Here is a 237,980-nt window from a genome sequence, read left to right on the forward strand (position 1 = left end):
GAGAAAATACAGCTTATATATTGAAATAGTATGTGTACTGTGGGCCAGTAAGGACTGTTGTCAAGTAATTTGTATGCTAGGTTACATGAGGATGATGTGCACTGGGGTTGGACAAGCCATCATGCTTACTCTGACAGATAATAACATATTCAAAAGAGGTTATGGACAAGATGTGACAGGAAATGCACTTACACCACTTCCTGAGTTTATGAAACATTTTAGTTCAGGAATCACCTTTCATAGAAAAACAGCCCACTCTGGAAATTGGGGTAGAAGTCTGTTTTAGGGGTGCTTTCAATATATTTCTTATTTCTTAATACATTTTCTTTTATAGATAGGCAAGTGTATGACATTCACCTTTATCATCTAAGAGACAGCAACATTTAAACAGAAAACAAGCATCAGATTTCTTCAATGGCATGGTTACTCACAAGACAGAACCAAAGATATGTGGGCTATTACTCATCAGTCTTTGTGAAAGCATACACGTTAACAAAACCTTCTAGAAACATCTTAATTCAATTGTACCAGGGATGGTCTATAGTCCTAGAGACCTTAATTATGTAACCTATTGACAAGTACCCATCAGATGTATGAAATGCCGCATTTCTGGAGAAGTGTGATTATGGTTACAATTAAAAAAATATGCAAAGATTGTTCTTTTTAATTTCTCAGTACCTCATATCATGTGAAAATAACTCACACCTTAAAAAATTCATTTGAAATATAACTATCAGAGACTTATAACAGAGGAATTTCATGCTATCATTTTAGATTCTTTTCAGCAAAACCTTGGTTGCCAATATATCTTGCAGTAATGAGCCAGAGGGAATTAAATGTGGTTTTTATCATTGAATTTGCAGACAGAAGAAAGCTTTCTACCAAGCTTCATGTGATTCTGTGTATTTGTTCTTCAACTTGGCATGAGGTTCTGATTTTGTGGAAATCTACAAAAAAGGCTATTTATTGCTTATCACTTTTGATCTGTTGCATAGTAAGCTTTCCATAACTGCATATTCATTAAAAAACGTTAAGGTCTACTACTAATTAAACAGAGTTTGATTGGTATTTTATTAAATACTAAAAACACTAATTGTGGAAGTTCTGTACAAGCTACAGTCTCCATAAATATTGTCTTAGATGATACACCGGCTTAATTTGATAAAAAGCTGAATGACAGGAAGATTCCAGAAATCCAAGACAAAAACCCACTGATCATATCCAGAGCGGATGTGTGTAAAGTTTTTAAAAAGACCAATCCACGCAAGGCTCCTGGCCCTGATGCTATCCCTGGCCGTGTTCTGAAGGCATGTGCAGACCAGCTGGCAGATGTCTTCTCGGACATATTCAATATCTCTCTAGTTCAATCTACATATATTTCCTTCCTGCTTTATGAAAACCACTATTGTCCCTGTTCCTAAGAAACCCAGAGTCAGCTGCCTAAATGACTACCACCCTGTTGAACTCACATCAGTTATCATGAAGTGCTTCGAGCGGTTGGTCAAAGCATACATCACCTCCTTACTGCCTGACACCCTAGACCAACTGCAATTTGTGTATCACCAGAACAGGTCAACAGAAGATCCTATTGCCACTGCCCTCCATACTGCCCTCTCACACCTGGATAAGAAAGGAACATATGTGAGAATGCTGTTTGTTGATTACAGCTCAGCATTCAATACCATAGTGCCCTCAAAGCTTGTCATCAAGCTCCAGGACCTGGGACTGAACACATTCCCTCTGTAATTGGATCCTGGACTTCTTGACGGAACATCCACAGGTGGTGAGTGTGGGCACCAATATATCCTCTACCCTGACTCTAAACACTGGAGCCCCCCAAGGCTGTGTGCTTAGTCCTGTCCTCTACTCCTTATTTACCCATGATTGTGTTGCCAGGCATAACTCAAACTCCATCATTAAGTTTGCGGATGAAGATGGTGAAGAGTCTGTGTACAGGGAGGAGGTTGAAACCCTGGCAGCATGGTGCCAGGAGAACAACCTCTCTCTGAACATCAGTAAGACTAAGGAGATGATTGTGGACTATAGTAAACACCAGGGAGGAGATCACACATCTATCTACATCAATGGGACTGCAGGGGAGAAGGTCAGCAGTTTTAAGTTCCTGGGAGATAACATCTCAGAGGACTTAACCTGGACCCACCACACCAATACCGTGGTCCAAACAGCACCGCAGCGCCTATTCTTTCTCCGTAGGCTAAAGACGTTTGGCATGCCTTCACATATCCAGGCCAACTTCTACAGGTGCACTATTGAGAGCATCCTGACTGATTGCATCACTGCCTGGTATGGGAACTGCTCTGCCCGGGATCGCAGAGGGTGGTGAAGTCAGCGCAGCTCATTACTGGCTGTGAGCTACCAAACATCCAGGATATCTACTCAGCTACTGTAGATGTCCGAAGAAGGCCAGGTCCATTCTCAAAGACCCCAGTCATCCCAGTCACAAACTGTTTTCCCTCCTACCGTCCGGTAAACGGTACCAAAGCATTCAGTCCAAGTCCAACAGACTACGGAACAGCTTCTACCTCCAGGCAATAAGATTGCTAAATAGCCAACCTGCAGCTCCTTTAGCAAATCACCTGTAATGGCTACATGGACACACAGTTTTCACTGTATTCAGCATAACCGCACTACTTGTATATATTGCATACACCATGGACACATAGCAGCTCTACGCATATTGAGTTTTATTCAATTTCTATTACATCTATTATTATGTAACCTTATTTTCGTAACCTCAATTTTGTGATTTTTGTTTTTGTGATTTTTGTGAGCTCACAAAAAAGACAAATTCATTGCCAGCAATTACTGCTGCATGCTGTATTGTTGTGCATTTGATAAATAAACTTTGATTTGATTTGATTTGAAATCCTCAGGTCAATTTGTGACCCAATAAATTTCATGGTATCCTCTAATTTTTTGTTCTTAACAAAAAAGAAAAAAAAATGATGGTGTTCAGAATATATTTTTCAGGTTTCCCCAAATAGATCATGCCTTATGAATTATTGTGGATTTCTAAAACTAACATTTTTCTCCACCTTACACTACAAGTCTCACTTTGAGAGGTCTGTGTATCTTAAATCTATTTAGAAAGATAAAAGTGATGACCAAAGATGTCTAAGTACAGATCATATCTGGTAGCTAAAGCAAGCAAACTCAAGGCTGTCTTTTTTTGTGATTGGTTATGTTGGATCCTTCACAGTGAAAACAATTTAGAATCTATTAAGTCTTAATTTTAATGTGGAAGCAAGTAGCAAAACATGAAGGAGAGTTATTTTCCTGCTTTTAGACTCGTCACAAATTACTGTATTACACTGGGGCTGCAATTATATTGTATTCTGCTTCCTCATTATGGACATCAAGGACCGATCTTTGACTTTTCCTTTTACCCTTCTCTATACAGGCTCATAATCTCTCTCTCTCTCTGCTCTATACCCCTCTCACTGTACCTCATGAGCTGCAAATGGATGCTGTACTCTCTCTCTACCCCTCTCAGTGACAATCATGCACCTAGTCTATAAATTATTAAGGGCAATAAAGCCCTATGCAGTGAAGTTTGATAGTATTTGATAGTAAGGTTCTGTAAAACTTTGCGTGGATTTTCCAGAGGGCTGGCCACCCTGAAAGTGCATAAGAACATCCATATGGGTGAAATATTCATATAAGTTTTTCTCAGCAGGCGGCATACACAAGATTCCTAAAACTGAGCCATGGGCCTCAAAGATAATTAATTTTATTAATAAAAGTCAGTTCTGTATCAACAGCTGTGAATGGAATGGTTCATTTTTAGGCTTTTTTATTTATGAGGAATATTCATTTTAAAATACTATGAAATTATTTTGAAGTGTTTGAGTCTGAGTCAAATTTATACAACTTATATCCTAGGAACAAGTAATAGGTTTATTCCATGCTGAAAAGAGAAGAAAGGAAACACAATGTTTCGGCTGTGGGGCCTTCTTCGGGATCTTCATCGAGATACACCCGAAGTAGGCTCCACAGCCGAAACATTGTGTTTCCTTTCTTCTCTTTTCAGCATGGAATAAACCTATTACTTGTTCCTTTGCAGCCTACGCATGCTGACGCAGCTACCCACCTGAACAAGTTATACCCTACCTATATATGTCCAATCAACGCAGACTTTTACACAGGGTATTTATCTAAACATATTTCCAAATAATAACTACTAGAAAAACAGCCCATTGATAGCCTGAATGGCAGCCAGAAAGAGTATACTACAAAAAACAAAAACAATTACAGGCATCTTCAAGGAACTACATTTCAGTTTGTGTAATATTAATTTTAATGATTTTGCATATCTTTTGAAAAACAGATATTTTCCGAATAAAGTTGGAATGCAAAAATCTCAGCCCTACGCAAAACACAAAAGTCACTAAAATTATTCTAAACCAAAAATTAAAATTAAAAAATTACAATGTGGTATTTTTAAGGCCCTTCAGATATGGCTAGAATGTTTCATTAAGGAAATAAGAACTTAATACAAACATTCATGAGGTGTGATGCGAAATGTTAAAAGAGGAAAAGATGTCTTTCTCTGAGCATTTGTTCACTGCTGGTTCACCACTTTGGTTACATTATTTTTATCAAAGCAACCAAAGATCTTTTGTAACTTGTATTCTATTACCAATCTTTATTTTTTATTTGATTTAAATGATTTAATTCATATTCCTAAAATATCTTTTTAAAGAGTATTGCTTTCAAATTCTGAGTCATTCTTTGAAGAGTATCAGATTTTAGATTAAAATGATTAGAGATTAAAAGGCAAGTAGATGTATAATAAACTACGAAAACAAAACAAAAAACAAATATTTACACACCAGAATGTACATTTAACTACTGTATGTACAGTTGGAGTGAATTATAGTCCAGAACACCACACCTGGACTTTGCACACTGAATTACCAAAAGATCCTTCTCCACAGTTGAGATTTCTTTAAAAACTTATGTTAAAAGAAGACAACCATCAGCCCTAGCAAAAAATATTCAAATAACATTCACAAACACTGGCAGATTTAAAAATGAAACATTTCCACAGATATGAAAAATACAGCTCCTTTTACTAAAATCAAGCTGTTTTCCGTCAATATGAAGTAATTCATATGGGTTTAGGTTTGTCAGTGAAATGATACTCTTCCATTTTGGGGGTTTCCCCAAAACACCCTCGGGTGCAATCTACATGGAGTTTGTATGTTCTTCCTGTGTTCATGAGGGTTTCCTTCTACAGTCCAAAGAAAAACTGGTAGGTTAATTGGCTTTTGGGATAATTGGCCCTAAGTGTAAGTACACCTTTGGTTACATTAGATGGCTGCTCAGCTCTGCAAAATTTCATTTTCAAAAGGCATCTGGTCATCACTCATTTGAGGCTATTATCTGGTTAGATTACATTAGCAGTTGAAGCACATCCCAATAGATATTTTTCCTTCTAGCTAGTAATCCTGATTACAAAGTACCAGAAAGGTTCAGGCACTACAAAACAAAACAAAAAAATAGACACCCCAATACGAGTAATAAATGCCCTGCACATTCACAATATGCTCAACATATAGTATCTTTAAATGTTATTCTAAATATTTTATTCTATAAATATATTTTATGGATTAAGCACCAGATTCTGGACACTGCAATACTTTATATAACTCTTTTCTGACAAAAAATATGAAATCCTCCAGCACTTCATTCTTTGTTTTTAGTGCTTTTTGTCTCCCAATACCTTAGGTACTCTTACTACATACTGTGTACTTCTCTTGTTGTCTTTTGATCATTCCTAGAGAATCAGACTAGAAAACATATGTGCACATTGTCCTGTTCAGACATATCTCAACTAAGAAAAATAATTTGTTTCAGCAGTGTCCATTAAACATTGCACAATGTTGTTTTTTTCTTTTTCCCTTTGTACTCTGTATTGCGCTTTATGAGCATTGAATGCCAATGAATTGGGACAAAGTAATAAAAATTGAGGTTGTGGTATAGGATAATGATGTACAGTACATGTGGGATATAAAGTTTCATTAAAGAAGCCCAATCATAGTCAGAAGCAAATGAATTTAAGTAGAGTGGATTCAAGAACGCATGTGGTCATCTCTTAAATTAGTTTGTTTTACTTTAGCATCTAAATTAGCAGCGAACAGCAATTTGCAAATGGGAACAAACACATAAGCAACTATAAACAAGGTTTAGTAAAATATATTTGTGTTTAGCGAATATGATTTGATAGAGTGAAAGAGTGATCCAGCTATTTAGTAATATTTGTTTTATTAAAAAGGCTTAATAGATTAAATATTTAATCTATCAGAGATTAAATATTTTTCAACATTGAACTTCAGTAGAAAGAAGTGGAAACCTGTTAAGGAAATTTAAGGGAAAAAAAAACATTTGGAGACTTTTTTTTTAAAGAATGAATGTTGACATGCTCTTAAATAAATATGTGATACACATTGGAAGATGAAATTATTTAAAACCTCCTAAGAAGCTATGGCGTGGGGGACTGGCCTGCATCATTGCTGGAAGACATTTGTTTGTGGAATAAAACAGTCAGGATTCCAATATCCAATAATAATAATAAGAAATCAATGAGCCAGATTAATCAATGACTTTCTGCCAAAGTGTTATCTGCAAAAAATTTGCTGCAAAGGGAAAAATAAATCTATAGTATTATTAAACTCAAACACCCCTTTAAATGCTTATTTTAACTTTCCATTATATTTCAATTTTTTTTTAAATATTAAGTCAGGAATTTTAACTTTTAAGAATCCAACACATATTTGGCTTTGCTGTATAGTAAATGAGCTGTAAAAGTCAAATATAATGAGAAACAGAATGGAGAATCGGTCATTTATACAGAGCTTAAGTGTTATTAAGCTCTGTCTTAAGCCTATACTTATGCAACTACTGTACCTGAAAAACACTGTCATTTATCAAATAAAATCTAAATCTGGACAAATTATAATCAATGCTGTGTTAAATTGTGTTAAATACAGTATGACCAAGTTACTTAGTCTTTACATAGAAAAATACAATATATATTTTTATATTTATATATAAGTAATTGATTAATGGAGCTAAAAATTGGTACTGATGTAACAGAACTTACAGTACATTTCAGTTCACTGAATATTTTATGCATTATCATGTGGTATTATAATGCATAAAATAAAAAAAATCAATTTTCAAAGTATAACATAACAAATAAATGTGATATTTTTCATATTTTTCTTTGTATTTTCTTACTTTTACAAAACCAAGGTTTTCTTTGCTTTACATTTTCTTTGCTTTAATTTATAACCACCAGATTACTAGCAGATACACAGTAATTGAATAACTCACCCAGCCAGGTGAAAGCAATTCTTATTTCATGTTCTCCTTTTTCTCAAAACTCCCCATCGTTTAATAATGATATTAAAAGGATTCATGTCCTCCTAGGTCTCTGAAAACACTATCACATTTGGTTAACATATACAGTAGGAACAAATAATAGAATATGAAGAACATAATATTAAGCTCATTTAGCTCATTTGGTAGTTACTATTTAATTGATCACCCAATTATTTGTTGAAAGAAGCCACGTTTCAGCTTCAACAAGGATTGACAAAGTTGCCCCACATTACAGTATGTAACGGTCTCCTTTTAAAATTTTAAATACACGTCCCCACAGATTGCAATTGTGTGCGTGTTCTGTGTTTCACTGTTGATTCTGAAGTCAATTGTACTGACTTTGTCACATACCTTTGAGGTTTTAGATGATTACATTTAGTTCACCTAACTAGATCCTAAAAGTGAAGTAAAGGAAATTAAAAAAAAATGAATTCCATATGGGGGCTATGTATGTATAGTGCTTAGCACTGCTGTCTTGCTGCCTGCTGGATTTGTGCGATTTTATCTGTGTGTGCCCTGCTATTGACTGGTGTCCTATCCAGGGTGTATCCTGCCTTGCTCCCATTGCTTGCCAGGATAGGCTCCAGCTTCCCTGCAATTCTGTATTGGAAAAGGGATTAGAAAATGGATGGATAGATGAGTTCCTGACAGTGTAGAACATTCCTTTAAGCCTGGAATCTATCTGGTTGCTCTGATTCCAAAGCGGCAATATCTTTTTTGTAAATGTCAGCAACCTGGCAACTGATACTGTATTTAATTTAGACAAATGCAAAGTAATTCACGTACAGTATGTGTCAAGGTAAAAAGAAACTATTGATGTAAAAGAAAAAAAAACAAAGTTTGAAGCTTACACTTAAACTTGAAAACACTGAAGCTACTTAGTTTAATTGGCACTTTATTGTTTGTGTTCTAAACAATTAAAATAATAAAAGGATGAACTGAAAAAGAGTTTAGTTAAAAAAGCAGAATGTAAATGAAGGAATGTTATGTTAAAATTAAATATACTAGTAAGACCTCATTTAAAAATATACTGTACACTTTTGATGGCCATTTTACATAAAATACATTACTGCTCTGTAATCAGTACAGCGTACTGGAAAGTAGATACATAAAGGCAGTGAATAATGAAGTGTAGAGTAGGTATACAATTCAAAATGACAGCCCAGCATCTAATAAATTAACATTGAGTTGGGTACAAGAAACACCATACAATAATTTAACACTTAAAATTGAAACAATAATATATTTAGCAAAAGCAGAGCAGAACGCTTACAGTAGTCATATGATAAAACACAATGAGCATGCAAATTAGAAATGAAATACAAAACCACTGCTCTTTATGGTTGTGCAAAAAGTAAAAGACCCATAACTAGAAGACCTTTCCAGTGAGTTTATGGGTCTCGCAAAATGTATTTATAGCATAACACCACAGACCAACTATGAGCAGCTGCAAAATACATTGCAAGCAGACAACTGGAAACTGAAATATTTGAATGGATTGGAGCCCTGCCTTTCACCTAGAGTTCTTTTCCTGAGCAGAGAAACAGTTTGGCCAGGCATAAATGGAGATATAACAGAAATATTCCACACCCATGTCACATTCAGTAACAGAAATAGCTGAGCAAACTTTTACTGAGAGGGGAAATACCATAGCATCCCTGGGAAAAGGTTGATACTCATCTCCTAAGTCAGGAGAATCTGCTCATAGCTGACTACTATTTTCTGAAATTAAAGCTCTTGCCAATGCAACATCGAATGAAGTTATAAAGCACACAAAGCTTCTTTGCTAGATGTGATGTTCCAAAGGCTTGAGTGTCTCACAATGGGCCCTTTATAAATTCAAGCAGTTTGCCAGACATGATGAATGTGATCACTTTAAACTACGTCCCCACTATCTGCAAGCAAATAAGAAAGCAAAAAACTGCAAATTGTAGAAAATACATGATCAAAAATGCTACAGAGAAAAGGGAAGATCTATAAGTAGATGGCCTTACTAGCAAAAAAAGCAGCACCTTTGGAATGGTGAGCTATTATAAGATTTTATTAGCCATATACAATTTCTTGTATTAGAAATTTGTCTTTTTGTCATACCCCAACTTGTTCTCCATGAGAAACACAGACAGAGAGAGAAGCTTGGGGTCAGAGTGCAGGGTCAGTCATTTATACAGCACCCCTGGAGTAGTTGGGGTGAAGGACCTTGCTCAGGGGCCCAACGGAGTAGGACTCCTCCACCGGCCGCGGAATACGAACCAGCAACCTTCCAAATCCTTTTCAGGCCTTTAAATCTGGCGATCTGGATCTTTATAAGAAGGCAAGGTATGACCAGGTAGCAGGGATGCTAAAAGGCAATACAGAATCAAAATTGAAACACAAGCTGCCTCTGCCGATGTACGCCATACACATACAAACTATAAAGCCAGAATAAGCAGTGTTACATCACCCAGTAGTGATTTCTCTCTCCCAGATGAGCTGAACGCCTATTATGCTCGCTTTGAGAAGGAAATCATAGAACCAGCGTCGGTGCTCCCAGCCGCTGATTTTAGAAAGCAGGGTGGGGACCACACCCCTATTCACATCAGTGGGATTGCTGTTGAGATGGTTAGCAACTTCAAGTTCCTGGGTACCTTCATCGCTAATGACTTAACGTGGTCCCAGCATGTAACTGGAGCTACAAAGTATGCACAACAATGCCTTTACTTCCTCAGACAATTTAAAAAAATTGGACTGCCTTCAACTGTCCTTAACACATTTTACAGGTATTGAGAGTGTGCTCACATGTGGAATTACAGTGTGGTTTCGCAGCAGCTTATTGTCTGACCCAAAGGCGTTACAGGGAGTGGTCAGATCAGCCCATCCATCATAGGAGTACTGCTCCCCTCTATTTCAGACATTTTTACTACTCGCTGCCTCAGAAAGGCTGGAAGTACAGCATCACTAAGGACACCAGTCATCCTGGTTTCTCACTTTTCTCCCCCCTTCCCTCTGGTGAGCGTTATAGGAGCATAAAGGCACGAACATATAGACTCAGAGACAGCTTCTTCTCTAACCCTACCACTGGCTCACACCAATGCGTTTTTTTTTCTCTCTAAGATGTATGTTATTTAGCTTGCTGTTGTTGCCTTAATGTCTTTGTATAGGAGCATACATGCAAATAAGCATGTCATTGCACTTGTGCACATGACAATAAACTCTACTCTACTACACTTCAGTGGAGGATGAAGTTTGTCCTGTCTATATAAAGCACCTTGGGATCCTTCAGAATGAAAAGTACTAATGTTAAGAATTGTTTTTATTATTAAGATGTACTAGCTCCTGTTGCAATACACTGAAACTGCATATAGTAACGGCTCTAAAATACATGCATTGATCTTAGTTTTACTATTATTTTGATAAATTACTTGTTTTAATTGTCCCTGCCCCCATTCCTATGCTGAACATTGTTGACGAATGAATTAACGACTCAATTAAGAAAATTAAAAACTGCTGTAGGGCTCCTCTATGAACAGGTTAGCCATATACAGATCAGTGAAGGTTAGAGAAAAGTTTCTTTGGATGGAAAGAGAACTCTGGAATAACATGGAAAAAAATCTCTTTAGAGATTTGGAAAAAGGTTGAATTAACTGTGAAATTTAATTTCAGGACTTAGTGAAAGCAAATTTGGCATTACTGATGTCTGCAATTTAGGGTACAGTAGATCACTACATGTTTGTGCAGTAGGATGATGTGTTGTTTCCCATTCTTCCTGGCAAAAGAGGAACAGCTCTGATGAGTTCATTCAGTATAGTTGATAGACTGCTGTTGTCAAACCTTGCCATAATTTACTTCTGAATTAATTTATTGAAATCAGGACATTGTCTGGGTCACATAAGGACATATACTTTTTTTCATAGTAATCCAGTGTGGCTTTGAACTTGTGTTTCAGGCCTTACCTTGCTAAAATATGAATTTTTGATCCAGGTAGAAATTCTCTGGTAATAAACCCAGCTTTTCCTCTAGAATTCAACTGCCTTTGCCAAGAACAGAGGAAATGCATGGTACAATCCTCCTAGTCATTGTTGGTGAGAAGCATCCTCATAACATACAGCACTGGGGCCCTGGGTGAAATTCCTGAGGTGTTGTACTAATACAGGCACAGAGAGAACCTACAAATGTTTGCATGGGTTTCCTTCAGGTGAGCTGATTTCCTCCCATTACCCAAAGACATACTGGTAGGTTAACTGGCTTCTGGAAAAGTTACCCCTGTTGTGAGTGTGTGCATGTTTGTGTCTGTGTGTGTGCCCTGCAATGGACTGATGTCTTGTCCAGGATCTGTCCTGCTTTACACCTGTTGCCTGCCATGGTATACTCCGGCTCCCCCTGTGACCCTGTATTAGATAAAGAGGTTAGATATTAGATGGATGGCTTTGTTTGTTTGTCTACACACAGTCAGAGCTTTAAATCAGATACACTGAATATAACACCAGGCTAAAGGGGTAACAATTCTCAAGGAAGATGTAATAGAGAGATTTTTCATTGGCTCAAACTGTCATTCTAAAAAGGAAGAGGACCATGAAGTTTATGAGAATACAATAAAAATTACATTATTTGTTTATAAAAGCTGACTTTATTGACATGTCTGTCATTTCTTTTTAAATTCCCTGGCTCATTCTTGGACAGATTCTAAGGAAAATACAGATAAGAAAACAAAATTGACAAAAGCCAATCAATTCATACATTGTACATAAAAAGACTGATAGAAAAAAAAACAATGAAGCAAACAGAGAATATTTAATGTGTAAAAAGTAGAACCTTTTTTTATTAAAATAATAAATATGAATGTCTTAATTAAATACATTATTAAGAAAATTATTTTAATTTGCAAATAATAACCTTTATAGAGCTGGAATTGTTAGATTATCTAAGAGTATACTTAAAAGAGCACTTGTTTTTTTAAAACAAACTCCGCATGAAACATAAGCAGTCACAATCTTTTTTTAAATCTGGAATTTTATTTATTTATTTCAAGCCATGTGCTATATCCATTCAAATTAAAATAATATTTTTACAGAGGGTTCAGAGGAAACAATAGTTGTGCAGACTACTATGAAATAAATTGGTTTTATTTTATACTAGTTTACCCGTGGTTTCAGAGAAGAAGTAAAGATTAGTATAGAAGTATTTACAATCTCCCTCAGCTCCCTTTGCTGCTAAGGTGTCAGTGGCACGGACACAGGTAATAAAATATATTTTAAAAAATGACTAAAACTACCATTTGATCATTTTTATTATGCATTGCATACTGTATATGACTATATCGTCCTTAAAAAAAATTCCAGTTATTGCAGAAAAATTACAAAAATTATCCCAACATTTCTTTAAATACAAAAGTTTTGGTAAAAGTGCGGTTGTCTTGTAGAAGTTTTCTGTGATTGTCTGAGTTAGGTCTAAAGATTTTCAACTCGTTTTCATCTCTGGAGCTGGAAACGTAAGTTGTCCATCAGTAAAAACTGGTTCCAGTAGGAAAATGCCAACTTTGTTGAAAGTCTGACCCTGAGATTTGTTGATTGTGATGACAAAAAATAGGATTATAGGAAATTGTCTTATCTTCAAAGTAAATGGCAAGTTAGTTTCACTGGGAGCTAAATTAATTCTCAGGATGTAAACTCTTTCTCCCGTGTTGCTTCCAGTTAAAATCTCAGCATCAATGAATGTAGATGTAGTGTCTTCACAATCAATCTAGTTCCATTAAGCAGTCCTTTTTTGGATTTAGATTTCTGTTAAGCATCACGATAGGTCTGACTTTTAGGTTTAACTTATGAGGAGGCATACCTGAAGGTTTTTGCTCATTCTAAAACTCATTTGGGAAGTTTAATGGTGTTTCCTCATCATCTGTTACGGTGGTATCCACACTTCGATATTGCATAGATTCTCCAGGAATAAGCTGTAAGATGTTATGATTTAGCAATAAGGCATCTTTGTTCTTGGAAGTTAAAATGATTTTGCTGGAGAGCTCTGAAATTGATTCTAAGATGTTGACACTAACTTTGCTGCCATAGACTGCATCAATTATGTTGTTTTCCTCCAACAATTTCTCAGGGATTTCAATCAAAGTTTCATCAAGGTCAGCATTGTTGCTTATTTGACCATCTTCAATCGAAAGATCCAATCATTGAAAGCTTCTTGTCCTACAGATCGCATGTTTGATGTGAGGCGTATTAAAGCACTTTTACGTACAGTACCTCTGTAATGGTGAGCCCTTAATGCATGCTTCGATGACATCAGTATTCGATCCTCTTGGCACTACATTTTTTGTCTGTCAGAAGTCTCCTCCCAGCAGTAATACCTTACCACCAAATGGTTCTTGTAACAGGAGATCGATGCACCTCAGAGCATTTGATGATAACATGGATGCTTCATTAATGATAAGCAAGCAAGCATTCCTTAATTTTTGAGCTTCTAATGAGTTCATCTTCATGCTGGATACAGAAGTTTCGAGGATCAGAACTGGTCATTTGAATCCACTATGTGCTCTTCTTCCTCCTTTCAAAATGTCCACTGCAATTCCAGTGGTTGCAAATGGAAGGAAAATTCGACTGTTCCCTCTTAAGTAGCTTATGAATGTGCTGAACAAAAAGTTTTTCCAGATCCTCCTGGTCCATCCCAAAAAAAGAAAGGACTCTCTGCTGTTTCGTTTTCGATAGCAGCTCAATTGTTTTCTAAAGCAGGTCATTGCATTTCATTAAGACTTCTCATCCTTTCTACTGCCTCTTGAGCTTCTGTTGCTGCGTTGCAGTCATGCTGGGAATTCATAATTGGTCCTAAATCTGGTAAACCAAGAGATGCGCAACTGGAGGCATGAATTTTCAGAACTTCCTCGATGTCTTGCAATGCTCCGTTTCTGGATATTTGCTCGTTGAAATCTCGGCTTTAATCTTCCGTCATTACAGAAATTTTTCAAATCTGTCAGAAATCTTTTTGCAAAATTGTACTGCAAATCATTTTATTTCTCAATTTTACTGCTAAATAAAAACGTATTGCAAAAGGAATCAGGTCAAAAGCTTACTCAAGTTCAAAGAGCGTTCTGGATAGAGGGACATAAGCAAATTATTATATAGATTTAAAATAAATCTTTCACATCACTACCTTACATAAACTGCAGCATATGGTTAGGTACAAAGCCCTTTTTAAAAGCATGAATAAGCGCATTATTTTAAGTTTATTCCTTTGGGGCTATCAGATTAAAATATTTTTTTTTTACCTTGGGCAATGCTCATATCTGGTTTTGATTTCTAAACTTAAAATATAGCTAAACTCAGTTATTTTTATGCAAGGTCACATTTTCTCAGGACCCTATATCTCCCTGCTGCCTTATCTAGAGTTCATATAGAGTTTATCTTAAATATTGTGCAAGTAATGCTGGATGCTAGCTGGCCTAATTAAACTTTCAGATATGTTGAATCTCTCTTGGGCTTTATTAACAAGACAAGCTGAAGAATATTTATTTTTTATGAGCCGTGTATTTTTTAATTCCTCTGTGTTTTTTATTTTATGCTCAGACAATTTGGAATTGCCAGTTATATCTTTGTTTTTGCAGGTAATAGCAGTGAAATTTGTACTGAATGAGGAGATAAAGGAAGTTCAGACATTCCCATCAGACATACCAAAACATCTGACCCATTTATCTTTTGACACACTTCAAAGTCCACATTGCCTAACAGGAGGACAGGTGCATTTCTCAACAACATCACTGTAATCATGCAGATCCCAAAAAGGTCAGTGAAGTTACTGCTTCACCAAGGATGACTGATGCCAAAATGTGTGGTATCATTTAAATTTTTTTTGTCACAATCCGCTAGCAACCAAACCCATTGCATCTGCATCATACAGCTCAAAGTGTGCTCAGGGTGTAATTCTGCTGCACATACCTGCTTGTTTGCAGCAGTCTGAGGCTGTGGGCTGGAACCAAGAGCAGGTGAGGTAGCAGGTAGGCAGCAAGCTGATGTGACGAGCAAGAAGAAAAAACAAAGTCCAAAGACATAGTAAAAAAAAGAGGTCATAGTCTGGTGGACTAGAGAATAAGGTATGAGGAAATCTGTGAGCAAGATTGTAGAAAGCAAAGTCAAGTTTGAAGCCAGGAAAACATGAGAAAGCAGCACAGGGGAAAATCCACAAGCAGGGTCAAATAAAGCATGGTCACTATATGACGGTAAGCACAAAGGGAAAGCCAAGACAGGGAATGAATCACTAAGACTGAATATCACAATAGTATATTAATAATTAATAATCTGTGTCCAGGTGGCACCAGTCACTTGCTGGAGCATGTTATCACAGCAACTGGTTAATTGACAAGTCTTCTGGTTGCTATGGTCATTCCAGTGTGGTTTCTAGCACTCCGTAGGAAGCAGGTATGACACAAGGTGAGTGAATTTAATTTAATTTTCGAATGTTTAAATAATTCTGGGGTTGATTTAATTAGTGGAGTACCGCAGGGATCTTTACTAGGACTACTGCTCTTCCTAACTTATATTGCAATGCATTAGGTGTGTGGGGGGAGAGGTTAAAATTCTTTTTATTTATTGTTGTTGTTATTCTGTAAAGCGCTTTGAGAAGCCACCTTTAAAGGTGCTATATAAAATAAAGTTTGTTATTATTATTACAACAAAATCGGGATTCTTATTTTGGTTTGCTATGCAGGCAAATGATAAAGATTGTCAATTTAATGCCCTAAAGTCAGGGATTACCATGCCTTATGTAGCAAATGTGTTCCTTTATTCCCAGCTCTGATAACTGAGACTAACAATGCATCACTAAAATAGGAGAGAGATTGTTTTAGCCTGGGCATACCACAATATAGGAAATCAGAATTTCATATGATCTTTTTGCTCCTCCTCTTTTCCTTTCTACATTTGTCTTCTCTTCCTTTCTTCTCTCTTATTCCTGTATTAATGCTGTGGTTCTTTCCTATACACACTAGCTTAATGACCTTCCTAGGAATGCTCTGTTCACTGATGAGTGTATGTTCTATAATATGATAGCCCTTTTGATTTAGAGTTAAGTTAATTACCCTAAGAAATCTTTAGGAACATCGTTTGGTCAATGGAGTCTTCTTCCGTGTCTCTCTGCCCAAAGACAGATGTATAAATCCAGCAAAACTATATCTAAGGGAAAACTGGCTCTTGTGTCAATGTGTGCGTGTCTGTGTGCACCCTGTGATGGACTGTCACTGGCACCCCTTCAATGGTACATCCCACCTTGTATCTGATGCCTGTTGGGATAGGCCCCAGCTCCCCTGTGACCCTGTATTGGCTAAACTGACAGAATGTCAGTTAATCGCAGAGCACACACAGACATAGACATACATAAACTCCACACATTTACTGTGGCACCACAGAAATTGAATCCAGAGCCCCAGTGCTGTGAGGCAACAATGCTAACCACTGTAAACTGGTTAACACAGTGTGAACAATGTGTCACCCACTGTTGTAGCATGTAATGTATGAGTTAAATCTTTGCAATTTTTCCATCTCCACCCTCCAGTATCCATACAATATAAAAATGCTTTTATGTATTTATTTTTTATTTAATGTGACTAACACCCTTGTGTTCCTGTGGCACTCATCTGAGGCTAAAATAAAATGTTATATTATGTACGTTTTTATTTTTAATTGTATAGTATTTTTTTTACTATTCCAAACTCTTAGGTTGAATGTTCCATGAAGTGTTTGATATTTTTATTGTAAAAATGTATGTGTACATTAGCGTCCTTAACCAGGGGTATAGTTCAATAATTTATCTGCTCCATCAGTTTGCATGCAGAGCTTAATTCCATGTTGAGAAGGAGAAAGAAAAAAAAATTACAAAACACAGGATTTGGGCTGTGAAAAACTGAAACTGAAATGAAACGCATCTGAAACCTATTTTTTTCTTTCAACTTCTCAGAGTGGGATTAATCTTTAATTGATCCTTAGCCAATAATGGGCAATTCCAGTCCTCACAGTCTGCATGGATCTCTGGATTTTTTCTACTTTAGATACTAATGACCTTATTAAACTAATCTTTTGGATAAGTTGTTATATCATCTGATATTTTAGGTCTATATTTGCTTACTAATTGAATGGTAACTGCAGGACTTTAAACCTTAAGTATTCCCTGCTTAAAGGCCCGCAGTCTTGTACTGGGCATATTTCTTAACCCCTGTGATGAATTTATTTATATTTTTTGTCTGTATTGTTTGATTCATGTTACTTTGTGGAATATCTTTTTGTTTTAAGTAAATTTTTAAGAGACTCTATTAGATAATAGCAGTTGAAAAATGGATGGATGGAATTCATAAGTCTATCAGACTCTGCAGGATGTATTACTCAGTCTTCAACAAAGATTTTGATGGAACCTTGCTAGACCCACTGCAAACTTTTCTGTGGAGAGTTGACTTTCTTTTCTCATATTTCTCTATTCAGGTGCAGACAGAAGGGCTCTTAAATCCGTGTAAAGAGGACCCCCTTGGAATTCTTCACAGGACTCTACAATGACAACAACCATGTTTCTCTTATTCTTAGCTGGAACGTGAGCCTGTTTACAGATCCTTGATTCCTGGATTTTGTGTGAACCTCAATAGCCTCAATGCCAACATCTAGTCCCCGTGATGCCATCTGGGTCACGGGCAACAATGTGGATATCTACCTCTTGAGCTCTCACTTGAATCTACAACGTTTCAAACCTCAAGGCAGACATGTTGTCTTTAGGTTTGCCAAGATCTCAGTCCTCCCTCCCCTAGCTTTTGATACCAACTATACCCCTGGAGTCTTTAGGACATCATAAAGCTCCTGTACTTGTTATCTAGATGTCACCCTGCACCCTGAGATAGACTCCAAATTCAGGAATTCTTCTATATCTAGTTCTTTTATATCTTCTCCAAATTGGCAATGTCTTCTAGAACACTACAGATAGTCCAAGTCTCTGCTTCAATGGCCATTCACCACTGCACTGGCTCCTGCCTTTTGTACACTTATGACCTCTGTTTTTGCTGCCATGGACCAGATGAAGTTCACAGTGCACTGGTGGACCACTCAATTTGTCATGTATGTCCATTATGGACCACATACATAGGAAGAGAGTTGCAAAGATGAAGGCTGGTGGACAGGAGAAGTCACCCATCACATACTGGTTATCCACAGGAAAGGGGAGTTCTGAGGCTCTGTGTCCTTATGGCCCACTGCCTCTGTGCCAGTTCCTTCAATTTCAATAGTGTGTATAACTAGTTGAAGGCCCACAGAATCAGGTAGCAGGTTTTTGTCATGCAACGTTGTTTTTGTAAATTGCCCGTTTTTCAACCTTTTTATTACGTTAAAACATACATTATTTCTGAATAATTAAACATTATTTTCTTGTGAAACTAAGATATACAAAAAGCGTATGAATCTCATTTATACATAGTTATACTTTGGTTTATTGTTGATTTTGCATGAAATCATTTAAATATTCACAATGTAGTTATGTTTTTACTTTGTGGAAAAGTTTCCTTTATGGACAGAGTATTTTTTATCACAGGGAACTTTTATCTTCTATATAGTTTCTATGATGCACATCTGGTTCTGCTAGCAGGTACTGCATCTCTCCACTACCATAAGGTATGTGAAAGATATTTTATCTGAACTATAAATCCATCATTAATTTATCCAGATAATACTAAGATCTTGGACGTGTATGGCTTAGGCATTTATCAGCTATGTGTCATGACATTTACTGTTCCTTAATAAATTAACTTAATGACTAGGGCAGACTTGTCTGTCAGCACCTTCAAGTTCCTCGGCCTCCAGATCACTGAAAGGCTGAGCTGGTCAGCGAACACTGCTGCCATCCTCATTAAAGCCCACCAGCATCTTCACTTCCTGAGACAGTTAAGGAAGTGGGGGATGGGCAAGACAGTGCTTACCAATTATTGCCGTAATACAATTGAGAGTGTCCTGACCAATGGTATTACAGCGTGATATGGTGGAGCCACAGTACAGGACAGAAAAGCCATACAGAGGGTTGTGAGGTCTGCGCAGAAAATCATTGGGACCAAACTACCCTCCATCGACCGGATAGGTACGGGCTCGAGCTATACTTCTGGACCCAATTCACCCTGGCCACTATCTGTTTTCACCCCTGGGTTATGGTAGGAGAAAAACAGTTTCTTCCCCCAAGCAGTCCGTATCATAAACAGCTCAAATTAGCACCTGCACTTTAAGGTACTGCACTGTTTGCACTATGTCCTGTCTTATAATATTATAACATCTATTGTCTGAATGTATTGTCCATGTCTGTTTGTCATTTGTGCCTATTTTTTTTCTCTAATGCTACTCGGTATAGCTGAACTAGTAAGCATTCCAAAACACTTGCTGTATATGACAAATAAAGAAATCTTGAATCTTAAATATTTGCTTCCATTTGTAACAATGTTCAATAACATATTATATACATTTTTTAAACTCAACAGCTTGTTATTTAAAAACTTTCTTGCAACAAAAATAATAACATCATCTAATTATTTTCATGTTGGCGTGGGTAGATTAGCAACTATATTATTATGCAGTTTTATTATGAGAACTGTGTCAAAAGTAAATCTCTTTCATTGGTTACACCCCTACTCTTTTCAAGAAACGCCTTGGAAATTATATACTTTGTTTCCATTAAACTCTATTAATTACCATATTTGTAAATAATGTTTGATATCCTGAAATTATATAAGTCTTACCTAAAACCCAAGTCAGAAGAATCCTTGAATACATTTGTTTATTTATTGCAAAACATTAAATATGAAGTCCAACCTTAAATGTACATTGAAATTAGTTTAATACAGCTTATATACTTAAAATGTATGATGTTTTATTTGAATTATAATTTTTTATGATGAATCCTATTGTAAAAGGGGAACTGCAATTCTATTTTTATATTTATTTGTTAGAAAGAATTAGCATAGATGACTGCATTTCAAACCACAATAAAAGTGAAATGTACATGGTAACTTGTGTCACAAAACAGACTAAATTTCCAGGTATGCTCAGCGCCATATTCTGTGATTCAGAATGAGGCAACAAAACATATGGTGATGTGGAGTGGCCCTACTACATTGTAAATAAGCAGGCTTGTGAATACATCTTTTTTATTAATCCAACAGAAATACTGCTCTTGACTTCAAGACGGTTTTGCCGACAAATAGTACTTACTTGTTAACTCTGCATGCAGATTGTGTTGGAACATATTTATGCTGTGAAACAGCTGCTGCACAACCTGTACTTTGTACATCATGTTACATTACATTAGTCATTATCCCGCCTATTGTGAAGCAGGCCTCTTCACATCACAATCTGCGTGAGCTCTTGCTCTAGCCCGAGGCAAGACCAGTGGTGTGCAACAGCAATGGCGACCTTACAGTACTTTCACAATTCAAGATTTTGTGCTTAATTCGAAATTTGTCATTTTTTCTATATCATCAATTAATTTATTTTGATACAAAGTTTTAAAAACTGGTCTGAGAAATTGTGACTACAGTTCCCCTCTAAATTTCTGTCTCACATATAAAAGAAGTTTATACATGTTTAAAGTTTTACTTTAAGTTTAAGTTAGGCCCAAGCCGAAATGAGTAAAACTTTCATTTGATCACTAGGGAATTTCCACAAAAACCATGATCGATGCCCCATATACTGTAGTCTTATTTTCTGGTGTTAAATATTGAGGAAATATTTAAAAGACAAAAAACCTACCCACTAAACATAGGATACAATGAATCACATCCATGCTTAAGTCTACATTCTTTCACAAATGGCATCCCCCAATATGTTAAATACTATGCACAACATTTTCAGTTGAATGAATCTTTAGAAGCGATAACTATTAACTTGTTGTCTTTCAACGGGATGTATTAGTTTTAAGCTTTTATAGATCAATACTCTATAATTGTAAGTCCTGTGAGCTAACACGACTCATTGATTGCAGTCAGTAGTAGGAGAAACAATTTTCTCTAAGAAAATGGAAAATGCGAGAGCCTACGTGGACATTCAAAAAGAATTACAGAAAATCCATAAAACACATTCCCAGAGGAAAGAAGTGGGGGAAACCTCTTGTATCAAATAAACAAGGATTTCCACTTCTAATCAAGAGAGGATATCACTTATGAAAGAGACAAATAAGAAAGATCAGGGGGAGACAGCAGAAACACTCAGATAAGGCCTGTGGGAGATCCCTAATACAATTACTTGAAATTTATAGTCTTCTGTGTGCCTGAAATCTACTTTTGAAGTTATAATAAACATTGACGTTTTCATGTGCAATACAAAAATACTTTGTTTTTGTAAATTATCCATGGACTGTTTTTTCCCCCCAAATTGTAAATGATACCCGCTAATTTGTACTCCGATATTTAGATTTCCATCTTGTCTCCACACTCCCACACTGTCTACAGGTAATAGAGGGACAGGTGACACATATGGGTTCCTCAACTGAATGGTGATTAAAACACTCCAGCTAAAAGTGTCTTCCAATTAAAATGAATAATTCTTACATTCTTTGACCAAAACGTTTTTACAATAGCAAATGAATGAACATTTAAATGTATTTTGTACAAATTCAAGAAGAAATTATTATAAATGTTTATCCCAAGATTCAAAGGGATTGTTTGATTCGGCTGTTGACTGATTTAGTTGCATAGTTACCACAAAGTACTTTCAAAAGTTACGAGACTTGTTTGCACAACATTGCAAGTTTTTCACAGCAACAAGTGCCATCATGCAGAGGTTATGGATTTTGTGAAATTCATATTTCAGCATGAAAATGACCGGAAGTACAAGGCCACATCCACATAAAACAGTCTGACCAAAAGAGAGTGAATGTCCTTGTGTGGCCTGGTCTACAGTATATCCTGACTGGAATCCAACAGAAAATCTATAGTAAGGCTTAATGATTTTAGTCTATTATATATCCTGAACAGTCTTGTCTGTATTACATCAATTTTGCCAGGAAGAATAGGAAAATGTACCATCCTACTGTGCAAGCTGGTAGAGAATTTTCCAAACACAATGACAAAAGTAATTGCAGCCAAATTACTTCTACCAAGTTGTTTCACACAGGTGGCTGAATACTTCAGCAAAAGTTAAATTTAACTTTGAATGACACAATCTTCTTAATCATATTGATAAGTACAGTTTTGGAATAAAAAGTCAAATTAAAAGCCTTATTAATAATACATGTAATTAAACAAAATGTAATATTATCAAAATTATTTGTGGTCTGTGTTCCCTTAGACAACAAATGCCAGCAATAGGATCAAGTTTTTAATTATTCCACTACTGGGTGTTACAAATCTAAAAAAAGACAACTTATTGTCAAGTATATATTTCACATGTTTACAACCCAAGCCAAGTTTTATTCATGTGATATTTAACTATTTGGGATAGCACAAAAAGAAATTTGTATTTAAATATATGAAGGTGTAATATATGAACATTGATGAAAAAGGGGTACAGTATGTTCTCATCTCTCCATTATGTTAAATACTGACTTTCCTTTCTGTTTTCAACACATTATACTCCTGTCTGAGAAAGGTAATTATAGATACAGTACATATTTATCATTTTACATACCTTCTTGGCGCCATGGTAACTCACTTATCTTAGACTCCTGTGTAGTGCCTAGAGTTAAACATGGAGGTGGTGGTATGGAGATTCAGAGTTGTTTTGTTTCTGTATGAACAGAGGATATACTGTAGTAAAAATAGTAGGTGTATCTATAAATGCACAACACAAAATCAGTCTTTCAACATTACCACCAACAAGGTTATTTTTTATATCTAAGTTTTCAACTAGATAATTAGATAATTACACTAAAACATGATCAGATTAAATTATTTTAATCAGAATGGTACAAGGAATAATCATTTCTTAGCTCTATTTCATCATGATTTCCAGGTTGGCCGCTTTCATTGTAATTTTCTTTATGATTTATTCTTTATATGAAGACGTCATATCTTTTTCACTGCTTTTATAATTTAACAAATCAAATTTGGAAGTGGTTTAGCTAGAGTTATAATCATGCTTCTCTTTGGAAAAATTAAATCTCATGGGTGAATCTTGGAAATAATGAAAATACTAAAAATAATGTCTTTTATGTAATTTGTACATGCTTTAATCCCATGAATGACAAAATTTTGTGGATACTAAACCTATAGTAAAACTTGGGTCTTTCATTATTTTAGATGTAACCATTATTTATGTAAGCAGTGTTCATGTATTTGACTGATACAATATTTTATTATTTTGTGTTGAGGTCATAAAACTGTCTTATGTAATATATTTACTGCATTGACATCTTCCAGGCATCTGCCTACTTCAATGATTTGCTCAGTCAGTAAGAGGAGAAGAGCACAATTTCAACTAATTTTAGAACACATACAGTACTGAGGGACAATAAAATGCAGCTAATGCTACCAGTTTCAACCTTTATTTTTACATACTTTAGGGTGAACTTCAAAAACAGGAAGAAAGGTGAGATAATTTAAATCGAGAATGTCTTTAATAGCAAACATTTTCACTATCTCTATTGCCAACCTGTATGCAACATTTCTGCTATGCTTAATTCTTTGCACTAATTTTTAAAAAGGTGTTTGATTGAAGTGCTCAAGATTTTTAGCAGTTTCTTGGGTAATACATACAGTGCCTTGTGCAAGTATTTAGACCCAACCAATGGAGCTATTTTGTGAAACTGTAAAAAGATGCATACATATTTTTCTGTCTGTGCTGGAGAGAATCAGAACTTTAAAATAATGCTGTCACCCATTATGTTGGGTTTGTGGTAGATGTACTATACAGTAGGGCTTTATAAGTAGACCACAAAAGCTCAAGATCAGTCTTTTCTGACCACAAAACCTTTCATCACCCCCTGTGGGATTCAAGATGTTATTTTTCTTTTACATACCAGCCCCTTTTGTGGAATGACTGGGATATTGTTAACATTTTTTCCAAACACAACCATAGATTGTAGCTAAAGATTGTATGTCTTTCAAAGTCTCAGTGAGTACCAAGTCTCAAGCTGGTACCCAACCACCTTACCAGTTGCGCAGTTTGGTGCATGTACAGTATCAGTACCTTCCACCTCTTAATGACTGATTTCACCATGCTCAAATAGATATTGAAGGTTATTGAAATGTCCTTTATCTTCCTTATTTTTGAGACTCTTTTGCTAGCTAAAAAGAACTTTTCAATTTAATATTATCAAGAGTTGAAAAATGGTAGAATTCTTTTAATTAAAAAAGTGGATTAAATATGATTTATCATATTTTTTCTTCAAGAGGAGGTATATTACTGTGCATTATCCATTCCATCTGAGGTACAATTCTGATTTGAAAAACCCTCTAATGAGAAATAGAACTTATAAATATCAAATTAACTTTTAGCTTGTTAAGGTCTTAATTCTCCCAGACACATTAATATCTAAAATAATTTAGGACCCTTTTTTCTGTCAGTACTTTTCAGCTTTTTTTTTGTCTTGTTTAAATGTCAAGATTAGTCTATTATGGCAACACCCCTGAAATTCAAAGGACTTTTGGAATACTGCATTAGTCAAAGAAATTTGCTCATGGACCACATTTCAAAGCTAATTTTCCATTATTACAAACCATGTGCGTCACTGTTAAATGCTTTTCAGTGGTTTAGTCTAAGTACTTTAACTTGCAAATTCCAAGCCCAGAAGGGTACAGTTTAAGTGGGAGGATCGTTTAATGTGAGAATTGAAAATGAGTCTCTCTGCAGTTTTCCAGTTCATTGCTTCAGTAGATTATTATAAGTAAAAAAAATAATAGAAGGTATCTTACTATGTGTTTATTACACAGAGGATATACAGTATATCTTTGATCTTAAAAAAATCACTTTTCCAGTACAGAACCACATGTAAAAAAAAACAAGTAGTAAAATCAATTTGCCACCATGTCTTTCAGGATATTCTTACCCCAGAAGTTCTCCTCTATGTTGCTGTAGATAAGCTGCATTATATAATTTACCCTTGAGGAATGTAGAAGCAAAAGTCAGCACTTTAATCTTATTATGTTATCCCCAAGGCTTTGTACAAATAAATGTGTTTCATTTAAGGAGCGTATTATGTTAATTTATAGTTAACATCAGTATTCTTAAAAGGAAAAATCCCCCACACACGTAGTCCTAGTTTACAAAACACCTTAAGTATCATTAATATGTTTGGGAGTTATTTCTACACCATGAGAATACAAGAATAATAAAATGTCTACTGCTAACTATTATTCAGCCTGTTGAAGCAAGAAGACTATGTTGATATTTCCAATTTCTTTAACTAAATTTACCTAGGAGTAATATTAGCAGAGATGCTAATATTTTTATCCCATTCACAAGCAAGAGGTTTTTGTAAGGCTTTCTTTTTTAACTTCAGGCTTTGGTATTACCGTTTGTAATCTTGGCAGTATTGCTTGATCATTCCTTGTATCTTCTTATTGAGGAATCTTTTGTGAATTCTTCATTAATATCTTCACAAAGAATGTATTCTTTATTCATAAATTTGGATCACTTTTCTTGTTTTACTGTTTTCTGATCATTCTATGTAGTCTTAATGTTTGAATGTTTTAAAGTTCAAGAGTAGGACTAATCCTAATCTCATCCACGTCTGCCTACAAAAACATAAATATCACAGGTAATTCTATCTTGCCTGCTATCTTGCTTTGCATCCCTCTCTCCACCCTATCTTTGCCTTTGCAGTAACTCACCAGCTTGTCCCTCATAAAGCAGAGATACCAACAGTCTTGTTCTGATAGAAAGTTGTTATTCTCTCAACTAGGCAAGGTGATTTGCAAGATACTTCTGTTATGTTAATTACTGTTTAATCAAATGACTGAATATCGAATATTCTAAAGGTAAATTAATTAATCAATGGACGTACTCATTGCTAGTGAGATAACATTAAAGCAGCCATCATTTTATGTTGAATACACATATTTCAGATGATCTTCCTAACATAAAGGTAGTAATAAAAATGACAGAAGAAATGACAGATATAGCAGGGTAAGTAGAAATAATAAATGAAAAGTTAACCTCCTGTAAATTATTCATTTAATTATGCATTCTTAAACATTGAAGTTCTGAGGTAATGGGGTATTCCCTAAACTAAGAATGTTCTGAGCTACAGATGCAGCCACTTAAAATGTCAGGCAGTATACTACAACAGCTTGCATTGCTATAATACCAACATGTTATGGCATTTTTATATTTGCAGATAATCTAATGCAGGACTACACTACTCTGTAAAATTGTCAGGTGGTGCAGTGAATCCTTAATGTACCACAGCTGTGTGTGACTATCATACATATCTTATTTGGACTAAAAAAATAAATGTTAACCCATTAGTGCTTTCCTGTGCTAATCATACTGTACAGCGACACTAACAGAAATTTTCATTATTTAATTGTATACAGTACATAGAACTATTATTACATAATGGCTTTAAAACCATATTAAATTTAAAAACAAATAAGCACATTAAAAGAAAAGGGGTTAGTACTGACTTGAATGACTTTCCAAAGAATGACTTACAGTCATGTGCTGTAAATTGCAGTGCAGCTGATACATGTTATGTTGCTTTGACTGAGAATCAGGCCCATGGAGAACAGCAGGCTGAGCTCCAGCCAAGTGCAGGGTCTCAGAGTTGCCTCGGGGATCTTCAGTGAGGGGAATGAGACAAATGCGTTCAGGCTAATTGGTAGATAAGCTGTTAACAAGCAGTGAGCAGGGAGAGTTAGAAACTGCCTTGTAAACAGCAGTGGAGAAAAAAAAGTTAAACTGTCCCCTAATAAACTGAGCCTAATTCTCTCAGCAAAAATAACTGCTACCCTTTTTTTCCATATCCCAGGACCCTTTGCCCCTTTTCATCAAACCCAAAATGTAAAATATTGTTTTGTCTTTCTTTCTTCCCTTCCTCTGTGAAATTAACTTCTACATTTTTCTTTGCACCCAGAACACTGATGCAGTGCCCTAATCAAACAACTTTTATCACCACCTTTTTAGAATGTAATATTTATGATAATTCTTCTTTAAAAGGTTTATATTATCTATTGTATACATAATAATGGAGTTGAAACTGTCAGTGTCTGTTAGGTATCTTGGACATGAAACAGATAGTTTCAGGTGACAGGTGGTCAATATCAGGGCAATGGAGGCCCGCCATGTCACAGTGATGCTGCTGGCTCTTGTTGGACTAAACAGGCCAAAGGAGAGACAAGCAAAATATTGTTTAAACTTCTGTTGGATTTTTTCAGTGAGAGTTTCTGCTTTTTTATGACCACTGTTAAAATGCAATTCTAAGCATTCCTAAAAAATTGATTCCATATGTCTGTTGTAAAAAATCCAATCATCGAGTGTACTGCCAGCATATTTTGCTACTACAATGCAGCATCATAGGTTATGTTCAACACCTTTTAAAAAAATTAAACCATAGAATTATACCAACCCATATTGATGTGAACAATATCTTTCCTTCCTTTGGCTATTGATACAAATGAGGGTGTTTGTGGATACACTGCAAATACAACAATAAGAATCTACTACTTGTTAGTAAATTGCTATTGCCATTATAATATGTACTTGCTAGTACAGTCATTAGGTAGTGTTACCATCTTAAAAATGCATCTAGGGTCCCACCAAAAGTTGCAACACAAAAGAACGCCTGAGAGAAGAGCACTTTATAACCAAATGTCAGATCTCAAGAGCAAAATCATACTGTTTCTGTTAAGTATTATATAAGGCTACACTGTTCTATCCTGGATAAATTACATCTCCTTCTTTACGTGAAGTACATAACGATTCCTCTCGATGTAAATGCTACACTAATGACAGAAAATATTAAATTATATCCCTATTTAGAAATGTGAAGAAGGGCTTTGCTAGGCCTTGTCGCATTGCCTTTGGAGCCTGTCATAGATCTTTTGCATATACGGTAGTTTTTACAAATATTGCTTTGTTATTTCTGTATATACTGTACTGTATATGTATTTTATGTAGTCTGTGTAGTGTATGTAATGACCATCCAGGGAACACAATAGTATAATATAATAAATAATTCATTTATTTTAATACAAAAGACGTTCAGAAAACATGACACCTACAACAACTGTAAACATGAAAATAATACATTTACAAATAGACCTTAAATTAAAGCCCATATCCCTGGGGGAAATAACAGAAACAGACGCTCAGTTACAGAAAACAGCTGGGACTTTGAAATTTGTACTTAGTTGTATATTTTTTTCCAATCATTTTGTAAGAGAGAGATCAAAATAACATAAATATGTTTGTTTTGGCAAATCTATATACCAGTAGGTTCAAATGTTTGAAGTGAAAGGACAAAATGCAATGAAAAAGCATTTTCTGCTGATTTTAATGAAGAACAAATGGACTAAAAAAAAGTTTAAATAGTTAAGTGGATGGTCATTCTATGTGCGGCTAGACTATCCAGAACCATTAAAAAGAGGTCTAAAAAATCTTTTAAATGTTTCCTCTGTCATCTTTTCTGAAAAACAAAGATTCAGAGGTGGATCTAACTTGAATGACAATCATAAATTCAGTGAAAAAGTGAAGCTAAATGTAAGCCTTAGCTAGGGTGGGGTTCTGAGTGTTATTTTTGGAATCCTGAAAACAAAAAACATAAATAAAATATACTGTATAGTAAAAGTTCCAAATGAGATAAGACCGTGCTGAGCATCAAATGTGTTTGGTTGGTTGTAGTAAACAGATCAAATTTGAAAGAAACTAGTGTTCAGCTTCAGCAGCATTGAGTGGAGATACAGCACTTCATGACATGTGCACTGTAGAAGCTACTGTTATGTATTTATATATCCCTTTTATTTTAGAATAACTTTAACAGGGACAGGGAAATGCTGGATGAAGAAAGGCAATCCAGCAAAGAAGCTTAGATATACAAGACAGAAACTGTAACTTTCATACATTAAAAAGGCCTGTTTATACTGAAGCATCTTTATACTTAGTGCAGCTCAGTTCATTTGGAGAACGGTATAAACCTCAGCATTCACCTGCTAAATGGATAGGAGCAAACTGAACTGGGACTACTGGAAAAGGTGGTGCAAATGAAATGTGGACGATTCACTTTATAAACTTGAAAGTTAGCAAAGCAAGAGCTACACGACTCCTACATTGTCAAATCTCCTCCCAAAAGTGAAAGAGAAGCCCCTAAAGTCCTGGCCTTTGACTTAACGCAGAAGAACTACAGTATTTATTTAGTGTCTGTCTTAGCCTATTATTTAAAGGGGTTGCCAATGTTCAGAAGGTTATGTTATTTTATTTACTTTAATTAAACCATGGTCTTCCACCCAGTTACTTTACCACAATTTCCAGCATTGAGCATGACTATCAATGCTGAACCACAAACCAGAAACAGGAAAGCACTTTTTAATAAAAAGTTTGTGGGGGTCTGGAATCAGCTGTTCAGTCATGTGGCTGAAGCTGATACATTTGCTTCTTTCAAAAAGTGTCTGGATGACATCTTCATTAAAAAATAGCTCCTAGCTGCCAAACAGGATAGATCCCATTTTCTTATATGTATCCTTTCTTATTATATACAGTATGTATCTTATACAAGTGTAACCAATTAATTTTATTGTTATTATTATGTTCCAATTACCTGCCAGGGAATGCATATTAATATGAATTTTCAGGTAAACGTCAATTATTTTGGTAATGTTTTATTTGAATGTTACTGCATAATGGCTTCATTATCCCTTTATAGTGCACAAGAGGTCATGAGATTTGCTTTAGCATCATTTATAGAGCTTGGTACAATGCAAAGTTCAAACAAATGTGATGACCTCTTATGCAGACTTGCAGTATGCATGTCCCTATCCAACAACTAACAGTATGTGAGTGCAAAGAATGTAAAGTACCTTCATCTAACCAACCTGTTAAAATAGTTGTTTCATTAAAGAATTTATGTTGTTGTATGTCGATTCTGATAAATTTAAAAGATGACAATTTACCAGTGGTCTCCTAATACTGATTTTCGAAGATAATTCTTTTCTCTTATGATTTAATCTTGTCCATTCACTGAGATTTTTATGGAATCCATTCTGTTTAAAATAAAAAGCTATTTTGAGTATGTCTTTCTTTGTGAAAAAAACAATAATGGATTTTATTATTATTAATAATAATTGATTGAATTGAATGTACACAATCTGAATTATTTATCTATACATACCCCCACTTCCTTAAGCAATTTAACATATATATGAGAGACTATAGACAAAAAAGTTCCATAAGTGGAATTGTCTCTAAAGGGAATGTGAAAAAATCATAAAGGAAGAGAGAGAGGGATAATTAACGAGAAGATCATTAAACCTGATTGATATGACATCTAACAATATTTGACAGCTTCAAAAACTGTCACATGCAATGAAAATATTTAATTTGCCACACTGACTAGTGCTAAATCATTTCCAGCAACTGTAATAAGCATGAAATGCGATATAACAATTTACAAAAGCTGTAAAAGTGATTCATGATAGAATTTAAGTCTACAGCATTTCAGTTTTTGATATATTATTTACTGATACACCTTTCACCTTCTGACATTGTACATAACGAGAATTTATAGGTATTTTATTTTTTAAGTCAGAAACAAACCTTAGGTGGTTGGGCTTTTTGCTTGTATTACTTACAATTTCATTGTTTCCCAATTTTTAGAAACCTTAGCACAGCAAACCTTTGTGGTAAACAGAAAACAAGCTAATTTAAGCTAAAACTAAACGAAAAGCTAAAAAAAACAATGTACAGTTCCTACTGTAAATTACTGTACACTTCTTGAACATGTGCTTAAAAAAAATATTTCAGTCTGAAAAATGATGTTACAAAAGATGTTATGGAGGAAAGGTCTGAAGTTTGGTTTTCATCCCCTCACAGGTTTTAAACCATAACAAGTTCCAGATTAAGTAGGCTATCATTTAAAGAAAAAAATAATCTCACATCAAAATGGTACATGGTACCTGGTGAAAAGTGGTATCTTAACTGATACAGGATCGACAATGTGAAGCATGAATCGGGCCTGTATTGCTTATAATTACACTTTAGCAACGAGTATAGTTGCGACTTTTGTCAACAACAACAATAAAAAAAGAAACTAAGCAATTTGATGCTTTGCAGGTCTTAACAATTTTAAGAACATAACTCCTGTCATGTCAAAGTGTGTGTAGTGCACTCTGTGACTACTGCCAAGTGGAAAGTAAACTTGGCAGGACAAAACTAGATCAGCCAGAATGAACTGACCCACCACCTTCATTTTCCCCAAAGAGGCTGTAACACCTTTTCCCTTTTTCCTGCAAATACTTACTATTGTTTGTGAACTATTGTTTAAAATTTGTTTATTGTTTGATTTTAGGCTATTATTTAAAACAAGCAGCTATATACAGTCCTGCGCTTTGCAAAAGTGTTCAGATCCTTCTTATGGTGTCTACTTTTGTGTATTTACAAATTGATGCACACACATTTTTAAACTTTTTATTTAAAACTTGAATGGTCAAACTGAAGACATCTGAGGATAAGATAAAATAAATGTAAGAAAAAATAAAGACAAAAAACTAGAATGTTGAACGCTAGTATTCAGACCTGCGAACTCAACGTCTGATGGAATCACTTTTAGCAGTGATTACAGCCACAAGTCTTTTAAATAAGTTTCTACTGACTTTGCACCCATGCATGGTGCAATTTGTGCTCATTCCCCTTGGCAGGTGTGGTTAGGCTCTCTCAAGCTGTTATGTGATTGCTCATGGACAGCATTTTTCAAATCTTTTAATAGAATCTCAAAGGATTGTGTCACTCATGCATCCAGAATGTTAACCATCTGCAATTAGTCTTTTATGGGTAACTTTATCAACTTTAATTTTAGCCTTCTGAAAATCAAAATACACTATATCATATGCTCTGTGTTCATCCATTACGTCTTTAAAGAACTTAATGAATTAGGCTACGCAAGACTAACCTTTACCAAGTCAATTTTGACTTATTTAGTTAGAATAACTTTTAACAATATACATGTTTATGCTTTGCGCGTGATATGCGCATGCGCACAAAATACTGCGCGAGTGCGCGTGCGTGTTGCAGACCGGGCAGCTAACAGATTTGTTTAATGTTTCTGCTGTTTGGCAAGTGTTTGTTGTGTTCTTAAAATAAAAAGTTGTTTAATTTACCAGTTAACTGTCTGGTTTCTTCAACTTTCACTCAGGAGAAAAAATCTGCCTTTAAACTTGAAAGAAATAATGATTTGACATTTATCGTGATAATTATCGATATCGACTGATATGAACATTTTTATCGTGATAATGTTTTTGGTCATATCGCCCAGCCCTACATGTATGTCATCCTAAAAGGTTCCACTGCTGTTGTATGAGCCTACAAGATGAGTTGGTAATACTGCTAATGCATCAAAGTGTGGCATTATGTGGGGGCGTGTTCAGTGTGAGAGCGACACATTGCCTTAACAACCACAGCTGACCTGGCTAACTAGGTCTCAGCTGTAGGGGGCCCTTAAGACACATTGAGCACCTCCCCGGAGGGACAAGCAGACCCCCGCAAGGGGAGAACCTTCCAGCAACAATCCCGGACGGGGACTGTGGAGAGACTTTAAGGCTGCATTTTCGCTTCGTTTTATTTTCTTTTTATTTTCTCCTGTACCACTGTAATGATTCTCTGTAATGAGTTTTCTTTGCTTCCAGTCTGGACCTCGCTTAATAGGGACAGTCCAGCCTAGACGCTGCTATTCCAAGCAGTGCATTTTGATTTTTCCTTTTTTGTTGTTTTTTTAGGGAGGGGGGTATTGCAAACCTCACACCGATGCCTCCCCCTCCTCAGACTGGGCGTCGAGGAGGTATTCGCTGTGGCTCCTCCCTCTCCCTCATTGTTAGAAAGCTTGTTTTCTCTTTCGGCTGTTAATTTTAAAGAAATGACATCACAAAACTTTTTCTACGTACTGTAATTTTCCTTTTTTAAGGCCAAGAGAAAATATTAGCTCTTGTTTAGAAGTATTGTATAAGACAGCTAAAGAAGCAAGAGCTACAGACAAAGTAGCTGTCTGGAGTGTTTAAAAGTGACATTTCTCCATATAACAGAACAGTAAGGAGATTAAACTATTTTTTTTGTAAATATGTGTATATTTGCCACGTTTTTTTTTTTAATTCAGTGCTTAAACACCCATTTTGTTTAATAAAGTAAATTCCCAAGGTACTGAAAATGATACTCTAGTGTGTAATGAAGGAGCTTCTGAGCTGAAAAAAGTCATTTTATGACGTACAGCACAAAAACATTTATTGTAGGCCATACAGATAAAAAATATTTTCTCCTAATTTGTTGCAAACTCAGTTGACAGGTGATTATTCTTGCAATGTTTTTTCACTCTACATCATAAAAGGACACAACAATATTTCTAAACAACTGTGTGAGACAAGGTGATCCTAATGAAAATATCTGAAATCCTGAAGGTCTTTTCAAGGTATCTTGTTTTCAGTTTTTGGAGATGCCAGTGGGCGTCAGTCAATTTACTAAATTATCCCTTGGGTACTTGGGACAAGGCAGAAAATAACAAGAGGAAATCCTGGTGAGACAGAAGGTGTGAAATCTAATCCCAGCAGGGGAACTCGCATGATGGTGATTGATTTCTGAAATGTCTTGAAACAGCTGATCTACACATTCATCTACAGTTTTCACTTTTATCTCAACTTGATGACAACTTTGTGCAATCTTCAAATATGTCTCAACTGAAGTGTGAAAAGCAAAGCATTTTCAATCCACTCCTTAAATATAATTTCACACGATATTGCAAAAAATGTATTAGTACCATATGTTTTCAATTTATATACCACATTCCATGTTAGCCAAGGGTATTAAAGTTTAATATTTGTAGGATAGTTTCTGTACTGGTTGCTGGACTCAACCAATCCATCTTCTGTTGACAAAAAAACACAGAAAAATAGAATTAAAAGGAATTAATAAGCCAACTTGCAAATTCTTGTGAATTTTACTGTTTGTTCTGTTTATGATATTAACACCATTTAAACCTATCAGATACAGTATAATGGTAAAGTTACAGTATGTTTAAAAGCATGTGGTCCTCTGTGATTTCTTTTCTATAGGTGTTCATATATTTTCAATCTAATTTCCTAATCTGGTCCTTTTACTTAAAATATGCTACTTTACAACTGGTATTTTGTCATTTCTAAAGCATGTAAATGTTCTAAACATGCTTGAAACATTTGAAACAAATTAAATTTTTCACTTTGTTAACATATAAACTTTTTCTTTACTCTGATTCTATCCTTTGGCCTACATCCATGTTTCATTCAATTTGTAGTGCTCATACCATGTTGTTAAACGAATAGTGTTAAACAAAAAGGACTTTCAAGGAGTTTTAAAAAATGTCAAGAAGTTGTAAAGAATTGTTTTGAACTTTATACAGTAGATACTGTACGTTAGAAACACGCATACACTGCAGACATAGCATATTCTAGGTAATAATTATTATACTAGTTTTTATATTATTTAATAATATTATTATTAATAAAGTACTGTAACAATATAAAATTACACTCTCAATAGTATATCACAATATTATTACCACAGTATACTAGAATTCAGCAAAGAGCATTACAAAATTTGATGTAAAGTAAAAATCACTACCTGAACATCTAGTGTTGGCATGCTTTTCACATTACTACCATAATTAAAAAGGTAACAGTTCAATTCAGGAATTCAGTTCAGGAATTATTCCAGACAACCATACTGGGACCATACTGTACATATAATTTCAGATGGTTCAAATATTTAAAGATAAAACTAAGCAAAAATGATACATCATGTCTGGCTGAATGCACCAAAATATGGCAAAATGCATGCTGGACAGAACTATATATTTTTCTCCGATTGTGATAGATTATTTTGCATTGACTTATGACAAAAATGCCGTTTAACAGACCATTCTTGCTAATAAAAGTCCAGACAGCAAAGCTTTTTACTATAAACAACTCAGACCAGCACTCAAGCAATGGTGCAGTCTAACATAGCCCTTAGCAAAATTTAATGTGCAGTAGTATTCATGAGGAAATACGGTAAATGTGATACACATAAAATTATATGATGTGTGAAAGAATCGATTAAATTTATTAAAAATGATAACTGGTACATGGGGCCCTAAATCTTTAGGCGCTAGACATATGCCTAGTTTCCCTATAACTTTTTCTAGCCTTGGTAAACGGTTTCAATTATAAATAGAGTGGCAAAACTTGTATCTCTTGTTTGGATTTAATACAGAAATAAACACACTACAAGTAATGCTTATCTGCTAAAACATTCTTATAAGTTTTAATTGCAATTGTATTTCAATCCTACCAGACTCAAGGAATTAATACCACCTCTCTATAATGACTAATTGATAAATAATTAATTTATTCAACTTTAATTTTTAGACTTTAAAAAATAGTCTTCCCTTTATACAAAGTGTGTGAATAGCAGATATTAACTGTTTTAGATAGATGCAGACATTTGAGCAACCTTTACAGTTTGTGAATTTCTATAGCATAACAGAATTGTTAACCAATGGCCTAATAGTGTGTTTGAAAACACTGCTTTTACGAGGTTTCATTTATTGAATGAAATGTTAAACTGACATTCTGACTATTTGGTCATTGAAGATCATACAGCACTGTTTATAAGAGAATTGGTGTTAACCCTAGTGATCTGGCTAAATACCACTCTGGGCTTGCAATTTTGTTTTTTTTACTGAATTTCCCCCCAGTAATTTTCACATCTCTATCTGTTCTGATGTGTAGTAGGAAACGTGCTGCTGCATAAAGGCTGCATAATACATGTGGGTACTGCAGCACTTCAGTTGTTGATGAAGTGGATCCCCTCCTATTTGCAAAACAAAGCTCTTTTGATCAGCTTTGGAATGAAAATCACTATATAAATACAATTGCTTATATAATAGTATTATAAGATCCTTATCCCTCACATTAATCAGGTTCTTTATCATTTTTTTAAGTTTTATACAAAATTCTTTTAATTATGAGCATGAGATAAAATTGGAAACTGTTGAAAAAGAAGTCCATTAATGTGTTATTTTAAGTGTACAGAAGACATATTATTATACATTATGCATTATACATTGCATCACCCTGCAACTCACAACTGGCAGCCCACTGAAGCTAAGCAGGTCAGTACCTGGATGGGAGACCTCCTGGGAAAAACTAAGGTTGCTGCTGGTAGAGGTGTTAATGAGGCCAGCAGGGGGCGCTCACCCTGCTGTCCATGTGGGTCTTAATGCCCCAGCATAGTGACTGGGACACTGTACTGTAAAAAGCTGTCCTTTGGATGAGACATAAAACTGAGATCCTGACTCCCTGTGGTCATTAAAAATCCCAGGGCGTTTCTTGAAAAGAGTAGGGGTGTAACCCCGGCTTCCTGCTCAAATTTTCCATTGGCCCTTACCGATAATGGCCTGCTGCACATTGGTGGTAGTGGAGGGGAGTCCCCATTACCTGTAAAGCGCTTAAAGCGCAGTGTCATATTCTGTGATTCAGAGCAAAGCAATGAACTATCCGGTGACATGAAGCAGCCCTATCACATTGTAAACAAGCAGGCTTGTAAATACATCTCTCTTAATCCAACAGAAATATTGCTCTTGACTTTGACACGATTTTGTTGACAAATACGGCTTACTTGTTAACTCTGTATTCAGATCATGTTGGAAATTTTGTGCGGTGAAATGTCTGCTGTACAACCTGTACTTTTCCACTCATACATCACATCACATTACATCTAATCATTACAGTGGCTAGAGAGCAGGAAGGACCACTTCACACCACGTTTATTACTGAGATTTAATAACAGGTTCTAAAAAAATTGGGATTGCAGTTCCCCTTTAAGTGACGTAGATTGTGATAGAACATAAAATCAATATTGACGGGATGGCAAACGTTTGAAGATATTCTGCATGAAGAATATAGCTCTTGAAGTACAGTACATAACAGTCTATAAATCAGATGCACAAATGTTTTTATAAAGTCAAATTTAGTGTGTCAATTCAGAAAATTGTTTACACCATTTACACTTCTTATCTAATTAAGATACTAAACACAAAAAAAACTTTGGATTTCGAACTCTAAAATTGAAGGTGTGACACCCATCCAACACTCATGCATTAGTTTGCTGTTATAAATGGTATCATCTGAATCACATTACAGTCTACTTTTATGTGGTTCTGGGGTTGATTTAAATTAATAAGGTCAGTTTTAGACAGTCTACAACCTCTTGTCAGGGGCAAGTGGAAACATTTGTGTGCCCTCTAGCATTATATGCAACCAAAGCCAGAGAATTAGCATTGGAAAGCACTAAAATTTTAAAAGAACTTCTCATAGATTATTAGATTTTTTTATAACTGTATTATTAGTACAATGTATAGATTCCTGAGACATAAAGTCTCCTTAGAATTCTATAATAATAAATTTGTGTAGTTTGACAAATTCTGCAACAGATTACTTGACTGAAGTTTTCATATTATTACAGAAGATTAAATTCAGAAATTTTGTACATGTGCAAAACTTTTGAAAGCTCTTACAAGAGACACCAGATGTACTTAGGTCATCTACTGTATATAAATTAGTGATGTTGGTAGCTTAAAGATGATCTACTGCTACAGATGCAGTATTTCATTACATCTTACATCAGAAGATTGTTGTGCATTGAAGAATTATAAAATAAGGATTGATTCTCAAACTCCAAAATATTTCACAAAGCTGGTCTCTTAACTTGTGGACACCCATTGAATTTCTGCAATAGTCATATAAGGTAATTCATATTTTATCTAAAAATTTTGGGGATAGCACCAAACAGGTATTGTACATTCCAATCACGTTATACTGTAATATACCAAATACCTTCCTTTTTTTACGTGTGCCTCTGTTGTACAATGCATGCTTCTGAGGTTCCCTGGGACACAAAGCTTCTGGATCAACTTTCTGTAAGATAGTGGATGCAAGAGGTGAGGCTTCAGGAATAGTGACCTTGCTTTATTAGATCCTCATATAAATCTCTATGAATCAATGTAGCTGGAAAAGAGACCTGTTAGGAATTAGTAGTGAGGACCCTATGCAGAAAACTTGGGCAAACTCCAAAAGGCGTAGCCGAAAGAACAATCCGAGGTTCGAAAGCCTTAGATAAACTAGCCGGTGCAAAAGTACAAATAACCAGAGGCGGAGCCACAAACCGCGAGGAAGCCGAGAGTCAAAACCAGAACGAGAGCAAAAGTACCAAAACCAAAACCTTGAGATGTAGACGGGGAACAAACCAGGGTCAGGAAGCCAAAACCCAAGTAGTAAATATCAATGAGACTGGGAGCAGATCTAGCCAGGAAAACCCTAATACTGAGCACAGGGAAGAATGTGAGGCAGCATTAAATAGGCTGGGGAAAAGGGCTAATTGGGAACCGTGCTGGAATGTGAGCTGGAATGCCGATTCCTCCAGGGGCGTGGCGTAACAAGGCCTACGGTATCTCTCAGAGGGGTCCGCCTGATCCCTTTTAACTTAATGATTCAGAACTGGCCTATCCTCTCAAAGATTATTTTTAATGTACTGTATATTACCACCTCTCTGAAGTGTACACTGTGTTCCCAGGGAGCCATTGTCACATTTTATTCATATAGTCTGGGAATCCACAGATGTTTTAAGGTTTTGGGAAAAGATCTGTGCATCACTGTACAACACACAAGTTACTTTATGTACTGTATTTACAAACAAGGCGTTTCAGAGACCTAACATTCTGGTCACCCAGAAAACCCCAGACGCTACTAAGCATTAAACTCTTAATGCCAACAGAGGCCACATAAGAGAGGTGCAGCCTTCTAACTAAATACAAAAGAACCTGCAGTTAAATCTCTCTCCCTGCATCCTGGATGCCATAAAATAAATAGGAGCCTATTTTCCCATCCATAGAAATGCACCCTAAGCAGGAAAGATGTTTCTAACTGAGGTATCTTTTACCCAGGAAACCCAAGTTTCCTAAAAACACAGAAAAGCACGCTCTCTCTAACAAGGTTCAAATACTTAGCTCCAGTCAGATTTGATTTGGATGATCAAGAAGTAGGGCCTGGCGCAAGCTTCAAGTCCCAGTGCCTCCAGACTCCTCTCTCTCCTCCCTGCTTCTTGTCCTCTTATTCTCTCCTGCTCTTCATGTGATCTTATAATGTGTGTCTGTACTGCTCCTTGCCAATATTTAATCCACAACTTACCAAGGTATACTAAGGTAAACTTTACAATCATTTCTGCTCCAGGGACCCCCAGACCTCAGCAAACATCTTCACGTCTTTGAAGTTTGAAATATTTACTCTTCCCAGTGTCACAAACTTTATCTAAAATCTAAGAGACACTTCTAAGTCACCTAAAGCTGTAACAATATGTAAGTATTAATAATGTTAGTTCTTAATTGTTCTAAGATGTTAATTGTGAAAAATAAAAAGCATTGATCCAGTAATACAATAAGCAGCATCAGAGACTAAAAAAGGGGCTATGTGCTCCAGGTAAGACAAGAATATTTTACTCATTTACTCAAAAAGAGCAAAAAAAAGTGGAAAAAAATACCAGTACAGTAGAGAGCATTTCTACTTTTAATTCTCTGATGTAAAGCTGGGTGGAACACTGAACTCCTCTCACATTTCTTTACTGCAGATGATACTTTTTCTCCTGATAAGAAAGGTATTTTGTCAAGTGGATTAGGAGGGCAGACCTACATTTCAGTGAGGTATTTTAGTCTGGATTCTGAGGCTATGGTGAGCTGAATAAGGCTTTTCTGCTTATCCTCTGGAAACTGTTCTATTACAAAGTTCATCTGTATAGATGTCATAGCCATCTGTACATCTTAATGAGATGGGCACCAATCAACTAGGCACAGCGTAATGCAGAGAAATTTAAAAACTAGAACGTAACGGGGAAATTTAAAGAACATATGAAAAGGGAGATAGATCCTGTACATACAGAATTTCAGGAAAGCAGTCTAGAAAGAAGACAGAACCTAAAGGGGAACTGCAATGCTATTTTTAAATTTTGGGATTAGAAAGAATTGGCATTAATGAGTCCATTTGAAACCACAATGAATGTAAAATGTACACAGTAAAGCCAGCATATAGCCAGCAGCCATATCACCCTCACAACTGGCAACTCACAACTGGCAGCCCACTGAAGCTACAGAAAGTAGGTGGCCAGTACCTAGATGGGAGACCTCCTGAGAAAAACTAAGGTTGCTGCTGGTAGAGGTGTTAATGGGGCCAGCAGGGGGCGCTCAACTTGCACTTTGTGTGGGTCCTAATGCCACAGCGTAGTGACTGGGACACTATACTGGAAAAAGCTGTCCTTTGGATGAGACGTAAAACTGAGATCCTGACTCCCTGTGGTCATTAAAAATCCCAGGGCGTTTCTTGAAAAGAGTAGGGGTGTAACCCCGGCTTCCTGCTCAAATTTCCCATTGGCCCTTACCGATCATGGCCTCCCAATAATCCCCATCCATGAACTGGCTTCATTACTCTGTTCTTATGGCTGCTGTCGTCTCATCCAGGTGGATGCTGCACATTGGTGGTGGTGGAGGGGAGTCCCCATTACCTGCAAAGCGCTTTGAGTGGAGTATCCAGAAAAGCACCATATAAGTGTAAGCAATTCTTAATTATTATCATTATTAAAGTGTTACAATTTAACAATTGAGACAATTTATGTCACAAAATAGACAAAATGTCCAATTTCGCAGTGTCATATTCTGTGATTCAGAGCAAAGCAATGAACTATCCGGTGACGTGAAGCAGCCCTATCACATTGTAAACAAGCAGGCTTGTAAATACATCTCTCTTAATCCAACAGAAATATTGCTCTTGATTTTGACACGATTTTGTTGACAAATACAGCTTACTTGTTAACTCTGTATTCAGATCATGTTGGAAATTTTGTGCGGTGAAATGTCTGCTGTACAACCTGTACATTTCCACTCATACATCACATCACATTACATCTAATCATTACAGTGGCTAGAGAGCAGGAAGGACCACTTCACACCACGTTTATTACTGAGATTTAATAACAGGTTCTAAAAAAATTGGGATTGCAGTTCCCCTTTAAGTGACGTAGATTGTGATAAAACGTAAAATCAATATTGACGGGGTGGCAAACGTTTGAAGATATTCTGCATGAAGAATATAGCTCTTGAAGTACATAACAGTCTATAAATCAGATGCACAAATGTTTTTATAAAATCAAATTTAGTGTGTCAGTTTAGAAACTTGTTTACATCATTTACACTTCTTATCTAATTAATACTAAACACAAAAAAATGTTGGATTTTGAACTCTAAAATTGAAGGTGTGACATCCATCCAACACTCATGCATTAGTTTGCTGTTAGAAATGGTATCATCTGAAACTCATTACAGTTACTTTTATGTGGTTCTGGGGTTGATTTAAAATAATAAGGTCAGTTTTAGACAGTCTACAACTTCTTGTCAGGGACAAGTGGAAACATTTGTGTGCCCCCTAGCACACACAAAGCCAGAGAATTAGCATTGAGGATCACTAAAATTTTAAAAGAACAGTCTTCTCACAGATTATTAAATGTTTTTATAACTGTATTATTAGTACTATGTATTTATACAGATTTCTGATACATAAATTCTCTCTAGAATTCTATAATAATAAATGTATGTAGTTTGGCAAATTCTGCAACAGATTACTTGACTGAAGTTTTCATATTATTACAGAAGATTAAATTCAGAAGTATTTTGTACATGTACAAAACATTTTGAAGCTCTTACAAGAGAGAGCAAATGTACTTACTTAATGCTAGGTCATCTACTATAAATAAATTAATGATGTTGGTAGCTTAAAGATGATCTACTGCTACAGATGCAGTATTTCATTACATCTTACATCAGAAGATTGTTGTGCATTGAAGAATTATAAAATAAGGATTGATTCTCAAACTCCAAAATATTTCACAAAGCTGGTCTCTTTACTTGCGAGCACCCATTGAATTTCTGCAATAGTCATATAAGGTAATTCATATTTTATCTAACAATTTTGGGGATAGCACCATACAGGTATTGTACATTCCAATCACATTATACTGTAATATACCAAATACCTTCCTTTTTTTACGTGCGCCTCTGTTGTACGATGCATGCTTGTGAGGTTCCCTGGGACACAAAGCTTCTGGATCACCTTTCTGTAAGATAGTGGATGCAAGAGGTGAGGCTTCAGGAATAGTGACCTTGCTTTATTAGATCCTCATATAAATATCTACAAATCAATGTAGCTGGAAAAGAGACCAGTTAGGAATTAGTAGTGAGGACCCTATGCAGAAAACTCGGGCAAACTCCAAAAGGCGTAGCCGAAAGAACAATCCGAGGTTCGAAAGCCTTAGATAAACTAGCCGGTGCAAAAGTACAAATAACCAGAGGCGGAACTGTAAACCGTGAGTAAGCCGAGAGGCAAAACCAGAAAGAGAGCAAAAGTACCAAAACGAGGAGACGTAGACGTAGTAATTTTTTTATTTAAACTGTTATTGCATTATCACATCTTACAAATATGAACAGAAAATAATAGATTTTTCAGAAATATACTGTAATTTCAACAGAACATCTGGAGTTTTTTATTATCTAGATATCTATAGGTCTGATTTTTTATTGAGGACCCCTACAGACATTTTGTCAAGATGTCAACACTGTAGCCATTCGGATAATCTCAAAAGAAAGTTATAAACATCTATGTATGTGTACAAAAGATCATGAGGGTAAGAAAAATAAATCAGGTATGTAACATTAATATTGTTTTGTGCCAAAGTTATCATAAGGCTCTGATAAAAAATCTCTTGAAGAGTTTCTTCAAAACTGGCCTCAAGTCAAATGCTGTAACTTTTGAAGTTACTTGTAAGTTACTGAATTTTCTTGTTCACAGGAAGAGATGTTATATTTTTTCCTTGCTGTTCCTTTCTGTTGCTGTATTTTTTCAGTCTCTCTGTGGGATAAGTAAGGAGTAGTTAGGGCTGTGGTCATTCTTTTCAAAACCTTTCCACATTAATTAGTGCATTCATATCTTTTAAGCATCCTTCTACTCATCTGCCGCAGTTTAAAAAAGTAACACTGCAAATTAAAATGAACAATTTCCACCTTAAACGTGCATGAACAATTATTTTGAAACATGATCAAACTTAACTGTACTGGAGGTATCCACACTCAATATGTAGATTATTTCACAGACCGAGAAGAATATTTTGTAAGGGGCAACATTTTGAAGAGAAAATTGTTACTCCAAAGATGCCTCATTGCCTCTTCGAGAAACGATTGATGATTTCAATGTAATAATAACAATATCTGATTTGCTATGTAGCAGGGCCGCTAGCACATATTCAGTGTTGTGCATTTCACAACACTGGGTGGGTAGGTAATGTACTTCAGTGGTGGAAACGCTGGGTCTCCTCCTTTTTTATATCAAGAACCCATTGAAATTCCTTGCTATAGAAAAGGTACTATTATTAGAAAACAACCAATCTTTTATTGAGGACTGTATTTTTATGTTGATGTTACTGGATTCGAGACACACCTCAGGGAAAACATTTTCATTTAGCTAGAATTTTTTTTTTTCCTTCAGTCATAAACCTCTGCTATCCATGATTAAATTGAGAAATGGACATGTTCAAATTGATCATTAAAATTTAAATGTAAATAGAATGGAAACAGGAATAGATATTAAAAATGGAAACAGAAAATATACCAAGGTTTTAGCCAAACTTGGTTACTTTTCAGTAAAAATGAAATTGCATAATTGACAAAATTATATATATAAATAATATATATAAAAAAATACAGTATAATAGTATAATACAATATAAATATAATTATATTATATTTAAAAATTATATATATAAAAAATAATATACAGTCATATACTGTCTAATTTTTACACATCTACCCTTCAATCCATGTCGGGGAGCCTGGGATTTGCTCCACCTCGAAAACATCTGTCTCCCCTTACCATAATGTTCAATTCACTCAATACAAGCTCATTCCAGTGTTATCATCTTTCGTGGTGTCAAGCTGGATGTGTTGGATTGTGTTGGTGCCAGACTGCACCACAGTCCCTCTCTAAGTTAAACCCAAAAATCCAACAAATCTGACATAAAGAACAATATTTGCTTTAATTAATGAGCATCTTAATTCCCATTAAATAAAAAAAATGAACCTGTTAGAAAAAAAGATTGTAGTCTTTATATTTTTTCTTTTCTGTGTGTCATTCATTGAAGTGAAAACCAAGGATTTAATATGCTTAAAAGCAAGCAGGTTTGGGTGAAATAAACGTGAGCCACTTTGGAGGAAATAAACACTGAAATGGCTCTAAATATATTTCAGGCTGCTTGAATGCTTTGTAATTGGAGGATTTACTGTATATACCTCATCAACAGGTTTTAAACTGGTTTTTAATTTATTGGGTTTTTTATTGCATAATGGTTTTAGAGTTTTATTAAACAAACTCTTCCACATTTTTAGCTCTTTTAAACACTTTTTAACATTTAACATTTCATATGAAAATGTTATATTCAGTTCTTTTTACAATAGTTTAAGAATGGCTAATGTCAGTAAAATCTTAAGCAACCTCATACTGTATAGGCACTACTACAAGAAGATTGCTCTACCAAGGTCATGACTTCAGTATTAACAAAATAAAATTCAGACTGGTTTGTTGTGGCACTACTATAAAGTGTTTCAAGAGCACTGAATCTTTTAGCTTCAGGAATTTCAGAATTATATTTAGAGAATATTATAATTTAAACTTAAAATTAGAACTATACATTAACAATGCATTGCCTCATTTTAGTATGTGAAAATAGTTGTATTTTATACAAAATATAGAAATTCCCACTAGTTCAGAAATTGCTCTGAGACTAAATACAGAGATTGACTTTTTACATTTACATTTTTTTGTCCTTGCTAATCACAGCAGACATTTACCTTCCGTTGAAGTGACACTTCTTCTAAGTTGTTCTTCTCATTTTGATGCCAACTGTTCAAATTTATAGTGGTCATGAGAAATAGTTGCACTGGAGAAAACATTATGAAAATTATCTGAAAACATTGATGCTAAACATTAACTTTAACTTTTTTTAACTAAAAGTAAGTGCTTGTTTGAGAGAACTAAGAGCAGCACAGGAACTATAAGCCAAAAAGCTCAGCTGTGTCGTACTCTAAGTGTTTGACAGATGCTAAATAAGCTGTTATATTTTCTGTGGAAAATTGGAAATGTAAATCTGAAGACAGACACATTTCATATGTACACATTTCAGAATTTTTTATATCTGATGTAAAAGCAAATGAGGTAAGAGACATAGATAATATTATTTTCTGTATTTATCAAAAGACTTCAAGGAAAGTGTTTATAGAAAAATAAACCCTGTAAACCTTACAGAAATGTTTGTGAGACCAATTTAACCATATTTTAAAAATAGCAAGGCTATATTCTTCTTATTATAAATCTGTACTTTACAGATTGAATTGCAAAACTTATTGAATTGGGGTGTTTTTGGAATTCCTTTCTAAAAGACGTCATTTTTTGGTTAATGTCGAAAACCTCATATTACATCTTAAAAAGAAATCACACTCAGTCATTCATTTCAAACTCAGCTATTCCACTTTTGCCAGAATATAGTCATATTCCTTTTTGTGTCCCCTTAATGATTACTTTCATTGATACCAAACATCTGGATTCTTGAAATGGTTTAGTTCACTTTCATTATTTGTATTACATTTTTCAAATAAAGCCCTGCTTATCGGGTTGTCTGCTAATTTGATATAACAAACTTTAAAACAAGTACGCAAAATGGAGCAAACTGGAATTGACAACAGAATTGCGTGACATAAGAAAAATAATTATAACACATTAATAGTTCATGAAAAAGGGTGAATAACCTTTCTGTGCATTAAAAGAGAAAATAAAATTGGGAAAATACATCTGAAATTGTTTAAAATATTTTGGCCACATCCTAATGTAGGAAACATAGCAACAAAGGTTATTGAAGATTATATGGCCAGCAGCCATATCACTCTGCAACTCACAACTGCCAACCCGCTGAAGCTAAGCAGGTGTGAGCCTGGTCAGTACCTATAAGGGAGATCACAATATCTGATTTGAAAAAAATCAGAAAAAGGGTTGCTGCTGGAAGAGGTGTTAGTGGGGCCAGCAGGGGGCTCTCACCCTGAGGCCCATGTGGGTCCTTATGCCCCAGTATAGTGATGGGGACTCTGTGGTCATTAAAAATCCCAGGGCATTTCTCAAAAAGAGCAGGGGTGTAACCCCGGCGTCCTGGACAAATTTCCCATTGGCCCTTAACAATCATGGCCTCCTAATAATCCCCATCTATGAATTGGCTTCATCACTCTGCTCTCCTCCCCAATGATAGCTGGTGTGTGGTGAGCGTTCTGGCACACTATGGCTGTCGTCACATCATCCAGGTGGGGCTGCACACTGGTGGTGGTGGAGGGGAGTCTCCATTACCCATAAAGCACTTTGAGTGGAGTGTCCAGAAAAGCACTGTATAAGTGTAAGCAATTATTATTATTATTATCTGAAGAAATGGCAACCTGGCTATAAGAATGAGGCTCACGGGATTGCCCTCGCTTTGCAAGCAATGAAGTGGGGAGCCACAGCAGGAAGAAGATGAAATGGAGGGAGAGGTGCAATAAAAGATGTGCAAAAGGACACTCAGAAGGAGAGTTATTTGTACATAGGAGAGCAGAAATGGATGTGCCATGAGGAAAACAAAAACCCATAAAACTCATATATGGGACTTTTTTTCTCCTAATTAAGACTTTTTTGTCTCCTATGTAGGATTTTATAAAATAAAATCATTAGACATACAGTATACAAATAAGTACTATTTAGAAGTTTACAGTATATAATCAGTATATAATTGTGTATTGTCTAATGATTTTGAACTCAGAGTTTAGTGCATGGAAGATGGAAGAAGCTATAAATGTGTTTGTTTTGAGGTTAGTCTTAGATACCAGAACATTCTCAATGCTTTGGCATCAATTAAAAGAGCAGTGATCAGTATAAGAATGTTAAAATGAACCTCAAAACTTGCATTTATTTAAACATTGTTTCCTAAATCTTACAAACATTTAATAAACATTATGCAGACTGTGGATATTGCATTATTCGTGCATTACACTGCAAAGAAACATTATATAAATAATACATTGTTACAAATAGGGAGTAACAAAACTCCCTATTTGTTTTGCTTCGTGCTTCGGGGCTTGTGCTGCCTGTCCACACTCAAGATATAGCTGGGCACCTGTTTTGTTTTAGTTTTTCAAAGAAAATCAAAAGATCAAAAGAAACAATGATGTGTCACTAAAAATGGTTTTGGATAGTTAATGACCACTTTATCTGCATTGCAGTGTCTAACGGTTTTTATGGCAATTGCAATTGAACTGAAAATTCTGACCTCTGAAGACCAAAACAACATTTCCGCCTGCTGTTTTTTGTTTTTTTTTGTTTCATATGTTTGTCTGCTGAGTGGACACATTAAGAAATATAAGACATTTGACTGTTCACACTCAAAGCCAAGGGGGTTAGCTTCAATTTAAGACCTGAACCAGGCTCCTGCTATGTTCTGCTGCAGAGATATAACAAAATGTTTAAGGGGTGGAAATTCCAGGCAGACATTGGCTAAATGGGTCTCTGATACTAAGAGGTTCCCAACATTTTACAACTTGTTAGAGCCACTGTAGGAGATACAGAATGCAATTTTTCAGCAGCATATATACAGTACAAGTAAAGTTAGGTTTCTCAGGGGAGACAAAGGAATGAATCAGCAATTTTACAGCTTCTGTGACCTTGGTTCTCTGACTAATGTTTTAATACCCAAGGACAATTTTTCCTGCTCTCTGGCTTCTTACAGTACTCCTTTATTCCTTCTCAGACAAGTCATTAATTTGTACCTCATTGTCTAATTTAACTCTCTGACTTCTCTACTTTCCTGAAATCCATCAAATGTAAGGAATTCATTGAAAATTATCTGCTGTTGCACAGCAAGTTGTTGTGCAAGGATAATCTGACAATTAGAATATTAATCAAATGTAAAAGAAAAAAAATAAATTACCTTAATATGGGAAAATAGTGGCAAAAAGTAATGACTACAGCCCAGACCAAATTAAAACTTGCCTTCAAATAACAAACTTATTACAGATTTATAGCCAGGTGGTCAGCTGGCTGATCAAGTTCTCAAGGACTGCATTTTACACCTTGTCTAAAATTAGTTCAGAAAATTTTAAAACTGCCCTTCATTTGAAAGATAATTCATCTATCCATTTTCTAACATTTTGAGAAACTCCCTGGGATTTTTAATGGCCATGATTACAAATTGTGGCTTTGTTAAGGGTAGCAAATGTTAACCCGGAAATGGGGGATTGCTGTGTAGATGGAGGAAGCTTACCACCGAGGCCACAGCTGGTGGGGGTCACTAGGACTAAACAGGGTAGCGCAAGAGCAGAAACTCACGGGCCAACATTGGGTCTTGTAGGACGCAGGAAAAGAAAGGAAGGAGGGGGAGTGGGCACCAGTGCTACCACAGCCTAGGTAACAACTGGGATTCAGGGGCTACCCTGCAGGAATTTTGGGGGATAACGGTGAGGTGACCTGGTAGGTGAGCGGGGGGCAGTGAAATGGAAGGTACAGCAGGTTTCGGTGTGAGTGATGGAGTTGAGCAGTAGGGGGATGGTGGGCTATCAGAGGATTCAGATAGCGAAAGGGCTGGGAACCAAGCAACAGTGCTGGATGCAATGGATTCAAAGTATGGGGTACTGACATACGAAACTCAGGTTACATTGAGAGGAGGAAGCCAGACAGAGTATGAAATGTAGATCATAGAGGGGGGTTGAGCTAGGAGTATCCCAATGAGGAATCAACTTGGGAAAAGTTCTGAATTCAGCCAAAGTTTCATGTTTATGGCTGGATTTGGAGACAGCACTAAGGAGGGGTTTAAGCAAACTGGAGAAACATAGAGGTGTTTTCGAACCTGATACTTATACTATGGTGGCTAGAAATGGGCGAGAATTAATATTCTATCAAAGTACTTGCAAGATTGTACATTTTAATATATATTTTTTTATTATTAGTCTTTGCTGGATATTTTGTAAATCCTAATAAAAATTTTAAATTACTGGATTGCATTGCCATAATGAGAAAATACAGTGTTTCACTGTAACCACAGAACCATTGAACCATTTATTGTGCAAACTTCTAATTATAGCAACATTGATCTTTTTAGAACAAGTTTGTCTCATGTTACTCATGTGGATGGCCAGACAAGCTAGACTTGAATATGTTTGAAGCTTCAGGCAAAAATTGTTGTACCACTAGATTACATACTGTAGCAGGAACATTTTATTCTTACAACAGTAAGTTATTGATGTGGAGAATAAGTTTTAATTTTCCCTTGAAAAATCTTCAATTTATAATTATTATAATTATTATTATTATTATTATTATTATTATTATTACAAATATGGGAGGTTAAGAAGATTATCCCAAGTGGGACAATTAATAATTAAAATAAATAATTATAGGTCACAAATTGTGAAATCTATGCCAAGAATATACCCAAGCCATTTGTATAGTTAGAGTTACTGGGAGTTCTGGTGAAAGGGTAATAAATCAGAGGAAAACTGGGATAAACACATATTTATTATTAGGTTGATTTGAACAAGGTCCTCTTGCATTTTTCTTCTATCTTCTGTCTCTTCCTTTCTTTGTCTCTGTCCTCCTCCTCTTTCATCTTCTCTCTCCTCTGTCTTGTATCGCCACTGGTTCTGCCTACTTATTTTTTATCCTGTGTTTCTGAACTGTTGATGACACTTAATGATTTACTACAGTTTTTCCATTGAAATTCCCTTTTTGGTGGACTTTGTGGCCTCTAAAGACCTCCAGGAAAGATCAATCAAGATCAAAGATCAAAGAACTGGTCTTTTTCCCAATGTTTCTAATTGTTTTGAAGCCCTGAGAACTTCATAATGCCCATAAAATTATGAACTGCGTAATGTGAACTCTGATATTTGTAGTGTTCTCTTTAACCAATGTTGCACACCTTTGCAGAATTTGCTGAAGACTTGAAATTGAAGATTTCATACAATGCTATAAAAAAGGAAAATGAAAAAGAGCAGCTTTTTAAGGGAAGCATTATTTGTGAAGCACTTAAACAAATTACATAAGTTATGAAATAAAAGTCATTGAAATGTTACAAGAAAATAATGTAGAGCATGTTTAAAAGGGACTTTTACAAGGGGATGTTTACTTCTTTTCTCCAGTGCAAATGTTTACTCCTATTACTGTATGTAACACCAATTTTCAATATATAAAGATGTGATTCTAACAGAACACATCATATATATGGATGTTTTTTTTTTCTTTTAACATTTGAACATTAGTAAAGTAGCTGCTGTCTGACATTATCTGACAAAGAAAAACGTTAGGCAAATTTTGTTCTGGAGCAGTACTTTGGCGCTCTGGCAATTGTACAGAACTATATAAAATTGTAATCAAGTCCATGTTTTTGAGCATTCAGGTTTCCATCATACCTGTGTTAGGGTATATAGTTTGCTGGTTATCTATTGTTTGGCTAGAAACCTTGTGAAATAGAACTCACTTGACTTTTCAGATCCAGTATTCAACCTAAACTTTTGTGTTTGAAAATCTTCAGTTGCATGAGTGAATCTATTTGTCTAGAAATAAGTATATTCTAAGCTATTTTTTTGTTTTCTACTAGGTATTAAGATACATTTGAATTGAAATAAAGATGATTTTGATTGTATCCACACAGTATTACCTAGTCTTTTAACTTTATTTTATGATAGCAAGGAATATATATATATGCATAGGAACAAGTAAAGGTTTATTCCATGCTAAAAAGAGAAGAGAAGAAACACAAGGTTTCGGCTGTGGAGCCTTCTTCAATTTCTTTTTCCATTTAGTTGAAAAGGCACACAGAACGTTAGGATATATAGTTAAAAGTGTACAATTTGAATACAGGTATGCTATGTACTATTTGTACAAATTGTTTTAATTTTTGGTCACTAAGATACAAGAAATATATTGCAACTCTGGAGCAGTGAATTTGAACTGATTCCAATCTCCATCCACACTTTTAACCCCGAGCTTCGGGACAGATATAATTTCCTGTTGATCTATAATTGTGGCAGCAAATGACGTTACAGCACTGTCCAGGACAATGTGGATCTGGACCATCTTCCCTTTAACCCTGGCTGTAACTTCAGATACCTGAGTGGACAAGTAACACTGCTGTACTTTAGAGTACTAGAGCCTGGGCTAGGCCTGCAGTTACAATCAGAAGTACAGTCACTTACACCAGACTGTCCATATCAAAAGTGGAATTTCAGTAATTTCACTTTATTGGTTTATACACCAGTACTTTTATGAACACGTGTTATAGGATCTTTAGGAATCTTTGAGAATTACCAAGTAGTCATTTGGGACCTTAGTTTAACAACCTCATCCAAACAACAGCACTTCCTGTAGCATAGTAACCTATCACCATACTAGTGCATTTGTTATGATATTCTGCTACCTACTTGTCCAACAGCACCACTTACAGAAGCAACCTGATTTTCTTAAGAGTTAACTATACCAGTATTCTAGAAATTTAAATTTAAATTTAGTGCTTAGGTTTGATTGATATTTTCCTTTTTCCATTTATATTACAAAACAGAATGAAAAACAAGCATTTCACTTTCTAAAATATTTCTATGATCTTAATTCTTGGCATCTCCCACTCCTTTGGTGATCATTAAAATCCCAGCTGCCGCTCTAGAAAAAAAGCTTTTGAGGACATGGCTTATACGCAAGGTATAATGCTTTCATTGATATGATTATTTGTAATGTGTAATGTTAAAATTCTTGACATTATGTTTTTTTTGTATTATAATTCCATCTTCTGAGACTTCATAGTGTTGTACAGTAAAGCTAACTGCACAATTATTTTAAATCCTCACATTATGTTGTTCACTGTATACTTAATTAACCCCTTCCCCTACCCTGACTCCCAAGAGCAGTATTTCTCCCAGTTTCCTTGTTATTTACATTTTTCTTGACAAATAATTATTTCATACAGTGTTTGTAAATATATTTTTTTAATGTACTGCCTATTATTTAGGGGGAGTATATTTGTGCAGCACAATGCTCTAAAGTCTGGAGGTTCGGAATTGTTATTATCTGTCCTGTAAGAGGGCAGTTCAGTTTATGTCACCCACATTCCTCAGAGAAAATGGGGGATGACCTATCATCCTCAGTCCAAGTCTGTTCTGATGGGAGTCAATTGTTTGGTGACATTTAAAACTAGGAAGTGGAGGCTTCCAGGAGTGTTGTCAACCACTGCAATATCTCTGCAAATGCAATGTCTCTGCAATGAGAAGGGAACAAAAAGGCATCCGAAGGATGGACCCTCTGACTTTCTTTATTTTTGTGTTGGAAGAGTCTTGGAGAGAATCTGAGCTTTCTGGAAGAGTTTGTTTTGGAGAAGCATATTGCAAAGGGAGTTTGAAAGAGTTTCAGAGGAACATTTTAGTGTCAGAATGCCTTGTGGCTACATGGTAGTGTTTTAGAGAGGAATTGAAGAATTGCAGTTAAAACTTGGAAGAAGAGTCAGGTTTTTACGCAAATGCATTGCTGCCATCTGTTATGCCACGCCCCCGAAGGACTCGTCATTCCACCTCACATTCCAGCACGGTTCCCAATTAGCCAATTACCCAGCCTATTTAATGCTGCTTCACACTCTCCCCTGTGTTCAGTATTAGGGTTTTTCCTGGCTAGAGCTACTTCCATTTTTGCAATGACTTACTACTTGGTTTTTGGCTTCCTGACCCTGGTTTGTTCTCCACCTATGTCTCATGGGTTGGGTTTTGGTTCTTTGGTTATCATTCTGGTTTCGACTCTCGGCCTTCTCACGGCTTACGGCTCCGCTTCTGGTTTTTACTTTTGCACTGGCTTGTTTATCTGCGGCTTTCGAACCTTTCGAACCTGTTATATCGACTACGCCTCTAGAGATCATTCTGGTTTTCTGCATAAGGTCCTCACTTCTATTTCCTAACACCATCAAGGAAAAATCCTTTTTTTCCTAGCAAATTATTTTGCAATTATGAGATAGATGATTATTTTGTAATTACAAGATAAAAAAATGATCAATTGAATGAATGTTGCATTGTGCAATGACAGCACTGTTACATTGTGCAATGACAGAATTTCCAAGCTACTGATAGCTTTGCTGGAACTCTTGGTTTAGTGTTCCTGACAATGTACAGACAAAATGTGTACGGACTTGCTTTCTCCTGGAGTTTATTCATTGTAATGTCACATTACAGATTGTACCTCATTTCAACTCAGTTTTAACCATGATGACACTCACACATATCATAAAACAAGAACAAGTGTGCCAAGCAATTGATTCTACTGCTTCAAAAAGAAAATCAGATAATGATAATGTAAGTATTGTATAACAATTGTGCTATCACATAATCATCACATACAGTACATGAGAATGTCCTATCTCATAATCATGAGACAATCGACTATCTTGTACTTATGAGATGATTTGATATCTCATAATTCTCAAGATAACTCAGGATGTTTTTCCTTGATGGCAGCAATGTGTTTTTGTTTTATATTTTTAATTTGTTTTCCCCTGCTCTGGAAATAAGGAGTGCAGGTTTTATACCTTACCACTGTGGCTGTGTGTCTGTTTAACCTTAACTAGCCTATTTAAAGATAGCACAATGGTTTGTCAGAATCCCTTTCTCATTATTTTTCACTCATCTTTAAAACTGGTATTACAAAATTGGAAATAAAGAATTCCAATCAAGAACTCACTGGAGAACTGGTCCACAAGCAACATAATTTGTAAGTGTATTAATTAAATCTTTATTCATAATTAATGCTAATACACGTGATAATGGAGCACAGTTGGGTAGAAAATAAGGCTTTAAGTAAAATGGCAATCATATTCCAAAAGCAACAAATATCTGATTTAAAAAGTCAATTCCGAAATAAACTTTTGCTAAAGTTTCTGTAAATAGATATGTGCCTGACATATATGACAAATGTCTGACCTTGTTATGTGCTGTGTTCGTCATGCCACTGGCGAGAGTAAGTGAGACAACCATGCTGCTTGATTGTGTGCAGGAACTGGAACGCTTGAGGGCAAGCCTGCGGAGAGAAGAGCAGATCACCAGCACAGAAGGAAAGAGCAGGTCTAGGACATGGCAGGCAACTCCAATGACTCCTGTGACCTTTACATCCATGTCACTGGACCCTTGCCTATCTGGGAGTGTCTGTGCATAGGGGTGGCCTTGGAGGACTCAGATAGTCCAAGGAATGTAGAACTCAGTGGTGTGTGTCTTTAGAGATGCATGATATTTACTGTCCTGCCTGTTTTGTACTCCTGTTAAGCTGGCTTTCTTTAATATTAGGTTTCTAAAGCATGAATCCTTGTACTTGAATTGTTTGCTGCTGTAATTATCATTCACCATCACAGCCCACAGAGAAACCACTAGGTTTCATTACATTTGTGTAGAAAGTGAGGTGGTGAACCTATAGTGCGGTTTGAGTCCCTTGGAAGGGTCTAAAGAGGTGAGGAGAATAGTGACAGAGAAACAACAGATCAAAAGAGGGATACAATGGTCCTGCAAGAGCCAGTTACCAGAAGTAAGAATTACCTGCTTTCTTTTTGGTTCATTTCGTAAAAAGACTGTGTCAAACTTCATCAGTAAAGCCCACACAGAAAAAAATAGGTTCTGTTAATGTATAATGAGACAGTATTTTTTCATGATTGAGATAACGTACTGTAAAAGAATGAGAAGCCAGGGGAATAGTCGAATAAGATGGCTATTTAAATGTACAGTATGCCTCCTGATCACTAGGGTACTGTGTAACAGAAAATATGACAACTGTAAAAAACATCAGACTTGTTTGATGTTTCCAAATGTATAATCATTTTCACACAAGTGTAACCACTAGATCATATATTTAGGAGGAATTAAAGGGATTATGGGAATGAGATAAACACAAGCTATTTTTACACCGAGGAGAGTGTAGGGATACAAAAAGTCTCAGTGCAGTTCAGTATAGTTTTGAAAATGAGTTTATTATGAAAGATTGTGCTCTCAGCAATCAACTCTAAGGCCATTTCTAAATGTTCTTATAAGTAGTGTAGACATACCAAGAACAACCTCATGTGTTTCCTTATGAAGAACAAAACACTCCACTAGAACATGGACATATTCTGAACAAATTAATATTTAAACATCAGCATGGAACGAATACTTCTAAAAACCCAGAAATATAGACATTGCACTGTCCAGTTATCATACTTCTTCAATAGTCTAAACAAAAGCTTGTCACTCCCAGGGTCACATGACAGGTGCATTGCCAGATTTGTTCACACAAAAGAAATATGTCGAACAAAATTCGACAATGTTGTGAATCATTGAAAACAACCAAAAACTGTTATAAATCCATTAGTTTGGCACACATACAGTACTGTAGGATAATCATCCACCTACTTTACAAAGCTATTGCCTTTCATAGAAATGTTGAATGGTATTAAACATGATGCAATAATTTTTAGTTCCTATTTTACATATAATGCACACATATACAGCACACTTAATAGAAAGGTGTGAATAAACCCCTTTCAAACCTATGGCTTGAGGAAATAGTACATTTATGTTAGATTTGACCACAGCATGACGTTAATAGAGCTGTATTTCCACTTTGCTTAATATCATGAAATTATTCTCAGACTGTGATTCTGAGTCAAAATACAAATGTATTCATAACTGCAAATTGTTGTGCCTCTGCCATTGTTATTTTGTAACAGTCAATTGCCTTTAAGCATCAGCAATAGACTGGATTGAAATTACAGAAAAATTAAATTGATTTCTTGTTAGCCCTATTTGTGTGAGCTGGAGGGCAAAGACAGACTTGTCAAAACAAATTCTGTTCAAGAATTCACTGAATGTTACATGTCAGCTACTTGAACTGTTACAAATTGTTTTTCCAAACAAACTAAGCTTGTACTTTGTTCAGGAAGAAAACATTCCCCTATTGTGATAATAATAGGGATTGTTTTTTTCCCTTAAGGACAACTTAAATCTTACAAACAGTAACAGACAATGATTTGCAGCAGTATTTATAAAGACTAATCCAATTCCTAATTAATCATTTTTATTTACTGCTAATTAAGGATTTTTAATTAACACATATATTCATGTAGCAGGTTTTGAGTACAAAATAAAAAGAAAACATTAAAATTATACCTTGCAGAACAATAGATCTTTATACAATTTAGTACTATTACTCTATAGTCTGTGATGTCTGAAAAACATTTTTCCAATTATCCAGGAAAATGAAAATCACAAATTTGAATCTCTTATTGGAGTTTTTGATTCCTTATTAATGTCCTGATTGAACTATTTGTTACAGCATTGTTCAGTTGATAACTTATATTGAAATTACTTGACATTATTATACTGTACTTGAAAAGTAAGAGTATTGTTTTACCTTTCCAAAAGTGGGGAGCCCCAGTTGGTCAATGTGGAACTGCATTTTTTTAAAACACAGCTGAGCACAGACAATAGGGTCTATTAACAGATAAATATAGAGTCCATGGCTGTTATTACCTTCAACCCTGATATATTCAGATCTCAGGAGCATAGCTAGATTTACCTCTAAAATACTAGGCTGCTGGTATGCAGAAATCACTCCACACTATCTAAAAAGTACAGCTTGTTATATCTTAGAGATGTTAACAGGAGGTCAGTTGTATTGCCATACCAGAATTCTGCTATACAGTAAGTGGTGCTGCCTGATAGCAACATGACTACTGTTTAGGATGATCTTATCACATCTTGTTTATTTTAGTTTTGTGATTTCTATTATAAGCACAATTAATGGTTTACAAAGGCATTAATAAGCATTAATATGTTCAAACTTTAGAATAGGTGCCACAAAAACATTTATAAATTGTACAAAGGCTTTATTAATGTCTGTTAATAGTTTTTTGCAACATGTTTTTGCATTAATAAACATGGATAGTTTCACACAGGGGTGCAAAGAATTTGTAAAAGGTTTATAAAGCCTTTATAATCACCTGTTAATAATTTATAACAACCTAGTTTAGTGTTAGCAAACATACACAGGTTCTTTAAAAGCCTTAGTCTGAATTTGGTTGATGATTATACAGTAGGTGGATGAATACTGTAACAGCACATTCCAAAAAGAACATAACTACAATTCTACCTGTGTCCTGGATGGAAGAGGTCAATAGCCCAGACCTACAGTATATATTCACTTGCTAATCAAGACATCAATGTTAACACAAGTGCTAGGTATCCCCTTATATATAGTTAAGGATATTATTACCAGTAGCTATTGATGACAAGACCTTACCAAAGATATCCATTGTGAAAAACTGACATCTGTTAATATGTTGTTCATTTTCAATAAATTGTGAATCCTTGTTAGTTCATTATTAATAAAGCATGTATAAACCCTTAATATCAGAACCTTATTCTAAAGTGCTAGCCAAAATTCTACTACAGTGCCTAGAAAACGTTTGCAAATCCCCTAGGATGGTCCAAATTCTCATTTTTTTAGAACTAAAACATAACTACTGTAGATCTTCATAAAAGTTTTTATAAAAGATTAATATAGCCTCTGATTGTTTAATATAAATATAACATATATTTAGGTTATTTAATAAATAAAAAGATTCAATAGCAAATATTCAATTGTGAATATGTACTGCATGTGAACCCTTAAATTCAGAATGGAGTGGCACCTCCTTGAATGACAATGACTTCAACTAAACGTTTCCTGTAACAGTTTAAATAGGTAGCTGCGTCAGCATGTGTAGGCTGCAAAGGAACAAGTCAAGGTTGATTCCATGTGGTGTTTCCCGTAACAGTTTATCAGTTTCGCTCATTGGCTATTTCTGAATTTCCTTGCATGAACAGCTGACTTCAGGTCCTGACATAATATTTCAAATTGATGTTTACTTGGATTAAATTACATTGAATCGGACAATTAAAAGTACAATATTATTTCTTTTCCGCGATTCTGTTGTAAAGGTGCTTTTATTATATATTTATGTTCATTATCTTGCTGCATGGCTTACGTATGGCTCACCTTCAGCTAACAAATAAATGGCATGACATTCTCCACCAGAAATTGTTGAGAAATTCCTGATTCCATCAATGATGAAAAGTTCTATGGTTCATGAGGCAGCAAAGCAGCTCCAAATATGGATAATTCTACCACCTTACTTGACAGTTGAGATGAGATTCTTCTGTTGGGAGGCAGATTTTGTTTTCTGCCACACAAAACAAATTCTCTCTATGGACAGAAAATGCAAGTTTTATTATGTCTGTCCAGATAATATTTTTTCCAATAGCGCAGTATATTGTAACGCTTACGGCCGACAGGTACTGTGTAAGAGCCGGCTTACCAGAGCAGGTGACGTCACTGCCCTTCCCAGTAATAGCAGGACCACAGCCCCTGGGCTGCGGAGAGATCTCTCTTTGGCTCACCGGACTGGGTCCCTGAGTGATGCGGGAGTCCCGGGTTCGAGCCCCCAACGGTGGGGGGCCGACCTAATGCGGCAAGGGTGCCCGCCTGAGCCCCCGTTGCGTTACAATATTGTCCATGGGTTCTTCACATACATGAGATGGGCACCAATGTTCTATTTAGAAAGAAATGGTTTCTATCTTGCTTTTCTCCTTGAAAATCATTCCCATTCAGTATTTTCCTGATGGTTGAGGCATGAACACTGACATTAGCTGCAGTGAGAAGGACCTACTGTATACTGTAGATCCTCAGATGTAACGCTAATGTAATGCATTCCACACCCATCTCTGACCCTTTTCGCATTCCCATGTGCACTGTGTTTAACAAATGTTCACACTGCAAGTAATGTACCTATCACTGTTCACTCCCGTCACTATTTCAGTTCCCCTCTTTCCTCACTTCCCCATTCACTATTGGCTTACAACCTGATCCGCATCTGTGAGGGCGATGAGTGGAAGATGGCCTTCATCACCACTTTTGGACATTACAAGTATAAGGTGACGCTTTTTGGTCTGACTAATGATCCTGTTGTTTTCCAGGGGTTTATTAATCATATTTTCAGGGACATCATTCAGAAATACGTCCTGGTCTACCTGGATGATATTTTGATTTTTTCCCACAACATGGATGACCATATTCTTCATGTCTGTGAAGTCCTCGCCCGACTCATTAATAACGACCTGTATACCAAATTGGAGAAGTGTACTTTTCAGGCTGCCAGGATCCACTTTATGGGCTATATAATCTTCTCTCTTGGGATTGAGATGGACCCTGCTAAAGTCTCCACCATCCAAGACTGGCCCGCCCCCAAGAACCTGAAACAAGGGCAGCAGTTCCTGGGCTTTGCTAACTTTTAACGCCGTTTCATCTGAAACTAGCTCTGTTGTGGCACCCATCACGTACCTGACTCGTAAAGGCCCTAGACAGAGTAAGTGGACCCCTGAGGCCAACAGGGCTTTTCTTCATCTCAAGCAGCACTTTTCTTCTGCACCTGTTCTCTGTCATCTTGATCCTGCCCTCCCCTTTGTACTCGAGGTCGATGCCTCTGCCCTTGGAGTTGGTGCCATTTTGTCTCAATGCCATGGACAGAAGGGCATACTCCATCCGTGTGCTTTTTTTTTCAAGACGACTATCCCCTGCAGAGATGAATTACAACGTCGGGTACAGTGAACTCTTGGCCTGGAGGAGTGAAGGCACTGGGTGGAGAGGGCCCATCATCCTTTTACTATTCTCACTGACCACAAGAACTTGGCCTACTTGCAGTCACCTAAAGGCCTCAACCCTCGCCAGGCTAGGTGGGCTCTCTTCTTCTCCAGATTCCACTTTTTCATTACCTACAGCCCAGGCTCCAAGAGCCTCAAAGCCGATGCCCTTTCCCGTCTTCATGATCCCTCCGAGTCCAAAGATTCCCCTGAGCCCATCATGTCTCCGGACAGGTTTATTGCAGCTGTGCGATGGGACATTGAAGACCAGGTGAGACACGCATTTCAGCACCTCACAGTGCCTCCCCAGTGCCCCCCCAGACAGACTGTGTGTTCCTGATTCTGTGCGTTCGGCTGTTCTTTGATGGGGTCATGACTCCCGCTTCACCGCCCACCCAGGTGCATGAAGATCCATTGAATTCATCTTCAGGGACTTCTGGTGGCCCTCTCTGAAATCCAACATAAAGGAACGCATGTTGGCATGCCCCACCTAGGTTAAAATCAAGACCTCCCGGCAGAAGAAGGCAGGCCTCTTGTATCCCCTCCCCATCCCCACAGGACCTTGGTGTCATTTCTTGGTTGACTTCCTTACAGATCTCCCCAGTAGCCAAGGTAAGACTGCGATCATGGTGGTTATCGATCGCTTTTCTAAATCCGCCCATTTTGTCCCTCTTCCGTCCCTCCCATTGGCCCGAGAAATGGCTGATCTTTTTGTCCTGCATGTTTTTCGACTCCACGGCATTCCAAAGGATATCGTTTCTGACAAGGGTCCGCAATGCATATCTTAATTTTGGAAAGCATTCTGTCGACTCTTGGGGGCATCCTCCTCACTCACTTCTGGATATCATCCTGAAGCCAACGACCAGGCAGAACGGATAAACCAGGACCTGCTAACCTTTCTCAGAGCATATGTCTCTGCTGCCCATGATAACTGGGTCTCCCTTCTCCTCTGGGCTGAATACACTCACAATTCACTTTACACCTCCTCCACGGACATGTCTCCTTTTCTTTGCTCGCTCAGCTATCAACCCTCACTCTTCCCGAACACCATTCCTGACAGTGATGTCCCTGCTGTTCGGACATATTTCTCCCCCCTCCCAGAACTATGGAAAAAGGCCAGGACAGCATTACTAAGATTGTCTCATAGACAGAAGATCTCTGCCGATAGACACCGATGACCCTTCCCCCAACTACATTGAGGTCAATTTGTCTGGCTTTCTTCCAAGAACATTCCTCTCCGGCAACCCTCCAGTAAGTTGGGTCCTCGTTTCATAGGGCCCTTCCGAGTACTCTCCCGAGTTACACCTGTCTTGTACCACCTCCCACCCTCGGGATTCACCCCACCTTCCATGTGTCCCTCCTGAAGCCTTATCACAAATCCCTGCTTTCCGGACGTCAACCATGTCTACCTCCCCCCCGACTCATAGATGGCTCACCCACCTATACGGTGAATAAGATCTTGGGCACCTGATGGCGTAGGGGCTCCCACCAGTTTCTAATTGACTGGGAAGGGTATAGTCCAGAGGAACGTTCATAGGTTTCAGAGGCTGACATCCTGGACCTCATCCTGGACTTTTTTCGCACATATCCCACTAGTAGGGCGTCAGAAGCCGCTCCTGGGGGGGGTTACTGTTACACATTCCACACGCGTCTCTGACCCTACTCGCATTCCCATACGTTCTGTGTTTAACAAACGCTCACGCTGCAAGTAATGTACCTATCACCGTTCACTCCCTTCACTATTTCAGTTCCCTTCTTTTCTCACTTCCCCGCTCACTATTGTGGATTCTCCTCGAGCTCCCAGGTGCATGTTATTTACTACTACTTTATATTCGGTATCTGACCTTCTAGCTCACCCCTCATTTACGATTTAGCCCTGCGTTTCGGGTTGTTGCTCTCCAGTAGCCTCTATCGCTATCTGACTTTCTTGCTTGTTTCCTGGATTTCACGAGGAATGACAACGCTCAAGATCAAAGCATAATGAACTATAGTGAAGCGAATATTTGGCTTAACCTGCTTGGCTGAGGGCTGACCTCCTGGCCATAGGACGAGGAGGCTAGGACCCCAAAAAAGAACCAAACCACCAATGCAGAATTTGGATCTGTGATGCATGGGTTGTTGCGGTGGTAGGGCAGTCGGAGTTCCTGTCTGCATTCTGTATAGGTTTACTGTAGGGAAGTCGGCTTCTGTTGGCCTAGGTGAGTCGCTTATTATGAGTACGCATTGAGGTGTTGATGGAAGGGAATTCAAACGAAGACAGGGTCTAAATGATGAGAAACCGTGTAGGCTCTTCGTAGATGGGAAAGGAAATCGCTGCTATTATTGGATTGGGTTAGTGGTGCTGGTGTTATCTGGATGGGTACGGGCCCATGTTTGTGATTGTGTCCCCCAAAAGCAGCAGTGGAAATTAAAGACTCCTGCGCTTGACTTGCACGGTGATCGGGAGGAGAGATGGAGGTAGACAGTAGCGACTTGGCCTTTTATAGCTGTTATAACTTTGATGAGGGTTTCCTGGATGTACGGAGTGGCCGGTTCGAATGAAATGGAGGCTTGTAAACCTTATGGCAAGTGACACTTTTGCTATCTGACGATAAATTAAGTATAAGGAGCTAACTGCTGGGACTCTTATGGACTCTGGAACTGGATAGCAAGCATTGATGGTCTTATGACAGATCCATGTGGGCACTGTGGAGAGGAAAACAAAAACTCCCGTTGGGAGAAAATAAACCTCTGGGGGTCCCAGCCCAATGGATGCCCCCCCTCTGGGCAGCTAGGCATTTTGACTCCGGCTGTGGTACTGTAGCTCATGGAATTTACTTATGTGGATGTTATGTGAAGTGAGAGCAGTACTGGATCCAAGAAGTAGCAGTGCGGAGCGGGATAAATTATCCCTGTACTGAATTGGACGTCGGGGGTAGGGACTTGAGTTGAGGGGCAATTGTTGAGAAGGCAGATGTAGGAGTCTGGGTGGACCCAGGGCCGAGAGGTGGTGGCAGCAGCCAGGGAAGATGAGAGGAAGAGAAATGGGCATGGGGTTGGATTGGATGCCGGGGATAAAACAGACATGAGACGGGGGAATCTGATGAGGGGCTTACGTGTGCGGATATTGAGGGGGGTGGCTTTGGACGTCCAACAGAGGACGGAAGGGATAAGACTGAGGCTGAATAGAAGAGGGATAAAGATGCGATGAGACAGGGACGCGAAATGTAGGGCGATTGGCAAGAGAAATGAACTTGGAGCCTGAACTGGATGCCAGAGATGGGAAAGCAAACAAAGGAGGAGCAAATTGGACATGTGGGGGTGTGGGGGATAAAGGACAGGGATGAAATGGAGACATGGGACGAAGGACTTACCTGATGATGAGGTGGTACTGGCGGCGGAAAGGGCGAGAGAAAAAACACGAAGTCGACACTGAGACGCGAGACGTGGGACTTACCTGTATGGACATTAAAGAGGTGGTGCCGGTAGTGGTGGGGCTGAACAGACCAGAATCGTGACAGTTACGAACTGGGCCGGAGGTAGGATGCCGGACAGACCTGGGGCCAAAGAGATGGCCGCAGTAGCAGCAGAAACTAAACGAATTAGATCCGGGGCCAAATTGAAGGCTGGGGATAGGGAAAATGAGACACTGATTTTGAAAATGCACGCTTCCAAGACGAAGACACGACTCCGTGAGCAGTTCTGTCTGAGCCTGGGAGAAAGTTACAATCAAAACGCAAGAGAAAAGACACGGGCTTGTACAACACGAAAAGACAAAGTCGCACGCAAGGAAGAGGGATATTTGGTATTTGGTATACGCATTTGGTATTTATAGCATTCGGTGGAGGAAGGACGAAGGGAGTGATTGTTAATTACTGACAGCTGGGAATCATTGAGCGTGGTTGTTGTTATCCCTCCCGGACTTTCATTAAATAAACTCCATTACGTTTTGCCTAGCAATTTGGATTGGAATTCTCTCTCTCTTTCCTGAGTCCTGCACAGGATCCATACTACCTTTCCTGTCCCTGTTACAGCTAAGCCCTTTGTGACTTCATGAGTTTCTGGGTTGCACTTGGCACAGATCTTGGCAGGACAACTGGTCCTGAGTAGTCACCATGGTGTAGAATATTTTCTATTTGTAGACTGTCTGACAGTACTGTAGATGGATGGAGCCCCAGATACTTAGAAATGTTTTATAACACTCTGCAGACTAAATCTTAATTGTTAATTTTCTCAACTTTATACACTATTGTGTCTCAACAAATATTGAATAGGTGAATATTAACCCTTTGGTTTTTTTAAGAAAAGACGGATTTCAATTATATATACAAGATCTATATTTTATTTGAATGGCATTGGCACATAACACTAATCTATGCTTACACTTTGGCACAGATCTCCTTCTCTTCAAGATGGCTCCAATTACACTCTTGTTGAAGGAAATAATGTAATTCAGAGGGTACGCTTTTAAAAATGTGACCATATTCTGCCCATTTCCTGAAGAAGCTGTATTAAGATGCCAAAGCACAAACGTAATTGTTCAAAAGGAAATGTTTGTTCTACAGACCTTTGGAAAAGTCTGTGATCTGCAATGGAAAAATATTTCATGACTACTTGATAAGTATCTTCTTTATTTTGAATGACAAAGTTCTAAATTCAGATTATTTTTGTGTAGGGTTTTTTCATGCCCCTAAAATGGATTAAATCAAATGAGACTTTACTCCAGTATATACATTATTCTTATAAAATATTTTATTTCCCAATGTTGTTTCCAAAAGAATTATATAAAAAAGTGAAAATCTACTTAAGTGTACTTCAGAGATACAGAAATATCAGTTTATTAGAGATATTCTAGCATATAGTTTTTTATATGTAATGACATGTTTGCTTTCAAGACAACTCCATTTACTGAAGTTTTTTATCAGTAATTAACACATTTAACTTTGTCATTTAACCCAAAGAAAAAGGTTAAAAGATTTTAAAGAATGATTGTGATTTTTATAATATCAATCTCATGTTTCAGAATCACCTTCTTCAGTTACTAAAATGGGTCAGAATAAACAGTACATACAGTACAATCCAAAAATCCAAAAAGTTCTAAAATAAATTGAAACTAAATGAAAAACATTTATATTGTTTTTTCAAACTAGTTAAATTAACTGATACACGGAAATTCTAAAACTTTAACTAGTGTTCCAAGAACTTCTTTTTGAAAGATGCTTAAAACAAAAAAAAACACAAAACAAATTGCTTAAATTATAAATTGGTTTCATATAATCTGAAGATTGTCAGATTGTATAACTGGTAGTTCTGAGAAAAAGATAGGTATACTAATAATGTTTGCATTTTTTCTTTATCACTATATTTTATCAAGTCTTAACCACTTACATACGGTATCTCATTTATTCCTTATAGGGGTGTGTTTTTTGTTCTTGCACTATCTGCTTTGTTGGAAGTTCTAGAACTGCCAGATGTTTGAAAATGATTAATTTAGCATTTTTTTAATTTCTAAAACTTGTTGCAGCTTCAAATTGCTCTTTAAGATGGCTGCACCATAATTAAAATTCAATCTAAGTCTTGGTAATGAGATTTATTATGGCTGTGTGACTCATACATATGTTAAATGGTTTGGGTGGAGGTGTTAATCCAAGCATCATAACCTGAGTTTGTCACTTCACAGTAACAGATGGTAAATTTCAGGCTGAGCACAAAGATGTTTAGGGAATTCAGCCTTTGGTAATTGTCTAATTATAACTTAAATAATGGAAACTGAGGTTATACTAGGGATGCACTTATGGTTTCCATCACATTTGCAATATAATGTGTAAGTATTACAGACATCTATTAATGTCTTTTAAAGAAGAAGTATTTTAATTTTCCAAGTATTTTAAGACTTTAGTAAATCATAAGATGTGCTGTGACAATAACAGTATAAGAATGGATTCAATATTCTTAATAATGCTAATACACTTCATTACATTATTTTTTAACATTTTGGCTTATTTATATTACAAAAAAGCAAAAACAATATCTGACATATGGTAAGTTGTAATGTACAAAATAAATTTAATACATGAAGAATACATCCTACTGTACAGTATATCCCATTCTTTAATATCATTTAAGGTCCAAATATGGGGTTTGAATCATACTTGAACATTCTGAAGTGCTTTTGACTTCTCCATGTTCAGAGAAGACTGTCAGAAGTGTTAGAAACCGAAAATCAGTGTATGCAGGCAATACTCCTGTTTTAATGGTCTTCTTTGTATTCTGCCAAATCATACAGTATTTTCTTAGTTCTACCAATAAAATGAAAAATGTGTGACAACACATCCATTGTAAGAAATGTTGGATAGTGAGTTTCCAAGTGCAAAGGTGATCTGAATGTGCATGAAAGGCACACAGGTTTGCCATTGTTAGTGACTGCACTGTGATTGATTTAAGGATGATAGAACTCCCATATAATTGCTGGGGATGCTACATACAAAGGCAAAAAAAATAAAGCAGGTAATACCTCTATCACATGTACATTTGTAGTTGCAATAATACATTCCTAAAGCAAATGTAATTAGTCATATGACTAACATTAAAATACTTTCATAGCTGCCTGTTATTTTCTTCTGTATTAATTAGGGGTTCCCAATTCACAGCCTCTGATGGTCAGGACACAAGATCTCTGGGATAGTTTTACTTCTTTGCCTATTAGGCACATATGTTTTTAATTACAACTGAGGTGAATAGCAAAACATAACAGACTTACAAATACTCCTAATAATACATAATATTTTTCATAACAGTGCATAAAACGTTGTAAGGGATAGGGTTAAATTTGAAAGTATTGTTTGGGCTATGATTAATGTTAGATTTGGGGTCCTGAGTAATACTTACAGTTCAATTTTAATCATAGCTTTGATAAAATGTACAGTAAGTGAACTTTGGATTTAATGAATATAAAAGCAAAATGATGCCAGATTTTTCTATACAAATTATTCACATTCTATAAATTCAGTATTTTGTTAATGATTTGGCTTTGTAAACATAGAGAAGACACTTCCTCTTCAGATTCAGGAAGTAGTCATCTTTGACCATTCCTCCATGAAAACGCATGGAGTCTCATACCATAAAAACTACATTGGATTGAAGTCTGACGATTATTATGGCCAAAAAATAAAAATTATTTTATGATTCTTTAACCAGATGCGCTTTGTTAATTATTGTGCTGAAAATACCATTTGTGATGAAGATTGAGCTTCTCAGTATAGGGAACCAAGTTATTTATATAAAATATCATGAAGTTCTTTGGAATCCATCCATCCTATAATTCCAACACGGGCACCAGGACTAGAGAATGCAAAACAATTTTAATACAGAACAGACCCAATTGTCCTCTTTCCAGGAGTACTGTCATTCTTTTTCAACATATGATTCACCTTTCTGAGTTAAATGTATTACTGATTTATTCAATTAGTTGCCAAAACTGTGTAATAATGAAGACCAGACACAGCCAGCTACTTGCTATAGGCTTGTGCCTGCTGTATGGCCCCTGAAGATCTTTGATGGTAATTTGACCTAAACAAAAAAATTAAAACAAGACATGGAATAGTAACGTTAATATCCTGAGTAGGCCATGTGATACCCCTAGTTTTTTTATATATCCACACCTCTGAGTCCCATGTGTAGAACATTTAGGTATAATATGCAATGTATCTTCTACCAACCCAAAACTCAGATGAGTAAAAATATATGTTAGGATAATTATGTTTATAAATATATTATGTTAGTAAGCAATGGGTAAAGACATATAAAGTACTGTATTAACAACATACTGTATAGTTTTTTTTTTAATATTTTTGTAGATATCCTGCTCTGTGTTGACAAATGATTGTAACTTGAGATCATACGTCAGTGTGCAACACACTTTTGCTATTGAGTATATTCTGTAATATTTTGGTATATATTTTTATTACTTTTATTATTTAAGGCAAATCCCTACATGCTACAGAGAAACAAATAGTTTTAATAAATAAATGTCTGTTATATAAGAATTTTATACATTTTTATTTTTTTTTCTGTCATAATCTTCTAGATACCTGACATTAAATTACCTCTAATGGCATTGGGGATCCATCTGCCTAGCATCATGTTGTTTCATATGTAAAAGTAGTCAGAAAACTGAATAAATCAAAACCTTTAATGTTCTTTCTTCTGCTTTTAAAAGTTAGAAGAGCCTTAGAGAATCTTAAAAGTTAAAGCAATTCTAGTGGAATTATTTTCAGACGAACAAAATGTATTTTTCTGTCATTGCAATATATTGTTATTACAGTGAATTGAAAAATAGTCAGACTCTTGCACAATTATTTTATTATTATTTATTATTTTATTATATTTATTTCCTTTAAAAATGTGCAGTCATGACATTTGAATTAGCAATTAATATTGTGATAAATAAACAGCATCTAGATTAGTCTGTTCCTATTCCAAACTGGACAGTTGGACAAGGAGAAAACTGGTTAGCGATGCCACTGCGAGGCAAACAGCGACTTGGTTCAATGGCTTCAGAGTTCAGCTGTAGAGTTCAATGGCTGAAATGGGAAAAAATGTCCATAAGTCGAATCTGGCTTACAACATATATAGTAGGAAACAATTACTGAAAAAAATCTCAAATCTCAAATCTCAACAGGATACAGTTTAATAGAGTTTTCCTAAATCCACATGCATGCTTTTCTATTAGCAATCGTTTTGGCACTGACACATTTAGCTCCAATTTTTCATTTTGTGCCACTTGTTCTGTATGTTACCATTTTGATTTGCTATGTTTAGTGCACTTTGTTTATTCTCATGTCTTTATACAAAATATTGGATTTATCTTGGTATTTCAAAATGATTATCAAATTCTTGAAAATGCTTAGGTCTTGACTTCACCTTAATAGCTGTGTAGCTATTATTATTATACTCTCAGAACCACTTTACATGAAGATACTGTATGCATCTTATTCTCAGTTTTAAATGCACTTCTCCTTAGATTGTGAAGATGTCAATGGGGCTGACTTTGTCAGTGTTTTTGAGGATTTTGAATACTTGAATATCCAATTATCTTTTCTGTTTAAGACTAAGATTAAGGGTTATTTATTTAGTCTGATTTTGTACATTCCTTTAAGCCCAAGAATGTATCTGGTTCCTTGTTAAGCAGTTGGATCCAGACCAGCAATATTTTTTGTAACTGTATGTAGTGACAAACATTGTAAAAAATATTCTAAATGAGGTCAATATTAGGCTTAATAGCTCAGTAGACAATGTTAATATAACAATCTTTGATTTTAACTTTTTTTCCTGTTTAGAATTTTATCTAAATCTTTTTTTTTAATTTGCTTTTTCTACAGTGCTAATCCCCCTATTTTGGTGTTGTCTACAAACTTCACTAATTTCCTAAGTAGTTCAAGAAGGTAGCTGCGTCAGCATACATAGGCTGCAAAGGAACAAGTAAAGGTTTATTCCATGCTGTAAAGAGAAGAAAAGAGACACAAGACACAACGTTTCGGCTGTGGAGCCTTCTTCGGGCATCTCACCTGAAGTGTCACCTGGTGTCAGGTGTCTCACCCGAAGAAGGTTCCACAGCTGAAACATTGTGTTTTTTTCTCTTTTTCTCTTTCCAGCATGGAATAAACCTTTACTGCTAACTATTCCCGAATCCAGATCATTGAGATATAATAGGAAGAACAGTAGTTCTATTACTGATGACTGTGCTACTCAATTATATAAGCAATTAATCCTAGCCACACATAATGGCTCACCATTGTTCTGAGCTTAGCTTGTCCTGGCTTCTAGACATGAAGCAATCAAAGAACATGTACAGTACTGTAATTCCCCCCATAGATGGGATACCGGTCAATCACAGGGCCTACTCAGGCAATGCTGGTTCACATTTATTGGACTGGACTGGAGCAACTGGAGCAAGTAACCACTGTGTGCAGTGGTGCCTTGCACCCACATTCCACCAGTTATAAGGATGAAGTGTTTACCACTACGCTATGAAGCCTCCACTCCACTAATTTTCAACATTTACCCCTTAAGAGGCACTCATTTAATAGCTCTTTAGAGAATTAGTAATTTGAAAATTATTTTATGAAGGCCTTTTACAAACTGTATCAGAATCCTTCTGAAAAATGTACCATATTGCATACTTATAGTATACTATTGGCCCAATGTCATGATGCTGCAAGAATAAGCAGTTCATATGTTCACATTGCCTATGTTGGCACAAAGCACCACTAACAGATTGCAACAAAACTCTTGGGAAAAGAGCTGCTAAAGTTCCACGAGTGTCATATTCTGTATTCATATGCAGACCAAGGGGAACAATTCTTGAGCTGTTGGTTGTGGACATAGTGTTAAGAAAATGCTGTTCAAAAACATGTATAAAAAAGCAGAACAAGTATTGATACCGAACATAACGTTGTAAAATATGTTTTATTTATAATTTCAGGTTGCAGTAAAAATAAAACAACATCAGGTTTTACAAGCTTCATGCAATTTATTCATTTCCTCATGTGTTATGTGTACTGAGTTAAACAATTCTGGATAACATTTTGAAGGCAACATCTAGGCGTTGGGGTAAGAAAGAGGTAGTGATTTATTGTTGAATAATAAAAAGTTTATTATTTCTAGATCAGTTAGAAAAGACTTTTGTTAATCATCCAAAAATTACCAGAAGTGTTCTGTTTTGGATTTATAAGAAAGGGTATTTTTCAAGGAAAGTAAGTATAATTACTTACTGGGCATAGTTACACATGGGCATAGTTCCACCTGACAGCAGTGTGTACAGCAGTGGCATGCTTATAATAAATAATAGGTTTATTCCAAGCTGAAAAAAAAGAAGAAAGAAAACATAACGTTTCGGTCATGGAGCCTTCTTCAGGTGTGAGAAAGAAAAGGCAGTAAGCAAAGGTACTGTAGCGGGAGGACAAAGGCTGGGACAGAGGAGGAGTGAGAGGTGGGAGCAGGGGACAGAAAGAGAGGCCAATCAAGAGGTGTGAAGTGAAACTTCCAATGAATGGAGAAAATTTAGAAGAAAAGTAGTGTGTCGTTAAGAGAAGGGGGAAGGTGTGATCCTAGCTGCAGGATAATTTTGGTTTCTGTAGTCTTTCTGATGTATGAGTTCAGAAAACCGTCTTTGAGAACACAGACGGAGAGATTAGAGTGGTTATGGCTGTCAGAGGTGAAATGAGAAACAATGGGCTTGGAGAGATCTTTAATCTTCTCAGCCCTGTCTGCTTATAATAAAGCTAGTAATAATTCAGTGTCTCATATTCCAGCATAGGTTTTGTAGGATTCAGACATGAAGTTAATAAAATATTCTTATTATTGTATTGCAGGGCTTTTCAATGGTATTTGATTTGCTCCTAGAATTTCCAATTGGCTATACCATTTTGGCACATCATATTAATTTCTACAGTTTTTGCACCAAACTCAAGTAATGATTCAACACTGAGGTAAATGTAATTTTTCAAAGTTAAAGTCTCAAAATGTGCATAGTGTCTGTTACATATTTTGATTTGGTTAGTGAAGAACTGTTGTTCTTGTAAGGGAGAAGTAAGTGTAGAGTAGATGTGGGTTTTAAAACAGGATCTGAAAATACAGATTGATGTGCAAGATCTGAAATGGGCTGAGTGATACTGAAGTTCCACAGAATTGGAGTATCTCATACTGGAAACCATCTCCTAGTGTTCAGAACCTTGTATTCAGAACAGAAGAAGATCAGAGTGCAAAAAGTTCAAACATCACTGGTGTATATGGAGTTACTGCTGCATTTCATGTTACAAGCCAATTTCAGTAGCTCCAGCCCTAAACAGCGAGCAACAGTATTTTGAAATTTATTTTTAAAAAAACCAAGGATACTGGATTACACATGCCAGTGCAAGAAAACTAAAACAGTTGATAATATACACATACATTTTATTTTAGTTTAAGTTACAATAAATAGTTGTGATTGTGCTGCAAGTTATGAAGTATACGTTTAGATGTATTGGCTTGTACTACATTACAATACAAGAATCATAATCTGTTCTGCTTCAGTCTACAAGTAATGAAAGAGCAGTCTTTTCTTAAAACCATGCCTGCTGTCCTTGTTTTTATATTAAATTCTATACTATAATGAGGTCCCCTCATAGTCTCCTCTGTTCAATATTAAAAAATGTTCAGTTATGTCAGCCTGGCATGGAAGGATATTTATTTAAGTGCTCTTCTTATGAAGATATCCAGAGCAGTGATATCCTTTTTTTGTAATGTGGTGACCCAAATTGTACCAAATATAGGAAATGGGTGTAACAACTGCATTATACCACTATACAATTTTAAAATAACATTCCTTTTTTCCAATAATACCTTTAACTACTGTATATAGCCAAAAATGTTATGCTTTTTATAGTCTTATCTTTTCTGTAAGATGTTAACAATGCTGAAGATGGGGGTTTTAATTTGCTGTAACAATTGGAAACTGTAACAATAAATTGCAAGATTACATCACCACGTTTAGGAACCAAACATAATAATTTACAATCTCACATGTGGATTCTAAATACACAATACACAATATACAATTTATCAATATACCCAAGCATGCATTACAAGCAACAAGCTTAATAGAATATATCTGTTAAATGATCTGCTATTGTATGAAAGCTGGTTGTTCACACTGGGATTACCAAGATCAGAGTTAATAATGTCAGAATTAAAATATGGTTAGACTATAATGTGTTACAGTCTAGCTTACAGATGCAGCCATTCAAAGTGCGCAGCACAGACACGTACCGGAGGTAATTGGCTACGGCCTCACGCGATGACGCAAAATACCGCGGTACGTGATTGGTTTACCGACAGGGGCACTCGTGGTGCGTTGGTCGGTCGTAGAAAGATTTAAATGTCTTTACTGTGCACGTTTTAGTATTGCAGGCAAATAAGATACACTCCACAGTCATTCACAACAGCGACATATCATAAAACTTTTGCACATATTGTTAAATTATTACTTGTTTTTCAGGAAGTTAAAAAAACACTTGAATTACTTATCCAGTCTCTCGAAATAAAATTATTTTTCAAGCAATGCAACTAACGTCAGGCAACGTGTTTTTTTTAATCCAACATTGACAGCCACATCTTAAATCTTGTCAGTCAGCTCTTTTTTCTCTATTTGAATTGTGGCGATTCAAACAACTTGGGATAACAAGTGGTCTCAAAGTCACCGAGCTCACAGAGCTTCAACAACAGATGACAATTTCCTTAGTCCTTCCTTAGTCTTCCTGAAATTGTCAGATTATGAGTGAATAAAAGCATTTTATTAAAAACACGTTTGCTATATTATGTATTTTTCATATGTAAGATATAATGATGTGTTCCTGCTTACACATCGCACGACTTTAAAAGCTAGAAAAACAGGTTTCGATTCACATTATCTTGCCCACCCCACCCCCCCTCGCTTGCCCTAAACAGACAAAACACAGGGGGGAGGGCAAGCGAGAGAGAGAGGGAGGGGGGTGGGCGAGAGAGAGAGTTTTTGGCCCTCTGTCAAAAAGTAACTGTACTTATTGGGTTTTGGAGGGGGGGGAGGTGTCTTTCGCTAGAAATCTTGCCCCCTTCTACTTTGAAAATACCTGTGAAACCGGTTTAATTCGTCACAGCCAGCACTCCCGCAGAGAGGGGGGTTGTACTTGCAGTGCATCGGTATAGATGGGAAAGCCAGAGCCGACCGCTACACCACCCTCGTGTTTGGGGTGCTTATCATTCTCAGTGCATAACAAGGAAGATTAATAAACATAAACATAATCTCATGGTTAAATAGTCAAGTCTAGCCATGTGTGAGTCTAGTCTCACAGAGCTTCAACAGCAGATGACAACTTGTGAGTTCGATTAAGAATGAATAAAAGCATTTCATTAATAACGCGTTTGCGTTTGTCTGGGTGCTGACAAAGTAAAAAACAATTACTTTTTGACAATGAAGAACTGTGTGTGTGTCTCTCTCTCTGCTGGCGTTTGTAATCGTTTTTTTTTAAATACATTTTAGCAAAGTAATGTACCATAAAAGTATTGTGAGACATATCTGGGTTAACATGTTCAGTGTTCAGTGTGTGGTAATTTGTTTGGTGCGAGTGAAGTTTTATTTAATCTCTGACCGAGGGAAAAGTGTAGTGTGGATGGCTGAGGAGAGAATGCAGGCTCGCGCTGTGTCCGTTATTCTTTTTGTCTTCTTCTGGCTTGGTCGGATAGTTTTTGTTTTTGTTTTATCAATAAAGTTTGATAATCGGCCAGTGAAAGCTCTGTTGTCCTTCACATGAATGCCTGAAACATTGTACCGAACCCAGGATTTTACAGTATTTTTTCTTTAAAATACCAATAACAGCATCATACAGTTTACATAATATGTTGATGTTCCAAAATTAATATCGTTTATGACCTTTATGACCTTCGTTATGCTCTTCATTAATGTCTAAGCCGGAACACATCATTATATCTCATTTTGTATTTCTTTAAAAAAAAATTGTTTGCCCAGCGTAACAGTATTGTTGTTATTGTTTTTATCCTGTAAAGCGCTTTGAGGAGCCACCTTTAAAAGCGCCATATACAATAAAGTTCATTATTATTACTATTGTTAATTTGCTGGACAGAGAGGTGAACATTATTACGCAGAAGACAAAGATAGCGATTTACGTTGCATTGTGCATTGTGCTGCTGTAATACAGTTTTAAATAATTAAAAGTCTAAACAGTATCAGCTTTATTTATGGGTTGTAATTTAGAAAAAGTCAAAAACTGCACTCAAAATGCAATTTAGAGCTTTCTGGCAAGAGGAGACACCCAAATTAATAATGTAACATGCCACTGTTTGTGCATGAATAAGGTTATACTGCTATTTCCTTAGATACTGTACGCGATTCCATGGGTTTTTTTTTTAATCCCCGGCGGAACCGGGCATCCATAAGAATCAAGTAATAGGTTTATTCCATGCTGAAAAAAAAGAAGAAAGAAAACACATTCCATAAGAATCAGTGCTTTTATATAGCGCCTTTAAAGGTGGCTTCTCAAAACGCTTTACAGGATAAAAACAACAATAACAACAACAACAATATTGTATTTCATTGCACTTTGACAGATCGTCCTTAAATCAATTGTTGATTTAGTTTGACAGTAACCCTAACACTAACCCTATTTTATTTTTTCAAAGAAATGTTTGTTAAAAAAAAAGTCATGGCTCCGGCTGGATTCAAACACCTAATGTGTGATGTGTGAGTCAGGAAGCTAACCCACAGCGCTACTGGCAAGGTCACATGAGAAGTGTTGAAAAAGCCCTACAGAAACATTATCAACAGAAATCGTACAGCGTGTACTATTCTTGTGTTGCGGTACATGAATATAATTATATCGTTATTAATTTCTTTAGATAAGCGATTCCATATTATATTCCCTTTTAATCAAATTCTAAAAGTATGCTTGTTGACTCCGGTATCACGTTAGTTAAATACTTCGATGCTTATAATGTTTAGGGAGAAATGGAATACTGGTGTGTATTTTTTCTTTAAAGTACCGAGACCAGCCATATACTGTATGTTTATGTTCCAAAATTAATATCGTTTATGGCCTTCACACGTGTTAAAGTATGCTCCTATTCTTTTTATGCTCAGCTACTAAGATTTCCCTTCAGTGGTAAAATTCCATATAAATATTCAATACTTAAACGGGCACAGTTAAAACTTTAAATATACATATACATACTGTATACAGTACAGTTTGCATACAGTAATATGTTTATGTTCCTAAATCAATCTCTTTTATGAGCATGTGAAAGGCATGGTGAATCTGAGATTCTCAAAAATTACTGTACTTTGCATGATTGGAAACAAATGCGTGATTGCGAAATGCTGTGGTGTTACTTTTACAAAGACGGTCAATGAAAAAAAGAATGTGGACCAGGGCAATACTTTGAGTTTACAGCTTGTCCAAGGTCATTCATTATTAATACTATTAGTAATATCTTCGTTAAAGACTTTGATGGCGACAGCTCAAACATGAGAGGTTGAGCTTTATTAGTTCCACCTTGCGGAAATTCCAGATACTATTATTTTACTTGCGGTACCACGTGGTATTATGAGGTACTATACGAGAATTTACGGTAACTCGCGGTAGGCTGCGTCAAGTGCACCGCAAAATAATGTGGTATCGCCCGCTTGTTTTGAATGGCTGCATCTGTATATAACATCTATCTAATATAACTAGATCACATTTATATTTTCAGACACAGGTAAATATGCCTTTACTATCATGAACTAAACATTAAAGATGTATTTGCAATAATAGTTCAAGAATTATAATTTTAATAATGAAGTTATACTCAGAGAATCAATTTCCACATATACTTGATGAGTTGAATTTCACTCTGACAGATGGAGCTGGGCTGGGTTTGTCCATGGCAACTTCTCTGTGATGAGTAAGTTCTGGTGCAGACCAAGGAGGGAAAGAAAAAGCTTTTGCCTTGAGTTTGGGCTCAGCTTGCCTTGGTCTTGGGCAGCTCTGCTCAAGTAGTGAATGTACTTAAGGAATGTGCTTTCAGTTCATCAAAACATTGAACCAGTTTTAATTGTGTACTGTACATTACAATCCATGAATAAAACAGCAGTATGGAGTTATAGCTATCACAATAGACTTAAAGGCTTCAGGTTCAAATTCAAATTCAAAGTCAATAGGTGCTTTGAATGTTCACCTAATGTATGAGTTTTGTAACATTTCAATATGTTCTAGTTTCTTGTCACCCATGAAATTGCTAAACAGACAAAGATCAAATGATTTCGAAACATGTTATTGTGACGCATTCCACATGCTCTCATAAATGCCCTCACATTCCCCACGCGCACTGAGTCAAACAAATGCTCACGTTGCAGCTCATTTACCTAACACCTTTCTCTTCTGTCACTATTTTAGTTCTCCTCTTTTCTCACTTCTTCGCTCACTATTGCGGATTCTCTCCTGGAGCTCCCTTAGTGCGTGTTTTGTTCTCCTCTTTTCTCTCCTTGCAATTGCTCGCTGCCTAACTTTTTGCTCGTTCACTGGTCTACGGTTTTAGTCCTTGTGATTCGGATTGGTTACTCCCGGTATTAACTGCTTTTGCCTGGTGTAGACTTTTCACTTGCTTTTTGGGTTGGTTTTTGGATTCCCGGCTTTGTATTTAGGTCCCTTTTCCATAAATTTGTCTTTTGCGGCTCCTCCTAAGGTTTTCTATTTGAGACCCTGCACAGGGTCTATAATTCCTTTCTACTTAAACTGACAGTTATGGTCCTTCACACTCAACTAAAAATTAAGTTTTTATAAAATTCTTTCACCTGTTTAAAAAAAAAAAGTTCTGAAAAAAGTCACTGGAATATTTTGGCAATTCTATTAGGCTTAATTCATAACAAATTGTGCATCAGCATGCGCTGTTCAACATGCTACAGTCCAGGAAGAATATCACAGTGCACTTCATGTTTTCTGTTAGTCCCCCAAAATAATTATACTTGTAAGACTAGAACTACAGGACAGCAACACATCCTTGGAGCATTGAGGCAAATGACATATTAACATATGATATTTTTATTAAGCAACAAAATACTGTATGTGATTGCTCTTTAGATGGTAATAAGAAATACAACTGACACCAAGAGAGGAAACACACACAACGATATCAATAGTGATGAAGAAGATGCATCAGCATGCACTGTTGTTAGGATACAGTTAAAAGTTTAGAATTTAATGTTATGTTAAAACTATATAATCTACTAGTAATACTTCATTTCTATTTTTTAAATAATTTTGTTACAAATAGGATATTGATGCTCTGGAATTAGACCACAGAAGAATAACCAGATTCTGTGTATTCCCAGACTACCGAATCCCAGAAAACTATTGCTGATCCAGAAGAACTGAACCTTTTTTAAAATTTTTAATAGACAAGTCTACAAGGTTACCTGATTAACAATTGTATTCACAATCCTTAAAGGCTATGAGAAAGTGAAACTAATTTACTTTTTCACAATCCATAGTGAATTTAACGAATAAACAACAGTACTCAGGTTGAGACTTCAGTAATGTGCAATTAGAACAGGAGACACATTTTCACACTAAAGTTATGAGTGTGGTACAGGCCATGCTGTTCATGCCAATAACCTGGTTTATTTAAAAACAATTGTTGGATAAGACACTCAGATCAATTAGCTATTAGGAATCAACAATCTAGATTGACTGAAATGTCTCATTATAAGCTTATTCTTATCTTATTAAGCAGAACATTGGGCCCTCTTTTTTCCACGGATACAATAACGTTTTAGAAATAACTTCTGACATATTCAGAAAAGTAACCCAGGTAGGAGAAATGCCAATTGTTTTCAAGGTGTTAAAGAACTTGGCTTAGCCCTCAGTTTTACATTTAATTCTATTTTTTTTTATTATTCACACACTGCAGTACAATATAGTATAACTTTGTATTTCATGACCTTGTTGGTGGCATCTACAGTATAGTACAGAAAACAAAACAAACAGGAGTTGTACCTAGACACAGATACAATGCACTGTATACATTTTGATTCTAATATCCTATTTGATCTAGGGTGTTAAACATGTTTAAAATGATAACTATAGGTATTATCTGTGTGTATATGGTGATATTTGGTACTTTTAACAAAAATGTTAGTTCATGGATGAAAGTGTTTTAATCGTTTATGAATATTGTTAATGGAAAATGTATTGAATAGTATATTGAATAAGCATACTTAACATATTAAAAGCAACTTCAACATGAGAAGGAGTGTTTGTTTTTAGCCATGTGCAACAAATCAGTGACTTATGAAGAAATTTGCCTGTATGATGAAACACTGCCAACTGGATAATGTGGTGTGGGCCTTCTAAAATGCATATTTATACAAAAATGGTATGCATAAATCACATAGGGAAAACACCTGCGAAAATAACAAAGTACAAAGAAATACCAATACAGAAAAGCCTTCAGAAATATCAGAAGGGATAGTTGGCCACCTAGTGGTATTTCTACAGACTGCAGATTCAATTTTGTATAGTAAGAGCAACAGCACTTTTCTTATTATTATGAATTATCCATTAAGCTACCACATTCTGTTTCATAAGGTACACTGTATTAATTATCATTACTTAATTAAGTACCTTCTGAGAGTTGTTTGCCAATTGTTTATGCCAGCAGCCATATCACCCTTCAACTCACAAGTGACAATCCACCGAAGCTAAGCAGGTGTGAGCCTGGTCAGCCTGGTGGGAAACCTCCTGGGAAAAACTATATTTGCTGCTGGAGGAGGCATTAGTGGGGCCAGTTGGGGACGCTCATCCTGTGGTCTGTGTGGGTCCTAATGCCCCAGTAAAGTGACATGGACTCTATACTGTAAAAAGGTGCCGTCCTTCAGATGAAACATAAAACCGAGGTCCTGACTCTCTGTGGTCATTAAAAATCCCAGGGTGATTCTTGAAAAGAGTAGGGGTTTAACCCTGGTGTCCTGGCCTTTTCCAATCATGGCCTCCTTATAATCCCCATCTATCATTTGGCTTCATCACTCTGTTCTCCTCCCAAATGATAGCTCATGTGTGGTGAGCGTTTTGGCATCACCTAGGTGAATGCTGCACATTGGTGGTGGTGGAGAGGAGTTCCCATTACTTGTAAAGTGCTTTGAGTGGATTGTTCAGAAAAGCACTATATAAATGTAAGGAATTATTATTATTAATATTATTGTTATTATTATTGTTATTACCATATTTAGATCAGTTCTATTTTAGTAGTCTATCTAGGTACTTTTTCTTACAATTTACTGTATAACTAGTATGCAATATTGTGTCTGTATCAAGTCACAGCAGGATAAGAAATTAATTAGGTTAAATTAATGTGAGAATAGGTTGACAATTAAAAGCCACATGGCAATACAGAATATGCAAATGAAATAATAGCATCTTGTTATCCTTGCAGTAAAACATTTCTTTTAACTTTGTGATTGATAGATTTCCTGCCCAGCATCTGCAGTCAAAGAGATCAGAAAGAGTGTTTTACCCTAATTACTTTCTCACTGACCGATATTCTAATTTGTTTGGCTATGTTTTTTAAAACACTCCTGAAAACAATTACTGCTTGATTGTGGTAGCAGCTGTATGAGCTATGAATTCCAAAATCTTCCTGTTGGGCCTCACATCTTAGTGAATCAGGGCACACAGTATGTACGGTACTTTACATCCGTCCTGATAACTTGTTTGTTTTAAATCTATACAAGATTTGCTACATTGAGGGCCTCCTGGTTTGAGCCTGGGTCGTGTCACTAGATGACTGTGACTGGCATTCCCAAAGCAGTGATGTACAGTTGCCCAATTTCTTCAACACCTCTAAGGGTAGGGTGGGAATTAATTATCCAGGGTTCTCTTCGAATCGGTGCTGAAACTCTGGTAGACATCTGTGATGCTGTTGTTTTAAAATATGAATTGCGTTTGAGTGAGAGGAGTCTTTCTACGCTTCCTTATTCTGCCCTGTGAAGGTCTGAACTAAGATGTGAAAAACAGACTATTGACTATCCTAAATCAGGTGTGTTTAACAAAAATAGGCAATTCTAATGTTTTAAAATAATAATATGTATGTACATGTACTAAGGCTCCACAGCCGAAACGTTGTTTCCTTTCTTCTCTTTTCAGCATGGAATAAACCTACAGTATTACTTGTTCCTTTGCAGCAAACGCATGCAGACGCAGCTACCCACCTGAACTACAGTACCTACAGTATGTACTAATACAAGTGCAATATACACCAGAAATATCATTTAAATATAAGAAATGCAAATGCAAATGATTAAAGCAATACATCAAGGGCCTCCATCTCCTTAGGTTCCTCCTACAGAAATTTCCTTCTCCAAATTTTGATCCTACTAGTATCAGGGTGTGAGAGTGCTTCTTAAATTCCTAAATGAGAACTATTTTATTAAATTTTAATTCAATGTCATGTGTTATATGGGGAAGCAATTGTTAATATCTGTACTTTTTCAACAATCACTTCAGGATTATATGATTGACAGTTACACTATAAATTATTTTCACTGAAACTATTACAGTATTTATTATTTCTCTATTGGAAAAGAAAAGAGATCCCTTCTTTGTGTAGGTAATAGCCTAAAGAGTCAATGCAAATCAAAATGTAAAACCAGATATGAAAATTATGCAATCTCAGTATTTGAATAAATTAATATCACCTTTCAATAATCTCATTTAATGTTTTCAAAAAGATTATTGTTTAAAATGAAAAATAATCAAATGGGCGAGTTTTTTTTTTAATACTGTAGACATTGTTTCTAAATAGTTTTACACAGTAAAATGAAATTTTAGCATGCTGAAACAAATTTGCTTAAAGCAAAATCAACCAAAAATCATTAATCATATCATTTAAAATGTTAGAAAAAAGAACTATCTAAACCCATTGTATAGCTGCATAAAACCTAAAATCATTAACATCAAATCATGTCTCTTCCAGGAGACAATGTGAAAGTGTGTAGTATCATGGTATTTGTATTTGATGGTTACAAAGCAAAATGTAATACAGAATCAGATTTCATGTATTTAGAGTTTTAGAAGGCCTTTAATATAGTTTCTCATAAAAGATCAATTGTAATTCCAGGCACTATACATTCAAGGAAAAGCATTTACTTTGAATAAAAATGAGTTAACAGACAGGAAATATACAGATAAGTTATAATGCTTGGAAACGGCACTGAAATCACAGGGACTCCTATTTTATAGTTTTCTGGTATAGGTAGGAAATTAGTCATGTTTGTACATGAACTCAATATTGGATTAACAAACGAAGGTGAAAAGTAAATGTAAATGCACTTGACCAAATTCAGGACTGGGAAGACACCTGACAGATAACACTTAGTGCAGACAAGTGCAGAATGCTGCAGGTAGACAAAATGTAAACTACACATCTAAACTGTGAAACTCTGTGTTTGAAAGGGCAACATAAGAAAATGACTTAGGTGTCTATGCTGGCATGTTGTTTTCATTTTCAAGCCAGCGTGGGAAAGCAATATAAAAGGGAAACAGAATGTTTGGAAATACTGTATAGCAAAAAGCATTGTATATAACAATTTTAATTCAAGTGATGTTATTCTAAAGCTGTACAATGCTCCAGTATGATGTTATTTTTAATATTGTATACAATTCTGGTGACATACAAGAAAACAATTTTCAATTTTCATCAAGATACAGTTCATTCCTGGTCTCAAACAAATGCTCAAGGCTAAAAGTATTGAACCTTTTTGTCTTGAAAATACTGTAGTTGACTGTGAGGAGGCTTGATTCCAAGTATTCAAAATCCTTAAAATTATTAACAAAGTCTATCCAATGGACTTCTTCAGAATCTATAGTGAAATATGAACAAGCAAAGCTTTCTAAAGTCCATTTAGAAATGAACCCGGGCACTTCCTTAAAAAAGTGTTAAGTGAATATGGAACAAGCTGCCCATCCACGTTGTTGAAGCTGATGTTGCGACTTCCTTCATGAAACTTCATGTTTAGTTCTTTGGATCAATTATCTACTGAAAGAAAAACAACCAAACTAGATGGACTGAGAGACTTCCTTTTGTTTGTAACATTTCTTATGTTACTAACCAAATATTGTTTCTTACACACTTTACATATCACCTATATTGCCAAACAGGTGTTTCCGATCAGGCTGTTTTGCATGTGAGTTGCAGCTGTTTTGTGTAAATAAAACCAGAGTTGAACAGCAGTACTAAAGCGAGGAGAAGCAACTATAATAAGACACATAAATATTTTTATTGCAAATGCATTCTTTTTTTTCTAAATTATAAATTAGCAATCAATGATTGCAAATATCATATGATGATACAGGATTCAAAGCTGCTTGGAGGCTGCTGTGTTTTAATCTATCATTGTTCCTGTACTTTTAATGTAGTGTAAAGCACATACCACACATGTCATATGTTGTGTTTAGTAATACTATCTTTAAAAATCTTTGTGTATACTCTGTTCAGAATTCAATCTAAATATGTGTATTACAGTGTATATCACAGGTATATGTCACTTATAATGTGTAGTCTGTATTTCAGCATCAGTGATATACATATAATACTCATATTCAGATTAGGCTGTTTAGTTTCCAAACATGTCCCGATTGAATATAGTTTAGTTGGGTAGCTGCGTCAGCATGCGTAGACTGCAAAGGAACAAGTAATAGGTTTATTCCATGCTGAAAGGAGAAGAAAGAAAACATTTCAAACACTTGCCAGGGAGCCTTCTTCACGCCAAAACGTTGTGTTTTCTTTCTTGTCTTTTCAGCATGGAATAAACCTATTACATAATTAAATATAGTTGCCATAGTATAGTTGTATGCCTCATTTGTATGCACTTTCTCCTTCTTGTTGTGTGGGTACAGGGGTCATTATTCCGAGCAGCGACATAGAGACACAACTGTCAAATCCAAACTGGCTGAGTAAAATAAAAGGGAAATATCCATCCATCCATTTTCTAACAGCTTTATCCAATATAGGGTTACGGGGGACCCAGATCCTATCCTGGCAAGCAACAAGCACAAGGCGGGATACACCCTAGACAGGATGCCATTCCATCAGGGCATACACAGATGCAAACACACACCCACACTCACACCAGGACAAATTTTCCCAGAAGCCAATTAATCTACCAGTACAGCATCTTTTTAGACATTGGTAGGAATCCAGAGCACACTGAGAACGTACCATTAATTCAAGTATGTAGCTTCGTGAGCATGTGTAGGCTGCAAAGTAACAAGTAATAGGTTTATTCCATGCTGAAAAGAAAAGAAAGAAAACACAATGTTTCGGCCGTGGAGCCTTCTTCAGGTGTGTGGTGTATTACGTGTATCAGGTGTACAAATTACAACATTAATATCAGATGAGAAAGGCGGATACATTTCTTGCGAATCCTTAGATGCTAGCATCTTAAGTATATCATAAACATTTGCTTTTCAAAAAGAGAATTTATATATAGATAATATATAATAAATACTAATAGGAATTAAACACACAAGAAATGCCATTTGCATTTAAATGCCCCTCAGTATATAAAGTACATATCCCAAATAGTGTGATAAGGTTTTTCGACCTCTAAATCCCATGAATACCTGTTGATTAAATGTATTATTAATAATGACAATACACACACGAAACTACACACAAGATAAACATACACCATACAAGTTACAATATTTACAAATTACTGCCAAGACAAATCCCACACTGCTACCAAGTATTCAGCTCTTGCACAATACCTATATAGGCCAAAATGTGAGATAAAGCTGCCTTCTAAACCAAACAAAATATGACCTACAGTTAAATCTCTGTAAACCTGGATGCTACAAAATGAATTGGAACCTATCTCCCTATTCTAAAAATTGCTCCCAAAAGCCAGGAGTGGCTGTTTTTAATCAATGGATTCTTTACACAGGAAATCAGTCTCTCTCTAGCTCTCTTAAAAACTCCAGTCTGTTCTTTCTAGACAATCTGGACAAGGAGCTCTTGTCCTTCATTCCCTGACAGTCCTCCTGTCTCCTTCTCTTCTTGTCCTTTTCTTCCCCCTTTTTTTACCTGCCTATTTTATACTATCTTCCTGGACTGTAATCATTACCCTTAACGTAATTAAATAAGGTAAACGTTACGACTGCTTTGATCACCGAATCTCCGGCCTCTACATCTCAGCAAACACCCCTTTGCTTTGAAGTTGGAAATGTTGACACAGGCCAGGTGTTACCCATTGTATCCAGATGCTGAAAGACAACTTCATAACAACAGATTAACAAAGATTCTAAAAAGGTTTCAAAAATACTCATTTTCTGAGTGAACACTTTGCTACAGACTCCAGAATAAGAGCTCTGTCCTAATTTTGTGCATGTGGGCATATATTACTACCCATGTAGGGAAAAAATATCTGAGAAAGTGTTCTCACAAAGATAATAACTCCTGATAAATAGAAGATGTAGGGTCACCTACAGTACAATGCAGATACCTGTTTTTAAATACATCGATGTAAATGTAATTAATAAATTAAATCTGAAAATCCCAACATGTTTGTTTTGGCTCTATTTTCAATGCATTTCAAGTTGCATATGGAATGGTGAAACATTTGAATTGAATAGCACCAGATTTGACGAATCCTGAGAAACTGAAAAATGTTGGTAACTGTCCCTTTGTACAGAGAAAAAGAGAAAAGTTGAAAATAAATTTTAAGAAAATTGGATAACCTTGCAGAAACCATTTCACAAAAAAAACCATGAGTGTTCTGCCTTGATATGTGCATCCTGTGTAAAAAATCTTTTTTTTTTGGCTTGATGTTTTTTGATGGGTTGAAACTTAATGTAATGGTTTATGAGATGTAAGTTGAATAGTACTATTCACTATTTGAACAGGAAATAAATGTAAATTAATGGGAAGTCCCCATTAAGAAATGTGTGTGAGAAAGACATCAACTGACACCAACTGGCTTGAGATGGCAGTGTAGAGCACAGTTTAGAGCTTTAGGCTCCTATCTAGAAGGATTGGGGTTTAAATTCCAGGTTGGCTTCAACAATCCTAGCTGTTTAATTTGACACTAACATTTATATTTATAATGTAGTTAATTGTAGCCTCTGTAAGTTGCTTTCCATAAAAGCATCAGCAATGCCTTGTTCTTTTTATTTTCTTTACAGGAAAGCTCACAATTCCTTTATTGAATAATCTGCTGCTCTACTCCCTGAAGACTACAGTACAAGCCCATCATTTCCAGTGCTTCTTTTAATCATCAGCAGATTCATACCTGTGAAGCAGAGTTACGTTGGCCCAACTAAGACTTAGTTAAACATACTAAAGCTGTCGATGACTTAAGTTAGGGATGAAAATCATGTATGTTTCTCAGAAGCCTTTCAATTAGCAACAGTTTAAAGACCCCAAAAAAAAGGTGATTAGGATTCTTAACCATATGATCAGTTGAATTATGTAATGAAGATCAGAGATAGAGCAAAAAAAGGAACCTACAGCATAGCTTAGCATAGGACTGAAGTTGCCCTCCCTTGATTTGAAGAGACATACACTGTATAGCCACCTGCATTGGGGCTTCAGAAGATTGAAGCTGGTGACCCTTAATTAAACAATCTTATGAAAAAAAATATTTGACAAAAGCAAAAGCTAGTAAGCAGTAAGTAAATTGTTGCTTCATGAAACCATGCAGGTTTCATTATGAATAAAATAACTTTTTGGAAGTCTCAGTAAGTCAGCAGTATTGATTACTCATTAAATAAAAAAGTTAGTTGTTAATTGTTTCATTTTTTACTAATTTTATTTTTTAAATCAGGCAAAAATTAAATGTCAAATTTGATCTCTTAAATAGCACTGATCTCTAAGATCTCTGATCTCTTAGAATTTGTCTTCACTCCAGTGAGGCATGCCAGGCAGATTTAAGACACAATAATAAAACATTAAATGGGTTGTATTTTTACTGGTTCTGCTTAAACTCTACATAATATGCATGTGTGTAGTCGGTTAAGTGCTTATTTAGAGTAACAAAAATAAAATAAAATAAAATAAAATATAATAAAATAAAATAAAAATAAAACAAAGACTAAAAATACTCTAATTTGCATTAGACGTCAGACTGTTTTGGTGATGTTAGCTAATATTGCAGTTCTGGCACATTTCAGATGGAAACAGACTTTTAAAATGCTTTAATCAGGCCCAGAGAGCGGTAGTGCCGTAGCGTAAGGGGAACTGCACCAACTTCAGTTTCCCATTTCACAGCAGGGAACATAACAGTATTCAGCAAAGCCTCCAATAACATGTGGAGCTAGGGGTATTTGAACAATTTTTGCTTTATGTTCCTCATTTGGCATACATTTGTTGTCACATTTGGTCTTTTTCATGAATTACAGTGTGGCTTGTCCAATCTCTTTTTCGCAGGACAGGCTTGAGAAACAAATTGTGTAACATGACACTTGCTACTGAATTTAACAACTACAACTTAACATATGCTATAGACTGGCTCCCAGTATTGGTGTTTACAGCTCCCCACTGGGTTGCTTTGAGTCAGTCACACCAGGGGATGGGTACAAGCTCGACAATATTTTATATCTATTATGGTGCAAGTATGACTAGTATATCAACACTAGCATATTAAGCACACCATTCTGGAGACTGGGAATATGATCATAGCTCAAAGTGTTATGTTTCATTACGTATCAGGCAGTTTCACCACGGTTTTTGTGGATGTGGGCTAACATATACCTCTTTGTCCTGTAGTATAGTGAGCAAGGAAAGCATATTGGTTCTTTTATGTTTTTATTTTATCTGTTAATGTATGTTATAGTGGGTTTCAGTCTCCACATTACACTATAAGGTCACAGGAGATGAATGAGAAATAGGATTTAGGGCCTATTTTTTCAGCAACAGTCCTGGGGCTTATCCAGCAGTCCAGGCTTTTTATCTGAATATATATTTTTTAAAGTTTACACACCAATAATGTGTATAAAACTTTCAGATTTCCTCATCAGCTTTGTAATATTGGATTGGGGTCTGTTTACCTTTTCCAGGAGCTAAATAGGCACTTTTTTCTTTCACTATTTCATAAGTTCTTCACCCACTGAATGGAATAATTTTGCAAAAACAGCTCCTCTAATTGATAATTTGATGGATCAATATCAAAATGAAGGTTGTGGTATCACTTTTCATTACAGCAATGGAACGTATTGTAAAGGTTGCCTTTTTAGGAGACTTGATTTAGGACATAGCCATTTTATTTCCAATGTAAGGCAGTGCACTCTTAAAGGGGAACTGCAACACTATTTTTACATTTTGGGGTTATAATGAATCGGCAATGATGAAGCATTTTAAACCACAATGAACCTACCAAGCACATAGTAACTTGTAAAACTGACAAAGGAGACACGGTTTCAATGTACACATAGTGCCATATTGCCATCATTTTCTGCAATTCAGAACGGGGCAGAAAAACTTATGATGAAGTAAAAGCAGACTTATTACATTGTAAACATGCTTTAGATTATGCAAATTTTGCTACTATATTAATAGCAAATAATTTCATGAAACTAACACATACAAGATGACATGTTTTAGTTACTTTTAAGTTTTGCAAAAATGAGCAAGCTGTCAACCAACTAAAATACACTCATAAAAATTAATGTTGTCAGAAGACCATGTTTCTCATTCACTTACAGCAACTAGTGAATCACAAATCACGTAAATTCTCGCTCTTCCCTGTAGCCAGACCAGCAATTTCTCGTCTGGCAGTGACAACACAGCAACCTTTTACAAAGGTCACAATTTTACACTTAATTCCAAATTGATCAAATTTTATGACACCATCAATTCATTTATTTTATTGTTTAGATTTAATAACCGGTCTGAGAAATTAGGATTGCAGTTCCCCTTTAATGAATATGTGCTGGCTCAGAGAATGGCCAGCAATACAGCAGGATACTGCATGTGTGCCTGGAGTATAGACATATACACACAGATAATAGGGTTACCCACTATAGTATATTCACTAGATTAGCATGTAAATAAAGGCTGTGTTCTCTCCCCATTATTTTTCTCCCTGTATGCCAACAACTCTACCTCCGGTGAACCCTCTGTGAAATTTCTAAAGTTTGCAGATGACCCCACCTTAGTCTTATCAGCAATAGAGACAAGGCCAGGTACAGAAGGGAAGTGGATCAACTGATGACATTGTGCGTCATAAAAACCTCAAACCCAACTGTCTTAAACCAGTGAAAATGTTAATTGACTTTCGGAGAAACCCTCCAAACTCCACCCCCCTAGAAAATGGCGTGGCTGTTGTGAGTATGAGTCTTTCAAGATTCTAAGTATAACCATCTCTAACTCCCTCAAAGGTGATGCAAATGTTATCAACATCACAAAGAAAATGCATCAGAGATTGTATTTCCCGCACTAACTGAAAAATCTCAACTTTTCCCAACTCATTCTCATTCAGTTTTATAAAGCCATTATTGAGAGCATTCTGACAGCTTCTATAGCTGTTTGGTTTGTCAACACTTCAGTCGAATCTAGAAGCAAATTGCAAATGTCTGCTGTACAGAGAGAATCATTGGCTGCCATCAGCCATCTATTGAAGACCTATATAAGCTCAGACAAGAGATGTGAGCAGAAAAGACTGCCGATGACTCCTCTTATCCAGGACACCATTTGTTTTTAAAATTTGCTGCAGGGAGACACTACTAATCAATTAAAACCAAAACCTCCTGGCATATCAACAGCTTCTTCTTCATGACCGTCACCCAGCTTAACCAAAATACTGAACATGGGATGTTGTGTGTATATAATCATGGACCTGTGCATGTTCTTTATGTAATGTTCGTATGTATTATTGAATCATTTCTATGTTTTGCACCAAGATATGAGATCAAATTCCTTGCACATGTAACGTACTTGGCAAATATAGTGATTCTGATTCACAATTGTTCTAAGCAGATCTTTCTAGTTTGCAACAGTATTTGTATGATTTGTAGTCAAAACATGTTTAAACCTCAAGGTTTGAGCTATTGTATTTAGAAATTTACCAAGCAAAGGTTGTGGTCATATATTTCACCTGCACTCGAAAGCACACATGACTAACATTTGGTAGTTAATGATATTTGAAATTGAGCTGTAAGTCTTAGTTAGGTTTGTTTATTCTCATGAGAAAAGGAATTCACTTATAATACTGTAGCACCTTGAGAAGATTTCCTAAAACGGACAATGGGGATTCTTCAAAAACATAATCAAATATCCCATTATACTGTATGTCAAGGGTTTTTGTATATGACAATACTCAATCTTTCAGAAAATGTACATTGTAGATGGCCTGAAAACCTTCTGTGTTTGGAATATGATTTCAGGGGATTCTACTCTAAATTTTAGAGTAAGGAGCACATAAAAATAACAAAACACCAATAGAAATTGCCAAGTATAGTAAATTACCACAGAATATACTGAATGTGTATAACCTATTGTACAAAACCAAACACAGCATACATGCAAATACCTATTTAATCTTGCAGCAATGCAAATTTCCACAATGCAAATTTTTCTGGGAGTTAGAGTGCTGTTGTACTGAAGACCTTTTTTGTGATCTTTTAACTTTGAATGCCTAAGCCAATTTCCACCTGCCAAAATGCATTTGACACTAATGCAATTTCATCAACAAAAAAATTCAATTGTAATACAGTTAAACATGGTCCACTAGTTATATTATTAAAATGTTTTAATAACCACACTAGAATGTAAATATAGACATTTGATATTATGTTCACAAAAGTAACTTATATGTTCACTTGTACACTTATTATGCTCTTTGATTTTATTGTAGATGTTCTAATAGAATTAATAGCAAACGCTTTTATACTGAATACGTATCAATGGCTCTTTTGAAGAACTGATTCAACGTTGTACTTAGAAGCATTAATTTAAACAAATGACTTGCAATTACTTATTTTGTTCAATGCAAGTACCTGTACATAGGAGATTATGGTTAGACAAAAAACCTCACTGTTTGTTTGGAAAACAGGGACGTACTGTACTGTATTTCAGCAAGGCTCGTAGTCAAAACAGCAAACTGAAAGTGGAGTTGCCGAGTTTGGAAAGTTTAGGTCACGTGGTCGTGAAAAGTTTTGTTAACTTTTCGATAAACACTGTATTTTATAGCTGATGGAACCGATTTTTCTTCCGTAAAAGAAGCCACACCCTCTGAACACCAAATTCTTCAACGTAAGACAAGTAAGATCCTTTCTATGTGAATTTATTTGGTTAATTTAACGTAATTCCCATATTAATTTCGGTGAGAAGACCTGATGATCAATTGTGATTAACCTGCTGTGTTAGACAATAGCGAAGCTAGAACAGACAGCCTCTAAGAAACCAAGTGACAGTACTCATCAAACTAGTAAACCACTACCAAGGTTTTTGTTTTAAATAACTATTTTGATCTATTTGCTGTTAACGTCTTATTTAAACTGGGGTTGAGGAATGCTTTCTGTTTTACCACTGTTGTGCGCGTTTCCAGTCGTTATATTTTAATAATACAGGAGCTAAAACCTAATGTTTTTTTTATATTCGCACCTGAAATAATGCCTTTCTTCCTCTTTCTTCGTTTTAATATATACAGTACAAGATATTCACATCAGTGTTTATAATATATTTATCTGACACAATTCCGGTTATATTGCCTTGCATATCCGTAACAGAAATGTTTCAAGTCAGCCCGAATATCAACCGTTTTCATTAAACTGATGTTCCTAATGTATGACAGAAAATCTGTGGTACTCTACGGGTGGCGACAACGGAACAAATACTTAAAAATAAAACTGAATGGTTTGCTATGGGAGTTACGAATTTCATATACTCAGTGTATGTAAAAATACTTTTTTAAAATTTAGATTAGGCTGTTGTTTATTCAACACCTGTATTCTGTATTACCCAGTTTAATGCGTAAACCTGGCAAGATTTTATGGAGCAATATTTTAAGCAGATCGTAGATACAGTACGTGTTTCGGTAAAGGTCAAATGGTCTTTGGTTCATTTGGCTATGGTATTAACATGGCCAAAAAAACCTTTTACAATTAATTTTTAGTTGAAATGGATATGAAAAACGAAACAAAATATAAAGATGCATTGATTCACATCACATTTACGTGAGATCGGGAAAAAGCAGAATTTGGAAAACAGTATAGTGTCAAGTCAATCGTTTTTCCACACAGTTAAAAAAAGTACAATGAGTAACTGCAGAAATGTATACAGTATATATACAAGATTTTAGTTGTTTGCATTTTACCAGCGATGAGGTAGGAGCCTACGGTCCTCTCACAACGTAATCCACTAATATTCAGAAAATGTAGGTACTGTAGGTGTCATCACATGTACTGTAGGTGATAAATGCTACAAACAATAAATGCTGTGGTGCTTATAAGAAGGTATGAAGGTAGACTATCAACTTGTCATTTTCCCTTTCGCTTGGTAGCATGAAACGTTTCGTTTTTCTCCAGTACGTGTTCTGAAAGTGAATGCTAGGAAGCTTTCCTGTTGAAAAGCTTCGCTGTTGTTTATCCTTCAGTTGCCAAGTTAGCTTACTTTTATTTTCAACATTTTCATTATAGTTAAAAAACAAACTGTGTATAACTTAATTGTGTATTAGGTCATACAAAGGCAAAATATACCCCTAAAACTGTTATGCGTTCCCCAATGTAATAATGTAAATAAAAGGTAAAAAATTACTTGGAAATACTTATCTGAAACACTAAATATTTGGGGAGTGTGATATAAACAGGAAGGTGGTAAGACAAGAAATATCACAAACAGCAGGTGGTTCCATTTGTCTTGTTTTGCAGTTCCCTTGATTTCAATTGTTTTCCAAAGTGGTATAAGTATGAATTGCTATGTAGGTTTGCTCTGGGATACAACTATTGCATTTTGTGTTTCTGGCCTTTTACCTTTCTGTGTTGAATAGTATGTTACTATATGAACAAAATCAACCTACAGAAAAGGAGTGGCTGCTGCTTAGCCTGTATGTTTATTGTTAAATTTGTTGCTACAGGACAGGATGGAATCCCTTTATTACAGTCTTTGCCCAGCCACTGCCCATCCCAAGTACCAGCCATATCATGGACTGACACCCCTGGTTCATACGGTTTATGTGTGATGATCATGTGCAGAAACCAACACAATTTCACTCTGTGTTTCACCCACACCTTGCTGCATTCTTCCAGCTACTGCTGTGGTCACTACAGTTTTCTTTTCCATACAGTGCATAAACAGAATACACATTCATTCTTTGTTGCTTCTTCAAACCTATACTTTTAATGCTACCAATATGATATTATACTCTAAGTGCACCTCTTATCACTACTTTCTTTTCTTGGATGCTATCCCCTGTTGTAGAATTTATTGAAATCTGTATCTTACTGTGTGCCTTTAGAAACTCTTATGACAGTTAAGATGTAAAATGTATTGAGTTTATACGTGTATCTACAGTGCAGTGAAAATGAATAGGTGTGTGTTTTTCAACGTATTTGCATGTATGGATATTTGATCTTCATTTCATCAATATGGATGGATAAAGTTGGTTTAATTTAACAAATAACAATGAAAAATATTCTTTGCAATCATTTATTCAACACAAAAAAGTCAGAAATGCAATTGCGTGCTGTGGAAAAAATAAGTACACCCCCTAGCTTCAATAGCTGGTGTTGCCCCCTTTGGCGGAAATCACTTCTTGTAGGCGTTTCTTGTAATTGTCTATCAGTCTCCTACATCGACTCGGATAAATTTTTGCCCACTCCTCCTTACAGAACTCCTTCAACTGTGTGATGTTTGAGGGCTTTCTTGCATGTACTATCCCCCCACAGCATTTCTATGGGGTTAAGATCTGGGCTTTGACTTGGCCATTCCCTCCATTTCTTCTTTTTGAGCCATTCTTTTGTGGATTTGCTTCAGTGTTTTGGGTCATTGTCTTGTTGCAAGGTCCACTTACGGTTCAGCTTCAGCTTTTTGACAGATGGCCTCACATTCTCCTCAGGTACTCTCTGGTGCAATGTGGAATTCATGGTTGACTCTATGATGGCAAGCTGGCCAGGCCCTGAGGCAGAAAAGCAGCCCCAAACCGTAATGCTTCCACCACCATGCTTTACAGTTCGTATGAGGCTGTTTTGGTCAAAGGCAGTTTGACCAAAACTCAATCAGGGTATTAGCTTTGACACCATGGTTGGGTTACTTATTTCAGACACCCATAATGCTTTTGTGTAAAAATTCTTTTTATCCTAATTTTTCAGTGCACTTTTCACTAATGTCTTCTGATTTGTGTTTTAATTGTTTATTTTAAAGACCTTCATTACTTTGACATCAGTCAATGTTTTTAAGGAGTTTGAAAACTTGAATCAGATTCCTTTATACTCCTCTCTGCTCAAGACTTAAATGGCTCCTTCCATCAGTCTGTCATGTGCTCTTTTCTGGACAGATTTCAGAGTAGAAATATCACTTTTGGTGGTCTTTTGGGCTGTCAGATGCTGGAATGTTCTGTTAATTCTTCTTTGGACTGTTCTCTGAGCACAACTATCTTTTTGTAAGTTTTTAACCAAAAATGAGCAAAAAGCTCTAAATGATGTCCTACTAGTCCATTGTAACTTTTACACTTTTTGCTTAATAGTCTGACATTAGATATTCCTTTTATTGCTTCCCCACAGTGTCTAGAAAATAAAAATCTCAAGTCTTTGTGACAGCATAAAAAGTAAAATAAAATGTCTTTTTTCATAAGTAGCAGTTGCGAGAGATCCTTGGAGCAATTAGACTAGACTAATGGCCTCTTCTGTAACCATTCATATTTATACAGTATTGTTTTTTTCCCTCTCAATTACAGAACATGTTCCTTCAGGTGAACAAATTAGCTAGTAAAAACAAAGCAGCAGTAGAGTGTGGTTCCATCTTTTCTTACAGCTATAGGTTCTTTTGGTATTTTAGGTAACATCTCTATGATTTACCTTCTCATCAGTTGTTCTATGAAATAATTGATTTGTGTACAGTATATGAAAGTAAAATTACTAACTTTCAAAATTTCTTTAGGTGTGACACAATTTTTTAAATTTTATTTTGCACAGCAACCATGGGAAAAGGCAGCATGAAGAGATTCAAAGACAAGTATGGTGTGAAAACCAAGGCACCGATCAAAACTCCAAAATGTAAAACCACTCTTGGGAAGACCAAAAATAAGGTCAGTTAATCTCACATTTGCTGTTTCCCATGAAGCACTGAATCAGATTGAGTCACAAAAAAAAACACGATTGTCATGTTTGTAACAAAAGCTCTGGAGAATGGATGGCCGCATCACCTTAGACCTTAGACATTTTTTAATTCGTATCACTTTAGTATATGATCTTCATTGGATAATCTTGTGTTTACTCTCACTATCCTTTTTAATCACTGGATTTTTATCAGTTGTCATTAAAACCTGTGTACTGTATATGGAAAGAGGTGCTAAATAGGCAATAATACATGGAAATATAACTTCAATTCATGTCAAAGATATCCAAGCCTCTTCTTTTCTTGGTACATCTTATCTCTTAGTTAAAGATGAAGACATCATCACATTAATTGAAGATACTTTACACACCAAATGAATAGTTTTAAAATAGTCATGGATTCATATATTACAATAAAATTTGCCTTAAATTATTAGGGTAACTGTTTTACAGTAAAAAGCATCTGAAAGTTATTTAATAACTTTATTATAAAATAATGTTGTCATATTAATTAAATAGAAAAGCTTATGTGTTACCAGTGATCATAGACCCTACATATGGGTTTTTTATCTTATACCGTTGTGAGGTATAGATGCAGCACAATTGTAAAAAAACAAATTAAGCAGGAATGACTAAATATAATTAATGAAACCTTTGCATTTCTCATGGTCTAAGAAATATGAGTAGGAATATAGGTGGTCTAAAAGACAGTGATCAAAGGTGATCGTCTGGGGAATTACTCAGGTTAATCATAATAAGAGTAAACATTCAAAATCCTGAAAGACGGGGTAGAAAGACACAGGAGAGTCAGTCAGGGAGACAGGATAGGGAGACTGAAGGAAGGAAACAGAGAAAGAAGAAGCTTGCCAGGTGAGAGGACCTTGTTTGGATAAACATAAAAAAACAGATTCCAGCTAAATATGAACCTTGCTTAAGAGAGCTCGACCTTCTGTTATTTCAGGAAAGTCAGATTCCATCCATGAGGAATCCCCAGGCTAGAGAAGTTCTCTCTTGGTTAGCGATGTATTTTTTAAAACAGGGAGATAGATTTCCATTGACGTTGGAGCATTCAGATTTAACAGAAGGGAGATTTAGCTCTAGGTTGTATACTTTTTTTACGTAGGACACAAGGTCATCTCTTTTTCAGCCTGTTCAGACATTATATAGTGCCCCAGATCAGGAATTGAATCAGGAATGAACTACTGTGCCACAAAGCCATCCTATTTCATAATATAAATAAGGAAACAGTTGCATTAAGTGTCATATCAATGTTTTACACACACTGCATTGACTGCCTATGTGAGAGAAATGGGAAATATTTTCTCTTAAGAGTTTTTGTTCATAATGATGATGTCAGCTTCAATCTACTTCCTTCTAATAAAATAGTAATATTGTATTTCCCCTGTGGTTTTCTGCAATTTACCAATGTGGCTAAAAGACTTCTCATCTTACATGAGTTACAGCTCACCTGTCTTTATATCACCTACTGTAACACTGCACATTTATTTTGTGGTTCATTTACAGTAGGTAATAAGGATTATTAGGATTTGCTCTTGCAACTTAGATTTGTCAAAGATTCACCCAACAACTAGGGAAAGTACTGTATAAATGATACCATACAGAAAGTAGAAAGACTATTCCATATTTCAACATATTATTCTATTATAGTAACGAATTCATTTAAACCACTGGAGGATTAAGATTTTGGCAAGGGTACAAAAAATTGTGTTCCTAATGGATTTTAGTCCGAAGTAAAAAATTAGAGGATATGTTTATAATGCAAGGATTTATGGGGTAATATATCACATAATAGATTTGGGAAATGGGAAACTTAATCCTTGGGGACAGGAAAAGCAACATATGGTGTACTAAAGCACTGCCTTAAAGCAGTTTTTCTTTATTGAAGGAGAGTAGTTAACAACTCGGTGTCAGCTGTTTTAAAACACGTTAAAAATGAAAACAAATCAAAAGTCACAGTAAACCAACCAATTTTCAGATGTTTTTAATTAATCATTATTAAGTATAACCTGCTATGCCTGCTTGATCCCTGATGCCCATAAATCTTTTAAGTTAATAGGGCCAGTAAAACACTATGGTTTTGTAAGAAAATGCTACTGAAGTGGTGTTTGTGTAAATGTGCGTTACAGATACAGTAGCTTAGTCTGATTTAGAGAACCATGTTTAGCTCTCACAATATATAAGTGTCCTGTATACAAAAATATTAATAATTTTATGACTTTTTGTTTCTTTATATAACATTCCCATATGGAATACATCAATTGCTAATCAACCTGTCTTTACTGCTGTGGTCATATCCTCATGAGAGGGCATAGGTAAGTGGTTTGCTCTAGATGGCTTGTCAGAGTCATTCACCATTTGGTCATTGTGAGGTCCACTGTACCTGAATGAGACTTACCTTTGATTAAAAGAGTGTACCTTTGATTAAAAGATATGTATCTTGCTGACACCAGCACTGAAAGTTTCAGCTGGCACATGACTTCACTGCTATATTTGTGCTGCTGATGTTCCTAAAACACAAAGCCCATCAGACCCTGGCCACTCTATCTGTTCTGCACTATATTTTAAGAACCTTTGATTATGTGTGTGTAACAACATAATCTACAAGTGAATTTGGTAATGTTTACACTTAAAGAGCTCGAATTAGCATTCCAAATGAGTGCAAAAGATCCTTAAACCTCTCTTCTTAAATAAGAACATTTTTTAATTTGGCAAGTTGTCCTGATTAATATAAATTATACAGCCTCTGTCTTTTACCCAAAGATAACACATGTTTCCTCTTTAAATACCGAACTTAAACAGTTTTTCCACCCCTTAGGTAGACACACTGAAGTGCACACATGATGAACACCTGTGAAACTGTTCTAATTGGACAGATGCCATCAATTTAATTTGATTTAGTTGTCTTGTGGAACTGAAGCAGAGGTATAAATAATCCAAAAAACACAAAATGTGAGGATGATAACCTGATATTTTGCATAAAACATTTAAAAACAAAGCATTCATTTATTTTTTCGCCACTAGATGGGGCTTCTCTCTTTTCATTATAGAACTTTCAACTTTTACAAGATTTACAGTATAATTTAAAGGTGAAAGGATTTATTTTAAAATGTAAATGTATAAACACTTACAGAGGCAGTTTATTGGTGGAAATTACAAAATGGTTTATATTACTGTAATATAAACTGGAGATTTAAACCAATCTTGAGTTCAAACAATGGGCTATGTTTAATGTTGTATGTTAGGATAATATCGAGGTTACAAGCACAGTCCTCAGTTAGCTATTTCAAATCCACTTGACCAAGATGAATGCATTGCCTAATTAATAACTTATCAAATAATCACACTATAACAGCACTAGTTATTTTCACATTATGAATTTTATCAGCATTACCATATGATGACATATGATCATAAACCTTATCTGTGTCCTTAGAGAAATCTTGAAAAGGAATTTTATTGCTCTGCACATTATTTCAGTAAATGGTATCAAAAATATTAGAAAAAGAGAAAGAAAAGCTTTAAGATTTTATTTTGCACAACTGGTATTCTGTTTTATTAATATTAGATACATTTAATTGTTTGATATTTTAAAGTTGTGAAAGAATTGTATACATTTCACAAAGTATTATCATTTTGATTATATCATTTTAAACATTTTGATTTCTAAGCTAAGCCTTGTACCAAGAGTTACAATAATAGTGGGTTCAAAAACTGTATATTATGATATGACATTGTTGTCTTTCTTCTAAAAAATGTGCACCCCTTTAAATATCTTATTTACATTTTTCTAAGATCTGGAATTTTTGTGGCTTATTATGAGTACAAATAGTTATATGTGCAATGGTCAGAAAGACTTGAACCATGATTTAAAATAATTATTTGCTGAATGTGAAAATAACTTGACATTTCAGCCACATTATTCTCCCTTAAAATAACAATACTTGTTATACATTGTGGTTATTCTTTATATGTATTGCTGTACAAGCAAGCTCACTTTTTAGAAATGTTCAACAAAAATATTTCAAACTAAGATATTGGACAGCTAGACATTAGTGCTGATGGAGAATGAGTCTCTTAATATTAAGTATGTTTTGTGACTACATGTAAAGCAACACTATTAAAATAAATGCATCCTCGTGTTTTTACAACATATCTCAAGATTCTTATAATAAAAGAGCAATGGTAAATGGTAAGATCTTCATATAATACACAAAAATAGACCTTGAAACAAATCCACCAAGTGCTGGAAACTGCTGATTCTGACATTCTTCACTGGGAATTAAAGGAAATCAACAACCCCAGTAAAGAGCTGGTTTCCCTGCAGTGTAACTGAGAGAGACTAGACAAAGGGCGTCTTCAGCATCAGGTTGTAGACCAGTATCCACTTAAGAGCGACCCAAGTAATAGGTGTTGAAACAAACTATAGAAGAAATCTTAGTATTATAGGGGAACTGGAGTCGACAGTTACCATTTCAAATTTTGTCAGAGAATTTTAATATTCTCGACCTGTGGCCAAGTGGTATACACCAGGCAACATTCCAACTAGATGCAGGGTTATATGAGTTTCTCATTAAGCTGGATTTGTTGGTGAAAGTACATAAGAAAGGCACTAAATCTACATCTCACTCTATGCTTGGGAATAATTGAAAAGCCTTATATTTGTTTTAAATAATGATGACAATGATTATTGTTGTAATTTAAAATTCATTGTTGTCTTGCTAATCAGTCACTTGATAATGTCGAAGTAAAAGCTATTGAAAATAGGAATATGGATTAAAAAGATAAATATGATCATAAGAAATACTGTTAAGAACAACTCTGAGATATAATTTCTAGAGCATACCTAAACTTTTGTTGCAGAAAACAATTCAAGATCAATGATGATAAAGATATGACATTCAATTTCAGAAGCCAGAGTAATTGATCTTGAGCTTTGTGAAGTTCGTAGCAATTGACTATGTATTTTGATAATTTGTTCATGAAAATATGCAGGCACATAGAATAATTTCAATCCTTCTTCTCAGATAGAAAATAGAGTGTATTTTCAATGATGAAGCTATATAGTTGTTTAGATAGCAAGCACAGAATTTGAAAAAGGTGTGAGAAGAAAAGCATTTATGTGCATTTGTATGCTTTATTTATTCTGTATGCTTTTTGACATTCAGTTGATTTGAGTCATGATTTTCATTGCACTAAGAGCAGACGTAATGATGTATCAAACCTTCTTCAAATTGTGTACAAATTTTCCTCTTAGATACATGAGGTACAGTATACATATTTTAATATATTTTATGATTTACTGCTCGTACAATCCTAGTATCTCCTGTTTATTTTTTTAAGGTTGAAACAGATTACAGCATATTCATGGCAGACACTCTCAGGTCAGTGTAGGATTAGAGTTGTTGTTTTGAAGCAGGACAAAAAGGTAGAAAAATCATTTGTGCATGTAAATCTTAAATTCTGTGAAAAATTAATTTATATCTTTCCTAATTAACCAAGGCCTCTTTTTTCTTCTTATATATTTTGTCCTGAAGAATTTATTTAGTAATCTAGCAATAGCTGTGATCCAGACAATATCTGAAGTAGTAAAAGTAAGCATAGTGTAAATTACCATATGATTCTTTGTTTATTCAGTGTGCCACAAATGAACAAATAATTTAAAATGAGAACTTTAATTTTTGCTATGTTGTGGATAAAATGATATACTTTCATTACAAGCCAGAACAATATTTGCATGGATCAACATTCTAGAATTGTGAAAATTGTCATTAATTGAAAAATTCTGTGAAAGCTCTTCACTGTACCACTTGAATGACAGTAATATCTGGTTTGTATTGCAGCTGAACTTGTTTAATTTTCATTTTGATGTTTTGTGTGCCACCAAAGAAAATTAGACCAAAAAACAATTGCCGGTTACTGCTCGGTCTTACTGTTGTCATAGCTCACAGTTTCCAGCTCCTGAAATTTCTCAGCAAATCAAAGTCTTGATTAACATGTACAGTGTCACACATCCTACATTTTTGCAGCTGAGTAAAGATACAAGTGTGGTTTAGACTAATTTCCCTTCTCTTTGTTGTATTTGTTCTTATTTATCGAAGCTCCTCTACATACCTTTTCAAGTTCTGCATCACGCATCACGCCTTTTTGTTTTACTGCATTCTTCACATGCTGCTCGTTGTTAATTCTGTTGCTAAGCATTATGCTATCCTAATTTTGTCTCTGTAGCATTAGTGATGGATGAAAGGTTATATGACCAAAAAGAGTAAAGAAAAGGCTTTTTTGACAAGAGATTACATTTAGGTTTGATTTAGGGTTAGCTAAATATTCGTTTGCACAATATTGTTACCAAAGTGGGAGATATGTAATAGAGATTAAGTAAAATTTAAATTCTAATAAAACATAAACTGGTATTTACAACCTGTTATATAAAATTGAACTGAACTCTGAAGTCTGACTCATTACACCATACTTCTCTAAATTCCTGACATACGCGTAGAGCTCTTTAATACACTCATAATTGGACATACTGTATTTTTCATGAAAATAAGTTTCCTTACAAAAGCTCTCCTTAGGAATGAGTAATAGGTTTATTCCATGCTGAAAAGAGAAGAAAGAAAACACCACACAGTGTTTTCTTTCTTCTCTTTTCAGCATGGAATAAACCTATTACTTGTTCCTTTGCAGCCTATGCATGCTGACGCAGCTACCCACCTGAACTACCTAAACTCTCCTTAGGTGAGACTGCCCTCTAACCTGTAAATACTAAGGAGATGACTGGACCTTAGCATTTAGGAAAGATTTGGACCTTGAAACAGTGCACTTAAATAAAAATGTCTAAGTCTGCCTAGTAGTTTTAAAAAAAGAAAGCTGAAATATTTATATATAAGAAACTTTTTCTCAAAAAGCATCCCTACATTTAGTGTGTTCAATGCACAATGCTTGACGCGTTTTGGTTATCAAAGAGGAATCCAGTAGTGAAGAAGAGCTGCAAAGCTGTTATATCTTTTCTGTAGTGCCATAGCCAGCCGGGGACTTTCTGTTGAAATTCCAGGCACATGATTTTTAAGCCTTTTGGAATTCATTCAATTGGGGATTGATTATGTGATTTTATATGTTTTAATATTTACATTATACAGCAAACCCTCCATTTTTAAAATTATTATAATTGGCACCATCATATATTTTATTGAATTGGTTTATATGTGAAAGATAATGCACTGTGATGGAAATAAATGATAACTTTTTTTTTAGCATTTTAAGGTTTTTATGTTTATATAATACAACATTTTTAAATCAGTAGTGAAATTAAAATGTATCAGTCAATTAAACAGTAGGTAGCAATGCCTGATTTTTACAAAGGCAGTCAATAGTTTTCAACCAAATATGTAAAAATGTATTTTACACATTAAACAAATGCTCTGAAATTAACTGAATAATGTACAATTTATATCTGAATACTCAACGATAATATTGTTTGAAATAATCCTAATAATTAACTGAAAATAATGATTTTGGAATGAGGCTGATAGAAATTATACAGACTAGCAGCAATACATATTTGAACATTTTTTATATGAATATTTTTTTCCTACATTTTTCAATGAGACAGAAATTGTATTCTGTTCACACCATACATAATTGTGAATAATTATAAACTATATTGAAGAAGGTATATATGGAAACTATATTGAATTATAAACTCTATTGAAGAAGGTTCCACAGCTGAAACCTTGTGTTTCTTTTCTTCTATTTTCAGCGTGGAATAAACCTTTACTTGTTCCATTGCAGCCTACACATGCTGACACAGCTCGAACTACTTGTTTATAGTTACATACTATAATTATATACTAATATTGTAAAGCAGTTTCTTTAGAAGTAGATTGCAAGTCTTCAGCAGTTTACCCCAAGAATGGCTAACCCTGATTACAGATATGTTTTAATCAGTGTAGGTAGTCAGTTTGTTCAATTAAGTCAGGAATCCTTAATTGGATACTTGGCTGGGTATATGACTACAGAGCACTGGTATTTAGTTATCCCAACTTATTTATAAACTATGTGGTTAGAGGTCATCTGAAATATGCTATCGAATAAAGCACCTCCATTTGTATTTAAAACCATTTGTTCCAGGTGTTTAGAAATTAATGATTTCAGAGTAACCAAAAAAACCTGCTGGTTCCAAGGGACTAGGGTTTTTCACAGAGTATCCAATCTGACCTTAGCTGATGGGAAAATCCCCAGGAAATTGAGGTACTTATAACAACAGAAAGAAAGAGTATCACTTTTTTATTATTTAGAAACACTTTTAAGAAAAGACAAATAGACCTTTAACAGGAACCTTTAACAGACATAAAAATATCAATAAATGACAAAAAGAACATTCTTTTATTTCTGCATCAGATAACCTTTACCTGTAAATAGTTTCTTAAAAGTATTTTTAAATCAGAAGAACACAAACTAGAGGTCTAAATTCTGATGGACACATTTTTTAAAATTGATGAGACACATTTTCCTTACTGTATTACCAAATAAATAAAATCCTTTGACATTCACTTTTTTATTGAAAGTATATAAATATCTGAATATTATTATTTTTGTTCATTAGTGAAGTATGAGGTCTAAATTGTAAGTACAACTTGCACAATAGCTTTGTTTTTGCATATTAGATAATCCATGGACTGTAAAAAAGAGTGCGTGTGCAGTAAGAAGTGGTTTGATCTTCCACTGCTGTATAGTTTTCAAGATGAGCCTGTTCTATTATTGCTTTGTTTGAAAGCTTGTTTACCTGCTGATAACATACACCAGTGGATTCAGCAGCACACATCCAAAACCTGGTGCCAGAGTCACTCAAGCCTTATTGTACTGTAGAACCAGAAGAAAACAAAATGTTTATGCAGAGGGGAAATGCAAATGTTAAATGTGGAAAAAAAAACTATGGAATAAGAAATAACTGCAGTAGTGCCAAATTTTATTTTTAGCTCTACAGCGGTGCTTGCTTTATGGTAATGGCTGAGGATTTGTGTGTGATTTTGTTTGTGTCAAATTAATATTCTTTTGTTTAGAAGAGCGACAGAGTGACTGCAAGGATTTGGAAACTGCCAAATGGGTCGTAAAAGAACTAGACATTTAAATTTTACTTCATAATAAAGCATAATGCAACATTTAAAACCTCCTGCAAACTTACATTTCATGGAAATATGTAGTCTATGTACAATACGGATGCAAATAGGGTCCCTTTAGATGTGAGACAATTCAGGAGACACAAAGAACCTTAAACTTAAAGTATTTGCATTTTCACAGAGGGATCACAACCTAGTCGTGAGAATGAGCCAGAATAAGTGGAGTAGGCCAGTGAGCCAAGAGGCTGCTGCAGGGGCATAGAGTGGCATGGTGGGGGGTGCTTACCATCAAATGTTGGGAAGGAAGAATTGGTGATCTGCAATTTATTCAGAGTGGAAAATCATGGCAATGACATGAGGAGGGTTGGTCCTATTTCCAGAACTTTCATTTCTAAATACCTTAGAGCACCAGTACTTTTGGGAAACTAACAGCATGTAAAATCATCCTTCTGACTTTGATTTGGCACCCACAAAGTTTGTCCCGGTTTGGGTTTACACGATTGTCTTGGTTTTATGTGGGTTGTGTGTACCCCATTTATCACAGTTAGAGCAAAAAAGCACTTCTTCTAGCTCCTTGAAGAGTCCCCCAAAATTAACAACACAACTAAATGCCGTCCACCACTGTGGTTTGCACTCTATTTGTGCTGGTTTGTACCATTGAAAGTAACATTTGTGCTGCTTTCGTCCCCAAGATATCACACCGTATTTCTTTGAGTGATATCACTTGAAGGTGCTCGGGAACGAAAGCATCTCAGATGCTAGTGTCAACAGCACAAACCAGCACAGAAGGAGCACACATGAATGAGACTGGTTTGATTTTCCTGCGCCATTCAAGGGGAGGGAGTGACATTACATCCCTGAAGAAATATGGTGCTGTACTGTATCTCAGAAACGACAGCAGCACAAATGCGACTTCCAATGGCACAAACCAGCACAAACAAATGTGGTGGCTATCATAATTTGTTGGGGTGCCAACTTCACAGAGCTGCTTCTTCTGCCTCCCCTGCCAAGCAGCAGAAGAATCCCCTACACAGCCACTGAGACAAGCACTGCCTTTCAGTTTGCAATACTGCAGAAATGGGAGTTCTCGAGGCATTTCACTTAAGAAATATGATGTCTTTGCATTAAATACTACTTTCATACTTTCTCCATATACAGTACTTCAATCCATGTTTGTGTCTGAGGCAAACTGCCTGCCATGTTTTTGCGTTCAGGAGCTCTTTTGCCCATCTGAGGAGATGCAGTATCAAATATGGATACAGCCTACCCCTTCTGGCATTGAAATGCTTTAATAATAAGCAGTTGATCAAAACCCTTCTGATGAATTAGTTGTAATTGCATTTACTGTAACTTTCAATCAGGCACATTCATGTACAGTATATGAACACACAAATAGGCCTGAATTAAATCGGACCCATTCAAAAATGAAAAGAGATTTGGCTTTCCATTTACCCTAAAGGTATTAGGGGATGGGTCAACATTTTTTTAATCTGAACTAAAATTAAAAATGGGATTGATTGGTTCCACTTAAAAGTTAAATGTTTTTTCCTATGTATTGGGTCTTTTTGTTCAAAATGCTATCCACAGATTTGAAAAGTAGTTTTCATTTTTGTGAATCACAGGCAAACCAATTCTTCCATCAGAGGCCAAATATATTATGTTAAAACAATTTTACATGAGTGCCACTGTTTCTGCTAACTTATGAAGATCCAATCCAAATTGGGCAAGCATCTAAATGCAACAGTTTCACATTAGAATGACTTTTTATGAATGTCCTTAAGGCCAGCAGTGTCCGCTGTCTGAGTTATGGCCCAAAAGCAAGTCACGATATCATCACCCCTGGCCAGATGGGGAGAAATTAAATAAAGCTTGTTAAATTTTTATGTTTTCAGTTTTAGGCAGTGATGTTAATATCCTGGTGATGTCTTGTAGATTGATGCTTGCCAGGGACCTTATGACCTGCAATGAATACTTACCCTCGGGGTTAATGGCTTGAACGGTCTGAGACAGTTACCCCCAAATGCAACTTAACTTTCTAATGGGAGTGTTCTCTCTAGTTTTTTATTATTTTTATAAGGTGCATGCAGCCATCACTATTTATTCTCATTAATGTCACAAAGAGACAAAAATGTATAATCACAGATATCACAGATATTGTCTCATGTTATCACATTTCTTATCTTTAAATATTTTATTTTGCAGTGGTCATTTCATTTGGTTGTACAATAAGGTTCTATTAGCTGAAATCTCATGTCTTGAATGAGCCAGAAAAAAAGCTTGTAAGTGCAATATACAATACAACATTTGGTTTAAAAAACATAAAGGTAAATATATATATTACAAATGCTAATTTATTGTTATGTAATTCACCCTATATTGTAGAATATCAATTTAGAAACTCTAAGAAAAAAAAATCCTGAGGGAAGATTGCAGATTACGTTTTAAGCAATGAATTGGCAAATTCGTAGGAAGTTTATTTGAATTAAAAACTTATAGAACACAATCCATTCTGTCTCAAAGTCTTAAATGTGCTGTAATGAAAAAAGTAAAACACTTGGACAGGCAGCTTAAAATATTTTAATACTTTAATATTTTTAAAATTACTACTGCTGCAATAAAAGCAACAGCAACAATTCCAAACAATATGAATACCTATTTTTTAACATACTTTAAAATAGTTCATTAAACAATTCTTAGGGATACGACATTTCTGTATTCTAATTCTTCTAACCACTTTTTTGCCTTGAATTTTCTATCATATCCAGTGCTTAGAAACTTCTTTTTCCATTTTCTTTACCAGGAATGATACTGTAGGTGCACATCTTATACTTACCAGATGGCTAGACAAGGCTGCTGACATTGCCTGGCAGAAGGCAGGAAACACAAGTCTAAAAGGTTTTCTAAGGACATGCCGGCCAATGGTCTGTAAAATGAAAACCGAGTTATTGTTTTTGTTTTCTAAGATTGTAATGAAAGCTTTTGGAAGAATCTCACAGTGAAAATGAGGTTGAATTAAGTAGTTAATTTACAGTCCAATTTCACTAACATATTCACTAAAGCTGACATTAAACATTTCTGTGGGCTAAGGGAGTGCAATAGAAGTTCACATTATTGTTAAGGATTTCAAAGATCGCACAGAGAATAAGGCCAGGGAGCAGTGGATGGACAATGAGTGAGTGTGCATGGCTGTTAGCAGCAGCTGTCAATGGATTGGAAGGCGAAACAGACAGATTGTGTGTTCTGTTGCTACAGCCAGTACGCCACCTGGCAGGCTCTCCTCATTATAACTTCTAGCTGTTTCTCTCTGGTTTAAATTCTGTCTTTTTTTAAACTTTTATGACTAACCCTCTCTCCACCATTTCCAGAAGGTGCAGGTTAAGAGGCTGAGAAAACATACTTTAAAATGTAATAAAATGTAATTAAAGTCTTTAATGTAATGTTGGTTGTGTAGTTTAATAGAGGCTAAGTGATGTAGAACTTGCTCGTAAGCAAAAATATACAACTATGCCTCACTGTTCTTCTTACCCACAGCATTTATTGTTGTATTTAAATTCAAGAAGCTTTCTTTTGTAAACATTTGTAAAGCTGTGGTACCCTCTAGTGGCCAAATTATTTGTAAAAATGCTGAAAAGCAATTAGCACATTTTTGCAGTCTTTTGTCTCATAAATAAAATTAAATGACCTTGAAGTACTTTAAGCATTTTACATTAATGTCTTTAGGGTAATAAAGGAATTATATACAGTAGCTTCAATAATGTGTGTCTTTTTGTTTGAAAATAAAAAAGAAAGATATTGATTTGGTAAACCACAGCCTTGATCGCCCTAAAGAATGGTAGTTGATTGGAGCTGGCGTTTCATATTTTCTGTTAAGGGACAGATTTACTTGCATCATTAATTGTAGTTTAGTCAAAATGTAAGATGTAGTTTTTGTCATAGTTTTCCTTGATACAGTATTGTGGGAAATTTGATCGTTAGACGTACAATAACCCCATAACAAAACAGTTTAGGGATTGGATGATGTGTCATGCTCCATTTTGTTTGGGATGCCACTAAACCAGCAGTCTTAAATTTCTTAATAATGGATGCTACCTTGGAAAGTAGAAGATTCAGCTTTTTGTGTATTCTTTATACCTTTCCCCAAGTTGTGGGTAGTCAATGACCATTTGCTTGCAGTCTTTGGAGAGCTCTCTCACTTGAACCATGGTAATGCATGCTATTACTATACTGTACTTTTTCTGTGCATTAACTCGTTTTATACCCCATCAAAGCAGGATTCCTTTGTATTGCATTTCGTAAGAGCATAATGATATTATAAAATTTGTTTTTGTTGATTTTTATTTAATAAACACTTAGGTTATGAACTCTTCATCTGAAGGTTGTGGGCTCAAATCCTATCTGAAATGCTCTTGTTCTAACTCCTGGCAACTTCACCTGAATTGCTCCTGAAAAATAACCTGCTTTATAAATGGGTGCAAATGTAAGTTACTTTGGATCAAAGAATTAGTCAAGTAAATTAGTTAAAAGGAAAATGTGACTTTCATGTTTTCTGGAATATGGTAATAACAAATATGACTTTGCTTTACGCAGTACTGTTCCATTTTTAAGCAAGACACCTTCAATAAGGACTGGGTAGTATCCAAATCCAACTCATTATGATCTAAGATGTTTTTTGTTCCTATTTTATGAGAGCTACAGTATGAATACATTTGGAGGGCACAGTAAGTGGCGTTTTTACCTTAAACTGTGAGTTCTGATAATATGTTTATATTGGATTTAGATTTTGGTATTAGCCTGAATAAATTGAGGATGACCAGCTAACTAGAGGGCATTTGGTGGTTAATAATACAACCATGTAAAGGCAGAGATGGACTTTGGAGTTTTAACTTAATAAGGATATAACTATTTTGATCCTCAGTTAGAATGTGCATTAGTCAGATTTGTTCTTGTATAAAGTGTGTTTCTTGTCAGAAGAATTTTCTTTTTATCACTAACAGACTGCCGGTAGATTTATAACTATTAGTGATTCCTTTGTTTCTCAGTTTGTGAAAAACCATTGAAGCATTTTAAATAGTAGACAATTCTGTACATGCATCAAGTGAATAATTTGATATCTTCAAAAAAGCAGCAACTAAAAAATTGAAATTTCAGTTTTGACTAATCCCTGCAAGACAGAGATGTACTGTGAGAATGAAAATATTTTCACAAAAGTAAAAGTTTGTCCTACAAGAGTAAATAATAGTGCATTGTTTGATGTTAACATATTGCATCAGTGTGCTAAGATGTAAACTAAAAGCAACACACCATAGGAATTTGTCATCAGCCACACATTGCCTTTAATGCGTTGCAAAAGTATTCAGACCCTTCCTATGATGTTCCATTATGTTGCATACATATTTTAGGCTTAATATTTTATTCCAATCCTAAATGTTCAAACTGAAGAATTCTAAGATAATGTATAGTAAATCTCTGCAAAAACTAAAGAGAAAAAATAAATAAAATGTGTACGTTGATATACAGTATGTATGCTGATAAATGCATTATTCAGACCTGTGAACTCAATATTTGGTAAAAGCACTTTTGTGTAAGTTTCTACCAATTGTGCACACCAGCATCGTGTAGGTTTTTCCCATGCTCTTTGTCAGTTTTGCTCAGCCTCTCTCAGGTTGCTTATAGGTCACTTATGGACTGCAGTTTTCAGGTCTTCTCACAGATTATCAGTTCAGGTCAGGACTTTGACTGGGCCACTCAAGAACATTCACTTTCTTATTATTATGCCACTACAATGGTGCCTTGGCTTTGGGTCATTCTTCTACTGAAAGGTGAATTTCTGTGATATTTTAGATCTTCAGCAGACTAAAGCGTTTTTTCTGAGATATATGACTGTACTGTGATCACTGCTGTGTAGATTTTGAACTTTCAACTCAGTCTGCAAGTATCCTGCAATACGTACTGTATAATTTCTGCTCTCCTTTCTGTCACCTGATGCTCCATACAACTCAGTGGGAGTCCCCTTTCCCCAGTACCCCTGCCATGTCATTTAGAGAGTACATCTCTACCCTTCAGCGCTGCTTTCAATGTTTATCCTCCAAACTCGAATTTTCCTATATATCCCCCTTGCCACAACGTACAGTCACTACAGTAAACATGCATATTATTTTGGATCTATCTGTTTTGGGGCTCATTGTTCTGTAAAGACTACAAGCAGTTTTTATTGCAGAGCCCTTGACATGGATGTTTACTGTTGTATGCCAGATGTATATCCTACAACGTCTGCTATCTAATACTTTAAAATGTCTGCCCTGTAGCTTACTCCAGCATTGACCCTGTTCCTTTTACCAATTGCATTTTTCCTGTCATCTTCACCTTTTTAACCCATGCAGCACATTTTCCTTAATCCTCTCCATTCTAAAAAATATCTGTATCCATCCTAGATTGTTTGTCAGAGATCACCAAACCTTTCTGTGACACCTTCTCCAAATTTGTGTGCCTATACCTACTCTGTGCACCCCCACCACCCATTCCAGCACCAGTTTACCTCACATGGTGAATAAACAGTAATTCTCAAAGTATGAACTCATGTACACTATGGTTATGCTGTGTTCTAGCCTGTGACTATTTGCACATTGACAAAAAGCTAGAATACCAAAATGCAATTAGGTAATATTAATACAATTTGTGAAAAAAAAATCACAAATAGCAGGGATTTCAACAGTTGTGGTACTTTAAGGATTCACTGCTCCACCTTGCAGTTTTACAGAGCAGTGCAATCCTGCATCGGATTATTATAAAAAATAAAAGCATCATGATGTGTCGCTGTCAGGGATACTACGATGCCTATAGCGGTAGGCACCTCGCACATCCTAGATGGCTCCATCTGCAGCTCTCCATTTTTCAAAAACTGAATGTTCTTCTTGCTAAAGAAAATATTTATTTGTCCCTCTAAAAGTTCTGTGAAATCATTCTCAGTTCTGAAGTTTTTTTTCACCTTCTTTCCTCGCAACAAAAATGATCACGTGTAGTTGTAATATACCACCATCTTGTCTGCTGAGTTTCGTACTAAACGAGAGCTATTTTTCTTTATGTGGCGTAACCCTTCATATTGCAAAGCAGAGCTTCATTACTGTCGCTTGTTTCTGGAGAATGGGAATGGGCTGACCCTTTTCTATGATGAGTTTATCACCTGAAGACCTTGAGCTTTTCACTCATGCTGCCCAGTCTTTTGGCTTTAGAGGCTAATATCAGGGGCTTTTGCTTGCAGCATCTTGGCCTCCTAACTTCTCCTTTATCCCACCATCTAAATATGTACTCTAACATTTCGTCTCAATTAAACCTAAACAGAGCCTAACAGCTCAGGTATTAATACAAATTTTAAGCTACTATCAGTCCTTATGAACCACTCCTCAATTATCTAAAACTCCACATACATCTTCTCACCCTTTCATTAATGAAAAGAATTTTATTATTTCTTGTAACTGTTTTTCTTTCTTTCTTCATTATAATTGATTAAATTCTGGGTTCACCACTGAACAATTTTCTGGCCATTCCTTTCAAAAAGGCAGTCTCATTAGCAGTCTTCCAATGCCTTCCTGATTACATCATCAGACAAACACTAATCCAGCACCAGCTTCAATATCCTGAAACTTCCATTTCACCAACATTTCTGTCTAGTTGCCTGGAAGGCCCTAACAGCCTAAAAGTAGCCTTGGGCTATTGGTTTCTGTTTTTATTCTAAATTATGCACTGCTGTTTTAAAGTCCTGCTTGGTTCTTTGGGGATCCCAACTTTCTTGTCCTATAGCCAGGTGGTTGGCCCTCAATCAAGTGGGAAAAGCCAAAACATTCTTCTACCTAACTTTTCAGTAGGAATTGGTAACAACGGATTTAAACTTTGAGGTCATCAGAGGTACTTTCGAGATTGTGGTTTGACTTGTTAACATAGGTCTTCACATCTATAGTCTTGCAAAAGACAATTTGAGAAGTTTCATTTTGAACGCTTGCACGAGTAGAGAATAGCACTGTCGGGAAAATAGGTGCTCCATATGCAGTGCATGTACATCGTTCCTTCTGCCCATTGCCTGTTGGGAGTCCCCCGCACCTCTGTATTGGATAAAGCGGTTAGAAAATAGACGGATGAATGTCCTCCATTTATTATTACCTACACATGTCCCATCATTCTCTTGTTCAGTGGCAAATGTTTGTTGGACCTTCACGGGGATGAAACTAAATTACAACAAATGAACATGCTCTCTAATAAGATTGTTTACAAAATTAAAAGAATACATTTTTTTCCTCCTGAAGTAGATTACACAGTTCTTATACAGTATATTGCATGTAGCAAGAGAGACTAAGTTTTGTTTCTGGAGTGTCTTTTTACTATTGCAGTGTCCTGGAAAATAACATCATTTAAATGCATAGTTTGAAATGCCAGGAGCAAGCTAAATGCTTTAAATCTTATTTCATCCTCATCTCTAGTTTTAAGAAATGTCCCACAATAATTAAGTATAGTATCAGTATTTTAAAGTGAATATTAGTAATTCAAACTTGTAAACTCAAACTAAACATTTTTCTAAATGAAAAAGTCCAGTTTCAGAAAACATAAATTGTTTTTGTCATCAGAAAACACATTTGAGAATTAACTAACAATTTCACATTTTTGTTAGCTAACACTATACAATAATTTTGCAAATGTATTATCAAACATGTCTGGGTGCCAGATGACTAGTGCTATGCTTAGATGAGGAGGAGCTCCTCTCTACCCTCTGACCATAATTTTCACATCGTTTTGGAGGATAGCTATGGACACTGATGGAGCTCTGGAGAAAAGCATTTCATGGTACCAATACATATAAGTAATCTGTGACTGTGCAATATGATTGCCAGAAGTATTCCTATTGTGGTCAATAACAACACAAAAGGTCATCGGTGCTCTTGTAAAGCTGTTTTACAGGGTGCACATCCCAGCAGAAATCCTGACTGACAAGGAGACCGATTTTACCTCCCATCTCATGAAGCTGGTCTATAAAAAGCACAAATTCCTATTAGACAGACTTGTTGAAATATTTGATCAAACACTAAAATGTATGTTGAAGAAATTTATGTCTGAAAGAACATGAAAGACCACTAAAAATGTGAAAAACTTTGGTGGCATGCTTGCAGTATTGGATTATACAAGAAGATGGGAGAAAATGTCCATGACATTTGAGTCAACAATATCTGGTCCCTTCATGCAACTGACCTCCAGCATATCCTCCGTGGAGTTTGCAAGAAAGCATTTAAGGAATACTGCAAGCATGAGGCACAAGGTTTTGTGGTTAGACAAAGAAAAATAAGAACTTTTTAGTCAAAATACAAAACGTTACATCGGGGGCAAACCCAGCGCAGCACGTTATCCAGTTAATACCATCCAAACTGTCAAACATTATGATAGAAGCATTATTTGTGGGGCAGCTTCTCAGTAACAGAAACTGGGAAGAATATCAAGACTGAGAAAAAAATAGATGGAGCAAAATACTGGCAAATTTAAAAGGAAACTGTACTTCAGTTTGCTAAAGACCTAAAACTGGGACAGGAATTCAGGACAGTGACACAGCAGATTGGCTTGACAGCAAGAAGGAAAATGTCCTAGAGTGGCTTAGTCAAGTCCTGACTTAAATCTCTAACTTGGAAATTGTAGTCCACCAGTGATACCCAAACAAGTTGACAGAGCTTGAACAAGTTTGCAACAAAGAATGAGCAAAAACTGCACTATCCTGGTGTGTGAAAATTAGTACAGATGTATCCAAAAGAGTCACATGTGTAATTGCTGCCTTCCATCAAGTATTGACTAATGGGAATGAAGATAAGCAGTCAGTATGTCTTAGATTTAGAATTTTCTTTGCAGAATTTGCTGACATTGAACTTCTCTCATCCATCAAATGTTATGTTTGAGCATTCAAGTTTGATTAACAATATTCACTTTAAAAACATGTATACAGTACGTCATTTATAATTTAACAAAATGGGGTATCATTGGAAAGAGGTGATTACTTTTGTAAGACACTGTATGTCATGGCTGTATTAAATGTTCACATTATACCCAATGGATGGATAGCAGATTTAGTTTTACTGTTTTTAAAAGGTAACATTTTATGTAAAATTAATGTTTCATTAAAAAGGTCATCTTTGTCTGCACATCCCTTAATATGGTATGTGTGGTTTCTGTACATATACTATACATGTACAATTCCTTTCACTACTCATTGCTAATGCAAAGCACAGATGAAAGATCAGGTACCAAATGTAAAAATGGTTGATCATGCTTTTTAAAGAAAATTATAATAATTTATCATTATTTTTCAAAGGGACAACAAATACATAAAACATCATAATGGCCCAAACCATAAGAAAAACCTCAATCCTTAAACTAATATAAATGTTTCCCAAAATGTAACCCCAACTTGAATCCTAACCACAAATGTTATTACTAATAATAACAAATTTGGACGGTATGGTGGCACAGTGGTTGGCTTTTCTGCCTTGCAGCACATATTTTAAGATATAATTACACTACACCACAATGAAATAAACATATTACACTATATTAAATAAAATTACAAAACACAATCACAATAAAAAGTGCAATACAAATGCCAGATAAACCAAAAATGAAGTGAATGAATAACTAGCACATATGTACAGTATAGGTATTGTAAGTAGTTACAAAGCGTTAGAGTAGTCACCCTGTCAGTATGTGCTCCATATTAGTAGCAAATAGTGTAAAAAGCAAATTACATTATGAAAGGTGAGAATTAAAAGCATTAGTGCAATACAGTGTATTGCTTACATAATATATTTGGATATATGTGTGAGCTGTGAGTTCACAGTGCTTTAGGAAATGTATCTTGAGGAGGTGCTGATGGGCTGCCAGTGGCTGAGCAGACCTGATGTCTGTTGGTTGTTCATTTCACTACTGAGGGACGAGGGTAGAGAAGAAAAGGCTTTGCAATTGATTGGGACACACAGTGGAACTGTAGAAAGTCAAGTCAAAGCATAATGGAGAGGGCAAGATGGGTTGTAGGGAGAGAGGAGAGACTGAATAACTCTTATCTGTGCTTTGATCTTTGCTGTGCCAATATAATGTGTTATTAGGTAAACATAATATATAGTTCAGGCGGGTAGCTGCGTCAGCATGCGTAGGCTGCAAAGGAACAAGTAGTAGGTTTATTCCATGCTGAAAAAAGAAGAAAGAAAACACAATGTTTCGGCCACGGAGCCTTCTGACACACCTGAAGAAGGCTCCACGGCCGAAACGTTGTGTTTTCTTTCTTCTTATTTTCAGCATGGAATAAACCTATTACATGTTCCTTTGCAACATAATATATAGTTGGTTATACAGATATTGAAAACCATAAATATCTTGATCTGTATTAAGTGACTTATTTTTTAATTTCACATTTTAGTTCCCTCTTTATGACTTTATCTGTAGTTAAAACTCTTGAAACTGCTTTGTCTTATTTTGGTGGTCAGAAGTCTTCTCTTGTGTATTTTGTTTCACTTACTGACAAGAGATGAAGTCCAGCTTTGCAAGATTGTTCAAAGACTAATGTGTGAGAAATTGAGATTTTGTTGTTTGCTAGGGGTTTCTAGATAAATTTTAAGTGATGCAAACATTATCCAGATTAGTTCAAAAGAAAAAATGGCATGCAGTGCTACTTATTTCCTCAGAATGAAAATCAGAGGTTTGTCTTTGTTTTATCCCTTGCCAAGAACAAAATATGAATTTTAAGTAAGTTTTTTTTACAGTGAAAAGAAACTGTGCTTAAAACTATTTTATGAAGTCCATATCCTACATCAGTTAAACACTCTAACATCTCAAAAACCCAATTACAATCACAAAATAGTATAATTCATTGTGTTGTCTCAAGATAATATTCAGCATTTCTGTTTTTTAATAAAAGGCTTCAAGTACATTACAGGAGCAAAAACAGTTCCATTCGCGGGAAATGCCATTTAATTGGCTTTGTCAACTGAACAACAATCACAGATGTTTAATGCTTTGGCAAATATGACAAAGAAATGCTGTGTATTTTCAAACATGAATGGGTGTCATGGTAACCCATGGTTTTGCAGAAGAGATACAAATTTAGTTAAGGTAAGGGAGTGAACCATTTTCAATTGGACTTCAACAAAGAAAATAGTTATTTTTAAAATAAAAAAGTGTCATTGTGTTTTTAAATTAATAATTTATATATAGTCCCTGTGTTTTGGTAAATTTAAAATAGAAATTGATCACTTTCATCATTGCTGGTTTTGCTACTGTATCTGTATATTTAGTGTATTTTGTCAAGTATCAAAATATCTTTATTTTGATCAAAAAAATGTGTCCGTACCATATAGGAGTTGAAGTATTTTGTAGTAAAGTATGTAAATAGCCCATTTTACTAGCACACACGATGTACTCTATTTCATACAATTACCGGTACTTAATATATTTAAAAAAAAAATTGACATTTGGAAAAGTAAACATTTACAATGTAAAAAAACTCTTTATTCTCTAGTTAATATTGTGTGGTAATGCCCTCTTTTCTGCTGTGGTCAAGCAGATGTGGACGCTCTGCGTGATTATAGTGCATTCCTGTTGGTCTACAAAGGAAGTGTAAAACAGACCTCTGCATGTTTATGCCCATCTATTTAAAAATCTATTAGAACAGATGATGCCTCCGTGCAATGTGCCTTCAAATACAGCATTATTAATAAAATATTTTTAAAATTAGAATAGTGTTGGAATTAAATTATAAAATAACTTATAAGTATGTTATTTAAAGTAGAATCTGGCACCACAAAGAAAAAGCCCTGTCCCTGTCTTTTCCTGTATTTGATTCCAAGATAAACAGATGTTTTGTCTTGATAAGCATTGGCTCTATGTTATTTCAGTGCCTTTGTAAAAAAAAAAGCTTTGCAAACGTTTGTGTTTAATACTTTAGCACAAAGGACAATCTCTTAAATAAGTACAAAATGGGCATGTGTGTTTTACTAAACATATTAAGTTTAGTCATTTGTTTTTGGTATAGTTCTTAAGATCTGAGGTTCTCAACCCTGGCTATGAGACTTCTCACACCTGTTTGCTGTTTCACCCTAGTTGCTTACTTTATTGAAGCCTTCATCGAACTAACAAGTCACTTGATTGAAACTTATTCAAGTGTTTCTTTCTATTCTGTGTCAGAATGAATAAAACTGATTTTGTTATTAGGTCAATTAAAGGTTCAGTTATGTAGTTCAGAGTTCAACTGGAACAAAAACCAGTAGGTACAGTATGTGGGTCTCTAGGACCTAAGCTGGAAGACTCTGCTTTAGATTACGTCGTTAAATTCTAAATAACATTTTAGTGAATTCAGAAACAAATGAAGATTAAAATTGCTTTCCAGGTGGGCAGGACCTCCCTTTTCATATTCTTGTTCTACTCATGAACTTGACAAAAAAAAAACAATACATAAAATATTTAGACAAAGAAATCTGCTACTATGCTCCACACACAATCACATCTAAGAATCCAGTCTTTGCCTGTTCCCAGAGGAATAAAGGTAAAAACCAATCCAGCTGTTGAAATGAAAAGGGCAGTGTTCAAGTTGGGATAAACAAAGTTTTCTGGAAGAAGACAAAGTGCACAAAAGTCCCCTGTTGCGGCTGGCAGTGGTGTCACCCAGTTCCATGCCCCACAGCCATCACTGAGCCTCATGGGATAATGACAGCAGCTCAGGACATGGCCTCATTTGTTCACTGCCCTTTTCGGTGAAAAGAGTTTTGCTGTGTGTTTTGAATAGGCAGCATTTTTCTTTGTGTAGTTGGTCAAAACAGGGAGCAAAGTTAGTCAGCAAGTTGCATAGCTCCTGCATTCTGACTCTTCAAGCCTCTTTTGTATGAAGATTGACAATGTTTTATACTAGGTTTGACCTCGGTGGGATGCTGGAGGTAGGAGCCTTTAAAAATGTTAAACTTTGAAATATATATATAGTGAGTGATCAGTTTTCTGTTATACATTTTCTAGTTAGCACTAATGAAACATTTACTTTTTAAATTAATGATGTGTAAACTAATAATGTCAATGAGTTTTTGTATTTATTGATAAATAAATAAAGGATACAGTAATGACACAAAACATTAGCAGGCATTGCAGAATTTCTTTTGAATGTGTATTTAATTTAAAAGATGAAGTGAGTCTCTTTTAACTGAAATAGTTAAATTAAGCAGTCTGGACCTTACAACCAATTTGAAACATGGACAGTGATGAGATACTGAAGAGTCTTACCTTAATCTAACATTAAAAGTCTTTGAATTTTCAATAAAAAGTTAACAGGGAATGAATTACTATGGGATTAAAGGTTTTTATCTGATCTATTTTTCTGTGAAAAGTTTGCTGCAAAGCCCTGGCATTGCTAATATTACCTGAAGGCAAACTGTACAGATTTATACAAGTTATTTACAACAACAGCCAAGCGGTTCCTCTGGAAACTAGGCTGCAGATCAAAGGATTGTTTTGATCTCTACTTAGCATATTTGTTTAACCTAGCCAGTGATTCTGAAAAGTGCACAGGCTTTTTGGTGATATACACAGCAGCCTTTATCCTTATTTTTCTTGTGTTAGCTTGGGATTTAAGTACTTTCTGTATTTGGGAGACAACTGGATTTTCCAGCTTTTGAATCTTAGTTGCCCAGTGCTAGTAGTCTGGCACTCCAAAATAGATAACTAGGTATACTGTGAAGCTAATCCTGATCAGCCTTGTAATAGTATTTGTGGACTTTCAGACGCCCAGATATGACACACCTTGCTGTTTTTGTTTTCCTCCATTTAATTATAAAGGGAAATAATGTTTTAAAAGTATCATCATTAAGGTCATAATGTTACATTGATGTATTTCACATTTACACTGCTATTATCCCTGTTGGATTACAGTTCTATCTAATTTCTTTTTGAAATCTAAATGTACTGTATGTAAAAAGCATAATTTGCTCATCATAAACATACAGTACATGTTTCCTAAAATTGGTACAATAGAATAACATTAAAATGTGTGAAATGAAAATAATGAGAGAAACATTACATTGAATCCTTGCATATCGATTATATCCATTCTCTGGTGTACAGAGCTGTAATGTAGCTACAATTCATGGGGTTAATTCAATGAATTGCCTAAATCAATTTTTCCATGTACTTTCTGTGGTGTCTTATTAAAAATACAATAAAAATACAATGTGTCCTTGAACATAAATGCTTTTGCAAAATATCCTTGCCATAAAATTACAAAAAAAAGATTGGGACAGAAAACAAGACTGTGTTGAAACATCCATTATGCTGAAGCTGCCACACTTGTGTAAAAAAAGGGCTCCCTGATAATAAAAAACAAACACGTGCTTATGTTACGTATGGAATAAAATGTATTGTATTCCATATGTAATAGAATTGTATAACTTTCTAATCAATTTGTAACATTATTGTGAAGAATACACAAATGTGTAAACTTCCTGTGGCTGTGCATGTTCACAGTACGCATTCTTGTATTTTGAATCTGTTCTACAGAAAACGAGGAAAGGAGTCGACAAAGCAATCATGGCACAGTCTTGTGGAAAATTGAAAAGCAGCTCTCGAAGGGCAAGGAAGGTGGAAAAACAAGAAGAGCCACAAGATGAAGGTGAAGAGGAGGATGAAGAGCTCTCCAGCAGAACTAGTGAGTCTTCAGGAAAAGGTAAAAAAGACATAGAAAAAGAAGCATTTTGTGTTCTAAATTCATATGATTCCACCCTCTACTATCTTTGTTTAAGCAGCATATGCTGCTGTTTATTGGAGAGTTTGTATACTTGGGGCTACTTTTTTATGTCTAAACTCTAAACTGGAAATATCAATTAATATTTATATATGCTGTTAGAAATGAGAAAAATCTTAACCCTTATTATGCTTGCTTCTAAGGCAGAACTTAATCACCAGGGTTATATACTCACGACATGTATTATGCAAGTTTGTGTGTGTAGCCTTTCCAAGATTGTTTGTGGTAGAAGGTGACGTCAAATATTTTGAAGCTTTTGAGGATCAAATAAAAGTAATCCTATATATATATACACAATCCTATAACTCATTAATTATTTTGCTGATTGAAACCGATCTAGTAACTGAAAAATAAAAATAAAAAATAAGAAAACAATTAACATAACCCCCTGAATGCATGAATGTTAAGGAGCATCGCTGTCACATAACTTGTGCATAGGGTATCCAGCAGAGGTCAGCATGTAACATTGAATTGGAGTAAAAGAATTTAAGAACCTTCTGTCAATTGAGGTCATTGCAACATAAATCAAGAAAAAAACTCTTTAGGCAGGAAATAAAAATGATTTCAATGTCACATATTATAATGCCTTGCCAGCTGTTTCACAATTTGGTTTCTTGGCTATTGATGCTTGTACATTCAAGTTTTTGAACTGGGCTTTCGTGATTTAAAAATACATGTCTAAAAGCATTATCTTACATGGGTTAAAGGAAAGGTACTTGGTAATAAATAGCTTATTTGAATGTATTCTAGAGGTATTTAATTTTTAAAGAAAAGGTATGTGTATACTTTTTTACATGTAGGGCATTACATCTTTTCATTATATTTGGTGAAATTGGCAATATCTGCTAAATGTTTCCACACATAAATCCATCAAAAATACCATCCTGTTTTTTTTTAACTGATCCTCCTTTTCATCCAATGACAAATAACTGTTTTTGCATATATTTATGAGGTTCTTAGGAGCTTTACATGAATAAGTAATGAGCATTTCAATGATTTAATCTGCAGAAATTGAAGTTCCGGGTCAAAATTATTTGCAGTATTGCATGAACATTGTCAAAACCTGGATGGAAACAACAGAGGAAATGTCTTATAACAAAAATACAAGTCAGAAAAGTGGCAAAAGCAAAAAAGTGCAGAGGGAGTCGAGGGAAATTCCTTCCCAATTAATGGACTGATTTGCAATATTTTCAGTTTTACAATATTTTAAATTTTACAATGTTTGCTTTGTGAAACTAGTTAAAATACGTATATACAGGCTGATAAGAAAATGGAAAAGGCTGCAGAATGTGAGCAATCCCCATTGCAAATAATTCAGTTTTGGTTTGACTGCTTCGGTTGCCTAATACAAAATAATAGTGATCCTTGAACTTGTTATCTGATACGACTTTATTATTTCTCACAATATCAGTAATACTTTGCATTAATTTTAAGTGTGGAAAGAATGAGAAGATATGTTCTGATTCATTTTGTAACAGTTTTACTGTAAACTAGAATATAATACAATTAGAATCCCCTTTAATTACCTATAGTGCAAGACCATATGCATTTTTCTTAGATGTAAGCTATAAAATGTCTAATGTTTATAATACGCATTTCGATTGGGACATACTAAACTGTCTAACACTATGGGTGTAGTAGCTTTTTGCTACAGATTTATAGATCTAATCCACTTTTTTATACATATCAAATTTCAATTGCTACAATTGTTTGTATTAATTTAACTGTGGGACTGCTAGTAACCTACAGTATATTGACCATACAGAAAACAAACAAGCAAATGGGTGCTGCTTATATTTTCCAGCTTTACGCTTTGGAAAACATATCCAGATTCTTGGTTTATAATTTTAAAAATAATGTTTACCATAAAAACATCCAAAATAGAGGTTTGGAAATATAACGATATAACAACGGCTCTAGTGTCTAGTCTTAAAATCATCTTCAGTGTGCAGTATTTAAAATAAATTATTTTGGATGTGTATATAAACATCACCATTTGAAAAAGTTTCGCACTTACAAATTTAGTTAGACAAAATATATGATATAAAGATGGAAAAGACAGTTCAGAGAAAAAATATAAGGACATTTCAAAATCTTTTTTATCATTAAACACTGGGAGACACAACACAATACTGTACCAAAGTTCTAGAAATGAAATAAGCAACTACTCTCCCTTTTTATATAATTGATCGTTTTTTTTTTTGTTTTTTTAAACAAAAGGTGACCTTCTGGATCAAAGGGTTTTATGAATTTACTGTAGTGTTTTTATTGATGCTACTTATGAAATTCTAGTGTAATGTGTGCATTACTTGCACAGTTTATTCATGCTATTCTGCCTTGGGTTAATTGTAACCATTGTGATGTGGGCTGATTGTAACAAAAGTGGAAATGAGCACAGTGGTGACTATAGGGCCAGAATGAGATTCAAATAAATGCTGCAAGTCTCGAGATGAATTTGTTTTTTATTCCTTTTAACACTGAGGTTTTACAAATAGGCATTGGGGTTTTACAAATAGGCATCTGTTTCTCTTTTTGCTAATTAATTTTTTAATAGTCTATCATCCCCTTCTCCATCTGTCTTTTATTTTTCAACATATATGCATATCTCTTATTTTATACTGTTTGAGTTGTCTTATAAGTGTGTATTTGTACAATGACTACAGTTTAGTAAATAAGCATAGTTAGAAATACAATGCGCTCTTTCTTGAACTCTGCATTTCCAAAATACCGAGTTTGCACAATGTACAGTATGTCAGCTTATTTAGATGTTTCCTTTCAGATGGGTTCAGAATGACCTATGTATACAGATGGGTGAGGTTTGTGGGAGTATTGAGATACTCCAGCACTTTTATGTGTAGGGTATGCTTGAAGTAATTTAAAGGCTACAGCTTATGCTGTGTGCTTTCCGCCCAACACAGCAGAATTCTCCAAGAGGACTTTTTCCTGACTTGGTGAATCATCATCTCTCCATGGCGGGCAGTGTTTTAGTGAAGATGGTTTATCAACTCACACCGACATTACAGTACAAAGACAAAGTAATTGTACTTGAAAAAAATATATTATACTGTAGTATTAAGGAACTGCCATTATTACAGTCATTGTCACATTATTATAGTGCTGTCCTGGCCAATCTCTTGACATTAACCCCACTTGCAGTACCTTGTGTAAGTTATTCACAACATTTCTCTACAAAAGTTGCCCTGTACACCCACTTCCCAAAACTTCATCCAAATCATGCCAACAGTGATCTCTGATCTGGTCCACTCTTATGTTTAAGATTGTTCTTGCTTTGTGTAGGACCAGATGCGACATCAAATACTGTAATACTTTATTACCCTTAGTCATAATTTTGTAGTGTTGCATATGGTCACAGGATAAACAGTTATTATTGTCCATAAGCTATATAATGTGGATATACTCTATATTTTAATAAACTTACATTACAGTACTTCACAAAGGTAGAATGAATCAGTATATACATCTGAAATAACAGTTTTAGCTGGAGGAGGTGATTTTGGTAGTGCCTAATTCCTGCTTTTTCTCTTTGTTCCTGTATCCAAGTTAATGTTTGTGTTATTCAGCTTTGTAGAGAATGGTAAATCACTCTTAATCCATTGTTCATCCTAATACAATATAAAAATATTTTAATTAGAGCTGCTAAAAATTATAAATGTCCAACAGCATCCAACTTAAAAAAAACTTCACTGTAACATCAAACATCTTTTGCACGTTTGGCACATTTTATGAGAACTGATCAAAAAAGAAGACTGAAGCAAACAGATAAATGCATACATTTCTGAACATTTATAAATAATATTAAGCTTTTTTTCTCTGAAAATTATATTACAGTTTCTTAAAATTCAGTTCTAAACTGTTATATTCAAATGTAGCACAGTATAACTCCTCATTACTGTTCTCCAACTGGTTTCTTTGAACTATGAAAAGCTTAAGATGTGACAAAGGGTTAAATGTATTCAATTATGCAAACAGGACAGTTAATATAGAGCCCAGGTTGAATGAAAACCACAATTCCTTGTATTCTCTTTAGAGCTAGAGTTACGTGATCCCTGGCATAATAAAAAAACATAGAATTCAGCTGTGTTTAGTAGAGACCTTTCTTAATGACTTTTACTGAATTAATGAAAAAGGGCATTTTGAAATTCTAAAATTCAAAAACAAGTGAACTTAATTGCTGCGTGTTGTCACCATGCTACATACATAAGAGTTCATCACCCCATTTTTGATTATGAAACAGCAATTGGTCACAGGTATCGTCTGGGTAAAAATCTGTGGCATGTGTCTTTATTGTAACAGCGAAGTCAGTTCTCAGTTTAAAGTGTTTGTCCTTCATTTCAATTAGCATTCTTCAATCAAAAGATAAACCACTTTTCTTTCTTTGATGTTTTGCTATGTCAATAGCCTGTCCTTGGACACTTACATTGAATGGAAATGTTTAAAAAAACGTTTTAAAAATGAGTTCTTTAAGTCATTGTGTTCTCTACCTTTGAGCATATTGACATTTTCATGTTTAATATTGTTGTATTTTGTTTGAAACTCTTCAAATACCATGTGGATAGAAAATATAATTCTAAGCCTTGAAATGCTGTTTTCAGTTGCTTTCCTGCTTTCTGACTTTATTAGAAATTCAGAAGCTCGGAAGACTTGTTATATTTTCATGACTTGGATGAAATCCTGGAAGCAACAGAGTGTGATGTACAATAGGAAGCTATGTTGGTGGCTCAACAGTGGGTTTGCCTGTGAAATGAAAAGCAGTTAATTCCCCAGATTTGTTGTTAGGGGGCACTATGACATTAGTGGTTGTTTTCATGTACAATGCTCACCCACTGATTTTCTTGCTGTACTTTTCCTGTGGGAAAAAAAATAGTGGTTTGAGGATGATGCAGCATAGCTCAAAGGTTCTTTGTCTTAAATCTGTGAGGTGTTTGCACTTGAAAAAACTTAAAACTAACTACAAAATGCATATTACTTATGTTCATACTTGAAATTAGATTTCAGCTGAGATTTTTGCTCTTCAAAAATAGAACATGAATGCATTACTATTTGCCCATACCTACTGTACTGTTCTACTTGAGCCTAGATTGAAATGAATGATAAACAGTTTTTCTAATTGAGCTCAACTAATGTGTGAGTTAAACTTAATGTAGCTCAACTTATTGAGTTAAAACTAATGAAGTTAACATGAAATTCAAAAATATTGTTATATACTTTACTCCTTCATTTATTATGGTCTGATACTTCCCTATAACACCACTTAATGCAACAATTCTTTCTAATCCAACTTATTTACACAACTTCATTAAAACGTTATTCAATACGCTAACTTGAATTTTAATCATCAGATGTTATCTGTAAATAGAAAAGGTATCTTTTTGTGTCCTGACTTGCATGACACTATGCAATGCCTCTGAACTAGAAATCTATTGAAAACAGAATGTACTGAGAAACTACTACAAAAATACATTGAGAAGGAGCAGAGTACTCTACTCCCCAATTCACCATTTCAACCAATCAAAATAATAAAAATCAAATTGAAAAAAGCATTTTCAGCCAAATCTAACTAGCATTAGGAAATTCTGCAGTATTTGAAAACCTGAATGATTTTCTTTTTAACTTACATATGTACATAATAGTAATAGGTTAATATTATCCCAGCATTAGTTAAGTAGCTGCATGTTTTCAATGCTTGCAAACTGATTCAATTTAAATATTTTTATTAATACTTTGAGTGCATTCAAAACATTTTAAAATTACAGTATGTGAACACCTCCCTTTGCTTTATGAAAGAAACAACACAGGAGTGTTGAGAAGTGACACTGATCTTTCAGGATACTAATTCAAGATTTGCTTAAAGATAATTAAATGTTTTTAGAGGTTTTGTTAGTCATCATATAATGACCAATGTTGTTTTCCACCTTCTTCCAGTATTTTAAAAAAATTAAGAGAAAAACTGAAAAGATTATGCAAGACTTTTTTTACTTTTGCTTTAAGTGGGATTGATCTAGTTCTCCATATAACTAAGTTTAAGTTATATCAACATGCCTGTGCTATTGATCTATATTTGATTATTCTAAACAAGATGTGGTGTAAAATATGCTTTTGTCTTCTGCCACACATTTCACAAAGCATATGAAGACACTCAGAAAAACACAGGTACTAAGTATAACCATCTTGTGTCATGTACATTTCTACTATAGTAGTCTGTTCATTATATAATATAAGCTTTTATGAAACAGTAGTAGCAAAATGTAATACATAAGTTTCAATAAATGATGTAAAATGTTTGCATATAGTATTTCTGTTGAAAGTAGCCATATATCTTTGGTCATACTTGTTATTAATGTTGTATTTAATAACAAATATAATTGACATAAAAATGTCTCATGGTTTTCTACAACAACATTTAAGCTGTAATACACTCTCCATTGATTAGACTTTATTGCCAGTGAAGATGATAAAATCAGCTTGAGAGGACAGTAAAATATCAATAACCAAGACTGATTTGCTCTGGGATGTGACAAAAGTAAATGAACAAAATTAATATGCAATACAATATTAAAGTTGTATGAAAAGACACCATGATTGTGCACAAATGTAGTATTTGAGGAAGATATGTTTTTATGAGTATATTGCACTAAAAATTTTTATGTGTTTATTTTTATTTTTCTAATTATTTTTCAAATATTCATATTTTTATTATATTTGACAGTATTCATATAAATCAACAGTCTGTGCTGGTTATTCATTTATTGTTTTGTTTATTTAAGAGTTTTCAGGGAGCTTTAGAATTTTGAACACAAGTATGTTATTTATTTATTTCCTGAATTCAGAAGTCAAGGACTGTTCCTATTATGAGCAAAAAAGCAAACTACTGCATTTTCCTGGTGGTTTAGATACTTGTTTACCAGTTTTAAATACCATCATCTTTTGCTGAAATCCCCTTTCAAAAGAACCTTTCAGTTGCTGGAATAAATTCAAATTAAAATTTAAATCCCTCTTTTGGATTTCTTCAGCCTCTTTTAAAATAGCTGCTTCTTTTTAAAGAGCTGTTTATGTAGTGATCTGTTCATAATCCAGTTTGTTTCTCAACAGCGAAAAATACTGAAATCTTATTATCAGAATCTTGGAGCGATGATGCAAGAAATCAGTGAGTGAAAACATCTGAATCTTTAACAAGTTTGTAAAATTGTTCAGTAAAAGTGATCAGCAAAGTAGAAAACCCTTTAGAATGGAAATCCAGATAAAATTAACAAGGGAAGCTAATATTCTGTGAGGAAATCCATAGTATATTAGCTTTCAACAGGGACAAAAAGAGTACAACCACCAACAATTAAGAGACATTTCTGTTATTAAATATGTTTTATATCTATTTTCAGGAAGAAAAAAAATGTTTTACTTCCTCAAGAATAAAAACGTTAGCACACTGAAGTTTGTGAATTATTTGTAGTTTAAAAATAGTGAAAAGGGAAGGATTAGATTAAACAAATGTGTTTTCGTTTTTTTAAGAAGTTAGTTCCTTTATAAATAAATATGAATGTAAGAACATACTGTAAGAAGGGTTTCAACTGAGAAGAGGCCTTTCAGTCCACCTTACTTATTTGGTTGCGAGTAGTTAGTTGACCCAGGGAAATGGGAAATATAGTAATTTCTTGAAAAAAATCCAAGCTCCCACTGCCCCTTAAAATTTCTTTTTGGACCATGAATAGCTGAGTGTAGCTTAGATTCTCTATAAAACAATATACATAAAATGATAAAACACATTTAGACATCTGAACAGTGAGTACTATTGAACCTGAAAGTTTATATGCAATTTTACTGCCTTTTGTGGTGAGTAAATATCCAAAAAATTGACTATTTTAGTTCTTTCTTACAATTTCTTTCTTACAATTTAGATTTTTGTGTTTTCTATTAACCAAATTACTACATCTTGATAAAATAGTACATATGTTGATAATCCTAGAGTGAGGGTCACTTAGTTACACTTACTGTATTTTGTGTTTTAATTAAAACAGTTGTTGAGTAGTTGAGTAAAGCTTGTGTTGTCTAAAGCTGGAGTATTCAATTCCATTTGACTCCATGACACCCAATTAAAAAAAGTTTGGACATCAGTATATATAATGTTTACGTAGAGAATATTTTGAACTTTGTTAAAGTTCTATACTAGGAATTCTGTGGCATTTTGATAATTACGTTTTGTGACTGCAATGAGTTTCTCTATATAATAAGATTCTGCAGCTGACATTATTGACTTTTCTTGTTATTCATTTGCACCAGTTAGAGGTGATTTAAATTTCTTGGTACTGTTCATCCTGGCCTGGCACTATATTTAATTTTAATTACAAAATTATATTTACCTTAACTTCCATAACATAAAATAGTAACCTACTGTATGTGATAAGCGCAGTTAGATACAGGGTTAAAGGCATTCTTCCTTTTACTCTGCACCATGGTGTATGGATATTGTTTTGCAAGCAAGATTTCTGTCATATTGCTTAAGTGGCAGATTGAGTATATATTACGAATGCAGGGTAACTATTATTTGCAATTAATATTGCTCAACTTGACACCCATAGAATGATGAGGTTCATGAAATCATGTGGCTCTGAATTATGATTTTTAAATCATTTTCTAACTCTCCCGTGAAATTGGTGCATAACTCTTTTGTGTCACCGTGACTTATGTTATTGTTTGGGAATGGCTGGTGAAATGAAGCTTTTGCATGACCAGAGAGTAACCAAAGAGAACAAGATAAGGTTCTTGTCTTCAAATAAAAGTCGTCGGTAGTTTCTGTAATATATTTCTTATAATTTGGGAATCTCACCTAACTGCAGAATGTATTTTGTGCTGATAGTGAACAAAATTAAAATATTTCTTCACTTTAGAGGTAAAGAAATGTGACTGCAGTTTGATCCCAGGTTTAATGGAAGGAAGGATTTTGCCTTTGTTTTATAATATAAGCTAAATTCTGTTTTCAAAGCAAGTTTTTTTTAATTTGAATTATTTAAAATAAATCAGTAAAACACATTAAAATGGGGTTCATGCTGATGTTTGCCATTGAATTCAAGTTAAATTGAAGATGATATGGAAGAGGACATGGGCAGGCTGTTTAATTGATGCTTTCTAAATTGGATTTATTGTTAGAAAAGGAATTATAATTATTGCTAAAGAAAGTTAAAAAAGACTTAAACAAAGAAAATCAATGGCCAGCGCCATTAATCACACCAGTCCTACTACTTATACTGGAGAAACTCTCAGTTCCTAATCAATTTCTTTGTTTAGTTGAAAGGACATTTGCATGCTGATTCACGCCAGGAAGCTTCATGCATTGGATGCAATCAAAAAATTTGTAAATCACATTAAATAAGAGCTTCTTGTATACTCTCAAAGCATGTCCATGAATAGAGCAACCGAACTAATGCTTCTGTGTAAACTGGACTTTAAAGTTTTCTTTGAGTACGCAATTTGCCAACACACAATTTTTGTGCATCATGGAAGGGGTTTCTGTTTCTATTATATCAGCCTGTCTCAATCATTTCAATATAGAGATATTTTCTTACATTTGCATGTTTCTGGGGGTTTGCTTTTAATTCCTTTCCTGTGCAGCCCTACAAGATTTTACCTGAACACTTAAAGAAAAAGGGACAATCAGGTATCATTGTTTTTATTTTATGTCAAATCAAACATATTGCATGTATTATAAAAACAGAAAAGAAAGGTAAAACAAACCTAATCAGAACACAAGTTATGATTTTTGTAATATTTGTAAATTGATATTCCATTTGTAATTGTAACAGCATAAGCAGACACAGCAGCCCAGTGTATCAAATAGTGCCTCATTTCAAAATAGAGAATTTAGTCAGAATGGACTATATTCTCTATATTATACTGTATATGAAAATAAAGTCATAAAAGGACAGTTATTAAATAACTTCATTTTCTGCTCTGGAGGATGTGTAGATTGCAAGATGTTGACAACAAAAGTAGAACAATGGGGCTTTACCTTTGAGGAGAAATATTTATCTTAGCATTTATTATTATTAAAACTACACAATTAAGATGTTCTTAGTGTTGAGCGAGAGCCATTAAAATCTAAATTGAGTAAAGAGGAAAAAATAAATAATATGTGCTTAATTGAATGTAAGTTTGTAATAGGAATTTACACGCATACAATATACAAGGATTTAAAAGTGGCTTGACTAATAGAGACAATTGAACTCATACCATGCTCATACTCACTCAGAGTAACTACTGCCTGCAACCATGATTTATGAGAGGGAATATCATGAGGTGCAGGAGTATGGCATCTAAATCATACAAAAAACAATAAATTATTATTCTGTAATGAAGCCTTATAAATGTTACTTCTGATTTCATGTTTTTCATTAGATATTTTATTTTTCAGACTTATAATAGGGTGTGCTATGATTATGGTGAAGGTCAGAACAATCTGGATCCTTAACAGAAGAAAGCACTGTATGTTAGTCCATTGTAGGGTACAGAAGCAAATAGAGACACCAGTTAACCTACTGAATATGTCTTTGCGAAGTGGAAGGAAGCCAGGCCTTCTGGAGAAAATCCATGCAAACTCCACTTGGATTTTTAAAATTTTTGTATTAAATTAATTTATTGTGAGAATTAATGCTACACAGAGATTCTGATAAAAACAGTGATACAGTCACTGTCCTCACTGTTCTTTTCCTCCATAAGTGAATATTATGCTTAAACATTAGTTCAACAAAAATTGTCTTCTGGTGTTATTTTTATAAATTCATTATTACATACAGTACAGAGGCTGTTATGGACCTGAAGTTTTATGAAAAAGGAAAATATGTGTTGATTGTGATTAAAGAAATATAGTAAACCCTCAGTTTAACGTTCTTCGCTTTAAAGGCTGTATTGGATTTAGCCCACAAAAAATAACCTGTCCCTGTAAAAAAAGGACTGTCCAGTAAAGTGGTAGCTAGTCTGGACAACAAACTTGGTTTATTCTTATAAATAAGGCAAAACAGACAAAATAAAATAACAGTATAAATAAGTTGTAAAATATATTTTTTGTAATTTTTTGTATATATACAGTATACCTTTAATTAAGTATAAAAGGCATGAATATCAGTGATTCTCTATAGGTCAATGGCTTAAAATGGGTGTTTGTGTTTCATATGCTTTAGTGGATTTTATACAGTACATTTACCACACATAAAATAAGACCTTGTATATTTATGATAAAAGGGCACATGAGCAATTTCATTTACTGTGTTGATTGAAATTATTAAAATAATAAGTAAATATATATTTCTTATATAATAGAGTGTTTTGTGGATGAAAATGTGATATTAATGTTTTTTACGGACATTTGGCAATAATGGACACTCCTTCCCCCCATTAGTCAATTGACAGTATATAGTAAACACATCAACAATCTGTTTCAGGCCCAATTGCTCTTCTCATTCTATTTATCATATGATAATACACAGTACCTAACAAGGCCCATCTAAAGATATAGACAAAATCATGGATTGGTCTGATACTTGACAAGTTTAACATTGATCTGGCGAGGTGATCTATACAGGTAGTGGAACTAATAACTATACATATTGCATGGGTGATTCTGAGCTGCAGAAAGCAATCCATGATCTGGATGTTAATGTAGATTCTTTTGTGTTTTCTTTTCAAAACCATTTAGAAAAGTGGTCAAATAAGTAATAGCACCAATAGCAATACGTTTATAAGCAATAAAATAGCAAATAGAGCATTTGAGTATAGAGAAAAAGATGTGAAAATCCAGTTAAGTCCAAGCTGGTAAGACTTTATTTAGATTGTGTTGAGGTGTGGTCACCATACCAAAAAATATTTTACAGCCTTAGTTCAAAGAAGAGGAGTAGGATTGATTCCTGGTCTCCGGATTTCATAATTATCATTTATGTATAATTTAAGGGAGCTTACACTCTTTAGTTTAGAATAAAGGAGATTGGAATTGAAAATAGCTGGATGACATTTTAAATTAACTTAGCTACTTAACTATGAAATGAGCAAAATGGGCTAAATGTTCGCCTATCTTTTGCAACATTTTTATGTTTGCATGTTCTTCTATGTATTGTTAATACATGCAAGCACTCCCTAGCAACACTTATGTAGTGCTTCCCAAGACTTGTGAGCCTAATTGAGTGTGGTTACTAAGAAATAAAGCCCTTAAACTTTTGCAGCCCTTTATTTTTCCTGAATTCGTGTTTTACTGTGGGCTCACAGTATGTATCAAGTGAGCATTCCCTAGCAACACTCATGTAATGCTTGATTAGATTTGGCAAGCTGATGTGGCTGCAGCACCAAAGGAGTGAAGTCAAGGCAGCACAGCAGACTCTGTTAAAGGGGATACACACTGACTAATTGTGGGTGCTCTGTAAAGCAGTCAGTCTCAACCATTTTTACAATAGGTACATTCTTGTTTTATTAAAATATATATTCTCTTCAGCCTTTGAATATTATCCAATTATACATTTAAATTCTAGTTATTCTATACATATTACTGTGTGGTTAGCTGTGTGTTGCGAATACAAAAAAAAAAAATTTCTTGGAGTCAACTTTTTGTCCCATTATCAAACAAAGAAGAATTGAATGATGTTTGCAGTGTGCCAGGGGTTCTGGCTCTCAGTCCTCCTTGTTTCCCTGTACCATATCGTCTGTATTCAAGGTAGAACTGATTTCTCCAGAGAATCCCCAGTTTTCTTGTAGTAGGACCATCTCAGGGAGCAAACTGATAGCACTGTATCATATAAATGATGAATGGCATTTTTCAAAAATGGCCTAAATGACAGGCCATATTGAAACCAAGGTCTTATCAACACCTTATCATTGGAGAGCCCCTCTATGCCCATGGAGATGTCTGAGGAGACATACAACATACCATATAATGACACTGCCGCAGAGGGAATGCATAAAGAAGTGAAAAACTGAAGGCGAGTGGGAGACCTCTCTTTTATTTTGCAGTTCCTGTCACTGCCATGATCCAGCTCAGTTCAGTGAAGTCTGTACACCCTCTCCTAAATACACAAATTTAATCATGTTCCTTCATCCCATCAACAGATGGTGTAGTTCACCTAGTGGTAGTCAATAATATACATCCATCTATTTTCTAAGTGCTTCATCCATTTCAGGGTTACAGGGGAGAAAGCAAGGATAAGGTAGGATACACCCTGGACCGTACTCCAGTGCAGTACATCGTATACACAGACACAAAGGTTCAGTAGGTGACACCAGGTTCAGTTTTCCCAGAAGCCTATGACAGTACCAGACTATGGAGGGAAACTGGAGCACCCAGAGAAAACCCAAACAAACAAGGGGAGAATCTACAAACTCCATGCAGATAGCACCCCAGGTCTGGAACTGAATCTGGGGCTCCAGCGCTGTGAGACAGAAAAGCTAACCCTGCCACTCTGTCCATAAAAAGAAGTCAGTTCTTCAAAGCACAGCGCTCAAAATTTTGATGCTAATTTAGTTTTAATAATCATCTTTTAAAAAATGTATTATCTTAAATGTATTTCCTAGCCTACATCTGTCCTATCTATAGCTTATTTTGGTGACCCCTGCTTTTCCTTCCCTACTTTAATCTTAGAAGTGGAAGAGTTACCTACCAGAAACACTAAAATAACTGTCATGTTTCTGCTAGAACACCTTTTACCACCACTCCAGCTGACCAGCATCATGTCAATAAAATATCCAGACACCAAAGTTTTGACACTTGATCATTGTCTTCATTGAACTCATAAGGTTCAAAAGCTACTGTATTTGTGAAAATACAACTTTTTACCAAAGTTTTGCAAGAATTCAGTTATGGTAGAGATAGTTGCTACCCATCACTGAAACAAGTTGTATTTTGGATTTCACCTGCTTTCCACATTCTTTGTCAGATGAGCTGAAAATGTCTTCTAGAGCTGCCCACCAAAGAGGGACACATTCTGAATTTGTTCACACTGCACAGCTGAGGCCAGAGGAGAACATCTAAGGTGCTCATAGAGGGTGAAACCTGATGTCTTATAGTGACTGGTGGAATGGCTTATGAATGTGTACCTCAGATATATGCTTTTTATCTTTTCATTAAATGCACAGAAGATCCTCCTGTTTCCACAGTGCAAGGAACAGCTTATGAGTTCAGTATGATCCCAGCGGGACTGGGTCTGGCACCATATGCCTTGTCCAAGTTTACAGAGGCAATATTGAATCCCATGTGGCTTCGAGACCTTAGAAGACACAGTAGTAAAGTTTTCAATGCAAAAAATACCCAGATATCAAAGTCAATCGAAATCTAATTTAAGGAGCTATCATATGGCAAATATTTGATGAGATAAGCTTATACAAAGTTTATACATTTTTATGGACCAATATACTTATATTTCATATTTCTTATCATAGTTGCATTTCAGTGGGTTTATTCAGATGTCACCATAGTTTTGATGACAAATATGTGAATATACAAACATGTTCTTCATAAACTCTTAAATTAAGTGTATGTAATTTCCCCTTAAAAGCATATTCTTACAATCTGCGAGGACACCTAAAGTGTGCTGTGGAGATTTAGTTAAAATTGTTTAAAATCATGTGGGCTGGCTGAGGTGGAGTACATTTATTTATGTTTTTTCAGGGGGCTTGAACCAATCACACATTTTATCAAACATTAAAACAGGCGATGACTACCAGATCGTGAGCAAAACCACCCATTTATAACTAACCAGGAGTGTAAAAAAGAAACCCACAGGCATATCTTATTATGTATTGTGGTCACACACCAGTCTCAAGAGACCCGAGAACAACCCAAAGACAAGCTTGTTTTGGTGTCCCCTAGTGACAGCTGGTAATGGAAATACTTGCATCTCTAAGAGGCCCCTTATGTGTATCACTGGTTCTGAGGTCTGGGCTTGAGGGCCCCCCAGGCTCCACCTAGAAGTGTGGCTGCCTTTGTCATTTTAATTGGGCCCTGTTTGCTAAACTCCTCTACTGTTTGCTTTTTGCTAGGGGGCTTGTATTTACAAAAGTCGGCAGGAGGCTCAGTGACATCACTGCAGCTTGGCTTATGTAAGGTCTGTGGCAGTATCTTGAGGCACTTTCTTTCTTTTTCTCTATCTGGGCCTGTCTAATGCATGTGCTAGCACAGGAGGGTTACATGGCCTAGAGGGAGGAATTACACCTAATTACTCAAATAATTGCTAGGCTGCTGCCTCCCTTAGTCACCAAAAATAATTTCCAGGTCTCTAGCTTTTATAGATAGCCTTCTAGAGAATTTAGCAAGAGTGTACTTTAACTGAATCCATTCATTCACAAAATAGTAATAATCTTATATTTAAAAAAATAATCCAAGCTGAAAAAGCTTGCAAAATTAATAGACACTGCTTTCATTACATATATTTTAGGTTGTTGTTGCCGTAGCGATAAAGTCGGGTACATTGAAACTCGTCTGTTGAGCCATTGTTATCATCCCTGGCCATCTGCTGCAGAAGAGTGATATTCCATCTCATTTGCATGATGACTGATATATGGGAAGCTTGGAAGGACATATGCCACAGCAATCATGTTATGAAAATTCGAGTGAAAGTTTTGGACCCCCAATGTATGAAAAAAAATCAGTATATGTCAGGATGTGAACATGTGTGTGACTGTGTGTGTTTATTTGTATGTTTGTATATGTGTGAGTGGGAGAGAGAAGGAGGGGGGGGGAGCACTGTTGATGTGCAAATGTGCATCATATTGAAGAGCTCTGAATAGGGAGGTGTGACGTAAAAAGGGACTCAAACGCAGGTGCTTATCTCCAGGCAGTCAAAGACACAGTATGTCATATTCCTGGGGACTACCTTTCAAAGCCACAGCTCCAGCACAGGCAGCACATTGGAGGAAAATAAAACTTTTAGGATCACAAAAGTAGGTTTGTACTGAAGTTACTTATTTTATTGCTACTGTAGTCAAGCTGAGCTTCAAAAGGAAGTGTTTACAGAAACTTTTCAGGATTTTAAAACTGATGTATTCAGAAACATTTATTAACTGTTCCTTTTAGGCTAAAGGTGACTAGGCCGTGAATTTACCATTGTTTGTAATTGATTCTTATTTTATATACTGTATAGACTGTTAAAAGTATTTAAGAAATACACATTAAGAAGAAAACACAGAATAGGCTGTGCTTTATATTTGCTTAATTTCTAATGTAACTTTGAAGAGTTTAAAAAGGTGGTATGAGCTTGCATAAATGCTGTTTTTTATTATTAAAACTAAATATTGAATGCAGAACATAGATAAAATGTCCTTTATGTGTCTTCAAAAACTTTCTGGAATAATTAGTCAAGATATGAGTATGATGTGTCAGATGGCAGGCTTTGAAAAAAATACTTTTTAAGTGATGGTGCTTGTAGACATATAATGCTTGAATTCTGTCAATACCTTCAGTGAAAAAATATTGCAGATTTTATTTGGGCTTTAGATTGTTAGTGAGGAGATTACATGGCTCAAACTGTTTTTTAAGAAGCATGACCTATTTTGGATCATCCAGATAGCATTTGATGCTGTCTACCTAAATTAAACTCACAGCACTTAGAAACAGTATAAGCTAGTCTTAGAAGAACAAATGTTGTTATTGTGTTGAGACAAAGCTTGAGGAGATTGTATAGTGTTTGTGCTATGTGAAATTAAGATCATTTAAGTTCATTTAACCTTACTAAGAGATTTCTGAGTGGTTAATACATTAAAAATCACAGCTATGACTTGTTTCCTGAATTGTTTTCTTTATTTGGTTCTTATTATACTCAGACTAAATTAATTGAGATAATTAGTTATGAATGATAGGCATTTAATTATATGTCAATACTGTAAAGAATACATAGTGTATTGGTCCTAAAGTAAAGTTTTTAACTTTGTGTTGGGTTACCACAACTTACAACTAAGGTCAATTAAAATGTGACATTCTGTTCTTCTAATTCAGTTTAAATTCAGTTTATTATAATCAGTGATAAGCAGGTTTATTTCAGTATATTCTTAACCCCAGTTCATCCAAAACTATATTGAAAACTCTCAGCTAAGGAGACATCTCAAATAAAAATACTGAACTCTTGGTTACTGCTAAGCAACGTGGTTGTGGTTCCAAGGTCATTGCCAGCTCAAATTGATTTTAGAGCAGAAGATATACAAATGGAAAAAGTCAATTATGTGCTATAATATTGTGCTTTAATAATTGCTTTTTTAATGTCACTGGCCTTTATTAACAAGTAGGAAATCAAAAACAGCCTACAGGCGTATATACTTCACTTGTTGGTAGATTGTTTCTGAATATGTGAAATACCTGTATATAGTCTGTCTTACAGTGTATAAGTGGCCTGAACCTAATGCAATTTTGGAGGAACTTATTGAGTAAAATGTATTTTTTATCTAACATATAATGTAGCAGGTTCCTACTGATGAAAACTGAATGGTTAAAACAGGCATGTAATGATTGCCAAACAGTTATGTGAAAATGTTTAAAAGTACCGTTCACTGTTTTTTGGACTTGGTGGAAATTGAAACCAAACATTCTTTATATTTTCTGGATGAAAAGTACCTTGAGGAATGCCTTAAGATGTTACTTCTGCTGTTATCAGCAACCATTCTGTTTCAATACATTTTCTTTAGGAGGTGCCTTACAAGATATGGACAGTCCTGTGTTTCATTACGTGCAGTTACATTTATAATAATGAGGTCATAACTTAGTATGCTTGTGAAACTTGCAAAAAATTGATGTTATAATAACAGCACAGAGTCCATTTAAATCAGCTTTTTGATGCACTAAAAGTTAATCACTTTAATACATGTTTCCCATATGGGTAGAAAATCTTTTTTCAGTCACATTCAGCAATGTGACAACTTCAGTGTGATCAAAGACCAGACTGGTAGATCATTCCAAGTAAACATGCTGCTTCCTGTAATAGTGACCTTAAGCCAAGTTACAGTGGAAGAAGATATTTAAAGAAACATTTCTCATCTATGTTCTTTCTCTGTTGTAATACATTATTATTTTAAAACAAGACTGCAAAACATTTTTAAATGGATGCTTTCTAAGAAAAGACCTTAGTAACAGTATAGGCTTTTACAAAAAGTATTTTTATTCATCTGGCGATAAGAAAGAGTAAAAACACACTGCAAAAAGAATGTAGCCTCTCTGAGTAGACTTTGATTTTTCAGGTATGTAATTAGTCAAATCCTAACAGCAATAACATGAGGAATGTAAGCTTACATTTAACTGTAATGAAGCACTATAATGAAGCTGAAGCATTAACAATTCTTTTGATGCTCATGCAGTACCACAGATGTAACAAAGCTGACAGAATTGTCTGCAGTTGCACTGTTCAACAAATAAGCATGTCTCCCCCTCACCCTCTTCCTTCCATTCTTTCACTCTCTTTCTTCTATTTTTTAAGCTCCTACATGGGAATGCTAATGTTTGCAACACAGCATGAAGGTATCGTCTTCTATTACTGAGTTAAGAACCAGGAGCTGTCCATGGTAGCAATTCTAGCTCTGAATGCTGTTACTGTATATTATAGATTCACTTGATGATTTGGCTGCAGGAGATCACAGTCCAAGTATGTGCTGAAAATAGAAGTGGAAATGATGTAGATTATTTAAATTGATACTGTTGAAGGAATGATGTCCACCCCCCCAAAAAAAACTAAATCTGTGTAAACAATATCATCAGAACTAATCTGTGCTTTTTAAAATACTCTTCCAAAGCACTGTGTACTTTGACACAAATATGTTGTGCCAAACCACATAAAACAAGGAATAAAAAATGAAATGCATAGCAAAGTTTCAGTTTTGCACAACTCCACCACCCTCCTGATTTTGTTACCTGAGCTTTGACACAAACTTCACTCAGCTAATCCTAGGAAATGAGTTTTATGGATTGAATTCAACGAGGTTTCAGAAATGGATCCATCTGCCGCCTAGCAGCTGGTGAAAGGATAAATTTAATTAATTACTTCATTCGGAGAAAAGTATTCCAGAAAAAAAAATCATAGCTGTTTATATATATATTGAAAGTAGAATATTCTAAATACCACGGATGGATGTGATGATGTTAATTTCAGCATTTATACTAACACTAATGTATTTATATAGTGAACATGTAGTGTAATCTTTAAAGTAACTGAAGATAAAAAATAGGTTTAGCATAGCTTCTAGGTCTACCTTTGAGAGTGGTAACAATCTGCATGTTTCACGGATTTTTGAATTTAGAAATATTTGGGATAATATTGCTTAATTTGTAAATTGGGGCTTTTGTTTGCAGTATGTCTCCAAAAAGGCAATACAGAAAACCTCATTGTTAATTAGATACAAATCCAGACTGAGTTGAGTGCTGGCACTTATGTTGTCCTTGTACATGTAGATGCTTTCAGAAATCTGTGAAGGAAAGGCGTGTTGTACAAATGGTTTAAGAATTTAATTTTGCAGTAATTTGTGCAGTTTTGCTGAAGCACACTGTCCCACATATGCATTTTACTGAATAGTCCATTTACTCTCATTGTAAGTAAATTTCATGTCATAATGTTATAGATGAAAATGGTAGCTAATATGATCTATCTAGCATGGGAATTAAGGCTAGCTGTCAGAGTCAGTGCCTGACACAGGATCACAAACAGCAAGGGAGTTTTTGTATCAACAACAAGTTTCTATAGCCTTTCTGAGTTAAAGCCCTTCGAGGGTCATCAGGTGCTGTTTCTGACAGTAGACATGTTTCACCATTCCCTGACTAGTAAGAATTTGTTAATAGAAATAGTAATTCAGTTTCATTGTGTGCCCGTCCATTAATATTTTGTATAGTCTGCATATGATTTGAGTTTCGACCACAAAGCTTGAATTATATGACAGCTGAGTTGTGTGGTAGATTCAATTTGAAAGTTTCAGGCATATTATAAATAGACTCCACTTTAAGAAATCCAATATAATGTCTTGCTCTATTTTCTTTCAGGGTAGCTAATGAAACTTCCCTCATATCATGATTACTTAGAAACATCCAACAACCTTATTTGGCCTGACTTTTTAAAACTCATTTTAAGTTAAATTTAAGTTTATTCGATCAATGTAACAAACGTTTGTTGCATTGGATAAATACTATTTTCACTGCGGCAGAAGTCTTAACTTTTATTTTTTCATTGTTTCTATTTTGCAGGATTTGCAAAGATGAATAAACACAAGAGACAACTGTACTTTTTTTCATTTGCATTTGGCCAGTTAATTTTACAGGCATGCTCCATATAAAAGGCAGGAAGCTTTTAAAAGTATCACAGTGACACACTGTTTAAGTTTTATTCATTTGGCATCCAGAAGCTGTAAGCTTTGTTTCTAATTAAAATTACATGGATTTTTTTTCAATATATTTTAGCATTTACCTTTATTGTAATGTTACCTCACTGGCGGTGGTTTTGTTTGTTGGACTAACTATAAAGGATCTGCTTGTACCCTTGTGGGTTGGGGAAGAATTAGGATTTATGAATTTATTTCCTCTGTTGTATTGTTTAAACAGCTTTGGTTTAGTTTTGATCCCTTCCTCTTGCCTTTGAGGCTGTTCCACGGTGTCAGCTGTTGACTGATAGTAAGAGAACTGCCTCACAGTGTGAATGAAAGAAAACTAGCGGTTGGTAAACACTGATAAGGGATAAATAGAAAGCGGTCAGGCAGAGATAGTTCTGTGAGAGCCCAGATTGTGTGCGGTCTGTTAAAGTGAGATTCTGAGCCTGTCTTTTTTATTCTCCTTTCCCCAGTATTGCGTTTGTCTGGAAAATCTCCAGTGACCCTGCTCAGTAGTCCCAGACTGCTGTATTCTTTTTTTGTTTTGTTTTGTTTTCTAACAAGGGTCAAGTTGGCCAATAGACATGTCCCTGATGCTTATGGACAGCTGTCATAGCTGCAAGTACTTACAATAATTCATTTTGTAGGGAATTAAAGGACTGTACCACAAACACAAAATTGGGGGAAATATTGTAGAAAAAGACAAGAAAAAAATTATCATGAAATAATCAGTCTTTACATTGCTAGCTTTAGTCACTCAAAGGTGGAGAAGAGCAATTTGTTGTAAAAAAAGAAAATACTACATACATTATAATAGTTTACTGTTCAGTTTATAATTTAGTATTTTTGCCTTTATTTTTGCATTTTGAATAGTTATGTAAATGTTTTATTTGTCATGAAAAATAAGAATTTCAATTTTGTGCATGTATAAATATTTTGTTGTAAAAGATGTTTACCCACAATAGAGTTATAAAAACAGTTAGTTTTGCTAACTGTTGTTGTTGAAAAGTGTCTTCTCTATCAATTAAAAATAAAGATATAAAATAAATGTGTAATTTTTCACATTAAATTTTATTAGCCAAATAGGCCATTAAGCAATATTAACAGTATAGATTTTTGGGGATTTTTTCATTTTATAAGTACTGTTTATTAAACACTCTCTATGCTGTTTTGAGGAACCTTGTTAAAGATAAATGAGAAAGTAAACAAATAGTTTAATACATATTTAAAACCAATTTAATGGATCCTGATACACAAAAGTCCTTATTTGGAGACAATCTGTTCATTTTTTTTGTAATTGATTTTTTAAAATATCCATCTTTTATGTGATTAAAAAGACCTTCAGAGGTCTAACCTTGAGGGTCACCATGTGGTGTATTTACACAGAAAATGTATCAGCCCATTGTACCCCAGCAGCTAATGAGATTGGTCGTTAAGTGAATGACACAAAGGCTACACACACACACAAAAAAAAGCTTAGCAGCTCACTAGAATATCACAGTGTCCCCGCGCACCACGCAACAGCGACACATTGGACTAACCTACCCCACCTCTGTTTTCTTCTACATCACTGCTTCCTTGATGTTACTATCAAAGGCAGAACAAAGGCTAAAAGAGACACGGTAAGTCAGGCTAACAATTTTGCCCTGTAGAAAATGTGAATCTGTGTACGTTTTTTCGTGTTTCCTAAGCTACAGATCAAGTCATGCTCTATAAAACAGATAAGCAGATTAATGAAAGGTTATTGTACCACCTAAAGAAGCTATCACTACCAAAAGCAAAGCTGATACTAGTTTAATTGATATTTTACTCACAGTATTAAACTACAGAGTAAAGTTTTAGTCATTGTTTGACAAGTAAAGCACAATTTTACTGCTGTTTTTGTTTTTTTTAACTTGAAGGATAAATTGCAAGACACATCTAAGTTTAAGTGTGCCATGCATTAGAGAAGTGTTTTTGCTAGAGAAAGAAATGGAAACAAATGAACTTTCTGAAGTACACTCTTTAACCAAATTGATGATTTTAGTTACTAACTTGATTCATGTAAGGTTTAACTTTCTACAATTTCTCTTTTTAATTCAAATACTGCTATTTCATCAATAGCTCCATAAAGTGATGCTACAGTTACATTTTTCAAGCACCCCTGTGAAGAATGCTAAAAAAAAACTGCTAGCTGAAATCGATAAAACCCCTTACATTTAGCTTCTGAAGTAGAAAGGCAGGAAGTTACACAGATGGCTTTGTTTGTATTATGTTCTCAAGCAGTACTGGAGTTGTTGCTATCTAGTGGATGATCAAATTATTTTAAGTTGCTTTGAGTTTAAAGTAGTTGCTTTACTGAATGAATGTTATATTTGTGAATTATAAAACTGTACATTGCATTATTACAGTGTCTGTATGGTAGATTAAGCATACAATTTCCAAATGGAAATATCATTTACCTTAGTACATATTTGGAATATCCTTGTTTTTGGGTGGAATCGAAAAAGTTGTATATTATTGTGTAATCCAGAGTGGAATGAAAAGAAATGCAATGCTGAATCATCATCGTTGTTGGAGCAAGGGTAACAGAAGGTTTTTTTTTTCTTTTATAATGCAACAACCATTTAGGACAACCCTAACCCTGTCTGCACTGTTGTCTAAATAATTATTTGAATTTCATACTTCTGGATATGGGAAGTGAGAATATTCCTGAGAATATGGTCTGCTCTGGGCACAGACAGTGAAAGAACATTTCATCTAGGATTTTTAAGTAACATGCATTCGGAAGACTATAACTATAAAGACAAAAAGTGACCTTGATTTCTGCCCCTAGTAAAGGTTGGAATAAGTGTGGAAAACTACCTAAAGGGCTGTATTTCATTTCACTGAATACATATAATAAATCTTAAAGCATTAATAGATCTAGTGAATCAAATCTACCAATCAACTATACATTTGTAAAATGTCATTTAATACTAGTTATAGGAGCTTTTGAGTGCTTTAGAGTCAGTTGTATTCATATGATGAATAATTGAACTTCTTTAATGATGCAGCAATAAGTAAGTTTATATGTGTTTGCCCTTTAAGAACCTCCATTATATATAAATCCTGTAAATTGAAGAGTTAATTCTTTATTTGATTTTTGAATTTATTCCAGCTGCCATGGGAAATAATCGGTTAAAATAGGCATTTCCATCTTTTTATTAAACCCTGGAGTTAAGTCGAAATTTACATTTTGTTAAAGATTATTCATTTTATTGATGCATATAATCATAATCATGGACCATCTGTTAAGCTGGCAAGCTTGGTTCGAACTCTCTGAACAACCTCTATAACCTTTTAAGTACAATTCATCTAGGGCTCAGCTCAGTGTTATCTAGAAAGGAGGAAGCAAACTAGGAGGATAGTTGAGACTTATGTTCTCTAGAAAACTATTGCTACACTCTTTATTAGAGTTTGAAACTTATATTTGTTTTCATTTTACCAGTCATCCATTTGTATATAAACCAATAGAATACAGAAATGATTTACATTCCTTGATATGAATGAGTTGCTTATTTAAATGTGCATATTCTATCTTTTGGACAGTGTGAATAAACTGACTGACTACTGAAAGTTTTTCCTAATACATGTGTGCAAAATACAGTATAATAAAGAAATTAATTAAGTCCTATGTGATGTTTTTCACAATCTTTTTCAAAAATTGTTTGCTATAAAGTTATCAGTTTTAGCAATATTATTTTTATATTTAAAGGACACAGCTTTCCTGATAGCGCGAGACACAGAATCACCTTAAGCTTTCTTCTTTGTGAGTATTTTTAGCAGATTTATATGCTTATTTGTTTTACATGTAGAACAAAATTGTAAATGGGCACCTGATTGTCTGAAGTAAAACTGCAGATTTAAGGCAACATCAGTATATTTAGCAAACTTCACGAATGTAAACCTTTGGAATATTTTGATAGTTTTTAAAGAGGATTGAAAATATAAACACTAATTCCAGTATTATCTGTAATCATGGGTCATACAACGTTACATTTTAAGATTTTTTTATAAAGCAGATTAGTGTTCAAAATTTGGCAGTCCTTTTACTTGAATTCCCTTTTTATCATTTCCAGTAAATTATTCTGTCACTGAGTGTTTAACACTAGCAAACTTTTATTTGGATTTTTCATAATTCTCCATTAGTTCCCTTCTTAACACATAAAATACTTATGTGCAACTCATTCCAGACAAAGCTTATTCGGACTGGGAATATTTTCTGCCAGAGGTAAATCCGAGTTAACACGGACTTAAACTGGCATGAGTTAAAGGACTATGGTTTGTAATCCAGGTAGCCAAGGGATTTTGCCACATAGTAGCAGAAATCACTTAAAACTCCCTAAATATTGTGTTCTGATGTGTCACACAATCCAGGACTTTATATTTTTCTTTCTGGAATTGATGATGCTGCTTTTCTGCTTTTCTTTGCTAAAACTTGTTATAAGAATCCAAATATTTCCACATTCAGGACAGTCACCAGGAGTTAGATATCTTTGCCTTGGTTTGAACTGGTGGCCCTTAAATTAAATCAGTAACAGTGTTTCTTGGACCTCATTATCAGGATTTGTAAGATATTGGCCTGGTGAGAGAAGCCTGCAGCTCTCTGGTCCCAGAATCTTGCCAGACTGGTCATATTCCCCTTTGACTTTAGTTCTGTCTGCTTGGAAGTGAGTGACTCAATTTTCCATCTGCATAAACATAAATCAGTGCTCACAGCTGAAAATAAAATAGCCGTAGATGTGTAATCTGACCCAGATCCTAGTTCATACAACTGTAATATTTAGGTTTTGTGCAAATAAATTATCAAAGAAAGAAAACCCATTTATTTTTTTAATGATTCCGAATCCCCCATTGTTCATTAAGCAAACATATATCAGTGCTATTTGTTGACGATGAAGATGCTTAGATGAACAAAGTGGAGTTGTTTAATGACAGGAACAGCTGACTCATTAGGAGAGAGCAGTGAAAGGTAATTAACCCTGGGAAAAGTACAGCTGCCATGCGAGCTGTTCATTTCTGTACAATCTGATTAGGAATCAGTGTTAAATCACTGATTCTTTTAAAACTGCTGTTTATGATAAACTTTCTTCTTTAGAGACTCAGGAGAACTGGAACACTACCTTTTGTTGAGAGGGATTAGAGTAACCGGTGACTAGGTTTTTTTTACAAAAATGCAGTCCACCTGGTAGCATTCAATCATGAAAAAGCTTTTCGGAAAACTAAACAATAGTTTCGGCAGAGAAGCTGTAATAAGGGTAAGACTGTACTGAGCACATGTGTAAGCCTGAATGTTTTGTTCCTTTAAAATCTGTCAATGTCTTTTTTTCTAGTATGCACAGGATGTATTTACATCATTAGTATATTGTACAATCTTTGTAATATCATTAGTCATTATTATTAATGTATTGTGGTCAGCCAAGTTGGAATATTGTTTGTGTTCTTTGAAAACAAGAAATCCGAGCTAACTTTTTAGATAACTTTAATCTGTAAAATGTGGTATCTGATGTGCAATAAATAAACACATTATATTATGTAAAGGTTAATTTACTTTAAAATAGACATGACTAAAATGTAACTAGGTTATGAAGAAGTGGTTTTATTTGCATAATTTTGTTGTTTTAATATTGAAAGTACTCATGCCACCTAAATTCTAAATAAGGATGTGTAATCTGTTAATTATTAATTTAAAAACTACATAGTATTTTTTAAGAATAAAGCATGTCTAAGATCAATTTAAGATTAGACTTTGTTTTAACGTGACAAAAAATAAGCTTATTTTTACATGTCAAATCTGTTTTAATTCAGCAAATGAATCATATTTATTTTAACTTTGATTATTTTTTACTTTGCTATATTCTGAATAATAACAAATAACATTTCAACATCAGCACTAGATATCTAAGATATGTCCAGGGCTGATGGTTGTGGAAAACATTGTTCAAGGTCTAATACGCAAACTAACCCACCATAATCCAAGTTCCATTTCATCGCCCTTTCTTGAAGACTCAAGGTCTTCAACCCATCTAAAACCCATCTACTTACATTTCTGTATAACTAACTGAATGCTAAAGAAGTGATGGAGTCTTCAAGACTAAGTAAAAAAACACTTGAGAGGTTTCATAAAACTGTAAATTTGTAGTCACCTGTTTTTAGAATTGGGTGTACCCCAGTGGTAAATTCAAAGCTGTTCTATAGATGAGGCAATCTGGGGCTTCCGAGCTCTCTCCTTTTAACTGGTGTGATTCAAGATTATGCGAAAACCTCAGAAATGATCTTGGAATGTGAATACAAAATTAATAAATTAGCATGGCAAAAGTGTCGGTATCTGATACTTTCGTTTCTTTCTAAATGTATTCAATAACAACTTTCCCTGTAGTTATGCCATCACACCAAATAATTGAACCACCACTTGGAACCATTGCTCTTTCACTGTGTGTTCAGAATTCTAAGAGCCTTTTTTAATGATGCGGCCCTGCCTTGTGGTGCTCACAAAAAAGCAGGACTCCTTGTAAAAGTCCCAACTTGGCATAAACACTGAACACTTTACTTGGCTTCAGCACAGGCTGCTGGAATGATATTTCTGAAATCACAGTTGTCCTTAAGATTTCTCCATGGGGTGTTTCAAAACTCTGGTCCCCATAGAGAGAGAGAGTTGCGAGTTAACAGCGATTTTAAGGATTCTTGGCTTTTTATTTCATAGTTTTATTCCCTAGTTAATCTGATCTGCTAATGAATTGTAGACCTGTAGTACTTTAATCCTGTAATTGCTTTTCCATTTTACTTCCAGCAATTTGCAAGCTTCTTAGAGGTTTTTTTACCTAATGCTTCTGAACACATAGACTAGTTATGTCTCTGTCACTGTTTCTATCTAGATTTTGGTTTTCCAAATTGTGCTACAAATGTGAACTTTTGTCTTAATTGTAGTAGGTTGTTTTATTCTCCCTAGAGATTTGAATATTCCTTTAATGATTTTCTCATTCAAAATGAAACATTAATGCAGACTGTGAAACCTAACAGTGCTTTACCAGTGCTTTTTTTTATCAGTTCAGTTTTACTGTTGAATACCAACAGCAGCAATGTGGGGACATGCTGGCCCACTAGTAACACTTCAACAATTCCTTGCATTTACTGTATATAGTGTTTTCCAACCCAAAGGATCTCAAAGACCTACTATATATAGTTAGGAATTCACCTCATCCACCATTGAAGTGCAGGGCCAACCTGGGTGATGCAGAGCAGCCATTATGCACCAGCAGCTCCACTACACAGCAATGGGAGAAAAAAGGTGGAGAAATATGAATTGTTCTACCAGCTAAATAAAGTAGGGAAGACAAGATAGTAAAATACCAGAGTGGAACATAGTCAGGACACTGGGGTTAACACTTCTATCTCTCTGTCTTCCAGACATTGCCATGATTTAAACTGTTAAAAACTGGAATTGTTTTTAAACAGTCCTACAGAATTGCTTTGCTGTGCTTGTGACTAGAGCAGACACTATAAAAATGCTCTTTGTTCTGTGAATTTACTTAGCTTACCTATTTTTGTTACTTTGACTGTACACGTAATGCATTAACGATCTTCAGAAATCTTACTTGAAGTGTTTGATTCTGTAGATGCTGAAATTGACCTTACAGTCACTGGTAGTGTAGGAAATAGTTAAAATATTTCCCCTGTGATGTGTATTGCAAAAACAGTGATATACTGTATGTATTTTTTCTTAAACTTAAGGATGTAAGCATATATTGTCTGCATGTGTAATACAAATTGAAAGTGAGTTTATTTTCCTGGGTATTGAATTAAAACATTGTTTGTTACAAAATGTAAAAATTCTGAGAACTTAAATTGTACAGGAATACCCTACCATTATTTTTCACCATTTATTCTGTAACTTAAGTGTTTCAGGTATAAGAAGGCTTGTAACTGTTTCTGTCCTATGATCTGATCATTTTTACTCAAGGTACAGTTGACATTTTAGTCCCCCATCTCAATAAAACATCTTTTTTTCCAAAATGTTCTATTATTTTCCTTACTTTTTTAAGGAAAATTGAAGGCTCATCGGTGTAATTTAAGTTAACCAGATCTGACCTCCGATTATCATCAGCTGAAATGTTCAGTACCTTAAAGGGCATAAACCATTTAGTTCATTTAAGATCCAGGGACAGATTCTCAAGACTTGAAATTTATTGGTGTTTTTACAAAATATTAAAATATACAGCTTTTATATTTGCATATGAAGTGACTGGTCTTCTCCAGACTCAGTACATAATCATTAATGTCTGGAATGGATAATAAAGGCACATTCAGTGTGGTATTGGTGGAACTGATATGGATATAGAATCTGAGCTTTTTTTGCATCTAAAATGTCTCTTAGCTATTATAATTATTCTAATGTCCAGCTGCTGGCTTTATAGGGGGAGGGCATCTGGTTAGTACCAGGCTGTACTGGAAATAGAAAATCCTTTTAAAAAAATGTTTATTAAAATTGTCTCTCAGTGCTGAGTATAATTTAACCACAATGAATGCATTTGAATATTAATTAAAGGGAAAAAATCAGTTTCACATTTTAGTGCTATACTCCATTGGTTTTTTTTGCGTTACTCACAAGTGTTTGTATTATTTCTCAATTATGAAAGGATTATGAAAGGATAATAGGCATAAATACTTTTTGTTTTAAATAATTTACTTGATACATTTATAAATTAAGCCACAAAGGAAGGGCATGCTGCTCTTAACAAGGAGAACTGCTTATATGTTTCATCTATAATTATTAGCAGTTGCAGTGCACTTATACATTCATTACAAGGAAATGTTAAAGTAAATTGTACCATCTCGCCCTGTTTATGCTTTATTATGCAGAAACAGAAAACACTTAGCATGTGAAATTAATGTGGAAATTATTCCTGGGTAAACTATAAACACGGAAGTTACCCCGCATATTCGCCCTTTTTTCTCCCTTCCCCAGATCAGAGTGTAATTGCCAGTAATCAGGTCTGTTTGCTGCTGATAAAACCACTCTGAATGCGAGGAACCCTCTTTGTGTGATGACTCAATTATGCCAGAAGTGCCTCATCAAACCTGGCCCATCAGCTGGCTTAATAAATAAGGAGGAAAACTTGCTGCAGGCGCATTATAATTCCATTCATTCCATAATTAAATCCATTCCAATTTTAACCCTTCCTTCAATCTACTTCTGAAAAAAAATAGAAACAGTGACCTTGCAAAGTGCACCCGCCCCTGCCCATAATACATGAAAACTAACACTGCTTAAGAAAGGTTCATAAAAAAAGAGAAAGAGAAAAAGGCTTTGTGAAAAAGGATGTCTATCAGTACTGATGATGTACAAGCACGTTTTTGTTTATTTTCTCATTCAGTTTTATACAGTAATTACAGTGAAAGTGTTATCTAATCATGACAATTGGTTGTTTGCAGCATTTAATTACACTTTTTATGACAGGTGATTGTGAATCTTTACATTTTCCTGTTGAAATACCCAAGATGAGCTGTGAAAATATTATTTTTTTACATACTGTACTGCTCATTTTTTTAATCTTTAATCCTCAACTAAACTATAACCAAGATTAAAAGGAAAAAAAGATTTATAAAATGAAGTAAAAGTAAAATGGCACTTAAATGATATAAAAAAAATAAAAGTGAGGCACTGTTTATATTTTTTGTTATCAATATATCAGCATTATTTTAGTATTAGGTGTATTATCAACATTTTCTTTTAACATAACATTCTTCTCTGGGGAAATTTCAGGATTGTAAATCTAAGAATTTCCCATGATTTGTGACTGGCAAAACAAATTTGAAGCAACTAGAAACTGTACATAAATTGTATAGAAAGGAATACTATATATTATATGTCACATTAACTGATGTATTCATAATAATGAATTGCCAAAAATGAAAGATTAGGCATTTCTTTGATATATTTCCACGCTCACAATAGAACAATCATTCTTATATGTTAAATATTTCCATATTTTTAAATATTACCTTTGTAAACCTATTTGCACTAAATCAAACCACTATTAACCCTCCACATAAAAGGCCGAAAACAATGTTAAGCCTTTTTTAACATTTTAAACGTTTTTAAAGATTTTGAAGCTGAAAAATTGGAAGTGGAATAATTAAAAGGATAAAATTAAATCTAACTAAATCATTCACCTCCCAGTTTGGTCGGTTAATGTGACTTGTTCAGTAATTTGAAGTTATTAATAATTCTTTGTATGCAAACAGATTCAACCGATCAATCTCAGTTGGCTTAAACTTTCGAAACGTATTATTTTGTGATGCGATTTCTCCAGCTAAAGTATGATTCCTCCTGTCAAAAACTTGAATCCACAACCAAAAAGATCACCTGATTAGGTCAAATGAATGGCACATCTCCCACAATGGCAAACTGGTGGACGACTGATAAGGCAGATCTAATTGTACAATGTGACAGCAGCATAAATTTCTAAACCACATTACCTATAAATCTCATAGTTAAGAAATTACTGAAGGCCAGTGCTGGCAGAATTAGAAGTTTGCAGATACCAGTAAACAAATTCCTTCTTCTGTTGGTAATATTTACCTCTAAGCGCACTAGAGGTAATTTGCACAGAAACTTAAAACCCTCCAGTTTTCTCTAGAATTTAAAACTTCCTCAGATTGTGCATCACTTTCTATAATTGGCCATTACATACCTGCTTGTAGGAATGAGATACAGTGTTTTAATATGATGTTGATGGCCTTACAGCTTTGTGTTCGGTCTTGGAAGGGAATTGTGAAGTTGGGGTGTATAGATAATTGTGAAAATGTTGGAATATGTAACTTAACATCTGTGTTTAAAAAGACTACATAATGCATAAGAGCATATTTTTCTAAACATTTCTTTTGTAGCACAGGATTAGTCAGTTTATCACAAAATATGTTTGATATATTTCTGTTTTTTAAAAATGCTGTCATTCTTTCACAAAACTTACTACTAAAAAGAGTGATTACTACTATTAAAATCTACCATTAAATATATTTTATTTAATTAAATTAATTATTAGATATAGTGATTTCACTTAAATATTGACTTGTAATTTAAGATTGTCTAGATTGAAGACTTTTTTTCTTAAAATATGAAGGTCACTTGCTACTTAAATTATAGATGTATGGTAACTGTAGTGGTAGATCCTTTCTAAATACTCAAAATCCATTTATTTTTATAGGTTATATTTCATTGTTAAAGTAATGCATTTGGCCAAATTAAGCTGCTTATGAAATCAACACATATTCCTACTTTCTTTTTCATAGTTTTCCTTGAAGCCTTTTAAAAATGCAATACTTTATTTTATGGTCCATTGTGACATGATGTACAGAGTATATTTTATCTTGAAAAAGCATTGCTTAATTTTTTACTGTTCCAAATTTTATTTAAATTTTTTAAATTTCACATACAGTATGTTAATATATATTAGTCAATGCATCGAGGGTCAGAACTTTATTGAAAAAAATGTTTTTTTTATTTAATTTGGGTAGCAAATGGCATATTTTGAATGTGCTGTACTTATTAATTTATTTTTAATTTAATAGTAAGAAGACACATTCATTATTGACTAGGCAGATTTTAGATTGTTTTTTTACACTAAGTTTCTGTATGTTAGGTCAGGTCCAGTATCCTGTTCCTTATTCCACTGGTTGTTCTGGGTGTTTCTCTGTTTGCATAGACTTCTATGCCATGTTAAATCTTTGTTCAACCAGTGGTTTATCTTTATTCTCTGTGAATTTTTAGACATTGTCTATATCAGCAGTTTATAAAATTCAACAATTTAAACTTCTAATAATTATAATCAGTTTTAAAGTTCTCATTTAGTTAAACCATGTTTATGAATGATATATGTAAGCATTAAATTACATGTTGTGTTGAACTAAATTGTTTCTGATTGGATAGCTGTAAAATTGTGGGGCTTTCTAAAACTCCACAGTGTTTGAATAAAATCAGATATATTCAGAAAGAATTGCTGGAGCTTAAATATTGACTTATGTTATCAATTTTGTAGATGATTCTCATTCTTCTGTTTCAATTCTATCCCCTTGTCTTTTATTTTGAAAGTTACTCTTCCTGTCCTACACCCATATACATTACTGTCCATGCTCAGGGGCTGCTCATTCATTGAAGTGAAAAGGTTTTCTTTCAAAAGAAAAATTCACGGAAGAAAAAAAGTTAAAACATTGGATATGAAATTAACATTGAACATTGATGTATAAATGTTTTTCTGTATTTATATATTTACAATATATAGATGTAGCATTGTTTTGCAGTTTCATAAAGTACAACACTAAACAAATGCTTAAGTAAGTACAATATCCTTGTTGATCTAGTGGTTACAAATCAGTGCTTTTTTTAGTTTGTTTTACAGTATTTTGTCTTTAAATAGCTGTTTTAAGTTAGACTTTACTTATTTCTGGTTGATTTAATCCAACAAGCTGTACCAGGGGATAAGCATGTTACAGTGGTAACTCCCTCAGCTGTGCTCCTTGCACCCTTGGCCTTATGGGATGGGAAAGACAGCAGATGGGGTTAGGGCAGAGGGCTGATGCCTTTGACAGCAAGCGGCCTGGTTACCACATAGAAACTGTGAGCATCAGGAAGCTTATTTTCCCCTGAGAAATCTGCCAAGCACTCTGGAAAGGGAAAACCAGTCCTGTGAGAAATGTTATTTGTAAAAAGAAATAACCAAAATTATGATTCAGCAGATGACATACTGCCTGCATTTTATTTTATTTTTTTCTGTGATGCAAATGACTCTGAGGGACTCCTGATACTTAGTGAATAAAATGTAAACACTGCTATAATTAAGATCTTCCACTAGTAAAAGAAATGAACATGTCTGTAATAGAATCTCTGATGTGTGCAGGCACAGTTCACTGTACAGTGTCCCCTTTGTATTTCTTGTTCTCTCTCTGGGATGGTTTGTATTAATTACACGCATGCAATTAGATTTCTGTCATCCTAATAATAAGTTGTTAAAGATAAAGCCGCATCATTGCTTATTACACTGCGCATTTTTCATTTCTCTAATTCAGATTTTCTCTCATGAGATAATGAAAGCTCTGACTCTTTCTTTCGGAGAAAGAACTGCCTAGGCATGCATAAAGTCAAGAAGAAAGTTCTTTTGCATTTCTTTTAAAAGAAGGGATGAGTGATGGGACATAAATTGGGTTGGACTTATTAACCATACCACTCCAGGGTGCCCTACTGAGCAGGTGATAATCAAAACCAAAAGTAGAGTATGCTTTGATAGTTTTGTCAGTATCTCTTTGCACAGTTTGCCCCATGTTTCACCTTATATACATTTTGAGAATCTAATTTGTGTTTTATGTCAGAAGATAAAATACTGCTATTTTCATTTAAGTATGAAGAATAATGCTTAAATTATTTTTTTAATGACATAAGAAAACTTAAAACTGGGTAGCCCGGATCTGTATTTTCCACTTTACCCACTCACCAGCAATGGATCTGATATTTCTGTGTGATATGCTTTCTGAAAGTACTCTAGTATCCTTGGGATTCATTGGAAAAAACCTATTCAATCTAAATTAAAACTATATGACTTTGATTGTAGAAGACACTATGAAGGTTCTAATGATTATTTCTCTTTAACTTCCATGCTGAAATTTAAGGAACAAGTCAGTTTTGTATTTTGCTTGTTTCACAATTTTCCCCTTTATGTGTGATTTCTCTACCCACCTCCCAGACATATGTTGGCCAGGTTTGACTGGCTACTTTGAATGTGAAATTTTGTTCTAATCAGGGGGATAGCAGTCGTGGACTGTCAGTTCCAATCAATGGATATGCTTCCACAATAGGATGTAGTTTGCTACAGCTCTCAGTAGGAGACGTTCCTTTCAAATAGTGGTTGCATTGCTTGTTTTGCATGAACACACCAGTTCTTGAAGTGTCATCTTTACCACCTGATCAACCTTTGAATTTGATGTGTAGTACATGTCAAGCCCTTGGAGGATGAAGATATTTTCTAGCTTCGAACACAATTTCAGGAGAGGTAGTTTTGAAGCAGTTTTCTGCTTGGCACGCCAACAGAGACTTGTTGCACTATTGTAATCAGACCAAGGGTGACAAGCATTTTAGAATGGATACCCCATAATTCTTTATTTAAAAAAACATTTTTTATCTGTAAATTATATATTGGTAGCATAGTACATACATGTTATGTACTAGTAACTCTAGCACTCAATCAGATGATTAAATCTGGTCTATTTTTGTTAACTATTTACCGACTGGGTCTGAGATCATAAGGGTATTACAAATAACTAATTTGAAATCTCAGTGTAGCCATTGTTTACAAAGCTACATTTTAGGTATACAAAAATAAAAGCTGCACTAATACTTTTGGCATTCTTGATTGCACAAAAGTTGCACAAAAGTTTACTACATGCCAGTTTGGGTTATTTTTGATAAACATATGTGCAGATCATAGCAATGCAGTGGTTAACATTGTTACCTCACATCTGTATAGAGAATGTATTTTCTCCCCATGTTTGCTCCAGTTTCCTCCCACAGTCCAAAGACATACTGGTAGGCTACTGGGAAATTGGCTACTGGGAAAATTAGACCTTCTATGAATTTGTGTGTCTGTGAGTGCCCTGCGATGGACTGGCATCCTGCCCAAGGGGTTTCCTGCCTGTTGCTTACCGAGATACTGTAGGCTCTGCCATTCCCCGCGGCCCTGTAGTGGATAAAGCGGTTAGAAAATGGATTGATATGTGCAGATCAGTAGAAAAGTATGGAAGTTTAGAGCAAAACAAGTGAAGATTTTTCACTTCGAGTATTACACAAGCTCGATTTAAAGAATTATAGCATTAGTTTTAATAAACACTACTGCCAGATTTTTACAGTTGATAAATACTGCATACTTCTTAAAGACTTCTGGATATGTTATAATACAACTAGTTATTATCATATTCCATAAAATCTGCTCAGGTTTGTTTCCAATGTGAATGCTATTCTTATTTGAAGGGGCAGATGTAATTAGAATTCTCCAAATATTACATATCAGAATAAGAATAAGAAGTTGATTGGACTTGGTATTTTAGGTGTGTTAGGTTTATTTTGTATATGTTGGTATTCTTCATCTTGTATTTATTTCAGTCTATGTGTCACATTAATATGCTTTGTCCAGATATGATTGAAAGTAGGATCATATTATATATATATTTTCAACTTCAATTTTCAACATGATTTAATAATACTTCTGAATTTGTTTCATTCTGTCTTCAGAGAATGAATTTTACCCTTGCCTTCTGAAGCAGACAAGGACTTGTGGCACTGACCAGTGTGGACATTGTGGGACATCTTGTAATTTGACTTCAAAACACATTAAGGTAAAAGTGAATATTTTCTATTAGTAATATATTCAATACAGCTTTTTCTATGTTGTGCAACCTTAAAATATAATTCCCACATTTTACCATTTTCAGATGATTTGCCTTTTCCAGACCTACATACTATTTTTGTTTAAAGAGGGAGGCATATTATTATTTTTAGTAGTTTAGAAGTAGTAGTAAAATTATAGTTATATTTAATATTACTGTGGTGACTGACCAAATTTTAAAAAGAAAATCTTATAGCTAATTTGTCTACTGTAATTTATTTATTGCTATTTATTTGCTTAGTAGATGTCCTTATCCAGAGTAACATCCGTAGATTCTTAATGGAATGCATTCAGAACCTAATTATTTCAAAAGTATGAATGTGAAAATCTGTCAAATGATTTGTTGGAGAGTCTATAGTGTGTAATGTACTGTAAGTGGCTCCATAGAATAAGATAATACCACGATAATTCATCTATAAATACCATTCTTGGCATCAGTAAAAAGACATCTTCAAGAAGCTTAACCTAAATTACTTAGAATGTAGTTTAATGATGAAAGGCAGGTTCAAGTTTAACTCCACTGAAATTTTTATAGAAATAAGTAAAAATCTAAGTAAAAAAGAAGAATACATAAATAATTCCTGTTAAATTATTTGACTGAAACAGGCAGGGACAGACACTGATACAGTGGTACAGTTTGTACAGAGTGTAGTCTGTGCACCTGAGTGCTCAAAAGAAAAGATACTTGAGAAACATTTCTATTTTCTTGAGAAAAGCTCAATACATTTTCAAACAGTTAATTCTGACTCTCCCTGTCATAGTTGTAGACATCTCCATTTGTCACCATACTTTTTCGATGCATTGATATCTGTACTTTGCTATTATTTACATACATGCTCTGGACCACTATATTTCATAGAAATCTTCCTGTTTGGATACACATTTCCCTTGCCATAAACAGGCTGGAGTCCTGTTTATCTCAAAGTTTAAGGGAAAAAATATATTTTATAGTTCCTTCAAAAATCACTAGTCTTGATCATCCAGTTATTAAACTCTCATCCTATCAAAATACTGCCATGATGGGCCCCAATCACAGTTGATTATGGGATCCTTTGTCTTCAGAGCCACTGAGCTTTACTCTTAAGACAAGCAGTGAATTCTGCTACACAATGATTGGGACTGTGGGAGAATTCTGTACTATCAACATTTCAAATGGGTGATACCACCTTCTACACGGGCTCAGTGCCAGTGAGGCTTTAAATATTCTCCCCATCTTAGTTCCTCTTTATTGTCTGAAGCAACCTCTGCAATTGGTAGATGTTAGTTTCTGTAATTCATGTCATGGCACCAAAATGAGAAGTTCACATTTGATTAAAGCAGATTATGGGCAAGTGTTGAATGCCACTTACTCAAAAAACTGTCTCTCCTACCCCAGAAAAAGTCAGTATTATCTAGGTCACAAAGGGCTAACATCACTTTTTGTAATAGACTAGGTGCCTCTAAATCCTATTTTATGTACAGTTGGCAATCTTCTGCCAGTCGGCACAGTATTTATGAAAAAGGTTACAAAAAGATTTAGAATTATTCGTCCTTATATACAGTACCTTTATTATTTGAAAGTATTCCAATAAAAAGCAAAATACACTTAAAAGCCATGTTACCACATTCAAAATTTATGACAGAAATTTAATATTAGCAGTATGATACTTTAACTGTGAATAGAATGAATATCGGACCTCAAAAGATAAGGAGAGGTTGGGCCTGGTTCAATTCTGGGATCAGAGTACTTCATGGAAAACCAGGTTATTGCTGTAGTTGGTGTTGGTGGACATGTGACACTCTTCCATGTGGATCATGATTTCCAAGCCAATTCCCCAGTAGGGTGACTAGGGACACTGTGCTGTAAAAGGTTATACCTTGGTATACAATTTATACCAAGGACCTAACTGTGTGGTCATTAAAGATCTCCTGGTATTCTAGTGTTTTTGTTTAATTTGTGCTTTAGGCTTACACAGATCAAACTTCCTAAATGTTTCACTTAATTTAATTGTAAGGTCCTTATTTCCCATTATGAGCTGGTGTGTAGTGAGGCTGCAGATAGTTGATATGCATCACCCAGGTGTGTGTTGCACTTCAGTGTTGGATAAAATGGGCCCCCTACTAAATATGAGGCACTTTGCCTTTGGGATCAAAAGTGCTACAGTAGATAAATGTAAGCAGTTATTGTTATTGTAATTATTATTGTATTTTAAGTAGACTTAGGCCTGGAATGATTCAGAGATGTTATCTCCTTGGGCTTCACTGCTGCATTGCTTGATATTTGTTGTTTGTATTGATGTTTAAAACCACTTGCCCTTTGATAGATTAGATAGAGAAGCAATGCCAAGAATATTTGTTTTTGCTTTGTTTTTTAAAATCTATTCATGTTGTGAAAATCATTGATATGTCTAAGCCATAATGAGCAGGTATTGTCTATTTTCTTTCACTGAACTTCTACCTTGCCCGATTTTATATACTGTATGTTTTGGTTTTATATTTCTTAGATCTCTCAATAAAAGTTAGTAATTGCTCACGATTTTGTGAAGTAGTAGAATAAAAAAATATCTGATTACCAAAAACATTTTCAGTAATTCAGTCAAATCCTAATAAGTTGGACATAGAGGTGAACTGTATTAGAGAATATTTGGCATAACTCGCTTCACTGAGGGAACAGCAGCTTAACTGAGGCTGACTGAATCCCCCTCACTTTTGTGAGAAATGAGCTGGGGAGCAGATGCAAGGGTATACAGTAGATGATGTGACAGGAGGGGTGCAAGAGAGGTGTGCAAAGGGGCATTCAGAAGACAAGATAAATATACTGTATGTACTTACAAGACTCGAAAAAGGTGAGAGTAGAATCTGACCTTTCTGCTGAGCTTCTGTTGAAAACTGGATTCAATCAATGAGTAATGTATTGCAATGCAGTTCAAATAGTAACATTCTAAAATTTAACAATCCATAAAATGATGTTTTTATTCAGTAGTTTGGTGAGATAAGTTTGAGGGAGTCAAGACTTGCAGAGTATATTTGGCGTAGCTCACCCAGCTGAGGAAATACCAGCCTAGCTAGAAGGACAAGGCTGGCTAAACCCCCTTCTTAGTATTGTGAGGATTGAGCTGAGGAGATTCTACAGGGGTGTAGATCGAATGTTAGGAAGGGTATGAGAGAGATGCATGACAGGAAGTCCAGGGTGTGAGACTTATATATGTAACTGGCCTGGTTGTGGGAACAGCAGTCTAGCCAGAATGAAGGGCTTTCCAGACCCCCCAGAAGAATCCCCAAAAACCTGTTGCAGAACAAAAACACTGAGCTAAGAGCAAGTCAGTTCGGTTGCAGTTTCGCAAGACAGGAGTACATGACAGAAGTATGTGTAACGAATGAAAATCGTATGTGATGCAAGATTACGCTTGTTTGAGCTAGTGGATTTGGATGCAGTGCCTGAGAAACACTTACAGTATGTTGCGAGTGACCAAACACGAGTCAGTGAACAGGTGGCACCAGCAGCTAGCAGCAGTAGCAGGACTGTCTATCTTGGGTAGGAACTCTGCGGTGGGCAGAAGAAGGTGACAGGAAGAGTAGCCGTGGCCTGGAAGAGTAGTCTGGCGTGGAATGCAAAACAGACCTGCTGTTTGCTAAATCTAACTAGATAATAACAAAGAATTTCCATCTAAATCCCCCAGAAGAGAAGGAAGTATGTGGCTGAGGGCAAGGGAGGAGAAAGAGTTGAAGGCCAATACTGATCAGTTAGACTCCAGCCGGAAAGAAAGAAAAGCCAATGCTGTAGTTGCCTAGCCCCAAGTGCTAGGGACAGCATGAGGGTTAATGAGGAAGTCCAGATCTGGTGCAGACTGCTGTGGACAGCAAAAAGAAGGATTGGGAGGAGGGGAGAAAGAAAAATAACATATATAGGCTGGGGCCATAGGTGTGATGGGTTTGACATTCATCCAGAAATGGAGAGAGATATGGTGAGGGAAGAGAGAGGAATTCACAAGAGTAAGTAGACAGAGAAAGACATGGGGGACTGCTATAGGGACAGCTACTGTGTTGTTCTGGGTTTGTGGAGACCTGAAAGAAAATCTGGATGGTGTGGTGGGCCCAGACCTGCTTGTTTTTGGTGAGAGAGAAAGCGACTCCAATTCTGGATAAAAGCAATGAGGATAAGGCCCTGGCAATGCCACATGTGAAACAAGTCCATCTGCACTGAATCAAGATGGAAAGTGCTGTGAGGATGCATGCCGTATGAGACAAATGCACTCCATACGAGAGAGATGCGCAACAGGAAGTCCTGGGTGCAAGACTTATATACAGTATGTAGGTGAGGTGAATTGTGCGAGGTTAGTTTCTAACTTTCCTCCCAAATTCCTTTGATAAACTTCTTTATTTAGTCACCGACACTTTCATCCGAATCAAAGTACATGGGTAGAAACTATTTATCAACATCTGGTGCTGATTATCTTACAAAGACCTTTAGAATTATACATCATCTGAACAATGAAGCTCAAGAAAGTTATGTACTGTAATTAGCTCACAGTACCACTGGGGTTTAAACCACACTGCTCATAGGAAAAACCGTTACCTTAACCAGTAGAAAACTCAGCATTCTAGAGATGTGCAAAGGAAATGACATTTGAAAACTAGTCTTTTTGTTCAATGCACAGTGTTTGATATTTGAAGCAGTGCATTGCAGATGATAAGTATATTTTTGCAAGCTCACATTCAGCTGTTTCTAGGACCTGGACTCATGGATAAGCAGTGAAATTTTCTTACAATTTCTGGACAGCTAGTAGGTCAATGTTGTGGAATACCCTCCAGTCATCTTCAACAACAGCTATAAAACAGACATAATGGTAAAAATATTTTGAAAACACAATAAATACATTTTTTGCTTTAGGGGGTAGTTAAGATTAAGCATCCTTAATTATGCACATAACGGAAATAGATCATTTGCAAATTCATAAAACAGAATATTTGTAGTACATGTACTGTATATTCACTAAGGCATTGTATACAAGCATATTGTATATAATATATTATGTGAATTTATTGGTACAGTATATCTACTTAATTCTAATCAGAATGTGTTTATTTTTTACCTCGAATGTGAAAGTTCACCATTTAAAATAATGAGAATTTTAATCACTTTTGAGTCAAAAAGGTTATGTAACATTGTGATCAGTGCATTGAATAGAAAATGTTAAGCTCAAATTTAATGTCTTTCTGTTTCTCCCACTACTTACAGATTTTTCTTTCTATGAAAATGATTTTCAGATATTTACACTTAACAGGTAATCTCATCACAGAATCACAGAAGGCCTGCAATGTAATACGAATACATTTGTTTTGTAATCTGTTTTGAAAAAGGTATTGTTTCCATATTCACAAAGGAAAGTGCAGGGTGGGGGGAATTCGTAATTAGATTTTTTAAGTTATTAATTGTTTCTAAGAGGATTACTGTGACAAAGCTCTGGTGTTCAAAGAGAGGAGTAATTCGATATTCTGAAACATGTTAAATAATTGTTAAAAGCTAACAGATTTATGTAACAAAAATACATCAATGAGAAACTCTTAACAATTGCATTTGCTATGAAAGAGCTCCATGCAGAAATGTAGTAGTCATTTTCAGTGAATTAATTCAATTAATCCTAATTTATTATTTAAATATAAAAATTTAATAGAGATTTAATTGGAAGGATCTTATGATGAGAATAATTGAACAAAAATTATTTCAACTCATACTAGTTACGTTGTATTGGACATACTGAAATAAATGTAACTTAAATATGTATTTAAGTTATATTTAAATATAACACATACATATGTTATATTTATGTGTTCATTTTATATTCTGTTCTGTGCAATAAAGTGATTTTGCAAAAAGGAAAATGATGCACCTTTGCAGCAAACAACTTATTAACAAAACATATAAAAAATAGATTAAATGGAACAGCATTATTAAGAGAGCTGAAAACATTATGAACACTTTTAATAGTTTTATGTTTCAAGAGCTATTGTTAAATTTGCTGGTTGTTGTGTGATGTGGAAGAGTGTAATGAACTAATCGGGTACATTAGTTTTACAGAATGTAATCTATAGTGTTTGGGAGTTGTTTGTCTCAATAGGCTATAGTAATCAAAAGTAATGAACCTATTATGAGCAGGACCTTAGAGAGCACAGCGTGGCAGTAAGAGTGTGGCACATAAAAGGTTTATTAAAGGAAATTAAGGTCCATCACTGCCACACCTGCTCCCCTATTATAAATGTATGACAGGTCAGTGCCTTCAATCACAGCAGCAAACGAGAAAGAGGAGTCATGTTTCCCATTACCAGTGAAGTAACAGCATATCCTGTGACTCAGAGGTTTCAGAGTCTGTGACCACTATACACAGCCATCAGCCTGGAATAATTATATTTAATAGGTTTTATTTGGGATCTGTAAGCAGCGTAGAGTGAAAGTGGATGGATTTTATCAACTATTTTTGTCAAAATACATACTGTATACCTTCGGCACTTTAACACAATAATTTCATATTATTTTTCCTCCAAAAACTTTCGAAGTTTACATTCACCGGCTGTGCCTTATTGAAGAACATTGCAAAGTGTGCTGTCAGCTTTTATTTCTCCATGGATTTTCATTAGATTTTTTCCCCCATCATCCTACTTCCATATAACATTATTCTAATTAAAAAAATGTTGAAGATTTACAAAATCCCAAACGTTTGTAAACACAGCCTTTGGAATTAATTATGAGGCTTGGGTTGACTGTGACTGTAGAGCATCTGGAGTTTTGATATCCCTTTTGGCATAAAAGCTTTCTATGTTAGTTTCGCTCTGAAAAAAATAAACGTTTTCCTACATATATAAGGCTAACTCACCAGAGTACAATTAATGACTGGAAGGTTTTAGTTTGATATTGATTTCTATTTCACTACTTCTATATTTAATTTAAGTTTATATTATTCATTAAGTAGTGATTAATGCTCCAGAATTGAAGTGCAGTCAATTATTTTTTGCCAAAGTGAAATTTAAAATGAAAGCGCATCATTTATTCCTGTCTCTGTAGTTAAATATTTAACAAAAAAATTAATAGGGTGTAACAGTTAAATAAAATTAGTATTTGAAAAATAAAAGGGAACTATAATTTTCAGTTCAATTAGAACAACAGTAGAGATGAGTGCTGTTTAAGTCAAAGCACCAGGGTAACAAAATTAATAATTTTACTTATTTATTAAGTGTTTAGAAGTCAGTGAAGATTTTGCTTTAGTAACCTTTTGCTACTGTGACCACACTGCAAGTAATACAGTTGACGTGTTTGCATGGTTGCGTCTGATGCCAACAATGAGGCTGTCAGGACAGTTGTCTTTGTGATACCATCTGTTAGCATTTTCAGGAATATGTTAATAGAAGAATTTCCAACACCATTTACAAATTCTTGATGTTATACCATACCAGTGTTAACAAATTATTAACCTCTAAAGCTATTAAAAACAAGGATATATCTAAACGTTATAGATATGATATGACATTAATTAGACAAATATATTGGCAGTATTGCAAAATGCGATGGCTGCAGGATGAATTCATGAACATTTTCTTTAATCATAAAATATATGTATTTTTAAGCAAATTAAGCAATCTTATTAATATAAGATAATAAAAAAGAGTCTTAGTACTAGAAAGCAGAAAATTTGAAAACTGAAATCACTTGTTTTATAGAATAAATAAAATATATTTACCATTAGTGAAGCTCCCTTAAAAATACCCTTACGTTCTAAGTGAATATAATATAATAGTAAATTTGCAATAGTCTTAACCACACTCTGTATTTGAAAATAATATTAGTTCTAATTAGCTTTTTTTAATTTTACAAGAATTACAGCCAAATTCCCAAGTCAAATTGCAGCAAGTAGTGTTCATTGGAACAAGCAGTGGTTACTTCTACACTGAAAAGTAGAAAAGGATGTTAAGGGTTCATTTCTTCTTTTTACTTTTCAGTGTAGAAGTAACATCTGCTTTCATCCTGCACACACACAGCTCCCCATTTGAACCTCTTTAAAATATTTCATTGGACACATACAGTACATAATTTTGTTGACTGTATGTTTAACATATCAAGCAGATAGGTTTATGGATTGAGTAATATTTGTTTTTTCTTGGCATAGCAAAATACTGAGCTCCAGCCATGTCATTGCATTAAAATGGTGCTCTGTGTTTAGTATGCATGTTGACTTCAGTTCAATTTGCCAAAATGCCTTGATTAAGAATCTGTTGTAAATATCCATGGAAAAAGATTTGATTGCAGTTAGCTCAAGATCAGCAAGAGCAAAATATATCACCATACCTCACATGAATATTGACAATCACATGGTTGTTATGAGAGAAGTTGCCAGTAGATGATGAGATGTTCTGCTTCAACATTTATCAGAAACCAGGAAACTGACACTGTGATGGCTAAGCCACATCCAGGAAGGATAAGGGTCACCATATTGACTCAGGGCCCTCATTATTCTGGCTTAACTATCTATTTTTTTTTTCCAACTGCAGTGGCTACAGTATACAAAATACCAGGACTGAATATCATCAGCATAATGATTGTAACTTGCTGTGTGTATAAAAATGATCTGCATATCAGTTTAGTAGTGCAGAGGAGGGACGAAAACTCTGACGTCAGAAGTGGTAGTAAAGGGAATGATGGAGTGTTTAATTCACCAATGAATACTGTTTTTCCCTTGACAGACCTAACATAATAGAGCAAGTGCGCAAATGCCGTTATCAGCTCTGTGGTGACTATGTAGTTGTTCAAGCCAACCAATGGTACAGTTCAAATATAATGAATTAGAGAAAATTTCCTTTTATACCAGAACTTTACAACTTTGATTTTTAATCTTACTGCTTAGCAGCGTGTCTACAAAGGGGTTAAGCCAATGGTTTCTCTGTTCCTCCAAGCCAGTACTGATTTTCCAGCAAGGCAATGCAGGACAATAGTCACAAGATGACAGTGGCAGTTTTTGAAGAAATGGTCTTGCCACAGCCAGCTTACTGTACAGTCCTTGGCCCCATAGACCATGAATGTGACCACCTTGACAAAGCCATCAACAAGAGAAAAATGTAACTGGCCAGCCTGAACCAGGTAGCTGCAGCTGTACAGGTGGTGTGGCAGCATATCCCACAGCAGCTTATCCAGAGGCTGATTGAGTCTATGTGTCAGTGGTGTTTGACATCTGTGTTTATTTTTATTTATTTTTTTAATTTTTTATTTTTAGAGAACAAAACAAAACCATTTTACATATGAACATCCATTATTCAGCCTTACATTGCAGGCACAAATTCCTGTTTGTTCCCCTAATTTTTTGCAATTATATAAGTTTTTAACAAAACTATATACATTCAAAAGAAGGAAGATGTATACATTTATGAACATGAAAAGGGAGTAGACTATATAAATGTATCTTATTAAATTTCAGTTATTCTGTATCTCAACAAAATCTGACCTTAAAGGTTTAATGTACTGAACCCATCTAGACCAATATTTGACAAATTTTTTCATTTGTAATTTTAGTGAAAATGTTATTTTTTCCATTATATATATATTTCTTTTATGAATTCAATCCAATCATTCATTGTTGGTAGAACTGTGAGAAGCCACTTTCTTGTTATAGCTTTCTTCCCTGCTGATATAAGGACTCCAAACAAATATTCATCCGTTCCCCTCCAATCAAAATCCAGTTTACCAAAATATAAAGCCTCAAATGTAAAGGGTACATTCCTTTCAAATATAGTTTCCAGGGCCTCATGTAATTCCTTCCAGAAAAGCCTTATTTAAGGGCAGTTCCAGAATATATGCCAATGATTACCTCGGTTTCCGCACTGTCTCCGACATTTAGAGTTTTCCTCAGTATGGTGCGCCTTCTGACTCGGAGTAATGAAAAATCGAACAATGTTTTTCCAGCAAAACTCTCTCCATAAATGCGAGTAAGTACATCTCCATTGAAATTCACAAATTTTAAGCCACTCTTCATTTGAAATTCTAACTTCACTTTCTTTCACCCATTTATCTTTTATATACTCTGTAGAATATGATTTCTTTTCCATAAAACTTTTATATAATCTAGATATAATACCTTTACCTAATTCTGATTTGTAGGCTTTTGTAACTATTTTCACTACTCCATCATTAACAATATCTAAATCTCCCCTTATAATCTCCTTATTAAAATAATGGCGCATTTGAAGATATCTATAAAAATCTGAATTCTCCAAATTATGTTTCTCCTTCAAATACTGAAAACTTTGTAGCTGATTCTTATCCATTATATTACAAAATGCAGTTATTCCTTTTGTAATCCAAAATTTAAATCTATTATCCAACTTATTTGGTTTAAACTCCGTATCATAGGCGCACCATCTGAGTATCTTTACTGCCTCACCTAAATTATACTCTTTTGTGATCATATTCCATGTCCTTAATTGAAACTTTATCCATGGATTGAATATTTTTTCAGTAATTTTGTCTAAATTTCTATTACCTAATAGTGCCTGAATTGGGGGGCTATTTACAAGGGACAATTCAATATCTTTCCATCTGGCTTGATATTCTGGATTACAGGAATTAATGAGAGGTTTAACCTGAGATGCATAATAATAATCTTTTAAATTTGGTAAAGCCATACCCCCTTTATCTTTTGAAAGTTGCAATGTTTTGAATCTAATTCTAGGTTTTTCCCCCTGCCAAATAAACCTAGAAATCATCTTATCCCATTCCGAAAATTGTTTTGCAGAGACTTCTACAGGGAGAGCTTGAAATAGAAAGAGTAACCGAGGCAGTAGATTCATTTTTACAGATTCAATTCTAGAACTGAAACTCATAAAGGGGATTAGGCTCCATTTCGATATATCTGCTTTAATTTTAGTTATAAGGGGTCCATAATTAATTGTTGCTAATACCGAAATATCTTTTGGTAAATAGACTCCTAAATATCTCATTGAACTTTGGTCCCACTTAAGGTGGTATTTGCCTTTTAATAAATCAGGAGGGTTGTAAATAAAAGTTAGAATTTGTGTTTTTTGAACATTTAACTTATAGCCTGCCAGCAAGCCAAAGCTATCTAAGAGTTTCAAGTGGGATCTTCCAGATATAATAAAACGTCATCTGCGTACAGTGCTATCTTGTGCTCATTACCTTGTATAGAAATACCTTTTATTTTGTTATTTTGTCGTATCCACTGAGCTAGTGGCTCTATATATAGAGCAAAAAGCATTGGAGATAAAGGGCAGCCTTGTCTGACATCTGTGTTTAAAACATTTTATTATATCAATTTGTTATGCCTGCCACATTTATTTTAAGCAATAGTAGGTACAATATATATTTTCCATAGACATAATACATGATCATGCTTTCTAAATTCAATAGATTGGCAGGTGATATGGCTTTAGTATTTCTTACTTCATAATAAAGCCTTATGTCAAATTCAGTAGTGTAACTGGCCATTTGAAAAGTCCCTGTGTTCTAAAGTTAAGCAGCATTCTGAACACTGCTATATACAGTAAAGTGTTGGAAATGTTAATAATAATTTCACAACTGCTGTAATATATTGTTTATTTACCAATAATTAACATTATAGAGATGAAAAGGAATCAGTTTTTATGTTTTTCTGATACTTATGTTTTTAAGTATTTAAGATACTTAATAAATTATTACAATGTGTTTCACAACTAAATGCCTCACATTTCTTTTGTAGATGGAATCAGAAAGTGAAGAAAAGAGAGTTCAGGCATGCAAAGGAAGCAAGGGTGAGTAGTTTTGTAAGTGTATCTTTATGTATTGACTAATGCACTGTAAAAGTGTACTGTATTCTTCAGTAAATCTCATATACAACACTCAGTACCCATGCAGTATGATTTTGATTTTAATGCCCATGTTTTTTCTAAAGCTGAAGAGCATAGGTAATATATTATGCACTAGGGAATGGGTTCATTAAACTGTAATATTAGCTCAAATTGTCCAAGAAGTACATTTATATTGTACATTTGATTAAAATGGCTAGCCAGGGAACACCATTATACTAGTTTTCAAAGCCTCTTAAGTCTCCTCTTATTGACCACTGTAGTCATTAATACACCTCTGAAATATATGGAAGGTTTATTGGTTTCACTCTATGAAAATAGGGTGCACTTGTGAATGAGATTTTGCATCTCAGTGTGCTCTTCTAATGAAATAAATTTGAATATGATTTAGAAATCATGCTGTCAAACTCCTTTCTGTGAAAGCAGTGCATTACATGCACTAGAAAACATATAAACCCAGTTTAAACACAGTGTTTAGAAAGAACAAAGAAAACCCCAAGAGGTTGGCTGAAGTGCGTACAACTGTCTCCGCCTGCCACCTCAAACAGTTAAGCTTATTATTCAAAGGAGCTTTGATTTTCAAAAGGAGACAAAAAATATTTCAGTAGTTTGGTTAGATCCTAATGAATGCGAGAGAAAGACGAATATGTATAAAGTAGCTGGCGAGACTAGCCTAGCAAAGAGAATGGCACGCCACCCAGGGCTGGATAGACTTCCCAAACCCCCCACCTCACTATTGCTGCAAGGGTGTAGACGGAGAGGTGAGGGGGATGGGAAGGGAAGACTTGGGTGCGAGACATACTGTATTGTACGCAGGCGAGCACCAGTGTGCAAGATTAGGATCTAACCTTCCACCCGAACTTTTGTTTAAAAATAAAAGAAAAAAAGAAACCGGTGTGTGTATCATATATATATACTGTATATTCAGGCAAAATTAGTGTCATTTGAAGTATTTTTGTATTTCTCACATTTTATTAATGTTATATGTGGTGTTCAGGTGTCATTGAATTATTTTCCCAGCTATCAAATACATCAAAGTTCTGACACTTGACAAATCTGCATCTACAGTAATTCTAACACTTCTGCATACAATATATGGTATCCTGTGATATTGTTGATGGATGTATTTAACATAATTAGTAAATGAGAATGATTTAATTAGCAACCAATTTAAAAGCCCCAAAGTATAACATCTTCCTGCATAAAAAGCAATTGTGTTATTTTTTTCTCATTTAGTAAATCATTGATTTTTCATGATTGAAGAATGTTTGTCAATTCCATTATTTTTATAGTGAAAATTGAAATCTACTTTGGTCATGACTCATTTTTTGTTGTATTTTTTTTTCATTACAACTGAATTCCTATAAAATGCAAATTATTTAAGATTTTTTTTCTCCCAAATTAATAAATGTGCAATTGGATAGCATATACATATGACCAATACTGACCTTTTCTTGATTTCGTTTTGATTAAAAGTATTTTCATTTTTTCATAATGTCTTATCTTTAAAGGTTAATAAAATATTTACCTACAATAATGATCCCATCCACAAATTCCAAACGAGGTTCTTACTTTTTGCTGTGAACACCAAGCTGTCTGCTTCAGCTTGTGTGGTTTAACATTAGAGGGCTCAATGAGAATGCTGAATAAAATGCAGTTCTGCCTTCACTTTGCAAAAGGATTCGATGTCAATACTCCTATGCAGGTTGTTTTGGCAGAAGGCTCACCTATTTTTGTGACATGGGCCAGTACTGCTGTTAGTCTGAAGCTCTGGTGCAAGCTTCCAAACTATTGTACTGGAAATGTAAACAAGTTAATTTTTCTCACTTTCTTTTCTTTCTATTGACAGTTCCTGTTGACTCTATAGCCCAGGCTCTCAGGTAGGAATGAGTTAACATTTATGAAAAAAGGTTAATATTGTAGTTTGATTTCACTGCTGACTAAAATACGTTCTATATTTATTCGTCCATCCATTTTCTAACTGTTTCATCTAATTCAGGGTTGCGGGGAGCAACCCTGCAACAGGGGGCAACCAACAGGCGCAACGTGGGATACACCCTGGACTTTATGGCAGGGCACACACACACCAGGATCAGTTTTCACAGAGGCCAATTAACCTACCCAGGAGCACCCAGAGGAAACTGGGAGGAAACAGGGGAATATGCATCTCACAGAGAGCCACCCCCCCGAAGTTAAACACAAGGCCCCAGCACCGTGGGGCAACAATGCTAACTACTGCGCCACTGTGGTGCTGTCACATTTTATATTATTAGTATAATATCGCTTATCAGGCTAAATTCATTACATTATTAATTTTATCTAATAATTTATGTTCGCAGCTCCAATCACCATTACAGTATCTGCAGTCATGTTTCAATCTATCATGCCTAGTAGTTTCTGTACATAGAACGGCCTGTAACAGTCCCCTCATCAAATATGTTATATACTGTATATATATATGTGAAACCTTTGGCTTCAAATTTATTCATACTACAATGCAGCTGACAGTTTTACAAAACAAAATAGTGCAGAAATAAAAGAAAACATTACAAATTGCCAAACTATTAACATTGATCACAAAAAGAAGTCTCTAAAAATAACTTGTTTCACATAATATTTTAGGTTACACTGAAAATATAAAATGTTCTCATAAACTCCACATTTTTCAATTAAAAAAGCAAATCTAAAGCCTTACCAATTTATTACATACCAATATATTTTCAATATATGACATCACTATAATCATATTATCTTATAACTATCATATTGGATTTGAATTTTGAGTATTATCAGTACATCGTAAAGGTTCACGAAATATACTGCTGTATGTATACACAGTATATGTTACAAAATAATGAGTTTAGGCAACAGCATTTTGTTAATGGTGATAGATGTTACTCATCTAAAAAAAATGATACATGGAGTTGTGAAATATCTCACAAGAATATAAGAATGTTACAAACAAGAGTAGGTCATACCATCGATTGTGTTCATTTGGTAGTACGTAATTGGTTCAAGGACCTCATCTAGCCATTTCTTGAACAAAGCCAGGGTTTTGACTTCAACAGCATGGCTGAGTATCATGTTTTGTACTTCCACAACATTTTGTGTAAAGAAATGCCTCCTGTACTCAGATTTAAATGCACTTACCTATAGTTTCCACTGATGTCCTCTGGTTAATGTTTCACTCTTTCTTCTGAGGCAATTCACAGGGTTGACTTTGCCAATGCTTTTATAAGGATATAGAGAAATTGATTGCGATATCCTCACATTTTTCTGCTTTCAAGGAGACTCTTTTAGCCTGTCCATGTAAGACATTCTCTTAAGTACAGTAATTTATCTGGTAGCACTTGTTTGGACTGATTCCAGTGCAACAATACCTTTTTTTGCAACAAAAAAATAAGAATGGTAGCAAATGACAGAAAGCAGTCTACAAAGGAACAAGTAAACTAAGGCTTATTTGATTGCCGAAGAAGGCACATTGTGTTTCCTTTCTTCTCTTTTCAGCATGGCATAAACCTTTAACTTTGCAGCCTATGCATGCTGATGCAGCTACCTTCTTAAACTACCCAAAAGCAGTCTAGCCCATTTGGTAGTAGCTTTCTGATCCAATAATCTTATCCAGCTGTTATATTAAGCAATCCATGGTATTGGCTTCAACAGCATGCCTGGTAGCTTGTACCATACTACTCCAACCCTCTTTGTGTAAAGAAGTGCCTCCTGTTTTTTATTTTAATTGCATTTCTATGTAGATTCCATTTGTACCCTCTAGTTTTTATTTCACGGTTTAACCTGAAGTCTACTTTTTTGACTTTTTCAATGCCATTGAGGATGTTGAATACCTGTATTAGGCCTCCTTGTTATGCACACAACATTCTTCAAGCTCACTGTTTTCTACTTTATATTTATAGCTAATGTTTGCATGTCTTCCATGCAACACCCTGCACCTCTCTCTCAGGTGTTTGCCTGTCTAATAGTTAAAAAAATCTTTTTAAATTATAGTTGCTTCATTTATTTAATTTGATAGTCCTCTTATTTTGGCTTACAGCGACTAGTTTGCTAAATGTATCTGAATGCAGATTATTATATAAATTAGGAAGAGCAGCAGTCCTGGTATAGATCACTGTGGTACTCCACAAATTTCATGGCATCATGAAGAATTGTGTCAACATCTTGTTTCCTTAAAAGAAAGCAATCGGTAAAATACCATCTGGCTTTGGAGATTTCTGCCACTTCTAAGTCCTCAATATTTCAACCATAAAAGGGGTGCCCTCTGAGTATAGATTGTGCCCTTCATTACACACTTTGAGAGATGGAGCCTGGGTCATGTCATGGTCAGTGTCTTTAGGAGTCAGTTCCATGGGAGCAGGGTAGGATGATACCACTCCACGCTATGGCAGCCTTCCCATGAAGAGGTGTGAAGGTGAGAACATCAAAGGGAAAGATTTTTGCCTTGCCATTGAACATCTCAGCTCACGAGACAAATGAACTCCTCTGCAATTTACACACCATATGCCTGAGACCTTTACTTGTAAGAACATTACTTTTATAGGTCGTCCTTGAAGGGGGCCTTAAAGATTACCATAGAGAAGTTTAAAATATTTATTAAAATGAATAATTGGAATTGTATTTGAAGAGGATATGGATAGAGTCATAACAAATTCAACATGGTTTTGACAATTAAAATTGACTTGATATGCGATTCTTTTTTATGTAATAAAAAATGGTTTTTCATCTCCCTACCAAGTCATGGAGAAAAAAGATTGATTCCTGTATACGTTTACAGTTCCTGCATTGAGCATGCCTGCTTTTTATACATATACTGAAAGGCATTCACAACATAATACATTAATACTGGAACAACCAGCATTTGTTACATTTTAAATACTTCTCAGCATGTGGTTTTGCATAGGCCAAGTAACAGTCAAAAGGACATACTTACAAAACTAAGAGATAGTGTTACAAAGGAAGACAATAAAAGAAATCTTTGTTTTTAAACACTTACATCCCTAAAAATGACACCTGATAATAAATGGATTGTTTAATCTCATTTCATTTTGCATCATTTCAGTTTGACAGTTTGCACTTTGATAAAATTATTAACACTGTGGTTAGAATGTGACTAAGTATGTAAATCTTCAAAATTGACAAAAACTGAAATCCCATGAATTCTAGGCCCTCTGAATATTTTTGCACTGGCAGGGTTACAGGACAATCATACTAAATTTAAGTTCATTAATCAGAACACTTGTTCCCACTCTGCTTTTGCTCTTTCTCCTCCACTTAATCATTTTGCACATGATTTTTTTTTTCAAAGAATGCAGTCATCAGTCATCAGTCATGAAAATGATCAGGAATAGATTGATTGACTCAGCAAGTTACTATACAAAATAAGTTGATTAAAAAATGAAAACATGTATTCATATAATCCTATTACAGAAGACATGACTCACTTCTCTCACAGAAGTGATGATATTCTCCAGTGCTACCAAACCGAACTTGGGCGAGGTTTTGTTCCTGCTGTGCTTCTCTAAATGAATAATGAGTTAAGGTCTGTCCTGAACCTGCAGGCCCTATTAGCTGCAACCAAAGTACCACAGAATACGTACCATTCAGTTCCTCCTTAGGAATTTTCAAAGATGAGCTTGGTACTGTACATCACATTTTTTGTATGGTATTTCCATCTCAGCATAGATTCACTAGGGACAATGCCACAAAGAGAAATTGTCAAGCCTTATGGTGAAAAAGAGAAAACAGGATTTGCTGGGTTCTTTTCCGAGGACCCATATTAATGTACTAGAGAAGGGTGTTTCACTTGTCTTGTGGCAGGGCTTTATCTAGGTGCTGACATGTAAGATCAGTGTTGACCAGAGCAAACAAGGGTAGAATGTTAGCAAGGTAGCACTCCCTCCAAAGAAACAGCATTATGACAACCTAGAGGGCTATAGAATATGGGAACATCTATACTTGGATGTGGCATGGAGAGTTTGAACCATGGTCCGATCAGTGGATCCATGCAAAATTATCACTCCCTGCAGTCTGGCCTTTGCCATTTTGCTAATAACCATCCTCTTCTAGTCTCCATATTTATGTTAGGTTGCTTTTTAATTTATCTCAGTGTACTGTAAAATTTAGTTGTATTAGTGTGCATGCCAAGATCATGCATGAGGCATTGTTTAGAGTGCTTCTGTAAAAAAGAGAGCATCAAGTCTCAGATGAAGACATGTGGGACTAAGGAATGTACTGTACAGTGTGATGTGAACATTACAACAACGGTGTGTTTTATGTGTTTTCTTGCTGCTCACATTAGCATAATTTAAATTGAAGTAGATTCGTATATACTGTATGTTCATAAATTGTTTTTAAAAAAACATAATGTAGCACTTTTGGGTTCACGTGGGTATGCTCCCTCGCTGCTGCCACCTCAGGTTGGCCCCCCACTGCTGGGGACTCAAACCCAGGCCTCCGGTGTCACTCAACAGGGACCAGTGATGTCCCTGTGATGTCACTGCACTGGTAAGCCAGCTTGCACAACCTGTAATGTCGGCCATATGCGTTACAATAAAAATCCCTTATGTATGAGGTTGATTGATATCTTTGTCATTATCCTTACCTTTTAGATGAATACAGTAAAGTAAAAGGAAATTCCTCAGTATGTTTCAGCTCCGTGTAATACTACTGTAAATGTACATCCTATCAAAAAGTGTGATGGAGCAACTTCATGCTCAATCACCAGCACTTCACCCATAAAATACAAAAAGTGCATCTATACAGTTTTAAATACTTATTTTAAAGTGAAAGAAATTTTAACTGATGTGATATCAATTAAAACTGATGTTTTTTATTTTTTCAGTTTTCTAGAATTCTGTGTTGAGTATGTCTTGACAATTTAGTTTGTGATGTGCTCAATTGTGGACATTTGCAGTTTTGCAAAAGGTGTACAAATCATGTGAAAACCATGTGACAACATGTTCATCTGAAAGGCTAAAATAGCTGACCATCTTAGTAACATCTAGGTTATATTTTTAGAAAAAGAAATGCTTACCATGTGAACCGTTTTAAAAGGTTTGGTTGTTTGTCCTATATTTCCTTGCTCCTGGATCATACAGAAATATGTGAGTTAACTTACTGAGATGAGCCTGTTGTTAATGTTTATATAGGAATTTACATTTAAGTTTCATCAGTGATACTGTTAGCACCACATTTATCCATCCTGTATTGATCTGCCTATTACATTTACCTCTCATCCATATTATTGATCAGTTTTATAGTTTTCTGTATAATTGCAAAATCAGAATACCAGCTGTGTCTACCTTTCTTAGAAAGTCCAAGAATCACATGTCCCAACAGTACATTTCTTTGTATGCAGTATGTTGTAGAAAGGTACCATGATAAGAGAACTGTTACATTTCTGTGCCGTATTTTTCAGTTACTTTTTTTCTAGATTGCCATGAAATTGAAAATCTATTAATCTTTTAATTGAATTTTTTTTAAATTATATTCTTACACAATTGTGAATGTCTGGGTGATCGTTGGATCAATTAGCTACTAGTTATCGTAGATGGGTTAAGTGGCCTCCTTTTTTTTTGGAACATTTCTGATGTTATAATTTAAAATTTGATATTTGAGCAAAATTCCAACGCTGTAGATCACTGTAAGGGATTTTTTTTTTCATTACCAACTTATCAATTCATTTTAAAAATTTCTTTGCCCACAATTTTTGTTCGTTTTTAAAGAGTAATCTCTTACATAATTAATTTGTATTGGTAATGGATTTATTTTTAAAGTCACTTTCACCAGCACTAAAATCAGTTATAATACATCCATTTTCTGACTGTTTCTCCCAATTCAGGTTTGTGGGTGAGTGGAGTCTATTCCAGCAAGCAGTGGGCACAAGGCAGGGTACTCTCTTAATGGGGATCCAGTTCATTGCAGGGCAGATAGACACAAACGCAAATATTCACACACACCTAAGGACAATTTTCCAAAAATCCAGATTACCTACCAATATGTTTTTGGATCCAAACTTGGGGAGAACCTACAAAATTCACACAGATAGCCCCCAGAGGAAACCCACCTAAGCATAGGGAGAACATTCAAACTCCATACAGGTAGCACCCAGGTCCAGAATTGAACCCAGGGCTTAAACCCACATGCTTAAAATATTTTTTTTTTCTGAAGTATGAAGTATTTTTTTTTAATCCAATCAGTCTGACATACCCTGGGCTTTGAAACTATGTTAAAGCTATGTTCATTAAAACACGTTTACAATAGTTAACAATAGTACAAAGTAGTAACTATCTTTATCTTAATCTGTATTAATGGGGATGGCGTTAACTTGTCATTTTTTACATATACTGAAATTCATTGCACATGATAAGAGAGCTGTTACATTGCTGTGACCTGTTTAAGATGCCATTAGAAATGTTACATCAGAATTAACTAGCAATAAAACAAGAACAAAATATGGATTCATTAATCTGTATTAAGCAGAGAAATGCACTGCACAGAATGCTGTGGTACTTATTGCACTTGAATTTTCAAACCCATTGTCAAATCAAAGGAAGTTAAACCTCAAATCGGTCCATTTTTCAATAAGGAGTTCAGTATTTCGTGTGTCCTCCATTTGTTACCAGAAATGTTTGCATGCGACAATGGCATCAACATTTAAAAAGCACTTATTTCGCTGTGGGAAATCATTTTCCTCTCAGCAAGAAGCACTGCACACAGCTCGACAAGTGTACATGGTTGTACACGGTTGTGGATCCGGACAACACTGTACACTGTACAACAAACGAGATATTGTCAATCACTGCACAAGTCTGGTAAGCCCTCCGCATCCTAATAGCCTCATTCCTTCTAAATTGTGGCTGTCATTGCATTTTGGTTCAGCCATGATAATTTCCCTGGCTTTTTTGGACGCAAAATTTGCCACAGTCATATCCATATAGTCTACAAACTATTCTACCATATATGGTGTGTTACAAATGGAAGCGTCTAAGATTATTTTCTCATAGTTGTTTCATTGACTGTCATGTGAATTACATTAATTGTACTTATTATTTGTGAATATATACTACTGGTACATATCTTGTAATACTGGAACCAAAATATTGTTATATTTTGAGTGTCTCTTAGTATATTATATACACCCTATGCTTGTTGTTTAATACTTAAAATAATAATTAATAATTAAAAACTGTATACTGTTTACAGTATTTTACTCTAATGTTATATATGTGTTAATTTTAGCAATTAATTAATGTTATATCTTCTGTTAATGCTCAGTATATTAGATTTCACACAGAGAACTTTTATCAAGTACAGTTTTAGTTTAAGCTTTGTATATCCTCCATTCATTAGCAAGAACCAGCAAATTAAAATAATCCTGAATATTGCCAAAGAAAGCCTTAAAGCCAGTCACATTATCATGAACCACATGTAAGAAGCTTATAATGCTGAAGTCAGATGATTTGTTAAAGGGAACTCCCTCCATACACACAACAGATCCACACACACTGTATCACATAGTTTCCTAAAAATTCATATAATAATTTCAAATATCTATAATGGAAGGCTAATCTTTGTATAAACATTAAAATTAATGTTTTTTGTACTTATGTTTTGCTTTCTCAACCCCTTAAATTAAACACCATTGCATGGCTTTCTGCATTTCATGCAATGATTCAGCTTTTGCATTCTGTAATTGTATGGTATGATGTTTTAGGGTCAGACAGTAGCTGATGTGCTGCTAAATAGTTCATTAGATTTGTGGTGCATGGCTCAAGCCCTAGTGGATTGGAGTCCTGCAGTCTTTATAATTATCTTCAAATTGTTAACACCTCATTACCTGGAAAAGGGTTAAATTGGACCAATTAAACAGAGATAGTAATTAATAAAATTAGATAAAAACTCAGGTAGAACAAAAATAGAGGGCCTATGAAGGTTCTGCTCCATAACTTTGGCTTTGCTGGAGTGGCTATGTTGACATCTTGAGGTTTTAGACTGAATTGCATATTAGACATTCATTGGGGCCTTGCATATTTTCAGATTTAATTTATACTAAAATAAAAATGAACAGCTCAGTGTGGAAGTGTTGTAACTTGATCAAGAACTTGAGAGTTGATGTCCTACTTAAATAGTTAATAATTCTGTGACTTCTTTAAAGTACAAAATACAGATAATAACTTAAGTATATGTTAAGTCTAATTGATCTTCAGAAATCATGAATATAAGCATTTCTGTTTCTTCACAGCATTTTACACAGTAAAATGGATTATGACTTTCATGTATTTTTAGTTATTTATTTTTCATGTTTGTTCTTTCAAAAATTGTGAGTCACAGTTTTCATTTATATAACCACAGTTAACAAATAATCATTTTCCACTGAAATATGTTTGGAACTAATTAGCTGACTTAATTTATTTCTGTTTTAGGCAAAAATGCAATTGTTGATTTTTACATGTCGAGACTAAATTGCCATTGATTCTAACATTTAAAAACATATCTTAACAATGTACAGTATACAGCATATTTAATTGCCTCATTTTACAGTCAATTGAAGTATGAAAAATGACTTTGCACAAAGGTGGGAAGTAACTTGAGAGTATGGAGTTGTGTCAGATTATGGGTTGCAAAGGAACAAGCAGAGGTTAAGTCCATGTTAAAAAGTACAATGAAAGTGTAAAATATAGAATGCATTGGCTGTGGAGTCTTCCTCAGGTCTGTATGAGGAAGCTTCTGAAAAGACCCGTGAAAGGCTTTTTAGCTGAATGAAGAGTATTTCACTCTACCTCTTTAGTTTTCCAGCATTAAGTTTTAGATTGTTTCATTTTCAATACATTGATACCTATGACCCCTGAGAACAGTATTCTTATTTACTTGTGTGGACGTTTAGGTACTTTTAAATAAAACTAATAGAATAAAAAATACACTCTTATAACTGCTTTTCTTAAAACGTCATCACATAAAACTCCAGCCAAAACAAGTAGGTACCCCATTACTCAATGTCAATGTCAAAGTTACCATAGAACCATACCAATTGAATGATATGAATATTGGTATTTTCAAGACTTTTCATATTTGTTTTTGTATCCAGATGGTAAATTATTGGAAACATGCTAAAAATTAGAGTGCGGTCAATGAATATCAGAAACAGTCAACAAACGGAATATAGATGAAATCACCCAAATATGTAGTCATAGCAACACTTGATATTTATTGCTCTATGTCTGTTTTTATATGAAGTGCCTATGGCTCTATGGCAAGGAAAAGAAGTGCCCAGGAAGCAGTGTGTGGAGCCCCAGTTAACAAGAGGAAGTCTCTTCTGATGAAACCCCGCCACTACAGCCCCAGCAATGACTGTGATGAGGAGACTGAGGACCTGGCAGAAATAGAGGACAAAGACGAGCTGAGGAGCATTGACACTCCAGCAGGTAGACAGATGTCCTGTTGTTTTTGTCTGTTTTGATGAACAATTGACGCTGAATTTTTAAATACCATCTGTTGCATTCATCTTTTTCTCATTCTACACTCATTGTTTGCTGAAAGTGCAATAATATACTGCTGGGTATTCATTGGTCATTTGTTACATCCTCATATTTTCATAGTATTTCTTGACAGTCAATCTGCCAACCCCCTGTTGAAGTAAGCACATTCTTTGTATTTTTTGTATTTATTTGTTTGTTTTGCTGCCTAATTTTGTTTTTCATCTTTGTAGAAGGATCCTTACAAAGCTGTTTTAATACATCTGAAGATTAATTATTTAGATTTTTTAATGTTTTTCTTTAAAACGGCAATGGACTTTTACATTTACATTTTACCTTTAAATTTAGACCATCTGATATCTTAATTTATAAAAGGTTCTAAAAAAACTATTCCACACTATAAGAAAACATCCTTAAAATTTAATAAAAATTGCAAGTAAACATATATTTAGTACTAAGAATAAACAACTGATATTTTAATGAGAAAGCAGCTCAAACTTAATCCTGAACCTGAGATTTGTATACAGTACCAGTACTGTTTTCAAGTAATTTGTGCTTTGAGTGTGTGCCAATAATTGACACTTTCCTCCAAAAATACATTCCCATTCATACATCATTTTCAGGATTTTCTGACAATATTTTATTTTTTTCTATTTTCATATGAATATTTAAACCTTTAAAAATTAAAAAATAGAAATCAAGAAAAATCAAATGTAAAGAAAAACTATAGATATAAAGAAATGTAAATCAGCAGTAAAGGAAGGGATGTTGGTAGGCTTTGCTAGAGTTTTGCTATAGTTTTAACAGTTTTCTTATATTTTGGACGTTTGAGCCCTTTGAATATTTATACAGGACCACAAGTATTTAAATTTTTCCACAAAAGTTTTTTTTTTCAGAACATCTCTAAATATCTCTTCAGAATGGACACAACAAAATTATCTTTGTCCCATTTTAAGAATATGGTCTGTACACATTGTAATCATTGTATTCTCTTTGGGAGAACAAAAAGCACACCAAATAAGCTAGACCCAGGAAAAAGACCATTGGGCTTCAAGTCATAGAAGTGTTCAAATACTATTATTAAATGGTGAATATAATACATTAGAACATAATAATATAATAATAATAATTTATATATACTGTACAATATGTTTCAGTAGTTCAGTCAAACACTAAGATGGAGAAGAGGCACTGTTCAAAAAGAAAGCTTTATAGGAGTAACTGACCTGGCTGAGGAGAATGGCATTCTGTTATTAAGGGGTGCTGGAACCCCACCCCTTTAATGAACCAGGATTCTGCTTCAAGGGTGACAATAAAGAGGATGCAAAACAAAACATGCAAAGGAGTAAGAAAAAAAGCATAATATTTAAACATACTGTAGACATTTTGTAGTGCAAGTGGGCTAGATCAGAGCTTGACCTTCTCATGAACTTTTGTTTAAAAGTCCATGTATCAAATGATATCAATTTAATTTTGTTTCATAATCACATGCAGAAAGAAAGTTTAGTTGTTACTTTTTTTTGTTAAATCAAGCTCATATATACTATATTCTAATGACAGAGAAGTATGTTTTAATGAATAAATTATTAAAATGCAATACTCATTCAACCAAGTATTGATAGAAAGCTACATTCCTGTGGTGTTTTTTAGTAATAGGAATTTATAGATCTAAACTATTAATGTCATTGTATGAAAATGATTGAATGGAAATGGACTGTGAGTTGTTTTTCTGCCTCTGGTAAAGTACAATAACCAGAGTAGTTCTCCCTCGTCAGTGCAAGTTGAAAAACTCACTGCAAACGAACTGAAAATACTCAGAGGGTTCCCCTTCAATGAATACTCTATCGGTCAGACACACAGCAGCTTTCGTATCTTATGGAATGTTTTTATATATCAGACTAATAACAAAAAAAGCAATTTTTTAAGAGTGCAATGTACTGTATTCCCTTAACGATAGAAGATAAATATTCTATTTAAAATAGTCTGTTTTGTCAGGGTAAAGTGGTCATGAAACAAACTATGAACAACATTTTGGCGACAATACAGTAAAATGCCTTCCATGAAGGATGATTAATATTTTATTTAAAAGCACTGTCCTTTCTAGAGACAAAACAGTGTGAGCTTGTAATGAACTGAATTATGAACAACATTTTGGCAACAATACATGTGGTTTACATGTGCATTTTAGTCCCCTATAATCTGCACTTAATAGGTATATTTTAAACTATGTAACCAAGCAACAGACGTAATTGTTGCTTTCGAGAGCTTTTGTTAGGCCCTCTAACACAGTCCAAATATGCATAATTAGGCATAATGTCTACAACTCATTATTGTACACATGTGGGTAGTTAAGTGGACCAGGAGAATAGCTCAATGAATTGAGCAGATTCATTGGAAATGGCATTTATTTGTTTCCTGAGTTCATATTACATTACAATTATCATAACCCTTTTTGCACTCCCCTAACCATCAGTGGGGTTATTCTGAAAACTTAATTTATATTTTTTTCCTAGTCCTGTTTATATCTGAAGAGACGTCTTTGGACTAGTGTTAACAAAATGACAAGATCTTGTTAAGATCGCTGCATGTTTAAAAAGGGATGTCTGTATATGAAAATCGAATGACAGCTAGAGTGAAAAAAGCCATAAGAATCAGTGCCTGTGGGATGCTGTGAATATCTGCATTTCATAACAGGAAAAAAAGCCTCCCATTTGGTCATGCAGTACTGCAGTAGATGTGAGCCAAGCTTCTGCTCTGCTGCAGAGCTCCGGTAATGGCTATTCTGGAGTACAAACCAATCACCTGTTCCAATATAGAAACCACAGTAGGGATCCAAGAATTTTTTTCAGTTTTTTTGTAAAGGCTGTGCATCCATCTGGATGAAAAACAAGTGCTCACTGCCTGTTCTGCTAATTGTAACTAAGCATAACTGACTAACTTTTAATCTATTTGTTGGATGGGCTCACTGATTTTTTTTAAATCTATTTAGATTAAAATGTCTCCCTACACAGTAAGGCAGGAAGGTTATTATCAGACTGCTGCACACCTCACAAATCCAGTTTGGTCTGGATACTGCAAAGCCTTAATTGTAATTAATGAACTACTGTTGTATTTTATAAAGAAGATATAGGAGATCATTTGAAGCTAGAAGAACATTTGACCAAAAATACCAATATATTCTCAATCCTTCATGGCAAAGAATGTTTCAGTGCTTGACAGTCAGCAAATCCTTAAAACAATGAGAAGGATTTGCTTGTGTGTTTATTGGAATCGTAATACATCGAATGGTTTCTAATTTTACTTTGTTTCTTTTTTGTTCACTAAAGTGTAATCAAAAGACATTTTAAATGTGTATACATACAAAAAAAATGTGCATTTGCATGCATGCTTAGATATAAGATAATGGTGAGATTATTATTTTCACAATGCAATCTCAGTATATGGATCTACTTATAACAGTGCCCTTCGGTTCATGACACTCAAGATGTTATTCTGAGGAAAATATCATATTTCTTCTGAATTATCATTGTTGATTAGTTACTTGTACTAGCCGTGCTGGTTTTGTAATGCAAGATTTTGAAACTTGTTTTAACTTTTAAATCATACAATATATTCCTACAGTATTTACAGATGATTTTTGTTTATAGAGATCAATGTGTGCCTGTTAATATCAGTACTGCAAAAGAGTTTGCCTGCTGTGTGTATTTGTCTGATTCTCAAATAATCAGCATATCATATCTTCTTCAAGTCTTCTCTAATAGTCTTAGTCTGGGTTATATTTAAATTGTTCTCTAACTCCTCGTAATGTTAGAGGATAGATCAGCCATCTACTTTATATAGCTTTTGCTAAACCCTTATGCCCAAAGAGACTTATCAGCAAGTTAGTTTTAATGATTTGATGGATTAAAAGAGATTTTCTTGAATCAATCCAGATGATAGCTTACCATTCTTGATCATTAACTGCAGATGCATGTAATCTGGTATATTTTCATTTTTAGTGTCATTTAAAAGAGCTTTGTGCAGCTAAATAGAGCCTTAACAGATATCTTTATAGAACTGATCTATTATTGCATAAAAAGAACATTGTAAAACCTCTGTAAAACCTAAATCATAGCAATCTGTATTACCTCATTTACAATAATGTTTTATTTTATAATAGTCTACAGGAACAAATGCCTAATTATACAGCTAATCACATATAACTATTTCAAAGTCTGACAAGTCCTTTTCACAATATATTACAAGAAGGGTACTAAGTTTACTTATACTTCATCCTTTACACTTACAGTATGTAGATTGTGCATATAGAGACAGAAGTTATTCATGATATGCTTATTTAAATCTTCGATAGTTTTAGGAGATTTTCTCTGAGAAAAGAAGATGCATTGTAGAAGAGTGGTGTAATTATGTACAGTATTAAATAAAATAATTAAAAATAAGAGTAATTAATTACAAAATATTAGTCTACAGGACTATCGTCTTGTTACTCCAGATTTATAACATTAATTTGTCAATAATGTAATAATATTGTGTATGGTTAATATACTATTTATACCATATAATTAGAATGGACATCTATTTTATAGTGTGTTTATTACTTACACAGGTGAATATCAGAATATTGTGAAGCTCCTTGGCTATTTTAATTTTTAACATGTACATGTTTCTTTGATAAGTCCATCAAATTTCATATGTAATAATAATGGTAACATGCCTTGTACTGGATTTCTTACAGTTAGTTTTTTATGACATTAAAATAGCAACAACTGTAAATTTCAGAGGAAAGCAAAATATTTCATTAAAAATATTTTAAATATCTTTCTAAATATATGTTTTAATTTATGAAATGGCAATGTGTTACATTAAAAATCGCACAGTTATTTCTGTAAATTGCCCACTTGGAAAGATTTTTCAACATGATAATGATCAGTACAGTACAGTAGTTAACATTGCTTTCTAACAAACTAAGACCTTATATAAATATTCTACCATAAACAGTACATCCAGTTCTGTAAACTGTGTGCTAATAGCAATAATAAACACATTTTGTAAAATACTAAACTAGTGCATGTTGAAGTACGAAGTAAAATGTCCCCATGAAGCTGGGAGATATACCCAAAGAAAGTAAGGATGGCATCTGAACTCTGCACACATTAGAATGGATCTTTTTGGACTGTGCTAGGAGACATGCATTTGTCCCTCATCGTTCTAAATATATTGTATGATACAGGCATTTTAATTGAGGAACATTTACATTATATAAAAATAAATATATGGTGAATAAAAGGAAAACAAAAGAAGATATATTCATGATTGTTTGTAATGTGTGCTTATTGTTGATATATAATTTCCATATACTATATATATCAATAGTTAATGTAGTAGTGCACATTTGTTCATTTTCTTATTCTTACCTGTGTGCAGTACAGCACAACTGTTATATTTTTTTAACAAATTTAATAAATGCTTTGAAGTTACGATTTCTGTGTAAAATGTACATCACTGGTAGTCTTTATATTTTACGCATAACATCTACTTTCTGTTTAGATTGTAGTTAAAGTGCAATTTAAAATTGTTCCTTTAATAGGTGTCATGAAAAAGAAAACAGTGTGTTTTCTAAATATACAAGAATAGTTGTGTCCTCAAATAACAGATTTACTGCTTAATGCCACACCATTAAGAATGCTATATCATTTATAAGGTACATGTAATTGTTAAAATAGTTTACATGTTGTACTTCATGCCAGGAAATCTTAGCAAATTATTTCAAAAAGGGCACAATTTAAATTACTAATCAGTGTGGAAACACAACCTAACCTCACTTATAGCAATTATCACTTTTATGTTTATTTTAAAAAAGCCTTTCAGCTGCAACTGTGGGCAATAAAATTTCAACAAAATAATGCTAAATGCAGTACATTGTTTATATTAGGGAAGGGACCAGGTTAAAGGGAAGCCAAGAACAAAATAATTTATAAGAACTTTTATTTGTGCTAAACTTAGTCCATTAGCACATATCTTAAAATTTGATTTTGCCTTATTGTGAAAGACACCAGGAGGGAATACTATATTATACCGTATGAACAGAAATTACCATGAATATAGCTAACAGAATACCATACCAGAACTAACATTATATGCAGCACATTCAACTACAGTGCAATACATAGAATATAATGTGCGCAATGAATAAAGAAAATTCCTTAACCTTAATGTAACTCACTATCCTCTAACTAGTATGTTCTAAAATAATTTATTCCAGTGAAACAATTCTAGGTATAGGGAAAATAGCCATTATTCATAATGATGTCACTGGTACCTTCCTTATAACGTAATCTCATTAAATTTTAGAGGCCAGATTAGGCAGTACTGTGATGGGAGACCTCAAAGCAAAACCAGGTTGCTACTGTATGTGGTGCTGGTGGAACAGTGCATGGAAGTATTCCCACTGGATTCAAATTTCTAATGCAATTCCCCACTATAGTAACTAGGGAAAATGTGCTATAGTAGGGACAATCCTTCATGTCCTTCAGGTTAGACCTTAAATCAAAATCCTGACTATTTGGTCATTAAAGATCCTATGGTACTATTTGTATGATTAGAGTTAGGTTTGAACAATAAGGCCCATCTGAAGTTTCCCCTTAATTCAGCCGCTGAGGCAATTTATCACTTCTTCACGTGATCTGCTGTGCAGTGGGGCTGCTCCAGGTTTAAGCTGCACTTTAGTGGGGAATGAAGTGGGTCTCATTCATATGTGAAGCATTTTGGGATCCTTTCAACAATTGTTAATTATATAAAAAAATATACATTTCTGTCATCATGTTAATCATTCTATTAATAAACTAATGTCCAAAAAAGCATTCATCAAATTTCATTTCAATATAAACCAACTTTCACATATTAAATAGACTTGTTTTGTGTTGACCACATATAGTATTTACTTCTTGTTGGACAAGTTTCACTTGGTACTGTACCTAATGCATGGTATCCATATGTCAATGATCAGGTCGCATCATAATTCATTGTGCTTTTTTAAGAATCTGTGTATGTGAATAAGTTAAGTTTTCTTGGCACAATGAAATTCAAAATTACTCAAAATTGGTAGTTTGATTCAAAAGGTTAAATAATTTGTTTATAAGCAAACAAGTAGGACAGGGAGTTTGGGCATCCCTGTCCTATTGTATATAATGGTCAGAAAATTTTTGTTTTTTTTGTACTGTGCAGGGTAGTAGAAAAAGAACAGTTGCCCATCATTCTGGAGAGGGTTATAATACCATTGATAAATGTTTGAGACTTTATCCATCCATGTCAAATATTGAAAACCATGGTGAGTCTATCCACGACAGAAGGTACTACGAAGATCTCTAAGAGTAACACAGAAGCTCAACCAGAAAATCACAGAAAATCCTCAAGTTCTGTGGCTAATGACATTGTTCATGATTTAACTATCAGGAAAAGACTGAGTGGGAAGAATTTTCATGGGAGGACAGTCCATTTCACATTTCCCCAAGAACACTTGGATGACCCCCAAACTGACTGGAAGAATGTTCTCTAGGCAGTCAAAAGTAGAATGGGAATATGGACCAAACTCCGGGATTCACAAACATTTCCACTTCAAAATGATAGGATCTAGCCAATTTAGTAGTTTATAGTTTATAATTGCCCAAACAACCTCATTCAGCTGTTTCTTCGGTCTCAGTAACATTGTTAGGTAGCTTGTTCTATATTTCCACAAGCTATTGTGTAAAGAAGTGCCTTCTGTTCTCAGTCTTAAAAACCTCCACATCCTGTAGACTCCACTTGTGTACTGGTTACTGTTTCTGAACTTATTTTGAAATACGCAGGGCTGACTTTGTCAGTGCCTTTCAGAATTTTGAATGACTCAATCAGGTTCCTTTGAAGTCTTTTCTGTCTAAGATAACTTATATTTTGTTTGCATTCTTTAGACTCTGACCTTCTTGTAGTTTCTGAAATTGGGCTTCAAACCTTGGGAAACTGCTTTCTCTTCTGTTGCGAGGCTGGTGAATGCCTTCTAGCCCACATCAGGCCGTGTTTCCAATGTGTTTGCTTTTCCTTTATTATAAAGTGCCTTTATTCTGTGTCATGAATGCTGATGTATTACATGAAGATACTTATATATAGATTCAAATAAAAAAAAACCCTGTGCCAAAATCATTTAGTATAAGTAAAAAGTCTAAAATATTAGGTCTAGAATTTGAATTGGATTATGTGAGAGGGAGAGAATTTCTTCAAGCAAGTGCTACTGAAAAGAGGAAATTTTAAGGGGGGTGATGTATTACCTTGACTTTGAATTGATTAATAATCACACCTATTTTAGCTTTAGGGCTCAAATGTTGCTCAGCTTTGGAATCTACAATATGTGCAGTGTTCTGAAACTAAGGATAAACAGGAAAAGGAGAGTACTTTTCTTAAACTAGTAGATTGAATCATGTCCACATTTGTTTTGTTTTCGTATATACATTGCATTGTATGCAACATACTGTATGCAGTTCTTTTTTTTTTTTGCTTCTGCTCAAATACAGTTGCAGACAGAACTATTGATATCCTGCAAAACTGCAATCTCTGAAAGAAGGTCATTGAATAATTTATTAAGGGTAATAAATATTTAGTTCAGTGATAGTCTAGAGATAACATACTGTAGATGCCTTTCAGCACTTGCTTGATCAAATATTTTATATCTCTCATGTCTCAATTAATTTTGAAAGCTGTTTTCAGTCTTCTGATTGAGAGGCAAATTTTTACAATATGTAATAGTAGCTTTTGAGTACTGAAGTAAAATGGCAGTAAATCATATATATGACTACAAGTTCTTTTTAAATGACCCTTCTGCATGAGGTAGTGGTTTTGGTATAGATTTCCCTTCTCATTAGCTTTCTAAGACAATGGTGTTCTGGTTGCACTGTAATTTTGATCCCTTTACGTTTTTTTCCGGTACAGTTCCTTTAGAAAGTTTACTCACCCTTTACAAAGTAATACTGTACATTTTGTGGCCTTACAGCCTGAAATCACAAATTTATTTTACCTTTATAAACACATTGTAACACACAACCTCCATGTAAAAAACAAATACTCAAACATTCTGAAAAGTAATATCAAAAGAAAATCTATAAGATAGATAGATACTTTACTGATCCCGTGAGGGAAATTGCAGTGCAACAGCAGCTTAGCACAATCAACACAGCACAGTGTAATGAAATGATACAGTAATACAACAGTACAATACATACAATACAGTCAGTACAGTCAGTGAGAAGTGCACTAAAATGAGTTGCTCACAGTACAGAATATACAAAAAAAACAGAACAGTACACAAAAAGTTGTATTGCACATTATAAATATAAAAATATATTGCACATGTTCCTGGCATATATTGCACAAAAAACAGTTGTAAACAGGAAAAACCAGATGTAATAGATCACATTTCGATTAAGCCGTAATTCTGTTTGGATAAATCTGTACCAACATAGCACACCTAGATTTGGCAATGGTTGCTCATTCCTCCTTCCAGAACTGTTCAAGCTCAGTCAGATTGAGAGAGGAGCATTGATGAATTGCTTTGACTGCCTATGTCATGTTGAAAGGCAAAATTCTGTCCCATTTTCAACTTTCTTGCAGAAGGCAGGTTTTCCACTGTACTTTTCCTCTATTTTGCTCCATTAATTACTCCTTCTATCCTGACCAATGCCCCACTCCCTGCCAATGAGAAACCTCTCAGTAACATGAGGCTGCATCTTCCATTCTTCACAGTAAGGATTGTATTTTCTGGGTAATGTGCTGTGTTGGTTTTCCACCGAACGTAATACTTTGCATTTAGGCCAAAAGATTCCATTTTAGTTTTGTCAGACCATAAAACATTTTGCCAAATTTTGCAGCATCACTTTAATGCTCTGTTGCTGTTTTTTGCTTCCTTCTTTCTCTCCTGTCATTCAGGCTTGATCTGTAAATGTAATTTATAAACAATGGTAAAATAAGTTCTGATTTAATGTGTCTTGATTTCAGGCTGTTAGGCCACAAAATACTAGTTTGGAAAGGGTGTGCAGACTTTCTATAGGTACTGTTTGTAAATATCTGTATATACACCAACATGTTCAATCAACCCACATAATAAAACTCTGTTTTATTGTATACAGCAAGCACAGCTCTAACTTTTTATACATAATAATGTATTATAATGAATTGTTGTATCAGTAAAAAGACAAATCTACGCAGTATGTGACACGCACAAAGAATCAAACTTTCTTATATATAACACCATTCAAACAATGCATCCGTCTTGCTGCATGTTAAACCAATTCAGATGAATAAAAATACATAAAACATAAAAACATAAAAAGTAAATAATAGTTAAAATTAAAACAATGAGCAGATAAACAATTCCAATCAAATAAGTCTATACACACCCCAGTGGAATGAAATTTCCATACATAAGTGTTACTTCTTTTGTATCTAATATATAGACTAGATATTAGATATGCACATGTTACAACTAACCATTGAGAGCTGGAGCTCATTCTTTCACAGATTACTGACTGATTCACCACTATCAGCAAATATTCAGGAATTCAGACCTTCCCAGAGCTGGCAATCCATGTGTGCCATCACAATGGCAAGGTCATACCATTGTCCTCTCTTGTTTGTGTGACTGTTTTTTTTTACCAGCCTCTACAGTAGTTTAACATACCAGCAGAACATACCCGAGATCAGGATCTAATAGTTTATAGCACCTACTTCACCAGACCCATTTACTTCATCATCTTTATTTAGGTGCATCATTAGGGTCACCTGGTGTAACAGTGGCAGAATGCTCGTTTTTTACTTTTGGATCGCATTTCTGGTTGGATTGGGCTGATTTAAAGAATGGAAGTGACATATGGAGACATTTAATGGCTGTTTTATTAGTGACTGCTGCAGAGGACCCATTTGTTGGGCACAATACATCAAATACATTTTGTTGTCTTTGAAAACAATGGACCTGTTAGGAGAAGTCACAATGCTATAATATAATATAGCATTATATTATTGAAGTTCCAACATGTTTAGATATGTGTAGTTCTTTGTTGGATAACATTGTCTTGTATACTAGCCAGAACATAACAACAAGGAGGTCCAAATTTTTCTCTGCCACACATGGCAGAAATAATCAAATGGTGGAGTGGTCGTTTCTCAGCTGTAGACAAAATCTTTTGCTCAAGGAATTCCTGTTGCAGACACTAAGGTTGCCACACCTAGTAATGGAAATTTGCTTTTGGATTGGTAACATTAATTGACAACACAGCCTACAGAAATGTATTTCCAAATTTGCTATGTACTCTATAGCAAAATGTAGTTTTTGAAAATATATTCTCAAATCTCAATGAAAGAACTTAAAGTTCTAAAGTAGATCATTTTAGACATATTTCTCCATTGATGTCCTTTTCAACATGGTACAAAATTATTTTACTTCATACCTCATCTCATTTTTAAAGTCTTTTGGATAACTTTTCACTTTAGGAATTGCAATCATTTTTTATAAATTCAAAATAAGCCATTGACTTTGAGTTAAGATTTAACATTGCATGTACTTTCAATAACTGTCTTCTTTTAATTTTAAACATACTATTAATCCAGTAGAAGACTGTTACTAACAGGTTAATCTCACAATTAATACTATGTTAACATATTCCAGGCTTCAGATAATTGAAAAATAGAAATAAAGTATCATCAAGTCTTAAAAGGTAGTCTGCAGAGTCTTTTGGCATTGCAAATCAATAGTAACCAGGACAATTGCAAAGTCGCTCAAATTAAAAACACAACATAGGCAGCAAAAAATAAAATTAAATAATAATAGAAATCAGATGTGATAAACTTCACCCTTAAAGGTTTGAGCAATATCTGTAAAAATAGCAAAACAACTAATGTCAATGTGATGCACATTCATTTTCTAAAGATTTGGACAATTATGTGAGCATTTAAATGAAAATATAATAGAATTACAGTATATTATATGATGCACTGAATTTTGTAGAGTAATATTTTGCATATCATTAATATACAGTACATTAATGTACAGTAGAGCTGCAGTTACAATTTTGGTTCAAATCTGTCAATGTAGAAGAATCAGAAAATACAATACATTTAATACATTTTGTATTTAAGAATCTGGAAGATAACGTGCATTTTCTGTTTGAAAATAAATGGTATTGAAACATATTCATTTCCTGTTGGTCTGTGTTTTCACAGAAATGGCTGTGAGCTACAGTATGTTTGTCCTAACACAACCCTTTAAAAAATCCCATATGAAAATTTGAGTATATTACTTTCAGAATATTTTTCATTTCTTAGATTTCATTACCAAGTCAAGTAATATTGTGGAACTGTTGTGGAACTGAGGTTTAATGTTATAAGCAGTGTTTATCCGGTGATAATCTGGAGATTTCATACCCTTAACAACTTGCAGACATGCAAGTAGACAGAAGTAGAAAACATGTGTTCCATTCTTGCTTTCATGTAAAAAGGATAACATAAAATAAAATTCTTGTTTGACATGAGGTGTATTGCTCGATTTTAAAGATTTTTTAAATATACCAAAATATAAATCACTTCAGTGTTTTCGTTTGAGCTAAAGCATTTTGAGGACATTGTAATCTTAGAATGTTTGGGAAAATGCATTTTTTCTTTCTTGTTAAGACATCAGGTTAAAGTACTTTTCTAAGATTGAAACATGTTAAGCAAAGATTTGAACAGCTGTATTTACCTACACCTTTCTTATTCCAAATGGCTTTGCTTTAGTTCCTAATTCTGTTTTTTTTATTTTGTTATGATCTAAATAAATGTTACCTTCCAAAATGAACTGAAATAACTGTCAAAGCATGTCGTTAATTTGATTATATGATGTATAAAATATTCTAAATAGAAAAAGTCCATAAAAATGACTTATAAATTCAGTACGGTAAGTGCTGAAAAAAGAAAAGAATGTTAAGCTAAAATACCTTTAATATTGTACTAAAATAAACATATTTTGAAAATATGTCTCAAAATGAAAGAAAAGGGAGTTAAAGAAATTATTTCCTTTGTGTGATTCCACTTTCATTTCCCTTTTAAAGTGATCAAAGGCTTTAATATGTAAATATCATCGCAGTAACTGTGGGTTTTCTTTGCTTTATGTTTAGGTGGGAATTTAAAGAAGACTGAAGAAAGCTCGGACACAGACAAAATACTTTGCAAGAAAAGCTTCCAAAATGCTGTCACAAAAACCCAAGAATCACAGGAATTGTCTGAGGATGTCACTGCTGAAAGCTCCCTGCATGAAACTGGTACTCAGTGCACACAGCCAGACAGTGAAGGTGAAGTGCAAGACCAAGCAAAGGAGGATGATAACAATGTCAGCGTGGGGGTTCAGAGTGTGACTTACTGCTCTTCAGGGCTCGGTGAACGCAGCTGTGAGAACAGGAAGGGTGAGTGGGATGGTTTGGTCAACTTTACCAAGGTGAATGGCATAAATGGAAGTCCATCAGAGAACACAAAAGATTCACCGGGGAAGAAAGGAAATGCAAGAAAGTATGACGCAGATGAAACAGATTCAGATCCAGATGGCCAAATAAAGATACCACAGAGCCTTCAGGGAGGAGACCTGAACTGTAGGAAGGATTTAAGCGAAAGTGAGGATGAGGCAGAGGTAGTTGACACAGATGAAGTCTGGACCTCAGAAGTTTCGGAGAACGCTTTTGACTTTGACAGGGCTAAAGGGAACTTGAGCCTTCTTGAACAGGCCATCGCTCTCCAGTCTGAGCAGCGACAGGTTCTTCACAATGCTTACAAGGAGATGGACAGGTTCTTACTGGAGCAGATGAGCGGAGAAAGGAGGCACCACAGACTCATAGACATTGATGCCAGACAAAGCTACAACGGATGTAAAGGTAGATGGCTTAAACATAAACAAGAATTTTGGATTGAGAATCAATGAGTCAGAGCTGACTAATAGCGCATGCTAACGGTTTACAAAATTAGAATATAAAGAAATAGTTAACAGAATGTTTAAGGACCAAGCTTAGGTGTGTTATGTGTATTATTAGTGGATATGTTTAATTTGTTAATATGAAAATAAAATATATAGTGTCTATAGGTATATCAGTTCATCAGATTTAAATATTACTTAATATGTCCCTAATATACTGTATACCGGATAGATTTAAACATATACTGTAACTTACTAGGTCTAAGGACCATTTGTAATATTTAGTTCATCAGATTCATTTTTGTGAAGTAGGCAAATGTTTAGTTAGAGGGAGCTGATTTACATGGCATTACAAAATGAAGGATTTTAATTTAAGGCTTGTCTTACACATTTCATTTTTATTATTTTTGTTTTTTATTACGTTCAATTATGCAGATTATAAAATGCAGACCGGTGAAGTATTTGTCCAACATATCTTTGTGTTAGCTCCCAGTTGCCATATGTCTATCTAGGCTTTCTAGAAACTTACTTAACACTGACCTGGAAGTTGAAAATCCTCTTAGACATAAAAATCACACTGGTTAAAAATCTGTAAACTCTTATGCTTTTCAATGTGAAGGTTAAATTACTGGATTTTGAAAGGAATCAACTATACATTTAACCATAACTGTAAGTCTTAAATCCTAAGTGCTTCTAATGTTTTATACTTATTTTTCATATGAGTGCTGCAAAATTTATAATCCCTGTTGTAATCTTTTCTATGGATAAGCATTAAGACGTGCATTCCCTGACTAAAACTGCAGCCTTAACTAAAAGAACAGATTAAAACATAAACATAAACATCCCACAGAAAAGAGTGTGTGGCTACAGTATCTTTTTTCTTTGCCTTTGATTCCATATAAATTTCTAGGAAACACATACAATATACAGTAAATCCCAGAAAACATGCAATATCAAGGCAAGTTAATTAAAGCTGGGGAGAAGTTTTATCCTATTTTAAAAGCAATTGCTTATACCTTTTGTTTGTTTTCTCTTGGTTTTGTCCTCGCATGTCAGGATATCTTTTAAAGACAATTTAATTATGTTGATATATTTCAACAGATAATGTTTCTCAATGAATAATCTTAGTAAAGTAATCTCAGAAAATGTTTTTCTTTATATATATACTGTACAAGTTTAAGAAATTATAAACACTAGCTAATACACTGTAAAATTGCAATTCCAATGTGAAACATGAACCTGCATGTAGTTTTCTTGCGGATTTAATCTCTTCAGAGTCTCCAAGATCTGATAAAAAAGAAATAAAGTGCCCTACACCAGGTTGTGACGGTACAGGCCATGTGACTGGGCTCTACCCGCACCACCGAAGTCTGTCTGGATGTCCACATAAAGTCAGAGTGCCACCTGAGAGTAAGTGAACAGATGAGTTTACTACATATTGAAGTAATGGTCAGAGCTTTGTTTGACAGAGTGTTCTTGCTACCACAGTTATGCACTGTGTTTGTAATTTGTGATTGGCAATAGAAGCTATTTTTAAAAGTAATGTTTTATAGCATTATATACACATTCGTAATACAACAGTAAAATGCAAGTCACAGGTGATGTGGATGTCACAGGTTATGCTCTGTCTAGACATTTGCAGTATAACACACAAGCTATATTAATTACTGAGCACAGTTGTCAGGTGATGTCTGTTTCTTGTTGATGCATTTCCATGTATTTTCTTTCAGCTTCCTTTCAGCTTTTTCAAGTGGTGAAAAATGCCAAAATCATATTGTACAGAAATGACAAATACTGTTGATACTTTAGTTTTCTGTTATTAAATACTGCCTTAAGCATGTGTTCAGCCAGTTGATGGCGCTACAACATGAATATATCTTATTTGTAATCTCGTTTTGTTTTAAAAGAAGTATGTTTTGGTAGAATTCAAACTATAAACCTTGAATTACTGTAGTTCAGACCTTTGCCTATAACCCCTATTTATAAAATGCATTACTGTGGTTGTGCTGCTTTTTTAATTTTGAAAGTAGGCTTGGTTGCATAACAAAAGGAACAAAAATGTAATTAACTTTTTCAATTTGAAAGCATGTATGTTTAAAAAAAGAAGCAGTATTTGCAAATCAAAGGGATGAACAATCCCTTGTTCAAAAATAAACATGCACATCCTTAAAACTAATTGGAAATTAGGTGTTCCGCAGAAATGAAAAGTAACTAAGGATACTAAGTGGGATTTTCAATTTAAACTAGCAATGCCTGTGCCCTTTAAAGTACAGACTATAATTAGCACAGGATTTTGTTTGCTGTTCATTCTTCAATTTTTAGCTTTCCTACAATTTTGATATTCATACAAATATTCATTGAAAGGTACATGTAAGGCAGGTAAAAATTTAAGAAGAATAAAATTACCCATACCCAAAGACATTTCATGATAATGATCTTCAGTATTGTGACCTGCAGTACATTCAGTCTCATAACACTCAGATCAAAGTAAAAGGGTATATTTCCAATGAAATAGATAAAGAAGAAGGTAAGCAACCTCCATTAGTTATTTTGTCACAAGTTGCATACAGTGCCCAAGTAGTGAGTATGTCAGATGAGGAATGAGGCTGCATCCCATTCATTTGTTATTACAGCTATTGCTGAGGAAAGGTAAAATGCATGTAAAGGCACTGACATAGACGTTTTTGTCTTTCAATAGAGAATCAGCACTGAAGAAAGATATAAGATGTGAAAAGGGGGTTAACTGATTTCTTTCTGCACAAAGACGTCTTGTGACACAAGACATTCCATGCTTAAGCACGTTTGAATTATGTCAGGAAAGGGAGTTAACTGATAAGAGATTCCAAGTGCAAGGTGGAGACTCCCTAACTAAGGAAAGATAAAACCGGCCATTCAAAGTGGTCAAGGTCTTTGGAATATCTAAACACAGATGACCTCTCCCCATTACCATGGTTACAATTTGCATCAGAAACGGCTGAAGTTTGCTATATAAACTGGACGTTTTGTACCTAAATTCTGAATGATACTTTGATCTAATTGTTCCTTGCATGCAATAAACTCAGTTGTTTAAACTTCATCTCGGGATCCAGAACTTATTCGTCTGTTACAACAGCACTAAGGATTTTTTTTACCTCCAAAGTGAGTAGGGCATCCCCTGAAGGTGACCAGTATTCAGAAAAAGTGCACTGTTTTTTCCGTCATTTGATTGCAGGGAATGTGTTTCAGTTAATGTATATTATATGTCACCAATTTATAAACCTAGGTGTTTTACAAGTGCAATATGAGATAATTATTTTGCTCAGAAATACACCAGCACCCCTGGGTGGGCATTTGAACCCACAGCCTACACCAACTGAGCCCACAGTCTTGTCCCCTCTTCCACAACTTTCCAGCACATAGCTGGACAAAAAAAAATAAAACTACAGAACAAAATTTAAAAATGTGATTCAGATTGCGACAGGTAATTTTCTGAAATAAAGAAAAATAACATTTTCTTTCACGCAACACAAAAGTCCCTCATCCCATCCAAGTTTCTACCTAATGACTCCCTAAAACAGCTACAATCAGACCCCCAGGCACCAAGGCTCTGACTGCAGCAGCAACAGCGCTTAAAGCTTTCACTGTCACCCTGCAGCACCAAGGACGTGCATAGCAGTCACAATTTCCAAATAAAAGATACAAAGAGCAGCCAGGACCTCTAGGAAGTGGGTTGTGGAGGCTCCCAACACAGCTCCACCAACTATTTGCCACAGTCAAATACTATAGATCCATCTCCAAACGCTAAGTTTAGAGTCACCATCTTACAAATGTAAAAAGTGTCAAATATTCTGATCAAGAATAATGGACAGACCCAAAGAGAGCTGTTTCCAGAGATTAAAAACTTCTGGACACTCCCAAAATCATACATAAAAGTTATCCATAGTGTCCCTCAGACAGATCATACATAGGGGATTATGAACTAGCTTCATATGATGCAATCTACGAGATCTACATACAGAAGATACATTCTTTGAAAGACGTTTAAGTGAATCATTCAGTTAGGATTTCTGGAGACAGTATTTGTATTATTTTAAATACTGTCCCAGGAAATGGCCTTATCTGCAACATTCTAGTCCCTGTTCCAAATAACTAAATTTCCTAAAGGTACATATGAAGCCTGCAATAAAATGACTTAACATAAGCCAGCCCATTTGTTTTTGGCCAGTTTTCCAGATTATACATGGCTTGCATACACAATATTGCATCCCAGAGGTTGTCGTATGCAGACATGACAGAGCAGAGACATAAATACATATTGCACCTGTGTATTTTGGATATAAAGCCTACATCTTTAAAGAGTAACAGTATTGGATAATTATGTTAATATGTAGTAGTTTAGAATGATTGTTTTGGTCATGTTCTTTAAAATTTAAAAATATCAGACTGAGGACAGGTGCTTTTGATACCATGTGTACTTCTACTACAGATGGACTTGACAGTCTTCAGTTAATGTGTTTGCTCCAAACAAATCTTATACTTCTAAAAACAGAAATAGAACTCACCCTAATAAAGTAGTTTTTTCAGTTCATATTATCATGTCAGAATTATGCAAACATGGAGCCTGTTTCACTGTACATCTACAAGTGGGTGGCATGAATAAGTGGTGTCCTGTCAGTCCTTCACGTTTGGTTAATTCTTGAGGCAAACCTGTTATATTCAGTATTCAGAGTTAAATTACTTAGTGCTTTGCATTAGACTGCTCTAAACCGCTCATCTTTGTACACTTTCACTTGGCAGAAAATGAATGCTTGCTGTTGTTTTTGGATTAATCATATAATAATATAATAATATAATAATGCAATGTTTCAGCTGTGACCCGAAGAAGGCTCCACAGCCAAAACATTGAGTCTCTTTTCTTTTCCTTTCAGTGTGGAATAAGCCTTTACTTGTTCTTTTGCAGCCTACACATGTTGACACAGCTACCTACTTGAACTTCTTCAACATATATTAGTACCTTACAACTTTTTAATTAAATTATTCATTCATCTTAGAGAAGTTATTTCGTAAGAAATTAAAAGAGTAAGCATCTTAGAAGATATTGTCTATAGACCAATTATAACATTTTCCAAGAACCATAGTATTTTTGCAACAGATAATCATTGGGGATTTTCGAGGATTTTTTGAAGCTCGGTTCCACACTTCCACTTTGTTGTAGAAAGCAGTGCTTGCTGATAAATTAGTATTAATTTTATAATAATAATATAATTATCTCTCTCTTTCTTTAGTTCTTGCCATGCATGAAAATGTCCTTAAGTGCCCAACACCAGGGTGCACAGGAAGGGGTCACGTCAACAGCAACCGTAGCACACACAGGAGGTAGGTCATTCCACAGAGCCACATAGTGCTTTTTTGCAATGTGCTGTCTTTAATTACAAATTATGTTTGATTTAATGTATATGTATTAACTGCATTTCCATCCCATCTAGTTCAAAATGCATGTTAAGTGCCAATCCGTTAAATCTTCAATTAAATGTGATGCCTGGAGGGCAACAGTACACTTAACATCTGCCATAACTAACAATTACAATAAAAGTTCAAGTTGTTACATTTTATGTACCACATGTAGGTTACTATCTGTAGAAGGTATCACTTTTTACTTTTAAGAAAACAGTATCAACAGTATTTTAAATCTAATTTTGCTGTCAACTGCATCATATTTTTCAACACTGGCAGTTTGCCGATCTAGCAATTTTTGGACAACATACTATATCTTTTTATGGACACTAGTAATGAAATCAGAGCTGCTTTCTTTCTTCCCCTGCACACCTTCTGAAAGAAAAGTCAAGGGGATGGGGCAGGGGGGCAAGGTTAGTACCATTCACATGAACTGAAGTCTCAGTTAAAATGACATGGCTACAGTCAATAAATAGAGCACTCTGCTGTGGCGCTAGGAGACAGAAGAGAGCTCTTACTGGTTGGTGTTAGGACAGAGAGCTTTGGGACATTTATAAAAAAAAATAGCACAAGCAGTTTATGAAGGATTATCCAGACATAAAGTTGTAGATCTGATGACATTAGCAGCAAAGTACAATTTAAAATATTTATATTTTCCAAGGAAGATTAAAACATGATTATAGTGCAGTTTAAGAGATAAGAAGCATATTGCTTACTTTTTTAACAGAAGCCAACTCGCCAGACTTACCTCTCTCTTCCACACAGACATGCCCAATGAGGCAGCTTCTCAGACTGTTAACTTGAGTAACTTTATGTTTGCAATCTCCTTGTTAATTGTATTGTCATATGCAAATTGTTTCGATAGTGTCAATTAATTTTCAGTACACATTACAGGTAGCTACAATATAACATGTATTTCTAAATATACATTCCTTTATTTCACCAACATTTACCAATGTATTTTGTAATTTATGGATTTATGAAGTGTTAAAATTAAACATTTTTTGGCCATTAATTTTCATTGCTGTCACGATCCTTCAATTATATGTGTGTTGTATACTGTTTATAAAGATTTTTTTCTGTACTTCATATTATTATATTCTTTTACAGCCTTTCAGGCTGCCCTATTGCTGCAGCTGGGAAAATTACAAAACCTCAGGAGGAAAGTCAAAAATCTGGACAAATTGCTGACAGGTTATCCAGGTATGGCCAAATAATTTTCTGTTCTAAGTGTGTGTAGCCACCGGTTACAGGAAGTGAGTTCACAAGTTTTCAGCTTTCCACTTGTAGAAGCTGGAGAATTAATGTAAATTCACAAATTAAATGAGGATTTGTCAGATGTTAATTCATGTCAAGACATCTGCAACCAATAAATCGAGAATGTTAAGGAAAGAACATATTGTACAGGTTTCTCCTACAGAGATGTGAGACAAATTCCTAAACATTAATGTTATCCTACTATTACATAATGTAATGATGTCACTAAAGTTAAAAATGTAATTTGTAAAAAAATACTGTAAGTTCAATGGGTAGCATACACCCCTCTCTTTCATACTGTATATTCTGCTTGCTTTTAACATCTAAAAGGGCAGATGATATGTACAGTATGTATTTGGATGCCTTCAAGCAACATTATGAAACACAAGCTAAATATAGCTCTGGCAAATGAATCTCTGTACTTCTAGATTTATTTAAAAAAATTCTTTTGATGTTATTCAATAATTCAAATATTCTTACATGGGGCTTTTAAACAATATTCTAAATAATGTTATGGAATGAGACTCATTCAACAACCCACACTAACTTTAACAATAACTGTGTGCAGAATTGAATTAACAATGTTTGAAAACGTATGAATTGCATATTGGGAGACGGAAATGCATGGATCTGGCATCAAAACCATCCTCCTACAAAAATATGTTAAAAAAAAGTAAAACCTGTAAATTAACTTAAAATGATATTCTTTATAGTTTATATACACATAAAATCAAGTAATATAAGTTATTACTTATTTTGTAAACCCTCAGATTCAAGGTAAAACATTAGGATGGATGTAGTTAGGAATTTTGCTATGACATCATTTCATCATTTAAAAATAATTCTCCAGCTGAAGTGTTGTAAGATCTGTCTTTTGTTTGAATGTTTTATTCAAATCCAAAGCAATTACAAAGAATTAGCTTGGTGTGGATCAATCACAGGCGCTTCCTGAGCCGATCACAAGTACTTTCAGTTGGTACCACTGCTGGATTGTTGTGATAGTTAATGGATGAATACTGAATGCCCTACAGACTTCATATTATCGTAATTCTGCCAGAGCCATTTCTTTTGGGCATTTGTTTTCTTTTTCAAAGAGCTATGGCACCTTATGGTTGAATCCAGTGAACCTGTGTGTCTGTTGCATGTGCATACATATTTGTTTATACTAATCCCAAACATATGTGACTTACCAGACACATGTTGTCATGTTTTTTGTCATTATGCATTAAGGAGATAAATCAGAGCACAAATACAGAAAGTGAATAGTCATTGTCACTCTGCATAATCAATAATTAGGGAATTAAATGCATGTTGTGCTTTTGATGCCTTTCAGCTTTCTTCTTCTTCTCCTTACGAATTTTTGTATTTCTGCCACAAATAATTAATTTGATAGCCCCATAGTCATAGCCATATGAGTATGCATTCCTACACAGCTATATTACAATCACAACCAAAGATAGTAATTATGACTGTTCCCACTGAAAATTGGGAACTTCAATGTAAGTAGTGAATTTGGATGCTTCCAGTTCTTGCTTTCACATTTGTTCTCTGGTTAGTATTGGTAGACCCATGTTTCATCACACGTCGTTATCTGTGCTAAAAAGTTATCACCCTCAGTTAGAAATCTGCTGGGCAAATCAGCAAATATCCAAGGACTGATTGTGTTATGGTCTTAGGGGAGCTTTTGTGATACCAATATGGCAGTGTTCTTCCTTTGTATATATCACCTGAGATACCTCATTTTGAAACTTAGCCAGAGCCCCTTATGTGGGAGCTCTGTTAATTAAATCAGGATTTAAAATGGCCATGTAGAAATCTCACTGCATACAAAAGAGCTATGCTTAACAAAGAAAGCTGTAGAAATAATCAGAAAACAAGTTTAATTATTAAAACACCTTCAATTAAAGAACCACCTTAACTTAAATTTTGCTTAGCTAAAAGACACACAAGCATATGTTTTTTTATTGTTTTTAGATTTAACTAAATGTTAAATGTATTTAAATGCTTGAACTGATAAAGATAAAATGTAAGATGATAATTATTCACAAAATCTTCAACTAAAAATACAAGAAAAAAACAAGTAAGAGCTATAAATCAGGGTCATATGTCTAATAGTTGTTACAGTGTTAAGTAAACGTCTTTAAGTTTCATGTTGTATAACAGCACTTCAGTTGAAATGTTTTTTACAGATCTTTTTATTTAATTTTCTGAATTGGTAACACAGTACTTTTATCTCATATATGAATCTTATACATCATATAAATGGAAACTTTTTTTTTATTTCCATTAATTCTGTAGTTACAACATGGTTATTCTTATGTAGGCCCCCAGGACTGATGAAGCCATTTGAAATTCCTCAGTACAACTATAGATTTGCACAGCCCGTCACCACACTCCAAGCTAGCATTGCAAAGGATCTTGACAAGTATGGCAAAGTCCGCTTTGATTATGCCAGCTTCGACGCACAGGTCTTCGGCAAACGCACAGCTGCACCAGCCGCACTGGACCAAGAAGCTTCTCACTTCTCTGACTGTAAGTTGGCTCATTTGAAATCTGAATTGAACACACCTACAGTATCCTTGCTTTTTGTGTGACCCTGTAAGATAGATAAAGTTTTACAGTGATTCTGTCCATTGTTCCGGTATTAAAATATATTATATTGAACAGGTTTTATAACAGCAGAATATAAGCTGTACCATCTCACTTTTTTATTTTAAATTGACTGTGATATATTTTGAGAAGAGCAATAATGATGTTATATTTTAATGGAATATGTTTGCATTGTTTCTGAAATTCAAAACATTCTTTGTTGTTTTCTCCAAGAAACTCCTAGGAAAAAAGTGCAAGGTGCTTGCAAATGTTTTCTTTCCTTTGGAAAAAGTCTCTTCTTGTGGTGTCTCATTTTGTAATATTACAAAATGAGGCATTCACATTTTTAAATAAATATTTGATTAAAAAACTGAATGCATAAATGGAACACTTCTAAAGGTAAGATAATATACAGTCAATGTAAAAAAACTAGAGAAAAATACAGAATTATGTTGATTTTAGAAGTATTCAGGTCTGTGAACTCTGAAAGATTTGGTGGCAGCACCTTTGGCAGCAATTATTGTCACAAGTCTTTTTGAGTACTGTATGTCTCTACCAACCCTGCACGTCAGCTTGGTGCAGTTTTGCCCATTCTTCTTGACAGATTTGTTCAATCTCTCTTAAATTGTTTGGGGTCACTTATAGACAGCAGTGTTAAAGTCTTTCACAGATTCTCAATAGAATTCAAATCAGGTTTTGTTCTTAAGCCATTCCAATGTAGCTTTGGATCATTGTCCTGCTGAAAGGTGAATGTTTGCTCTAGTTCAAGACTTTTTGCAGGTAACGACTTTAAGTCTTTACCATTCAGTCTAGTTTTAAGTCTTTTGCTGTTTTCCTCTATGCCTGTACTTCACTCCATACATTTTTCCTTCAATCCTAATAAGCTTTCCTGTACCTGCTGAGTAGCAGCCCCATAATATAATGGTGACATCACCAAGCTTGACTGGAGGGATGGTGTTGACTGGGAAATGTACTGTGTTGGATTTTATCGAACCAAATTTTTGCAGGAACACTCAGATGCTTCATTGCAAACAAATGTGTCTCCGTGTGGGAAATGAGATGGGATTTTCCTGTCTGCCATACAGTACAGACTGGCTTGTGACCAGGATATTGTTGTCTAATGTGCATTTTCTTCCATGTTAGACATTGAACTCTGTAGCCTAACAGTGGCGTCCTTCACCAGTTTCTTCTTTGCCTGGTTGCTCATTTTAGAGCGATGATCTGTATGCTGTATTTACGGTTAATATGATGCAACTTCCATTTCTTGATCTCTGAATGAGTAGACTTTTCTCACAGTGATATTCAGGGAAATCACTCTGTTTTTACCCTTCCCCTGATGTGTGCTTGTCAATGACTTGCTTTAAAAGCTCCTTAGTCTTCATGATTGAGTCTTTACTTGAAATTCACTACCTGAATCCCACAGAGACAAGTACTTTAATTCTAAAATCATGAGGACCACTATTATTGCACAGATCTATCTACTAGATGTGTGGCTTCTTAAGGTAATTTTATTTTTTTAAGGTAATTTTCAGCACCAAAATTAATTTAGTTTAGCCACAGGTAAAGGTTTGAAATATGTATTGTATATATGTATACATATTTAGTCTACTATGTATACAATCATGATTCTTATCTTAAAAAATAAATCATTATCTTACTTTTTCTTACTAAATCGACTAAAAATAAAAACTATTCAGACTTAATATTTGTGCTTGCTTTGTCACTTCATTCTAATCATCTCCATAATTCATAATCTTCATAATTTAAAGACAATCTCTCACCTTCTTTGAGCGAAAACCAATCATCACACTATTACATATCAGCTTTTTTAACACCTGTTGGGGCAAATACCTTTTGCAGAATAAAAGATTTGTATGCAGTATGGGCAGGTACATCATTCTATAACATGATTTTGTTAGTTAAATATGCATAACATTTATTGTATAATAGTATTGACTAGTATTTTTCTCTTTTGCATTAATCAGAATATCTACTGCATTTTATCAAAAATTGCATTGCTTACAAAGACTGGGCAACTTCTCCCTGCATATAAAAGTCTTAAATATAAATTATATAAAAAATAATTATAATTATAAACCTGTACTTGACAAAAAACTAAATAATTGAAGTATAGTCTGTTATGCCCTAAAAAAATTGGTGTTTATCAGTGACATTATGGGGATACAACTGTTCTGTTAAATTCTGAAAAATATTGAAAATACTAATTTTTTATGTAACAGAGTAAGCTTCCGTGAGGCTATTCAACATTTATAAATAAAAAAGCATAGTCTATTTTCAGGAATTTACTATTTAATTTGATCTGTAGTTGTAGATGTTTAACAGCTGTATACAGGTATATTGCTTCAGTATACCACTTTATATTTACAGTATGTATTTGTACATATAGAATAGTTTTTGAAACTGGTTATCTTATTGCCTTGAGATGGGATAGTTGTTCTTCATCAACAGAACAATTTTTGAACTTCATCTTCAACTGAATTTCAGTCTGGTATAAGAAACCTTACAAATGTATACCACTCTTCACTTTATTCGTTATCCACATCCCATTTTCCTATGTTGATTAAAGTATCACAGATTATTCTTAAAAGTGTTGCAGCACAATGTATTTCCAGATCTGTGTATTACTGCAATCATAAAATAATGACACATTTGTAAAAATTGGTGTATTTCTGATTTCATTTTTTTACTGATTGCTTGCCCTTGCTTTGAAAAGCATTACAAATTTGGAGCTCACTTTTTAAAAAGTAATTCCTTATATTAATCAGTGTCTCTGTCACAGTATCAATATACTGTATATCAGAGGAGGATTATACGTTTTGGTGTTATTTTTTCATGAAACAAGACTAAAGAACCATTGTGACCACACAGAGCCAGCGTTAGTCTCTCAGACAGTTCTACACGTTGAAGCGTTTTTTCACTTGGCTTTGTGTCTGCCCTTGTTACAGCTTCCCTGCAGTATGCCAGTCCCCTGACATCCAGCAGTCGGATGACTGTTCCCCAAGGACAAAGCCCCTGTAATTCAAGCACCTACAGCTACAACCCTGATAGCGAAGAGGCTCATGCAGCTGCTGCGGCTGCCGCCATTCTTAACCTGTCTACCAGATACAGAGGGACCGCCAATGGAGTTTCTGCCAGGCCCCAGGCCCTGTCCACAAAGGTAATCAAACCAATCTGCTTGGAAAGGTATTTGAGGGCAGCCATTTTAAAGCATCCCTGATTTGTGCACAAAAACTAAGCATCAAACAACAGATTCTGGCATAGACAACTGTGCCTCTAGTGAAAGAAAAACAAAGAGGTTTGTCCATAAAGCTTTAATGGAAAATAGTAATTACATCAAAAGAAAAAAATACAACGTTGGCATTTGCATTTCTTTTTCCATTGCAATTAGACCGTATTTTTTTCAAGCATGCATTGCATATGGTTAATACTTTTATTGTAAAAAAAAAACTTTAAATAATGCCTCTGTCTGGTATGATGCAGATGGTAGAAGATATTCTGGTTAGTAAGATATTATCCAGGATAAGCTGTGTCAGATCAGCCTTTACTGCCCATCTCCATCAGATGGCCTATAAAACTATTTCAGTGGATTAAACCAATCAGCAGAAGGATTCATAAGCTGAGCTCTTTTATTCACACAAATTGAAAATCTCCCACTTTCCATCAAATATGCATCAGTTTAAAAGTTTAACCCTTTTTAAACTCCCGTTGGTGCTTCCTCTAAATCTGCAATTTGTCCTTACATAACAATATAGAACAAATGTTACATGTGTTATAAAGCATCTTCATGCTGCACCTGGGTTGGCTAGACTTGAAGACTTGAATGGTTCTTAAAACCAGATCTAAACTTACAAAATGATTAATGTCAACAACTAATGTCAATTGATAATACCACCAAAGTAGAGGATAAATATAATTGAACTGTCACTTGAGATTTTTAGAGCTGTTCTACACATGATTTGGATCAGTTTATGATTTTGCAATGCACACCTACAATATGAAAAGCCCAATTTAAATTCATACTTTTTAATGAGCTGAGCATGTGGCTCTGTCTGGGGTGCAAACAAGCAAATGAATAAAACAGTGTTTGCATATTTGTCACATGCCCTGCTTTGAATCAAAATGCCTTTATGAATATAAAATATTTGTAGCGCACTTCAGAGAGCCAGGTCATTTGGAAGAAAGGGAAGTAAAACTTGGAATTATTGACTGTATGGAATAACCATTTCCCTTCTCAAATGGAGATAACCACTTTAGGGATCATGGTGCAAGAATTTACATTTAAATGGAGATGTGTTAAGGATTTTGAGGGGGTAGTCTCACAAAATTTTCAACCTGTGTCTGGTAACACAACAGTATGATTCTAAGATAAAGGCTTTTTTTCATAAACTGAGTTTATTTATGGTATATAAGGAGGTGATTTTTAACTGCAATATACTAATGTCTCTTTATCGTAGGGATTAAATACATAATATTATGTGTTGTATAGCACCATTAGAAAACCATTTGTTTTAATCAAAACTAAATAAATAAATCTATTCTGCATAATTCCCAGATTCATTATTGAAATGTCCATTTACGTACTGTACATTGAACAACTTTTCATAGCAATGGAATGCTTTAAATATCAGTACCGAATTTGTTTGGAAAATTCATTGGTCTGTAGGTGGCTAAATAACATCTCAATTTGACGGAAAAACTGTTGTAAAAAGATTTCAGATTTACGGATACTGTTGTTTATTTTTCAACCAGAGGGATGTTCCATAATATTATTATTTAATTGGAAATGGACATGGAAATGATTACAATTTTAATTAAAGGATTATTTTGGGAAAAAAGTACTATTTTGAATAAAATGTTGATCAATTCATCAACTCCAGTACAACAGTGCGGTTGTTTTAGAGACATTCAGAGTAAACCCATTGAAAGAAGAATGCTTGAGCACATTTTGGTTTGGGGGTTTGCAGAGTTAACCCCATGACCTCAAGGATTCCCAGAAAGAATAAGTGTAGCAAGATAAGACCTTGTGATTCTGAATTTAAGGTATGGAATTATGTGTTTATCCTTGTCTTAGCAATTTGTTTTCTGACTCCCTGTGGTGTGCTGGACCACTTTAATACTTAAATATCGTATGGAAAACAAGTGTAAGGAAATCAAGCAATAGTGAAAGCGAGTTTAGTAAGACAGAAGTAGTACACTGAAATATATACCGCCAGTTATATACGTGTTAATCATGATACTGTATATACGGGATGTGTCAGCCTACTTACGACATCATTTTGGTTGAGCCCAATTGTCTACTATTAATAACAGTTGCAAAACTAACTCAGACGAAGACATTTTCATGCAGACCAATATTTATTACCAACCGCATGGTTGTTTTCCATCTTGGTCACCCTGAGTTTAGTCATGCCCATGATTTATGGCTTCACCTATTCACCACAAAACTTCACCTATTCTGCCAGCTGCAGTATAAGAACCTGGTACATGCTGATGGCTTTTTGTTTAACTGGGAGCTTCTTGCTTACATAATGAAAACCCACTATCAAATATCAGGCTTGTCAGTTGTGGTAGAGGATTGGGTCCAAGTTCTGCTTCAATCCAGGCCTTATTATACTGTGGTGATAACTGTGCATTACTGTCTTTTCAATGAAAAGAGATAGTCACTGAAGCACAGTTATATCCATGTACTCCACATAAAAAGTAAGCAGATACACATTTATTTATTTTTTCTGTGCAAATCTGACAGTCTAATCCTGTCAGTGTTTATATTTTTGGAGGGGGCAGCAGTAAAATGTCCTCCTATGATGAAATTAATGTTGCATGCAATAATTGAAATTTTCCCAAGGTGACGATATCAGATCATGAACCACAAAACAGAAGCTGTATTAGTTGTGTCTTAGAATACTGGTAACACAGGTGTTGCTAGTAAATAGAATCCCATCAATCTGTGCTTCATGCAGTTCTATCAAAATGGCATTGTTAAGTTCAGTAGCTTTGTAAATGCATTTTGCATTTAGCAGTCTGCCTTCAGTTTTAATTAACATCTGTATAGAAGATCTTACAGTGGTAATTGTGAACATGAACAGTTGTATGAAGCTGCTCTTTTACAGAATTTAAAAAAGGAGAATTATTTTTACAGTTTCTTGTTACCAAACCCATGGCACATTTAAATGTAAAGGAACAAGTAATAAGTTTATTCCATGCTGAAAAGAGAAGAAAGAAAACACAACGTTTTGGCAGTGGAGCCTTCTTCAGGTGTGGCACACCCGAAACGCTGTGTTTTCTTTCTTCTCTTTTCAGCATGGAATAAACCTATTACTTGTTCCTTTGCAGCCTACGCATGCTGACGCAGCTACCCACCTGAACATTTAAATGTAGATTACCAAATCATATAGTATACATTCTTTAGAGGATTCCATGATTTTGTTTTTGTAGTTGTAACTGTGTAATTATGCTGTACATAGGATGTACTTATTGAAGTGGACGAAAACGGCACACTGGACCTGAGCATGAAAAAGAATCGTGACAGGGTAAAAGCTCCACCTGTGGTGCCTTTGGGAATAGCTCTGCCTACACCTGAGTCTTCACCGTCGAAGTCTGGCAGCATCCGGGTCACCCCTGCGTTTTACCAGGCACTATGTGAGCAGGAAGGATGGGATACTCCTCTTAATTACAGCAAAGCACACATAATAAGAGACAAAGAGGTAATTAACAATGATGCATGTTTTACATGTTTTACTTCAATGTATTATACATATACACAATTATCAAATCAAGTCTACTTTAGTTTTAAAAGCAGTACTTTTCCTGAAGTATTGCAGTGGGTCTTATAATTTATTTTTTGCTCAGTTGCATCATTTTCATGAGAAATATAATTTGCAAAGAAAGAAGAGACTTGTATAAACTTGGGTGGTCAAGCAGTTCAAAGCCATTGTTCTCATAGTATATTATGAGCACTTATCTAAGTTATCCAAATCTACCTCTTTTTTAATTATTTGTGCTAGAGAAAAGGTTAAAAATTAAATATCTCACTTTCCCATTATACCACAGTGTTATGATTTTTTTTCATAAAATGTAATATTCAATAATAATTTTCTACCATATCAATGTAAGATTTGTCTTAATATATTGTTTGTATTTTTGAGCTTGTGAAATATTTTCATCTTGTAAAACTCAAAGCTTGAACAATATACAGTACTTCATACAGAATGTTATGTAATGACTTCTACAGTATGATGGAACAACAATTAGGTAAACAATTTCACTATTACAATTACATCAAATATCAATCGCACTATTAAATAATGGGGAAAATCACCCTTGAAATGATAAAAATCAAATCAATGAGAGATACATTGTCATGATTTTCTTTGCACTTGGAAGATCACAGTTTTATTGCTCTTATCAATTTAAAGTGAAGTTTGTATCTTAGAAAATAATTTATAATTGGAGTGAGTCATATTTTACACCCAAATAAACACAACATGTTGTTGCACTCCTTTACATTTACCCTAGCATCTGGTGCTTTTTAACAGATTTTTACTTTTTAAAGTAAATCCACATAGAATTTAGTTTTAATCAATGCATGGTTTACAGTAAGCACATCAAACTGCAGCATTCCCACCTTTTAGTCTGAGGTCATCAGATCTCAGAAACTGTGCAAGGTGGGTCCTGGTCAATAATGGATTGAGAGATATCTAAGGAAAACTGAGTTGCTGCTTTAAACTGTAGAACTAGAGACACTGTGCTGTAAGAGGTACTGTCCTTTGAATGAGATGCTAAACTGTGGTCCATGCTTATTATTAAAGATTATTATTAAGTATTTAATATCACTCTTTGTAAAGTAGGGAATTCCACTTTGTTTTTTGAACAGTATACAGTAGATTGCCTAAAGCTCCCTCTTGATTCAGTTAGTGACATAGTTCCTTGATCTCTTCCTGAGGTTCTATGTAGCCGGGCTTCCTTGTGCATAATGGCCGCCGTGTATCACCAGCTACATATGTACTTTGGAAATGGGGGGATGAAAAAAGCTTTACTGCTGAATCTGTTCTCACCCACTCTGAATTGTCAGCTTACAGATTTACTTGCGTAAATGGGCAGCCTCTCAATGCGCAGTATGACGGTTTAATGAAAGAGTACTGTTATGAGCTGAAAGCAAATTCATCTTGGTGTTTTCAGAAAGATGAAGTTGAAAATGAAGTCCAAGAGGAAAGAAAATACCCTGGTGATGTTACTATTCCAAGTCCCAAGACCAAAGTGTTCTCCAGGGACAATAAAAAGGAACTAATGAGGTATGGAAGAAGAGGCCTCACAAATGTGCTCAAGTGAAACTTGTCCACGATACAGACTTTAAAATTTGCTTCAAAACTTAATGAGTGTTGTCCTCTTTGGCATGCTTATGATGACGTGCCAATTTATAACTATCTTGAATAATACGACAAACAGTTGCTTTGTTAAAGGATTTGGAAAACCATGCTGTTAAAATGAAAGCAAAAGGGTGTACTAACTTGACAACTGCGCAGGTTGTCCCTATAGGTTTCCAAACTACAGGTCAGTGAAAGGATCTTGCATGCTTTGGTCGGAGCTTAAGGGAGGATCCAGGTTTGACAAATATAGTAAAGAAAAACAAGCTTGTGTACATAAGGAGAAACACTGTAGCTAAGCAAATATGCAGCATATATGTCTTAGTGAAGAAAAAATGGTGAAAGAGAAGAGTGTACAAATGTACAACATACTATAAGACATATTTATTCATTGCTGTGACTGATGTATCTGCAGGTTCATTTGGAGGAGAATTGTATCTGTGTAAATGTGAGTTTATACGTATATATACATCTTCATTTGAGCTTACAAGTCTCCTTTTTTGTAGTTAGACTGTGCATGTGTTTGCATTTTTTAAGCTCCGTAGAAATACTCAGATTCATATTTTATAATCTGGGACTGAGTACTTGTAGTATGAAAATTAAACCTTTAGATTTTTTGAACTAAAGTTTAAAAGGACCTTGCCTGTTGCTGCAGATTGTAGACACTCTCCTAAAGTTCATTTCTTCTACTAAACACTTCTTGCTGTACTAACCTCTGTAACAATTTAAGGAATGTACTCTGTCTTTTTTGTTGTTACAAAGTCACTATAATTTATTATTACAAATGCAAAGGTTGTATAAATGCTAACTGATTTTTTATGATGTTTGCAGTTTACCACAGCTAAAAGATGAACTGAAATGAATCACCAGAAAGTCAACAGATTTAATGTACAGGATAAATGAAAATATAAAGCATTATACTCTACTATTGAGTTAAATTTAAAAATGATTACAAAAAATAATTTCTTAATTTTCAGACTCCATTACATTTTAGATACTATATATTTTACTTTGTTTTATCATGGATAATTGCTTAGAACTTTGAATTGGTCCTCACGATAAAAAAGTGATTATATAAAAATGATTTTTAAGTATTATTGTTGGAAGCTGAATTGTATTGTGTGTCCTTTATAGCTGTCCAACTCCGGGATGTGATGGAAGTGGCCATGTGACAGGAAATTATGCTTCACATCGAAGGTATTAAAAAACGTTGAACACTGTCATTAACGTTCAATATGCTTCTAATCTGCAAGTGTGCTGTATATCCATACAATCTTAGTGAAGGTAAAGTTTTAAAGTGGTAAACTGCTTCTTTATCAAGTTTAAAATAATCTATAATTTTGGAGGCCCTGAAAAAGCTTCTGTTTGCTTGACAACAGAAATCCTAAATCCATAAAATTATTTTTTATTCATTTTTTAATCCTTTTTCATGTAACTCAGCCGAGACCACTTTCTCATTTATTATGACATGGGGACCAGTTTATACAACAGATCATTTACTGGATTAGCTTGTTTTTATGGGATACAATTACTAGATACAAAAATTACCTTGCACAAAGGTACAACAGCAGCGTCTTTCCCAGATATGGTCCTCCATGGAGTTTGGAGAGTCAAATCACTACTCCATGCTGCTTCCTAATTACCTTTATTTCCTTCAATATCATCAGCTGTACTGGCAAACACTAAAAAATATAGTACATAACAACAGAAAGGTGAGAGGAGGAGAGGAGGGCATTTGATCTATCTAGCCTGTTTGGGTGCTAGTTAATAAATGACCTGAGGATCTACTGTACTTCAGCTGTCTCCTGAAAGAGGCCAAGTATATAAACTTCAGCAATATGATTCCCACCAGCTTTTGTGGAAAGAAATGGCTGCTGTTATCGGTTGTAAAAGCATTGGCCCCGTAGTTTCTATTTGTGTTTTCTGGTTTGTGTTACACTGCTGATTCTGAAGAAGTTTTTGCAAAGTTTGTTTGAAGATTCTGATTGCTGGAATTGGATCCTCTCATTGATTTCTCTGTTCAAGATGAAAAAAGCTGATATCTTTTAGTGCTGGAATCCATTAAGAGTAGGGAAGCTTCAGAATATAAAGGTGTGATATTGGGTATAGAGATTATAATAGAGTGGATACAGCTGAAATATAAAACAAAGCAGAGTGAATGTATTTAGGATTTTTAAAAATATGTGACATTTAGTAAGTGGCAAATACTACAAATTGAACTGAGTTGATATTTTAGTAACTCCCATTTCTAATATTTCAGTATAGTTAAAATAGGGGACACTGATTAATTTGTGGTGTTTTATTTCTGTAGTGTTTCTGGGTGCCCGCTTGCTGACAAGACTCTCAAATCCCTAATGGCTGCCAATTCTCAGGAACTCAAGTATGTACCGTCACTGACACATTTGGAAGTGTTGTGAGTTTAGTGCTCTGAATTTAAAGTTATTTAATCAGATTACAGAGAAAGCTGAATAAATGTTGTCTAAACAGGTATTGCATTCTAACATTGCATGATCCAGTATATGTACTTTTATATGGCTTTTTATATGGATATTTTATTAATTGCCAGTATATGGCGATTAATAAAATATCAAACGGGTATGGTTCATCTTGTTTTCAAGCCAGCTTTGGCCACCAAGGGTGAGGTTGATGTTGTGTAATATTTTGTATGCATCTGTGTGGTTTCTTGCACATACTTAGTCCTGACAAAAGCAGTGCAAACATAACATCAGATAAGAAGATTAAGGTAGAAGCACAAAATTGGTTCATTATTAATGAACTGGATCATTGTTTCATTTTTGTCAGGGTTAGTTGCCTATATATTTTGGGAATGTGGAAAGGGAATATATATTTAAAATGCTGCACTGCTAGTATTGTGATTATTACACTTGATGGCATCAATACCATGCTACCCATGGTGACAGCTACCTATCAAAAAAGATTTAAGGAGGACACTGTAAGTTTTCTTAAGTTTTAACAACATCATTTACTTTTTTACACACCATCTCAGTTTTTTTAAACAAAGAGGTACAGAACTCCACAGCAATAATATGACTTAGTATGATGATTATGATATTTCACTTTACTTTATTTTTTAAAGTTACGTTTTCTATTTTTTTTATATTAGATCATTTGGCCATGTCTTAGAAATTACTTTATTATCATTATTCAAACAGGCCTTTTTGACAAGTACATTTTTACACAAACAGTTTAATACTTTCTTTATTTACATACACCATTCCATGAAATTTGTCTCAATACGTGACACGAATAATGCATTTAAACATCAAAACACAGTGAAATTTACAATAATTAAAATTGTATTGTTACATGCATAAATTAAGGCAGAAATGAAAATAACAGACAAACTGTAAGGAATGATCCAACATAAAAAATATAGATGTTATACACTACTAGTGTCTCTGGGGACCCTGCACAGAACCTGCACAATCCTGCAAGAGTCTGGTTGAAAACCTTAACTGTGCAACAATTGCATTGATGCTGACTAGAAAAAATAAAAGAGGTTTATTTTGACCTTACAAAAAAATCGAATTGAATTTAGGGGAAAATATATTTGCTTTAAAGAAGCGTAGATCCTTACTTCATTCCCTCAAATTTCTGTGAATATCATTAATCACAGTGTAATCTCTTAGGTGCCCAACACCTGGATGTGATGGATCAGGCCACGTGACTGGAAACTACGCCTCACACAGAAGGTAAATAGTCTACCACTTCAGAAAGGGACACATTCCTTTTCATCATTTTTTAATTTAATTTTTTTAACAAACAACATTTAATAAAAAATAACACACCCTCACCCAACCCACATCCCCATTAGCGGCACTCCTCTCCAAGGGAAAGGGACATATTCTGAAGTTGTAAGTTGGTTATAACATAATCAATTGAAGCCATAGTGTTGTAGTAAGCTTGCCGAAAGTGAACGTGATAAAAGTCAGCTGATACAGTGACATGTATAGGTATAGCGTGTGCATCAACTGAATTGAGCAAAGTAACTTAGATTTGATTCTTTAGTACTGAATAAGCAAGTTTATAGTGAACATGATAATACAAAATAAAGCAATATAAATTCTAAAAACAACATAAATATGCTTTCTAGAGTTCAAAGCATTTTCTTTTCTGGATTCCGATTTTTGTTTTGCTTTATCTGGTGTGCCTATATAGAATTTACTTTTTTATCATTAGGGTACCATTTTCAGCAATAAGCAGAAAGAGAAGAAAAAAGGAATTTTACACGTCCTTTCTGATTAGTTCTCTTCATGTATAGCTGATACTAAGATGCTCTTTTGCATGTGATGTTACAATCACCCAATCTGTTCAGAAACATAAGAATGGGTGGCATTTTAGCATTTTAAACAGCTGCGGTAACACCTCAGATCTGGCCAAAAGTTTGGTCCTCTTCATAGTCACAGCAGTGATACTCCTGCCTTCAGCCTAACTTGGCTGGAATTAGTGCTGTTACTCTAGATAAATCCATTTCTGCACCATTTTTCCAGGCAGCAGCTTCACTTTTTTTTAATCTCTTTCAGCCTATCGGGTTGTCCACGAGCCAGGAAGGGAGGACTGAAGCTTACACCAAACAAGGATGAGAAGGAAGAGCAAGAAATTAAGTAAGTTTGCATTATTAACGATATGCTTGTGTTACTCCTATTTTTTACACTTATAACTTAGATTTCCCTATCACAATACATTCTTATCTCTCTGTTGTTCTTTATATGGTTCATCAGATTATCTTCTTTTGGGCTTAAAAGCCCATTCTGTTATTAAAAAAAATCTTAAAACATTAGTTAATTGATCAGCAACATAATAATACAATTTTCATTTATATAGCTACACAGTCATTTTAGAAACAGAGGTATATTAAACTTACGCATAACATTTACTTTGGAAATTAAGTGGGGATAAAAATAGCTGTTTTTGTTTGTGGGTTGGGAATACAGTTTAGAGCTGAAAAATGTTACAAATCAAGTAGCAATATACAATTCATTATATAATTTCTCAGAATGTACCAATGTTACAGAGAGAGGGGGGTGAACATTAGAAACCCAGTAAAATGCTTTTAAATCCCAAGGCAATTCAGGTGAGGAATGGAAATAGACAGATGAACAATAAAGTAAATTATAATGTAAATTATAATATAAATGGGGGTGGCACAGTGACACAGTGGTTAGCGTTGCTGCCTCACAGTAGTGGGCTCCTGGATTCAATTCTGGATAAGGGATGCTATCTGTGTGGAGTTTGCGTGGGTTTCCTCTGGGTGCAGCATTTTCCACCCACAATCCAAAAACATACTGGTAGGTTAATTGGCTTGTGGGAAAAGTGGCACTGTTGCGAGTGTATGTGTCTGTGTGCCCTGAAATGGACTGGTATCCCATCCAGGGTGTATCCTGCCTTGTCCCCATTACTTTCTGGAATAGGCTCCTGTGATAAGCAAAGCAGACTAAGACTTTGATTAAATCAGCACTTTGACCTCTTTGCATATAGCAAAATCAAACGCCATGACCCATTTGCAAAACTATTTGTAAACATACATCAGATTTCATGTTTTGAATTTGCAATTTGCAAGTGGAACAATGTTTTGATTTAATTCCAATGGAAAGTTCAGACAACTTTGGGGGCCTGAAATTATAGAAAGGAACGCATAGTGATGTCTGCATTAGTAAATTTGGAATGAATTGTAAAACCATGTTAAATATAAGCTTTCACTACACATATTTTGGTATCCAGAGTCTTAAAGTTGGGTTTATTGCTTTTCGCTATTTCATTAAAAACAATGAGGTCAATAAAATCTTGTAGATAATTATGATTGCTTATAGCTCTAAATTAAGACTGCCTTTCTTCTAAGAAGTTTTAAAATATTTTCTAAAATGCTGCATAGTAATATCTGAAGTAACTTGAACAGGAACTTCTTAACAGTGGTGAAAAAATACTGTATCTGACAATTTTGAGAATTGGTTAAAGTAAATGCACTTGGCAATTTTCTGATTTGCATCGCATACAGTACAAATGTGTGGCATCTCCTGCATTAAAAGTGAATGTTATTGCAGCACCCTGTCATCTATTTTCCAGCTGATATCAGCAGTGTTCAATGACACATGCTCAAAGAGGGCATCCCTCTGGTTAATTCTACCTGCAAGTATATCATAAATAAAAGCAGAACATTAAATTCCACTTGCCTGACAGCCCATTATTCTAAATACTTATTAGATGTGTTCTGCAAATTTCTTGCATGTAAACACATTGAGTAATCACTCATTTAAGGCCTGGACAGCATGCCCTTTTACAAGCTGGAAAGCATGGATTGACCAATATACAGTACAGTCTTTGCTTAGCCAAATAGTGTAGTAACCAATAGTTGATGAAAACCGGTTTCAATTCTTAAAATTAAACCTACAGTACTTTATAAATTTGAAGTATATTTTATCCTTAATAAAGTCTGCTTGCTCATCTTGCAGATTCATCAACTCATCTAATGAACACAGATGGTTTTGGTCTCATGAATTTGAATCCTGTGACTGAAAATTTATTTCATTGAGGGTATAGCACTGTAACCACATAGTTCCACCATGCGGTCAGACTGCAAAACTGCAGATAGAGCAATATATACAGTAAATGCTGCAATAATCTGTAACTAATCTAGCACCATAGACAGATATGGAAAGATGGAACCTCAGTGGTTTCAACATCCCACCTTACAGAAAAAGGAAAATTATGATTGACAAATATATTTAAACTGAATTCTGCAGTCTGGTTTTGATATTTGGAATATTTTTGTTGGGAATTTTTAGGATTTAACATTTGTGTAATTTTCTGCAAAATATGAAAACAACCTGTTTTATAGAACTGATCAGGTCTATTAATCTATAGATTGCAATAATGCTTTATTTCAAGATATGAACGCTGATGTAGTTTGGTTCAAGTATGTCAAATACCTGATGTACCTACAGTATACATACTATAAAATATTGCTCTTTCAGCACTAATACAATTGAATCATATACAAATTAAAATTTTGATAAGTGTATCCTCCTCTACTTTTAAATCTGAAATGGCTTACTTTATTTCTCATTTTAATTATAAATGCCAGGTCATGAGCTTATGAATTAATTTGGAATGGATCTAATACACATTAAGGCAGGAGGATAGAAAATTGTCCTTGGGCTTGGGATATAATATATTAGTAACTGTTGCACATTTAGGCTTATGATAGTGTTTACATGCAATCCTCTTAATTCTTATTTATTCTGCAGTTGGACATGTCATCAGACAATAGCATTGAGCTCAACAGTTATAAACAGCACCTGAACTGAACAACCTTCTCTTTGTGGCCCAGTACAATTCATGATGAAGAATCAAAGTAAAAAACTAAGAAAAGAACAGGCCAGGAGTGAAATTTCTGTTATAGTAAAGTTTACCTTAGTCTGAACAGAGACTCCAAATGTATGTTTCCTTTGTTTGATTTTTACTAGATGAATTTGCGAAAGCTTCTATCACCTGCCCTTCAGTCCTATACGTTAAATTAAAATCCAGTGAGTGCAATTGTGTGCCAGGTGACACAATGGACTGCATAGATACTGCATGTTTGATTTATCATTACAGTTGGCTGAGCAAAGCAAATATCAGTAATGTACTCATCAAGGTGTGTGTCACTGACTTATTAAATTTATTGATAACAAATAAAGGCCCGTAGTAAATCAAAAACAATGACTTCCCACCAACGGCTCGTTCCAGACCCATTTCTTTGTGGCAGCCTTCTTGCTTTCTTTCTGATAGTACCTTTCTGCTTCTACCCAATGGAAAGGCAGAATCACATACTGCATATATAATATGTGATGGGAAGATGGGTTAAAGCTGTGGACACAATATTTCCAACTTGAATTCTTAACAGAAGTTAAGAAGTTTAAGTTTTTTAATTTATTAAAAATAAAAATAAAAAGTACTACACTTTAAAGTATAATATGGATTACAGAATGAGCAGGCTATGTGTAGAACTCTAGAAGCTTTTAAATTGAATTGCTTACAAATATATTTTTTGAAATAAAATCAAGGTATATTTTATATATAGAACTTATATATAAAACTTATTAACTTATCTTAACTTGTCTTCCCAACTGGAGTAGTTATTGAAAACTAAAATCTTAGTCATGGCTTTCAATATGCTGGGAATACCCATTAGATGCAAAATATTTATTTTTTGCTTTTCTTAAAATTGAAACGAGCCGTTCTCAAATTGTATGAATCACTTGCACTCCAAGTTAAACACCAAGCATAGCACAGCCGCTGGGAATCGCTGTCCTCTTTTGTTTGTTTGCACCTTTGTTTGGTTTAATAACACATATTTCAAAATCTGCCCACCGTGCATCGCATGTCTATTTTTTTTAAAGCACACCCTTTAGAATTTCAACAACTGTGATTATCATTAAATTAGCACTTTGTACATTAGCCACGATATCAATAATTTATTATGTGCTTCTGTTTTATCCAATAATGAATGCTGAGCTATGAACTGGTTTATAGAAATTTGGCACACATACACAACACTTTTCCTTGTTTTTCTCTAGATGTCCAGTAATAGGCTGTGACGGCCAAGGTCACATATCGGGCAAATATACATCCCATCGCAGTGCAGGAAGCTGCCCTATAGCTGCCAAGAGACAGAAGGACAGCTCTATTAATGGAACTCCATTCTCCTGGAAAGTCAGCAAACAGGAGCTGCCACACTGTCCTCTGCCAGGATGTAATGGATTGGGTCATGCTAATAATGTCTTTGTCACTCACAGGAGGTAAGGCACTGATTCCTTTCATTTGTCTGCTGCCAATGAAAAGGAAAAATGTTCACACATTAATCTATACACCCCAAGCCATGTTATATGTTATATATCAGTCACTGGACTCAAAGTAATTTAATAATATTACAAAATGTTGAAAGAAATTGTTACATATTCGTACATCATTCCTTTAGATTTACATCTCAACCATCAGCTAATTTATATAAATATGTTAATGTTGGTTATAACTGTACCTTGATTTGTTTAAATTTTTTAACTTTTTTTGTTCAGCTTGTCAGGGTGCCCTCTGAATGCTCAGTCAATCAAGAAAAAGCTTTCAGGGGAGGAGATGATGACAATTAAACTCAAAGCAAGCAGTGGTAAGACTGGCTGTATAAGATCACATGTTGTGTTTGAGTAGGAAAGAATATTAATTTTACAAACAGCTATTTAGCAGAATGCTCTTAAAACAGAATTAGAAGTGTTTTAAGGTGGTTTCATCTTCATTAGCATTGTGATATGAAAAGATCATATCCATACTTTCTATACATTTAGTAATGGTGGTTTGAAGATAAATTTCCTTAAAGATTTTAAATTTCCTTAGAAGACAAAAACAACATGACAGGTTTTTATACAGTATGCAGAATATGCTGTATATATATACTGCCTTCCTCAAATACTACAGAATGTTATATTTCATAGAAATGGCCCATCCTGTCCGAAGCAGTGGGACTGTCCCAGTATGTGGCATGTGATTTTGAATGATAAAGTAATCACAGCCCAGGCCTTTTCCTCTGTGAACTGTGCTATGGGAAAGAAGGCTGATCGAAATGACCTCACAGGAGGCATGATTATTGATGCACATGCATCTGGAGCATCACTGATGGCAGTACCAGACCTGGATAATTTATCAAATCAGACAGCCTCAAGGGAAGTGCACTTCAGACCACAAGAAGCTACTGAGCAGCCAGTCACATCTCATGCAGAGCTGTGTCAATGGCTGTAGGCTGAGTGGTCCCATTTCCCTACAGGCAACTGTGAACATCTGCCGGAATCAATGTTTCAATGTATCGCAGTTTTAATTGATGCTGGGGGTGGACAAACATGCTATTTTGCATACACTGTTATTTTTGATAGAGTGCTATAGAGAGAGAGAGAGATTGAGAGGTGTTACTGATGATTCCAATACTCATTTCTAGCATTTTGAATGCCTCTCAGTATATATACACCTATATTGAATAGATGTGTGCTGTCTTTCCTGATAAACTGAAATTTCTTTATACAGTAGCAATCATTAATAGCATAGGAAAAAAAATCCTACCATTTTGCAAGTTTCACTGTAATTATTAGTAATATGCTTATGGGTTTTCTATACAGGTATAGAAAATGATGAAGAGATGAAACATCTGGATGAAGAGATCAAGGAGTTAAATGAATCCAACCTGAAAATAGAAGCTGACATGATGAAACTCCAGACTCAGGTTAGCAGAGCAGTCAACACGGTGAAGGCTTTGAAGCCCAATGGGGAAGACGTTTTATAAGCAAGCATCTGAATGCTTTCTTTTTTGCATGACAGATATCATCAATGGAATGTAATCTAAAAACAATTGAAGAAGAAAACAAGCTGATTGAGCAGCATAATGACAGCCTGCTGAAGGAGTTGGCACGCTTGAGTCAGGCGCTTATCAACAGTCTGACTGACATACAACTCCCTCAAATGGTAGGTCAGCCCACTGCTGCTCTTTATCCTAGTAACAGATTCTATAGTCCGCTCTTAATATACAGATATAAATAACCGAGGACTTTACAAAGAAAATTACATTTAAAATGAGGAAAACCAGATTTTTTTTGGAAATTGAAGAAATATCTGACGTGTGTTTTACCTCAGCATTCGGTAAAACCTTAAAGAAGGCTTAACATACATGTGTCTGGAGTTCATAGTTTTAATGAATTGAAAGAAAAAAAACTACAAAGCAGAATAATCCAAATCAGTAATATACTGTATGTTGAAGTAATGTTTCTCAGTGATGTATCCCTTTAACACTTTAAGTACTGTACTTAGAAAAAGTCATTTTTATTCCCTGTTTAAGTTTTAAAATTTGTATTTATATATATTTTAATGAAAAGTGTAACTACACATACAGTGTATGGTGTATGGCATAAAAATGCTTATTATAATGTTTTCAACCATTAAATAAGCACACAGAGCCACTAGTGCCGCAAATTAAATCTCATGTGTGAACATCAATAGAAATATGGTAAAACATGTCTCTTATAGCTGTTTTTTCAAGAAAAATACAGGTTTCTTAGCAGCTTTATGTTATTAACACTTTACTGTAAATAATTGTAAGGATTATATCAGAAATTCTGAATAACATTTAACTATAAGCCTGTAACCGAGAAAGTTGACAAAGACCATCAACAATATCTTGAGTACGTCTTATTATCAGTTAAGAAATGGTACTGTGCTTCAAATGATAATGACAGAAACCTCTGCCAATGCTGATAAAAAGATGCTAAAATTAACATAATTTTAAGATATTTAGTATATAAAGAGATTTATTCAATTTAACTTTTTCCTAATTTCATTATCACTCCAACGTACTAGATGACATCAGATCTCTTACAAGGACTAAATCACCTAATCATCTAACTTAACGTCTAAAATATCGCTGACTCTCTCTGGAGCTTTTTGTTGACTATGACATCTTTCTGAGATGGTCTGGCCCTTCATTTTATGTCTTGACTTTCTTGACCCTTACATTCTGTTGTGCACTTTGCCAGATGCAGAAAAGAGCCAGAGACAGGGTTGCCACCTGTCTGTTTTTTTCCCCAGACATCTGGAAAACAGACTGTTTTCTGACCCTTAGTGTCAAAGTAACATTTCTCATTGAATTGAGAATGCAACAGGATTGGTGAAACTGGGGACACACTGTGAGAGCCCAAAGAGAAGCAAAAAAAAAACTTATCTCTTCCCGTAAAAATGAATCCCAGTATTTTAGACGTGAAAAAGTCAGTTCTGCCCAAGCAGAAGATTCACAAATCCCACTTTAAGTCGTCAAGCTCTTGACCCTCCTGCTGATAAACCCTTAATGCCAGTGTCATCCATGATGAAATCCAACATACAGACACTTTCTTTGGCCAGTAACTGAAATCCACCTTGCCAGAACTGCTAATTTTCAAGCTAAGCATTGCATGTGCTTTATTTTGTGAAGTACCCTATGATCTTTAACATATTCTAGAAATGTAATATGAATTGATTTAAAAGCAAAGCAGAATGTAGTTTCCTAATGAACCATTAAGAGCACTTTTTTATTTAAATAGACTTGTCTACTGTAAATGAACTTCCTTTTTAAAATATTTTGCAGGGGCCAATCAGTGAGCAGAATTTTGAAGCCTATGTGAACACTCTGACAGACATGTATAACAATTCAGAGCGTGATTATTCTCCTGAATGTAAAGCTCTCCTTGAGAACATCAAACAGGCTGTAAAGGGCATTCATGTGTAAGCTCCCCACTCCCTAGTCAGCACGAAATGCATCAAAGCTACAATGCTGCTGAACAGCTCGACTCTGTGAGATGGACTGGTTTGGTTGCATGAACATGAGAAGACTTTTGGAAATGCAGTTCCATTTTACAGCAGACACATTGCACTAAACGCATATTTATACCAATACCAGCCGTGAAATGTAATGGACTTTAATAGCAATTCACTTCATGTTTATTTTAGTGGATTTTTACCCCCTGCACTTAGTTTCTTTTTTATAGTTTGCTGTAAATTATGTGTATTTTTATATTTAATTATTTATTGTCTTAATATATAAGGTTATTGAATTTGTAATTTATTCCTGCCATATTTAAGTTACTGAAGAAAAATAAATAGGAAATGAAGAGAACCTAACAGACCTTTGAAACTTAACAGATTTCATGTGAAATGTTGTGGGCAGCAGTCTGAGGCACTTGCACGTTCTGCACATTGTAAAGAACATTTTAACAGCTTTCCGTTTAATATTCATAAGGCTTTTTATTATTTTAAAACAGCAATTTTCATGGAACTTCTAGAGCAAAAACATGGTATACTGCTGCCCTCTAGTGATAGATGTTTTTCAAACTTGTTCAGAGCAATAATGGCTTTTGACATTATGCTTTCTGGCTAAGATAAAAACCCCAAATTATTTTCTATTAATTGCTTTAGTTTATTGACACAGACACTTCTCAGACTTAAAACTATTATGTACTGTACAAAAAGAATACTAAACTTAAAGATTTTTAAAAATCACACTTTTTAAAAGTGTAGTATCAAATAACATGCTTATTGTTGGCATAGCAATTCACTTACCATGAGATCTTATTTTGTCATTTTTAATAGGTACTGATTGCAGTTTTCAACCACAGAACTAAGTCTATGCTGAGGATCTGATTTCTAGTGACAAAGAATATCCCACTTTTTTCTAAAGTTCTTTAATTTTATTTGAATATTTTTTCTAAACTATATTGATATGAACTGCCTTTTGTGAACACACTAAAATGTGTGTATATGTGCCTAAGTGTAAATGTGTAAATGAAGTATCACTATTATTACTGTTTTATGGTATACCGTGTCAGGTTTATACACTTAATTATTTCACATGTTAGAACAATAAAACAATAATAAGACATTTTAATTTGATTTTTAACAAGGCTATGATCTTCCAACTGTTCAATGTTCCTGAGGCACATAATGCTGTTGAGATTCCAGTTCAGATAATATAGCACAGACTTGCCCTACTTTGATTTATCTAACCCTTTCTGTTTTTAGCAAAACTTTTTAGGATCAAAACTGAAAAAAGGAAATTTGAAAGAACGTTCTTGCTTTGGCCTTTGAATATGGGTATTTTTGTACCTTTCTTTCACAAATTCAAAGAAATGGCATGTGGTATACTGCAGCTGAATATGAATTTCAGGTCTCTTTTCTCGGAAAAATCAATATGCTGTATTAAATTTCTCTTTTTTTTTTACAATAAATAAATGGATATACCATAATTCTGTTTTTTTCACCAAAGTTAAAACACGTAGAAAACTGCAGTAAAACTAAAGCATTGTAAACTGGGGGATGTATGTCATATTTTGCTTAAAACATTCTTTTGATTTGTTAGTTTCTATTTTGTGGGATGATGAGCCTTACAGTGACATTAACCCTTATGCTTATAGAGTGCCAACCCACAACTTAGTACCTTGTTTGTAGTTTCCATCACTGGTGTGTAGATAAAGCAGGCTGTATAACAGAGCAAAGTTCACTGCATTGTTGGCATATCAACCATAAAGGAGAAACTTTCTGGAACATTTCAAATAAGTCCATGAGAGGAGTTCCGACAGGTGAGACTAGTTAGGAGACTGTGCTCTCATCCATGGATTATTTGCTTTATAACTTTTTGTTTTGGAGAAACATGTATTATATTCCTTAAGAACTTTTGATACGTGGTAACTTACAATAATCAAAAATAATTATCTGAATTTTAACATTTTTCAAGGCTAGAGCCCTTGGTATCAGTGTTAATAAAAGCATTTTCTAACAGACAGAAGTGTTGGAAATACTGTACCTTTGTTTTTGAGTTTAACCAAAGTCTGGGGACTCATTTGTGAGTTTATTCTTCTTTTTCCATCTAGGTTGCATAACTAATGTTTGTATATTTAAAATTTTCTACATGTTGTGTATGACTAGGCCAGTACATTTTGTGCAGTTCCAACTTAACAATTAATAAAAACTACACGAACCTGCCAACAGAATGAACATTTGCTAAAATGCAAAGAGATGTTTTATTTTATACAAAATGAATCAACTCATTAAACTGTAATTTTAATAAATTAAACTTTTATCAAACATTTTTTGAAATCCATGATAATTGTAAAACTTTATAATTCTGCTTATTTATTTGTATTGTTAATATTTAATTTATATGCCATGCATTGTTTGCTCAGGAAGTTTTGTGAAAAATAATTATTTTTTCCTTGTTTGTACTTGATGTGTTTTGTAATGTGCACTGAATTTTGTGTTGAACGACATTAGTAATATGAGACTGTATTGTAAATTAGATTTTTTTTAACGATAAAGAGTTATGCATTTTTTTTTCATTTCAAGTAGTTTGTACATTGGAGTTTCCTTAAAATTTTACTATTTCATAAACAAATACGTGCTGTGTTGTACAGTTTGTGTAAGGTAGAAATAAAATTGAAAATTGAAATTTTTATGCGTTGATTACCTGTTTTAACCGAGGCAAACAAAAAAAACAATAACTTCAGTTTACAGAGAAAAAATATCCTTATTTTATATATTAAAACTGACAATTGGGCAGGATTTACATATTACTGTTTGCAAAAGGTGTCTTTAAAACACACCCTGTTGTCTAATTAAAACATTTAAGTTGTAAATGCCTTGCACAGTCTTTTACAGCCTAGTCATGCAATTTTTCAATGACCTTGAAGATGATGCCACTTATTGTACTGGAAACCTTAACTGGAAATAATATGGGATGCCTACAAAAGGTCCAGTCTGTCATTCTCTGATTTAACTCTGTAAAGCGTTTGAAGCATACAAAAGCTGACCTAGGTATGTTGTGCTAAAAAATAATTGCATTCTGAAAAAATAAAACACAAAAAACATGCATCACTGCAGATGTTCCAAAAGGGCAAACCCAGGCATTCTTTTAGGTAAATTCAAGAAGGGTAGTATGGTATTCTTCTTTTAGAAGGATGCAGTCATTTATTGAAAATCTTGTTGAATGCTCTTTGTAATGAATTTGTGATCAGTAAAGAAGCCATGAAGTACCAAAAAGGTTAACAGAATAATTTCAGACAAAGATTAGACTCACTGGGAAAATAATTGCAGCCTTCCTAGTCTATTTGCATTTGTGAAGGTTGGAGTTGAAAATATATACAGTGTGAAACATGCATTCACCTACTGTGTATATTACAAAAAATATTTTTTTTCTAGTAGAATTATGAGTTTGAGAAACTAACATTTCACATTCACTTTTTGAAAGCAGATTGTTCAAGGAATAGACCATGTTATTTATTACTGATGCAATATGTCACTGAATACTATTTTGCCCCATTTGGGTCCAAAGAAAGTTAATTGGGATTTCACAAAACCTGATAGCGACTCTTCACCTTTAGCATTGCACTTGTCCAAACTTGAAGACCTTTTCCTTTAAGAAGTGACTTCAGACTGGATCCAATTTGGCTTTTAGCATTCATCAGTCCAAAGCTTCCCATTAAGTTTACTGAAGCTTAACATACACATCAGATATGTTCAAATTGTACTTGAATGGTTGGAGTTGTGGCTTTGAATACCACCAGCAATGTGCAAAGCATAAAACAGCATAAGTGTTAAGTGGTGCTTAGAGCTCTGGAATCCAGACTGGAGGATGGAGGATTCAGATAGTAGGTAGGTTGCTGCTGTTGTACTCTTAAGCAATATGTTTCACTCCAGTAAAGGCCTGCTGAAAAGCTGCATCTTCAGGTTGTCATTGTAAATGAGAGTGTGATAACATGTGACATACTGTAAAATAAAGGCATATTATTCCTTTAAGTGCAATATAGTAATAACATGAAAAAGTGATACTAAATTCAAAACAAGTCATGGATGTGTTTCAAGAGCTGAAATGGAATGCACAAAGGCTACAAATTTAGTTCCGTTAGACGTATTAAATGATGATGAGAAAAAGTTTAAAATTATACTGAAAGGTTTATGTGTTTATACTGTATGTTATCACATCACAACTTTAACAATTCTTAATTGTTAAGAATTTAACAGAATTCTTTACAATTCTTTGGTGGGGCTGGAGTTAGACATCTCAAGGACAATAAGATTCAGTATTCTTTCTCTTCCCTTCTATTTTCTGTCTAAGCGTCCTGTGAGGTAAAAACATTAAAAATAAAGATAGACAAAAATGTTCCTGCAGCTAGTAGGAACTACTAGTAAAAATGGTAGTAGTCAGAATGTAACGATGCGTAGGTCAGTTCCCTATGCAGACGGTATAATCCGGAAGTAAGTGGAAACGGACACAGGGGAGGAGACGATGAGGGACTGGGCAGGTTGGCAAACAGAGGGGCGTGACGACTGTGCACTGGTGCTCAGGGGGGCGTGGCCATGGCAAACTAGTCCAAGGGAGTCCAAAGGGAAATCTAGGGTGAAGTTCCAGAGCCAGGTGATCCATCCAAGACAAAAACAAGACAAGGTTTAAAAACTGGAACAGTATCCGGTGCAGGGACAGGGAATTAAAAATGGGTTAACGAGGCCAGGCACTCCGAGCCTCGGACCCAGATGGTCAGGATGCCGTAGTGAAGCCGATGCCGTTGGGTCACTCCAGGACCCGCTGGTAGGTGGGCTTCGGGACGTCCATCTTCCAATGCTGAGCCCAGAATAGTAAGAGCTTCTGGCTTAAATAAGGAGGGGCTGGATAGGAGGCAACTAAAATGTGAAAGATCTGCAGCACCCTTAAGAGGAAGGATTACAATCGTGACACAGAATGCAGATGTGCAGATCTACTGTCTGGAAGTGGGATTCAGGGTGAACACACAGGTAAGAGGTTAATACCGAGTACTGTACAACTGAACATAGAAAAACAACAAAGTACCATGTTGCCTCCATGAAAAAAAACTTTTCAAATTTTAAATACTACTTCTCAAATTCTCAATAATAGCCTAATCATACACACTTTCTTTTACCGTATACATAATGGGTATCCATATCTCCCTGCTATCAACCTACAGTATCTTGTGCTGTACTGACACAGGGTGAGAAAGGACATGAAATGTTTTTAAATATTGGTCTCAAGTGACTCAATCTTAAAAGGCACCCAATTGGAGTTTAGGTTATAAGTTATCAAAGTTCACAAAATGTCAGTAGTGACAGATTTTCTGTATTCCCGCAGGATACATTTGAAATGCATAATCTAAAGAATGAACTGCCTTTATCAAGAAGATCCATCTGTACTTTGTGGCCTAGAGTAAACAGGTTTGTGACTTTTGCAATTAGTACTTAATTGCTTAGCTTTCACCCCTACACAGGTCAACTCCCAAAACATACTGTATACAGTAGGAATTTTAATAGAAGGTAAGTAACAACATGTGGTAAAACAATAAAATGAAAATTGTGCCCATCAGATGCTTAAATTGCAATGCAAAATCTGTTAGGCAGAATGAAATAGCAGCCTAAAGTTTGAAACAATAGCCATACAGATACTATGCATAACACTACAGTATATAGTGTGTGAATACCAAGCAGCAGTGAAGCCAGCCTGGTGAGATGTGTTCCATGTCCACAGTGAAAAGAAGTAATAATTAAATCACACATTAATTAGAATGTGCAAATGTCCTTGATTTTAAGGGGACATTTTATAATTGGAAAGATGCTAATGCATTAATTACTAAATTAATCTTAAGATGTTTCATCAGAGTGGCTGGACTTACAGGTTTTTCCACTGAATCGAAGGGTAGTCAGGACATTTCAAAAACTGTGTTTATAGATACAGCTTAGCTTCAGATTTGGAAGAACTCCAAATAACTACTGTGGATAGATCATTAAATTTAGGATTTCTATATTAATTTAAAGATCATTTATTAGTATTGTATTAATGATCTCACAGAGATATTTGATACCATAAATATCTGAAAAGAAATGTAATTTAAAAAAACAGGAATCCTTCCAATGTTCCATAAAAATTGTATTGTATTCCCTCAGCACCTACTGTACATGAGCTAAGAATTATGAAATGCTTAAATATGCTTGAAGTGAATTTTAATTTCTCTGATTTTGCGCCTGATAATATGAGTTACAATAATAAGGCCTATAATGATATCTAAATGTGTATTGCAGGTTTATTGCAATTGACTTGTAATACAGTCCTCATATTTTAACCCTGTCCAGTTTTTTGGGGAATAAATAGCTGTCGAAGTTTAAAAAGTAAATCTTATCTGATCATAATGTGCTATAAAAGGACACATGGATGATGGTTTCAAAGCCATAACATCAAGAATTCATCAAATGTGATGCCTTTCTTAAATTTTAATTACACATAGTACATGTGTAAACACATGAAAAACAGTGGCACAGGGACTGCATGACAAAATGCTGAATGAACATTTTCAAACACACACAAATATGAATACTACAGCCATTCTCAAAAGTCAGAAAGCAGAACAATTTTTTCACATATGTGTATGTAGTACCAATTTCCAACACAGATGTTTGCACTTTGGATAAAAGATGTGGATCAATGCATGCTGTTAAAGATAAAACAGAAATGCTAAAACAAAAACAGTAATGGAACTTAATTAAGTATAGGCCTGTATCTAAAAAATGTTTTCACTTTGGCAACATATCCAGGGTGTAGCTACCTCATGCCTGTTGTTTGCCAGGATCCAGCTCCCCTGCAACTCTCAAGTGGATAGAAAAGGTGTGGTTGGATAGTATACTATAGTATAGATAGTATAATTAGAAAAATCTAGCTACATATAGTCAGATGGATGCAAAAGTCAGAATGCATATATCAGATATCTAAGGTGTATTTCCTTTTAATAATCTACTTGTGACTAACATCAGCTCTATAGATGAAGCAAATTTCAAAAGCACAATCAGCTGAAATTAATGAAAAAACAACAAATTAAATTTTAAAGCATTTCAATTCAAAATACTTTCCCTTTGATAATGAAAATCCAATACCTTACTATTGGAAATTTGCTTGATTTGTCTTTCTCTTAATTATCGTTAGAGAATTAACATTGAATTAACATCACAATTGGTTGGAATTGAGTGCTTTACTGCTTACAATGAAAGAGATGGTACTATATTTTGTGCTCAAATCTAACATCCTTAACAAAAGTACATTGATCCATACAAATCAAACAGACCATAAGGGCATAAAACAGTAATGTAATTGTGGTGTCGTCTACTTATTTTTAATAATTAATGTGGAATGTGAATCTAAATTCAAATGTCAACACATATTTTAATAAAAAACCTCACCCATCATGAGCAGTTATTTACTAATCAGGACATTTATAGTATCACTCAAAGTCTTCTTTCTATTTTTTTTCTTCTACAGAGTGCTTGTTGTATAACTAGGAATTTCATTGAAATGCACTGGTCAAATGAGAGAACCACTAATGTCATCTGAAGTAGGGTTAATTACTGTGGAAATATACTAGAGTATAATAGAGAGTAAAGGTAATACTAATTTATTATAAGTAAATAAAAACTATAACTAAAAGAGAATCTTGATAAAGCTATGTCAGCCACCAGATGTCATAATGGAGTAAATAATACAGTAAACAACTTTGCATCATGTGTACACTTGGCTAAATTTCTTAGAAATGTTATTAGAAATATTAAGATAGAATAAGATTAGTCTAAGATCTAAGACTTAGTCTTAAGTCTCAGAACTAAGAAATCAATCATAATATATGGGAAAATGGCTTATAAATACTGTAAGTTAAATACAGTTAACATATAAAAATCAGTTACATACAAATACAGTGGCAACCTGAATGTATAGTATGGATATGGAACAGAAAATACATTTTCTTTTTATGACTAGATTCCTTTTAATGACAGCATCCTTGCTGGCTGATAAATTTGCAATAACTACTGAATTCACTTTGTTTATTGATTTCAGACTTTTAAAGACCCCAAACTGTATTTGTCCTTTTCTTAATATCTATTCAGTTGCTAGTTGCAACTCATGTTTTCAGCACTATTTGCCCTTCTCTGAATCTACAACATCAAACCTTTAATGTAACTCCAGAAAAACCTCTTGACAATAAATAAATTGTTATAAATAAAAGATTTCCTTCTTACCCATACCCTTTCTACGTAGTCAAAGACATGATTACAAATAAGCTGTCCTCCAAAAGCTACTGTATACAAAATAAGATGTATATAACATAATTTGTGTACTTACTCTGCATTTTAAAATAATGAAGGTACAGTAAATAAAAGTACACAATATAATATGTATATTAATTTAGTGAGCGCTGGGGTATAGCATAAATAATTAAACTATTACTGAAGACTGCTTAAACACTGCAAAATGACATGTTAGCAATGTCACTAGCTACTACTGCTAGATAGCATTACATACAGTAGCTCTGTTTATACCAGTGAAAAAAAAATGTTATTCCCAGACCCAGAAACACAGAAAGAACATTATAAAAATATAATGGATAGAATGTAAAGGCCAAGGTACACAATCTACTTTTTTTAGAATCTACCGTATTAAAGCACAGACCACAATATTAGCTGAGAATTTGTTTTGTGCATACATCCTGAGATATGCTTCTTAAAATCACATTTCTTCTATAATCCAGAAAAGAAATACATTGCAATGGACAGGCTCGCACATGAGCAATTTTCCACTTTAGACATTTTGTAATGTTAATGTGGCTATGTGCTTTAGTACATTGTGGCTGAAATCTATTGAAATGTATTGCAAATGATTTCTGCCCTCAAAACATGTAAAGAAGGCTCTCACAATGCTTGAGAGCACTATATATACTGTACAGGGAAATGTTCATGGTAGGCCTCTTCTTTTCATCACCATAATTTACTGTAGTTGGACTATTCTTGGGAAAAAAGAGTATATTTTTAGTCATTAGAGCACAGGATGTTCTCTAGATGAAACTCTGCTCAGACAAACTTTCTGAACAGCACTGTGGCAATCCTCCAATACAAACCAGAAGTAATATGAAGTTGCTCAGTTTATCACCATTTTTTGGCTGACTCCCTCTGGACAGTCTCAGCTTACACTGGGTGTTTAGGCATGCTCTTTCTGAGTACAACCTGTCATAGGAAAACAATCTAACTCTGAAACACTCACACTCACAAACATATGTGAGAATGAAACTTCAGAACCAGCTTCATTGATTCTGGAGCCTCATTTTCGCCTCCTTACTCTTACACAAACAAGGACAGCATTTTCAGAAGTGTAAGTACTCATTTAACTGTTTGTAAAATCTCAAAACGGCTATTGGATAAACAAAACAGCATGACACTCAATGGTCACATTCCCTGGCCTATACTGGAGGTGACTGGAAAACATGCAGGCTCGTTTAGAACAGAAGGAGTGTTATCGCAATCATCAGGACCACATAACTCAAGTACAAGCTCTTTAATTTCCCTTTATGTACTACACAATACCAACTATTCAAACTGAAGAATACAGTATATACTGTATTTCGTGCTAGCTTCAAGATACTTCGACATACTTACAGTAAATATGGCTGAGATGAGAGAAAATGTCAACGTCTGTCTACACCTTAACCCCAGGCAACCCATCTAGGAGGAAAACCTCCTACCCAAGCTCCTACCATAAACCCACAACTTCTTAAACCAACCCTTAAATTATCATCTATCTGCTTTTAATACAATTTTAAAATTGCTATCCAGATTTCTATTTCCCATTAAATGAGCGAGTAAATTATGCATTTTTTTTTCATTTACAAATGCACCTGTGCACCTTATTTGTAATATGAATACCTGAAATAGATCTGATGTAATTAGCATAATGAAAGGAATGGTTTCCACTGGTGTGTATAAAATTTGATATAACTGAAGAAGTATGTTTCAATTTTCAATTGACTTTCAAAGATATTTTGTAGCAATGCAACAAAAAAACAAGTAGTTTGAAGGCATACTAGCAAATTGTATTGCCATGGAATAACATAGTAAATCAATGTGGCAGAGAGGTTGTCATGGTGTAGTAAATCATTTTGTAAAAATGTAAAACAGTTTGATCATTTGCAGTTTAAATGTTTAAAAAACAATAGCAAAATGATTAATGGTTATCAGGGGCTTATATATTACATAGGAACACCATTTTATAATATAACAATATTGTATATACTGTACTGTATTATGTTCTAATATGTAGTATTTTGAAAATTAACAGATTGAAGTGTATGTGATGATTTACTCTGTTCCACTGACACCTTTTTGTCACATATAACAATTTTTAATTATTTGGTTGACACTTTTATCTGAAGCAACTTGTATTTATAGTGTGTTTCAAAACTATTCACCCCCATTCCAGTCTGTTGAATTACAAAATTACACTTTTGGTGAATATTCTAAAACGTGCAAGCTCAAACAGAACATTTGTATGAGTGAAAGAAGTTAAACCTGAAAATGAACTGCTAAGAAAAGGGAAAAAAAATAAAGAAGGCTGAGATGAGAGAAAATGTCAAAGCTGGCCTGCATGGTAGAGTGCCAAGAAGGAAGCCACTACAGAAGAAAAAAAGTATTTTGCAATAAACCGTTACATGGTGCTGTAAACATATGGCAAAATATTTTGTGGTTAGACTAGGCAAAATTGTTAATTCAGTGTAAAATCATGATGTCTTCCTAAAATCAAACACAGTGCATCATCCAGTCACCACCACCCTTACTGTCAAATATGGTGGTGGCAGCATTATGTTATAAAAATGTTTCTTCTTAGCAGGGACTGGGAAACCTGTCAAGAGTGAAGGGAAAATGAAAAAAAATACAAGAAAATCTTCATGTTTTTAAGAGTACTTTGATGAACCAGAAAAAAAAAATCAAAAAATTCTCCAGGACAATTACCCAAAGCACGACTAAGTTGAAAAGGCTTAACAAGAAGAAATTAAAGTGTCCCTGACAAAATCCTGACACAGAATCTGTGGCGATACTTGAAAATTGCTCCCCCTGCGATCCCCTACCAGCTTGGCACAGCTTGAGGGCGTTTTCATAAAAGCATGGGCAAAAATTGCACCATCCTGGTGTGCGGTGAAAAGCTGTTTGAGACTTATCCAGAAACATGCACAGCTGTAATTGCTGTCAAAGATATTTCCACCAAGAACAGACTCAAGGGGGGATATTTATGCAATCAACATATTTTAGTTTTTCATTTTTCTTTGCAATATTTGCTAATTACTCTACCTCCCATAATAGTGTTCAGTCTGAGTTTCCAAAATAAGTTAAATCACGTTCCCACAGAATTACCCCAGAAACTATTCTTTCTTGTACAAGCAAACTGATGTAATTTTGTAAACCACAGTTTTGGTCACAATTATAATATCATATTTTTCACAGATTACCTGCCAAGTTCAAAGTTCCTGGGATATCCCATGAAATTGGAGAAGAAAACAAACATTCTTACATCTCTGTAGGTTATACAGCTTGGATGCTTAAAAGTATAGCAGTAAGAACAAAACTACTGGATCTTGCCATGTAAAAATACTGCTTCAGTCTTGATGTCTTTTGTGTTGAAACTTGTTTTGAAACCAGTTTATCCCCTTTTCATATATACTCTTATAGAAATGTGACAGATATAGTTGTGTCTTCACTAAGTTACAGTTCAAGTAAAGACATGAAATTATCTTCTTTTACTCTGCTTTTAAGTACTTTATCTATGCCATTTCTAAAGGTTTGGGGATGTTTTCTGCAATATTCATGTCAGGAGGATGGATAAATTAAAGTTCCATGAAAATGAATTGTTGGTTGTAGTACTTGGCTTGCTTAACCCTGAAAAATGTTTTACAAAATAGTTGCACTCACATATCTCAAAAATAGCTGCATTAAAAATGTCCAAATTTGGCATGTACAGTACAGTATATTCTAATACTGCCTTTTAGAACATCCATCTACCTTCTAACTGCTTCATCCAGTTCAGAGTCAGATGGGAGCCTCAGCGAGAACAGGGCAAAAGTGCCAAGCAAGCAGTGCTCTATCTGTACAGTAATATGAGCACAACTCACATGCTTCTGTGTTTGTGCTCTCTCTTAGATCTTAGATGGCTTGGCCCTTTTGCCCTGTGTACGCCAATTTGCTCAAAGTGTTTATTATAATCATTAATACTTTACCACATAAACATATATGCATCCTCTTCAATTTTCCTTGCGCTGCTTCGCTTCGGATTTCATCATAAGATTCAGAAAACTGCTGCTCACCTTTAAGGGCTAAATGGTTTGGCTCTTTGAATGCATCCAAGAAGTGTTGCCTTTCTGTACACTTTCATTTCATTTGAGCTCTTGCGACTCTGGCCTTTCATTTCCCCAATGCACAGATCAGAACACAGGAAAAACATGCTTTCATTTCTATTGCTCCAATACTGTGGAATGATATCACAGCCCATAGTCAAACTTGCAAGTCAATCAGTCAAATCCTGTCCTGAAACTGAATTTATACTCTTAATTCTAATTGCTATGGGGATGCTTCACCATGTCGGGGCCTGCAAGACTTGTGAAAATAGAAGGCAAAACTGATGCAGCAAAATACAAAGAAATAGTAGAGGAAAAACTGCTGCATTCTGCAAGAGACCAAACATTGGAGAAGATTCATCTTTCAGCAGTGCAATTACCCTAAACATAAAGCCAAAGCCGCAGTAGAGTAGCTTAAAAAACAAAAAAGACAATATTCCGGAGAGACTGAAGTAGGTAAAGGTTTATCCCATGCTGCAAAGAGAAGAAAAGAAACACAACATTTCAGCTGTGGAGCCTTCTTGGGTGTCAAAGAAGGCTCCACCCAAAGAATGCTCCACAGCCAAAATGTTGTGTTTACAGTATATTCTGGAGTGGCCCAGCCTCTGTCCAAATCGAGAATGTGTGAGTTGAAAATTGTTAAAATTCCAAAAGCCCCCATTCAACTTGAGTGAGCTTCAAACTTTTTGCAAAGAATAATGGACAAGAACTGCAGTGTCCAGGTGTAATAAGGTGGATGCTGCACATCGGTGGTGGGGGGCAGTCCCCATTACCTGTAAAGCCCTTTGAGTGGAGTGTCCAGAAAAGCGCTATGTAAGTGTAGGCTATTATTAATTATTAAATTATCAATAAGCTGGTAGAAACTTATCCAAGAAGACTCATGGCTGTATTTTCTGCCAAAGGTTCCTCTACCAAATATTCACTCGAGGGGGTGAATACTTATGCAATCAGTTATTTTCTTTTTTTATACTGTACCTATAATTAATTCAGAAGGATCTGTAGAATTTTGTTTTCATTTTAACATTATTTGTTGATTCATTTGTGTTGATCTATGGCAATATTACATTATTGTAATCCATATTATAACACAATAAAATGTGAAATTTTTAATGTGAAATAATGTTTTAATAATGTGAAATGGGGGGTGAAATAATTTTGATAGCCACTATATATTCTACAATGCTTTTTGCTTGTTATTCTTACTAGAACCCCCTTGAGCTTGGGCTAAACTGAGGGACATCACATGAGCCGACAGATGGGCTGAACAATAATTAGAAAGGAGATTCATTACCCAAAAGATTAATGAAAGCCAGGAGACATGGTAAAACTATCCTGAAAGGGAAGAACAGCATCCTACGATCCTAAGGCATAGTGGTTTGTTTGCCAGGTTCAATGGAGTTGAAGTGTGCTGCTAAGAAACAGGACTGGTTGGCTGAACCAGGGCTGACTGGAGGCATTGGTATCTGGAGGAGTGGGGTATAGCCTGGCAAGGTAGCAACATATCTTATCCACATAGCTGAGAGACAGGAGTCTAAATGCCCAGTACTCAACCCAGGACTCATCAACAGACAAACTGGTGGTCTCCTACAGAGAGTGTAAGATACACTAACAGCAAGAGAAACATAAACTGACTGCTGCTGTGCCAGTGGTGTAAGTTTTAGTTACAGAGTGGTATCCCTGGCCACATACAATACTGGCTGATCCTGATAGATTTAAAAAAGTTATTAGTTATAATAATAATAATAATTGCTAACACTTATATAGCACTTTTCTGGACACTCCACTCTCTTACTGCAGGTAATGGGAACTCCCCTCCACCACCACCAATGTGCAGGCCCACCTGGATGATGCAACGGCAGCCATAGTGCACCAGAACGCTCACCACACGTCAGATATTAGTGGGGAGGAGAACAAAGTAATGAAGCCAATTCATGGATGGGGATTATTAGGAGGCCATGATGGTTAAGGGCCAATAGGAATTTTGGCCAGGACGCCGGGGTTATACCCCTACTCTTTTCGAGAAATGCCATTCTTAATGACCACACAGAGTCAGGACCTCAGTTTTATGGCTCATCCAAAGGACAGCACCTTTTTTACAGTATAGTGTACCCATCACTATACTGGGGCATTATTACCCACACAGACCGCAGGGTGAGCGCCCCCAGCTGGTCCCACTAACACCTCTTCCTGCAGCAACCTTAGTTTTTCCCAGGAGGTCTCTCATCCAGGTACTGACCAGGCTCACACCTGCTTAGCTTCAGTGGGCTGCCAGTTGTGAGTTGCAGGGTGATATGGCTGCAAAGTGAACACAAATGGGCTAGATGGGTTGAATGGCCTCTCGTGTTCATACTGTATGCTTTTGGTTTATACACCTTTGCAATTATTGTGATTGCATATTACGCGAATTGATGTCACAGACCTGCGATGGCATTATGACTCTCCTTCCAGGATGTG

The 237,980-nt window shown here is 34.9% G+C and overlaps 1 protein-coding gene across 1 annotated transcript; it reads left to right on the forward strand.

Annotated features, from left to right (window-relative positions):
* Window positions 1–91,075: 91,075 nt before the first annotated feature.
* st18 (ST18 C2H2C-type zinc finger transcription factor) lies at window positions 91,076–225,779 on the forward strand. Its single transcript, XM_088919350.1, has 24 exons — window positions 91,076–91,140; window positions 95,010–95,122; window positions 119,840–120,005; window positions 155,695–155,798; window positions 167,563–167,614; window positions 169,518–169,548; window positions 178,916–179,103; window positions 192,324–193,070; window positions 194,384–194,518; window positions 198,373–198,463; window positions 199,652–199,744; window positions 202,122–202,330; window positions 205,354–205,565; window positions 208,873–209,112; window positions 210,587–210,699; window positions 211,906–211,968; window positions 213,083–213,151; window positions 214,422–214,484; window positions 215,316–215,396; window positions 219,348–219,569; window positions 219,846–219,934; window positions 220,932–221,035; window positions 221,131–221,274; window positions 222,923–225,779. Exons 2-24 carry the CDS (start codon window positions 95,015–95,017, stop codon window positions 223,061–223,063), a joined length of 3,465 nt encoding a protein of 1,154 aa, XP_088775476.1. The 5' UTR covers window positions 91,076–91,140; window positions 95,010–95,014; the 3' UTR covers window positions 223,064–225,779.
* The last annotated feature ends 12,201 nt before the right edge of the window (window positions 225,780–237,980 follow it).

This window comes from Atractosteus spatula, chromosome 6, assembly GCF_055471065.1.
Source record: "Atractosteus spatula isolate fAtrSpa1 chromosome 6, fAtrSpa1.hap1, whole genome shotgun sequence".
In the NCBI taxonomy this organism is placed as follows: domain Eukaryota; kingdom Metazoa; phylum Chordata; class Actinopteri; order Semionotiformes; family Lepisosteidae; genus Atractosteus; species Atractosteus spatula.

Bases quoted from the DNA above. Each gene is read 5' to 3' on its own strand.
- st18 (XM_088919350.1), top strand. From the start codon at position 95,015: ATGGGAAAAGGCAGCATGAAGAGATTCAAAGACAAGTATGGTGTGAAA. The intron at 95,123-119,839 runs GTCAGTTAATCT...TCTGTTCTACAG, and splicing joins TTGGGAAGACCAAAAATAAG to AAAACGAGGAAAGGAGTCGA. The intron at 167,615-169,517 runs GTGAGTAGTTTT...TTCTATTGACAG, and splicing joins GGCATGCAAAGGAAGCAAGG to TTCCTGTTGACTCTATAGCC.